This window comes from Thunnus thynnus, chromosome 14, assembly GCF_963924715.1.
Source record: "Thunnus thynnus chromosome 14, fThuThy2.1, whole genome shotgun sequence".
In the NCBI taxonomy this organism is placed as follows: domain Eukaryota; kingdom Metazoa; phylum Chordata; class Actinopteri; order Scombriformes; family Scombridae; genus Thunnus; species Thunnus thynnus.
In genome coordinates this window covers 29,460,864-29,749,221 of record NC_089530.1, presented here as the reverse complement: position 1 = coordinate 29,749,221, position 288,358 = coordinate 29,460,864, and the positions used below count along the sequence as shown (strand labels likewise).

At 38.0% G+C, this 288,358-nt stretch overlaps 13 protein-coding genes, 1 long non-coding RNA gene and 1 pseudogene across 23 annotated transcripts in view; 5 read left to right on the top strand and 10 right to left on the bottom strand.

Annotated features, from left to right (window-relative positions):
* The window catches only part of mea1 (male-enhanced antigen 1), a 7,666-nt gene extending 5,503 nt beyond the window's left edge, over positions 1–2,163 (top strand). For both annotated transcript variants that reach the window (XM_067610877.1, XM_067610876.1), the window contains exon 4: positions 1–2,163. This exon is cut by the window's left edge and continues 352 nt beyond it. The gene's annotated coding sequence lies outside the window, so the exon portion shown is untranslated.
* Positions 2,164–2,228: 65 nt separating this feature from the next.
* ppp2r5d (protein phosphatase 2, regulatory subunit B', delta) lies at positions 2,229–27,106 on the bottom strand. 2 transcript variants are annotated; one of them, XM_067610871.1, is made up of 17 exons: positions 26,950–27,106; positions 23,160–23,252; positions 20,024–20,201; positions 17,811–18,010; positions 15,308–15,418; positions 14,780–14,872; positions 14,562–14,692; positions 14,331–14,390; positions 14,122–14,230; positions 13,767–13,820; positions 13,350–13,520; positions 12,550–12,677; positions 10,533–10,634; positions 9,125–9,209; positions 8,115–8,162; positions 7,903–8,013; positions 2,229–7,044 (listed from the first exon to the last, which is right to left on the bottom strand). In XM_067610871.1, exons 1-17 carry the CDS (start codon positions 26,974–26,976, stop codon positions 6,907–6,909), a joined length of 1,839 nt encoding a protein of 612 aa, XP_067466972.1. In that variant the 5' UTR covers positions 26,977–27,106; the 3' UTR covers positions 2,229–6,906. The 2 variants fall into 2 exon arrangements, with proteins under 2 accessions (XP_067466972.1, XP_067466973.1); XM_067610872.1 differs by having other exon boundaries at positions 9,137–9,209; positions 26,950–27,105.
* A 7,915-nt stretch (positions 27,107–35,021) lies between these two features.
* LOC137197456 (uncharacterized) lies at positions 35,022–38,229 on the top strand. The gene is made up of 3 exons (XR_010931431.1): positions 35,022–35,107; positions 35,458–35,576; positions 37,025–38,229. It is a non-coding gene; the product is annotated as an uncharacterized lncRNA (long non-coding RNA).
* A 5,134-nt stretch (positions 38,230–43,363) lies between these two features.
* Positions 43,364–45,731, top strand: LOC137197573 (NLR family CARD domain-containing protein 3-like). Its single transcript, XM_067611067.1, has 4 exons — positions 43,364–43,371; positions 44,071–44,149; positions 44,311–44,527; positions 44,697–45,731. Exons 1-4 carry the CDS (start codon positions 43,364–43,366, stop codon positions 45,593–45,595), a joined length of 1,203 nt encoding a protein of 400 aa, XP_067467168.1. The 3' UTR covers positions 45,596–45,731.
* An 11,888-nt stretch (positions 45,732–57,619) lies between these two features.
* LOC137197452 (ovarian cancer G-protein coupled receptor 1-like) lies at positions 57,620–61,845 on the bottom strand. Its single transcript, XM_067610866.1, has 4 exons — positions 61,102–61,845; positions 59,238–59,442; positions 58,480–58,664; positions 57,620–58,345 (listed from the first exon to the last, which is right to left on the bottom strand). The coding sequence occupies exons 2-4, from the start codon at positions 59,394–59,396 to the stop codon at positions 57,838–57,840; spliced, it is 852 nt and encodes a 283-aa protein (XP_067466967.1). The 5' UTR covers positions 59,397–59,442; positions 61,102–61,845; the 3' UTR covers positions 57,620–57,837.
* Positions 61,846–69,632: 7,787 nt separating this feature from the next.
* LOC137197451 (G-protein coupled receptor 4-like) lies at positions 69,633–121,946 on the bottom strand. Of its 2 annotated transcripts, none has more exons than XM_067610865.1 (4): positions 72,846–73,053; positions 70,954–71,170; positions 70,570–70,754; positions 69,633–70,435 (listed from the first exon to the last, which is right to left on the bottom strand). In XM_067610865.1, exons 2-4 carry the CDS (start codon positions 71,122–71,124, stop codon positions 69,928–69,930), a joined length of 864 nt encoding a protein of 287 aa, XP_067466966.1. In that variant the 5' UTR covers positions 71,125–71,170; positions 72,846–73,053; the 3' UTR covers positions 69,633–69,927. The 2 variants fall into 2 exon arrangements, with proteins under 2 accessions (XP_067466966.1, XP_067466965.1); XM_067610864.1 differs by lacking the exons at positions 69,633–70,435; positions 70,570–70,754; positions 70,954–71,170; positions 72,846–73,053 and adding exons at positions 96,494–99,098; positions 99,233–99,420; positions 100,041–100,255; positions 121,872–121,946.
* LOC137197454 (ovarian cancer G-protein coupled receptor 1-like) lies at positions 83,711–109,916 on the bottom strand. Its single transcript, XM_067610869.1, has 4 exons — positions 109,039–109,916; positions 86,578–86,970; positions 86,011–86,195; positions 83,711–85,876 (listed from the first exon to the last, which is right to left on the bottom strand). The coding sequence occupies exons 2-4, from the start codon at positions 86,605–86,607 to the stop codon at positions 85,369–85,371; spliced, it is 723 nt and encodes a 240-aa protein (XP_067466970.1). The 5' UTR covers positions 86,608–86,970; positions 109,039–109,916; the 3' UTR covers positions 83,711–85,368.
* LOC137197450 (ovarian cancer G-protein coupled receptor 1-like) lies at positions 96,494–188,988 on the bottom strand. Of its 7 annotated transcripts, none has more exons than XR_010931427.1 (6): positions 188,845–188,988; positions 175,390–175,472; positions 174,843–175,113; positions 153,847–154,034; positions 153,058–153,712; positions 96,494–98,303 (listed from the first exon to the last, which is right to left on the bottom strand). XR_010931427.1 is itself a non-coding variant. In XM_067610863.1 (4 exons), exons 2-4 carry the CDS (start codon positions 187,188–187,190, stop codon positions 184,901–184,903), a joined length of 858 nt encoding a protein of 285 aa, XP_067466964.1. In that variant the 5' UTR covers positions 187,191–187,236; positions 188,845–188,939; the 3' UTR covers positions 184,667–184,900. The 7 variants fall into 7 exon arrangements, 1 of the variants encoding a protein (XP_067466964.1); XR_010931426.1 differs by lacking the exon at positions 153,847–154,034 and adding an exon at positions 173,622–173,809 and having other exon boundaries at positions 188,845–188,987; XR_010931429.1 differs by lacking the exons at positions 153,847–154,034; positions 175,390–175,472 and adding an exon at positions 173,622–173,809.
* Positions 112,425–115,757, top strand: LOC137197572 (uncharacterized; annotated as a pseudogene).
* On the bottom strand, positions 118,986–125,383 carry LOC137197571 (mas-related G-protein coupled receptor member A4-like). Its single transcript, XM_067611065.1, has 3 exons — positions 125,336–125,383; positions 119,628–119,815; positions 118,986–119,493 (listed from the first exon to the last, which is right to left on the bottom strand). Exons 1-3 carry the CDS (start codon positions 125,381–125,383, stop codon positions 118,986–118,988), a joined length of 744 nt encoding a protein of 247 aa, XP_067467166.1.
* Positions 126,875–128,680, bottom strand: LOC137197570 (ovarian cancer G-protein coupled receptor 1-like). The gene is made up of 3 exons (XM_067611064.1): positions 128,666–128,680; positions 128,142–128,329; positions 126,875–128,007 (listed from the first exon to the last, which is right to left on the bottom strand). Exons 1-3 carry the CDS (start codon positions 128,678–128,680, stop codon positions 127,500–127,502), a joined length of 711 nt encoding a protein of 236 aa, XP_067467165.1. The 3' UTR covers positions 126,875–127,499.
* LOC137197453 (G-protein coupled receptor 4-like) lies at positions 135,391–141,297 on the bottom strand. The gene is made up of 3 exons (XM_067610868.1): positions 141,031–141,297; positions 136,759–136,946; positions 135,391–136,624 (listed from the first exon to the last, which is right to left on the bottom strand). The coding sequence occupies exons 1-3, from the start codon at positions 141,184–141,186 to the stop codon at positions 136,117–136,119; spliced, it is 852 nt and encodes a 283-aa protein (XP_067466969.1). The 5' UTR covers positions 141,187–141,297; the 3' UTR covers positions 135,391–136,116.
* LOC137197455 (proteinase-activated receptor 3-like) lies at positions 137,294–138,317 on the bottom strand. Its single transcript, XM_067610870.1, has one exon. It carries the CDS (start codon positions 138,304–138,306, stop codon positions 137,686–137,688), a length of 621 nt encoding a protein of 206 aa, XP_067466971.1. The 5' UTR covers positions 138,307–138,317; the 3' UTR covers positions 137,294–137,685.
* LOC137197549 (ovarian cancer G-protein coupled receptor 1-like) lies at positions 166,277–171,111 on the top strand. Its single transcript, XM_067611044.1, has 4 exons — positions 166,277–166,290; positions 167,412–167,658; positions 170,285–170,472; positions 170,607–171,111. The coding sequence occupies exons 1-4, from the start codon at positions 166,277–166,279 to the stop codon at positions 171,109–171,111; spliced, it is 954 nt and encodes a 317-aa protein (XP_067467145.1).
* A 28,822-nt stretch (positions 188,989–217,810) lies between the features above and the next one.
* arfgef3 (ARFGEF family member 3) lies at positions 217,811–284,491 on the bottom strand. The gene is made up of 41 exons (XM_067610862.1): positions 283,071–284,491; positions 279,651–279,702; positions 273,902–273,983; positions 273,342–273,482; positions 272,762–272,830; positions 265,804–265,920; positions 264,915–264,960; positions 264,025–264,109; positions 263,306–263,410; positions 262,747–262,871; positions 261,786–262,033; positions 261,464–261,576; positions 260,713–260,845; positions 259,980–260,611; positions 258,504–258,856; positions 255,790–255,956; positions 255,537–255,702; positions 255,255–255,362; positions 253,559–253,774; positions 252,852–252,962; positions 249,947–250,097; positions 249,464–249,778; positions 247,516–247,649; positions 247,069–247,214; positions 246,080–246,259; positions 245,816–245,957; positions 245,522–245,644; positions 244,166–244,269; positions 243,796–243,940; positions 243,514–243,642; positions 243,162–243,338; positions 242,618–242,732; positions 241,923–242,025; positions 234,959–235,090; positions 234,158–234,288; positions 231,609–231,827; positions 231,324–231,495; positions 230,382–230,483; positions 229,465–229,862; positions 227,658–228,129; positions 217,811–226,710 (listed from the first exon to the last, which is right to left on the bottom strand). The coding sequence occupies exons 1-41, from the start codon at positions 283,153–283,155 to the stop codon at positions 226,519–226,521; spliced, it is 6,936 nt and encodes a 2,311-aa protein (XP_067466963.1). The 5' UTR covers positions 283,156–284,491; the 3' UTR covers positions 217,811–226,518.
* Positions 284,492–288,358: the final 3,867 nt, after the last annotated feature.

Sequence of the window (288,358 nt, the reverse complement as noted above, 5' to 3'; positions counted from 1 at the left end):
CAAACTCACCGCCGACTCCTTTAACCCTTTACTGCTTTAGCACAAAAAGTTAATCAGATTTAAAATAAAAGATTCATTATTTCCCAGCAGAGACATTACATTTTTTATTTTGTGTGGAAAAAAAAAATCTGCTTCTTAATCTGAATAAATCAAATCGTCTAAAAGTTTTGTAAAATGCATGAAAGCTGAAAACAGACCTGTTGATCTGAGCTCATGATGTTTTGGAGACTTTACTGAAACATCTGAGCTGCTAATAATAATCAAATACTCTGATTTTTTTTTTTTACGTAATAAAATATCAAAATGTAACAGTTCCTTAATTTTATGATAATTTCCTGGAAATTTTGGGGGATAATTTTCAGGTATTTCAGGGTTAATTTTTAGGACATTTTACAGAGTCGTGAAGGGAAAAAAGTGTCAAGTTGGGTTATTAATTAAGTGCCCGCTCATTATATTTGGGTTGTTAATTTGCAAAAAACATGAATAAATTAGATTTTATTTAGTTTTCAGTGTGCAGTTTTTTGTGTCAAATTAAATATTAACATATTTGATTCTTTCTTAAAAACTCTGTAATGAGCACATTTCTACCACCTTTACTACCAAATAACAAAACCCTTTCAAATAAACTACATATGAATCCAAAAATTAATTTGTATCAAAATGTTTTGCAAAATGTCCTGAAAATTGACCGTTAAATACGAAAATGTCCAGGAAATTAGAGTAAAATAATGGGACCTGAATAATAAAAAAGTGTTAGCCATGAAAGAAGAGAGTAGTTTAAATAGTCTGAGGTGTCGCCTGTTTAGAAGAACATTCTGAGTAAATAATCACTTTTAGCCAAAAACATGGAGATGAGTGTTTTTTCAGCCCTGAATACTGTCTGTCAGGCTGCTTAAAACACCTCCAGCAGTCTGTAGCCTGAGAGGCAAAATCCAGGGCAAAGAGGAGTGTAGACTTCAGTCTGAACATAAACCTGAATCTATGAAAGTCAGGAGAATGTGAAACTACATCCCAACAGAGACGTGAGACGTTCGCTACACGTTAAGAGGACACGTTTCTCTCGTCTCTACATGAATCAGCTCCGTCCTCCCTCTCTGCGTTCATACCGACGTGTTTGTGAAGTCGTTTTTTTTCCCCACTTCGTCATTAAAATGAGACGAGATCTTAACGAGAAGCAGATTAGCTGGATTATAAATAACTGACTGAAATCACTTTATACCAGATTCAGTGTAAAATATAAAAGTTGTAACCTGGACTCAAAAACTGGAACTTAATCTGTTAAATTATTCAGTTATCACAAGAAAAAGACTTTGTCATCTGCAGAAAATCCACCTGTGATCTTGATTGAACATGTTTACAACTAGAGCTGCAACTATTTTAAACGATAATTCTGCTGATTTTATATTTTTCTCTTCATGTTTCAAACCAACAGTGAACTGATCTACTAACCAGTACTGTGTGTGTATCAAAGCTGATATATCTGATTAAAAACCACGTCAGTGAGTCACATCGCTGCACTGGGTCACATGTTCCTTCATCATCAAGAGTTTGGTCACATTAGTTTGTTTAGAAACGGCTCCAAAGACCAATAACAGCATCACGTTTTCAGTCTCCAGAGAGTAGTTCTGTGTAAGACAGACGCCACTCAGCTTGTTTATAGCTTCACTAGCTTGTTGTGCTACATATCACAAACTCTGGACTTTGTATTTCATTATAAAATCCTCAGAGAACTTTAGTTTAAAGTCAAGAGAATTAATGTCTGACACAGAACTTCTCTCCAGAGACTTAAGACATGAACATTTTTCAAACAAAAAATCTTTCCAGCTTCTCAGTTTTGATAATTTTCTCCTTTTTGTTTCATCTTATGTGACAGTAAACTGAATATTTTGGAGGAACGAAAACTCAAAGACGTAATTTTGGGAAATAATGATGAAACTGATTTTTCACTGTTTTTCTGGCATTTTAAGTCCCAAATGTTTGATGGTGAAAATAATCTCCCAGTGAATCAATAAATCATTGTTATTGCAGCTCTGATTATAAATATTATTTGCTTCTGTAGAAATGAAGGAAACATTTAGAAACATCCTGTTTGGATTTTTCATGTTTAGAAGAAAGTCACATTCCACCTGAAAGCCTTTTAATGAACTGTTTGTTTTAATGATCGCTTCAGTGTTTTGATTAATCTGATTGTGTGTGTGTGTGTGTGTGTGTAAAACACAGAAACTCTATAATTGTCAAACATGTCCACTTTATTTCTTTTTATTTTGTTCTGTACATACATGAACATCTGTACAAAATTGGACTTTCATACTATGTAATACTCTAATTAAAGTACAACATATGTACAGGATGACGGGAAGCAGCGTTCAGATTTTAGAGTTTATTTTTTAAATGTTTCGTATTTGTGTCGTCTATCGAGTCTCGCTGCTGGACAAAAAAAGACAAAAAACATCACACTTCTTTTTTTTCTTTTTGAGCTCCTTGCAAATTCCTAAATTTAGTAAAATGTTCAGTGACAGTTTGGGAATTTGAGGACTTTAAATGTTATAATTAAGACATTTGTTTCGTCGGGTTTGGTTCAGCAGCCGAACAGTTTGTGCACATTCCAGACTGAAATCTGCTCCGATCAGATCTTCATTCTCGAGACATAAAATGACACTAAAATAGAAGATAAAGATTTCAGATGTTTCCTCTTCCTGTTGGTAGCACACTGAGACGTGAGCAGCTCTCCCGCCTTCGTTAGCAGTCGGGGGTTCGTTAAGCTTCTGTCTGGCTACTTGAACAGGAGAGTTTCATGTCGATCCAAACTGTAGAACTGAGAGTCGCTGACGTCGTTCATCAGAAACATTCGCAGGTGAAACATCTGCTCAGCCTGAGAGGAACATGAACGTCTCACCGCTGCTCTTATTAATATCTTATTAATTACGTTAATATAAAATCCAACATTAAACATATTCAGGATTCAGCTCTGTCAGAGTTCAGGTTTGTTAGTTTTCAGCTGTTTAAATGTCTTACAGCTCGTAGAGGTTTGGCGGCCATTTTGTCCAGCAGCGAGCGATGGGGGGGCGGGGCTATCCCGCCTTTGGAATGGTCACATGACAGCGAGTAGAAGACCACGTGCAACAAGCAACGACTGCAACAAAAAACCAGCTGACGAGAACGAAATAATTAAAAAGATTGTTGAGGGAAGAGGGGCGTGGTCTAAAGAGGGAGTGGTCTAAACGAGGGGCGTGGCCTAGAGGATGGGGCGTGGCCATTAGTCGATATACGTGACAATATACAGTACAACAATAACTGCAGGCAGAACCGTCTGAAGAATAAAGACATATTTTTCTTTTCATATATTTTGTTTCATCTTCTGGATTGTTTCTGCGCACGGAGACCGTTTCACTTTAAAGAATATTGCTTAGGCGCTTCGAGAACACAAAAATACAACAACAGGTGAAGTGGAGCGGCGAGCGCAGGCGAGGTTAAAGGTCGCAGGAAGTAAATTATTTTGTTAAAGAGAAGCTTCGTTAATTAAAAGAAAATAGGAGACGACAGACGGAGATGAAATAATTATTTACTCGTTGCAGTTTTCATTTGATGATTTTCTTCATGTGCTCACAACACTTTATGGAACTAACTGTCACTTTTTCATCAAAATGTTTGTTTCTGGACTCTTTGAGAACTTTTTGTGCCACAAAAAAACTTTCAGAGCAGACAGCTGTTTCTTTAAAAAAAGAGATTACAGATGTTTGTCAGAATTACACATCAGGTCTAAAAAAAGGCCACAAAACTCAGGAAAAATCCACTTTAGTGACTTTTATCATGAGTTTCTCTTTAAAATAATTCTACTTTTTTTGTCTGGAAATACATGAATATTCATCAAATGTTCCCCTTGTGAAGAATTACGCTTGAACATCGAGTTTTCTGAGTAAAAACGCACTTTGACATTTATTGTTTGATCCACTTAAATACACAAAACTGGACTTTAGGAGCGACTCTGATGTAAATTCTCACATTTCTTTCACTAAACGCAGCAGATTCATTCTGAAACGATTCTCTCTTCTATATTTTCTCTTTATGCTACAAACTTTTTTTGTGACACAAAACAAAACAAATCCGACGCTCTTGTAAACAGAACCGACAGCAGAGGATCATGGGAATCTGAGTGTGCGGGGAGCAGAAGAAGAACAGACAGGATGGAGTTTAAACTGCAGCTCAAATCATCTGATTCAACTTTTCCATCATTCAGAAACTTGTTTTACTGGCGGTTTCTGATTTCGAACCATCAGCTGCATCGTGCAGATTGTTTAAACTTCCTGTTTATCTGGTTCTTCTGAGACGGGTTTGTTCACGCCTCCCGTCCTCTGACGTGTTTTCTGCATCATCAGGTGCTAAAATAAAGTCAGAAACTGTTTTTTAAAATACTAAAATGATGGTAAATGTCAGTTAGTTTGGTTCAGCAGCCGGACAGGTCGGCAGCGACTCTGTTCATCCACACCGACTCAGACCTGCAGCAGGATCATCTCAGTCCTGATCTGTTCACTGTTCCTGACGACTGCGTTCATTTACAGGTGAGTCTACAGGAAACAGCAGAGCAGGTGATGAGTTTTACACTCCATCACTTTACTGCTTATTGTTCCTCCTCAGCTGTGAGAACATTAATATGATTTATTGATCGCTGCGTCCCAGAGCAGGTTCACAGTCTGTGGCGGCTTCAGGAGTTCTGTCAGTGGACCGTCAGTAACCGAGTACTTTTACTCCACTACTAAAAACTAAATACTGTTCAGAAAACAGAAAGATGTTCTGTATCTCTAAAGATTCCCTTTAGAAAACGGTGAAAACATAAATTCCAAGAGACAAAAGTTCATAAATTCTACTTTAGTGTCGTATTTAGTTGTAGTATTAATCTGGGACGCAGCGACCGCCTTCTGTAGCCTGATGATGTCACAGTGATGTCATCAGGGGGAGTCTGCGTTGCAAACTGAAGATGGAAAACAGGAGTTTGACAGACATGGCTGTTCACCTGCAGGGAGGCTATCCAGCTGCATTATGGGAAATGTAGGATCCCGTGTTTGTTTGAGCCAAACTGGAGACTAAAGTCAGGATTCTGCTCAGTTTATCTTTAATCACACGTTCAACAGCAGCCGGTCGAAACACGTCACGTCTGACTGGAAACGTTAAAGAAGCAGCCAGTCGGTGTGGATGGATGTGATCTGTCTGGATTCTGAAGCTTCTACGTTGCATAATGTTTTCTTCCAGAGCTCCTGAACCTCTCATGGAGGAGTTGTGTGTTTGACCTTTGACCTGATGAGTGACAGCTACATCTCTACTCGTCCTACGGTTCGTCGTACAGACGGAACATCAACATTCAGGTCGAAGGTTTTTTTTTAGTGCTTTCAGTCGACAAAATAACAACACTGAACCGGTGTTTGTTTCTCATGCAAACGACGTCCCTGATTGGTTTAAAATCTGATTGGACGACGAGGTGTCGTAACGGCGCCGTCGGCGACGGACAGACAGACAGCAGGAAGCTGCTCCTGCTGCTGGAAACTTTCAGTCCTCCCGGTTCTGCTGGATGCTGATTGGACGTCTACATTCACTGTGTCTCCTCCTCCTCCTCCTCACCATCATCATCATCATCATCATCATCATCATCAGTCCGTCTAAAGCTGCTTCAGACCGCCACAGATCCAGGCTGAGAGATGATTGGTCAGGTCAGGTCTGTAACAGCGAGTCAGTGAACTCATCAGTGCTGCGTTCAGGTGTAACGGGACACAGGTGAGATGTTGTCGCTGTTTTTCACCGCAGGAACTTAACGACCTGTGAGCTGAACTTTACGGAACTGAGAGACTTTGGTTCAACGTTCTTTACAAACTAAAACGCTTCAGAGACACGATATTAAAATGTCTGTTTGTTGGACTAAAGCTGATTTTAATTTTCTTTTTGTATTTCAGGGTTTCTGCAGGTTCATCGAGTTAAATGTCAGACTTTTATGTGTCATGTACCAGCAGCAGTTTAACAGAATGCGATGGTGTGTCTGGGTTTACTGGGAACTGTGGTTAAACTTCTCTCCAACACTGAGCACACAGTCGGACTAATAGCAGCAAAACACACGTCAGACATTCAGAATCTCGTCTGTACACTGAAACAAACTTTCTTGCAGCGTTTATCTAAACACACACTGTGCAGACGAGCTGTTTCCAACAACAAACTGCAAAAAGATGCGTTTTTCTAAATTCAGACACTAAACGCATCTTTTTCTCTCTCTCAGTCCTCTGTGCAGACTGAAACTGTGTTTTTCTCCCATAAAACTGAGCTTTTCCAAGAAGGTTTCCAGAGTGTAAATGTTTTGTTTTGTAAAGATTTTTACTATATTTAGCAGTTTCTCTGTTGTTCAGGTGTCTCTCTGTGTGGACGGACGTCTCTACAAAAACAACCTGGAGACTGTAGTTTTGTTTGCAGGAGCTCGCCGCTAACGCAGGCGGAGAACAGCGGAAACATCGGCTACACGTGGAGTTACAGGCGGTTGAGTTTCTGTGGTGGAAAAGGCCGACAGGTGATGCGTTCAGGGACCTCGTGTCTTTGTGCCTGACGCTGCGTTCAGTGTTCGACACTCGGAGACAAGCTGCGGCAGGTGTTTGAAGCGGAGATGAAGGTGTTAGAGGTGTTAGTGCAACATGAAGCGGATTCATTCATCACAGTTTGAACACCAGCGGGACAGACGGAGCTCTACAGAGTGTCCTACTTGTTATCGGCCACCAGGGGTCAGAGGTGAGAAGGTTTTCATGACGGGACGCAGCATCAGCTCCGTCCTGATCTGACCCCGGACCAGTTTCTCCACGACAACTTTAACTTCCTCCCCAGAGAGACGGACAGGAGGGGGGCGGAGTCAGGCTCAGCGGGGATTGCCTCCCCCGGTCAGAGAGCCTCCTGATTGGCTGTCAGGTACTCCTCAGCTCTCTTGTGCGCCTCCAGAGCTTTGATGGTGTAGACGTCCTGCGGCAGCTCCGACTTCCTCCTCATCAGGACTTTGTCCTTCTTCAGATCCTTCAGACCCTGAACAGACAGAGAAAACATCATGAAGCCTCTGAAACTACGAACCAGATGATCAGCCGGGCTGATAATCCTGCTGTCACCGTCACACCAACGCAATCAGAGCTGTGAAGCTGAGCTGAAAGTCGGCTGATGAACTGTGTAACTGATTATTTGATCACTGACACAAACTGCTCTCTGCCTTCTGAACGGGAAGAATATTCAATATACAAACATGTTCTTTCAGCTTTCTGCTCTGTGATAGAGAGATCGGTTACTGCTTGTCTAACTACGACCTTCGCTTTTTATTCAGCTGCTGCCTCGTTCAGTTCTGTGGAATAATTAAATATTACTTGACAATGAGTCCATTTAGTCTGAGAGCAGAGCTGCTAGCTGCGAGCCACGGCTAGCTTTATGTTTCAGATGTGTAGTTGTGTGACAGATTAAATGTGTTCACAGATTATCAAACCAAAGTACAGAAACCGCAGTCTGAGCAGCAACACGAGGCCAGAACACTGTTTTCACAGAAATTAGACGTTTCGCTGTCATTTTAATTTTCAATATAGTGAAACAGACGTCAGATGCTGGTTTTGATTTTGCCAAACAGTAACTACTTGTATCATCTTTCAACATAAACACAATTCAATGTGCTTTATATAAAATATAAAACAGAAAAGAAGGACAAAACTTAGTTTTAGTTTAGAGTTTAAAAAGAGCAAAATAAAACTGAAGATAAAACGAGCTAAAACAGAAAAGAAGCAGTGTGAGATATGAATAAATAATCTTAAATTTACTTGAATAAAAGCCAAACAGAGAGTGTAGTTTAGTTTCTGATATATGGTGATGCTGCTTCTCGCAGTTCAGTTTGGACAGAAAGTTCACCTGCGAGGCTTCAGTCTCCACCGTCTTCTTCAGCAGCTGGATGTCTTCAGCTGTCGGAGTCTCTGTTTCCATCGAGTACACGGCCACAGAGCTGTCACTGTACAGCATGTACTTCACACACACCAGGAACAATACAGCACATTAATCACATCCATCAAATAGAACGATGACAAGTTATTGATTAAGAGAAGAAAAACTGAGAGGAAGCTGACCTCTTCCTGTGGGTGGAGTCCGGGGCGGAGGGGGTGGAGCTTATTACTCTGAAAGGAGACACAATTAATTAAAAAGGAGTCGGAGAGATTAAAAAATTCACAAGTGGGGAGACAGGTGAGTACATACAGGTGAGTGTTCAGGTGAGTGTACAGGTGAGTACATACAGGTGAGTGTACAGGTGAGTACATACAGGTGAGTGTACAGGTGAGTGTACAGGTGAGTACATACAGGTGAGTGTACAGGTGAGTACATACAGGTGAGTGTACAGGTGAGTGTACAGGTGAGTGTACAGGTGAGTACATACAGGTGAGTGTACAGGTGAGTACATACAGGTGAGTACATACAGGTGAGTGTACAGGTGAGTGTACAGGTGAGTGTACAGGTGAGTACATACAGGTGAGTGTACAGGTGAGTACATACAGGTGAGTGTACAGGTGAGTACATACAGGTGAGTACATACAGGTGAGTGTACAGGTGAGTGCATACGGGTGAGTGTACAGGTGAGTACATACAGGTGAGTGTACAGGTGAGTACATACAGGTGAGTGTACAGGTGAGTACATACAGGTGAGTACATACAGGTGAGTGTACAGGTGAGTGCATACGGGTGAGTGTACAGGTGAGTACATACAGGTGAGTACATACAGGTGAGTGTACAGGTGAGTGTACAGGTGAGTACATACAGGTGAGTGTACAGGTGAGTACATACAGGTGAGTACATACAGGTGAGTGTACAGGTGAGTACATACAGGTGAGTGTACAGGTGAGTGTTCAGGTGAGTGTACAGGTGAGTACATACAAGTGAGTGTACAGGTGAGTACATACAGGTGAGTGTACAGGTGAGTGTACAGGTGAGTACATACAGGTGAGTGTACAGGTGAGTACATACAGGTGAGTACATACAGGTGAGTACATCCAGTGAGTGTACAGGTGAGTACATACAGGTGAGTGTACAGGTGAGTACATACAGGTGAGTACATACAGGTGAGTACATACAGGTGAGTACATACAGGTGAGTGTACCTGTGGGTTCTGTCTGGCCAGCTCTTCTATCTTGTGCCAGATCTCCTCTCTCTCCTTCAGCTTATATTTTTCTCTACAGACAGAAACAAACACAAACATTTTCTGTTCGTCCAAAACTGATTGTTGTAAAACTTTGATTGTGTCACAAAACCTAAACCTCCATATTTTCTGGATCTGTGTGAGTTAGTGCTTGTACTTCTATCTTTGTGAGGACATTTCAGACTGTAAGGACTGTTTGAGGTAAGACTTGGACCACATCCACAATAAGAGTCCCTTTACATCTTACATTAAAATGCTTCTCGTATTGCACGGGTCCAAAACAACAAAACAACAACAACAACAACAAAAAAGAAGGAAGCCATCCATAGAGCAGTATTGGATGGAGTGTCTTGAATATCTGTAGCTTTGTTGCTGCTTTGTTGCTAGTAGCTTAGCTCGCTAACTAGCTAATGGCTGCTACCTCGCTGGTTTGGAACAGTCGCACACGATTATGTATTTCCGCTCACGTAGTTGTTGTATGTGGATTGACAACATAATTGCATTTACACTTGTGTTCAATGTGGTCTCAATGCGTCCCTGAGCACCTCTGGAGGCGGTTTGGCTGATCGGATCACAATCCGTTCTCAATGCATCTTGGGTGCATTCGCACCTGTAATTTCATGTGGTCCAACACTATCCGATCACCCAAAACACATTTTAATGCCGGGTGTAAAGGGGGCTGAAGCCGGCTAAATTGGTAAACACATCTTGTCTCTGTTTTGACCCTCCGTTCAGGCTAAAATGGCGTTTTTCTCCCTGAAAACGGAGCTTTTCCAAAATGGCCTCCAGAGTGTGTAAATGTGAAAACGCTGTAGTGCACACAGGGAAACAGAGCTTTATAGAAACGCTGTCATGTCACTGACAGAACAGATGGTGGCAGTAGCGCGGCGTTTCATGGGAAGAGGAAGAAGAAACACAACAACAACAACAACAACAACAACAACAACAACAACAATGACGGACGCTTCATGTGAGTGTTGTTCTCTTTATTGGCTTCTCTGACATCTTGCTCAGAGGAAAACGTAGTTATCGACCACCTTTCTCTGCTCAATCTGCTGCAATAAACTAAATGTCAGGAAGCCGCCATGGAAACAGAAACATTATACCGTTTCTTCTTCACTGGTTTTCTGTGGCTGCTCGTCTGCCCTCTGCACATGCTCAGTAGGGGGAGAATGACCTTATTTTGGCGTTTTAATGTGGGTGAAGGTATTTGCAGAAACGAGCTGTGACGCATGAAGACAGTGTTTCAGAATTTAGCCAGCTTCATGTAGACGTGGTCTGAGTTTTCAGGTCGGGGGTCAGGAGACGCAGTATGTGTGTGTGTGTGTGTGTGTGTGTGTGTGTGTGTGTGTGTTACTTTTGTTTCTCAGCCTTGTACTGCTGTGTGCAGTCATCAAACAGCTTCTGGTTCATCTCCATGAAGAGCTTCAGAGCGTTGTAGATCAGACCGTGGATCGTCCTGAGGAGGAAGAGGAGGAGGAGGAAGATCACCTCAGTCTGATGTCACATTTTAAATTTAAACTGAAAACTGGAGGAGTTTTTAAACAGTCCGTCAGTCACATGATGACAGAGCGTCTTCCTACTTCAGTCACAGTGACTGCAGACATTAAAGGGGTCATGTGACCAGCGAAAGGTTGCGGTTATTCTCAGTCACATGGGGAGTAATATTTAGTTCAGGAGTCGTTTTCACAAAACATCCTCAGGCTGAAAGTTGGTCGAGTCAGGAGAGACTCTCAAACTAAACAGAACGTTTGTGATTCAATGAACGTTTCACGTCTCGCAGCAGCTCGTCAGTCGGCTGCTGCAGGTAACGAGCTTTACAAAAATACAATAACTCACTTTTAAGATCATATCTAGACGACAGTCGAGTTCATTAACATCTAATCGGCTCACCGACCAATCCCAGTACCAGAGCTGCAACTAACAGTTATTTTCATTATCGGTTAATCTGACTATTATTTTCTGGATTAATCATTTTGTCTTTAAAATGACACAAATAAGTGAAAAACGTCCGTCATAAAAAAGTGACATTCAAAAACATTCAGTTTATTATCATATATGACAAACAAAAGCATCAAAAGGTCACATTTCAGATGGAACCAGTCGAGCTGCAACGATTAATCGATTAATTGATTAAACGAAAATGAATCGTCAACTACTTTGATAACTGAATAATCGTTTTAGCCGTTTATTAAGAAAAAATGTGAAATATTTAGTGGTTTCAGAAGCTTTTCTTCATGACAGTAAACTGAAAATCTTCAAAACATTTGAAGACGTCACTTTGAGCTCTAAGAAGTTTTAGAGGCCGTTTTTCTCTATATCCTGACATTTCATAGACAAAATAATCAATAATGAAAATTATTGTTAATTATTTGTCAAATGTCTGAAACAATTAATTGATCAAAATAGCTGCCGATGAATTTTCTGTAGATTGATCAATGGATTAATTGTTTCAGCCACAACCTGGAATATCTGCTGTATATTTATAGAGTACATTACATAATTACCAACTGCAATAAATAAATACATTAATGAATAAATGGATAAAGCTGATTTCATGGTGAAACATAGTGTCACCCATGGCAACAGGGTTAAGCCCCGCCCCTTCTGTGATGTCAGCAGTTCCTCAGTTAAAGTGTGTCTGAGCATCTCTGTGAAACGTCTGAAGAGAAACTCTGCGTACAGAGTTCAGCTGGTTAGCTTAGCTTAGCATACAGAGTTCAGCTGGTTAGCTTAGTTTAGCATACAGAGTTCAGCTGGTTAGCTTAGCTTAGCATACAGAGTTCAGCTGGTTAGCTTAGTTTAGCATACAGAGTTCGGCTGGTTAGCTTAGCTTAGCATACAGAGTTCGGCTGGTTAGCTTAGTTTAGCATACAGAGTTCAGCTGGTTAGCTTAGCTTAACATATAGAGTTCAGCTGGATAGCTTAGCTTAGCATAAAGAGTTCAGCTGGTTAGTTTAGCTTAGCATAAATAGTTCAGCTGGTTAGCTTAGCTTAGCATAAAGACTGGAAACAGCTAGCATGGCTCACTCGTTAACATCTTATACATCATTTGTTTAATGTTTAACAGAGAAATAAAATCACTGTTTGTAGTTGTAGTTATGCAGCATCCACTGTGTGTGTGTGTGTGTGTGTGTGTGTGTGTGTGTGTGTGTGTGTGTGTGTGTGTGTGTGTGTGTGTGTTTATATGACTCAGAGCATCAGTGAGGGTATCAAACTCTGGCTCTGCATGTAGAGTATTGATCCTGTATTGATGAGTATCTGTGTTTCCACCCACAGCTAGCAGGAATTATTACATCACACACAGACTGCAGACTGCGTTGGTGTGTGTGTGTGTGTTTGTGTGTGTGTGTGTGTGTGTGTGTGTGTGTTACTTGTTCCAGTGGCTCTTGGAGTTCTTGTAGAGGGCGGGAAACATGATGGGGAGGATCTTGGCGGCGTTGTCGCTGATCAGACTCATGATGTACTCGTTGTTCCAGTAATACAGAGCTCTCTCTGCCACCTGCACACAGTGACATCATCGTCATCATCATCATCAGGTTATAATATAATCACACGGCTATCTGCTGCAGTGTTGTCTCAGTCGTCTCAGCACTCATGTTGCTTAGCAACAGGGATCTATTTGTTTGGGCGGAGGAGTCCCTCTGAGGATGAATGCAAACATCCACACGTCATGTTACAGTTATTCAGTGAAAACAAGCAGCACTAAAAACTGTTCCTGGGTTGTTTTTTGTCTTTAAATCATTTATTTTGTGGAGTTTTTGAAGATATTTTATGTCGTTATCAGGAAGTCAGCAGTAAAACTGACAGGAAATGATTTTTGGGAGGCAATTATTTTTTCTAAATGTATTTAATTTTTTAATCTCACACTAATTTATTTTATTTAGTGCATGTATGGCCGTAGAACCATAGTGGTGATTTTATCTTGACTTTATATTGTATAAAAATTCTCATAATAAAACATATTTGAAAGGAAATGAGGTGAGAGAGACGGGTGACGACATAGACCAGATGTCCCGGTCAGCACCTTAAACCACTGCTCCACCAGGATGCCACCAATCAGTTTTATTCTCCTGGTGACATTTATCGCAAACTAACAACAGCAACAAATGGATCGGAAAGTTCTGATTTAGGTTCTAATTCAGGGTCAAGTCCTGGTTCTGGTTCCTGGTACCTGGAAGTGGGGGCTGGACACACACTTGGCGAGCTGTCTGAAAAGCGGCTCCTGGACTTTAACAAACTCCGACGGCTCGATGACGTCCAGGATCTCCTCCAGCTCGTTCAGGAACATCACCTCCTTCGGACTGTGAGTCTTGGGCCAGAACTTCAGCAGCCCCATGATCACCTGCAGGGGTCAAAGGTCGCAGCAGAGCCGGAGTTCAGGTTAAAAACACTCAAACAGTAAATAATAAATGTTTCTCCTTCTGTAGGATTTAAAACAAGAGTTTCAGCATCACAGTACATTGTACTGTACGGGTGTTCATGTGTCCACCCTGTACGTTACTATGGAAACACTGCCCATCGCCAGCAGCAGCAGTAGAGCTTTTGCAGCGTTGTCATGGAAACAGATGGGATGTCTCAGCAGACTCACCGGCTCTGTCAGACTGCTGTCCTTCTCCAGGAACTGAACCACACAGTAGGCCAGCTGCAGACGGACGGAGAGACGATCAGACCAACAACACATAACATCTGGTTCACTGCGGCATGTTTAACGTTTATCTGTTCAGTTTTACATATTTAAAAAAAAATTCAATCAAAGCAGATTTTAAAATTGAATTTAACGTTCTAAAATTGTATTTTTCATTCGTTAGATCAATGTATAATTATGTTTCTGGAATATTTTTTAATCTTTTCTATGAAAATGGAAAAATTAAAATGAGAAAAAAATTAATTAGATTAGACTGACTCGAGACTTTTAAACAGAAGTGAGTCGGTTGACCTCTGACCTGTGGGTGGTAGACGCTGAGAGACTTGACTTTATGAAGCGGCAGAAGGACTCTGATCAGAAACATCTTGTGTTCTTCTTTCAGCGGGAGAGCGAAGCCGTTGATTATACTGACGGAGAGAATCAAACAATATTACACAGGAAGAGATGGAAGAGTGTGTGTGTGTGTGTGTGTGTGTGTGTGTGTGTGTGTGTGTGTGTGTGTGTTACCTCCCCAGGATCTCCAGCAGCTCAGCGATGCCGTTGTGATGTTCTGTCTCATAAATAAATCTGTAAAACAACGACACCAGTTTGACTGACTGGGAGCACTGGATAGAAAGTGCAGCTGCTGTCCCAGTGCTGCTCACTCTGCTGGTTCTACATGTGTCTGTGGTTCTGCTGGTTCTCTATGTTTAATGTTCTGCTGGTTCAACATGTGTTTGTGGTTCTGCTGGTTCTGACCTGTAGAAGATGTTGTTGATCTGGCGGCGGATGTAGGCTCGGAGGCCGAGGAACTTGCCGTAGATCCGGTGCAGGATGGTCTTCAGGAAGTCTCTCTCTCGGGGATCTTCGCTGTCAAACAGCTCCAGCAGCTTCACACAGAGTCTCAGTCAGAGTTCCAGCGGAACGTAAACATCACAACATCTCAACATCTTTAAATCTCACAGATCTGATCTTACCGACATTACAAACTTTTGGTCGATGTATTTTTTGGCGACGTTGGGCTGGAAGTCTGGAGACTCCAGGAACCGAAGGAAGAACTCGTAAACCAGCTGAGGACACGAACACACAGCAGACGTGTTGGTTAACACGACTACACGTGATGATTACACAGGAACGTGTCAGACCATGAACCACGAGGAGAGACGAGTCTGCAGCTTTAAATTCAAACAGTGCAGCTGCTGAGGAGAATAATATCTGAGAAACTGTTCAAAGTCCAACAGTTTGAGTTACACATTTATAATTCACCTTCTCTTCAGAGTTCACTTAGTTAAACTGGACATGATGTCCAAAAGCAAGCCCTACACAACTAAACTAGGATGTTATCAATAGTACTACCCTCATCAATACTCTCTTATTTGCTCTCTTACTGTGTGATACTTGTAGTGTTGTTGGTCTCTTGGCCAAAGCACAGCAAGAATTTACGGCACTGTGAGAAACATACGGTGTTGTCTGATCCTCTATAAAGGTTCCTGCTGACATCATACCTGCAGGTGGGGCCAGGCAGCTTCCAGCGTCGGTTCATCCTCCTCGGGGTCGAACTCGGCTCCGGTCGGGTTGGAGGACGGAGGAAGAGTCCGGAACAAGTTCACTGAAAACTAACACACACACACACACACACACACACACACACACACACACACACACACACACACACACACACACACACAGTCATTACAAACTGCTGCCTTTCAGTGCGTCAGTTCACCTGCTTTGTGAGGACTAATTAGTTGTGAGAGCTTGAACATTGTTTCTTCAAAGAGCAGTTTGAGGGTTCAGACTTGATTTAGGGTTATATTATTCATTACTCATTGATTTTTGGCCTCATGTATTTTGACCAGAACATGATGACAACATAAGTTTTGTAGCAGTTGTCGCTAACATGTTATCAAACAGATGCCTTCTTCCACATCCAGCAGACACAGAACATGAACAGTGTCAGTAATAACTCGTGGGGTTCCTCAGGATTCTATCCTTGGTCCTTATTATCATATTTTCAATTCACATTAGGGCTGCAAATAATGATTATTTTCATTATCAATTATACTCTCCATTAATGGCTTAATTGTTTGGTTTATAAAATGTCAGAAAATGGTGAAAAATATCGATCACTGCATCCTAAAGACCAAGACGACGTCCTCGAATGTTTTGTTGTACTCAAAGATCTTCAGTTTACTGTCATAGAGACTAAAGAAACCAGAAAATATTCACATTTAAGAAGCTGAATCAGAGAATTTGGGAAAAAATTACTCAAAACAATTAATTAGTTATCAAAATAGTTGGTTACTAATTGAATAGGAAACTCTAATTCTCACGCTGACATGTAACACACAACAGGTAAAACAACTCATAAGAGCGTTTTCTGATCGGACGCCTCTGTGGTTCAGCTTTGGTTGATGTTAGGAAACTAAAACTACTTGTTGAAGATTTATTAATGATTTTTGGTCACTTTTAGGGAAACGCAACAAGCTGAAAACACAACATCCGACAAATTATCAGCTTATTAAATCCACTGGACGTGAGTCTAATCTGGTCTCTCCTTTTAACTCTAGTTTGGTCTCCACCAGAGAAAAACTCTCCGTCTAAGCAGGTTTATCAGGAAACTGATGACAGAAGAGGCTGAAAAGCTCCGTAGAGCTGCAGAGAAGTTTATTTTCACATTACAAGTTTCAATAATGAGTCATGTGGCACATCGTTATAATACAAATATTGATTCGTTTGACAGTTTGCTGTTTTGACAGCACATTAGTCACTGCAGTTATGTGTTGTTAGGTTTGTTGTTTTCATACATTTTACTTATGTTATATAGCCCATCTAATGGTGACAATACATTTTTTAAATGATATACATAAATAATGTGTGCGGGTGTATCACCCAGTGATACATCATACAATAAATTATACAATAAATTAAAATAATAAATAAATAAATAAATAATGCTAATTTTACAGTACTGACTTTGATTATTACAATGTTGTAGTAATTCTGAATGAATAGAAAAACGTCTTTGATCCCATTTCATATTTGAGAATCTACTTGAAGTTTTCCATAAATCCAGAGTTTATTCTTCTGTCAGAATTTCCCGCCTTCTTCTTTAGAAGAGGAAGAAAGAAAAGAAGGGGAGGAAAAATAAATCCAAGACAAAACAAACAGCATCAAAGAGCTGAGACAAAAGTAAAGACAAAAACAGAACAAAATGAGGAAGAAGGAGGGAAAAAGAAAGAAATTACAAGTCCTTACTCAAAGTAAGGTACATGTAGTGCTCCGCTAGGTGACCATCAGCCTTAAAATGTCTGAACAACAAACCAACAGCTTCAATTCATTGTTCATTTGATGGTTCATTCATTGGACCATCTTTTTTCAAATAGTTTCTAATTCCCCCTGATTTTATAAATGAAGTATTTTATCTGATATATTTGTTGAACTGTGTCAGAGGACATGTTTTTTAGAGCCAGTTTCTTATTATCTGTTTCAGTGCTGTTATACTCAATATCCTTCACAAATATTTATCATTTTCATTGTGTATTTGGTCTACTGTGTTGCCTAACAGCACAAAGTCTGTATTCAAATAAATAGTACAATTTAAGGTAGTATTATTGTTTCTTTCTGTATATTCTGTGTATGTAATGATGGGCAAAGTGGCATAAGGTTCACCACACTCCCTCCAGCAGTTCGGTAATATTTAACAATTGTATTTAGTTTGTTGTGTTGGTGTTAAAAAGTAGCCTGATTGTATTTTCCATTCCTCCTCCCTCTAATAAGGAGATGCAGTGGTTGTATGTAGATTGTGTCCTCAGATATGTGTGTGTTAAGTTCATTTTAGTTTTGCTCTCATGTCTTGTTGATTGTAGCTGTTTTCTAAGACAGCGTAAACTGCTGAGATTTGCACAGTTTGGGTCGCAGGTGTGTGCGTAAAGCAGAAGTGAAGTGTGAGATACCGTGAGGCCAGTGTGTGTGTGTGTGTGTGTGTGTGTGTGTGTGTTTTCTCACCATGATGACGGCCTCTGGGTAGATACACTCGGTCACCACGTCGCTGTTGTGCGTGATGTACTCGACCATCTCGTTGAGTCCGGCTCTCTTCACCTCTTTGTACTTGAGGTCACTGAGCGGGTCGCTGACGAAGTCGAACAGAACGCAGCACTGACGCAGCTTCTGCACGAACAGCTCCTCACGGTCCACCGGAGGAGCATCTGAGAGGACATCAATACTGATATTTAAAGGACAGCTTCATGATTTTTCAGATGCTCATATGAAAAATGCATTTAAAAGTCTGTGTGAAGCTTCTATTCAGCTTCAGCAGTCTGAGTTATTGAATATCTGACACATTTACAGTCTTTTTAGCATCAAATTCCCTCTTTAATATTAATCTTCTTTCTCCACAACTCATAACATAAACATTTCTGATGAAGTTCCCTTTAAGTTGTTTTTTTAAAAGTGTGACCAACTATCTGCATTATTTCTATTTTATAAACTATATAAATCATACAGCTGTTCACTGAACGCCACCAGCTCATAGCTTCAATGTGTTTCATTCTTCTTCTTCTTACTTATATTCTACATCGTTCTTATCTGCACAAATGTTAATAACTAGTCTCTGTTCTTCCATATCAGCCGATTTAGCAGTTTTATAAATCTGCACATTTGTCTTTCCTCTCAGGTGGATTTATCTTCTGTTTTTTGTGTTTTTTTTGTATATATTATACTTTATATGGAAGGCATCTGACCAGCATCATCATTTCAGTAATCACAACTTGAATTTTTGAATTTTTTTCTCTTTACGTTGCTTTATTAAATGATGTATGACACCGATACTGATATATCTGCAATGAGCTGAAATCAGCTGATATGTTGATCTGGCTCTAGTAAAAAACCACAGAAGAAGAGTGGATCTCAATAAACCTCTGATTCTTTTATTTTAGGAATAAACTGAAGAACTGGGAAGAAGAAGGAGCCGTGATAAACACACCGTCAACCTCATCACAGGTTCCAGTTTAACAACCTGACGCTGCTGATCAACTCAACCAAAACATCTGGAACGTCAGATTATAAACAACAAAATGATCAATAATCACATTAAAATCATGTTTATTACAAACACGAGGTCAGAATGCAGACAACCTGCCTGCTGAGTCACACCTGAAACACCGACATCACCATGGTAACCAGCTCTGTCTGCACCGCACACACGCACACACGCACACACACACACACACACACACACACACACAGCTGTCAATCAGGCGGACTGGGCGGGGCTCAGCTCTTCTTCTGCTGTTTGTTCACACCACACAGTGACAATCAGTTGTCAAGGAGTCAACTACGACTCCCAGGGTGCATTTCAGCAAGAAACATCCAATCACAGAGCGTATAATTCAGTCACGTGTGTCGCTAACAGCGGGCAGCGAATAAATCAATTCACTTTTCATTTGTGGTTCACTTTTGAGTGGATTCAGTAACCACGGCGATGCGTTGACTCGGGTCGGGATGTTGATCTCTGTACAGTTACCCATAACGCTGCTACAGGCGGCGACTTTCTGTTTGCGCTTCTTCAGACTCAGAAACAAACGTCTGAAATGCTTCGTGTAGAAATCATGTTGATTTGGGAAGCTGGAGGAGATTCAGCAGCTTGTTCTGAATAAAATCCTTCTATAACGGAGCTGAGACACACAAACTGTGTCATAAAAAAACATGAATGGAAACACTGGGGGGAAAAAAAGTCGCAATTTGGCAAAAAAACAAGAAAAAAAAAGTGTAGCGGATTTAGTGAATAAATGATGTCATACAGGAAACACGTGACTTAAACGTCCCTGAAGCTTCCGCCACCACTGGAGACACCAAACATGGCGGCGGACGTTTCTCTGGGCGGCGTTCAGGACGTGTCTGTATAACTGACACAGAGCTGCTATCAAAACGCCGCCAGCAGCAGGAAGCTGTGATGTCATCACGCTCTCCATCAGCAGGATGTGATGTCACGTTTCCATGGCTTCAGCTCTGACTGTCTCTCTGGTCGCTGCGTCTTCTTTTGTGTCTGCTTTACTGCAGTCGACAGCAGAATCAGTCAACTGTTTACTGTTAATATTCACTAAACAGTCCTGGATGGAAACCAGACTGCTGAACCACAGAGGACACAGTGATGGGAAACACTCCAGACTAACCCTGGTCAGGGTTAGGTTTAGGTTAGGTGAAGGTTAGTTCTAGGTTACCTTTGAGAGCAGGTAGTTTCTGCAGCTCTCTGTTCCTGGTCAGGCTGAAGCGGGACGAGCTCTGGCGTCGCTCTTTCTTCACCAGCTGAGGACCTCCAGAGTATTTGATCTTGTTGAGCTGAGTGGGAGGCGGCGTGCTGTTACTGGGACGCTTACTGCCACTCTGCTGCTGCTGAGACTGACCACACACACACAGACACACAGACACACACACACACACACAGGTTTGACTGTTAGGACAGCTTCATTTCAGAGCATCTGAATAAGTTTGTCAAGCTTCAGTTATGTAACAGAATAAATGAAAGAAATGAAGGAAAAAAGGAAAGAAATACATAAACATGTACAAAAAAAGTGGAATTTGGTCACCAAAGAGAAATAAAAAAATCTTACAGTTACATGGAAAAAGTATGTTTAAGAAACACATTGATCAGCTTCAGCTCAGAGCTGCAGCAGCAGTCTGCTTTACTGTCCTGGAGCTCTGGTTGTATTGAGCAGGAACCTCTGGATGCTGCAGGTCAGCTGGCTGAACATCTGGCAATAACAGCTATTTTCAGCTTGCAGTCATGCAAACCCTGCAGCACATCTGCAGCACATCTGCAGCACATCTGCAGCAGCCGACATGCATGAAGCTCCCTGCTGACCAACAGAACCTGAAGGCCTCAGAGTCCATTATTCTCATTAATGATTCATCACTTAGTTTATAAAACAGCAGAAAACTGTGAGAATGTTTTTATGTGAAACTTAACTTTTTGCCTGTTTAGAAACATTATGGATGTGAACTGCATCATTAATAACTGATCAGACCTTCATGTTTAAACTGTTGTCACAGACTGATGTAGAAATGTGTTTGATGCGCTTTATTTACAGGAAAGAGATGAAAAATGCTTAAGTGAGGCTGCAACTTATGAATAGTTTCATTATGGATTAAGCTGTCGATTATTTTATTGATTAATTGTTAGTTGTGTGGTCCATAAAATGTACAAAAATGGTGAAAAATGTGAATAACTGCATCCTAAAACCCAAGACGACGTCCTCAAATATCTTGTTTTGTCCACAAGCCAAAGATGTTCAGTTTACTGTCACATTTAAGAAGCTTTTATGACTGATGAACAACTGATGAACAACTGATGAGTGACTGATGAATGACTGATGAGTGACTGATTGATTGACTGTTTGATTAATTGATTGTTAAAATAGTTCCCGGAGTGCAAAACTTTTGTGCCATTTTTGAACATTTCATGGACTAAACGATTATCAATTAATTCAGAAAATAGCTGTCAGATGAATCGTTAGTTGCAGGTAGGATGTCAATGATTAATTGATTACGGATTAACTGTCATTAATAACTTAACTGATTTAATTATATTAACTGATAATGCAGAAGACAAGGAACAAGGTGATGTTGTGTAGATGTGCTGTAGTACCTGGTTGCACCACCAGGTGGAGCCTCTTACTGTTTAATGAGATGAGTTACAGGTGTGTTTTCTGATCAGAAGCAGTGAGCAGCTGAGAGCAGCTGAGAGCAGCAGAGAGCAGCTGAGAGCAGCAGAGAGCAGCAGAGAGCAGCAGAGAGCAGCTGAGAGCAGCAGAGAGCAGCTGAGAGCAGCTGAGAGCAGCAGAGAGCAGCTGAGAGCAGCTGAGAGCAGCAGAGAACAGCAGCGAGCAGCTGAGAGCAGCTGAGAGTAGCAGAGAGCAGCAGAGAGTAGCTGAGAGCAGCTGAGAGCAGCAGAGAGCAGCTGAGAGCAGCTGAGAGCAGCAGAGAGCAGCAGAGAGCAGCAGAGAGTAGCTGAGAGCAGCAGAGAGCAGCTGAGAGCAGCAGAGAGCAGCTGAGAGCAGCTGAGAGCAGCAGAGAGCAGCTGAGAGCAGCAGAGAGCAGCAGAGAGCAGCAGAGAGCAGCTGAGAGCAGCAGAGAGCAGCTGAGAGCAGCAGAGAGCAGCTGAGAGCAGCAGAGAGCAGCTGAGAGCAGCAGAGAGCAGCTGAGAGTAGCTGAGAGCAGCAGAGAGCAGCAGAGAGCAGCAGAGAGCAGCAGAGAGCAGCAGAGAGCAGCTGAGAGCAGCTGAGAGCAGCAGAGAGCAGCTGAGAGCAGCAGAGAGCAGCAGAGAGCAGCTGAGAGGCATCTGAGTGGTGACAGAACTTGTAACACTATTGGTGTATGTATTATTTTATATAGCACCAGTAAGTCTGAAGTCTGCTGTTTACATTTTTAATGTACTGGAATGGAAAATGGAAAAACGTCCACTGTGTTTCATAATGATTGATGGACTATTGACTATCAGAAGCTTTGTGACCCTGAGCTGTGGCGGCCGGCGGTCTCGTGGCCGTGCTGTCTGCTGCCAGAGTCTCTGTGAACAGCAGCAGCAGTGTGAGCTGTTTGCCCCGCAGACGTTAACTCACACATGTGACACGCAGCTCCGTCATGAGTTAGTAGGAAACACAGAGCACCGTTTCACTGACGAGTCTGTCTCAGAACAACATAACAACAACAACATATATGAACATGATCCTATAATGTGTCTCTAAAACGTATCTGAAGTTGCTTCAGATACATCCAACCTTCAAACCTTTCACCTGCTTTAAGGTTAAATGTTTTTAAGTCTCTTGTTGTCTCTTTTGATAGAAACACACAGAGCTGCCAGACTGGAAGCTTTTTACCATCAAACACAAAATGTCAAAATATAAATGAGTCCATCTTTATATTGTGAAGTCCATCCCCACCCTCCACCTCTTGTAACTAGAGTTAGATCACAGATCTCATCCTACTATATGTATATTTATATGCTTGTTCTTTCATTTTTTCATATTAGAAAGAATAATTGTAATAAAAAAGACTAATTTCAGAGGAAACTTGCTCGATTTGTAGAGAAAAGAAAAAAAGTCAAAATTCTCTGATTGCAGCGTGTTAAATGTGAATATTTTCTGGTTTCTTTAGTCTCTGTGACAGTAAACTGAAGATCTTTGTGGAATAAACAAGACATTTGATGACGTCGTCTTTGGGAAACGCTGATCAACATTTTTCTATTAGTGAAAATAATGAGATGAATGGATAAAAGGAAATGATCACCTCATGTTAACTTCAGATAAAGTGCCAGTCCTCATGTGTACATGTGAATATTAATTAAAGATCAGACAGACTCACCTCGTCTGAATTGTCGGCGGCAGCATCTTTCCCGCCGCCGCCGCCGCTGCTGTTACTGTTCTTCGTGCTGCTTTTGGCAGATTTGGTTGTTTCCTGTTTGCAGAGAGAAAAAACATGTAATAAAACCATAAACCAGCTGTGACTTTATGCAGATTTAAAGAATTGATACTTCAGGATGCTCAGGTAAACACACTCCATCAAATCTGCCCCTGAAAAGATTTCATCAACTTTTTCTGTAGTTTTTTTTACTGTAAAAATCAAAGTTACTTCTGATGTTTGTCAGAACAAAAGCTGAGTTCAGATGTTTGGATCCTTTAAGAAATAAAAACCTGTTTCATCAAACTGTCCAAGACATACGCTTTATTTTCCTTATTGATTATTATTCTGTTGATTCATTGTTTGGTCTCATCATGAAAGGTTGTTTTTATTTTGCATTTTTGCTTTTTAAAAAAAATCCCTTTAACGATGATCAAAATAGCTGCTGGTTTATTTCCTGTCCATCGACTATTAATAAATCAATTATTTATTGTCCATGATAAACAAACAACATGTCTGACAAAACAATCTTTGCTTATTATCTATTTCTTAATGTCTAAATAATATTTTGGATGGTTCTGCCTGTATTACACAGTGAGTAGAGAGACGTCAACAAACCGTTAGATGATCAATTTCATAACTGATTCGTTGTTTCAAGCAAAAATACCAAAATATTTTTCATTTCTAAAATGTGAGAATTTGCTATTTTTCTTGGACTTATCTTACAGTAAAAGTAAAAACTATAGATACACTTTATTTGAATTATTTTTGGTTTTGGACTGTTTTTTATAATAATAATAATAATAATTGGCAGATGAATCGATAATGAAATCAATATTTAGTTGCAGCTCTACATGTTCCCGGTCGTCACTGCCGTCGTCACCTCCTGAGCTTTTCCAGAGCTTTCAGCTGCAGCTCACAGTCTTCATCAGAGGACGCAGATAGCTCAGTTAGCATTGGTCACATGACAACAGCGGTGGACCATCTCCATGGCAACTGAGCAGTATCCATTCACTGATACAGACCATGAGGTGACACTGAGAGCTCTGGAGAAGCTGGTAAACGGACCTTGAGTTGGGATTATTTTTGACAACATACTGTTTCCATGGTTACGGGTGATTGTTGACGCTGTTCATTGGTCAGCGGTCAAGAACAGAGAAAGAATAATGAGACGATGTGAAGGTGAGAAATAACAGCTTTTCTCAGCCGATAGTAAATGATTGTGTCTGATCTTTTTTCTCATGTCACTTGTAAGTAATGTTTGTTTGTTTGTTTGTTGAGCAGCTGGAATTGACAGAACATCTATTTCTATTGTTTATCTATGTTTTAACGGTACAGATGTACCGCGGTGAAACATCTGGGCGGTAACAGTACCGCCGACCACTTCCATCACCGTCGTTATGGTGATAACGTTTGTTTTCAGAGGACAGCGTGAACACAGCAGGCTGATCTGGACTTTACCAACAACAGCAGCTTCAGGTGTTCAGTCGTAATGTTGTCGTCCTCTGCTGCTGGTGTATGGAAGGTGTACTGGTCTGGTCTGGAAGAACCCAGTATAACTCTGCCTTTAAAAATGAATATCAGTGTAAAAGTGTTTTTGATGTTATTTCTTATGCAGAGTCCATAAAGCTGCAACACACAGACTGCTGAGTGAATCAAATCCAGAACTTATTAAACTATATTTTAGAACTAACAGTCGGATCTCAGGAAACTTTGCTGATTATCATGATGAAACAGTTCACTGTGTGATTGCTGTGGTGTGAACAGTAGACAGCGGTTCATCTCTGCTACAGGAAATATAAGTGTTGATGACTCATGTTGTTGTGGAGCCGTGTGACATGAACACAACAAATACATGAAATCAACTTGTTCCCATGAAGCCTTTAAGCTCCACTGATATAAACGCTGTCACAGTCTGATGATCACTGACACCTTCAATCACACGTCACACACACACTGACTGACATATTACTGTTAACAACACACACACTGACTGACATATTACTGTTAACAACACACACACTGACTGACATATTACTGTTAATAACACACACACTGACTGACATATTACTGTTAACAACACACACACACTGACTGACATATTACTGTTAACAACACACACACACTGACTGATATTACTGTTAATAACACACACACTGACTGACATATTACTGTTAACAACACACACACTGACTGATATTACTGTTAATAATACACACACACTGACTGACATATTACTGTTAATAACACACACACTGACTGACATATTACTGTTAACAACACACACACACTGACTGACATATTACTGTTAACAACACACACACACTGACTGATATTACTGTTAATAACACACACACTGACTGACATATTACTGTTAACAACACACACACTGACTGATATTACTGTTAATAACACACACACTGACTGACATATTACTGTTAACAACACACACACACTGACTGACATATTACTGTTAACAACACACACACTGACTGACATATTACTGTTAACAACACACACACTGACTGATATTACTGTTAATAACACACACACTGACTGACATATTACTGTTAACAACACACACACTGACTGATATTACTGTTAATAACACACACACTGACTGACATATTACTGTTAACAACACACACACTGACTGACATATTACTGTTAACAACACACACACACTGACTGACATATTACTGTTAACAACACACACACTGACTGACATATTACTGTTAACAACACACACGCACTGACTGATATTACTGTTAATAACACACACACTGACTGACATATTACTGTTAACAACACACACACACTGACTGATATTACTGTTAATAACACACACACTGACTGACATATTACTGTTAACAACACACACACTGACTGATATTACTGTTAATAACACACACACACACTGACTGACATATTACTGTTAACAACACACACACTGACTGACATATTACTGTTAATAACACACACACTGACTGATATTACTGTTAATAACACACACACTGACTGATATTACTGTTAATAACACACACACTGACTGACATATTACTGTTTATAACACACACACTGACTGATATTACTGTTAATAACACACACACTGACTGATATTACTGTTAACAACACACACACTGACAGACATATTACTGTGATTTAACACCTGCACAACATAAAAACAATCCGCTCCCATGATGCTGTGTCCGGTCATCAGATGGTTACACATGATAAAACCAGCAGCTAAAAGCTAACCTGCAGCCGGTTTAGCATCACATATTTCAGTTTCATGAAGGCATGAATGAGTCACAGCGAGCACAATCAGCACAGCCACATTTATATTTAAGCTCAACCTGTTTTTCTACAAGATGAATAATTTACGGGAGGAGGCAGCGGTTCCTCCCCGGAGCTCCAGCAGCAGCAGCAGCAGCAGCCAGTTAGCGACGATGCTCCCGGGCAGCGAGCTCACATCTCACATCGCTGTTTTAACACCCGGACAACACTGCTGACATTAATTACCAATACTGGCTAAATGCTGTGTCTAACCAGCTGATACTGATAAAACCAGGAGGCAGGTTTATAAGTCTGTTAGCTGTTAGCTTAGACATCCACTGCTAGCGCGGCCTTAGCATGTAAGCAAGCCGCTACTCGGTAAAATATAACGTCTAAAGTCTAACGGCTGCTTCAATGTCACTCTGCTATATTACAGTGTAAAACAGTTCATGAGTCTGTCATGTAGCCGCCGACTCACCTTCTCCTTCTTAGTTTTGTTCGGCATCTTGACTGTGTTGCAGGGTTCTTTTTTTTATTCACGGAGGTTCCGTGATGTTCGTCCCCGGGACTCAGACGCTGTCACTCGGTCTGTCTCTGCTCCCAGCGCCCGCTCCCGGTCCGGGCAACCCCATTGGCTGTTAACATGTAACATCTGCCTAGCGACGCATGGAGGCATTTTTCTGATTGGCCGGCTGTGAGTTTGGTTATGAGGGTGAGGCAGGACTTGAGTCTTCCCCAGCAACACAACACCTCCAACCTGATGATGCTGGAACCTGTCTGAGCACAGAAAATAGCATCTTAAACTGCTGCTAATGTCACAGAGGTGGAAGAAGTACTTAGATCCTTTACTGCAGTAAAAGTACCAATACAGCAATGTACAAATACTCCATTACAAGTAAGAGTCCTGCATGAAAAACTACTACAGTAAAAGTACATGAGTATTATGAGCTTGATGTAGTTAAAGTATTGCAGTAAAAGCAGTGGTTTGGTCCCTCTGACTGATATATTATTATATATGACATCATTAGATTATTAATAGTGAAGCATCAGTGTTAGAGCAGCATGTTACTGTTGTAGCTGCTGGAGGTGGAGCTAGTTTACACTACTTTATATACAGTTAGCTAGTTTAGTCCAGTGGTTCCCAACCTAGGGGTCGGGCCCCTCCAAAGGGTCAGCAGATAAATCTGAGGGGTGGTGAGATGATTAATGGGAGAGGAAAGAAGAAAAAACAAAGTTCTGATACACAAATCTGTTTTCAGTTTTTGGACTTTTTCTCTAATCTTTGATTTTTGCTGAAATATTGGATCATTTGAACATTTATTGAAATTAAAGCATGTGAGAAGTTTAGAGGGAAAAATCACTATTTGGTGGAGCTGTTAACAACTCATAGACATGTGAAATGTGACCCCGACTACACACTGCTTTTTGTAAGACGTCAAAAGACAAAAAGATTGGAAACCACTGGTTTCATCTTTAACAATGTGTTGTATTTTAAAAGCTTGTTATATTATCCATTGTGTCAAATCTTCATCTGAAAAGTAACTAAAGCTGTCAAATAAATGTAGTGGAGTAGAAAGTACAATATTTCCCTCTGAAATGCAGTGGAGTGGAAGTATAAAGTAGCATCAATGACAGAATAAATGACAATAAGAAGCATAAAACTTATAATGTTGTGAATTATATGAAGCTGAGCTGATGTTTTGTGTTTTTGGTTTGTTTGTTCTTATTTAGTTTGTTGTGGGGTTTTTTTCTCCTTCTTTCTTGTGGATTTCATTATGTGTCCGTCTCTTATTGATTTATTGGAAATCAATAAATACAGTATATTGTTAAAAAGGAACCAATGGGAAGACACCGATCACAATAAAAAAAACAATAAAAGAAATATGAGAGACAACACAGAGAAAAAAAAGGTTTTATTTCATGAGTGTTGAAACAATTTGACACAGAGACAGCTGAGTAAATCCACTGATGAAGACTATGAGATGCTGTTAAAAGCTCTGGAAGACACTAATGAGATTAAAATGTTTTTGGTGTTTTTTGTCTATTGATGATAATTAGAGACCAACCGATACTGGACTATATTAGGGAGTCAAAAATTCTGATATTGATATATCGGCCAATAATCTATATATACAGAATATTTACATATTTGTTGCAATGTTCCCTCAAATGTGGTTATCAAACACTTGAGACAAAGATGCATAATGGAGGCAGTTTAACAATAAACTTTATTGTCTAAAATGACATCAGTGAAACAGTCAAGTTCACTGAGAATTTAATAATTATAAATATACATAAATTAAAAAAACATATTAATACATTAAACTTGAGAAAGGATCAAATATACATAAAATGCTGCATATACAACTTTAAAATATTGACGCATATCAGACAACATATATGCTGATGTATCTGTGATAGATCAATAATATCGGCCGATTATATTGGCTGACTGAAATATGGATCAATATCGGTCTAATGATAATGATTTATAATCACTTATTGATCGCACGGGATCAAACGTTCTTCTCATGCAGAGAGAGAAAAGTCCTTCTGTGATGATCAATAATGACAGACACATGATCACATGATTGATCACATGAAGGAATGGCCAATCAGAGATATTGATCCACCTGACATCTGGCAGATTATAAATTATTTTCTGTGGTTTGTTATTCTGTAAGAACATATAGAATTATCATTGTTTAAAAAAAGTTGATTTTCTTTGTGTGATGTCTTTAAATCTTTGCAATGATCTAATATATTGATAATGTATAAATCTATAAATGTGGATGAGATAAACTAGAAATAATGTGATCAATCATCAGATCGATGCAGATTTATTCTTGTTTGATAAATGTCAATAAAAAAAGATGTCCAGACACAAATAACAGTGAGGTGTCTCTCTTCTTCATGATGCTGCTTGTTATTGATCCTGATCATTGATGATCGACATCATGACTGACTTCTACACCCAGAACACGTCTGATCAGCTGTTTTTACTTTCAGCAGCTTGATTAATAAATAAATATGAACCTCAGAGACTCACTTCACCTGTGATCACACAAACAAGTTCAGTTTTCACCCAACAAACTTTACCAGAGTGAATCAGTTTCCTCCACATCATCTGATCAATGAAGCTCATCAGTAGTACTGCAACCAACTATTATTGTCTTTAATGATCCAGATTGATCAGTGTATGAAGTGTTGATCATTATCACATATTCAGATGACTTGTTTTTTCTCATCAACAGTCACAGACACAAAGATGTTGGGTTTATTATCATTGAAAACTAGCAAATATTCACATGTGAGGAGCTGCTAACTGTCAATCAATCAATCATCTAAGTGCTGCCATGTATAGTGGAGGCTGATTGTTTATTTTTATATGTTAAATTTCCCTCCTTTGAATCAATGAATCTAATATTATTGTTGGACGTGATGCAAAATACAAACAAATCTTAAAAGTTTTCTATTCTAAAAATCATGAAAGTTGTTTCCAAACAGCTGTTTACAGGTTCAGAGATTCTTCAGAGGGTCTTCAGTCAGAGCTGCTGTCTGATGCTGTCACGCCACCTAGTGGTGAATATCAGACCATGAACCTGAATTAAATAAAATATTCTGTTGGATTTTTACAAACTTCCTCCGGTGGGCAGTGACTTAAAAACTGCAGCAGCAGCAGACGGTTGATGGTTCGATTCCCACTGCTCTGATTTAATCCCTCAGTGGAGACTGACAGGCAGTGGCAGGGTCTGACTGATGAATCTTATGTTAAATAATAATATGTTTTTACATCCAGAGACACAAACATATCATCACCTTTTTATTATAAATGATGGTTCACAGTGTTCCCAGTGTTTCCAGTGTGTTAAACCAGCAGTCAAGTGTCTGTAATCATTCCTCCTGTTCATACTGGATATTAAAAGATCCTTCAAATGTGCTTTCAATGGAAGTGATGGAGGCCAAAATCCACAGTGTGTCCACACAGTCATTTAAAGTCTGTATGAAGCTTCTATTCAGCTTCAGCAGTCTGAGTTAGTCATATCAAGTGGATATCTGACACATTTACAGTCTTTTCAGCATCAAATTCCCTCTTTGTGTTTCCTCGGACAGTGTTTCCCTGTTGAGCTGCAGGTGGAAGTATAGTAACAAAAAGAGGAACTCTGGCACTAAAAAGACTGTAACGTTGAAAGATATCTACTTGATTTGACTCATTTGGACGCTGAAGCTTCATATCAGCTTCAGATAAACTTTAAATACATTTTGTCCTCCATCACTTCCATTGTAAGGTCATTATGAAGGGATCTTCTAATGGTATGAACAGGAGGAATGATTACAGCAAGAAACACAGCTTTAATGTTCATTTGAAGACTGACTGTTGGTTTAAGACAGACCTGAAAAACTGTGAATCTGTCATTTAAAGCTGCACCAATCAATATGTTAATATTTTCATATCAGCAATAGATGAGATCAGGGGCATCACTAGAGATTTATGGTTAGGGGGGCTAAGCCTTTACCAGGGAGGGCTGGGGGGAGGATTTTTTTTTAAATGGCCCCAAAATGTCTGTTTGTCATGAATTTTTAGAGTAGCAATAGATGTAAAATCAACACAATAGATCTGCCTCTTCATAGTTTGTATTCGGCACAGATCTAATATGACTTAAATACTTTACATCCACTTACAACAGGCATGTTATCTCCTCTCTCTTAGATAAGTTGCAGGTCCTCAGTATGTTATTCATACACAGACTGATGTTTGATGTGTGAACCTCTAAAACTAAAAATGTCATAAAATCATTTAGGTGAGTTTATTCCTTGTATGAGTAATAAGCCTATGTGATAAAATTCAGTATTAATTTCAACTAAAAGCTTAAACAACTCCCACTCGCTTTCTTCTTGATCACTAACCTTCATCAGACCTGCTCCTTCAGCTTTGTCAGTCTCCTCATCTTCCTCCTCTTCCTCTCCTCGCCTGTTTTCAGTAACATTTTATTTTTTTAAAACTTAGATTTACAAGAACTCAAAGCTTAATGAGTGATCGACCAGTTTAAGTTTGTCTTTGTCTGAACTGGAAAAATCTTCTCACCTGACTGCTGCCTTTTTGAAGAAATGTCATATATCCATCTACATGTTGAGGAATTGAGGGATATAAAATTGTGTTATGATCAACACAATGTGACCTTTTCACTGACGCCCCTGAATATAGATTAATGTTAGCAGTGTCAAGGTCCACTTGAGGTCTCGTAGCGCATTTCATCCCCTCAGTCTCAGGCTCAGTCCGGAGGATAGACATTAGAATTCAGCCTTCATATCAGTGCTGATAAGCCTTTTTTTCCAGGAAGTCTTCAGTCTCTCAGGTGTTCCTGTGTTTGTCCAGCAGGGGGAGACGTTGATCTGAACTTCCTTCAACACTGAACTCAAACACTCACATGTTCTTATATTTATCACAGCTCAGAGGATCCAAATATACACAACGAGTCCCCAAAAACTAACATTAGACCACAGTCCTCTTTACTCTGACCTTACCTTACACTGAACCTGAAGAACTGAAACCAGACCTGCCAGTCCTCACTGAGACCACGGCGTCCTCGCCTCCTGTTTTTAGTCATATATATATACAGTTTATATGTATATTAGAGCTGCAAGTAACCATTATTTTTATTATCGACGAGTCGGTTGATTATTTTCTGGATTAATAGATGACTCGTTTGGTCCATAAAATGTCAGAAAAGGGTGAAAAATGTTGATCAGTGTTTCCCAAAGTCCAAGTCGATGTCTTCAAATGTCTTGTTTTGTCCACAACACAAAGATATTCAGTTCAAATTCAGATCAAAGAGGAGGAAGAAGAGGAGTGAAGGTCAGCAGGTCAGTGAGCTGCTGACAGCCACACACACACACACACACACACACACACACACACAGACACACAGACACACAGACACACAGACACACACACACACAAACACACACAGACACACACACACACACAGACACACACACACACACACACACACACACACACACACACACACACTCCCTGTGGCTCTTTAAAGGTACATCTTGTTTTTTAGTTTATGCTTCTTTATAATTATTTATGCTATTATAACATGTTTGGGTTATTTAACTAGTACTTTGTGTATTTTAAAATGTCCATACATACATACATGTATATGTATTATTATTAGTATGTTGTGTTGAATATTGTCCTGTCTGTCCTGTTACACTGTCAGCTCACTGAGGCAAATAAGGCAATAAAGTTACTCAACACCAGATCTTGACCGGTTCTTTAGAAAATTCTTTCACCTCATGAAAACATGAACTTCAGACATTATTATTAGACACGTCTAACAGAGTTTCTTTGAATGAATGAACACACGTGTTTAGCTAAAGTACTAGAAATTATGTATATACTGTATTTATAACATTTTCCAAATCAGCTGTTAGATTGATTTCCTTCAAAGGAACAGTTTCACATTTTGGGAACTCTTCTTATTCTCTGTCTGACGGAGAGTTAGATGTTCAGATTGATGAATATGCAGCTGAAGCCAGTTAGCTTAGCTTAGCATAAAGACTGAAACAGGGAAACTGCTAGCCTCATACAAAAACTGGAATGTAAAAACGTCACGTTGTGGTTTTATGGAGGGTTGTGCTGAACTTTTCTAACTAACAAATAAACATGACTTAACATTTGCTGTGATGGATTATTTCTCTGCTGGTTGATTTTCATAGAAACAAAATGGCTGCCTGGAAGGAAATCAATCTAAAAAGTGATTGATGATTTGGAAAATGATCAGCAGGATTTGTATTTACTGGTTTCAGAAACGTTGGGACATGGCGGTCTGGTCCTTTTCTAAACGTGTCGTTCTTTAACCCTACAGACTCCAGCCCCCAGATGGTCTTGCTGACATCAGGTCTAGGTGAGAGCTTATTGGCTGAGACTGAGATGTGACCCCTCCCACAAACACCCACACTTCCTGTTCACCTTTTAAATGATTTTTTTCTTTTGGTTTGGTCTGAATGTTCCCGGTTTATTTCTCTGCACTGCACTTCTCTGGGTTGTCAGATCACCTGATGGCTGGCAGCCAATCACATGCTCTGCATGGTTTGATGTAGCACCTGTACATAGACGAGAACAGAGCGACACAAAACCTTAACACACCAAGTGACTTCTACACAGACAGGTGTTTGTTCAGCAGTGTGTTTCTGATGAATGTTGGTTTGTTCTGCTGCTCTGATGTCACAATAATAAAACTGTTTACAGCTTCGTACAAACCGACGACTCAGCGTCTTCATTCACTGTCAGTGACGGACAGACATTTGACATTTAACGATGTTTAACATTTTCACACATATTAAGGTGTGTCAAAGACAGTGATGAAAGTAACTAAGTACATTTACTCCAGTATTGTAGTCAAGTACAGTTTTGAGGTACTTGTACTTTACTTGAGTATTTCCATGTGATGCTACTTTCTACATTTCAGAGGGAAATATTGTACTTTCTACTCCACTACATTTATTTGACAGCTTTAGTTACTTTTCAGATGAAGATTTGACACAATGGATAATATAACAAGCTTTTAAAATACAACACATTGTTAAAGATGAAACCAGTGGTTTCCAACCTTTTTGTCTTTTGACGTCTTACAAAAAGCAGTGTGTAGTCGGGGTCACATTTCACATGTCTATGAGTTGTTAACAGCTCCACCAAATAGTGATTTTTCCCTCTAAACTTCTCACATGCTTTCATTTCAATAAATGTTCAAATGATCCAATATTTCAGCAAAAATCAAAGATTAGAGAAAAAGTCCAAAAACTGTTCCCAAAAGGGAGGCGAGTCCCCACATGTGTCTGTTTAAACAGATTTATGTCCTCACAACATGAGGAATACCTGGTACACACACACACACACACACACACACACACACACACACACACACACACACACACACACACACACACACACAAGCAAACAGGGAGGAAGTAAAGTTGAAAGTATTCAGTCATTCTCCATTTTAAAGTCGACAGAGCAGAAGGAGGAAACAGTCTGAGGCAGGGTGAGTGTTAATATCAGAGCTGCAAATAATGATTACTGTCATTATTGATCAATGTGTTGATTATTTTACCGATTAATTGTCTGGTTGATTAAACTGTGTCAGAAAAATATGAAATTACAGTTTTGAGGTCTTCAAATGTTGTTTCCTCTTTTCTCCTCTTGATCAGAGGAACATCGGTGACGCAGTGTGAATGTTACAGTATTATGATCATTATTTCACTGTCAGAGGGTCTAGTTTAATCTTCCTGTGGACTGTAGATGCAGATTCATCTGTTTGACTTCATCTGTTGACACAGAACACACGTTTACTGGAGAATAACTGTATTTAGTACGATGAGGAAGTCTGTGTGTCTGAGTTTGTACCTATTTGTACCTTCCCCATACTCCACATACGACCCACTGCAAAAAAAGAGAATTACCACCTTCTTCTGAACCTGAACACATAGTACTTCACAATACAACAATGGCTCTAGAAAACACACACACACACACACACACACACACGAGCAAACAGGGAGGAAGTACTCAGTCAGACTCCATTTTAAAGTCGACAGAGCAGAAGGAGGAAACAGTCTGAGGCAGGGTGAGTGTTAATATCAGAGCTGCAAATAATGATTACTGTCATTATTGATCAACCTGCTGATTATTTTACTGATTTATCGTTTAGTTGATTAAACTGTGAGATCACAGTGTCGACGTCTTCGGTTTCTGCGTCCTCACAGTGATGTAACGTGACTCACTGCTGCAGTTAAAATAGAGAGAAGTCACAGTTAAGAACCACACAGATGTTTATCTGAAGTCTGTTTGTTGGATTTAAACCAGAGTCAAAGTTTATCTTTGTGTCATGGTTGTAGTTAAAGTCATGTCAACTAATAAGAAGCTACTAAGTTGAGAGGAAGGACTGGGTTTATTATACTGTGTATGTGTCTCCAGTGTTACTGGTTTACCTCTCAGACTCCAGAAGATGAGGACGGAGCAGAGTCTCTGATATCTGACTGGTCTAAAGTTGATCCTCCAGACTTCAGTAATGAACCTGGACCCTCAGACACAAAGTAAGAGACTGTTTCTACTGTAAACTGACCTGAAGATGATTCAGTGTTGAAATGTCATTTAAAACAAACCCACACTCTACTACAACCATCTCCATCAGTTATTAGTGAGAGTCTGAAGATCTTCTGCAGCAGGTTTAGTCATCTAAATATAAAGTGGCAGCTGATGTGTTTAACAAAGCTGCAGCTCATAAAATGTCTGTAAATGATACAAACTACATGCAGGCATCAGACTCTACAAACACATTGTGAGTTTACAGGAGATAAATGTTCAGGATGTGTCTCATATTCATTCACAGAGTTTACACATGTAGAAGTTCAAATCTCTTTGCTCTCACATGTTTTCAGCTGTAGATAAAAAGAAGCACAGACCACATATTCATGGTGTGTACATTGTTTTTTTTTGGTATTTAAACATTTGTTTGTGAAAATGCTGTAAAAGGTGTGATGTCACCTGAAATGATGAAGGCTTTAAGGTGGTTCAGCATAACAGTTAGAAACAAAAGGTCCAGTTCTGACACAAACACCTAACGGTGTTGGGGAGTAGTTAACTACATGTAGTTCAATTACTAGTTTAACTACAATCTGCAGTAGTTGGGTGGTAGTTTAACTATTTCAGTAGTTAACCACTATGGTTCATGTAGTTTAGGTAGTTAATTACAAACTACATATTCATTGTATTCTCATGATGTTTTGTGCTGTACAATACGGTACAAAGCCACAGCTCATTGGACACAGTCTGTCATAGCAATCACCTGCTATTTGATTAAAATCACCTGTAGTTTGTGACCAAGATGTCTGTAATTGAATAGTATGAAATTCCTGGAAATTTAGCATTTTCCTGATTCCACCTCAACAATTGCTCCCAATCATCTCCTTAAAACACATCCTCAGGCTGCCTAAATGAGGATTGGCCTGCCCTGGTCCCTAAATCAAACACACCTACACTTTACTCAGTGTCAGTTCAGTTATATCTCTGTGTAACAATATGAGATTACAGACTCAGATTGTGATCATTTCCTGTGATGTAGTTTGGATGTAGTTGAACTACTTTTTGAAAGTAGTTTTAGTTTGACAAGCTGAGTGTTTCTGACAGTAGTTAAAATGTAGTTGAACTATTTTCATTGTGAAGTATTAGTTTGGTAAAATAGAGTTTTAAAGTAGTTTCCCCAACACTGACACCTAAACTGTGTTTCTAAATTTTAACAAGAACATTTCCATGACAACTGAGAAAACTCGATCCGATAGAAAGCTTCAGAACAGCTACTGAGTAGACTTGTGGTGAGACGTTTTTACTGAAGATCCTCTTGAGTCTTTCTGACACTTAAACGACTGCAGCCAAACTTGCCTTTTTGTCAAACTAGTCAGATCCAGTAACACAGAATGAGTTTCTACTGGCAGACAGACAGAAACACAACTGTTCTCTTATCAATGTTCTCTGATTTTACCAGAGAGCCATGATGACGGAGATGGACCTTCTCAACATTCTGGACGATTTAAATGATGATGATTTCAAGAACTTCAAGTGGCACCTGAAGAAGTATGAAAAGGTGGGCGACATCCCACCCATCAAAGAGAACAAGCTGTCGAAGGCAGATAGGCCAGACACAGTGGATCTGATGCTGCAGAAATACACATTTTCTGGAGCTGTGGAAGTGATCAAGAATATTTTAAAGAAGATCAGCAGGAACGATCTGGTGGGGAACATCAACTCAGGAGCAGAAGGTCAGTCACAGGAAGAGACAAACATGACATCACATCCAGACAGCAGATCTGTGAGGAGAAACAACCTGTTTCTATATTTTTCATAATTTCAGACAGTATTTGGACAGTTTGTTCAGGCTCTGTGTTTCAGCACATTAAATATAAAATAGAGAGAGAGAGAGAGAGAGAGAGAGAGAGAGAGAGAGAGAGAGAGAGAGAGAGTTTGGCAGTAAATACATTTAGAGGCTAAATGACTGAGCAGCAAGACAAAAGAAAAAAAAAAGTTTAAAAAAAAATAGAACCATCATAATTATATTATCTTTTTGGAAATTACATTAGTTGAACTGTTACACTGTTTTGTGCTTGATGTTTGTGTGATGTATAATTATTTGTGTAATAATTATTACTTTTTCATTTTCAGTCTAGTAACAAAATGTTCATGAAAATGAGATGCATTCTGGCCCTTCGTAGTCTTCCGGTGTATCAGCGCGAGGGATCTCTGAGTTCTTCAAGACCAGCAGTGTAACTTCTCAGTACACTCACAGAAATGTCAACATCTATCAGTACAGTGTTGACGTAACATATTGTATGGGAAACGAACTTGAACGCCTCCTGTAGCATTCTCAAAATTTAAGAAGATTCAAGGATAGGTTTGGACTTTTTCAAGTCTACCTCAATACAGTATTCAAATGTCAAATGTATATTGACAAAGTTAATAGTGGGCGGAAATTATTCGTTCCATCTCCTTAATAGCCGTAAAGCAGTCCCTTCCTAACAGGTAGGATGAGTCTCTAACCGGTCTGCAGAATTACATTGAGTGTGTTTTTCCAGTTATCAAGTGACTCCACATGATCACAGCTGATGGAGGCCACTGTCCAGTGAGAGCTTGATTCTAACTGATGCTACCTGGATGAGATGTCCCAAACTGATTTACTGCACAGTAGTTGATGCTTCATATGATTGTTGGGACTACATGTGGACCACAGTTTACCACATGTTTCAAGACTCCAAGAAACCTGAGCCCTGGGGGTTCGCACCCAAAGTGTTAAGCTCCACCCATGGATCCAGGTTATCAAAACTAGAGATTCCCCTCTTATCTCTCTCTTTTCTCCTTCAGCTGCAGGAGCAGCTGCCTCTCTTTTCTCCACGAGCTGCAGCAGGAGCAGCTCCTTGCTCTTTCACACCTCCAGAGCTGCTGGAGCAGCTCTCTGCTCTCTGGTGTGGCCTGCTCACAGCAGACACACACAGTCTTCTTTACGGCAGAAGACGCGAGAGCCTGCCTAAGACTCAGAAACTAAGTTTCCTTGTGCCAGCAGCTAATACACAAGTCTGCTGGCCAGTTTAACAAGTACAGGAGCCGCGAAATGGAGTTAGCTTGCCGCTAACTCTACACCAAGGAGTGACCTGGGCCCTCTGCACGACTGGAGTGCTGTCTGCCCAGCAACGCCTGCATCTTTCAGCTTCAGAGCCAAAGCCTTCTCAGCCTGACTCACCCACGGATTCACCAGCTACAAAGCAGGACACCACAAAGCATCTCTTCCTTCATGGACTGGTAACAACTGGGCATAGCCTAGCAACACAGTGAAGCATAGTACGGCTAAGCAAGAATGTTTAACTCAAACAATGTACTGTACGTGTATTGATTTGGTTAAGGTTATACATTGAACTGTTGTTGTGATGTCCTTGTTGCTTATAGTCAGGCTACTGCATAGCCACACCGCTAGGTTAATGTTAGCATGCTTAACACATGTTACATCCAGTAACTAGGCCTTGCATGCAACTAACCTCGTTTTAACCTGGCACCTTTAGCATACACCAATTGGCCTTGAATAGAGAACCACACAGTTAAGAGGTTAAAACCTAGTTTGGCAAACTTTGGTTCAGGCAGCACATGTGGTTCAAGACACCACATGGTCTGGCCTTTTATCTCTGCAGTTCCCTTTATCAGCCAAAGTGTCGGCATGCCATGTGCTCAGTCACCAGGTGACTGCAGCCATCTTGCTATTGTCTTCCCTACACACACACACACACACACACACACACACACACACACACACACACTCACACATTCACACTTGTATATAGGTACACCCAGCTAGATTAGTATTGTGTGTTGCTTTTACCCTTTTGTTAAATAAATGCTTTTGGATATACCTGTTGTCTGTTTTGATGTTGCACAAGAATGAGTTTTGCCAACCTCTGCTCTGTAAAGAACTCCAAATCCTTCAACCTTAACTAGCTATTGATATGGTGATTTTGTTTATAGTTATTAAATTAATTATTAATCAAAGTCCCAAATTCATAGATTAGTACACTTTGAGACTGAATTGGCTATCTTTTTCCCTGAGTCCAGGGTGGTGCCCCGTTATTATTAATTCTTATTAATAATTTTATTGATTTAATAATTAACAATTATCTTTGATAATCATTAATTATTGCTGATAGCCAAACTTGTAGCCACGGCCCAACATGATGTTCACTGTCTGTGTAGATTAGTCACTGCATAAATGCCTATCTATAGATGCCTGTTTTTTGTCTAGCTGTCAACATATCCACATTTCTATTTATTTTTTGAGAAATTGAGTGTACAGACCTATTGATGAGGAGGTTCACTCAGTGCGACACCTGCTGGTCATTTTTTGTAACTACTTTTAGCATGCTTGCTGTTGGTTCTGTGCCATTGATCTCTGTAATTATTGAGAGCTCATAGTACCCCATTACCCCACTAGAAAACTGCGCTCCCAGAATGCAGGCTTACTGGTGGTTCCTACAGTCTCCAAAAGTAGAATGGGAGGCAGAGCCTTCAACTATCAGGCTCCTCTCTTGTGGAACCATCTTCCAGATTCGGTCCGGGGTGCAGACACCCTCTCTACCCTCTCTAAGAGTGGGCTTAAAACTTTCCTTTTTGATAAAGCTTATAGTTAGGGCCGACCAAGCTCGCCTTGGACCAGCCCTTAATTATGCTGCTGTAGGCCTAGACTGCCGGGGGACTTCCATTGATGCACTGAGCTCCTCTCTCCTCCTCTCCATCTGTATGTATTCATTTACCATTAATGCATGTTACTAACTTGACTTCTTCCCCTGAGTTCTTTGTGCTTTCTCATCCGCAGGAAACCCCATGGACCGCACTGACGTGGGGATGTCCTTCTCCTGCTGTTCCTGCTGTTGCTAGTCATGTATCTATTGTTATTGTTGTTGCTGTTGTTCTGCTTCTCTGACCCACTGTGTACAGTATTGTAAATAACTTTGTAAATATATTTAACAGCCCAGTCTCTGTAGGGGTGGATGGCATTTTTTAAAATATCTTTCTTCCTGTTTCTGTTAAGTCAGGAGTTCTGTCAGTGATTTGTATTTTTGTTTCTTTATGTTTAAATAGGTAATTTTAGGTTGATTAGCTTTAGTTCCCTTTTGTTTGTTGTTTTGCTGTTAACTCACCCTGAAACCACAACTATGAAATAAACATTTAAAGGCTGCAAAATCCCTTGTTGCTGCTTTTTTTTTGGCAGCTGGGGAGAGGGAGTGTCATTTTCATATTGCACCAGGGTTTCTCTTAGGCCGGGTCATAACAATATATTTTTAAATTCTTCTGCTTCTCCCAGTTTAAAGGCCCCTAGAGGCCCCTCTACTTAGCAGTGTGTGGGCCTGTATAGACTGTCTTTGATTGACATCTCCCCTAAAATAGTAAAACACATTTCCAATCCACTGGAGATAGAAATATGGACGTATATTCAGACTATACAATATATATCTAAAAAACACAGCAGTAGAGTGGACAAAAGAGTCATTAAGTTTCATTCAGCGTATTCTGCTCATTCGTCATTCGTTCACAGTTGGATCACTCATTCAGTATACAGCAGGTTTAAATGTTTAGTGTGTTCATAATGGAAAAGTGACAAAATTGACTTTTGATTTATTTTTGTGTGTGCCATTGATGGATAATATTCTCCCACAATACAATGCCCAAAACAAATTGAGGGAGCTACAAAAAACATCCCTCTGAAGAAGAGTGTCAGATGGATATATTGGATAGTTGCTTGTAATTACTTTCAAATACTGTTTATATACAGTAAATCTCATACATTAATTGGAAAAGTCTGTAGATCTATTGGATAGTTGCTTGTAATTACTTTCAGATAATGTATATATAAGGTAATGATTATTACAATTATGTTTTTGTAAGCATGATCCTATTTTTTTGTACAGTATCAAACCAATATTTTTTTTTTTACCATCAATTTACTGTAAATAGATGAGATAATCACATACAATTAAAGCCTAAAGCTCTCAAGATACCATTAATGGGTGTTAAAGGAGGATAATTTGAATATAATTTTACATAATTTTTTTATGTTTTACATCCAGATATTTGTGCTTTGATGGGGCAGTCTTAAGGATAAATTGGATAATTCCGTGAATTTACAAAAGAATACTGTATAAAACAAGCCATTATTTAAATTAGGTAATTTCAAGGTATTTCTGCAATGTTTTTCATTTTTGTGCACGTTTATACATTTATTTATTTTATTTTTTTATTTTTTATTTTATTTTACTTTACAACAGTTGGACTGTAAAAATGCAGATAACGTCTACAATAAATATCTGTATTTTTAAAAAAATTCTTTGTAGAATAACTATTTGACGGTAAGTGTTTTTTACCTTTTTTTTTAACGTTAAATTTAAAGTAAAAAAAAACAGAAAGTTTCATATTACATTCAGTAATAGTAAAAATCCTGTTAAAAAAAAAACTATAATATTCCATCAAGATGTTTTCTGGCAAAAATGAGACGAGCTTTAATGTTCTTTTTGCTCAGCAGTGGTTTTTGTCTTGGAACTCTGCCATGCAGGCCATTTTTGCCCAGTCTCTTTCTGATGGTGGAGTCATGAACACTGAACTCAACTGAGGCAAGTGAGGCCTGCAGTTCTTTGGATGTTGTTGTGGGGTCTTTTGGGACCTCTTGGTCGGCTGGCCACTCCTGGGAAGGTTCACCACTGTTCACCATTAGTGGATAATGGCTCTCACTGTGGTTCGCTGGAGTCCCAAAGCTTTAGAAATGGCTTCTCAATTAATTTCGTTCTCATTTGTTCCTGAATTTCTTTGGAAACTTTCTCTCTGCATGATGTCTAGCTTTTGAGGATCTTTTGGTCTACTTCACTTTGTCAGGCAGGTCAAGCTATTTAAGTGATTTCTTGATTGATTGAGAACAGGTGTGGCAGTAATCAGGCCTGGTTGTGGCTAGAGATATTTAACTCAGGTGTGATAAACCACAGTTAAGTTATGTTTTAACAAGTGGGGACTGTTTTTTCACTGTATTTTGTGTTTACTTGTGTTATCTTTTAACATTTGTGACAAACATGCTAATATATACATATACACACACTCCGAATAATAACTATTAACTACTGTGAGAGACTGGACGTCACAAAATTTTTTGCAGTCTTTATAACGCAAAACTTATATTGTTATTGTGCGGAGAACAGATGAATTGAGGAAAATGGCTCATTTACACGAACGGTTTCAAGTTCTACTTCATGCTTGGGTTGAGACATGGCAAGATTCTTATGAAGACTTACGAAATACTAGACATGACAATCATACATATCACATTATATCCTCTGGATTCAGATCTCACTTAACGGCACACTGAGTTTGGTTAAGCAACAGGATAGAAGATAGATGTATTAAAGAATTCTTCAGCCTGTTGCGTTTAGATTGAGGGACTCTAAATCGTCCATTAGAGGGCAGAAGTTGGTATTCTCCGTTTATAACATGCGAGGAGTCAGAAGAGATACTTTTAGCAAGTCTGCGCATGCTCTTGTTGTGAGCTACTTGAAAGGATGTGTGTTACAGGCTGGCCAATAATCTTTGCACAAATTTGGATTTGATTATATAGTTTAGTTTTAAGTTTCACAGATAGGCTGCTGAGCCAGGCCTGTTTTATTAGTATGTAGTACAGCATACAAATAAAATTATATTATCATTACCCCACTCTGGTATCCGTGATAGTGTGTCGAAGCACGAAACAAAGTCAAACAGTCAGAAAATTTGGATTGTGGGAATACCACTTAAAATGGCCAGTCTAGTACAGATGGACAGGCAAGACATGTTTTCACTATGTTTAATGCAATTTAAAAAATGTTTTGTCAAATATATTAGCAGTACATGTTACAGTGTCTTCTGGGGACAGTGCGGAATTTGTCCTGTGTTGATTAGGAGGAAGCTGGATAAACAGAGTGACCAGACTGAAAAACATTCTTTTACTTCAAGGAAAAGGCATCACCCTGTTCATCAAAGGTATGGATTTAAAACTGAGATTGAAAGCAATGTTAAATTGTTTGATTTTATTAGACTGAGATTAAATATTTTTAAACCTTTACTGAGTCAGATGATGTTCTCTGAGCACTGCACTTTTTCATCAGTACTCTTACTCACACAGTCAAACTCATTCACACAAGGAGCTGCCCAGTACAACCAGTATGATCCAACTACACACTAGCTCTAGTTACCTTCCTCCAGGGCACTTCAGCAGTGTACAGTGAGGGAGGGAGAACTTTATGGAGGGTTGGTGAGAGCTGTTGGGACTAAACCAAACTGACTGATGAAACAAAACACTGAGCTGAAAGCTACAAACTGTTGATTCTCAGTGGGATCAGTAGGACTAGTAAAGCTTTACCACTACAGGGAGTCATCTTATTTTCTGTGCACATCCAAATATCACGTGATGGACCTTTAGCTTGTGATATTCTCTGTGTGGACAGACATAACGTGAGCTCATTCTTCATGATTCCTCCACAGAGTGGACCGGGAGAGCTCAGAGGTTCCCAGTGGTCAGTCTGCCCAGCAGCATCAAACACACCTGGACTCCATATTTATGGTCTGTACATGTACAACAACTATTTTCCCATCTATTCTGTTCGCAATCATCTCCATGCCGCACTTTGTAGACCAGTCGATTGTCAGTCTGTCCAACATGGATCTGATGTTTGCTTCATGATTTCAGTTTGATTGTGTCATTCATATAGTTTTCTGTTCCAGCTGCTGGAGGAGAATATCGTCACATTTGTGAAGAATGAGCTTAAGAAGATGCAGAAAATTCTGAGTTCAGATTACCCAGAATGCTTAGAGAGCCAAAGTGAGGATGAGGAGGTGTTGGACGGTGAGGAGGAAGAGCAGAGAAAGAGCAGCAGAGAGGCATTTCTGAAGATCACACTGCACTTCCTGAGGAGAATGAAGCAGGAGGAGCTGGCTGACTGTCTGCAGTAAGAGGATTTCTATAAAGATTTAACATGCTGGATAAATAAGACATTTACTGATGTCTGAAGAGATGAAGATGGAGGAAAATATATCTGACGTTAAATTAAATGTTGAAATATTTACTTTACACTTAATTTATTGATCTTATTTCTTGTGTGTTCATTCAGGGACTCCTGCTGGCAGGTGCCAACTTAAACTCAAGTCTAACCTGAAAAAGACGTTCCAGTGTGTGTTTGAGGGGATTGTTAAAGCAGGAAACCCAACCCTTCTGAATCAGATCTACACAGAGCTCTACGTCACAGAAGGAGGGACTGCAGATGTCAATGATGAACATGAGGTCATACAGATTGAAACAGCATCCAGGAAGCCAGACAAACCAGAAACAACAATCAGACCAGAAGACATCTTTAAAGCCTCACCTGGAAGAGATAAACCAATAAGAACAGTGATGACAAAGGGAGTGGCTGGCATTGGGAAAACAGACTTAACGCAGGAGTTCACTCTGAACTGGGCTGAAAACAAAGTCAACCAGGACATACAGTTCACATTTCCATTCACTTTCAGAGAGCTGAATGTGCTGAAAGAGAAAAGGTACAGCTTGGTGGAACTTGTTCATCACTTCTTTACTGAAACCAAAGAAGCAGGAATCTGCAGGTTTAGAGAGTTCCAGGTTGTGTTCATCTTTGACGGTCTGGATGAGTGTCGACTTCCTCTGGACTTCCACAACAATGAGATCCTGACTGATGTTACAGAATCCACCTCAGTGGATGTGTTGCTGACAAAGCTCATCAGGGGGAAAATGCTTCCTTCTGCCCGCCTCTGGATAACCACACGACCTGCAGCAGCCAATCAGATCCCACCTGAGTGTGTCGGCATAGTGACAGAGGTCAGAGGGTTCACTGACCCACATAAGGAGGAGTACTTCAGGAAGAGATTTAGAGATGAGGAGCAGGTCAAGCCTCCACATCATGTGCCACATCCCAGTTTTCTGCCTGATCACTGCTACAGTTCTGGAGGATGTGTTGAAAAGCAGAGTGGGAGGAGAGCTGCCCAAGACCCTGACTAAGATGTACATCCACTTCCTGGTGGTTCATTCCAAACTGAAGAACATCAAGTATGATGGAGGAGCTGAGACGGATCCACACTGGAATCCAGAGAGCAGGAGGACGGTTGAGTCTCTGGGAAAACTAGCTTTTGAGCAGCTGCAGGTGGGCAACCTGATCTTCTATGAATCAGACCTGACAGAGTGTGGCATCGATATCATAGCAGCCTCAGTGTATTCAGGGGTGTTCACACAGGTCTTTAAAGAGGAGAGAGGGCTGTACCAGGACAAGGTGTTCTGCTTCATCCATCTGAGTGTTCAGGAATTTCTGGCTGCTCTTCATGTACATCTGACATTCATCAAGTCTGGAGTCAATCTGTTGAAAGAAGAACAAACAACATCCAAGAAGTCTGAAACAAGAAAAGCCAAATCTGCACATTTCTACCAGTGTGCTGTGGATGAGGCCTTACAGAGTCAAAATGGACACCTGGACTTGTTCCTCCACTTCCTCCATGGTCTTTCTCTGCAGACCAATCAGACTCTCCTACAACTCCTCCTGACACAGACAGGAGGTAGCTCACAGACCAATCAGGAAACAGTCAAGTACATCAAGGAGAACTTAAGTGAGAATCTGTCTCCAGAGAGAAGCATCAATATCTTTCACTGTCTGAATGAACTGAATGATCATTCTCTAGTGGAGGAGATCCAACGTTACCCGAGTTCAGGAAGTCTTTCCACAGATGAACTATCTCCTGCTCAGTGGTCAGCTCTGGTCTTCTTCTTACTGTCATCAAAAAAAGATCTGGATGTGTTTGACCTGAAGAAATACTCTGTTTCAGAGGAGGCTCTTCTGAGGCTTTTGCCAGTGGTCAGAGCCTCCAACAAAGCTTTGTAAGTACACAGATAGTTGGATGTATTGAAAATATTTTTTACAGAGGATAGACAATTAAATTATTGATCCACATTAATTAGTCCACACTGTACATTGAAAACTCTCAGGTCAGATCATGTTTGTCTCAACTGATTTAGATATTACTCTAAACTATAAACCCCACACAGTTTAACCCTCAGGAGTCTTGGGCTATTTTGGCCGTTTTTGCATAGTTTTGAATTTGCCTCTGTATGTCACTTTAATGTTGCTGCTGTGTTTAACAGCACAAGATAACCTATATGACCTGACAATTATTTTTTCAGTTTGACATGTTTTATCATCATATTGGACCCCAAAAAACACACAAAATAAATAAAATCCCATTTGAAAAATTGTAGTATTTTTACTATAAGAAACACAAACATGTTCAACAAAGCATCTTAAAGGTTGCAAATGTAAACACAGGTTGCAAATGTGAACATATAATAGTAACACTGAGATAAAATCAATCTAAACTTTCTAAACTCAATTAAACAAAAAGTAAGGAAATTTGTGTTTGGTAGATTATTTCGTTGTTCTAACAATGCTTCTTGGCAATAAATCTGATACTGTTGGAAAGCCTGTTTATTTCCATTTTAAATGGTGCCACATTTGTAAGGAACATGTATTTGTGGGATGAGCAGCAGAGCTGAGTATGTGGGTTGCACCCATGAAAAATGTGCCAAATTTTCTCTGCCAATGCCAAACAGCTTATTCTGCCATTGACTCTTGTTTGGTGTTTGGTGGATTGGATGATTGAAGTTTGAAGAAACAAGACATATTGGCAAATTACAAATGTATTCATTCAACAAACAGGAACCCTAGTAGTGTGTGGAAGAACCGTACACAGCCACAACGGCCTGGCATCTCCTCCTCATGCTGGTCACCAGCCTGGTCACACACTGCTGTGGGATGGCATCCCATTCTTCAACCAGCATTTCTCACAAGTCAGCCAACGTGGTTGTGTTGGTCACTCTGGCATGAACAGCACGCCCAAACTGATCCCACAAGTGTTCAATGGGGTTGAGGTCAGGATTGCTGGCAGGCCATTCCATCCTCTCCACTCCCAATTTCTGGAGGTAGTCTCTGATAAACCCCACAAATCGACAAATGCTGGTTGGTTATTATTCTAATCAAAGTGTTTTTAATGTATGCCATATCTAATAGGCACATTTTTGGATTAACACATCCTCTGTACAAACCTAAGTACCACCCCTTAGTTGCACTTTGTTAATCTTAGACAACGATTGGCCTGAAGTCACATGACCATGTATCCAACCCATCTTTGTACGCATGCTTGCTTTTATGTATGAAGATATGTATGTTCGTACTTTATATCATTATACATGTATTGCTCTTGGCCTTGTGAAGCACCTTGTGTTGCTCTCTGTATGAAATGTGCTCTATAAATAAATGACTTTGACTTTAACGGTACTTTATTTAACTTTATTATAACAGTACTTTATTGTAGCAGAATTTTATTTAATTATCATAACTGTAGTTTATTTAATAGTCTAGTAGTTTAGAGGAGATTGCGAAATACCATGATATATATTGTGTATCGCAATATAGCCTAGAAATATTGCGATATTACTTATAGGCCAGCCCTAATGACAAGGGACTAAACACTGACATTAGACAATGTTAGACAACAAAAAATATTTCACATAAAATAGTGTTCAACACCATGTACAATACCAAATCAAATTAAACAAGACAAACAAACAAACGAACAACAACATAACATAAGATATTATTCAAATATGATCTGATAAATATCCAGGGTCCATCAAATCCATGATCATAATCAAGGAGGGCTGAGGCTGCCCGCTCCATTGACAATACATTCATGAAGTCTTTTAAATCAATAATCAAGCCTAAAACACTTTGGTTTGTGTAATTTCTAATGTTGTAACGGGTATAGAATGGACCCAATAGCAGCACAAATGACACTGGTATAAATTTTACAGTCTTTATTCCACACAATGTCAAGTGATGAAGGCAAGATGACGTAGCATAGACAATCTGACAAAGAGGGAGTGGGCTGATGCAGCTTATATACTGGCTTGATTGGAGATGATGAGCAGGTGGGAGCGCCAGGTGAAAGTGGTTGAACTAATGAGGGGTGTGGCAGAGCAGAGAGTGAGACCGGATGATTGGATAATTCCCACAGCAACAGGTGAGGGGGAGAGCAGACTCTGACAAATGTGTCATAATAATGCGTTTAACTGACATAAAAGCTAATGCAATGATGTGGCGCATGAGTTTTGACTATATATTTTCTACCTTTCCGCCGAAAAGGCAAACTAATGGACATTGGGGTACAGAATAGAAGACAATCTCAAAATGTTCCAAAATATTCCAAAAGCTCCTCATGGGAGGGCAGTGCCACAACAGGTGCATATGTGTTCCTGCTTCCCCAAAGCCATGCAGCACACATTTGAAAGGGAATGATCCATTTACTTTAATGTACATGGTGTGATATGAGCCCTGTGCGCAACTTTTATTTGTGGGGTTTTGCGTCTTACTCATTTGCATACATCTGTTGTGTTTTTTAAAACCGTCTCCCACTATGCTGTGGTCAGGCATACACCCAAGTCCATCATCTCCCAATGATATTGAATGGAAGATAAGCTGTGAGGAGCCACAAGGGACACCAACTTATTTAGTGCTGAAACTAATCTCCTCCCCAAGGCGTTTCCCCTCAATTTATTGTCCAGATCTCCATTAAGCCCCATGTCCATGTTCTTTGAAATAAGTATTCTTAAGATGGCTCGCATAAATATGATAAAAATTCAGCATCTCTCACATCAAACAGATTTTTCAACTGGTTAAAGGGTACCATATCCCCATCCTTCACAATCTGCACTGTAAAAAAAAAAAAAAAGGTAAAAAAACGGTAAAAAGTCTGGCAGCAAAAGTTGCCAAACACTTACCGTCAAGTAACAGTAAAAAAACCTTTAGTTATTTATTTTAAAAATACGGATATGTACTTTGGACATTGTCTACATTTTTACAGTCCAACCATTACAAAATAAAAAGAAAATCTCATCATAAAACATTGCTAGAATGTTAAACAAATGTATAAATCTGCACAAAAAATGAAAAAGATTGCAGAACTACCTTAAAATTACCTAATTTAAATGAAGACTCTTGTTTTCATACAGTAATCTTTGGTAAATTCATAGGATTATCCAATCCATCCACAAGAACTCCCCATCAAAGTACAGATTTCTGGATGTAAAACGAAGAAAAATTATGTAAAATTACATTCAAATTACCCTCCTTTAACACCCATTAACGGTATCTTGAGAGCTTTAAGCTTTTATTTCATGTGATTATCCAATCTATTTACAGTAGATCCCTGGTAAATGTTGGTTTTATACTGTACAAAAAAAATAAGATCATGTGATAATACAAAAACAAAAACATAACTTTAATAATGATTACCTGATATAAACATTATTTGACAGTAATTCCAATATATTTACAGGCTTTTCCCATAAATGTATGGGGTTTACTTTATATAAACATTATTTGATCTTATTTAAAAGCAACTGTCAAATATATCTACATACATTTCCCCATTAATGTATGAGGTTAACTTTATATAAACATTATTTAACAATAATTACAAGCAGCTCTCCAATATATATATATATATATAGGCTTTTCCCATAAATGTATGGGGTATACATTATATAAACATTTTTTGACAGTAATTAAAATCAACTCTCCAATATATTTACAGGTTTTTCCCATTTTTGTATAGGGTTTACTTTATATAAACATTATGTGACAGTAATTACAAGCAACTCTCCAATATATTTACAGGCTTTTCCCATAAATGTATGGGGTTTACTTTATATAGATGTCAACGTTGTTGCCTGTATTTTTTTCAATGTACACACAATGGCAACTTTGCCTCCGACCCTCACAGCAGCTGCAGAATTAAATGAGGTAATTTTAAAGTATTTCTTCAATGTTTTTAATTTGGGGCGCGGGGCCCTCGATGGGTGCCCCGAGAGCCTGTGCTCCCCTGCGTTGTTGTTTGTTGTCGCTGTTGTCCGTCTGTCATGGCGAAACATCAAAACTCAACGCCACGCCCACACGCTTCAACGATAGATAAATCTTTTGATAACTTTTGATCATACACTAGCGTAGATGTCACACACTGATTTCGAAGGCGTTTCGATGAATTCTGTAGGAGGAGTTTGTTAAAATACGAGGTACGCGAAACGGCCAAATAGATGTGAAAATTGACCAGTTTTTTCAAGATGGCCAACTTCCTGTAGGACTTAGGATATGGCTCCAAGAGGCTTTTTTGTGCGTCTTGACATGTTACATGTGCCTCCTGAATTGAATTTTTCTACGTTAATCCGGAAGGTGGGGCTACAATTTTGAATTTTTCAAGGGGACGCTGTTGAGCCATGTTGCCACGCCTATGCAAAACACCTATCCAGGATTTTAACTGGTGTCACTCCAGACAAGTTTCGTGACTGTAGACCCATCCATTGTCCCTAAAATACAGCATCGTATGTCATGGCGAAGGATGTGTTGCCATGGCAAGGGCGTTTTGATATGGGTGGGTGCGGGAATATATTCATTTTTTTTTAACCTGAGACATGCTTTAACCACAGATGGAACATGTCACTGTTGAGTGGATTTGCTTTGTCAAAGACACTAGTAGAGCAATAAAATAAGCGCAGTAGAAACGTCAGTTCGGACCACTGTGTTTAACTAACTGACTGCTAACAGTGAGGACTACGGTGAGTTTAAATTTTTTTTTCCACAAACCTTGTTACTTGACATAATTACTCAGACAGCAACAGTGAATAAACAGCCGTTTGAATTGTGACTTCAAATGTTAAGACAAATTATACATCTTCAACGTGTTTCTCTCAAACCGTGTCTCACTTTATTAACATTATAAATGAATGAAGCTAAACATTTGTACACAATTAGAGAGTAATAGAACAAAGCATGGAGTTTATTCAGGTAGCTAAACATTCAAAAGTCATTTAAAGTGACAAAATATATCAACATGCTCCTCTAACTGTCGCATGTCAAAAAATGCTGGGAAGACTGAACTGGAAAAATGATATGGTTAAAGAACAATGGGACAGCTTTAGTGGGTGTATGTCTGTAGCCGAAGAATCTGATGGTTTGGTACAGTACATCTGTAATCGTTGCCATGTACTAATGCTCACCACATTATTGTAACCAAATAACTGCATCTAATATCAGTGCCTGAAAATTGGCATTTTCCATTAAAAAAGCCCTAATTAATGTCCCACTAATGCAAGTTGTAACCAGACTGTCCAAGTGTGTGTTTATATAAAAGTTTGTAATGAGCGAATGACTGACTGAGAAAGTGACTGAGTCACTATGAGTAACCAAGACTAACTCAGTGAGTAACTGTAAAGTGCGGCTAACAGACTGATTGTATGGGTGGGTGAGAGGGTTCGCTGTCCCATTCAAAAGCCCATTAGTTTTTTTAGGAGACTGAACACACAAGGGTTGACTGATGTCATCTTTCTCCATCTCCAGTGAAAGGACAGGGTGCCTCTCAGTGTCTATCCCTGTGAACCACCTGCAAAACAAAAACAGTGCGTATCATGAACTGTAGTAGTATAAATAGCACACTATCCCAGATGGATGCAACACTGAAGGACTGGGATATTGCTGATGTGTTTCATATAGGCTACTAGAGTAATAAATCTACAAGTACACAACACTACACAGACAGTGATGGGATATTATTGACATAAAATGAAGTTATTTGGGCATGTTGTCATATAAAAACAAAGTTTTTGAATGAAACTCGGTGTGTAATTTGGATAGCTAATTATGAAAATAAGATATTGTTAACCTTAATCAATAATTCGGGCACCAACTGTTGGATCTGTGAGGAACACAGTTGATTATTGGCAATAATCATCAATTATCAAGGATAATTAACTACTTATGACAATTAATAGAATTATTAATATGAATTAACAAATACGGGGCACCACCCGGAAACCGGGACCAATAACCAAACAAGGTAGTCTCATAAATGGGAGTTCACCTAGAATGTTAATATCTGAGAGATATCAACATTCAAGGATGAACAAAGAAGGGTGAATTCGAGCTCTGACTCCTTCAATCAGCCACTTTTCACAATATTACACACAATAATGACAGAAGAACTTCTCTTTAAAGATATAACAGTGTTTATTAAACTTAGCAAAATTAACAAAGTTAACAAATGCTTCATGCAATAAACAACTATCCTAAAATCTAATCCTACCAAACAAAACACAAACAGCTATGTACAGGGTTGGACACATGCAGGGGAATGCGTGTGTGCGTGTGTGTGTGTGTGTGTGAGCGTGCGTGTGACAAGATGGCGACAGGGCCTGATGTGATGACGTCGTCGGTCTGCGACGCGGACGTGACTATGGGAGGAAGTCATGTCGCGCGAGAACGGGATGGCAGTAATGTGGCAGTGTTTTGGTTAGACAGAAGCAAGACGGCGCCGCCTGGTGGACGGCGTCTCGCACTCACCCACTTCTGTGAAAAACACACGTGTCTGATGGCGGATAAAGAAAGACAAAGTGAAGCTTTGTCCGACGTTATCTGACCATCAGATGTGCAAAAGATGTCGGTTTGTGCATGTGTGTGTGTGCGCGTGTATGTGTTAGTCAGAAGAGAGAGGGAAGAAGGGAAGAAAGCGATCGTGAGGGGAAGAGAAGCAGTTCCTTTGTCCACAGACAGTGCGCGTACGGACGGCAGTCTGTAACGCACGTTGTCTGGTTTCTGACCGACAAAGCAACTTACTTTCTGACTCACGATGGCACAAACACAGCAGTACACAACTAAACAGGCAGCAAACTTAAAATACTCCTAAGAGTAAACAGAGAAAAATGGACGCGGCGGTCCGTCAACAACACAACAAAACAATAGCAAAAGCTAAGAGCTGAATGCTAAACAACAACAACTAATGCTGATAAGAACACACAATTAACACTGCCTCTGCCCAGACTTATGCCTTTTACTTGGGTCGCTTCAGAAAGCGAGCAGGGTTTGTGTGTAATCCATCGTTATGTCCAGCTTTGTCCTGGGCTCAGATGCAGACGGTGGCCGTTCTCGCACGGTCAGCGAAAAACACGGCAGCTGGCTCTTGGCAGCGTGGCGGCGAGAACTGCAGAGTCGACTCGGTGAAGAAGCATTACTTCCTTCAAAGGAATTTGAGGACGCTGGTTGCAGAAGCAGTCTCTCTCGGATCAGGGAATGTGTTCGGGTGAACACGGGCGAAGTCTCGTCTCGTCCGGCGAGGGGAGTCTTCGATGAGGGGAAATCACGTGCGTGGGGTACCCCCTTTAGTCAGCTGACTCACAGAGGAACAGGAGTTACCCCCAGCTCAGTGACACGGGAAAGGCGTGTGCATCATCAGGACGCTCCGCTGTGCAGGAGCGTCTCCGCCAATGAGACTGTATGTTGACTGCTCCCTGCTGAGGTGTGAAAATCGCAAAGCATCCTCGGAAATGGAGTTTGCAATGGACTCCCATTGTCTAAGCAGCACTTTTGGCGCTATTCCTTTGTCTCGGGTGAAACAAAGGAACAAGCACCTCGTGGTCAGGCCTCACAGGTTACATGTAGGCCTTCTCTGTGTGACCTCATGGTCTGAGGCCCAACACCTCTGTGTTTTAAAGTGTGTTCATTTGCATCACCACCATCTGAGATTAATGCACTGAAATCAGGGGTACGCTTTAAACAAACAATAGTTTGTACAGTGTGTCAAAGTTTTTATAGCTGTTCAAAACAAACACACTCAACCTTTGGTGAAAACCTGGAGGGGCTAGCCGAGATTATCTTGGGGATAATGGGGCACACTTTCAAACAATCTCTCCTTGAAAGAATTTATGGTGTTTTACATACTTTCTCACTTCTGCATCACTGGCCAGTAGCATTAAGTTGGCATGACCAATTTTGGAAAGTTGCAACCCAGTGGTTTCAAATACTGTTTGACCATCTGACAAACACTTCAGTTGAAGCATACTGACTCTATAAGATCTCTACAAAAATGAGGAGATGTTCCATTCATTCATTACTGAAATATTCCCACTTGGCGCTGCTATTTAATGGTATCTGACCTTCTCTGCTCTTCTACACCATGGTGAGCTATTCCACACAGATTTCAAGTGTAGACATTAAAATCATTCGGCTCTAGCACACACTGAAAATGGTCTCTGGCTACTTATATCATCATTAAACCCCAATTTGGAGATATAAGTGTCCAAAACAACTAGAAATCCATATCCTTTAAGTAATATATGGGGTTATTAAATGTTACATGCTGAACTAAAATCAACAAACAATAGTCTGGCATAGGCCCTGGGATTCTCCAGGTGTTTAGTGACCATGTGCACTATACTAGTGATTACATCATCAGTTCCTCTGTGGTGTCTGTATGCAAATTGGTATGGGTCTAACTGTGGGCCTTCCTCAGACTGCAGGTTGCTCACCATAGTCATTTCCATACATTTCATCACTTCAGGGGTCAAAGCAGGTTTGATACATATTAGCATAACAATAGCATGCATAATAGATGATAATTAATACTTGTCATATCTAAGTTAAATTCTTGTTTTTTCTTTTAATATTCATCTCAACACTGATGTTAGCAGACAGGAATATCACTCAAATAAACCTCACAATATTTTGCTCAGAGCAAAAACTGCCACTTGTTAGTTTGATATTGGAAGAGTACGATGAAAGCCAACAACGGACGCTGGATATCTGTATTAGACACTGAAAAGGAATAAAACTGACATTTAGCAGCCTTGTGGCCTTTTACAGGATCATGGCTTTCAGAATAACCTCTTGACTTATATGAGTGTCCTGTTGGATCTCTGCAGTGTCAGAGGGTTAGAAACTATAAATCTGATAGTTATAAAAATCAGTCAGGCGGTCTGAGAGTAGCCCCGCTGTGGTCACCACGAAACAGCTAGGGTGAACCGACAGGGCGCACAGTTCGCTCACTCTCATAGCTGAGGTCAGCGCAAGCAGCAAAGCTGTTTTGAATGACAACGCCTTCAGTGAGGAGCGCTCCAGAGGCTCATAGGGATCACTCACTAGGGCCTCGTGCACTACCGGCACATTCCACTGGGGGGCAGAGACAGGTCTATAGCCAAAACTCTCATGACAGGAGGAAACAGCTGCTGCATATACTTCAACAACAGCATGAGACAGCTGCCTTTTTAGGGTTGAACTTTTCCATGTACCTTATTTGTACATCACTTAGGATAACTCACTCCATGGCCATTTAACCTATACATCTAATCAGTTATATGAAGGTATCATTCAGGCTGGATGGAAATATGTCATGTAGCTCACATTAGTCTGTTGTGCTTGTGGCTTTTTAGTTGTTGTTTTTTTTTCATATGAGCAGACAATCAGGACTGTTTGTTGCTCTAAATGAGTTTTTATCCTTCAGGTTAGCCAAAACTTTTTCAGTTCTGCCATTGCAATGCACATAAAGTGTGCAGAGAAATTCAGTCACAGTAATGCCTAAAAAGTCAGAGAGAAAACTTTAAAATACAAGATTTCAGTTCCAAAGGTATCTGTGGACTAACCAAACAGGTATTTTGGGCTGGGGAGAGTAAAATGACAGATGTGTGCTCTGAATGGAGTTGAAATGACTCAGTACTTGTTTTTTAAACTGTTCTTTAATCACATATGATTAAATACATTACAACTACTGTAATTAATCATCTTTTGTGTACACTATACAACTAATCAAGTAGTAACCTTAAGCTCTTACCAATCATACGTTATCTTCTGAAAATGCATGTTTTTCTTTATAAAGTGTCACCCTGCAGAAAGTCAAAGTATTTAAAGAGATTCTGGGAAATATGTTTTTGTTGGATCTCTGCTGTTGCAGTGTCAGCTGATTAGTGCAACAGTTGGTAATCAACAAGTTATAGAAGGGGGAAATGTACAGTAGGCCTCACTACTGTAACTTATAGTGAAAAATATGATATAATTTCTGCCCCAAATTATTATCTAAAAAGTATGAGAACTTAACATGAATAAACATACGTTGGTAATTTGAAAAAAAAGCAAAATGCCTCCATGGTATTACACAACAGTAGAGTTGTGCTATATGATGATATATACAAGAATCAATCAGCAGATATTTTGTTGATTTGTAGGGCTTAATTCACATAATTAGTAAAAAGGAAACATTCTCATTTTTGACTAGAAACATATTTTTATAGAATTTCCAGAAAATTTACAATTTCTTATAAAAGTACTGTGTATAATAATATAAGATGTTATCAGTATTGCCAAGCCATAGCATGCCAACCACAAAACCCCCCAAAATATAACTTATATTAAATAAAAAGAAATAAATCATATGTTGTTTAACTTTTATGCATAAAATACCCCCCACACACAATAATAGACATATATAGTTATAAGTAGGAAAAGGTAACATATTATAATGTGTATGAGAGGCTAAAGAAGAAGAAAGTCTATAGACTTGATATGATGATGTCCCTGTAGAAATAAGACAGAGTGGCAGCTATAATAACAGGGTGATCATGATGTTGAACAGCTCAGTTGATCAACAAGTAATATCTGTTTTGCTTCTTTGATTAAAGGGGACATAACATGCACATTTCCAGGTCTATAGTTTTATTCTGGGGCTCTACTGGAATATTTCTGCATGACTTACAGTTCAAAAAACTCCTTATTTATCTAATACTGCCCCTTTATGCAGCCCCTCAGTTCAGCCTCTGTCTGAAAGAGGTCCTTTTAGCTACTGTCTCTTTAAGGCCCCGCCTCCTGATGAGCCCACTCTGTTCTGATTGGCCAGCTCCAGGAAGCTGCCCCTCAGCAGACTTAAATTATGAATATAAATGACAGAAAATCACAAAAAGCATGCTATGTGCCCTTCAGAGGATAATAATGATAGACATCAACTTAATGCACATTTGTTGAAGCCCTAACAGTGAACCAGAAAAAGTTCACCTGCATGGACAAACATTTCCCACCAACCACTTCTCTCACAACATAATCAAAACAATGCTTCCTTTTCATCTACTTGTGATGGTCACACCACTGGCTGACAACAAACAGTCTTAGTAGTTTTCTTTGAGCATAACTGACACAAACATTTCAACTAATGATGTGGCACAAAGTCTTTTGTTGTCATACAGCAAACACTTTATTTATCTCTTTTTTGCTAGTTTAAGTGTATTTTAGTGAACATTCAGACACATTACAGTTAACATCTGTTTTCTCTCTTTTCTTTCTCCCTCTTTCTCTGCCTGCATGGAGCTGACTGTGTACATGTTGTTGTCTTTCATACTGATGATCTGCTGTTATCATCACTGTCCATTCTGCAACAACACAGAGAGGCCAAAAGCTTGTCTATGACCCCTTTCCTAATGAAAACATACAGAATCAAGTCTGCAAGAGGACTGAATCTGAGAAGAATGAAAGTCAGGTTGTCGAAGGTATCATTAAGTCTTGCGTCTTCTACCAGGGACCAAATGATGTTGGGTAGAAACAGCAGTGTGTAGATGAGCAGCACCAGGACCAAAATTCCCATAATTCGTCGTTTTTCATCAGAGGGGACACGATTGGCAGCAAACAGCGATTTGAGGGTCCCACCCAAGAAGAATATGAGCAGTGGGAAAGGAACGAGGAGAAAGACAGCGAAAATGGTTTCTGAGATCTCAAATTTAACCCAGAAATAGAGAGGAAGGACATAAACAAGAGGAAGGATCCAGACCACGACACAGACTACAAGAGAGATCTTGATGGTTCTTCTGACGTGGTACCACATTGGCCATGTGATGACCAAATACCTGAAACACAAGATACACAGTCTATCATCAGATACAGAATATTCCTGTCTTTAAGGAGATTCAGATATATATGGTAATATAATGGTCATACACATGGAAGTAGCTAAAAACATACATGATAAACAGATAGCTACCTTTCCACGGCGACACAGACCATGAAGCCAACACTGGCCAGCACACAATAATAGTAAATATAAAAGAAGATTTCATCGATCTTCCAGTCAGGTTTTGCCACTAAGACGATCATGCAGCAGAACTGAATGATGTCAGAGATGAGGAGGTTGATGATGAAGATTGGAGCAACATTGCTATTTTGCACCTGCAAGAAAACAGTGGTAGAAATAAAAAAAAGCAGCTGGAAACATTTTTTTTCTTCAATTTTCATTTAGGACCTTTGCACAAAATGTGCAAAAATACAAGTGGATGGAATTATAGGTAATAATAAAAATGTCATTTTGTTCTGCCCAGCAATTGCAGTCAGAAACATTCATGCATCGACCAATGTGTCATCAAATATGACACACTGGCCAATCAATGTTACAAGACTCAACAACAACAAGAACATATACATATATATAGAACATATATTTCTTGATTATTTAAATCAAATCCCAAAATAATGAGCTCAAATAATGCTGTACAAATTGTCCTGACAAATCTTTTATGACAATTTCTTCTCTACAAGTTAATGATGCTGTTAACTTCACCTTAAGAGAAGCTGGATTGAAGCTACACATGTTAACTGCATGTGTTAAAGGTCCAATTAGCTTAAATTTATAGGTCATTACAAGACTTCCTTCCAGCCCCCAAGCAGGATGAAGATTCTTTACAGACAGACTGTATGACAGACACATGACCTAAAATTAATAAATCTTAGTCATAAAGTACTCACCTGGGAATAAAGAGAGTAGATGGCCACTAGAGTCAAAGGAAGGCCGATACCAATGATTACACATGTTATCACATACTCAATATTTCGTTCAATATTATAAGGGATGTCATCGGAGGTGGAATCATAGTCGAATGTGACATTGCTGTTATTGCTTTCCATCTGTGAGGTGTTGATGTAGAAATCTTCTTCTTCTTCAGAGTGAAACCTGTTGTATGAGAGATCAGTTTATGGAGGTTTTTTAATATCTACATAACATTGTTAAGTTACATCACTAAAGTCTTGAGGTGCAAGTTCACACAAATACAGTGTATATTATAGCCACAAAAAAGGTGTCTTTGTTACATTTTCTCCTAATAATATTTGTTCAAGGCTGCAACTTACAATTGTTTTCATCACAGATTAAGCTGCTGATTATATTCCCGATTAAATGATTAACCTTTGAGTTTATAAAATGTAGTGTTTTACACACTGTAAAAAAATGACACTCAAAATTTCTGTGGGGATGTCTTCAGCTTACTATTTTATTTACTATTTTTCTGACCAACAATCCAGATCCTAAAGATTTTTAATGTACTGTTGCATATGACAAAGAAAAGGAGCAAATCATATTATTTAAAAAGCTGAAACCAGAGAATATTTGATCTTTCTGCTTGAAGAATGATTGAAACAATAATTTGAAAAAACAATAAAGCAATAAAGTAGCAATGAGAATAATCGACTAATCGTTGAATTTCTATATTTCATCAAAAAATAACTTGTCAGATAATACAAGTCCTTGTTATGTATATAAATATTTTTACATGATGATGTGAGGTCATTACTACAGAATGTCATACAGTTATTTCAGTAATTTAAGGTACAGAGACATTGGTCTAGGATGTTTGTCTTCTGCACTTGACATCCCACCAGTTGAATAACTCTGTGATCTCTGATTTTGGACAAGGAGGTTCGCATGTCTGACCAAACCATTTTATGAATCATCTACATATTTTATATTTTGTTTATAGATTGTGCACTCTGACTATGTTTTGGAGTTAGTATGAAAATAAATTAGAGGAAACAACTGCAGGCTGGTACATTCACCATGTTTAACAACACTAACATACTGGTCATCCCTGTAGCGTACTGGTTAAGACTCATACCACAAAACTACAACATTTATGTCCAGTTTGATTCCAGCAGATCTTAGTTGCATGTCATCCCCATCTCTCTCTCTCTCTCCTCATTTCCTGTCTGACTCTACTGTCTCCTCTCAATAAAGGATAAAATGTACCAAATCACCAAAAATAACCAACAAATAAAACAAACAAACAAAAGAAACACTTATGAGATGGAATCATTAATTGACTGTAATCTATCTTGGTTTGTGTAACTCTATCCCTCTGTTAGACTTTTATTTTTTATCTTATTTTATTTCTTTTCATATCGTCACAGCAGAGGAAACTCTTTCATATTTCAACTGTCATCAAAACTGCAAATATCACTATAAATACCTCTATGTGGATCAATGTTGGCTCAGAACATACAGTAAATACAAGAAATACAGAAATATAATAAACAACATTTGTTTCTTCATTCTTCTTTATTTAGCTCATTTTATTTCATTCAAAATAGTGAAAAGTTCTGAATGTTATTATCTTTTTAGCTATTTTCTTTTGTCTTTTTTACACATCAAAATTGTATTTACGGGAATAAAACGCAAATGAAATAAAACACAGTTGGTTTAACCACAGTATTCTGTACACCTACAGTCCAAAGCTGTCTGCTTGTCACAGTTTGCATACTCATTATCATGACTGTTTGCAGTTCTAATGTCACTTTTACAATCTCTACATACACAAGTGAAAAATGTCACAAAACTTACCTGGAAAGCTGCAAGACCACACCTGGATGAGTTCCCTACACAGAGGTTGATGTTTGGTCGTCTGCATCCAAACAGTCTACAGTAAATATGGTGAGTGAAAGCACTGAAACACATTTGTGATTAACTGATCTCAGATCACATCACTCTCTGATTGGCCAAAACCACACAGGATATGTAACTTCCTCAAAGATGTCACATACAGGGTTGTGGTTTTATCTTCCTTTGAGAGTTTGAACTTTGTCATGAAAGTAACTTCATGTGAATATTTCCAATGAAAATATAAAATTCAGCTTTCATCATTTCCAGGAATTCCTGGAAGACATTTCTAAGCAGTGCCACTACCTTTATTCTCATTCTTCCCTGTTTCTATGTTTCTATATTATGTGTCTTACTTTAACTCAGTTTTATTATTCAAAATACTGTATATTTTACTGTATATTTTATGACACAGTCAGATACTTGTATTTCTCACATGTCAAATTTGTATAGAAGGGAAGAGAGGGAGAAACTTACTGGTTGGACAGCAGTAAACTGTCACTGTTTGCATGTTGGTTTTCATGACTGTTTGCATCTCTGTTTTCTTGTTTTGCATCACTAAATTCACAGTTTTTATGTGCTACATTATGAATAGAGTGACACCATTATTGCTTCTACACTGGATGACAGTAAAACAAAAAAAGTACAAAGGAAACACATAAAATTCACTTTTGAAAGCTGCAGGATCTCAACCTGATTGAGTGGTGAGTATGAGACACAGGAGGTTCCTCTACTTAGACTTCTAAAGAAGAGAGAAGTTGTACTTTTTCAAGATCATTGCGATTGGCATTCTTGCTATAAAGCATGCAGGAGCATTGAAAAAGACATGAATATTAGGACAAAGGTTAGTCTCATTCACCTGGTGAATGTAAGTCCAATATTCACTCTCTTTTAGCTCTGTTTTTGCTCTCTACCAACTCCTGAGGGAAATATCTGGCTCTTTAGCTGCTAAATGCTCCACAATGTTCACCAGCTAGTCTACAGCAACTGTCTGTTGGTGCTGAGCAGGTAGTGTACAGTGGGTTTTTAGAGCTTTTCCTCTGATAACAGCTGCCTGCTGTGGCTGAAAATGAAGCTATAAGAGTGCAGAGAGTGAACCAAGAGGGTGACAGATAAACAATGAGCTGAAACTCTCTGTAAAGCTCTGTAAAGCTGAGGAGAGCTGCAGAGATGCTGATAAGTAATGAATGAGTCGTTAGTATTTTGTGCCGTTCAGTCTGGTTAATCAGACTTCAAAATAAAATTAATCTGAAATTTGTCCCCAAAAGTAGCCTTTGACAGACACACAAACACAGACACAGATACACATCTCCTGTTCCCCAGCTGTATATCAGTATATATCTCATGCTTTATTTCTCACATTTCACACGTTTTTTTTAGCATCTAATAATCTCTGTTCCTACCAAAACCATTATTTCCACTATTACAATGTTCCCCAAAGATTAACACAAACTTGCCGACAATGCACAAAATGGAACTGAAGAAAACATGGAGGCATGGAGAGGAACGCAAAACCTGATCATGAAAACTCAACTCACAAATAAAAGTACTGTGAACACATAATGAAAAGCAGCAGGAGTACTACTACTGCTATCATTACTACTACTACTACAAATAATAATGATAATTAAAGTAGGGAAATACAGCAGGACTAACATATGAATATATAAACATGTGTTCAAGAAGTTCCTGCTTAAAATTGCATTTATGCTAAATAGTAAAATACCTCAAAGCTTCCTGGTTACGTGCTGCTGTTCCACCACTATGATGTGTTAAATATATCAGTGACCACAGGTTGTTATCTGCTTCTGAACAGCCCCTGTACAGCAGTTTCAGGAGAAGTTATTGCATAATTTAACCTCTTCCTCCTTTTTTTTTTTTTTTTTTACATGTGGGGGTAATACAAATAATGATTGTTAATAAAACAAAATAATGAAATTAGAAGTGTTACTGTCAGACAATTCAGTGTCTGGTTACTACATTATTCAGTATTTCTAATATAATGTTCAAATTCCTTGAAAAAAGAAAAAAGAAAACAGGTTTTTCTTAGAAAGTTTGTAACCGTCTATATGAAACGTGGCTCCAAAGAACATATTTAATAAATAATTAATTACAATAATGAGCAGTGGGATTACAATAATAAATAATTAAGTCAATAATAGTTTCTTGTGTGATAAGAAAGAGAAAAAAGGACCATGAAGTGTTTCACAACGTATTAAAGAAGTGAAAACCTGCTGGGTGATGGTAGGAAGACGTGACACTTGATATTTCTTATGTTGTTGTTTTTATATTCTCTTTAGGTTGTAAACAGTATGAAATGCTTTAGTTTTAAGTTCTTTAATTTGACAAATGACTTTTTGTAATGTCATTTATTATAATTTATATTTCTTATGATATCAGTTGTTAAAAATGAAAGCTATGGCTAATATGTATAAATGTAAACATCAACATAATTTAAAACAACAACAACAAAAAACACCATCAGCTACTCTATAGGTTCATTTTCATCATATCCCTTCTCCTGTCTTAAGTTATGTTGCTTAAGAACTTTTACAAGATTGATTTTACACACTAAACATCACTGTGGCAAAATTGTACCCAGTTTGGTTCAATATCGCACCAATACAACATTATGTTAACTTTACTCAGTAGCAATAGTGTCACACACAACAAGCTGAAACTGCTAAAAACTGTTACAAATGTTTTGGTTCTGATACAAAATGACATTCAAGATACACAGGTTATTAACAATCATTCATAAACCCTGACATGTAAGTTTAAAAAGAGTAGAGTAGAATGTGTACTGACACATTCACCATGTCTTACTAACACTATCCATATATTACTATTTAGAATAAATGTTATAAGTTTCATAAAGGACTGATAAACACAGATGTTGTTCATCATAACTTATGGGTGACATATCATCTCTATACTGTTGCTAGTAGGAAACCTTTCATCAATAAACATATTATCACATCACAACCAACTCTTTTTAATAGCCTTAGCTGTTACCAAAGAGGCTGTTGAAGACATAACAGAAAGAACAACTTTTAATAAAAACCTTAGACAGTATTTTCTAGATATATGGACTCATGTCACTGACATGTCGGGACATTGCTGTTACCTTATTTTTCTCTTAATGATGCACATTAGCTGCTAGTTAATCTAAATCTTATTCTGAACAGATAACAACTTGGACTTCTAAGATATGACTCACCTTTCCTGTTATTAATATGAAGTTGATATTTTGGTTTCATCATGTCCATATCTGTAAAAGCTGTTGGTTAACTCCCTCAACGTTTTGCGGATCTTGTTAAGCTGTCACTCAGTCACTGCATCAATTTCCTGTTTTTCACTGTACAGACTGTGAAAAGCATGTAGGGGTGAACTTTTCCATGTACCTCATTTGTACCTCACTTTGGATAAAAGTGTCTCCCACATGAATAAATGCAAATCTGAACGTAAACTACAAGAGATACTCAAACAAAACTGGTACAGATACAAGTCTTATCTCATCCACTTGGGCCTACTGAGCAATATTTTATACAGTGTAATATTACAGAAGCTGGTCTTAGGATAACTCACTCCATAACCTTTTAACCTATACATCTAATCAGTTATATGAAGGTATCATTCAGGCTGGATGGAAATATGTCATGTAGCTCACATTAGTCTGTTCTGCTTGTGGCTTTTTAGTTGTTTTTTTTCATATGAGCAGACAATTAGGACTGTTTGTTGCTCTAAATGAGTTTTTATCTTTCAGGTTAGCCAAAACCTTTTCAGTTCTGTCATTGCAATGCACATAGTGTGTGCAGAGTTGATGATATTCAGTCACAGTAATGCCTAAAAAGTCAGAGAGAAAACCTTCAAATATAAGATTTCAGTTGCAAAGGTATCTGTGGACTAACCAAACAGGTATTTTGGGCTGGGGAGAGCAAAATGACATGACATGTGAAATTTGTATAGAAGGGAAGAGAGGGAGAAACTTACTGGTTGGACAGCAGTAAACTGTCACTGTTTGCATGTTCATTTTCATGACTGTTTGCATCTCTGTTTTCCTTGTTTTGCATCACTAAATTTACTTTTTCTTATCAGGTTCCTGATACTACGGAAGAGAGGAAAAAGTAGACAGACATGAATATGTAAAGTACATTAGTACAACTAGCTGGAATGTGGTTCCATTTACAACTTTGGGGAAGCTAAAACGGGACGATGGCACTAGTGATGTAACCTACCTGCACGCTGATATTTGACATGTTTTTTTCTCTTCCCGAAAACAAATAGTTTTGAAATATTTGTATGAAACAAATATTCATAAAAAACAAACAAACAAAAAACACTATTTGTGCTTTGCTGAATAAGGTATTTGTATTCAGGCACACCCTTAGTAACTTTGCTAAATTTTGTGTACTGTATTGTAAAGTGTTGGTTGGAAGAACAACTGCAGGCTGACACATCTCCATTTCTAACAACATTAACACAAAACTTCTTCAATATAAATGTTATGACCAAACTTAACAGTTTGTGCTTCTCATTTATTAGCATTACATTTGAGTCACAGCCTGGTAAAAATAAACAAAGAGAATAAAGCAGAAAACAACTGACATCAACAGGAATATTCTTTCTGCCAATAATATACTCCCAAGCATATACAGTATATCAGTCCAGTTTAAGATTATCTTGTAGTTTGTTAAATTTTAAGTGACATTAAATGTGTTTGGTGATAATTGTAACTTTTGTTATATTTAAACTGTTGAACTCCCGACATTGGGTGTGATCTTCATTTTATCTGCACCTCAACATTGATGTTTCAGCACTGACTCATGCAACCACTGTGTCATTTCATGTTTCATGCTACCATCTAGTGGCCAAACATAAAACCATCTGTATAATCTCCTACATATGGAATAACTGGCAAGCTGCCAAGCCACATTGCTGATGGTGCAGTGCTGCACTGGCTTCATCCACTCATCTCCAAACTAACAACAATAACAGGTTTGACTCCTGATTCATTAGAAAGGGTTTTGTACGGTGGGCCCTAAGGACAAAGCACACACAAGAGTGAATGCACAAACATTAATAAAAAAGCATGCTCCAAATCAAGAAATGCTACAAATACCAAAACACATGAAACAAGAAAAATGCTACAAAGCTAATTGCTACACCTGAAGTGCTCCAGGCTGCTGGGAGGATTTGGAGCGTGTTCTTCTTATTGTTTGTGCTTTCACTCTTGTATATGCTTTGTCCTTAGGGGCCACCGTAGTTTTGGACTACAGAACCAGGAAGAGAGTTCAAACAATTTTCCAGTTTGTGTTATTTTTTTTCCCACCCTCATTCTGTGAAGACCCGCCCCTACTGTGCCTCTGATTGGCTTTGATATTCTTACCCTAACCCTAACCATCTCACTCCTCTACTGCATTATGTCTATGACCACTTCAGAGCACACAGTTATGCTCCGTGCGCACTCTAGATATGACAGTTTATATCTATGACTGCTTCAAAGGGCATGTTTTCACTCCATGCAGGCTCTACATTGGATGGTTCAAGTCTTTAACCGCTTTAGAGTGCATAGTTCTGCTCCCTGAGTGCTCTCGATCAGACAGTTCACGTCTCTGACAGATACATTTCATACTGGTTTATTATCCATGTGGATGCCCAGGTACTTGAAAGAGTCCAACTTTTTGTGTTGAGGGTGAGATGATGTTCATCACACCACTGTAAAAAGTTCTGTATTTTAGACTTATACATCTGGTCCTGGACATCAGAGTTATTTAGCATAAGGGAAACAAAGTCTAGGGAAACACAACAAGGGAACTTTATATTAAAATGAAGATATCCACTTGATTTGATTAATTTGGATGTCTGTCACCTCTCTGTAGGTTCAGATAAACATTTGAATCCATTTTTGCACAAAACATGCAGAAATCAATGACTGTGGATTTTGTTCCCCATTACTTACATTGAAAGCACATTAGGAAGGGATCTTCTAATGGTCAGTGTGAACAGGAGGAATGATTACAGCGAGCTATTTCAATGTTCATTTGAGCAACTGACTGTTGTTTTAAGACTTGAAAAAATGTGAACATATCCTTCAAGTAATATATGGGGTTATTAAATGTTACATGCTGAACTAAAATCAACAAACAATAGTCTGGCATAGGCCCTGGGATTCTCCAGGTGTTTAGTGACCATGTGCACTATACTAGTGATTACATCATCAGTTCCTCTGTGGTGTCTGTATGCAAATTGGTATGGGTCTAACTGTGGGCCTTCCTCAGACTGCAGGTTGCTCACCATAGTTATTTCTATACATTTCATCACTTCGGGGGTCAAAGCAGGTTTGATACATATTAGCATAACAATAGCATGCATAATAGATGATAATTAATTCTTGTCATATCTAAGTTAAATTCTTGTTTTTTCTTCTAATATTCAGCTCAACACTGATGTTAACAGACAGGAATATCACTCAAATAAACCTCACAATATTTTGCTCAGAGCAAAAACTGCCACTTGTTAGTTTGATATTGGAAGAGTACGATGAAAGCCAACAATGGACGCTGGATATCTGTATTAGACACTGAAAAGGAATAAAACTGACATTTAGCAGCCTTGTGGCCTTTTACAGGATCATGGCTTTCAAAATAACCTCTTGACTTGTATGAGTGTCCTGTTGGATCTCTGTAGTATCAGAGGATTAGAAACTATAAATCTGATAGTTATAAAAATCAGTCAGGCGGTCTGAGAGTAGCCCCGCTGTGGTCACCACGAAACAGCTAGGGTGAAATGACAGGGCGCACAGTTCGCTCACTCTCATAGCTGAGGTCAGCGCAAGCAGCAAAGCTGTTTTGAATGACAATGCCTTCAGAGAGGAGCGCTCCAGAGGCTCATAGGGATCAATCACTAGGGCCTCGTGCACCACCGGCACTTTCCACTGGGGGGCAGAGACAGGTCTATAGCCAAAACTCTCATGACAGGACTGCTGCATACACTTTAACAATGGCATGAGAAAGCTGCCTTTTTAGGGCTGAACTTTTCCATGTACCTCATTTGTACCTCACTTTGGATAAAAGTGTCTCCCACATGAATAAATGCAAATCTCAACGTAAACTACAAGAGATACTCAAACAAAACTGGTACAGATACAAGTCTTATCTCGTCCACTTGGACCTACTGAACAATATTTTATACAGTGTAATATCACAAAAGTTGGTCATAGGATAACTCACTCCATAACCTTTTAACCTATACATCTAATCAGTTATATGAAGGTATCATTCAGGCTGGATGGAAATATGTCATGTAGCTCACATTAGTCTGTTCTGCTTGTGGCTTTTTAGTTGTTTTTTTTCATATGAGCAGACAATTAGGACTGTTTGTTGCTCTAAATGAGTTTTTATCTTTCAGGTTAGCCAAAACCTTTTCAGTTCTGTCATTGCAATGCACATAGTGTGTGCAGAGTTGATGATATTCAGTCACAGTAATGCCTAAAAAGTCAGAGAGAAAACTTTAAAATACAAGATTTCAGTTCCAAAGGTATCTGTGGACTAACCAAACAGGTATTTTGGGCTGGGGAGAGTAAAATGACAGATGTGTGCTCTGAATGGAGTTGAAATGACTCAGTACTTGTTTTTTAAACTGTTCTTTAATCACATATGATTAAATACATTACAACTACTATAATTAATCATCTTTTTTGTGCACTATACAACTAATCAAGTAGTAACCTTAAGCTCTTAGCAATCATACGTTATCTTCTGAAAATGCATGTTTTTCTTTATAAAGTGTCACCCTGCAGAAAGCCAAAGTATTTAAAGAGATTGTGGGAAATATGTTTTTGTTGGATCTCTGCTGTTGCAGTGTCAGCTGATTAGTGCAACAGTTGGTAATCAACAAGTTATAGAAGGGGGAAATGTACAGTAGGCCTCACTACTGTAACTTATAGTGAAAAATATGATATAATTTCTGCCCAAATTATTATCTAAAAAAGTATGAGAACATAATTCAGTAATTTGGAAAAAAAAAGAAGCAAAATGCCTCCATGGTATTACACAACAGTAGAGTTGGGCTATATGATGATATATACAAGAAACAACCAGCAGAAATTTTGTTGATTTGTTAGATTTAATTCACACAGTTAGTCAAAAGCAAATGTTTTTGTCTAAAAACTTGTTTTTATTGAATTTCCAGGAAATTTACAATTTCTTATAAAAGTACTGTGATATAAGATTGTATCTATATTGTCAAGCCATAGCATGCCAACCATAAAACCCCCTAAAATATAACTAATACTAAAGAAAAAGAAGTAAATCATATGTTGTTTAACTTGTGTGCATAAAAATACCCCCCACACACAATAATAGACATACACCGTTATAGGTAGGAAAAAAGTAACATATAATGTAAATGAGAGGCCAAAGAAAAAAAGTCTATAGACTTGATATGATGATCTCCCTGTAGAAATAAGACGGAGTGGCAGCTGTGAACAGTGAACCAGAAAAAGTTAACCTGCATGGACAAACATTTCCCACCAACCACTTCTCTCACAACATAATCAAAACAATGCTTCTTTTTCATCTACTTGTGATGGTCACACCACTGGCTGACAACAAACAGTCTTAGTAGTTTTGTTGTCATACAGCAAACACTTCATTTATTTTTTGTTTGCTAGTTTAAGTGCATTTTAGTTAACAGTCAGACACATTACAGTTAACATCTGTTTTCACCCTTTTCTTTCTCCCTCTTTCTCTGCCTGCATGGAGCTGACTGTGTACATGTTTTTGTCTTTCATGCTGATGATCTGCTGTTATCATCACTGTCCATTCTGCAACAACACAGAGAGGCCAAAAGCTTGTCTATGGCCCCTTTCCTCATGAAAACATACAGAATCAAGTCTGCAAGAGGACCGAATCTGAGAAGAATGAGAGTCAGTTCGCTGAAGGTATGATTATGTCTGTCTTCTCCTACCAGGTACCAGATGATGTTGGGTAGAAACAGCAGTGTGTAGATGAGCAGCACCAGGACCAACATTCCCACAATTCGTTGTTTTTCATCAGAGGGGACCGAGATGGTAGCAGACAGCGATTTGAGGGTCCCACCCAGGAAGAATATGAGCGGTGGGAAAGGAACGAGGAGGAAGACATAGGAAATGGTGTTTGTGACCCTAGGATCAACCCAGTAATAGTAAGGAAGGACATAAACAAGAGGAAGGGTCCAGACCACGACACAGACTGCAAGAGAGATCTTGATGGTTCTTCTGACGTGGTACCACAGTGGCCATGCAATGACCAAATACCTGTAACACAAAATACACAGTCTATCATCAGATACAGAATATTCCTGACTTTAAGGGGATTCAGATTTATATGGTAATATAATAGTCATACACATGGAAGTAGCTAAAAACATACAGTATAGACAGATAGCTACCTTTCCAGGGCGATACAGACCATGAAGCCAACACTGGCCAGCACACCAAAGAAGTAAATATAAAAGAAGATTTCATAGATCTTCCCGTCAGGTTTTGCCACTAAGACGATCATGCAGCAGAACTGAATGATGTCAGAGATGAAGAGGTTGATGATGTAGATTGGAGCAACATTGTTATTTTGCACCTGCAAGAAAACAATGGTAGAAATAAAAAAACGTTACAAGACTCAACAACAACATGTGTTTCAGGTGCAATTAGCTTAAATTTATAGGTCATTACAAGACTTCCTTCCAGCCCCCAAGCAGGATGAAGATTCTTCACAGACAGACTGTATGACAGACACATGACCTAAAATTAATAAATCTTAGTCATAAAGTACTCACCTGGGAATAAAGAGAGTAGATGGCCGCTACAGTCAAAGGAAGGCCGATACTAATGATTACGCATGTTATCACATACATAAAATATGGTTCAGCAAAATCGGGGTAGATTTCATTGCTTGCATTGCTATAATCATAGTCGAATGTGACATTGCTGTAATTATTGCTTTCCATCTGTGAGGTGTTGATGTAGAAATCTTCTTCTTCTTCAGAGTGAAACCTGTTGTATGAGAGATCAGTTTATGGAAGTTTTTTAATATCTACATAACATTGTTAAGTGATATCACTAAAGTCTTGAGGTGCAAGTTCACACAAATACAGTGTATATCATAGCCATAAAAAGGTGTCTTTGTTACATTTTCTCCTAATAATATTTCTTCAAGGCTGCAATTAACAATTATTTTCATCATTGATTAAGCTGCTGATTATTTTCCCTATTATATGATTAACCTTTTAGTTTATAAAACGTAGTGTTTTATACATTGTAAAAAAATGGCACTCATGATATCTTTGAGCCTGTGGGGATGTCTTCAGTTTACTATTTGTTTCTGACCAACAATCCAAATCCTAAAGATTTTTAATGTACTGTTGCATATGACAAAGGAAAGGAGCAAATCATAATGTTTAAGAAGCTGAAACCAGAGAATATTTGGTCTTTTTGCTTGAAGAATGATTGAAACAATAATTTGAAAAAACAATAAAGCAATAAAGTAGCAATGAGAATAATCGACTAATCATTGAATTTCTATATTTCATCAAAAAATAACTTGTCAGATAATACAAGTCCTTGTGATGTATATAAATATTTTTACATGATGATGTGAGGTCATTACTACAGAATTTCATACAGTTATTTCAGTAATTTAAGGTACAGAGACATTGGTCTAGGATGGTTTGTCTTCTGCACTTGACATCCCACCAGTTGAATAACTCTGTGCTCTCTGATTTTGGACAAGGAGGTTTGCATGTCTGACCAAACCATTTTATGAATCATCTGCATATTTTATATTTTGTTTACAGATTGTGCACTCTGACTATGTTTTGGAGTTAGCATGAAAATAAAATAGAGGAAACAACTGCAGGCTGGTACATTCACCATGTTTAACAACACTAACATACTGGTCATCCCTGTAGCGTACTGGTTAAGACTCATACCACAAAACTACAACATTTATGTCCAGTTTGATTCCAGCAGATCTTAGTTGCATGTCATCCCCATCTCTCTCTCTCTCTCCTCATTTCCTGTCTGACTCTACTGTCTCCTCTCAATAAAGGATAAAATGTACCAAATCACCAAAAATAACCAACAAATAAAACAAACAAACAAAAGAAACACTTATGGGATGGAATCATTAATTGACTGTAATCTATCTTGGTTTGTGTAACTCTATCCCTCTGTTAGACTTTTATTTTTTTATCTTATTTTATTTCTTTTCATATCATCACAGCAGAGGAAACTCTTTTATATCTCAACTGTCATCAAAACTGCAAATATCACTATAAATACCTCGATGTGGATCAATGTTGGCTCAGAACATACAGTAAATACAAGAAATACAGAAATATAATAAACAACATTTGTTTCTTCATTCTTCTTTATTTAGCTCATTTTATTTCAATCAAAATAGTGAAAAGTTCTGAATGTTATTATCTTTTTGGTTATTTTCTCACCTTTTTTGTCTTTGTTACACAACTTTTACACATCAAAATGGTATTTACGGGAAAAAACACAAATGAAATAAAACACAGTTGGTTTAACCACAGTATTCTGTACACCTACAGTCCAAAGCTGTCTGCTTGTCACAGTTTGCATACTCATTATCATGACTGTTTGCAGTTCTAATGTCATTTTTACAATCTCTACATACACAAGTGAAAAATGTCACAAAACTTACCTGGAAAGCTGCAAGACCACACCTGGATGAGTTCCCTACACAGAGGTTGATGTTTGGTCGTCTGCATCCAAACAGTCTACAGTAAATATGGTGAGTGAAAGCACTGAAACACATTTGTGATTAACTGATCTCAGATCACATCACTCTCCGATTGGCCAAAACCACACAGGATATGTAACTTCCTCAAAGATGTCACATACAGGGTTGTGGTTTTATCTTCCTTTGAGAGTTTGAACTTTGTCATGAAAGTAACTTCATGTGAATATTTCCAATGAAAATATAAAATTCAGCTTTCATCATTTCCAGGAATTCCTGGAAGACATTTCTAAGCAGTGCCACTACCTTTATTCTCATTCGTCCGTTTCTATGTTTCTATATTATGTGTCTTACTTTCCCTCAGTTTTATTATTCAAAATACTGTACATTTTCCGTGTTGTCATCACAAGTTTTTCATACTGTATATTTTATGACACAGTCAGATACTTGTATTTCTCACATGTCAAATTTGTATAGAGGGGACGAGAGGGAGAAACTTACTGGTTGGACAGCAGTAAACTGTCACTGTTTACATGTTCATTTTCATGACTGTTTGCGTCTGTTTTTTTCTTGTTTTGCATCACTAAATTCAGTTTTTATGTGCTACATTATACATAGAGTGACACCATTATTGCTTCTACACTGGAGGACAGTAAAACAAAAACTACAAAGGAAACACACAAAATTTACCTTTGAAAGCTGCAGGATCTCAACCTGATTGAGTGGTGAGTATGAGACACAGGAAGTTCCTCTACTTAGACTTCTAAAGAAGAGAGAAGTTGTACTATTTCAAGATTGTTTGATTGGCATTCTTGCTATAAAGCATGCATGATCAATTAAAAAGACATGAATATTAGGACAAAGGTTATTCTCATTCACCTGGTGAATGTAAGTCCAATATTCACTCTCTTTTAGCTCTGTTTTTGCTCTCTACCAACTCCTGAGGGAAATATCTGGCTCTTTATCTGCTAAATGCTCCACTATGTTCACCAGCTAGTCTACAGCTAACTGTCTGTTGGTGCTGAGCAGGTAATGTACAGTGGGTTTTTAGAGCTTTTCCTATGATAACAGCTGCCTGCTGTGGCTGAAAATGAAGCTATAAGAGTGCAGAGAGTGAACCAAGAGGGTGACAAATAAACAATGAGCTGAAACTCTCTATAAAGCTCTGTAAAGCCGAGGAGAGCTGCAGAGTAGCTGATAAGTAATGAATGAGTCATTAGTATTTTGTGCCGTTCAGTCTGGTTAATCAGACTTCAAAATAAAATTAATCTGAAATTTGTCCCCAAAAGTAGCCTTTGACAGACACACACACACACACACACACACACACACACACAGACACAGATACACATCTCCTGTTCCCCAGCTGTATATCAGTATATATCTCATGCTTTATTTCTCACATTTCACACGATTTTTAGCATCTAATAATCTCTGTTCCTACCAATACAATTATTTCCACTGTTACAATGTTCCTCAAAGTTTCACACAAACATGTCGACAATGCACAAAATGGAACTGAAGAAAACATGGAGGCATGGAGAGGAACGCAAAACCTGATCATGAAAACTCAACTCACAAATAAAAGTACTGTGAACACATAATGAAAAGCAGCAGGAGTACTACTACTACTATCATTACTACTACTACTACAAATAATAATGATAATTAAAGTAGGGAAACACAGAAGGCCTAACAGGAAAATATAAACATGGTCAAGAAGTTCCTGTTTAAGATTGTATATTTGCTAAACAGTAAAATACCACAAAGCTTCCTGGTTACGTGCTGCTGTTCCACCACTATGATGTGTTAAATGTATCAGTGACCACAGATTGTTATCTGCTTCTGAACAGCCCCTGTACAGCAGTTTCAGAAGTCATTGCACAATTTAACTTCTTCCCCTTTTATTCAGTATTTCTAATATAATGTTCAAATTCCTTGAAAAAAAGAGAACATATTTGGGTAATACAGAGAATAATTCTTTCCAATGAGGTCAATAAATAAATAATAAAAAAATAAATAATTAAGTCAATAATAGTTTCTTGTGTGATAAGAAAGAGAAAAAAGGACCATGAAGTGTTTCACAACGTATTACAGGAGTGAAAACCTGCTGGGTGATGGTAGGAAGACGTGACATTTGATATTTCTTATGTTGTTGTTTTTATATCCTGTTTAGGTTGTAAACAGTATGAAATGTTTTAGTTTTAAGTTCTTTTAATTTGACAAATGACTTTTTGTATGTAATTTATTATAATTTATATTTCTTATGATATCAGTTGTTAAAAATACATCCCTGTAGTGTACTGGTTAAGACTCATACCACAAAACTGCAACATTTGTCCAAAACAACAGAGCTGGGAAACACTTATTCTTTATGAGGTGGAATCATTAATTGACTTTAACCTATCTTGGGTTGTATAACTCTATCCCTCTGTTTGACTTTTCATCAGTAACATATTGTCACAGCAGAGGAAACTCTTTCATATCTCAGCTGTTATCAAAACTGCAAATATCACTATAAATACCTCTATGTGGATCAACGTTGGCTCAGAACATACAGTAAATACAAGAAATACAGAAATATAATAAAGAACATTTGTTTCTTCATTCTTCTTTATTCAGCTCATTTAATTCAAAATAGTGCAACTTTTTTTGAATGTTATTATCATTTTAGCTATTTTCTCACCTTTGTTTTGTCTTTGTTACACAACTTTTAAACATCAAAATTACACTTAGGTGAAAAAAATGCAAATGAAATAAAATACAGTTGGTTTAACCACATTATTCTGTACACCTACAGTCCAAAGCTGTCTGCTTGTCACAGTTTGCATACTCATTATCATGACTGTTTGCAGTTCTAATGTCGCTTTTACAATCTCTACATACGCAAGTGAAAAGTAATGTCACAAAATTTACCTCAAAAGCTGCAAGACCACACCTGGATGAGTTCCCTACACCAAGTTTGATGTTTTGTCCTCTGCATCCAAACAGTCTACAGTAAATATGGTGAGTGATGACATGCAGTAGGTTCCTGATACTATGGAAGAGAGGAAAAAGTAGACAGAAATAAACATGCAAAGTACATCAGTATAACACGCAGGAATGTGGTTCCATTTACAACTTTGCTTGCTTGTTTTGATACATATCACCACCTGTTACATGGGGCGGAGCAGGTGAACACAAGTGCAGACTCAAGGAGACAGGGGTAAGGTAAATAAGGTATTTATTGACAGGTGAGGGTGAAGAAGGGGTTCAGGCCAGGGGAAGCTGAAACAGGATGGTAACACTATTTACCACCTGTGTGTAAGCTGTGCTCACAAATCGCTTTTGTCAAACAGGCCCTGAAATAAAATAGGCTCAGGTTGGCTGCTGGCATAGGCAGTATAGGCAAAAGCCAGGAGCTCCAGGGTAATGTAGGGGTGCCCAACGACGCGGGAAAAATAAATAATTGACAATAACAAATAAAAAATCAACACTAGAAGACAAAAGAGCCCTCTGAGTTTTAAATTGTGTTCATTTACATTACCACCATCTGAGATTAATGCACTGAAATCAGGGGTATGCTTTAAACAAACAATAGTTTGTACAGTGTGTCAAAGTTTTTATAGCTGTTCTAAACAACCACACTCAACCTTTGGTGAAAAGCTGGGGGGGCTAGCTGAGATTATCTTGGGGATAATGGGGCACACTTTCAAACAATCTCTCCTTGAAAGAATTTATGGTGTTTTACATACTTTCTCACTTCTGCATCACTGGCCAGCAGCATTAAGTTGGCATGACCAATTTTGGAAAGTTGCAACCCAGTGGTTTCAAATACTGTTTGACCATCTGACAAACACTTAAGTGGAAGCATACTGACTCTATAAGATCTCTACAAAAATGAGGAGATGTTCCATTCATTCATTACTGAAATATTCCCACTTGGCGCTGCTATTTAATGGTATCTGACCTTCTCTGCTCTTCTACACCATGGTGAGCTATTCCACACAGATTTCAAGTGTAGACATTAAAATCATTTGGCTCTAGCACACACTGAAAATGGTCTCTGGCTACTTATATCATCATTAAACCCCAATTTGGAGATATAAGTGTCCAAAACAACTAGAAATCCAGATCTAATAAAGTGAAAATCAGTGGTCTTTTTGCTGATTGCAGAAGGCACATTATCATCATCATCCTTGGTCCTCCGATTCTTCAATGCTAATATTTAGAGCATTATTCAGGTGCAATTCAAGCAGGGGTGAACCAGCTTTAACTGTGTAGAAGGTGACTTGGACCTATTGGCTTGGTCTAGTACGGCAGCTGGTAAACTACCACAAAAAACAACTTTTGCATACATGCTTACTTTAGTTTCTGGGAGAGGGAATTTTGCATAACGCTTCAGGAAAACTTCCTGTAGTTAAATAGATACAGATGCTCCAGTATCTACAATTAGCTGGCTGTGTGTGTGAATTTGTGTTTGACATGCCAACAGCCTTGACGAGGCCGAGGACACGCTGGCTGTAGAGGATTGTAACCTATCCTGTAAAACACTGAGGGCCCTATTTTAACAAACTTAAGCACATGGTCTGAAGCGCATGGTGCAAGTGTATCTAAGTCCTGTCCAAATCCATTTTTGATAGTTTAATGGTGGAGAAAATGGTTGCAGCACCAGACGCATGGTTCAAAACAGTTGTCCTTCGTCTCTTAATTAATCATTCGTTTGTTTTTGGTGTAACATGCAATAAATCAATCAGAGTGTCATCTCCCATTCCCTTTAAAAGCCCAGTGCACTTGCACCTTGGCGGATTGCTATTATAATGGCACATTTGCTAAGTAGTAAGAAGGAGTGCCTCTCTGCAGAGGAAACAGATCTGCTTGTGCAGGAAGTGAAAGCACACAATCTATTACAAGCACACACTGGCCTCTGATGCTCCTGGACCCTCCTGTGGCCACCCCCAGACCACCAATTTAAGATTCTGCTCATTATTTTGGTGCAAATTTCTTTATGTTTTTTTTTTGAAAAGGTTTTTTTTTCTTCTTTTTTTTAAACTCAACTGTGGTTCTCTTTAAAATCATTTTGTTCAGTCAGGGAGTAACAGGTAAAGTCAGTGGGATTTTAACTGCTGAAAGTATGGAAACCTGATCACTGTAATCTCAAAATAATAATATTTGTTAAATATTGTTCAAAAATTAAATCATAAATTTTAATCATGCAAAAAATCATCGTACACAGTTGTCAGGACTTGATCAGCTCTCCAAGGTGCTGATCCTGCTGCTGGCTGCAGCTAGAAGCTGTGCAGATTTATTTCCTTCTTTAGTTTAATTGTTTTCTCCTTATTTATTTCCTCATGTGTTCCTCATGTCCTCATGTGTTGATGTAGCTGGAAAGTCGATCCGTGTCTGATCTGTTGTTGATATCTGTTTGCTGGGTCTTGACAGACAACCTGAAGAGTCTGTTTAATTACCTTCATGTATTGTCACGATTTGGTCAAATTATTTGACAATTTCATCCATCATTACTGTGATTAGTTAATTCTGATAAATAATATGACTAACCGTTATACGTATCTTTTAAAATACGTTAATGTAGACTACAAAATAATGATCTTTCACATTGTAATCTTTTTGTTTGTAACCTTTTGCATGTTTGTGCGCTGCTGTGCGTCTGTGTGTGCGTAACAAGCAGAAAGAGGAAGAGAGGAAAAAGTAGACAGACATGAATATGTAGAGTACATCAGTACAATGTGCGCCAGCTTGACTAAGCCCAGGACACACTGGCTGTAGAGGATTGTAACTTTTCTTGTAAAACACTGAGAAACACATTTAAAATGAACTGATTACAGATCACATTACTCTCTGTTTGGCCAAAACCGCACAGAATATGTAACACCCTCAATGATTTTCCATCCAGTTATAGTTTTATCTTCTCTTTAAGACTCTGAACTCTGTCATGAAAGTATTTTAAAAAAATTTGAACAAATCAAATGAAAATATTATAAACCAGCTTTCATCACTTTCAGTAATTCTTGGAAGAATTTCTAGACAGTGCCACAACCTTTATTCTCATTCTTCTCTGTTTATATTCGTTTTACTTCCCTGTTTTTGTTTTTTTAAATACTGTATATTTCCTGTGTTGTCATCACATGTTTTTCATATTATTTGTTTATGACACAGACAGATACTTGTATTTCTCACATTTCAAATTTGTGTAGAAGGGAAGAGAGGGAGAAACTTACTGGTTGGACAGCAGTAAACTGTCACTGTTTGCATGTTTATTTACATGACTGTTTGCATCTCTGTTTTCCTTGTTTTGTATCACTACATTTACAATTTTATGTGCTACATTAAACATAGAGTGACACCATTATTGCCTCAACACTGGATGTTGATAAAACAAAAAAGTACACACAAAATACACAAAATTTACCTGGCTGATAAATGCTCAACTATGTTCACCAGCTAGTCTTCAGCTAACTGTGTCTGTTTGCCATTTGGTGCTGAGCAGGTAGTGTACAGTGGATTTCTAGATATTTTTCACTGTAAACAGCTGCCTGCTGCAGTTGAGAATGACACTTTGAGAGTGCTGAGAGTGAACCAAGAGAGTGACAGCTAAACAATGAGCTGAAACATTTTGATCTACAAGAGAAGGGAAAGTAGATCAGCCCTGATATTTAATAATGGAAGCATAACTGACTGTAATTTTGTGGGAACTTAAAAGAGTAGAAGTATGTCTAGATAAAGGTTGCCAGTTGGAATGGCAGGTAGAAGAATGCAAAATGCTTTGCATTTAGGTTCAGTATTACATGAAATTAGACAATAGATTTATGGTTCAGTTATTTATTTATTTATTTATTTATTCATTTTCTCCCTTCATACAGTCATGTGTCTGCTTTATTACTTATACAAGTCTTTCCCAACACAAACTGAACAAACCACCATTTTCTGCAAAAGCTTGGTTTCAGCAGTGATTTTTGTCATTTCAATGCACATGAAGTGTGCAGAGTTGATGAAATTCAGTCACAGTTATGCCTAAAAAGTCAGAGGAAACCTTAAAATACAAGATTTCAGTCCCAGAAGTATCTGTGGACTAACCAAACAGGTACTTTGGGCTGTGGAGAGTAAAATGACAGATGTGTGCTCTGAATGGAGTTGAAATGACTCAATAATTGTTTTTTATTCAATCACGTATGATTATATAAATTACAGCTACTTTAATTTATCATCTTTTTTTTGAGCAAATATAATTGACTAATCGTTGCAGATCTATATTTCATCAAAGGATAATTTTTCATATAATACAAGACCTTGTGATGTACTATATATAAATAATTTTCCATGATGATGTGAGGTCATTACTACAGAATTTCATACAGTTATTTCAGTAATTTAAGGTACAGAGACATTGGTCTAGGATGGTTTGTCTTCTGCACTTGACATCCCACCAGTTGAATAACTCTGTGCTCTCTGATTTTGGACAAGGAGGTTTGCATGTTTGACCAAACCATTTTATGAATCATCTGCATATTTTATATTTTGTTTACAGATTGTGCACTCTGACTATGTTTTGGAGTTAGCATGAAAATAAATTAGAGGAAACAACTGCAGGTTGGTACATTCACCATGTTTAACAACACTAACATACTGGTCATCCCTGTAGCGTACTGGTTAAGACTCATACCACAAAATTGTAACATTTGTTTCCAGTTTGATTCCAGCAGATCTTAGTTGCATGTCATCCCCATCTCTCTCTCTCTCTACTCATTTCCTGTCTGACTCTTCTGTCTCCTCTCTAAAAAGGATAAAATGTACCAAACACAAAAAAATAAACAACAAACAACTATGTATGTAAAGTTGAGTTTTATAATATTTTCATTTGAAATGTTCAAAATTTTCTGAGTTACTTTAATGACAAAATTCAAACTCTCAAAGAGAAGATGAAACCACAACCACATCAAAATTACACTTAGGTGAAAAAAATGCAAATGAAATAAAACACAGTTGGTTTAACCACAGTATTCTGTACACCTACAGTCTAAAGCTGTCTGCTTGTCACAGTTTGCATACTCATTATCATGACTGTTTGCAGTTCTAATGTCATTTTTACACTCCCTTCCTTCTTAAGTGAAAAATAATGTCTACAGTAAATATGGTGAGTGATAACATGCAGTAGGTTCCTGATACTACGGAAGAGAGGAAAAAGTAGACAGACATGAATATGTAAAGTACATTAGTACAACTAGCTGGAACGTGGTTCCATTTACAACTTTGGGGAAGCTAAAACGGGACGATGGCACTAGTGATGTAACCGACCTGCACGCTGATATTTGACATGTTTTTTTCTCTTCCCGAAAACAAATAGTTTTGAAATATTTCTATGAAACAAATATTCGTAAAAAAACAAACAAACATAAAACACTATTTGTGCTTTGCTGAATAAGGTATTTGTATTCAGGCACACCCTTAGTAACTTAATTAAATTGTGTACCGTATTGTAAAGTGTTGGTTGGAAGAAACAACTGCAACTGACATCAACAGGAATATTCTTTCTGCCAATAATATACTCCCAAGCATATACAGTATATCAGTCCAGTTTAAGATTATCTTGTAGTTTGTTAAGTTTCAAGTGACATTAAATGTGTTTGGTGATAATTGTAACTTTTGTCATATTTAAATTGATGAACTCCCGACATTGAGTGTGATCTTCATTTTATCTGCACCTCAACATTGATGTTTCAGCACTGACTCATGCAACCACTGTGTCATTTCATGTTTCATGCTACCATCTAGTGGCCAAACATAAAACCATCTGTATAATCTCCTACACATGGAATAACTGGCAAGCTGCCAAGCCACATTGCTGATGGTGCAGTGCTGCACTGGCTTCATCCACTCATCTCCAAACTAACAACAATAACAGGTTTGACTCCTGATTCATTAGAAAGAGTTTTGTACGGTGGCCCCTAAGGACAAAGCACACACAAGAGTGAATGCACAAACATTAATAAAAAAGCATGCTCCAAATCAAGAAATGCTACAAATACCAAAATACATATTAAAAAGGAAAAACACCTGAAGTGCTCCAGGCTGCTAGGAGGATTTGGAGCGTGTTCTTCTTATTGTTTGTGCTTTCACTCTTGTTTATGCGTTGTCCTTAGAGGCCACCGTAGTTTTGGACTACAGAACCAGGAAGAGAGTTCAAACAATTTTCTAGTTTGTGTTATTTTTTTTCCCACCCTCATTCTGTGAAGTCCCGCCCCTACTGTGCCTCTGATTGGCTCTGACCCTGATATTCTTACCCTAACCCTAACCACTTTAGAGTGCATAGTTCTGCTCCCTGAGTGCTCTAGATCAGACAGTTCACGTCTTTGACAGATACATTTCATACTGGTTTATTATCCATGTGGATGCCCAGGTACTTGAAAGAGTCCAACTTTTTGTGTTGAGGGTGAGATGATGTTCATCACACCACTGTAAAAAGTTCTGTATTTTAGACTTATACATCTGGTCCTGGACATCAGAGTTATTTAGCATAAGGGAAACAAAGTCTGTTTAGTGACCATGTGCACTATACTAGTGATTACATCATCAGTTCCTCTGTGGTGTCTGTATGCAAATTGGTATGGGTCTAACTGTGGGCCTTCCTCAGACTGCAGGTTGCTCACCATAGTTATTTCCATACATTTCATCACTTCGGGGGTCAAAACAGGTTTGATACATATTAGCATAACAATAGCATGCATAATAAATGATAATTAATACTTGTCATATCTAAGTTAAATTCTTGTTTTTTCTTTTAATATTCAGCTCAACTCTGATGTTAACAGACAGGAATATCACTCAAATAAACCTCACAATATTTTGCTCAGAGCAAAAACTGCCACTTGTTAGTTTGATATTGGAAGAGTACGATGAAAGCCAACAATGGACGCTGGATATCTGTATTAGACACTGAAAAGGAATAAAACTGACATTTAGCAGCCTTGTGGCCTTTTACAGGATCATGGCTTTCAAAATAACCTCTTGACTTGTATGAGTGTCCTGTTGGATCTCTGCAGTGTCAGAGGGTTAGAAACTATAAATCTGATAGTTATAAAAATCAGTCAGGCGGTCTGAGAGTAGCCCCGCTGTGGTCACCACGAAACAGCTAGGGTGAACCGACAGGGCGCACAGTTCGCTCACTCTCATAGCTGAGGTCAGCGCAAGCAGCAAAGCTGTTTTGAATGACAACGCCTTCAGAGAGGAGCGCTCCAGAGGCTCATAGGGATCACTCACTAGGGCCTCGTGCACCACCGGCACATTCCACTGGGGGGCAGAGACAGGTCTATAGCCAAAACTCTCAGGAGGAAACAGCTGCTGCATACACTTTAACAATGGCATGAGACAGCTGCCTTTTTAGGGTTGAACTTTTCCATGTACCTTATTTGTACATCACTTAGGATAACTCACTCCATGGCCATTTAACCTATACATCTAATCAGTTATATGAAGGTATCATTCAGGCTGGATGGAAATATGTCATGTAGCTCACATTAGTCTGTTCTGCTTGTGGCTTTTTAGTTGTTTTTTTTTTTTTTTTTTCATATGAGCAGACAATCAGGACTGTTTGATGCTCTAAATGAGTTTTTATCCTTCAGGTTAGCCAAAACTTTTTCAGTTTTGTCATTGCAATGCACATAAATTGTGCAGAGAAATTCAGTCACAGTAATGCCTAAAAAGTCAGAGAGAAAACTTTAAAATACAAGATTTCAGTTCCAAAGGTATCTGTGGACTAACCAAACAGGTATTTTGGGCTGGGGAGAGTAAAATGACAGATGTGTGCTCTGAATGGAGTTGAAATGACTCAGTACTTGTTTTTTAAACTGTTCTTTAATCACATATGATTAAATACATTACAACTACTATAATTTATCATCTTTTGTGTACAATATACAACTTATCAAGTAGTAACCTTAAGCTCTTAGCAATCATACGTTATCTTCTGAAAATGCATGTTTTTCTTTATAAAGTGTCACCCTGCAGAAAGTCAAAGTATTTAAAGAGATTGTGGGAAATATGTTTTTGTTGGATCTCTGCTGTTGCAGTGTCAGCTGATTAGTGCAACAGTTGGTAATCAACAAGTTATAGAAGGGGGAAATGAACAGTAGGCCTCACTACTGTAACTTATAGTGAAAAATATGATATAATTTCTGCCCCAAATTATTATCTCAAAAGTATGAGAACTTAACATGAATAAACATACGTTGGTGATTTGAAAAAAAAGCAAAATGCCTCCATGGTATTACACAACAGTAGAGTTGTGCTATATGATGATATACACAAGAAACAATCAGCAGAGATTTTGTTGATTTGTAGGGTTTAATTCACATAATTAGTAAAAAGGAAACATTCTCATTTTTGACTAGAAACATTTTTATAGAATTTCCAGAAAATGTACAATTTCTTATAAAAGTACTGTGTATAATAATATAAGATGTTATCAGTATTGCCAAGCCATAGCATGCCGACCACAAAACCCCCTAAAATATAACTTATATTAAATAAAAAGAAATAAATCATATGTTGTTTAACTTTTATGCATAAAAATACCCCCCACACACAATAATAGACATACATAGTTATAAGTAGGAAAAAGTAACATATTATAATGTGTATTAGAGGCTAAAGAAGAAGAAAGTCTATAGACTTGATATGATGATCTCCCTGTAGAAATAAGACGGAGTGGCAGCTATAATAACAGGGTGATCATGGTGTTGAACAGCTCAGTTGATCAACTAATAATATCTGGTTTGCTTCTTTGATTAAAGGGGACATAACATGCACATTTCCAGGTCTATAATCTTATTCTGGAGCTCTACTGGAATATTTTTCATGACTTACAGTTCAAAAAACTCCTTATTTATCTAATACTGCCCCTTTATGCAGCCCCTCAGTTCAGCCTCTGTCTGAAAGAGGTCGTTTTAGCTACTGTCTCTTTAAGGCCCCCCCTTGATGAGCCCACTCTGTTCTGATTGGCCAGCTCCAGGAAGCTGCCCCTTGGCAGACTTAAATTATGAATATAAATGACAGAAAATCACAAAAAGCATGTTATGTCCCCTTCAGAGGATAATAATGATAGACATCAACTTAATGCACATTTGTTGAAGCCCTAACAGTGAACCAGAAAAAGTTAACCTGCATGGACAAACATTTCCCACCAACCACTTCTCTCACAACATAATCAAAACAATGCTTCCTTTACATCTACTTGTGATGGTCACAGCACTGGCTGACAACAAACGGTGTTATTAGTTTTCTTTGAGCATAACTGACACCAACATTTCAACTAATGATGTGGCACAAAGTCTGTTGTTGTCATACAGCAAACACTTTATTTATCTCTTTTTTGCTAGTTTAAGTGCATTTTAGTTAACATTCAGAAACATTACAGTTAACATCTGTTTTCTCCCTTTTCTTTCTCCCTCTTTCTCTGCCTGCATGGAGCTGACTGTGTACATGTTGTTGTCTTTCATACTGATGATCTGCTGTTATCATCACTGTCCATTCTGCAACAACACAGAGAGGCCAAAAGCTTGTCTATGGCCCCTTTCCTCATGAAAACATACAGAATCAAGTCTGCAAGAGGACTGAATCTGAGAAGAATGAAAGTCAGGTTGTCGAAGGTATCATTATCTCTGGCTTCTTCTACCAGAATCCAGATGATTTTGGGTAGAAACACCAGCGTGTAGATGAGCAGCACCAGGACCAAAATTCCCACAATTCGTCGTTTTTCATCAGAGGGGACTGAGATGGCAGCAAACAGCGATTTGAGGGTCCCACCCAGGAAGAATATGAGCAGTGGGAAAGGAACGAGGAAGAAGACGGCGGTAAGGGTGTTTGTGACCCTATGATCATTCCAGTAATAGTGAGGAAGGACATAAACAAGAGGAAGGGTCCAGACCACGACACAGACCACGAGAGAGATCTTGATGGTGCTTCTGAAGCGGTACCACAGTGGCCATGCGATGACCAAATACCTGTAACACAAGATACACAGTCTATCATCACATACAGAATATTCCTGACTTTGAGGAGCTTCAGATTTATATGGTAATATAATGGTCATACACATGGAAGTAGCTAAAAACATACATGATAGACAGATAGCTACCTTTCCAGGGCGACACAGACCATGAAGCCAACACTGGCCAGCACACCAAAGCAGTAAATATAATAGAAGATTTCATTGTTCTTCCAGTCAGGTCTTGCCTTTTTTACGATCATGCAACAGAACTGAATGATGTCAGAGATGAGGAGGTTGATGATGTAGATTGGAGCAACATTGTTATTTTGCACCTGCAAGAAAACAATGGTAGAAATATAGAAAAGCAGCTGGAAACATTTTTTTTTTTTTCAATTTTCATTTAGGACCTTTGCACAAAATGTGCAAAAATACAAGTGGATGGAAAGTATTGTCATATATGTAATTTTGCTCTGCCCAGCAATTTCAGTCAGAAACAGTCATGCATCGACCAATGTGTCATCAAATATGACACACTGGCCAATCAGTGCTACAAGACTCAACCACAAGAACATATACATATATATAGAACATATATTTCTTGATTGTTTAAATCAAATCCCAAAATAATGAGCTCAAATAATGCTGTACAAATTGTCCTGACAAATCTTTTATGACAATTTCTTCTCTACAAGTTAATGATGCTGTTAACTTCACCTTAAGAGAAGCTGGAATGAAGCTACACATGTTAACTGCATGTGTTTAAGGTCCAATTAGCTTAAAATTATAGGTCATTACAAGACTTCCTTCCAGCCCCCAAGCAGGATGAAGATTCTTTACAGACAGACTGTATGACAGACACATGACCTAAAATTAATAAATCTTAGTCATAAAGTACTCACCTGGGAATAAAGAGAGTAGATGGCCGCTACAGTCAAAGGAAGGCCGATACTAATGATTACGCATGTTATCACATATATAAAATATGGTTCAACAAAATAGGGGTCGGTTGCATCACTATTATCATCGTCGGATGTGACATTGCTGTTATTATTGTTTTTCATCTGTGAGGTGTTGATGTAGAAATCTTCTTCTTCTTCAGAGTGAAACCTGTTGTATGAGAGATCAGTTTATGGAGGTTTTTTAATATCTACATAACATTGTTAAGTGACATCACTAAAGTCTTGAGGTGCAAGTTCACATAAATACAGTGTATATTATAGCCACAAAAAAGGTGTCTTTGTTACATTTTCTCCTAATAATATTTGTTCAAGGCTGCAATTAACAATTATTTTCATCACAGATTAAGCTGCTGATTATTTTCCCTATTAAATGATTAACCTTTTAGTTTATAAAATGTAGTGTTTTATACACTGTAAAAAATAAAAAATTACACTCACAATTTCTTTGAGCCTGCGGGGATGTCTTCAGCTTACTATTTGTTTCTCACCAACAATCCAAATCCTAAAGATTTTTAATGTACTGTTGCATATGACAAAGAAAAGGAGCAAATCATAATGTTTAAAAAGCTGAAACCAGAGAATATTTTGGTATTTTTCCATGATGATGTGAGGTCATTACTACAGAATTTCATACAGTTATTTCAGTAATTTAAGGTACAGAGACATTGGTTTAGGATGTTTTGTCTTCTGCACTTGACATCCCACCAGTTGAATAACTCTGTGATCTCTGATTTTGGACAAGGAGGTTTGCATGTCTGACCAAACCATTTTATGAATCATCTGCATATTTTATATTTTGTTTACAGATTGTGCACTCTGACTATGTTTTGGAGTGAAATAAATTAGAGGAAACAACTGCAGGCTGGTACATTCACCATGTTTAACAACACTAACATACTGGTCATCCCTGTAGCGTACTGGTTAAGACTCATACGACGAAACTGCAACATTTGTCCAAAACAACAGAGCTGGGAAACACTTATTCCTTCTGGGATGGAATCATTAATTGACTTTAACCTATCTTGGGTTGTATAACTCTATCCCTCTGTTTGACTTTTCACCAGTAACATATTGTCACAGCGCAGGAAACTCTTTCATATCTCAGCTGTCATCAAAACTGCAAATATCACTATAAATACCTCTATGTGGATCAATGTTGGCTCAGAACATACAGTAAATACAAGAAATACAGAAATATAATAAACAACATTTGTTTCTTCATTCTTCTTTATTCAGCTCATTTAATTCAAAATAGTGCACCTTTTTTTTGAATGTTATTATCATTTTAGCTATTTTCTCACCCTTTGTTTTGTCTTTGTTACACAACTTTTAAACATCAAAATTACACTTAGGTGAAAAAAATGCAAATGAAATAAAACACAGTTGGTTTAACCACAGTATTCTGTACACCTACAATCTAAAGCTGTCTGCTTGTCACAGTTTGCATACTCATTATCATGACTGTTTGCAGTTCTAATGTCATTTTTACACTCCCTTCCTTCTTAAGTGAAAAATAATGTCACAAAATGTACCTTTAAAGTTGCAAGACCACACCTGGATGAGTTCCCTACACCAAGTTTGATGTTTTGTCCTCTGCATCCAAACAGTCTACAGTAAATATGGTGAGTGATGACATGCAGTAGGTTCCTGATACTATGGAAGAGAGGAAAAAGTAGACAGATATGAATATGCAAAGTACATCAGTACAACACGCAGGAACGTGGTTCCATTTACAACGTTGCTTGCTTGTTTTGATACATATCACCACCTGTTACATGGGGCGGAGCAGGTGAACACAAGTGCAGACTCAGACAAGGAGACAGGGGTAAGGTAAATAAGGTATTTATTGACAGGTGGGGGTGAAGAAGGGGTTCAGGCCAGGGGAAGCTGAAACAGGATGGTAACACTATTTACCATCTGTGTGTAAGCTGTGCTCACAAATCGCTTTTGTCAAACAGGCCCTGAAATAAAATAGGCTCAGGTTGGCTGCTGGCATAGGCAGTATAGGCAAAAGCCAGGAGCTCCAGGGTAATGTAAGGCCCAACGACGCGGGAAAAATAAATAATTGACAATAACAAATAAAAAATCAACACTAGAAGACAAAAGAGCCCTCTGTGTTTTAAATTGTGTTCATTTACATTACCACCATCTGAGATTAATGCACTGAAATCAGGGGTATGCTTTAAACAAACAATAGTTTGTACAGTGTGTCAAAGTTTTTATAGCTGTTCTAAACAACCACACTCAACCTTTGGTGAAAAGCTGGAGGGGCTAGCCGAGATTATCTTGGGGATAATGGGGCACACTTTCAAACAATCTCTCCTTGAAAGAATTTATGCTATTTTACATACTTTCTCACTTCTGCATCACTGGCCAGTAGCATTAAGTTGGCATGACCAATTTTGGAAAGTTGCAACCCAGTGGTTTCAAATACTGTTTGACCATCTGACAAACACTTAAGTGGAAGCATACTGACTCTATAAGATCTCTACAAAAATGAGGAGATGTTCCATTCATTCATTACTGAAATATTCCCACTTGGCGCTGCTATTTAATGGTATCTGACCTTCTCTGCTCTTCTACACCATGGTGAGCTATTCCACACAGATTTCAAGTGTAGACATTAAAATCATTTGGCTCTAGCACACACTGAAAATGGTCTCTGGCTACTTATATCATCATTAAACCCCAATTTGGAGATATAAGTGTCCAAAACAACTAGAAATCCAGATCTAATAAGATGAAAATCAGTGGTCTTTTTGCTGATTGCAGAAGGCACATTATCATCATCATCCTTGGTCCTCCGATCCTTCAATGCTAATATTTAGAGCATTATTCAGGTGCAATTCAAGCAGGGGTGAACCAGCTTTAACTGTGTAGAAGGTGACTTGGACCTATTGGCTTGGTCTAGTACGGCAGCTGGTAAACTACCACAAAAAACAACTTTTGCATACATGCTTACTTTAGTTTCTGGGAGAGGGAATTTTGCATAATGCTTCAGGAAAACTTCCTGTGGTTAAATAGATACAGATGCTCCAGTATCTACAATTAGCTGGCTGTGTGTGTGAATTTGTGTTTGACATGGTGCAAGTGTATCTAAGTCCTGTCCAAATCCATTTTTGATAGTTTAATGGTGGAGAAAATGGTTGCAGCACCGGACGCATGGTTCAAAATGGCTGTCCTTTGTCTCTTAATTAATCATTGGTTTGTTTTTGGTGTAACATGCAATAAATCAATCATAGTGTCATCTCCCATTCCCTTTAAAAGCCCAGTGCACTTGCACCTTGGCGGATTGCTATTATAATGGCACATTTGCTAAGTAGTAAGAAGGAGTGCCTCTCTGCAGAGGAAACAGATCTGCTTGTGCATGAAGTGAAAGCACACAATCTATTACAAGCACACTGGCCTCTGATGCTCCTGGACCCTCCTGTGGCCACCCCCAGACCATCAATTTAAGATTCTGCTCATTATTTTGGTGCAAATTTCTTTATGTTTTTTTTTTGAAAAGGTTTTTTTTTCTTCTTTTTTTTAAACTCAACTGTGGTTCTCTTTAAAATCATTTTGTTCAGTCAGGGAGTAACAGGTAAAGTCAGTGGGATTTTAACTGCTGAAAGTATGGAAACCTGATCACTGTAATCTCAAAATAATAATATTTGTTAAATATTGTTCAAAAATTAAATCATTAATTTTAATCATGCAAAAAATCATCGTACACAGTTGTCAGGACTTGATCAGCTCTCCAAGGTGCTGATCCTGCTGCTGGCTGCAGCTAGAAGCTGTGCAGATTTATTTCCTTCTTTAGTTTAATTGTTTTCTCCTTACTTATTTCCTCATGTGTTCCTCATGTCCTCATGTATTGATGTAGCTGGAAAGTCGATCCGTGTCTGATCTGTTGTTGATATCTGTTTGCTGGGTCTTGACAGACAACCTGAAGAGTCTGTTTAATTACCTTCATGTATTGTCACGATTTGGTCAAATTATTTGACAATTTCATCCATCATTACTGTGATTAGTTAATTCTGATAAATAATATGACTAACCGTTATACGTATCTTTTAAAATACGTTAATGTAGACTACAAAATAATGATCTTTCACATTGTAATCTTTTTGTTTGTAATCTTTTGCATGTTTGTGCGCTGATATGTGTCTGTGTTTGAGTAACAAGCAGAAAGAGGAAGAGAGGAAAAAGTAGACAGACATGAATATGTAGAGTACATCAGTACAATGTGCGCCAGCTTGACTAAGCCCAGGACACACTGGCTGTAGAGGATTGTAAGTTTTCTTGTAAAACACTGAGAAACACATTTAAAATGAACTGATTACAGATCACATTACTCTCTGTTTGGCCAAAACCGCACAGAATATGTAACACCCTCAATGATTTTCCATCCAGTTATAGTTTTATCTTCTCTTTAAGAGTCTGAACTCTGTCATGAAAGTATTTTAGAAAATTTTGAACGAATTAAATGAAAATATTATAAACCAGCTTTCATCACTTTCAGTAATTCTTGGAAGAAATTTCTAGACAGTGCCACAACCTTTATTCTCATTCTTCTCTGTTTATATTCGTTTTACTTCCCTGTTTTTGTTTTTTAAAATACTGTATATTTCCTGTGTTGTCATCACATGTTTTTCATATTATTTGTTTATGACACAGACAGATACTTGTATTTCTCACATTTCAAATTTGTATAGAAGGGAAGAGAGGGAGAAACTTACTGGTTGGACAGCAGTTAACTGTCACTGTTTGCATGTTTATTTACATGACTGTTTGCATCTCTGTTTTCCTTGTTTTGTATCACTACATTTACAATTTTATGTGTTACATTAAACATAGAGTGACACTATTATTGCCTCAACACTGGATGTTGATAAAACAAAAAAGTACACACAAAATATACAAAATTTACCTTTGAAAGCTGCAGATCCCAAGCTGAATGAGTTCCTTACACCGGAGTTTAATGCTTTGTCCTCTGCAATCTGCAGTAATGTGGTGAGAATGACACACAGGAGGTTCCTCTACTTAGTCTTCTAAAGAAGAGAGAAGTTGTACTTTGTGAATATTGTTTAATTGGCATTCTTGCTATAAAGCATGCAGGAGCATTGAAAAAGGCATGAATATTAGGACAAAGGTTAGTCTCATTCACCTGGTGAATGTAAGTCCAATATTCACTCTTTTTTAGCTCTGTTTTTGCTCTCTACCAACTCCTGAGGGAAATATCTGGATCTTTGGCTGCTAAATGCTCCACTATGTTGACCAGCTAGTCTACAGCTAACTGTGTCTGTTTGCCATTTGGTGCTGAGCAGGTAGTGTACAGTGGATTTCTAGATCTTTTTCACTGTAAACAGCTGCCTGCTGTGGATGAAAATGACACTTTGAGAGTGCTGAGAGTGAACCAAGAGAGTGACAGCTAAACAATGAGCTGAAACATTTTGATGTTTGATGGGAAAGTAGATCAGCCCTGATATTTAATAATGGAAGCAAACTGACTGTAATTTTGTAGGAACTTAAAAGAGTAGAAGTATGTCTAGATAAAGGTTGCCAGTTGGAATGGCAGGTAGAAGAATGCAAAATGCTTTGATTTAGGTTCAGTTATCTATTTATTTATTCATTTTCTCCCTTCATACAGTCATGTGTCTGCATTATTACTTATGCAAGTCTTTCCCAACACAAACTGAACAAACCACCATTTTCTGCAAAAGCTTGGTTTCAGCAGTGATTTTTGTCATTGCAAAGCACATGAAGTGCGCAGAGTTGATGAAATTCAGTCACAGTAATGCCTAAAAAGTCAGAGGAAACCTTAAAATACAAGATTTCAGTTCCAAATGTATCTGTGGACTAATCAAACAGGTATTTTGGGCTGGGGAGAGCAAAATGACAGATGTGTGCTCTGAATGGAGTTGAAATGACTCAATACTTGTTTTTTATTCAATCACGTATGATTAGATAAATTACAGCTACTTTAATTTATCATCTTTTTTTTAAGCAAATATAATTGACTAATTGTTGCAGACCTATATTTCATCAAAGGATAATTTTTCATATAATACAAGACCTTGTGATGTACTATATATAAATAATTTTCCATGATGATGTGAGGTCATTACTACAGAATTTCATACAGTTATTTCAGTAATTTAAGGTACAGAGACATTGGTCTAGGATGGTTTGTCTTCTGCACTTGACATCCCACCAGTTGAATAACTCTGTGCTCTCTGATTTTGGACAAGGAGGTTTGCATGTTTGACCAAACCATTTTATGAATCATCTGCATATTTTATTTTTTTGTTTACAGATTGTGCACTCTGACTATGTTTTGGAGTTAGCATGAAAATAAATTAGAGGAAACAACTGCAGGTTGGTACATTCACCATGTTTAACAACACTAACATACTGGTCATCCCTGTAGCGTACTGGTTAAGACTCATACCACAAAATTGTAACATTTGTCCCCAGTTTGATTCCAGCAGATCTTAGTTGCATGTCATCCCCATCTCTCTCTCTCTCTCTTCTCATTTCCTGTCTGACTCTACTGTCTCCTCTCAATAAAATATACCAAATCACCAAAAATGAACAACAAACACCAAAAAAAAACAACAACAAAAAAACTGAGTCACAGTTATTCCTTGTGCGACAAAATCATTAATTGACTTTAACCCATGTTGGGTTGTATAACTCTATCACTCTGTTAGACTTTTCGTCAATAACATATTGTCACAGCACAGGAAACTCTTTCATATCTCAGCTGTCATCAAAACTGCAAATATCACTATAAATACCTCTATGTGGATCAATGTTGGCTCAGAACATACAGTAAATACAAGTAATACAGAAATATAATAATCAATATTTGTTTTTTCATTCTTCTTTATTTAGCTCATTTTATTTAATTCAAAATAGTGTAAAGTTTTGAATGTTATTATCTTTTTAGCTATTTTCTCACCCTTTTTTGTCTTTGTTACACAACTTTTACACATGAAAATTGTATTTAGGGGAAAAAATGCAAATGAAATAAAACACAATTGGTTTAACCACAGTATTCTGTACACCTACAGTCCAAAGCTCTCTGCTTGTCACAGTTTGCATACTCATTATCATGACTGTTAGCAGTTCTAATTTCATTTTTACAATCTCTACATACACAAGTGAAAGGCAATGTCAGAAAATGTACCTTGAAAGTTGCAAGAACACACCTGGTTGAGTTCTCGACACCAAGTTTGATGTTTCGTCGTCTGCATCCAAACAGTCTCCAGTAAATATGATGAGTGATAACATGCAGTAGGTTCCTGATAATCTACACCTCCTTCTATGGAAGAGAGGAAAAAGTAGACAGGCATGATTATGTAACCAGTAGAATTACTGGTTGGACAGCAGTAAGCTGTCACCGTTTGCCGTCACCATTAGAAGTGGGTTTTTTAGAGCTTTTTTTTTGAAAACAGCTGCCTGCTGCAGCTGAAAATGATGCTTTTTATTATGAAAAACATCATTTATGGATGCTTAAAGTAATAAGTAATGAATGAGTTGTTTTTGTGCCGTTCAGAGTCTGGTTAATCAGACTTCATCAGAAATGCAACAGGGTCACTATGATCAGTTCACAGATGTGAACTAATCATTATTTAATGATTCATTGATATCTTCCACTCTGTTCTTTAGTAACTCATTATTATCTACTATATCGTCATTAGAGAAGTACTTATTAATGATTCCTCAATCACCAGGTTGTTCCTAATTCATTCCTTAGTAACTTTGCTAAATTTTGTGTACCGTATTGTAAAGTGTTGGAAGAAACAACTGCAGGCTGACACATCTCCATTTCTAACAACACTAACACAGAACTATATAATACACACAGAATATAAATGTTATGACTGAATTTAGCAGTTTATGCTTCTCATTAATTAGCATTAGATTTTAAGTCAATAAACAAAGAGAATAAGGCAGAAAACAACTGACATCAACAGGAATATTCTTTCTGCCAATAATATACTCCCAAGCATATATAGTATATCAATCCAGTTTAGGATTATGTTGTAGTTTGCTTCACTTTTAAGTGGCATTAAATGTTTTTGGGAATTAACTAATTGTAACTTTTGTCATATTCAAATTGATGAACTCCCGACATTGAGTGTGATCTTCATTTTATCTGCATCTCAACATTGATGTTTCAGCACTGACTCATGCAACCACTGTGTCATTTCATGTTTCATGCTACCATCTAGTGGCCAAACATAAAACCATCTGTATAATCTCCTGCATATGGAATAACTGGCAAGCTGCCAAGCCACATTGCTGATAGTGCAGTGCTGCACTGGCTTCATCCACTCATCTCCAAACTAACAACAATAACAGGTTTGACTCCTGATTCATTAGAAAGGGTTTTGTATGGTGGCCCCGAAGGACAAAGCACACACACGAGTGAATGCACAAACATTAATAAAAAAGCGTGCTCCAAATTAAGAAATGCAACAAATACCAAAATACATATAAAAAAGGAAAAACACATGAAACAAGAAAAATGCTACAAAGCTAATTGCTACACCTGAAGTGCTCCAGGCTGCTAGGAGAATTTGGAGCGTGTTCTTCTTATTGTTTGTGCTTTCACTCTTGTATATGCTTTGTCCTTAGGGGCCACCGTAGTTTTGGACTAAAGAACCAGGAAGAGAGTTCAAACAATTTTCTAGTTTGTGTTATTTTTTTCCCACCCTCATTCTGCAAATGAAAGAGTCCAACTTTTTGTGTTGAGGGTGAGATGATGTTCATCAAACAACAACTAAAAAGCCACAAGCAGAACAGACTAATGTGAGCAACATGACATATTTCCATCCAGCCTGAATGATACCTTCATATAACTGATTAGATGTATAGGTTAAAAGGCTATGGAGTGAGTCATCCTAAGTGATGTACAAATGAGGTACATGGAAAAGAGCAGACAATCAGGACTGTTTGTTGCTCTAAATGAGTTTTTATCCTTCAGGTTAGCCAAAACCTTTTCAGTTTTGTCATTGCAATGCACATAAAGTCTGCAGAGTTGGTGAAATTCAGTCACAGTAATGCCTAAAAAGTCAGAGAGAAAACTTTAATATACAAGATTTCAGTTCCAAAGGTATCTGTGGACTAACCAAACAGGTATTTTGGGCTGGGGAGAGTAAAATGACAGATGTGTGCTCTGAATGGAGTTGAAATGATTCAATACTTGTTTTTTAAACTGTTCTTTGCATATGATTGAATAAATTACACAACTATACACTACTACATTTTGTACACTATACTAATCAAGTAGTAACCTTAAGCTCTTAGCAATCATACGATATCTTCTGAAAATGCATGTTTTTCTCTATAAAGTGTCACCCTGCAGAAAGTCAAAGTATTTAAAGAGATTCTGGGAAATATGTTTTTGTTGGATCTCTGCTGTTGCAGTGTCAGCTGATTAGTGCAACAGTTGGTAATCAACAAGTTTAAGAAGGGGGAAATGTACAGTAGGCCTCACTACTGTAACTTATAGTGAAACATATGATATAATTTCTGCCCCAAATTATTATCTAAAAAATATGAGAACTTAACATGAATAAACATAAGTTGGTTATTTAAAAAAAAAAGCAAAAGCAAAATGCCTCCATGGTATTACACAACAGTAGAGTTGTGCTATATGATGATATATAGAAGAAACATCCAGCAGAGATTTTGTTTACTTATCAGATTTAATTTGCATAGTTAGTCAAAAGCAAACATTCTTATTTTTGTCTAGAAACATGTTTTTATAGAATTTCCAGGAAATTTTCAATTTCTTATAAAAGTACTGTGATATAAAATTTTATCTTTGTTGCCAAGCCATAGCATGCAGCACCACAAAATCTCCCAAAATATAACTTATATATCACAAAAAAAGTAAATCACATGTGGTTTGATTTTTTTTTTGCACAACAATACCCACCCCCCAATAATAATAATTATATAAGATGTTACCAGTATTGCCAAGCTATAGCATGCCAACCACAAAACCCCCTAAAATTTAACTTACATTGAATAAAAAGAAGTAAATCATATGTTATTTAACTTTTATACTTTTACACCCCCCACACACAATAATAGACATACATAGTTATAAGTAGGAAAAAAGGAACAAATCATAATGTGTATGAGAAGCCAAAGAAAAAAAGTCTTTAGAATCGATATGATGATCTCCCTGTAGAAATAAGACAGAGTGGAAGCTATAATAACAGGGTGATCATGGTATTGAACAGCTCAGTTGATCAACAAATAATATCTGTTTTTTTGATTAAAGGGGACATAACATGCACATTTCAAGGTCTATATTTTACTGGAATATTTTTGCAGACTTACAGATCAAAAAATGTATTTATCTTATACTGGCCCTTTATGCAGCCCCTCAGTTCAGCCTCGGTCTGAAACAGGCCGTTTTAGCTCCTGTCTCTTTAAGCCCCCCCCTCCTGATGAGCCCGCTCTATTCTGATTGGCCAGCTCCAGGAAGCTGCTCCTTGGCAGACTTAAATTACGAATACAAATGACAGAAAATCACAAAAAGCATGTTATGTCCCCTTCAGAGGATGATAATGATAGACATCAACTTAACAATGAACCAGAAAAAGTTAACCTGCATGGACAAACATTTCCCACTAACTACTTCTCTCACAACATAATCAAAACAATGTTTCCTTTTCATCTACTTGTAATGGTCACACCACTGGCTGACAACAAACAGTGTTAGTAGTTTTCTTTTAGCATAGTTAACACAAAGATCTCAACTAATGACGTGGCACAAAGTCTTTTGTTGTCATACAGCAACACTTTATTTATTTTTGTTTGCTAGTTTAAGTGCATTTTAGTTAACATTCTGTCATTAAACCTCTTATTTTCTTTCAATTATGTTCTGTGTTTTTTCTCTCTGGCCAAAAGATGCAGCAACAGTTAAGGTGGCCTCTTGTACTGTGACAGACAGGAAGTGGAAGAAGCCAACTGGGTGTGCCAGAGGGGAATCTGCCTTTCAGGATCCAGTTTAATCAAACTACTGTGGGACTTTATGACTATGTCTACATTAAACCGGCTAAATTTATTTCCTCTTCCAATAAAATGCCGCTACTTCCACCATCTGTTTTGTCAGTGATATGTCCTTTATGTCCTTTAGTGATATGCTCCTTTGGACATGGTCTACGTTTTGGTGTTTTTGTTTGAGGTTAATTTGTAGTACAGACTGTTTATTCCTGCCCACCTGTGTGTCTGTGTAGTCTAGCCTTTGTCTATAAACCCTCCCTTTGTGTCACTAGTCAGGTCAATTATGTTCAGTCCTAAGTTGCTGTTTGTTTAGTTGACCTCAGTTTAAGTTTAAGTGTCCTTGTTTTTGAAATACTATTTTCTAGTTTTCCTATTTTTGTATTTTGAATGATTATTTCTTCATTCCAAATGAAGTAAGTTACTATTTTTGTTTTTCACACCTGTTGTCCTCACTGCTAGGTGACACTACTGTTAGGTGTCTTATTGGAAATAATATCGATAGAGGACAGTGAATCTTGTCTCTTTCCTTTTTATTTGCCTTCATTTCTCCATCTGTTTTCATCCTTTTCTTTCTCCCTCTTTCTCTGCCTGCATGGAGCTGACTGTGTAAATGTTGTCGTCTTTCATGATGATGATCTGCTGTTATCATCACTGTTCATTCTGCAACAACACAGAGAGGCCAAAAGCTTGTCTCTTTCCTTTTTATTTGCCTACATTTCTCCATCTGCTTTCTCCCTTTTCTGACTGTGTATGTTGCTGTCTTTCATGCTGATGTTATCATCACTGTCCATTCTGCAACAACACAGAGAGGCCAAAAGCTTGTCTATGGCCCCTTTCCTAATGAAAAAACACAGAATCAAGTCTGCAAGGGGACAGAACTTAAGAAGCATGAAACTAAGGTTGGTGAAGATACGATTATAAGGGGCTTCTTCTACCAGAAACCAGATGACAGTGGGTAGAAACAGCATCGTGTAGATGAGCAGCACCAGGACCAACATTCCCACAATTCGTCGTTTTTCATCAGAGGAGACCGAGATGGCAGCAGACAGCGATTTGAGGGTCCCACGCAAGAAGAATATGAGCAGTGGGAAAGGAACGAGGAGAAAGACAGCGAAAATGTTTTTTAAGACCACAAATTCAACACCGAAATAGAGAGGAAGGACATAAAGAAGAGGAAGGGTCCAGACCACGACACAGACAACAAGAGAGATCTTGATGGTTCTTCTGACGTGGTACCACAGTGGCCATGCAATGACCAAATACCTGTAACACAAGATACACAGTCTATCATCAGATACAGAATATTCCTGACTTTGAGGAGCTTCAGATTTATATGGTAATATAATGGTCATACACATGGAAGTAGCTAAAAACATACAGGATAGACAGATAGCTACCTTTCCAGGGCGACACAGACCATGAAGCCAACACTGGCCAGCACACTATAGCAGTAAATACAAAAGGAGATTCCATAGATCCTCCATTCGTAATTTTTTGCCACTACGACGATCATGTGGCAGAGCTGAATGATGTCAGAGATGAGGAGGTTGATGATGTAGATTGGAGCAACATTGTTATTTTTAACCTGCAAGAAGACAATGGTAGAAATAAACAAAGCAGCTTGAAACATTGTTTTTTGTTCAATTTTCTGGTGTTTTCATTTAGAATCTCTGCACAAAATGTGCAAAAATACAAGTTTCATTCATGCATTTGCCAATGTCTCTATGGGAGGGTCCAGGGTCATGTAAAATCTGTTTATTAACACTGAACACAAAATACAGCTGAGGCAGATCACATTACCATTAGTTTAGCTGGTATTTGGTTATAAACCAAAGTATTGGACTTTTTGACCTGATGATGGCACTAAAGGAAAAGTCAGGGGATCAACCAAATGAATGTCTGTACAAATTCTGTTTTAATGAAAACCCAAAATGATGAGCTCAAATAATGCTGTACAAATTGTTCTGATAAACCTGACGACAATTTCCTCTCTACAAGGTAATGATGCTGTTAACTTCACCTTAAGAGAAGCTAGAATGAAGCTACACATGTTAACTGCATGTGTTTAAGGTCCAATTAGCTTAAATTTATAGGTCATTACAAGACTTCCTTCCAGCCCCCAAGCAGGATGAAGATTCTTTACAGACAGACTGTATGACAGACACATGACCTAAAATTAATAAATCTTAGTCATAAAGTACTCACCTGGGAATAAAGAGAGTAGATGGCCACTAGAGTCAAAGGGAGGCCGAAACTAATGATTATGCATGTTATCACATATATAATATGTGGTCCATCTTCATAGGAGATGACATCGTTAAAATAATGGTAGAGGGTGTGGGCTGACATTGCTGTAATTATTGCTTTTCATCTGTGAGGTGTTGTTGATGTAGAAATCTTCTTCTTCTTCAGAGTGAAACCTGTTGTATGAGAGATCAGGTTATGGAAGTTTTTTAATATCTACATAACATTGTTAAGTGACATCACTAAAGTCTTGAGGTGCAAGTTCACATAAATACAGTGTATATTATAGCCACAAAAAAGGTGTCTTTGTTACATTTTCTCCTAATAATATTTCTTCAGGGCTGCAACTAACAATTATTTTCATCACTGATTAGGCTGTCGATTATTTTCTTGAATAATTATTTAGTTTATAAAATGTAGTGTTCATACACTGTCGAAATATGGCACTCACAATTTCTTTGAGCCTGCAGGGATGTCTTCAGTTTGCTATTTTTTTCTGACCAACAATCCAAATCCTAAAGATTTTTAATGTACTGTTGCATATGACAAAGAAAAGGAGCAAATCACAATGTTTAAGAAGCTGAAACCAGAGAATATTTGGTCTTTTTGCTTGAAGAATGATTGAAACAATAATTTGATTATCAAAATTCCAATAAATATAATCGACTAATCATTACAGCTCTATATTTCATCAAAGAGTAATTTTTTTCAGAATATACAAGTCCTAGCAATGTACTATATGTAAATATTTTTACATGATAGTGTGAGGTCATTTCTACAGCCAAAGAAATTCATACAGTTATTTCAGTATTTTAAGGTACAGAGACATTGGTCTAGGATGGTTTGTCTTCTGCACTTGACATCCCACCAGTTGAATAACTCTGTGCTCTCTGATTTTGGACAAGGAGGTTTGCATGTCTGACCAAACCATTTTATGAATCATCTGCATGTTTTATATTTTGTTTACAGATTGTGCACTCTGACTATGTTTTGGAGTGAAAATAAATTAGAGGAAACAACTGCAGGCTGATACATTCACTAGCCTGTAGTTGTTTATACATACATACTGGGCATCTCTGTAGCATACTGGTTAAGACTCATACCACAAAATTGAAACATTTGTGTCCAGTTTGATTCCAGCAGACCTTAGTTGCATGTCATCCCCATCTCTCTCTCTCCTCATTTCCTCTCTGACTATACCGTCTCCTCTTAATAAAAGCTAAAATGTACCAAATCACCAAAAAATAAACAACTAACAAACAAACTGAGAAACACTTATTTGTTCTGGGATGGAATCATTAATTGACTTTAACCTATCTTGGTTTGTGTAACTCTATCCCTCTGTTCGACTTTTCATCAGTAACATATTGTCACAGTACAGGAAACTCTTTCATATCTCAGCTGTCATCAAAACTGCAAATATCACTATAAATACCTCTAGGTGGATCAATGTTGGCTCAGAACATACAGTAAATACAAGAAAAGCAGAAACATAATAATGAATATTTGTCTCTTCATTCGTCTTTATTAAGCTAACTTAATTTAATTCAAAATAGTTATTTTTTTAATGTTATTTTCTCTTAGTTTTTTTCTCACCCTTTCTTTTGTCTTTGTTACACAACTTCTGTTCATCAAAATTACATTTAGAGGAAAAAGACTCAAATGAAATAAATCACAACTGGTTTAACCACAGTATTCTGTACCTCCACAGTCAAAAGCTTTCCGCTTGTCACAGTTTGCATACTCATTATAATGACTGTTTGCAGTTCTAATGTCATTTTTACAATCTCTACATACACAAGTGAAAAATAATTTCACAAAATTGACCTCAAAAGCTGCAAGAGGACCTGGATGAGTTCCCTACACCAAGTGTGATGTTTCATCCTCTGCATCCAAACAGTCTACAGTAAATATGGTGAGTGACAACATGCAGTAGGTTCCTGCTTCTACGGAAGATATAAAAAAAGTAGACAGACATGAATATGTAAAGTACATCAGTACAACAATAAGGTACTTATTGACAGGTGGGTGGGAAGAAGGGGTGGAGACCAGGGGAAGCTGAAACAAAATGGTAGCACCATTTGCCATCTGTTTGCAAGCACTGCTCACAAATCACTTTTGTGAAACAGGCCCCTACAATGAAATAGGCTCAGGGTCAGCTGCTGGTATGGGCAGTATAGGCAAAAGCCAGGAGCTCCAAGGTAATGTAGGGATTCCCAATGATGCAGGACACATAAATACTTGGCAACAGCAAATAAAAAAACAACACTGGAAGACGAAAGTGCCCTCTATGTTTTCATTTTTTTTTCATTTGCATTACCAACATCCGAGATTAACGCACTGAAAACAGGGGTCAAATGTTGGTCAAACGTTGGTGAAAAACTGGAGGGCAGGCCAAAATAATCTTGGGGATAATGGGACACACTTTCAAACAATCTCTCCTTGAAAGCACTTATGGTGTTTTACATACTTTCTCACTTCTGCACCACTGGCCAGTAGCATTAAGTTGGCATGACCAATTTTGGAAAGCTGCAACCCAATGGTTTCAAACACTGTTTGACCATCTGACAAACACTTCAGTTAAAGCATACTGACTCTGTAAGATCTCTACAAAAATGGGGGAAACATTCATTCATTATTAAAATATTCCCACTTGGCGCTGCTATTTAATGGTATCTGACTTTCTCTGCTCTTCTACACCAAGGTGAACTATTCCACACAGATGTCAAGTGTAGAAAAATCATTTGTCTCTAGTAAATACTCAAAATGGTCTCTGGCTACTTACATCATCATTAAAGCCCAATTTGGAGACATAAGTGGCAAATAAAACTACAAATGCAGATTTAATTAAAGATGCAAGCAGTGATGATCGGGCCCTCGCTCCTTCACTCTCGTCGGGGTGTGCCAGTCAAACCACAGTTATTGCAAAGCAACACCATACAGCAATACATTTATCAGAGGGCACCTGACATGGATATGCATTTTAATTAATAATGGCCATAGCATGTAGGAGATAACTATCACTTCCTGTCCACTATGTGTCACCAGAGAACACTTACTAATTATACATCATGTTGCTGTATATCATGTGTATACCACGACATGTAAATTTCATGTAAATCAAATGTTTGTCAAATCAGGCTGACTTCCTGTTGTCACCATGATGAAATATTGACATGTAGATGTGTTCAGGCCTGGACTCTTATCAAGCATGAGAAATTTGGCGCAGATTGGACAATGCACATTCAAGTTACAATAACTTTCTGTTTAATGCCCCAAACATCATTTGGGCAAAATTGTCGGGCACGCCAAGGGCATTCCATGAAAACTAAAAAAACTTAGCAATTCAGTATCGCAAAGCTCTTTAGATGTCACCTATCAAATTTGAAGTCGCTCGGTTAAATTTCTAGGATGAGTTCGTTCAAATACAATGCCTGTCAATGGCCTCAGTTTCCGAACAAAATGCACAATAGATTGAAAAAGGCTGAATTCCTGTTGGACTTAGAGTATGGCTCCAAAAGGCTTTTTTTTAAGTCAGGAGATGTTACATCTGCCTACCAAATTTTGTACATTTTTACAACAAATTTAAAGGTGGGGGCTTTAACTTTGACATTTTCTAGGGGGCGCCCTCCAGCCATTTTGCCACACTTATGCCTAAGACTAATATCAGATATCAATTTACACCACTTTAGATGCATGTGCAAAGTTTCACGAGTTTTTGAGTACCACTAGTACCTCAAAAATGCTAAAAGTATTTTGTTGGGGCACTATAGAGCCGATGTGCCATGCCCAAGCCCGATTCTCATACTAATTGAAGCATTTATTAGTTTGAACATATATGCAAGGTTTTGTTAGTTTTTATACATCCTAAAGGCCTCAAACATGTGTTTGTAAAATGATAATGGCTGGCTTTCTGTTGGGCAAAAAAAAAATTGAAAATATGTATTATGTCAAGAATGATGAGAGCAATGAACCCACTGAATTTCATGCACATCAAAGAAACTTTGTTCCAAAATGGCCTTGCATTTTGGGGTCACTATGGAGCCCCCTGGCCATGCCTGTGTACAACACTTGTCAATGGCTTCACTTTGCAAAAAAAATGGGGATTCAACTTTGAAATTTCATAGGAGGCGCTATCAAACCATTTTGTCACACCGATGTCCAAGATCCATAAAATATATAAATGTTCACCACCTCTGAAAAATGTCCAAAGTTTTGGAGGTTTTGAGCACCTTTAGCCCCTCAAAAATTGTGATTTATTTGGGAAAAAAAAAAAAAAATTCCTTGTATTACAATGGGGCCGTTGCACTACTTGGTGCTCAAGCCTTAATAAATAATGGTATGATGGAAAAGCAAAGCTCTGAAAGACTGTCCATTAGTCAGGTGAATCATCCTTAACTCAGAAAACTAACAAATATGTCATCATTGAATCAGGAATAAATTAAAGCTGCAAGCAGCGATGATCGGGCCCTTGGGGTGCACTGCAGTTGAACTACAGTTATTGCAGAGCGACACGATACAGCAAAACATTTACCAGAAGGCAACTGGCATGGATCTACATTTTCATGAATACTGGACATTGCATATAAGAGATAACTATCACCCACTAATTATACATCATGTTGCTGTATATCATGTGTTGACCACACCATGTAAATATCATGTAAATTGGATGATGTAGGTGGCGCTATGACTATTACTAAATATTGACATGTAGATGTGTTCAGGATTCTTATCAAACATGAGAAATTTGGGGCAGATGGGACAATGTAAAACCAAATTACAACAACTTCCTGTTTAATGCACCTAATATGTTTTGGGGCCTGTCAATGGCTCCACTTTGCAAAAAAAAAAAAAAAAAAATGCAAAGTTGATTCAAGACGGCTGACTTCCTTTGGGCTTAGGGTATGGCACCAAGAGGCTCTTTGTATGTCTGGAAATTATACATTTGATACCAAATGTGGTACATCTAGGTGAAACCTAAATGTGGGGGATTCAACCTTGAAATTTCAAAGGGGCACTATCGAGCCATTTTGCCACATCGATGTCCAAGACCCATAACACATATAAATGTTCACCACTTCTGTGCAAAGTTTCAAAAATTGTGACTCGTTTGGACAAACAGTAATTTCTTGCATTACAATGAAGCCTTCAACCTACTCGGTGCTCAGGCCTTAATGAATAATGGTGTGATGGAAAAGCAAAGCTCTGAAAAACTTTCCATCAGTCAGATGAATCACTGAACTTCTGTGAATCCAAGAAAGTTAAAAGAAAGCTAACAAATGTGTCATCACTGAATCAGGAATAAAAAATTTTTTATCAAATTTTTCACCAGACCTGATGTGCGTGCCAAATTTGGTGAGTTTTTGAGCATGTTTAGGGGGAAAAATTTAGGGTGTAAGTGGCGTAATAATAAAGAAAGAAAGAAACAAACAAACACACAAAAAACAATAGGGTCCTCGCCCTTAGGCAAGGACAGGACAGTAGTCCTCTGCCTTTTGGGCTCGGTCCCTAAAAAGTCTTCAGCCAATATACTGTATTTGCAGACACTGAAGACAGTTATAAGTTTTTCACTGCAAGGTGAAGTCAGTGAGTTTCAATAAGCTGTTTCTCACTCTTGGACCTTCCTGTTTTTCTAACCACAACCAGAGTGACATTTTATCTCAGCAGCTGCAGATGAACAGAGAGAGAAACTAAATGAGATTCTAAAACCGAGCATGGGAATGAACTCTTGTCTCTCTCGTGTGTTCTGACTGTAAGATTGACTGAGTTTGAGATTTTCAACTTTTCAAACATTACAGTTACTTGAAGGGACTCTTTCACCCTGTCACTATAGAACATTTTTTCCTTTAATTTTTAAATGTTTTATCTCTATTGAGCTGTTCTGGAGTTCTGGAAAAAAAAGTGCATTCATGTACCACTTATTCAGGTGATATTTTAAAATTACACAAGTTAAAGCTACTGAACGGTATAATATTCAATTAGTCAATGACAGCAAACATATAAAATTGATCTGCACTAACTAACAGGCTGTAGGAGGAATACCGCCTGTTCTTTAACACTCCTACAAGGCTAATCTGGCCATTGTTACAGTAAACTGGCAACTCTGTGTGTTTTCATTTTTAATCAGTTGGTAAATGCACAAAAAATATTTTCGATCAATAATCACTTTGGTAATTAAAAGAATAGCAGCATTACCTTTTTAAAATGTTGTAAATTTCAACCGAATTCCCACTGGAAACCTGACTTGGTGTTGTGAAGCTGTTAACTGTAGAATAATCAACCTTTCTTGTTGAATTATTAATCATTTTTTATAATTTAGTATTAGTTTTGATGTCAGTATTACATTCATGTGATTTTTTAAAATCTTATCCCATTCATTGTGTTTACATAAAAAGGTTTTTTTTTTCTTTCCAGCACATTTACACACATCCATGTGTTACTCCAGTATGTTTCATTGAAATTACCTCTCCATGACTGTAATAAGAGAAGTAAGATCAATGGATGAAACATTCAGTCTGAGAATTGAAAAGAAAGATTTGTACTTATTAAGATTATTCAATTCAAAGATACAGTAAGTCTTCACTTTGTGGAAAATAAATACAGTAATAATGTGTATAAAGATTATTGCTTTGCTTCCTCTGTTTCTCTACATTTCTTCTTTGTGTCCGAGTCTCAGAGCTTTGCAGAACGTGTTGTTAAGTGTGACTTCCTGTGTGACTAAACCACAGAGGAAATGAGAGCTTGTTTGAGAAGAACTAGTGGTAAGTACGTGACAATACGTGCATGGTGGAATTATAATGTGCATTTATTGTCACATATTCAGTTTTCAGAGTGAGACGCTACAGCTTCTCTCCACCAACCACAAAACCAATAAACAGTTCTGAAGTCCATGTCTAAAATATAATGGAAGGGTAACTTGAGTTACATTTTCTTCTATTATTTTGGTCTGTTTTGTCTTATGTTTTGAAGTTCTTTATTTTAGGAATTTCATATCAAAAAAGCTTCAAATGTGGAGGGTACACAAACGTCTAACTCAGGCTATTAAACCTTCATTTTAGCCTAAGCTGAATTTAACAATGCATTTTTTTCCACAAAACAGAGTATTTGGCTCCCATCACTTACATTTAAGTCTGACAGTATTTCAGGGCAAGTATGAACAGGAGGAACAATTACAGAGAACAATAACTGTTTCAATGTACATACAGGCTTATAGGTTTCTGCTAAGAACTACTGTCACACCAGCTGTTTGATGTGATGAAATTGCACCATTTTAACATAATTTTGAGTTTCACCCAAAGTGAAATCTGACAACGGGAAAAATAAGGGTGATCTCCAAAGTTGGACATGTGAGATTTTCACTCATCAGCAACTATAAGAGTCATTGCTGTAAAATCTGTAACAGTAAAGGCCAAATCTTCACTTTGAGCAGCTACAACCTTTAAATACTGCTTACATATTAACACATCAACAATTTCACGTGACTATTATTCAGAAGAACTTTTGACATTTAAATTAACTTTAACAGTCCTCTCTCCATGGATTAAAAATTATTATTAACAAATGCAGTGAAATATTGAATTAAGGTATGTGTTTTATTGTTTCATATACATACTAAAATAGCATTTTTTCCACTGCTGTTGAAGTATGAAGTTATATTCAGTAAGTATCACTCTTATCTTTAAGTTTCACTTCTGAAGGGATGAGGTTTTGACTTTTAAAGTCAGAGGAGTTCATCATTTCCTGTGAAAGGTTTGTATAAATATACAATCACACTTTCAAATGTATGGAAAATCCAACATTTTTAAATCCAATTTTAATAGACTATAATGATATAATGCCTTATAAACAACATATAGAATTGCAGCAAAGTGGCTAGCATGCATGGTTCATTGGAAAAAACTATGAAAGCTGAGCTCAAGACATCAGTTAAAGAATTAAGGGAAAGTATTGATCTGGAAATTGGTGTCTTAAAATTGCAGCTGGATTCGCTTTAAGAAAGAATACGGACAAGTAGCCTCAAACTCGCTAATAAATTTGATCCTGACGTGTCAATTGTGGTGAAGGATGCAGATAAAGCAAAACCGAAAAAGGCATCCGGACTTGAAGGTATCCCAAATGAAGCTTTGAAATCTCCACATCTCTTAGAGATCCTCTTTTATATTTTCAAGACATGCTTTGAACATGGTATAATCCCGAAAGTATCTTACAAGTCCATTATTAAGCCTGTTCCAATGTCATTGAAAAATGACCCCAGGATATCCCTTAATTATAGGGACATTAGCCTCCTTAGTACAGTTTACAAAATGTATTCTAATTTACTGAACAACAGGCTCACACAACATTTAGAAATGGGACAGTATCTTGTCGATGAGCAGAATGGATTTAGAAAGAAACCAGCCTGTAATTAGAAGGTCGGTACTATTTAATGATGGTTTCTTCTTTTTATAATAAATATGTTGTATTGGCTTGTTGGAATTCATGGTGTCTTGTAGGCCCATGCAGGCTGGGCATACAGTTGTATGCATGACACAATAATAAAAATTTCATTAATTTCATTCATTCATTCATATAAAATTGATCTGTACTAATTGCAGACTAATCGGGCCATAGTAAAAGTAAACTGGCAACTCTGTGTATTTTCATTTTTAATCAGTTGGTAAGTGCACAAAAAATATTTTTTGGTCTATAATCTCTTTGGTAATTAAAAAAATACCAGCATTACATTTTAAGATGTTGTAAATTTCAACTGAATTCACACCAGATACCTTACTTCTCACTTAGTGTTGTAAAGTGCAGCCCCACAGAGCTGCTTAACTGTAGACTCAGAATTTGAATTTGTATCTGTATTCGAATAAAAGTGGAAAGAGATTTAAAAATCCTGTTTTTGTTTCTATTACGCTTTTAATTTTAGAAAATTAAAGTGTTACAATAAATGTTCATGAATAAACTAACTTACGAAGGAGGTCTTCACACCAGGTCTTGAGCTGGAATCTCCCAGGTCATAGACGACTGCGCTGACTACTGACCTAAAGCTTTACTCATCATCTTATTGCAGACAGACCTCTACCTATTTATACACCCATAACACAGAAACAGCACAGGATGTAACATGTAGGGAGGAGCTTGTACTTATTAAGACTATACAAATCAAAGATCCAGTAAGCCTTCACGTTGTGGAAAATTACAGGGTGAAGGAATCTTCAAACAAATACATTAATAATATCTATAAAAATGATTGCTTTGCTTCTTCTGTTTCTCTATAGATTTCCTGTTTGTGCCTGAGTCTCTCAGAGCTTTGCAGGGTGTGTTGTGAAATGTGACTTCCTCTCACTAAACCAAAGAGGAAATTAAAGCTTGTTTCAGAAGAATGAGTCCTGCGTGGATTACTGGTAAAAAGGTCACATATTCAGTTTTCAGAATGAGGCAACACAGCTTCTCTCCACCAACCACAAAATGAATATACAGTTCTGAAAGTCCATGTCTAAAACATAATGGAAGGGTAACTTGTGTTGTATACATTTTCTTCTATTATCTATTACAATGCATTTTTTCCCCCAAAACAGAGTATTTGACTCCCATCAATTACATTTAAGTCTGGCAGTATTTCAGGCCAAGTGTGAACAGGAGGAACAATTATAGAGACCTATAACTATTTCAATGTACATATGGGCTTGTGAGTTTTCTGTTAAGAACTACTGTCACACCAGCTGTTGATGATGTAATAAAATTGCACCATTTCAACTATGAATTTTGAGTTCCCCCAAAAGTGAAATGTGACAATGGAAAAAATAAGGGTGATCTCCAAAGTTGGACATGTGAGGTTTTCACTCAACAGCAACAATAAGACTCATTGCTGTAACAGTAAAGGTCTAATCTTCACTTTGAGCAGCTACAATCTTTAAACACTGCTTTCATGGTAATACATCAATAATTTCACACTGTTATTTAAAAGAACTTTTGACATTTAGGTTAACCTTAACAGTCCTCTCTCCATGGATTAAAACGTATCATTAACAAATGCAGTGAAATATTGAATTAAGGTATGTATTTTATTGTTAAATAATTTTATTGCTTCATTTATGCACTGTAGGTAAGCAAAATAGTACTTCTTCCATCACTGTTGAAGTATGAGGTTATATTCAATGAGTATTTCCCACTCTTATCTATAGGTTTCACTTTTGTAGGTATGTGGTTTTGACTTTTAAAGTCAGAGGAGTTCATCTTTTCCTCTAAAAGGTTTGTATAAATATACAATCACACTTTTAAATGTATGAAAAATTCAATATAATTTTAAGTCCAATTTTGATAGACTATAATGACATAATGCCTTATGAATAACATAGAGAATTTGTTTTTGAATGCAAAAAATAGTCTGCACATTGTTTTACCAGTCATAGCTTCAACATTTTTAAGCAAGTTTTGGGCCCATTCACTTGAATTTCAATTAGTGAATTGAAAACTCTTGATGAGTTTGTGTGTAAACAAATTATTTTCCTAATTTTCATCAAGTCTATTTTTAGAAAAGGAAAGACTTTTAACCCACATGACCTGGTCAAAGTTTGATTTGAATGGAGAGTGTGAGCGTACCCACACCTTTTTGAACATTTACTGCTTCCACATAGTTTTAGACTCATAAGTCCCATTACTTTGGCCAAATCTTACATTAAAAACCTTTTTCAATAGGACATTTCGTGGTGACTCCATTGATACAGGTTTGAAAGTGGTCAGACTTATAGTTTAGATGTCAGAAGCCTCTCTTTGACACATAGTTCATGCCCATAGATTGCCTCCCCATTGGTTTACATTGTAAGGTGTGATGTGGCACTGCAGCTTTCAGGGCTTATTAAATCCAAACCTTTCGAGTTATTGCAAAGTTTTTGGCAACTTTTTTTCAGCACAGTGTCATAAGTCATGTATCAAAGTTTGAAGCCGATACCATTAACGCCCTCAGAGGAGATAGCGTTTGTTCGGGGTCCAAAATTGGGGCAAAGTCTTATTTTGAAAGGCTGATTGTGGACTTCCTGATTTAGGTCAGGGGTGTCAGCATATGATTTGTAGGTCTTGATGAGACAAATAATTGAGTTTTGGTCTGATCTCTCTACGACATTCCTACATTTGGTTACATAGGTGGCGCTAGAGAGCACATTTTGGCACTTTGGGGGATAATTTTAAAATTTTGTCAAATTTTTCACCAGACCTGATGTGCGTGCTAAATTTGGTGAGTTTTTGAGCATGTTTAGGGGGTCAAATTAAGGGTTGAAGTGGCATAATAATAAAGAAAGCATAAGAAGAAGAAGAAGAAGAAGAAAGAAACAAACACAAGCCTCTTTGGGGCTCAGGCCCTAATTAAAGCTGCAAGCAGCGTTGAACGGGCCCTCGCGCCTTTGTGCATGTCGGGCCGCGGCGCATTCAAAGGGCTTCTGTCATGGGCATGTAGATGTCTTCAGCCATGACCACACACTTCAACGATAGCTAAATTATAGCATATTAGGCACATTACCGACACCCTCCGCTTTCGGACTGTAGACCAAATTTTAAATCCTACACATCAATCCTGTCTGTCTAATAAACTCAAAAAAAAAACAAACAAACTGCTACTCCACCCACTTAGCAGGTTCATTAAAGTTTTAATGCTGAGCTCCAGAACTCTAGTCTTCCTCAGTTCTTCCCTCATATATTGATGTTGATTGTCTTTTTTGATCATACTTAGTACAATCTATGCTTACATGTGTAATAGTTTCCTCAGTCAAGTGGGAAAAAATATGTGCTCATTCAACCTCATCTACTTACAATTCCCATGATATTGCGACATCTTGCAGATATTGCACAAGCTCATAAGGTCACTGCAGTATAGCATCTTCTCTTTCACTGTACAGTTCCCATTTAACTACACCTCCTGTGAACTGAGTCCCCTACATGAGGGGAAGCAGTATTATTTCTGTAATGTCACAGATTTTTGGGAAAGCCACTATGTGAATAGCCTCTCTAGCCTAAATAAATAATAAGGTTGAAGACCTTACAGAAATATTTGACTTGTTGTAATGAAGTTAAGATTCATTATCCAGCCAAGGGGACATGATTGTGTTCATGTTTTACTCAGTTCTCACATTCACAATATCTGTATAGCACAATCAAAGTTTCAGTACGTTTATTCACATCAAGCTTTCATAAAACATATCTGTCTCCTGAAACTCCTAACAGGTTGGGACACCTCTGTAGCTCTGCTAAAGATTGATCGAGATAGAAGTGACTTTGTAAATTAAGAAAGTTGATAAAATACTTGTAATCCTCATCCTAAAAGCAGGACCAAAAATGTGTCACTCTGAGAATTTTTGGCTAGTCATGAGTGAGTTCATACCCTTTCATAAATAGTGTGTGCTATTTAATGATATACTGACAAGCTTGTATAATATGATCAATTTATAAACATGTGCAATAAAACATATTTTGTTTGTTTTTATTAGAATAAACGTGATTACATATGTTTAGAATCTAAACTTTAGATGTTGAAGTGCAAGTGCTTATAAAATGCAGCATTGTATGTATGTTTTTTGTTAACCTGAATGTTGCAATAAGTGTTTGCCAGAGAAATGTAGAAACAATTTGACACAAACAGAATTGTGTTTCAACCTGGCAGCAAACAATAGAAACCACAGGTGCCACACTTTTTACCAAACGTTGCTACAGCTGTTTGCCAGAATGCCAACAGAACTTTGCCACAAAACTACTTTGCATGTGAAAATAGAAGTTTGCTTCAACAACTTTTGTAAACGAGGCTTTCTAACAACTGATTCACCCAGAGGAAGGTTGTCTTATGCTACCAATAAAGATACTATTGGATGCTTTCAGAGTGAAACAATGAAAATGTGCTTTTTAAGTCTTTGTTGAGTCGTCAGTGGTTATGTTTAGTGTTCCCTGTTCCTTTGCTCAGTGTTTCATGTTTATTATTAAATATTCTGCATGTGATCCTGCCTGCCTCCTGCATTTGGGTCCACCTGTTCCACTCATTACCTGACATAAAGATGCTACTGGATGCTTTCAAACTGGCACACTGAAAATGTGCTTTTTTAAGATTATTTCATTTCCGTTTTCAAGTTTAGATGTGTGAAATATACTTTTATTTTTTGCTGATCAAAATAAGGTTTTATTACATCCTCTACAATAGCCTACTGACTACAATAAAAAAACACATTTTGATCATTTTTCTTTTTTTTACTGCCTATAAAAAAAACTTACATCTGTTGTGTTATGGGTCAAATTTCACCCGCCAGTAATTATAGGTTGTTTATACAGAGAAATAGTAGTAAATAGTAAATGTTGCCAAACCATCATGGATAACAACATTACAACAAAACAAAAATAACAGTAATAAAATCCTATGAAAATAGTATAATAATATTGTGTAATTATGTTAAAATGATGTTTTATGCCAAGAAAGCATATCAACTTAAATTCAGTTGTAGAGTGGCACGCAGCCAATATGATCCCATGCATACCTCCCCACTCTCTCTTTCACTCACACCCCATAGACACACACACACACACACACACACACACACACACACACACACACACACACATACATCTCCTGTCCCCCAGCTATATATGGATATATCTGTATAGCAGTTTACAGGTTGCAGCTTTCTTGCACTGTATTTCTCATATCTCACCACACACCTGGCACAACACACACACAGACACACACACACACATAACCCTAATCCCACACACATAATTTCCTGGAGACTTACCCTAACCCTAACCATAACCATAACTTTAACCATTCACTCAAAAATCAGCTTTTTCTCAATTGGGGACACAGCTGTTGTCCCCAGTTGGACAAGCCGTCCCCAGTTAACTGGTCTTTAATCTGAAATTTGTCCCCAAAAGTAGCCTATGACAGACACACACACACTCACGAATGCACACACAGACACAGATACACATCCCCTGTTCCCCAGCTGTATAGCAGTATATATCTCATGCTTTATTTTTCACATCTCACTGCACAAGTTATTTTGGGAATTATTTTGTTTATCAGATCATCTCATGGTCTTATTTGCCTGTTCTGTTCATCATATGCAATAAAATAGATAAATTGTGCCTATTTTAAACTAAAAATGATTTGCACATATTATACTCTATATTTCTTATATCAGTTGTTAAAAATGAGCACTAGTGGTGAAGAAGGGCAAGGTCACTGACAGGTTCCAATTTAACATTGAAGGGAAGCAAATACCAACCATCTCTGAGAAGCTGGTGAAGAGCTTGGGCAAGGTGTTTGACAGCAGCCTCAAGGACTCTTCATCGGTTCAGTCCACCTGCCAGGAATTGGATAGCTGACTAAGAGCAGTTGACAGATCCAGCCTCCCAGGCAAGTTTAAAGCGTGGATTTACCAGCATGGCATTCTGCCAAGGATACTATGGCCGCTACTTGTTTATGAGGTTCCCATGTCCACTGTGGAGACCTTGGAGAGGAAGGTCAGCAGCTGCCTCAGGAGATGGTTGGGGTTGCCCAGAAGTCTCAACAGCATCTCCCTCTATGGGAACAGCACAAAGCTCCAGTTGCCCTTGAAGTCTCTGGAAGAACAATTCAAGGTCGCACGGACTTGAGAGGTGCTGATGTACAGAGACTCAAGAGACCCAAAGGTGGCCCGGGCTGGAGTTGGGGTGAAGACAGGAAGGAAGTGGAGTGCTAAGGCTGCTGTGCTGGATGCTGAGCCCCGGCTGCGCCAAAAAGATCTCGTGGGCGTGGTGGTTCATGGCAGAGCGGGCTTGAGGCTGTTCCCAACACCTCAGCAAAGGGAGTGCGAGGGGAAGGAGAAGCAGAGGCAGATTCAGGAGGGCTGCAGTGGAGGAAGAAAGATCAAGCAGAGCGGTTGGTCAGAGGCAACAGGGGGCCTGGACAAGGTGGGAGCAGGCAATGGACCGGAAAGTCACCTGGACAGACCTCTGGCAGGTGGAGCCACATCGCATCACCTTCCTGATTCAGGCAGTGTATGTTGTCCTGCCCAGCCCAGCGAACCTCTTCACCTAGGGAAAGGTGGAGTCCCCAAACTGCTCGCTGTGCTCCACAAGGGGTATGTTGGAGCACATCCTGAGCTCCTGCCCAAAAGCTCTTGACGAGGGCCGTAACACCTGGCGCCATAATCAGGTGCTGAAACCGATTGCAGAAGCCATCAGCAAGGGTATCAACAGCTGCAGCCGAGTGCGAAACACCACCAGCGCAATAGCTTTTGTCAAGGCAGGAGTGCAGCCAAGGCCAGGACACAAGACTGAGGCAGCAGGGATCCTGTCAACAGCCCGGGACTGGCAGCTCTTAGCGGACCTGAGGTTCCCGCAACACATCATAACACCGAGGTTACAAAGAACATCCTCATCACGGAGCTGACGGTGCCTTGGGAAGACCGTTTGGGGGAGGATCATGAAAGGAAGAGGACCAAATACGAACATCTGGTCATCAGCTGTCAAGAGCAGGGCTGGAAGGCGAGGTGCATGCCCATTGAAGTAGACTGTAGAGGATTTGTGGGCCAGTCACTCCACATAGCCCTCAGTGTACTGGGCATCACAGGAGGAGCAAGGACCAGAGCTATCAATAACATCACTGAAGCAGCGGAGAAAGCCTCAAGATGGATCCGGAGAGAAGGTCCATGGGGACAAGCGAATGCCACCTGAACACACACTGCAGTCTGATCAGCCATGGTGGGGTCGCCTGGAAGAGGGTGTATGATTGTTGTAAGACTCGAAACACCTGACACTGACGATGTGTTCAGGAGCATCAGAAGATGTATTCAAGAACTCTGTAGAAAGCCAAAGTATTTAAAGACATTCTGGGAAATATGCTTTTGTTGGATCTCTGCTGTTGCAGTGTCAGCTGATTAGTGCAACAGTTGGTAATCAACAAGTTTAAGACAGGAGAAATGTACAGTAGGCCTCACTACTGTAACCTTTAGTGAAAAATATGATATAATTTCTGCCCCAAATTATTATCTAATAAAGCATCATCTTCATTAACACAAATGAAGATGATAAGGTTATTTGAAAAAAAAAAGCAAAATGCCTTCTTAGTATTACACAACAGTAGAGTTGAGCTATATGATGATATATACCAGAGACAACCAGCAGATATTTTGTTGATTTGTCAGTCAAAAGCAAACATAGTCATTTTTGTCTAGAAATATGCTTTTTATTGAATTTCCAGGACATTTACAATTTCTTATAAACTGTGATGACTGTATACTGTGATATAAGATTTAATATTTATTGCTAAGCCATAGCATGCCGACCACAAAACCCCCTAAAATATAACTTTACATTAAATTTAAAAAAGTAAATTTTACATGGTTCAATTCTTTTGCACAAAAATACCCCCTGACCCTCAACCCACAAATAATAAAGATACATTAGTCATAAATAGTAAAAAAGTAACAAATTACAATGTGTATGAGAGGCCAAAGAAGAAAAAAGTCTATAGACTTGATATGATGCTCTCCTTGTAGAAATAAGACATAATGGCCACTATAATAGCAGGGTGATCATGGTATTGAACAGCTCAGGTGATCAACAAGTAATATCTGGTTTGCTTCTTTCATTAAAGGGGACATAATATGCACATTTCCAGGTCTATATTTTCATTCTGGAGCTCTACTGGAATATTTTGGCATGACGTACAGTTCAAAAAATTACTTTTAAAACAGGCTGTTTTAGCTCCTGTCTCTTTAAGGCCCCCCTTCTGATGAGCCCACTCCATTCTGATTGGCCAGCTCCAGGAAGCTGCCCCTTGGCAGACTTAAATTATGAATATAAATGACAGAAAATCACAAAAAGCATGTTATGTTCCCTTCAAATGATAATAATGATAGATATCAACTTAATGCACATTTGTTGAAGCCCTAACAATGAACCACAAAAAGTTAACCTGCATGGACAAACATTTCCCACCAACCACTTCTCTCACAACATAATCAAAACAATGCTTCCTTTTCATCTACTTGTAATGGTCACACCACTGGCTGACAACAAACAGTGTTATTAGTTTTGTTGTCATACAGCAAACACAAAGTCACAAATGACCTCCTAACTGCATCGGACAAAGGATTTGTCTCTATACTTGTCCTGTTAGATCTTAGTGCTGCATTCGACACAATTGACCATCAAATCCTTTTGGAGAGACTGGAACATTTAATTGGCATTAAAGGAACTGCATTAAGCTGGTTTAAGTCCTATTTATCAGACCGATTTCAGTTTGTATATGTTAATGATGAATCCTCCGTGAAAGCAAAAGTTAGACAAGGAGTTCCACAAGGTTCTGTACTTGGACCAATTCTATTCACCTTATATATGCTTCCTTTAGGTAATATTATTAGGAAACACTCCATAAATTTTCATTGTTACGCAGATGACACCCAATTATATTTATCAGTGAAGCCAGATGAACCCAATCAGTTAAACAAATTCCAAACATGCCTTAACGACATAAGACCTGGATGACCTGCAATTTTCTACTACTAAATTCAGATAAAACTGAAGTTATTGTGCTTGGCCCTAAACACCTTAGAAACACATTATCTAATGATATAGCTACACTGGATGGCATTACCCTGGCCTCCAGCACCACCGTAAGGAATCTGGGAGTTATCTTTGATCAGGATATGTCCTTTAACTCCCACATAAATCAAATCTCAAGGACTGCCTTTTTTCACTTACGTAATATCACAAAAATCAGGCACATCCTGTTCCTAAAAGATGCAGAAAAACTAGTTCACCGCATTTGTTACTTCTAGGCTGGATTATTGCAATTCCTTATTATCAGGCTGCCCTAACAAGTCTCTAAAGACTCTCCAGCTGGTCCAGAATGCAGCTGCACGTGTATTGACTAAAACTAGAAAAAGAGCCCACATTTCTCCCATTTTAGCTTCACTACATTGGCTTCCTGTTAAATCTAGAATAGAATTTAAAATCCTTCTCCTAACTTACAAAGCCCTTAATGGTCAGGCACCATCATATCTTGAAGAGCTCATAATACCGTATTATCCCACTAGAACACTGCGCTCCCAGTATGCAGGCTTACTGGTGGTCCCTACAGTCTTTAAAAGTAGAATGGGAGGCAGAGCCTTCAGCTATCAGGCTCCTCTTCTATGGAACCATCTACCGGATTCAGTCTGGGGTGCAGACACCCTCTCTATGTTTAAGAGTAGGCTTAAAACTTTCCTTTCCTGCCAGAGGTCCGACCAGGCTCGCCTTGGATCAGCCCTTAGTTATGCTGCTATAGGCCTAGACTGCTGGGGGACTTCCCATGATGCACTGAGCTCCTCTCTCCTCCTCCTCCTCTCCATCTGTATGCATTCATGTAACATCAATGCATGTCACTAACTTTGCTTCTTCCCCGGAGTTTTTTGTGCTTTCTCATCTCACAGGAAAACCTGAGTCCCGGGCCGAACCTTCGCGGTCCTTCACAGTCCTGATGGCATCCTTCCCTGTCCATTGATGCTTGTGCTTGTTGTTGTTGTTGTGATTGTTGCTCTCCTGTCCCCCCTCCCCCTTTCCCTCTCTCTTTCTCTCTCTCAACCCAACCGGTCAAAGCAGATGGCCGCCCACCAAGAGCCGGGGTCTGCTTGAGGTTTCTACCCGTTAAAGGAGAGTTTTTCCTTACCGCTGTCGCCAAGTACTTGCTCATGGGGGAATTGTTGGGTCTCTGTAAATTAAAGAGTACGGTCTTGACCTGCTCTATGTGAAAAGTGCCTTGAGATGACTTCTGTTGTGATATGGCGCTATATAAATAAAAATTGATTGATTGATTGATTGACTTTATTTATTTCTTGTTTGCTAGATGAAGTGCATTTTAGTTTCTTTCTCCCTCTTTCTCTGCCTGCATGGGTCTGACTGTGTACATTTTGTTGTCTTTCATGATGATGATCTGCTGTTATCATCACTGTCCATTCTGCAACAACACAGAGAAGCCAAAAGCTTGTCTATGGCCCCTTTCCTAATGAAAACATACAAAATCAAGTCTGCAAGAGGACTGAACTGAAGAAGCATGAAAGTCAGGTTGTTGAAGGTATAATTATCTCTGGCTTTCTCTACCAGGAACGTGATGATAGTGGGTAGAAACAGCAGTGTGTAGGTGAGCAGCACCAGGACCAACATTCCCACAATTCGTCGTTTTTCATCAGAGGAGACCGAGATGGCAGCAGACAGCGACTTGAGGGTCCCATCCAAGACGAATATGAGCAGTGGGAAAGGAACGAGGAGGAAGACGGCAGAAATAGTGATTTTGACCCTATAATCACGAGAAAAATGTAAAACAAGGACATAAACAAGAGGAAGGGTCCAGACCACGACACAGACCACAAGAGAGATCTTGATGGTTCTTCTGAAGCGGTACCACAGTGGCCATGCGATGACCAAATACCTGTAACACAAGATACACAGTCTATCATCAGATACAGAATATTCCTGACTTTAAGGAGCTTCAGATTTATATGGTAATATAATGGTCATACACATGCAAGTTGCTAAAAACATACAGGATAGACAGATATCTACCTCTCCAGGGCGATACAGACCATGAAGCCAACACTGGTAACCACACCAAAGCAGTAAATATAATAGAAGATTACATAGATCTTTCTGTCCAAAGGTTTGGTCACTAAGACAATCATGCAGCAGAGCTGAAAGATGTCAGAGATGAGGAGGTTGTTGATGTAGATTGGCGCAACATCTTCATTTTGCACCTGCAAGAAAACAATGGTAGAAATAAACAAATCAGCTGGAAACATTTTTTTTTCAATTTTCTGGTGTTTTCATTTAGGATCTCTGTACAAAATGTGCAAAAATACAAGTGGATGGAATTCTGCGTAGTGATAAATATGTCATTTTGCTCTGCACAGCAATTGCAATCAGAAACATTCATGCATTGACCAATGTGTCATCACATATGACACGCTGGCCAATCAATGTTACAAGACTCAACAACAAGAACATATATATATATATATATATATATATATATATATATATATATATAACATATATTTCTTGATTGTTTTAATGAAAACCTAAAATAATGAGCCCAAATAATGCTGTACAAATTGTTCTGACAAACCTGATGACAATTTGATCTCTACAAGTTAATGATGCTGTTAACTTCACCTTAAGAAAAGCTGGAATGAAGCTACACATGTTAACTGCATGTGTTTAGGGTCCAAGTAGCTTAAATTTATAGATCATTACAAGACTTCCTTCCAGCCAACAAGCAGGATGAAGATTCTTTACAGAGAGACTGTATGACACATGACCTAAAATTAATATATCTTAGTCATAAAGTACTCACCTGGGAATAAAGAGAATAGATGGCCACTAGAGACAAAGGAATGCTGATACTAATGATTACGCATGTCATCACATGCATAAAATATGGTTCAGCAAAATAGGGGTAGGTTGTGTTGCTATAGTCATAGTCAGTGTAGTTATGACCATTATATTGGGATGTGACATTGCTGTTATTGTTTTCCATCTGTGAGGTGTTGATGTAGAAATCTTCTTCTTCTTCAGAGTGAAACCTGTTGTATGAGAGATCAGTTTATGGAAGTTTTTTAATATCTACATAACATTGTTAAGTGACATCACTAAAGTCTTGAGGTGCAAGTTCACACAAATACAGTGTATATTATAGCCACAAAAAAGGTGTCTTTGTTACATTTTCTCCTAATAATATTTCTTCAAGGCTGCAATTAACAATTATTTTCATCATTGATTAATTATTATTAATTATTTTCTCGATTAAATGATTAACCTTTTTTTTTTAATAAAATGTAGTGTTTTATACACTGTAAAAAAATTACACTCAAAATTTCTTTGAGCCTGCGGGGATGTCTTCAGCTTACTATTTTTTTCTGACCAACAATCCAAATGCTAAAGATTTTTAATGTACTGTTGCAAAGGAGCAAATCATGTTTAAGAAGCTGAAACCAGAGAATATTTGGCGTTTTTGCTTGAAGAATGATTGAAACAATAATTTGAAAAAAATAGCAATAAAGTAGCAATGAGAATAGTCATTGAAGCTCTATATTTCATCAAAAAATAATTTGTCAGATACTTGTTATGTATATATATTTTTACATGATGATGTGAGGTCATTACTACAGAATTTCATACAGTTGTTTCATTTATTTAAGGTATAGAGACATTGGTCTAGGATGTTTTGTCCTCTGCACTTGACATCCCACCAGTTGAATAACTCTGTGCTCTCTGATTTTGGACAAGGAGGTTTGCATGTCTGACTAAACCATTTTATGAATCATCTGCATATTTTATATTTTGTTTACAGATTGTGCACTCTGACTAACTTTTGGAGTTAGCATGAAAATAAATTGGAGGAAACAACTGCAGGCTGGTACATTCATCATGTTTACCAACACTAACATACAGTAAAGACAAGAAATACATGAATATAATAATGAATATTTGTTTCTTCATTCTTCTTTATTTAGCTCATTTTATTTAATTCAAAATAGTGTAAAGTTTTGAATGTTATTATCTTTTTAGCTATTTTCTCACCCTTTGTTTTGTCTTTGTTACACAACTTTTACACATCAAAATGGTATTTACGGGAATAAAACGCAAATGAAATAAAACACAGTTGGTTTAACCACAGTATTCTGTACACCTACAGTCCAAAGCTGTCTGCTTGTCACAGTTTGCATACTCATTATCATGACTGTTTGCAGTTCTAATGTCATTTTTACAATCTCTACATACACAAGTGAAAAATAATGTCACAAAATTTACCTTGAAAGCTGCAAGACCACACCTGGATGAGTTCCCTACACAGAGGTTGATGTTTGGTCGTCTGCATCCAAACAGTCTAAAGTAAATATGGTGAGTGAAAGCACTGAAACACATTTATAAATAACTGATCTCAGATCACATCACTCTCTGATTGGCCAAGACCACACAGGATATGTAACATCATCAATGATGTCACATACAGGGTTGTGGTTTTATCTTCCTTTGAGAGTTTGAACTTTGTCATGAAAGTAACTTCATGTGAATATTTCCAATCAAAATATAAAATTCAGCTTTCATCGCTTCCAGGAATTCCTGGAAGACATTTCTAAGCAGTGCCACTACCTCTATTCTCATTCTTCCCTGTTTCTATGTTTCTATATTATGTGTCTTACTTTCCCACAGTTTTATTATTGCAAATACTGTATATTTTACTGTATATTTTATGACACAGACAGATACTTGTATTTCTCACATCTCAAATTTGTATAGAAGGGAAGAGAGGGAGAAGCTTACTGGTTGGACAGCAGTAAACTGTCACTGTTTGCATGTTGGTTTTCATGACTATTTGCATCTCTGTTTTCTTGTTTTGCATCACTAAATTCACAGTTTTTATGTGCTACGTTATGAATAGAGTGACACCATTATTGCTTCTACACTGGATGACAGTGAAACAAAAAAGTACAAAGGAAACGCACAAAATTTACTTTTAAAAGCTGCAGGATCCCAACCTGATTGAGTGGTGAGTATGAGACACAGGAGGTTCCTCTACTTAGACCTCTAAGGAAGAGAGAAGTTGTTCTTTTTGAAGATTGTTTTATTGGCATTCTTGCTATAAAGCATGCAGGAGCATTGAAAAACGCATGAACATTAAGACAAAGGTTAGTCTCATTCACCTGGTGAATGTAAGTCCAATATTCACTCTCTTAGTTCGGTTTTTGCTCTCTACTAACTCCTGAGGCAAATATCTGCCTCTTTAGCTGCTAAATGCTCCACTTTGTTCACCAGCTAGTCTACAGCTAACTGTCTGTTGGTGCTGAGCAGGTAGTGTACAGTGGGATTTAAGGGCCTTCCCTCTGATAACAGCTGCCTGCTGTGGCCAAAAATGTAGCAATAAGAGCGCAGAGAGTGAACCAAGAGGGTGACAGATAAACAATGAGCTGAAACTCTCTATAAAGCTCCATAAAGCCGAGAGGAGCTACAGAGATGCTGATAAGTAATGAATGAGTAGTTAGTATTTTGTGCCGTTCAGAGTCTGGTTAATCAGACTTCATTAGGAATGTCACATGGTCATGATGATCACTTCACAGATATTAACTAATCATTATCTAATGAGTCATTAATATCTTCCACTCTGTTCTTTAGTAACTCATTATTATCTACTATATAGTCCTCGATTCCCAGTTATTAGAGAAGTACTTATTAATGATTCCTCAGTTACCAGGTTGTTCCTGATTCATTCCTTAGTAACTTTGCTAAATTTTGTGTACCGTATTGTAAAGTGTTGGTTGGAATTGGAAGAAACAACTGCAGGCTGACACATCTCCATTTCTAACAACACTAACACAGAATGTCTTCAATATAAATGTTACGACTGAACTTAACCCTGGTTTGTGATTCTCATTTATTAGCATTACATTTTAAGTCACAGTCTGGTAACAATAAACAAAGAGAATAAAGCAGAGAACAACTGACATCAACAGGAATATTCTTTCTGCCAATAATATACTCCTAAGCATATATAGTATATCAGTGCAGTTTAAGAGTATTTTGTAGTTTGCTTAATTTTAAAGTGGCATTAAATGTGTTTGGTAATTACCTAATTGTAACTTTTGTCATATTTAAATTGATGAACTCCCGACATTGAGTGTGATCTTCATTTTATCTGCACCTCAACATTGATGTTTCAGCACTGACTCATGCAACCACTGTGTCATTTCATGTTTCATGCTACCATCTAGTGGCCAAACATAAAACCATCTGTATAATCTCTTACATATGGAATAACTGGCAAGCTGCCAAGCCACATTGCTGATAGTGCAGTGCTGCACTGGCTTCATCCACTCATCTCCAAACTAACAACAATAACAGGTTTGACTCCTGATTCATTAGAAAGGGTTTTGTACGGTGGCCCCTAAGGATGCATTATTTTTTCTCCCACCTGCATTCTGTGAAGACACGCCCCTACTGTGCCTCTGATTGGCTCTGACCCTGATATTCTTACCCTAACTCTAACCATCTATGTGGATAAAATATTCACATTCAGATCAAGATGATAATCACAAGAATACTTCACTTATCAAATTGATACCATCAATGTCAAATCAATATCCTTATCAATATACATTTCAGGTAAAACAGTGACATTCAAATAATCAAGTGATATGTATTTATATGATACCTTCCTCTTGTGAGTGTCACAATGTTAGAAATAGTCCACAACAGCAGAACAACTGGTGGATCTGTTTACAACATCTAAACAAACATTGTTTTAATAAAGAAGTTAGTCAGTAACTCTGAGAAAATTAGCATTGAGCTAAAAGAGACCTAAATAAACAAACAAATAATATGTTATGAGCAGGTGAGATATGGGCCCGTATTAATCAAACTACTCAGAATGACAAATTATATACATTATATTTCTTATGATATCAGTTGTTAAAAATGTAAGCTATGGCTAATATGTATAAACATCAACATCAACATGATAAAATAATTTTAAAAAACAGCATCAGCTACTCTATAGGTTCATTTTCATCATATCATCTTCTCCTGTCTTAAGTTATGTTGCTTAAGAACTTTTATAAGATTTTACACACTAAACATCACTGTGGCAAAATTGTACCCAGTTTGGTTCAATATCGCACCAATACAACATTATGTTAACTTTACTCAGTAGCAATAGTGTAACACACAACAAGCTGAAACTGCTAAAAACTGTTACAAATGTTTTGGTTCTTGTACAAAATGACATTCAAGATACACAGGTTATTAACAATAATTAATAAACCCTGACATGTAAGTTTAAAAAGAGTAGAGTAGAATGTGTACTGACACATTCACTATGTCTTACTAACACTATCCATATATTACTATTTAGAATAAATGTTATAAGTTTCATAAAGGACTGATAAACACAGATGCTGTTCATCATAACTTATGGGTGACATAGCATCTCTATACTGTTGCTAGTAGGAAACCTTTCATCAATAAACATATTATCACATCACAACCAACTCTTTTTAATAGCCTTAGCTGTTACCAAAGAGGCTGTTGAAGACATAACAGAAAGAACAACTTTTAATAAAAACCTCAGACAGTATTTTCTAGATATATGGACTCATGTCACTGACATGTCGGGACATTGCTGTTACCTTATTTTTCTCTTAATGATGCACATTAGCTGCTAGTTAATCTAAATCTTATTCTGAACAGATAACAACTTGTACTTGTAAGATATGACTCACCTTTCCTGTTATTAATATGAAGTTGATATTTGGTTTCATCATGTCCATATCTGTAAAAGCTGTTGGTTAACTCCCTCAAAGTTTTGCAGCACTTGTTAAGCTGACACTCAGTCACTGCAGCAGTTTCCTGTTTTTCACTTTCTCACTGTACAGACTGTGGAAAACATGTAGAGTTGAACTTTTCCATGTTCCTCATTTGTGCGTCACTTTGGATAAAAGTGTTTCCCACATGAATAAATGCAAATCTGAACGTAAACTACAAGAGAAACTCAAACAAAACTGGTACAGATACAAGTCTTATCTCGTCCACTTTGGTCTACTGAGCAATATTTTATACAGTGTAATATTACAGAAGCTGGTCATAGGATAACTCACTCCGTAACCTTTTAACCTATACATCTAATCAGTTATATGAAGGTATCCTTCAGGCTGGATGGAAATATGTCACGTAGCTCAATTTAGTCTGTTCTGCTTGTAGCTTTTTAGTTGTTGTTTTTCTTTCATATGAGCAGAGAATCAGAACTGTTTGATGCTCTAAATGAGTTTTTATCCTTCAAGTTATCCAAAACCTTTTCACTTCTGTCATTGCTATGCACATAAAGTGTGCAGAGTTGATGAAATTCAGTCACAGTAATGCCTAAAAAGTCAGAGAGAAAACTTTAAAATACAAGATTTCAGTTCCAAAGGTATCTGTGGACTAACCAAACAGGTATTTTGGGCTGGGGAGAGTAAAATGACAGATGTGTGCTCTGAATGGAGTTGAAATGACTCAGTACTTGTTTTTTTTAAACTGTTCTTTAATCACATATGATTAAATAAATTACAACTACTATAATTTATCATCTTTTTTTGTACACTATACAACATATCAAGTAGTAACCTTAAGCTCTTAGCAATCACATGTTATATTCTGAAAATGCATGTTTTTCTTTATAAAGTGTTTCCCTGCAGAAAGCCAAAGTATTTAATTAAAGAGATTCTGGGAAATATGCCTTTGTTGGATCTCTGCTGTTGCAGTGTCAGCTGATTAGTGCAACAGTTGAACATGATTAAGTTATTTGAAAGAAAAAAAAAGAAAGCAAAATGCCTCCATGGTATCACACAGTAGAGTTGGGCTATTTTGTTGATTTGTCAGATTTAATTCACAGAGTTAGTCAAAAGCAAACATTCTCATTTTTGTCTAGAAACATGTTTTTATTGAATTTCCATGAAATTTACAATTTCTTATAAAAGTATTGTGATATAAGATTTTTATCAATATTGCCAAGCCATAGCATGCCGACCACAAACCCCCCTAAAATAAAACTTTAATAAAAAAAAGTAAATCATTTGTGGTTCAACTTTTTTGCACAAAAATTCCCAAAACACCCAAATAATTAAGATACATTAGTCATATGTAAGAAAACAGTAACAAATTATAATGTGTATAAGAGGCCCAAGAAAAAAAAGTCTATAGACTTGATATGATGATCTCCCTGTAGAAAGACGGAGTTGCAGCTATAATAACAGGGTGATCATGGTGTTGAACAGCTCAGTTGATCAACTAATAATATCTGGTTTGCTTCTTTAATTAAAGGGGACATAACAGGAACGGTTGCAGGTCTATATTTTTATTCTGGGGCTCTACTGGAATATTTTCTCATGACTTACAGTTCAAAAAATAACATATTAAAAAACTTATTTATCTTGTACTGGCCCTTTATGCAGCCCCTCAGTTCAGCCTCTGTGTGAAACAGGCCTTTGTAGCTCCTGTCTCTTTGAGGCCCCCTCCCACTGAGCCCACTCTGTTCTGATTGGCCAGCTTCAGGAAGCTCCCCCTTGGCAGACTTAAATTATGAATATAAATGACAGAAAATCACAAAAAGCATGTTATGTCCCCTCCAAAGATAATAATAATAGATATCAACTTCCAGCTAAAAAACACATAAAAACATGTTCCCACTAACCACTTCTCTCACAATATAATCAAAACAATGATTTCTTTTCATCTACTTCTGATGGCCTTTGTTGTCATACAGCAAACACTTTATTTATTTCTTGTTTGCTAGTTTAAGTGCATTTTAGTGAACATTCAGACACATTACAGTTAACATCTGTTTTCTCTCTTTTCTTTCTCCCTCTTTCTCTGCCTGCATGGAGCTGACTGTGTACATGTTGTTGTCTTTCATACTGATGATCTGCTGTTATCATCACTGTCCATTCTGCAACAACACAGAGAGGCCAAAAGCTTGTCTATGGCCCCTTTCCTCATGAAAACATACAGAATCAAGTCTGCAAGAGGACTGAACTCAAGAAACATGAAAGTCAGGTTGCTGAAGGTATAACTATATCTGGCTTCTTCTACCAGGGACCAGATGATGGCGGGTAGAAACAGCAGCGTGTAGATGAGCAGCACCAGGACCAACATTCCCACAATTCGTCGTTTTTCATCAGAGGAGACCGAGATGGCAGCAGACAGCGATTTGAGGGTCCCACCCAGGAAGAATATGAGCAGTGGGAAAGGAACGAGGAGGAAGAAAGCGAAAATGGTTTCTGAAATCTTAAATTCAACCTGGAAATAGACAGGAAGGACATAAACAAGAGGAAGGATCCAGACCACAACACAGACAACAAGAGAGATCTTGACGGTTCTTCTGAAGTGGTACCACAGTGGCCATGCGATGACCAAATACCTGAAACACAAGATACACAGTCTATCATCAGTTACAGAATATTCCTGACTTTGAGGAGCTTCAGATTTATATGGTAATATAATGGTCATACACATGGAAGTAGCTAAAAACATACAGAATAGACAGATAGCTACCTTTCCAGGGCGACACAGACCATGAAGCCAACACTGACCAGCACACTATGGTAGTAAATATAAAAGAGGATTTCATCGATCTTCCCGTCCTCAGGTTCTGCCTCCCAGATAATCATGCAGCAGAGCTGAATGATGTCAGAGATGAGGAGGTTGATGATGTAGATTGGAGCAACATTGTTATTTTGCACCTGCAAAAATTAATAATAAAAAATAATAAATAAATAATAGATAATAAAAAAAGCAGCTGGAAACTTTTTTTTTTTTTTAATTTTCTGGTGTTTTCATTTAGGATCTCTGTACAAGATGTGCAAAAATGCAAGTGGATTGAATTCTGCGTAGTGACATATATGTCATTTTGTTCTGCACAGCAATTGCAGTCAGAAACATTCATGCATTGGCCAATGTGTCATCACATATGACACATTGGCCAATCAATGTTACAAGACTCAACAACAACAAGAGTCTACAGCTATGCTAACTGCTCTGAGAGGCTGCACAGGGGTCCATTGAGCTAATATGCTCACAATGACAATTACCATCTTAGTTTAGTGTGTTAGCATGCTAGAGATATAGAGTGATAGACATTGATTGTCCTCATAGAGAAATTTGTTTTCATGGTGCATTATGCCTCTAAAACATACAGTATAGATGCATAAACACACAAACACACAATGATTTCATGCAGACAAAAAGACTAAAATATATTGTAATCTTGTGATTAGTGAAAAATTGAATTTAAAACTGCTTTTTTGTCTTTTATCTGTAACCAGATGGGAGCAGAGTGAAAACTTGATTGCGAGAGTGTTCAGGATCATGTTAAATCTGTTGATTAGCACTAAACGCAAAATACAGCTGAGGTAGATCATGTTGTCATTACTTTAGCTGTTATTTGGCTGTAAACCAAAGTATTGGACTTTTTGACCTGATGATGGCACTAAAGGAAAAGTCAGGGGATCAACCAGGTCAGTGGGCTTCATCCTCTGGAGACCATGAATGTTTGTACAAAATGTCATACATTTCTTGATTGTTTTAATCAAATCCCAAAATAATGAGCTCAAATAATGCTGTACAAATTGTTCTGATAAACCTGATGACAATTTCATCACTACAAGTTAATGATGCTGTTAACTTCACCTTAAGAAAAGCTGGAATGAAGCTACACATGTAAACTGCATGTGTTTAAGGTCAAATTAGCTTAAATTTATAGGTCATTACAAGACTTCCTTCCAGCCCCCAAGCAGGATGAAGATTCTTTACAAACAGACTGTATGACAGACACATGACCTAAAATTAATATATCTTAGTCATAAAGTACTCACCTGGGAATAAAGAGAGTAGATGGCCACGAGAGTCAAAGGAAGGCTGATACTAATGATTACGCGTGTTATCACATTTATAATATGTGATTCACCATAATAGGAGTTGTCAGTGGAATTATATTGGGATGTGACATTGCTGTTATTGTTTTCCATCTGTGAGGTGTTGATGTAGAAATCTTCTTCTTCTTCAGAGTGAAACCTGTTGTATGAGAGATCAGTTTATGGAAGTTTTTTAATATCTACATAACATTGTTAAGTGATATCACTAAAGTCTTGAGGTGCAAGTTCACACAAATACAGTGAATATTATAGCCACAAAAAAGGTGTCTTTGTTACATTTTCTCCTAATAATATTTCTTCAAGGCTGCAGCTAACAATTATTTTCATCGTTGATTAAGCTCTCGATTATTTTCCCAATTAATTGATTAATCGTTTAGTTTATAAAATGTCGTGTTTTATACACTGTGAAAAAATGGCTCTCAGAATTTCTTTGAGCCTGCGGGGATGTCTTCAGTTTCCTATTTTTTTCTGACCAACAATCTAAATCCTAAATATTTTTAATGTACTGTTGCATATGACAAAGAAAAGGAACAAATCATAACGTTTAAGATGCTGAAACCAGAGAATATTTGGTCTTTTTGCTTGAAGAATGATTGAAAAAATAATTTGATTATCAAAATGCCAATAAATATAATCGACTAATTGTCACAGTTCTATATTTCATCAAAAAAAATTCAGATAATACAACTCATTGTGATGTACTGTATATACATATTTTTACATGATGATGTGAGGTCATTACTACAGAATTTCATACAGTTCTTTCAGTAATTTAAGGTACAGAGACATTGGTCTAGGATGGTTTGTCTTCTGCACTTGACATCCCACCAGTTGAATAACTCTGTGCTCTCTGATTTTGGACAAGGAGGTTTGCATGTCTGACCAAACCATTTTATGAATCATCTGCATATTTTATATTTTGTTTACAGATTGGAGGAAACAACTGCAGGCTGTATGGAGATAGATTTGTTTCATAATGATTTGCGTGCAGATTGACAATCTGTCTGTAAATGCGTAATCTGTAAACACCTTCCACAAATACTAAAAATATTTTACAAATATAAAATGGATCTGCAAATACACAAACAAATTCCACAAATAATAATAAAAAAAAAAAATCTGTGAATACATTAAATTAATTTGCAAATAAATGAAAAGCATTTGTGAGTATCTTTTTAACATTTACAACTCTCCAACAGGCATTTGTGAATTCAGTTTTTATTTGTGGATCTCAGTTCTACGCGTGTGGATTTGCTTTTTATATACACGGACTTTTGAAACAAATTTTCCGCGGGTCCGAACGAAAATCGGATATATAATATAATATATAATAAAATACAACAGGCCTATAATAATATGATAAATTGTTTCTTCATTCTTCTTTATATATCTTATTTTATTTAATTCAAATCAGTGTAACTTTTTTGAATACTATTATGTTTTTAACTATTTTATCACCCTTTGTTTTGTCTTTGTTACACAAGTTTTACACATCAAAATTCAGCCTGGTCGCAGAATAAAACATTGTGATTGTACGTTTCTGCAAACCACAGAAACGTTGAATATCTACGTTTCAACACGTGAAATACGTAGCAAATTAACATTTCAACGAAACGTATCATATGAAAATGTCAACAAAACGTATTATATCAACATTTCCAAAATACGTATCATCTCAACATTTCTAAAGTGACGTAGTTCACATGCGATCTAAATGAGTTGATCTTTCCTATATAGGAGGAGGAGGGGTAGGTGGATGGTTAGTAAGTAAACCAATGTCCGCTTCCCGTTTCAACCGACAAAAGCGGGTGTTTTTAGCGAGACGTCAGGACATTTGCAGCCGTTTTTCAGGCGAGAAAACCGGCTTTTTGTAGTGAGACATCGGCCGTTTTGATTTTATTTTTAATTTTGATTTTAACCCAAACCACGATCTTTCCCTAACCCTAACCAAGTGCTCTTTGTGCCTAAACCTAACCAGACCTTAACCACAGCGTTGTCACACCATAAAACATCATTATTCAACTGGTAGAAATGTTAATATGCTACGTGATTCACGTGTTGAAACGCATATATACAACATTTCTGTGGTTTGCAGAAACGTTCAATGCCAACGTTTTCCTCTGGCAACTAGGTTGCAAAATTGCATTCAGGGGAAAAAATGCATATGAAATAAAACACAGTTGGTTTAACCACGGTATCCTGTACCTCTACAGTCCAAAGCTGTCTGCTTGTCACAGTTTGCATACTCATTATCATGACTGTTTGCAGTTATAGTGTCATTTTTACAATCTATACACACACAAGTGAGAAATAATGTCACAAAATGTACCTTGAAATTTGCAAGACCACACCTGGATGAGTTCCCTACACAGAGGTTGATGTTTGGTCGTCTGCATCCAAACAGTCTACAGTAAATATGGTGAGTGAAAGAACTGAAACACATTTGTAATTAACTGATCTCAGATCACATCACTCCCCATTTGGCCAGAACCACACAAAATATGTAACATCCTCAAAGATGTCACATACAGAGTTGTGATTTTATCTTCCTCTGAGAGTTTGAACTTTGTTGTGAAAGTAACTCAGAAAAATTTCAACATTTCAAATGAAAATATTAAACTCAGCTTTCATCACTTCCAGGAATAACTTTATTCTCATTCTTCTCTATTTCTACTCATCTTACTTTCCCACAGTTTTGTTTTTCAAAACACTGTTATCACAAGTCTTTCATATTATTTGGTTATGACACAGACAGATACTTGTATGTCTCGCAAGTCAAATTTGTACTGAAGGGAAGAGAGGGAGAAACTTACTGGTTGGACAGCAGTCAGCTGTCACTGTTTGCATTTTCATTTTCGTTTCTGTTTGCATCTCTTTTTTCCTTGTTTTGTATCACTACATTCACAGTTTTTATGTCCTACATTATTAGAGTGACACCATTATTGTCTCTACACTGGATGACAGTAAAACAAAATTTACTTTTGAAAGCTGCAGGATCCCAACCTGATTGTGTTCTCTACACCAAAGTTTAATGTTTTGTCCTCTGCAGCCACAGAATCTGCAATAATGTGATGAGTGTGAGTCACAGGAGGTTCCTCTACTTAGTATTCTAAAGAAGAGAGAAGTTGTACTTTGTGAAGATTGTTTTATTGGCATTCTTGCTATAAAGCATGCAGGAGCATTGAAAAAGCCATGAATATTAGGACAAAGGTTAGTCTCATTCACCTGGTAAATGTAAGTCCAATATTCACTCTCTTTTAGCTCTGTTTTTGTCATTAGGGATGTACATATTAATAATTCCTCAGTTACCAGGTTGTTCCTGATTCATTCCTTAGTAACTCTGCTAAATTTTGTGTACCGTATTGTAAAGTGTTGGTTAGAATTGGAAGAAACAACTGCAGGCTGACACATCTCCATTTCTAACAACACTAACACAGAATGTCTTCAATATAAATGTTATGACTGAACTTATATTACTCTTGTGAGTGTCACAATGTTAGAAATAGTCCACAACAGCAGAACAACTGGTGGATCTGTTTACAACATCTAAACAAACATTGTTTTAATAAAGAAGTTAGTCAGTAACTCTGAGAAAATTAGCATTGAGCTAAAAGAGACCCAAATAAACAAACAGATAATATGTCATGAGCAGGTGAGATATGGGCCCGTATTAATCAAACTACTCAGAATGACAAATGACGTTTTGTATGTAATTTATTATAATTTATATTTCTGATTTATATTTCTGATATCAGTTGTTAAAAATGTAAGCTATGGCTAATATGTATAAACATCAACATCAACATGATAAAATAATTTTAAAAAACACCATCAGCTACTCTATAGGTTCATTTTCATCATATCATCTTCTCCTGTCTTAAGTTATGTTGCTTAAGAACTTTTATAAGACAGATTTTACACACTAAACATCACTGTGGCAAAATTGTACCCAGTTTGGTTCAATATTGCACCAATACAACATTATGTTAACTTTACTCAGTAGCAATAGTGTCACACACAACAAGCTGAAACTGCTAAAAACTGTTATAAATGTTTTGGTTCTGATACAAAATGACATTCAAGATACACAGGTTATTAACAATAATTAACAAACCCTGACATGTAAGTTTAAAAAGAGTAGAGTAGAATGTGTACTGATACATTCACCATGTCTTACTAACACTATCCATATATTACTATTTAGAATAAATGTTATAAGTTTCATAAAGGACTGATAAACACAGATGTTGTTCATCATAACTTATGGGTGACATAGCATCTCTATACTGTTGCTAGTAGGAAACCTTTCATCAATAAACATATTATCACATCACAACCAACTCTTTTTAATAGCCTTAGCTGTTACCAAAGAGGCTGTTGAAGACATAACAGAAAGAACAACTTTTAATAAAAACCTCAGACAGTATTTTCTAGATATATGGACTCATGTCACTGACATGTCGGGACATTGCTGTTACCTTATTTTTCTCTTAATGATGCACATTAGCTGCCTGTTAATCTAAATCTTATTCTGAACAGATAACAACTTGTACTTGTATATGACTCACCTTTCCTGTTACAAACATGCCATTCACTTTCTCACTGTACAGACTGTGAAAAACATGTAGGGTTGAACTTTTCCATGTACCTCATTTGTACCTCACTTTGGATAAAAGTGTTTCCCACATGAATAAATGCAAATCTGAACGTAAACTACAAGAGATACTCAAACAAAACTGGTACAGATACAAGTCTTATCTCGTCCACTTTGGTCTACTGAGCAATATTTTATACAGTGTAATATTACAGAAGCTGGTCATAGGACAACTCACTCCATAACCTTTTAACCTATACATCTAATCAGTTATATGAAGGTATCATTCAGGCTGGATGGAAATATGTCATGTAGCTCATATTAGTCTGTTCTGCTTGTAGCTTTTTAGTTGTTGTTTTTTTTTCATATGAGCAGAGAATCAGAACTGTTTGATGCTCTAAATGAGTTTTTATCCTTCAAGTTATCCAAAACCTTTTCACTTCTGTCATTGCTATGCACATAAAGTGTGCAGAGTTGATGAAATTCAGTCACAGTAATGCCTAAAAAGTCAGAGAGAAAACTTTAAAATACAAGATTTCAGTTCCAAAGGTATCTGTGGACTAACCAAACAGGTATTTTGGGCTGGGGAGAGTAAAATGACAGATGTGTGCTCTGAATGGAGTTGAAATGACTCAGTACTTGTTTTTTAAACTGTTCTTTAATCACATATGATTAAATACATTACAACTACTATAATTTATCATCTTTTTTTGTACACTATACAACATATCAAGTAGTAACCTTAAGCTCTTAGCAATCACATGTTATATTCTGAAAATGCATGTTTTTCTTTATAAAGTGTTTCCCTGCAGAAAGCCAAAGTATTTAATTAAAGAGATTCTGGGAAATATGCCTTTGTTGGATCTCTGCTGTTGCAGTGTCAGCTGATTAGTGCAACAGTTGAACATGATTAAGTTATTTGAAAGAAAAAAAAAGAAAGCAAAATGCCTCCATGGTATCACACAGTAGAGTTGGGCTATTTTGTTGATTTGTCAGATTTAATTCATAGAGTTAGTCAAAAGCAAACATTCTCATTTTTGTCTAGAAACATGTTTTTATTGAATTTCCATGAAAATTTGTGATATAAGATTTTTATCAATATTGCCAAGCCATAGCATGCCATCCACAAACCCCCCTAAAATAAAACTTTAATAAAAAAGTAAATCATTTGTGGTTCAACTTTTTTGCACAAAAATACCGCCCCCCCCCCTTCCCAAACACCCAAATAATAAAGATACATTAGTCATATGTAGGAAAACAGTAACAAATTATAAGAGGCCCAAGAAAAAAAAGTCTATAGACTTGATATGATGATCTCCCTGTAGAAATAAGACGGAGTTGCAGCTATAATAACAGGGTGATCATGGTGTTGAACAGCTCAGTTGATCAACTAATAATATCTGGTTTGCTTCTTTAATTAAAGGGGACATAACAGGAACGGTTGCAGGTCTATATTTTTATTCTGGGGCTCTACTGGAATATTTTCTCATGACTTACAGTTCAAAAAATAACATATTAAAAAACTTATTTATCTTGTACTGGCCCTTTATGCAGCCCCTCAGTTCAGCCTCTGTGTGAAACAGGCCTTTGTAGCTCCTGTCTCTTTGAGGCCCCCTCCCACTGAGCCCACTCTGTTCTGATTGGCCAGCTTCAGGAAGCTCCCCCTTGGCAGACTTAAATTATGAATGTAAATGACAGAAAATCACAAAAAGCATGTTATGTTCCCTTCAAAGGATAATAATGATAGATATCAACTTCAAGCTAAAAAACATATAAAAACTTGTTCCCACTAACCACTTCTCTCACAATATAATCAAAACAATGATTTCTTTTCATCTACTTCTGATGGCCTTTGTTGTCATACAGCAAACACTTTATTTATTTCTTGTTTGCTAGTTTAAGTGCATTTTAGTGAACATTCAGACACATTACAGTTAACATCTGTTTTCTCTCTTTTCTTTCTCTGCCTGCATGGAGCTGACTGTGTACATGTTGTTGTCTTTCATACTGATGATCTGCTGTTATCATCACTGTCCATTCTGCAACAACACAGAGAGGCCAAAAGCTTGTCTATGGCCCCTTTCCTCATGAAAACATACAGAATCAAGTCTGCAAGAGGACTGAACTCAAGAAACATGAAAGTCAGGTTGCTGAAGGTATGATTATATCTGGCTTCTTCTACCAGGGACCAGATGATGTTGGGTAGAAACAGCAGCGTGTAGATGAGCAGCACCAGGACCAACATTCCCACAATTCGTCGTTTTTCATCAGAGGAGACCGAGATGGCAGCAGACAGCGATTTGAGGGTCCCACCCAGGAAGAATATGAGCAGTGGGAAAGGAACAAGGAGGAAGAAAGCGAAAATGGTTTCTGAAATCTTAAATTCAACCTGGAAATAGACAGGAAGGACATAAACAAGAGGAAGGGTCCAGACCACAACACAGACAACAAGAGAGATCTTGACGGTTCTTCTGACGTGGTACCACAGGGGCCATGCGATGACCAAATACCTGTAACACAAGATACACAGTCTACCATCAGATACAGAATATTCCTGACTTTGAGGAGCTTCAGATTTATATGGTAATATAATGGTCATACACATGGAAGTAGCTAAAAACATACAGAATAGACAGATAGCTACCTTTCCAGGGCGACACAGACCATGAAGCCAACACTGACCAGCACACTATGGTAGTAAATATAAAAGAGGATTTCATCGATCTTCCCGTCCTCAGGTTCTGCCTCCCAGATAATCATGCAGCAGAGCTGAATGATGTCAGAGATGAGGAGGTTGATGATGTAGATTGGAGCAACATTGTTATTTTGCACCTGCAAAAATTAATAATAAAAAATAATAAATAAATAATAGATAATAAAAAAAGCAGCTGGAAACTTTTTTTTTTTAAATTTTCTGGTGTTTTCATTTAGGATCTCTGTACAAAATGTGCAAAAATGCAAGTGGATTGAATTCTGCGTAGTGACATATATGTCATTTTGTTCTGCACAGCAATTGCAGTCAGAAACATTCATGCATTGGCCAATGTGTCATCAAATATGACACATTGGCCAATCAATGTTACAAGACTCAACAACAACAAGAGTCTACAGCTATGCTAACTGCTCTGTGAGGCTGCACAGGGTCGTTTTAGCTCCTGTCTCTTTGAGGCCCCCTCCCACTGAGCCCACTCTGTTCTGATTGGCCAGCTTCAGGAAGCTCCCCCTTGGCAGACTTAAATTATAAATGTAAATGACAGAAAATCACAAAAAGCATGCTATGTTCCCTTCAAAGGATAATAATGATAGATATCAACTTCAAGCTAAAAAACATATAAAAACATGTTCCCACTAACCACTTCTCTCACAATATAATCAAAACAATGATTTCTTTTCATCTACTTCTGATGGCCTTTGTTGTCATACAGCAAACACTTCATTTATTTTTTGTTTGCTAGTTTAAGTGCATTTTAGTGAACATTCAGACACATTACAGTTAACATCTGTTTTCTCTCTTTTCTTTCTCCCTCTTTCTCTGCCTGCATGGAGCTGACTGTGTACATGTTGTTGTCTTTCATACTGATGATCTGCTGTTATCATCACTGTCCATTCTGCAACAACACAGAGAGGCCAAAAGCTTGTCTATGGCCCCTTTCCTCATGAAAAAATACAGAATCAAGTCTGAAAGAGGACTGAATCTGAGAAGAATTAACCTCAGTTTGACGAGGGTATCATTATCTCTGACTTCTTCTATCAAGAGCACGATGATGTTGGGTAGAAACAGCAGTGTGTAGGTGAGCAGCACCAGGACCAACATTCCCACAATTCGTCGTTTTTCATCAGAGGAGACCGAGATGGCAGCAGACAGCGATTTGACGGTCCCACCCAGGAAGAATATGAGCAGTGGGAAAGGAACGAGGAAGAAGACATAGGAAATGGTTTTTGAAATCTTAAATTCAAACCAGAAATAGAGAGGAAGGACATAAACAAGAGGAAGGATCCAGACCACAACACAGACAACAAGAGAGATCTTGACGGTTCTTCTGAAGTGGTACCACAGTGGCCATGCGATGACCAAATACCTGAAACACAAGATACACAGTCTATCATCAGATACAGAATATTCCTGACTTTGAGGAGCTTCAGATTTATATGGTAATATGATGGTCATACACATGGAAGTAGCTAAAAACATACAGAATAGACAGATAGCTACCTTTCCAGGGTGATACAGACCATGAAGCCAACACTGATCATCAAACCAATGAGGTGAATATCAGAGAAGATTCGATAGATCTTCCAGTCAGATTTTGCCACTTCGACGATCATGCAGCAGAACTGAAAGATGTCAGAGATGAGGAGGTTGGTGATGTAGATTGGAGCAACGTGGTCATTTTTAAACTGCAAGAAAACAATGGTAGAAATAAACAAAGCAGCTGGAAACATTTTTTTTCTTTTACAGTTTTCTGGTGTTTTCATTTAGGATCTCTGTACAAAATGTGCAAAAATGCAAGTGGATGTAATACTGCGTGGTGACAAATATGTCATTTTGCTCTGCCCAGCAATTGCAGTCAGAAACATTCATGCATTGACTAATGTGTCATCAAATATGACACATTGGCCAATCAATGTTACAAGACTCAACAACAACAAGAGTCTACAGCTATGCTAACTGCTCTGTGAGGCTGTACTTAGGCACAGGGGTCCATTGAGCTAAATGCTAATATGCTCACAATGACATATTGATTGTCCTCATTGGGAAATTTGTTTCCACTGTGCATTATGTGTACCTCTAAAACATATAGTAGATAGATGTGTACACACACATACCTACCATGATTTCATGCAGACCAAAAAGACTAAAATATATAGTAATCTTGTGAGTAGTGGTTAATGGAATTTAAAACTGCTTTTTCTGTCTAAGTGTCTTTTATTTGTGACCAGATGGGAGGAGTAGAGTCAAAAATTGATTGCTGGGGTGTCCAGGGCCGCGTTAAATCTGCTTATTAGCACTAAACACAAAATACAGCTGAGGAGGATCACATTGCCACTAGTTTAGCTGGTATTTCGTTGTGTGAGAGAAAAAATGCTCGTTTGTGAAGGAGAGATGTTCAATGTTCAATTTATGGAAGTGTTCAACTTATGAGCTAAGTCTTTTAAATACAGTTTACCAATATGCTTTTTTATGATACCGTCAAGAGGCCCACAGGGTAAGACAAAGAAAAGGAAAACAATTCTATTTACCCAGTGAAGGTCTCTTTTGGTGTCCTGCCGACAATGCCAAATGTGATAGGGAAAGTCTTGTACTTGTTGAATAATTGTTCAAGAGACTCCACAGGCTCCAGTTGATGTTTACTTGAATATACGAAGTTTATTGAGAACAAATATCTGACGTCAGAGATGCCTTTGGCACAGTGTACACATGGATACGGTCATACCAAAAACTTAGCACAAACAGGAAAACTTCTTATAGAATTGCTCAGGTCATGCCACCAGGGAAGGGAGAAACAAGGACACTTGGTGTCAGAATGAACTCTAATTGGAAAACAATGTGGGGAGCTGTTGTTACCCATCCAAGGTGACCATCCTATCTCCCAGCCTGGTGCTGTGAACCTAAAACATCTCTTGTAAGAGACCTTGGAGGCCCAAGTCAGGCCCTGCAGAAGAGTTTCATTGATTGAAGTTCACTGGTTGAACACTTCCATAAATTAAACATTGAACATCTCTCCTTCAAAAATGAGCATTTTTTCTCCCACAGGTTTTAAACCAAAGTACTGATGATGGCACTAAAGGAAAAGTCAGGGGATCAATCAGGTCAGTGGAGACCATGAATGTCTGTACAAAATTTCATATATTTCTTGATTTGATTTAATCAAAGCCAAAAATAATGATCCCAAATTATGCTGTACAAATTGTTCTGACAAACTTGATGACAATTTATATTCTACAAGTGAAGGATGCTGTTAACCTGGAATGAAGCTACCAGGGATGTGCAGAGAGCCCAGTATTTGTATTTGTATCTATATTTATTGAGGCAGCAAAATTATTTATGTTTGTGTTTGTATTTGAATAAAAGTGGAAATAGGTGTAAAAATCCCATCTGAAATATTATTGTTTATTTTTATTTAGCTTTAAATTTTAGGATATTAAAGTGTTAAAGTGTTTGTGAATAAACTATCTTAAGAAGGAGGTCGCCACACCAGGTCTTGAACTTGAGTCTCTCAGATCATAGACGACTGTGTTGACTACTGAGCTAAAACAAACACATTGCAAATGTGCAGTCAGACCTCTACTTATTTATACACCCATAACACAGAGACACAGAGCATGGCGTGTAACGTGTAGAGAAGAACTTGAAAGGTGATTCTTGCTTTGCACTTTTCATTTATTGCCTATTTTTTACAACCTAACTTTGTGGAAAGGAGAAGGGGAACAACAGGACTTTGCTTGTGTCAGTAACTCAGCCTTATCTCTTGGGGAACACCCCCAACTCCGGGAGTGATGTCCAAATGGAAAAAAAGGAAATGTGCTTCATGTAGCAGGTGGATGTAACTCCCCTTGTTGAGACCTGCTGATAGATGTAACAGTGCAGCAGAGGAGAGAGACTGAGATAGAGATGTAACTGACCTGTGAGCTGGTATTTGACATGTTGTTGTTTTTTTTCTTCCAGAAAACAAATAATTCTTAAAATATTTGTATAAAAACAACTATTTGTGCTTTGTTGAATAACGTATTTGTATTGGGGCACACCCCTGGAAACTACACATGTAAACTGCATGTGTTTAAGGTCAAATTAGCTTAAATTTATAGGTCATTACAAGACTTATCAGCCCCCAAGCAGGATGAAGATTCTTTACAGACAGACTGTATGACAGACACATGACCTAAAATTAATATATCTTAGTCATAAAGTACTCACCTGGGAATAAAGAGAGTAGATGGCCACTAGAGTCAAAGGAAGGCTGATACTAATGATTACGCATGTCATCACATATATAATATGTGGTTCACCATAATAGGAGTTGTCAGTGGAATTATATTGGGATGTGACATTGCTGTAATCATTGCTTTCCATCTGTGAGGTGGTGTTGATGTAGAAATCTTCTTCAGAGTGAAACCTGTTGTATGAGAGATCAGGTTATGGAAGTTTTTTAATATCCACATAACATTGTGAAGTGACATCACTAAAGTCTTGAAGTCCAAGTTGACACAAATACAGTGTATATTATAGCCACAACAAAAGGTGTCTTTGTTACATTTTCTCCTAATTATATTTCTTCAAGGCTGCAACTAACAATTATTTTCATCACCAACTAAGCTGCTGATTATTTTCTTGATTAATCGTTAAAATGTAGTTGTCCTCATTATATTATAAAATGTAGTTTTGTATACACTGTGAAAAAATTGTAGTCACAATTTCTTTGAGCCTGCGGGGATGTCTTCAGTTTGCTATTTTTTTCTGACCAACAATCCAAAGCCTGAAGATTTTTAATGTACTGTTGCATATGACAAAGAAAAGGAGCAAATCATAATGTTTAAGAAGTTGAAACCAGAGAATATTTGGCCTTTTTGCTTGAAGAATGATTGAAACAATAATTTGAAAAAATTAGCAATAAAGTAGAAATGAGAATAATCGACTAATCATTGAAGTTCTATATTTCATCAAAAATAATTTTTCAGATAATACAAGTCCTGGTGATGTATATAAATATTTTTACATGATGATGTGAGGTCATTAATGCAGAATTTCATACAGTTCTTTCAGTAATTTAAGGTACAGAGACATTGGTCTAGGATGTTTTGTCTTCTGCACTTGACATCCCACCAGTTGAATAACTCTGTGCTCTCTGATTTTGGACAAGGAGGTTTGTATGTCTGACCAAACCATTTTATGAATCATCTGCATATTTTATATTTTGTTTACAGATTGTGCAATCTGACTATGTTTTGGAGTGAAAATAAATTAGAGGAAACAACTGCAGGCTGGTACATTCACCATGTTTACCAACACTAACATACTGGTCATCCCTGTAGCGTACTGGTTAAGACTCATACCACAAAACTGGTAAATTGTCATCCCCATCTCTCTCTCCTCATTTCCTGTCTGACTCTACTGTCTCCTCTCAATAAAGGCTAGAGTGTACGAAATCACCAAAAATAAACAACAAACAAACAAAACAAACAAACAAGTAAAAAAACTGGGATGGAATCATTAATTGACTTTAACCTATCTTGGGTTGTATAACTCTATCCCTCTGTTAGACTTTTGATCAATAACATATCGTCACAGCACAGGAAACTCTTTCATATCTCAGCTGTCATCAAAACTGCAAATATCACTATAAATACCTCTATGTGGATCAATGTTGGCTCAGAACATACAGTAAATACAAGAAATACAGAAATATAATAAAGAACATTTGTTTCTTCATTCTTCTTTATTCAGCTCATTTTATTTAATTCAAACTAGTGTAAAGTTTTGAGTGTTATTATCTTTTTAGCTAATTTCTCACCCTTTGTTTTGTCTTTGTTACACAAATTAGTTTAACCACAGTATTCTATATGCCTGCAGTCCATACTGTAGGCATATAGAATATGATATAGAATGAGTGCATACTCATTATCATGACTGTTTGCAGTTCCAATATCATTTTTACATTCTCTAAACACATAAGTGAAAAATAATATTACAAAATTTACCTCGAAAATTGTAAGAACACAACTGGATGAGTTCCCTACACCAAGTTTGATGTTTGGTCCTCTGCATCCAAACAGTCTACAGTAAATATGGTGAGTGATAACATGCAGTAGGTTCCTGATAATCTACACCTGCTTCTATGGAAGAGAGGAAAAAGTAGACAGTCATGAATATGTAAAGTACATCAGTACAATGAGCAGGAACAAAGCAGGATGAAATAGGCTGGCATAGGCAATATAGGCAAAAGCCAGGAGCTCCAGGGTAGTGTAGGGGTGACCAACAACGCTGTAAAAATAAATAATTGACAAATGACAAATAAAAAAACATACAAAACAACAGACAAACGCACCCTCTGTGTTTTCAGTTGTGTTCATTTGCATTACCACCATCTGAGATCAACGCACTGAAAGCAGGGGTACGCTTTAAACAAACAATAGTTTGTGCAGTGTGTCAAGGTCTTTATACCTGTTCTAAACAAACACACTCAAACTTTGGTGAAAAACTGGGGGGGCGGGCAATATCGTAACCTTTGTATCTCACACAGGCTCCACCTTATACTGGTCTCTATGAGTACATTAGGTGGAGCCCAATGAATGTTCATAAGACTGCTTCAATGAACCTGACGGGCTATAAGTTAGTCACCACGGACCTCTTACTATTTTATAATCCCAGCCACTAAGCGGACCACAGCTTACCTGCCTGCCTGTAGGCTTAATAAAGGCGGAGAAGGGAAGGAAGTCTAGAGAGATGAGAACTCCAGCAACATTTGTAGTATGAAGAACATCTTTATAAGTTGACCAACGCATTTCGGCTTGTGGCCTTCATCAGGGTCATCATAAAACACCTTACAAACAACATTTAAATAAAGTAAGTTGGGTGTGAAAAAAGGTTAAAAAAAAGTTTAAAAAAATATAAAAGACAACCAATCGTTGTCCAAGATTAACAGAGGCAAGGGGAGTGTCCAAGAGGGGACATGGGTAACACCATATTTGGTCCATTAAATAGAAAGGTGCAACTAGGGGGTGGTACTTGGGTTTTTGTTAATCCAAAAATGTGCCTATTAGATATGGCATACATTAGAAACACTTTGATTAGGATAATAACAATAATAATAATAGTAGTAATACCAAGGATAAAAGGCTTTATAAAGTGCTGTGTATAGAGAGAGCAGAAAGATGCATAACACAACAATATAAATTGATAAAAAATAATAAAAAGTAATAAAAAAATCATAATACATCATTAAAAAATTTCATCATTAAAAATATATCATAAAATCACTACAAAACCACATAAATGAGAGGTATTAAAAAAACACTACAGAAACTCATTAACTGAGAAATCTTCATTCATGCCCCCCAGAGATAAACTCTGGAAATAGAAAATCCAAAATGCTTCTCTCTTTTTCCTAAGAAAACTAACATTACCACCTCTTGGGCTGAGCTTAATCACTTCTATGCCTGTGAAAAATAAAGATGAGATGTGATGTTGCTTTTCATTGAAATGTCTTGAAACACGGCTTGTTGCATCCTTTCTCTTAATAGAGCTCCTGTGTTCAGTGATACGCTCTTGAAAAGAACGAGATGTCTCACCAAGAGCTATTAAGACAGGTAAAAAGAGAATTACTTAATTCACATAAAGTCAATGCAAAGTTTTGCCTGGGGCAGCACAAATTGATGCAAATATGCATCTGTGCCAGTTGAAAATGACTCAACTTGAGCAAAACATTCATGGGGCTCTGCTTTATAACCGTACAGAGACGAGATAAGGAGAGAGAGAGACTGGAGGGAAATAACAGAAAGAACCAGAGTTTCTGTGAGTTATAAGGTCAGTAAGAAGCTGAACTGAACACAAACACACAGACACAGTCGGTTCGTCTTCTAACGTGCTGTTTGTTGTTGGCTGTTTGTGGAGAATAAATACAAACAGTATAGCAGTCAAATTCGCTTCATTCTGTCTGAACACACCATCAGCAGACAGGGTTGAATTGTTCATTGTTGAAGATAAAATAGGAAGATACAGTTCCTCTAATGGCCGATAGATATCGACTTCAAGAAAAAACAGACAATTCTCTCAACATAGTAAATACTTTTATTTTCCACATGATGTCTAGTTCTTAGTAGCTAATTTCACTCTTTTTAGTGCGTCTTTAGCTGTGATTTTAACTTTGTTTTTGTCATTGTTTGATTGACAGGTATCTTAACCTATCACGGTCAGCTGTGGTCATTTAAAAAACTTAAAAACTACCTTTTGATTAAAAATGATTTATATACATTATTTACTTATTTATTCGCTTATTTTATTGTATTCATGTTGTAAACATTTGATTTGATTTGATTTTTTTATTATATTATTATTTTTCCCCTCTTGTCTTTGTATTTTTATCTATTTTATAAGTTTTTAAGTTTTTTTAAACTAGTCTTTGTTTCACTCTTTTTTTATTATTATAGTTTTTAAATAAATTTTATTTTATTATTTTTTCATATTTTTTTATTTTACTGTTTGCTGTTTACATGTGTTCTGTCTTATTATTGGCTTGTCAGTCATCTGTAAAGCACTTTGAATTGCACTAACCTGAATGAAAGGTAGTACAGTACACAAATAAAGTTTGACTGATTGATTGATTGATTGACTGATTGATTGTCACATGCCAAAAGAAGACCTACAATAGTTTTATTAAACTTGGTGGACTGTTGGTGATGTTTTGAATTGTTTATTGAAATGAAGTCACTGATTACATTCCACTGTCAACATCAGATTAATGCTAAATGAATGCTAATATGTAATGTATGTATTAGCCAACTCATACAGTAGAAAGTAACACCAAAAGGAGTATTTGTGTGAAGTGAGAGCAAGAGAAAAGAAGATTCACACAGAAGAAGGATTAAAACTGTGTGTGTGTGTGTGTGTGTGTGTGTGTGTGTGTGTGTGTGTGTGTGTGTGTGAGACGCATTTATCATGGATGAGCGACACAAATAAGCATGCATTTCATAACATATTCTTTCATAAAAGAATGAAAAATGAAACATCTATTTCCCCAGAAAAAGAGAGAGAGATTTCTGAGGAAGAGAGTGATATATATAGAAGGAGTCCACTTACTGTAAGAGAGCGGAAATATGTGAGAAAAACTGTGGAAGGAATAGAGATGGACATAGACAGAAGAAGAGATGAACAGATTCTTTTGGTCTCTGTCCAAAAAAGACTGGTTAGTTGAGCTTTTATACTCTGGAAATAGGATGCTCCTCAAGTGCAGGACAAGTTCAGTGAGATATATTTGGGCAAAGAATGCAGAGGCCAGAATCATACACTTGACCAAATCCTACTGTTTATAAGATACACTAAGTGGACAAAAGTATGTGGACATCTGGACCATCTGGATCTCTGACAGTGTGATATGGAGACAGGAGTTCAATGATATAAGAAGGGGTTAGACAGGGATAGACGGGGATAGACAGGGCTTTCCAAGCAGCATTGGAGTGGTACATTCTGATAATTGTGTGTAGATTTGTTGCCAGAACCAGTTTTTTACTTTCATTTTCTCACAGCCCCTTTTCTACCGAGCCAAAACTGTGTATTTATTTCCATTTTGATAGCTGTTGGCCACAACTCAGTCCTTTCAGGGTCTCCCAAATGAAATCTCTGGTATGCATTTGTTCATTGCTTGTTTCTTACGAAACGCACCAGATAAACACAGACAACCATATTCCATGTCTTATTAGGGGCAGAGGTAGGAGCAAATCCAAGTCATCTGTGGAACAAGATCAACTGGAGATCGACTGTGAGATTTCACAAACCAAAAACACAGACTGCAAAAATACTCCAGCAATCAAATCTGTAAAAAAAAAAAAAAAAAAAAAATCAATTTAAAGTTTACTCTGAGCAAGTCTTGAGTAGCAAAATTTGGATGTCAACTAACTGCAAGCAACTATCAGAATGTGTCCCTCCGCTACAGCTCAGTGAAGAACTTCTGTGGAAAGAAAAAGGATGAATTTCATATTACACATACAGTAACTTTGGAAGATTTGCGACTTTCTTTTGCAAACTCAGACTGCTGAAGCCTCATTTTAGCTTCAACTGAACTTTGGAACGACGGCTGTAGATTTTGTCCCCCATTTCTCACAGTGTAGTTCAGGGACAGTACGGAGAATAGGAATTGTTACAGCAAGCAAAACCCATTTCCATGTACGTATTGGCATGTCAGTATTGAAAAAACCTGAACCTATCCTTGAAAATATGCTCAGATTTTTATAGTACATGGCAGATCATCTAAAACATCAAAACATCTAAACATCTTACTTGGAAAGCAAAAATTCAAATGATTTGGTCCTGCCGATAATGGCGTCTGATCAGACACTAAGGGTGAACAAGGGCGTCCACATACTTGTGGTCATATAGTTTATATTTTGGTCAGAAAATCCAGAATCACATAACAAAATCCTGCAATTTATTAGATAGTTTTGATTCAATCTGCATCTCATCAGCCCTGTGATATTTTGGTCGGATGTGTTCACGTCTTTTAGAGGAATTCGCTGTGAGTTAAATTCATATTCTGAATATCTCCACTAATGAGCAAAAAAAAGAAAAAAGAAAACAGGTTTTTCTTAGAAAGTTTGTAACCGTCTATATGAAACGAGGCTCCAAAGAACATATTTGGGTAAAACAGAGAATAATTCTTTCCAATGTGGTCAATAATAAATAATTAAGTCAATAATAGTTTCTTGTGTGATAAGAAAGAGAAAAAAGGACCATGAAGTGTTTCACAACATATTACAGGAGTGAAAACCTGCTGGGTGATGGTAGGAGGAAGTGACACTTGATATTTCTTATGTTGTTGTTTTTATATCCTGCTTAGGTTGTAAACAGTATGAAATGTTTTAGTTTTAAGTTCTTTAATTTGACAAATGACAAAACTTTTTGTATGTAATTTATTAGAATTTATATTTCTTATGATATGTAAGCTATGGCTAATATGTATAAACATCAACATCAACATGATAAAATAATTTTAAAAAACATCATCAGCTACTCTATAGGTTCATTTTCATCATATCATCTTCTCCTGTCTTAAGTTATGTTGCTTAAGAACTTTTATAAGACAGATTTTACACACTAAACATCACTGTGGCAAAATTGTACCCAGTTTGGTTCAATATCGCACCAATACAACATTATGTTAACTTTACTCAGTAGCAATAGTGTAACACACAACAAGCTTTAGCTAAAAACTGTTACAAATGTTTTGGTTCTGATACAAAATGACATTCAAGATACACAGGTTATTAACAATAATTAACAAACCCTGACATGTAAGTTTAAAAAGAGTAGAGTAGAATGTGTACTGATACATTCACCATGTCTTACTAACACTATCCATATATTACTATTTAGAATAAATGTTATAAGTTTCATAAAGGACTGATAAACACAGATGCTGTTCATCATAACTTATGGGTGACATATCATCTCTATACTGTTGCTAGTAGGAAACCTTTTATCAATAAACATATTATCACATCACAACCAACTCTTTTTAATAGCCTTAGCTGTTACCAAAGAGGCTGTTGAAGACATAACAGAAAGAACAACTTTTAATAAAAACCTCAGACAGTATTTTCTAGATATATGGACTCATGTCACTGACATGTCGGGACATTGCTGTTACCTTATTTTTCTCTTAATGACGCACATTAGCTGCCTGTTAATCTAAATCTTATTCTGAACAGATAACAACTTGTACTTGTATATGACTCACCTTTCCTGTTACAAACATGTGGCTGATATTTGGTTTCATCATGTCCATATCTGTAAATCAAAGAGTATGATCTGATCTATGTGAAAAGTGTTATTTGACATTATATGAATAAAATTGACTTTACCTCTTCTGATATTTGTACTGAAATGTACATGCATTAATATCACCAGGGTAAAATAAAATTTTCTTTTCTGAATAATGTCCTCAATAGATATAAACAGGCAGGTGTGTATGCATTGTTCATCAGAAAGACAGACATAACCATCCAGAAATGTATGTTTTTTTGACTAAACATCTTCCAGCAATAGCTTAGAAAACTTACTTCCAAGCTTATCCATCAGTCCTGTTCAAAGGATTATTTACAAAAGTCACAATACAGCAAAAACTTCTGCAGCATTGCAGTACTGCAGCATAATTCACTCATTGTTGCTTGTTTGTGTGCTTAATATGTTTTAACCACTCTGTCAAAAGAGCAGAGTAAAAATATAATTTAAACTATGTGAAAACAGGCAGAACAGTAGTTTTTTTTTTTTTTTTTTTTTGTGCAAAAGTTAATAACCAAGTTAAAATATTTATTAGAGACACATAAATGGTTCAATATCAGTAATAAGCTACACACCAGAGAATAAAGAGGATAGATGGCCAGTATGGTCAAAGGAAGACTGATGCAGATGACAATCTACACTGTCACATATGAGACAATTGATCATAATCAGCTATTTTGAGAGGTGCTGTTGATGTAGAAATCTTCCATTGGTCAGAGTGAGACTACTCGGCAGCTGGTTTCTCAACAATATTTTCACCACTTCTTGTGAGGTTATATTGCAATAACATATACAGAGGAACTGTAAGTGTTGAAACTGTTTGTTGTTTTATATTCTTGTCATAGAAGTAAGTCACAACAGTTAGAACATTTAGAATGAAAACATGATTAAAGGAAATGTATCAATTATCCAGTTTCTGAGTCTGTGTCGTGGTGGCAGCAGGCTAAGCAAAGTCTGACACTTCTCTCCTTTACTTCTTCATGCTTTATTTTTTATTCTATATTCTTCTGTGTTACGTTTATGGAAGCAAACACCAAGACCCATTCTTTGTATGCCTCATACTTGGTTAATAAAAACAGACTGATTCTGACTTGGAAGCACAAACCACCTTAACTGGCTCCTTCAGTAAAAAGGAAAAACAGTTCAGATGTCTGAACTCCTCACCTGGTCTCTAAAGTTGAGCTCAGACACCCTGAGAAGTAAACTAATCTTAGATACTTATAACCTTGAATCTAGAATCATAGATTACATTTTTATTTTTGTTGTGGGTTTGTATTTTCTACCTTTTCATAGGTAGAGCTATTTCACTTCTTTTGTGATCTTTATATTTTGGCTTGTTTGGTGTTTTGTTGAACAATGTGATTTTAAATTGTCGTTTGTTTTGTTGTTGCTACTGTTGTATGGATCCCAGGAAGACTAGCGGCCACTAGTGAAAGCTAATGAGGATTCAAATAAAGAATAAATAAGAGATTGATTAGTAAATCAAAAGTATCGCCTTCATACAATCCAGTGTCCACATTATTACTTGCAACTCTTTCCCAACACAAAATGAACAATCCAGCATTTTCTGCAGGTGCTGAATCTCATCATATAATATTAAAAAGCTGGTTTCAGCAGTTATTTTCTCAGTGAAAGACAGTTGATTATGAGGGAAATAACATTTAATGCTGGGATCTCACTTCCAGGTTTTATCAACCCAAGACTGCACTGATGTTTGCAATAAAATGTCTCCTGACACATTCACCATGTAACAACACAAACATTCAGCATAAATGCTTTTGCCAAGCTCACATATTTCAGCACTAAGTGTTTCAGCTAAAAGTTTGAAAGGTGTTGGTTCACAGCCTCAAAGTTTTGCAGAGCTTGTTAAGCTGTCACTCAGTCATTGCAGCAGTTTCCTGTTTTTCACCTTCTCACTGTACAGACTGTGAAAAACATGTAGGGTTGAACTTCTCCATGTACCTCATTTGTACCTCACTTTGGATAAAAGTGTTTCCCACATGAATAAATGCAAATCTGAACGTAAACTACAAGAGATACTCAAACAAAACTGGTACAGATACAAGTCTTATCTCATCCACTTGAGCCTACTGAGCAATATTTTATACAGTGTAATATTACAGAAGCTGGTCATAGGAAAACTCACTCCATAGCGTTTTAACCTATACATCTAATCAGTTATATGAAGGTATCATTCAGGCTGGATGGAAATATGTCATGTATCTCATATTAGTCTGTTCTGCTTTTGGCTTTTTAGATTTTTTTTTTTTTCATACGAGCAGACAATTAGGCCTGTTTGTTGCTGTAAATGAGTTTTTATCCTTCAGGTTAGCCAAAACCTCTTTAGTTTTTTCATTGCAAAGCACATAAAGTGTGCAGAGTTGATGAAATTCAATCACAGTAATGCCTAAAAAGTCAGAGAGAAAACCTTAAAATACAATTAAAAAAAAAAAGAAGCAAAATGCCTCCATGGTATATTACACAACAGTAGAGTTGGGCTATATGATGATATATACAAGAAACAATCAGCAGAGATTTTGTTTATTTGTCAGTTTTAATTCACAGAGTTAGTCAAAAGCAAACATTTTCATTTTTGTCTAGAAACATATTTTTTATTGAATTTCCATGACATTTACAATTTCTTATAAAAGTACTGTGATATAAGATTGTATCTATATTGCCAAGCCATAGCATGCCGACCACAAAACCCCCTAAAATATAACTTACATTAAATAAAAAGAAATAAATCATATGTTGTTTAACTTTTATGCATAAAAATACCCCCCACACACAATAATAGACATACATAGTTATAAGTAGGAAAAAAAAGTAACATATTATAATGTGTATGAGAGGCAAAAGAAGAAGAAAGTCTATAGACTTGATATGATGATCTCCCTGTAGAAATAAGATGGAGTGGCAGCTATAATAACAGGGTGATCATGGTGTTGAACAGCTCAGTTGATCAACTAATAATATCTGGTTTGCTTCTTTGATTAAAGGGGACATAACATGCACATTTCCAGGTCTATAGTTTTATTCTGGGGCTCTACAGGAATTTTTTTTCATGACTCACAGTAAAAAAAAATCCTTATTTATCGTATACTGCCCCTTTATGCAGCCCCTCAGTTCAGCCTCTGTCTGAAACAGGCCGTTTTAGCTCCTGTCTCTTTAAGGCCCCCCCTCAATGACCCCACTCTGTTCTGATTGGCCAGCTCCAGGAAGCTGCCCCTTGGCAGACTTAAATTATGAATATAAATGACAGAAAATCACAAAAAGCATGTTATGTCCCCTTCAAAGGACAATAATGATAGACATCAACTTCCAGCTAAAAAACAAATAAAAACATGTTTAATGCACATTTGTTGAAGCCATAACAGTGAACCAGAAAAAGTTACCCTGCACGGACAAACATTTCCCACCAACCACTTCTCTCACAACATAATCAAAACAATGATTTTTTTCATCTACTTGTAATGGTCACACCACTGGATGACAACAAACAGTGTTAGTAGTTTTCTTTTAGCATAGTTAACACAAAGATTTCAACTAATGATGTGGCACAAAGTCTTTTGTTGTCATACAGCAAACACTTTATTTATTTTTTTGTTTGCTGGTTTAAATGCATTTCAGTTCTGTAATTAACCCTCTTATTTGCTTTAAATTACTTTCTGTGTTTCTTCTCTCTGGCCAAAAGATGCAGCAACAGTTAAGGTGGCCTCTTGTACTGTGACAGACAGGAAGTGGAAGAGGCCGACTGGGTATGCCAGAGGTGGGTCTGCCCTTCAGGATCCAGTTAAATGAAATTACTGTGGGACTTTATGACTATGTCGACATAAAGCCAGCTAAATTTGTTTCTTCTTCTTCCTCCTCCACTAAAATAACGTGCTACTCCACTTTCCATCTGTTTTGTCAGCGATATGTCAGCGTTTCTACAAAGCTCCATATTCCTTGTACACACCACAACACCAAGCTGATGTTTTCACATTTACACTCTGGAGCCCATTTTTGGAAAAGCTGTTTTAGTCTGGACAGAGAGAAAAACATATATTTACAAATGTATCTGTATATTAGTGTGAACATGATCTAAGTTTTGTTGTTTGACGGTTAGACTGGCTGTAAATACTTTCTTGATTTAAATCTTTGTTTGTATTGAGGTTAATTTGTAGTACAGACTTCAATGTTTATTCCTGCCCACCTGTGTGTCTGTGTAGTCTAGCCTTTGTCTATAAACCCTCCCTTTGTGTCACTAGTCAGGTCAATTATGCTCAGTCTTAAGTTGATGTTTGTTTCGTTCACATCAATTTAAGTTAAAGTGTCCTTGTTTTTGAAATTTTATTTTCTATTTTTCCTATTTTTGTATTTTGAATGATTATTTGTTCATTCCAAATGAAGTTGTAAATAAATTACTATTTTTGTTTTTCACACCTGTTTTCCTCACTGCTAGGTGACACTACTGTTAGGTGTCTTATTGGAAATAGTATCGATAGAGGACAGTGAATCTTGTCTCTTTCCTTTTTATTTGCCTTCATTTCTCCATCTGTTTTCATCCTTTTCTTTCTCCCTCTTTCTCTGCCTGCATGGAGCTGACTGTGTAAATGTTGTTGTCTTTCATGATGATGATCTGCTTTTATCATCACTGTCCATTCTGCAACAACACAGAGAGGCCAAAAGCTTGTCTATTGCCTCTTTCCTAAACATCAAGTCTGCAAGAGGACTGCACCTAAGAAGCATTACACTAAGGTTGCTGAAGGTATCATTATATCTGGCTTCTTCTACCAGGTACCAGATGATGTTGGGTAGAAACAGCATCGTGTAGATGAGCAGCACCAGGACCAAAATTCCCATAATTCGTCGTTTTTCATCAGAGGAGACCAAGATGGCTGCAGACAGCGATTTGAGGGTCCCACCCAAGAAGAATATGAACAGTGGGAAAGGAACGAGGAGGAAGACGGCGAAAATAGTTTCTGTCACCTTAGATTTAACCCAGAAATAGACAGGGAGGACATAAAGAAGAGGAAGGGTCCAGACCACAACACAGACCAGAAGAGAGATCTTGATGGTGCTTCTGACGTGGTACCACAGTGGCCATGCGATGAGCAAATACCTGAAACACAAGATACACAGTCTATCATCAGATACAGAATATTCCTGACTTTGAGGAGCTTCAGATTTATATGGTAATATAATGGTCATACACATGGAAGTAGCTAAAAACATACAGGATAGACAGATAGCTACCTTTCCAGGGCGATACAGACCATGAAGCCAACGCTGGCCATCACACTAAAGTCGTAAATATAAGGGAAGATTACATTTATCTCCCCATCCTCACGTTTTGCCACTAAGACGATCATGTAGCAGAGCTGGATGATGTCAGAGATGAGGAGGTTGATGATGTAGATTGGAGCAACATTGTTATTTTGAACCTGCAAGAAAACAATGGTAGAAATAAAAAAAGCAGCTGAAAACATTCTTTTTTTCCAGTTTTCTGGTGTTTTCATTTAGGATCTCTGTACAAAATGTGCAAAAATACAAGTGGATTGAATTCTGCGTAGTGACATATATGTCATTTTGCTCTGCACAGCAATAGCAGTCAGAAACATTCATGCATTGGTCAATGTGTCATCAAATATGACACATTGACCAATCAATGTTACAAGTCTCAACAACCTCAAGAGTCTACAGCTATGCTAACTGTTCTGTGAGGCTGTACTTAGGCACAGGGGTCCATTCAGCTTAATGTTGATATGCTCACAATGACAATGACCATCTTAGTTTAGCGTGTTAGCATGCTAAAGACAGGGTGATAGGTATTGATTGTCCTCATGAGGAAATTTGTTTCCACTGTGCATTATATGTGCCTCTAAAACATAGACATATAGATGCATACATACACATATATACAACAATTTCAAGCAGAGGAAAATACTTATATATATATAGTAATCTGATGATTAGTCTGCAATGGAATTTAAAACTGCTTTTTTGTCCTTTATATGCAACCAGATGGGAGCGGAGTGAAAAATTATGATAAACCTGATGACAATTTCTTCTCTACAAGTTAATGATGCTGTTAACTTCACCTTAAGAGAAGCTGGAATGGAGCTACACATGTTAACTGCATGTGTTTAAGGTCCAAGTAGCTTAAATTTATAGGTCATTACAAGACTTCCTTCCAGCCCCCACGCAGGATTGTGACAGCCCTCTCTCTTTTTCTCTCTTTCTCTCTTGCTTTCTTTCTCTCTTTATTTATCTGCCTCTAGTTCTCTACAGTTACACTCTTGTTATTTTCTTCCAGGAGTGGCAGGCTAAGAGGTCTGTCATAGCTGATCGGCTGCACCTGAGGAGGGAGTGGCCCAAAGGATATAAAAGGACTGCTGGCCCAGGAGTCTCTCTCTTTCTTTTCAGCTGAACAGCAGCACCCCGTCCACATGGCTTTCACTTTAGATTATTTGTGTTGAACTTCTGTTTCTTTACTTTTACAGCCAACATTTCATGCATCCACACACCCACTTTACACCACTGATGCCTAACATTCCCATATTTAAGTATGAATTGTTATGTTTAGTTAAATAAATATCGTTTTGCACCATTCATCAGTGTGTGGACTCTCTCCTTTGTTGCAAGCCCTGAGCCAGGTTTGTAACAGGATGAAGATTCTTCACAGACAGACTGTATGACAGAAACATGACCTAAAATTAATAAATCTTAGTCATAAAGTACTCACCTGGGAATAAAGAGAGTAGATGGCCACTAGAGTCAAAGGAAGGCCGAAACTAATGATTACGCATGTCACCAGATTCATAATATATTTGGCATGATTGAAGTCAGAGGACCAATCGTCATTATGATAGTTGGTGTAGTTATGACCATAGTAGGTGTAGTTATGACCATAGTAGGTGTAGTTATGATCATAGTAGGTGTAGTTATAATCATAGTCGGATGTGACATTGCTGTAATCATTGCTTTCCATCTGTGAGGTATTGATGTAGAAATCTTCCATTCTTCACAGTGAAACCTGTTGTATGAGAGATCAGGTTATGGAGGTTTTTTAATATCTACATAACATTGTTAAGTGACATCACTAAAGTCTTGAGGTGCAAGTTCACACAAATACAGTGTATATTATAGCCATAAAAAAGGTGTCTTTGTTACATTTTCTCCTAATAATATTTCTTCAGGGCTGCAACTAAAAATTATTTTCATCATTGATTAAGCTGCCGATTATTTTCTCGATTAAATGATTAACCTTTGTGTTTATAAAATGTAGTGTTTTATACACTGTAAAAATTACACTCACAATATCTTTGAGCCCGCGGGGATGTCTTCAGTTTACTATTTGTTTCTCACCAACAATCCAAATCCTAAAGATTTTTTTAATGTACTGTTGCATATGACAAATAAAAGGAGCAAATCATAATGTTTAAAAAGCTGAAACCAGAGAATATTTGATCTTTTTGCTTGAAGAATGATTGAAACAATAATTTGAAAAAATCAGCAATAAAGTAGCAATGAGAATAATCGACTAATCATTGAAGTTCTATATTTCATCAAAAAATAACTTGTCAGATAATACAAGTCTTTGTGATGTATATAAATATTTTTACATGATGATGTGAGGTCATTACTACAGAATTTCATACGGTTATTTCAGTAATTTAAGGTACAGAGACATTGGTCTAGGATGGTTTGTCTTCTGCACTTGACATCCCACCAGTTGAATAACTCTGTGATCTCTGATTTTGGACAAGGAGGTTTGCATGTCTGACCAAACCATTTTATGAATCATCTGCATATTTTATATTTTGTTTACAGATTGTGCACTCTGACTATGTTTTGGAGTGAAAATAAATTAGAGGAAACAACTGCAGGCTGGTACATTCACCATGTTTAACAACACTAACATACTGGTCATCCCTGTAGCGTACTGGTTAAGACTCATACCACAAAACTACAACATTTGTTCCCAGTATGATTTCAGCAGATCTTAGTTGCATGTCATTCCCATCTTTCTCTCTCTCCTCATTTCCTGTCTGACTCTACTGTCTCCTCTCAATAAAAGCTAAAATGTAGCAAACACCAAAAGATAAACAACAAACAACCAAAACAAAACAAAAAAACAAAACAAAACTGAGAAACACTTATTCCTTCTGGGATGGAATCATTAATTGACTTTCTTCTTTGGTTGTATAACTCTATCCCTCTAACTTATTGTCACAGCAGAGGAAACTCTTTCATATCTCAGTTGTCACCAAAACTCCAAATATCACTATAAATACCTCTATGTGGATCAATGTTGGCTCAGAACATACAGTAAATACAAGAAATACAGAAATATAATAATGAACATTTGTTTCTTCATTCTTCTTTATTTAGTTCATTTTATTTAAATCAAATTAGTGCATTTTTAATGTTATTATCTTTTTAGCTATTTTCTCACCCTTTGTTTTGTCTTTGTTACGCAACTTTTACACATCAAAATTGTGTAATGTAAGTAATGTCAAAAAATTTACCTCAAAAGCTGCAAGACCACACCTGGATGAGTTCCCTACAATAGGTTTGATGTTTTGTCCTCTGCATCCAAACAGTCTAACTGATCTCAGATCACATCACTCTCCAATTGGCCAAAACGACACTGCATATGTAACGCCCTCAATGATGTCACATACAGGATTGTGGTTTTATCTTCCTTTGCGAGTTTGAACTTTGTCGTAGTAACTCAAAAAAAATTTGAACATTTCAAATGAAAATATTCTAAAACTCAACTTTCATCACTTCCAGGAATTCCTAGAAGAAATTTCTGAACAGTGCCGCTACCTTTATGCTCATTCTCCTCTGTTTCTATTCATGTTTCTTTCCCTCAGTTTTGTTTTTCAAAATACTGTATATTTTCCGTGTTGTTATCACAAGTTTTTCATACTATTTTGCATGTTACACAGTCAGATACTTGTATTTTTCACATGTCAAACTTGTTTTGAGGGGAGGAGAGGGAGAAACTTACTGGTTGGACGGCAGTGAACTGTCACTATTTGCATGTTTATTTTCATGCATCTCTTTTTTCCTTTGATTTTCATCATGAAATTCAAAGTTTTTACGTGCTACATTAAACATAGAGTGACACCATTATTGCCTCTACACTGGATGTTGATAAAACAAAAAAAGTACACACAAAATTTACCTTTGAAAGCTGCAGATCCCAAGCTGAATGAGTTCCTTACACCAAAGTTTAATGCTTTGTCCTCTGCAATCTGCAGTAATGTGGTGAGAATGACACACAGGAGGTTCCTCTACGCAGGCTTCTAAAGAAGAGAGAAGTTGTACTTTGAATATTGTTGCGATTGGCATTCTTGCTGTAAAGCATGCAGGAGCATTGAAAAAGACATGAATATTAGGACAAAGGTTAGTCTCATTCACCTGGTGAATGTAAGTCCAATATTCACTCTCTTTTAGCTCTGTTTTTGTTCTCTACCAACTCCTGAGGGAAATATCTGGATCTTTAGTCTCTAAATGCTCCACTATGTTCATAAGTCAGTCATTAACTGTGTCTGTTTGCCATTTGGTGCAGAGCAGGTAGTATACAGTGGGGTCTTAGAGTTTTTTCTATGAAAACAGCTGCCTGCTGTGGCCAAAAATTATGCTATTATAGCGCTGAGAGTGAACCAAGAGACTAACAGCTAAACAATGAGCTGAAACTCTCTATAAAGCTCCATAAAGCTGAGAGGACTCTGATTGTGCTTTAAGACTAAAGGCTAAAATTTACCACACACCAAAAAATAAACAACAACCAAAACAAACAAACAAAAAAACAAACTAGGAAACACTTATTCCTACTGGGATGAATTCATTAATTGACTTTAACCTATCTTTGGTTGTATAACTCTATCCCTCTAACTTATTGTCACAGCAGAGGAAACTCTTTCATATCTCAGTTGTCACCAAGACTGCAAATATCACTATAAATACCTCTATGTGGATCAATGTTGGCTCAGAACATACAGTAAATACAAGAAATACAGAAATATAATAATGAACATTTGTTTGTTCATTCTTCTTTATTTAGCTCATTTTATTTCATTCAAAATAGTGCAACTTTTTTGAATGTTATTGTCTTTTTAGCTATTTTCTCACCCTTTGTTTTGTCTTTGTTACACAACTTTTACACATCAAAATTGCATTTAGTGGAAAAATTGCAAATAAAATAAAACACAGTTGGTTTAACCACAGTATTCTGTACACCTACAGTCCAAAGCTGTCTGCTTGTCACAGTTTGCATACTCATTTCCATGACTGTTAAATAATGTCACAAAATTTACCTCGAAAGCTCCAAGACCACACCTGGATGAGTTCCCTACACCAAGTCTGATGTTTCGTCCTCTGCATCTAAACAGTCTACAGTAAATCTGGTGAATGATAACTTGCAGTAGGTTCCTGATACTATGGAAGAGATGAAAAAGTAGACAGACATGAATATGCAAAGCACATCAGTACAACACACAGAAACATAGTTCCATTTACAGCTTTGCCAGCTTGTTTTGATACATATCACCACCTGTTACATGGGGCGGAGCAGGTGAACACAAGTGCAGACTCAGACGAGGAGACAGGGATAAGGTAAATAAGGTATTTATTGACAGGTGGAGGGAATAAGGGGTGCAGGCCATGGGAAGTTGAAACGGGATAGTAGCACTATTTGCCATCTGTGTGTAAGCAGTGCTCACAAGTCGCTTTTGTGAAACAGACCCCTGAAATGAAATAGGCTGAAACATCAGATACAATTCAAGCAGGGGTGAACCAGCTTTATCTGTGTAGAAGGTGACTTGGACCTTTTGGCTTGGTTTGTAGGGCAGCTGGTAAACTGTCAACAAAGCCAACTTTGGTAAACATGCTTACTTTAAATCTCTGGTAGAGGGAATTTTGCATAATACCTCAGGATAACTGTCTGTGGTTACATAGATACAGATGCCCCAGTATCTACAATTAGCTGGCTGTGTGTGTGAATTCATATTTGACATGCCAACAGCCTTGATAAGTCCGTGGACACGCTGGCTGTAGGATTGTAAACACCGAGAAACACATTTGCAATTAACTGATCTGACATCACATCACTCTCCATTTGGCCAAAACCACACAGAATATGTAACACCCTCAATGATGTCACATAAAGGGTTGTAGTTTTATCTTCTCTTTGAGTTTGAACATTGTCATGAAAGTAACTCAGAAACTTTTGAATATTTCAAATGAAAATATTATAAAACTCAACATTCATCATTTCCAGGAATTCCTGGAATAAGTTTCTAAGCAGTGCTACTACCTTTATGCTCATTCTTCTCTGTTTCTGTTCATTTTACCTTCCCTCAGTTTTGTTTTTCAAAATACTGTATATTTTCTGAGTTGTCATCACATGTTTTTCATATTATTTGTTTATGACACAGACAGATACTTGTATTTCTCACATGTCAAATTTGTATTGAAGGGAATAGAGGGAGAAACTTACTGGTTGGACAGCAGTGAACTGTCACTATTTGCATGTTCATTTTCATGAGTGTTTGCATCTCTGTTTACGTGTTTTGTATCACTACATTTACAGTTTTTATGTGATACATTATACATAGAATTATACCATTATTGCCTCTACACTGGATGACAGTAAAACAAAAAAAAACTACACAGAAAATATACAAAATTTACCTTTGAAAGCTGTAGATCCCAAGATGAAGATGAGTTCCCTAAACCAAAGTTTAATGCTTTGTCCTCTGCAATCTGCAGTAATGTGGTGAGAATGACACACAGGAGGTTCCTCTACTTAGGCTTCTAAGGAAGAGAGAAGTTGTACTTTGTGAAGATTGTTTAATTGGCATTCTTGCTATAAAGCCTGCAGGAGCATTGAAAAAGGCATGAACATTAGGACAAAGGTTAGTCTCATTCACCTGGTGAATGTAAGTCCAATATTCACTCTCTTTTAGCTCTGTTTTTGCTCTCTACCAACTCCTGAGAGAAATATCTGGCTCTTTACCCTCTAAAATCTTCTTTAATGATAAAATTCTAACTATTAGAGACAAAATTAACCACCTCCTGCCCTCAACAGGCACCGTTTTCTCCCCAAACACAGGCACCTTAGAAACAGCAGTAAATCCTGACATATATTTGGACTGTTTTTCTCCAGTCGACTTTTCTGAACTAACTTCAATGATTTGTTCAGCTAAACCATCAACCTGTCTCTTAGACGGCATCCCAACTAGGTTCCTTAAGGAAGCCTTACCCTTAGTTAGCACTTCTTTACTAGATATGATCAATCTGTCTTTAGTAACAGGCTATGTACCACAGTTCTTTAAAGTAGCTGTAATTAAACCTCTTCTTAAGAAGCCTACTCTTTATTCAGGCATTTTAGCCAATTATAGACCTATATCTAACCTTCCATTTCTCTCTAAGATCCTTGAGAAAGCAGTCTCTTATCAGTTATGTGACTTTCTACATAACAATAGTTTATTTGAGGATTTTCAGTCAGGATTTAGAGCGCATCATAGCACAGAGACAGCACTGGTGAAAGTCACAAATGACCTCCTAACTGCATCAGACAAAGGATTTGTCTCTATACTTGTCCTGTTAGAACTTAGTGCCGCATTCGACACAATTGACCATCAAATCCTTTTGCAGAGACTGGAACATTTAATTGGCATTAAAGGAACTGCATTAAGCTGGTATAAGTCCTATTTATCAGACCGATTTCAGTTTGTACATGTGAATGATGAATCCTCCGTGAAGGCAAAAGTTAGACACAGAGTTCCACAAGGTTCTGTACTCTGACCAATTCTATTCACCTTGTATATGCCTTCTTTAGGTAATATTATTAGGAAACACTCCATAAATTTTCATTGTTATGCAGATGATACCCAATTATATTTATCAATGAAGCCAGATGAAACCAATCAGTTAAACAAAGTCCAAGCATGCCTTAAGGACATAAAGACCTGGATGACCTGCAATATTCTACTACTAAACTCAGATAAAACTGAAGTCATTGTGCTTGGCCCTAAACACCTTAGAAACACATTATCTAATGATATAGCTACTCTGGATGGCATTACCCTGGCCTCCAGCACCACCGTAAGGAATCTGGGAGTTATCTTTGATCAGGATATGTCCTCTAACTCCCACATAAATCAAATCTCAAGGACTGCCTTTTTTCACTTACGCAATATCACAAAAATCAGGCACATCCTGTCCCAAAAAGATGCAGAAAAACTAGTCCACGCATTTGTTACTTCTAGGCTGGATTATTGCAATTCCTTATTATCAAGCTGCTCTAACTAGTCTCCAAAGACTCTCCCTCAGTTTTGTTTTTCAAAATACTGTATATTTTCTGTGCTGTTATCACAGGTTTTTCATACTATTTGTTTATGACAGATACTTGTATTTCTCACATGTCAAAGTTGAATATAAGGAAAGAGAGGGAGAAACTTACTGGTTGGACAGCAGTGAGCTGTCACTGTTTGCATGTCTGTTTCCTTGTTTTGTATCACTTCATTTACAGTTTTTATGTGCTACATTATCGTAGAGTGACATCATGGTCTCCACTTTTCTTACACATCTGACGGTCAGATAGCATGGGACACAGCACCGATCTGCCCCTCGTTATCTACCATCAGACACGTGTGTTTTATACATTGAAGTGGGTAAGTGCAGAGAGGCCAACGCCCAGGCGATTCCATCCTGCTACTGTTTAGCCAAAACATTTGGTTCTCATGTGACTTCGTCTCCAGAGATCACGTCCGCCATCCTTGAGATGGCGTGACGTCATCTCACGAGATCACGTCAGCCATCTTAAATCTCACATGACGTCATCTTCTCAGATCACATTCGCCATCTTGCAACACACACACACACACACACACACGTGCACGCTCCCACTTGCATGTGTTTCACTGTACATAGCTGTTGTTATTGCTTAGGTGGAATTAAATTTTAGGATAGTGATTTATAGATCAAAGCAAAAGCAAAGCAACAGCTAACTTTGTTAACTTTGCTATTGTTTAATAAACACTGTTATATCTTTAAAAAGAAGTCTTCTGTGATTATTGTGCTCATTTATCGTCAAAAGTAGCTGATTGAGAGAGTCAGAGCTCGGACTCAGACCTTCACTGTTCATCTTTATAAATGTTAATGTCTCTCAGTTATTGACATTCTTAAAGTGAACACCCCTTTTGAGACTGATTTCACTGTTTTGGTTATTGGTCCCTGACCACAAGGTAGTGCACCATCGTTACTAATTTACATCAATAACTTTATTATTTTTTCATAATTGATATTTATCTTCGGTAATTATTAATTATTGCTAATAACCAAACTGCTCCTACCAAGTCCCAACAGCGGAAATAGGCTTGGCCTATATCAGTCTGATCAGCATCATCCAAATATTGTTTTGATAGGCCTTACTGTTCATGAGTTATTAGCCAAAACATAAAACATGTAATAACTGGCGACATAGCGGTGCTATCGGTACCATGTTTTAATATGTTAAGCATTTCCACAAGGGACACCTGTTCATGAAGTATGAATAGTTTTGCACTTTTAGTTTTTGAGATATTAGCTTTCAAACATTCCTCGAATAGACTTTCCATTATAAATTTTAATATTTTTAAAAATTATATAAAATCACTGAAATATGCTAGAAAGATGAAAAGTAATACCACAAATGTCCTGAAAGAGCTTAACATTTTTATATTTGTAGAAAAAGCAGAAAGCTTGCCAAAAACATAAGAATAACAATAAAGGTTTGAAGAACAAAAGTTTGATTGATTTCAGCAAAATCTTAGTAGCCTCAATAAAAACCTTATCTTCTAAGAGTAACTGATTTAATTTCCAATATCCAGGGCCTCTCTTATGTTTAGAGGTAATCATATTTATTCCAATAAGGTTATGATCTGAACTAATCTTATCACTAATTGTAGTTTTTTTGACTAAGGTAATCAGTTTAAAGGAAACCAAAAAGTAGTCTAACCTACCTACCTGGTTTATTCTTTACCAGGTGTATCTTACCTGTTGTGGATTGTTCATCCACCATATATCTATAAGGTCTAATGGAGCCATTAAATTCTCTGTAGCATCATGAGCTTTTGGATGATAGTTTTTATTGTGGGGTCCTTTTCTGTCCATGTTGTTATCTAAAACTATTTTAAAATCACCTACCATAATAACTTGATATTTTATAGGATCATATATCTGTATATTTTGCAACAAAAGCCCAAAGATCCTATCTACTATCTGAGTCTATTTGTAGAGCATTAAAAGTAGTATTATTTATATTCTTAACCATTATCATGACCCCTTTATTATTCCTTTGACCATGTGAGTAAAAAATATCACTTCCCCATTCATCAGCCCATTGTTTTTCATCTTCGGGTGTGGAATGTGTTTCTTGTAGTCAATAAATCTCGTAGTTTTTATCTTTTAGCCATGCAAAAACCTTCCTTTTTTTCTTGGTATCAGCCAAACCATTGCAGTTATAACTGGCTATGCAAATCTCACTCATCATATACAGAATTAAGATATCAAGTTGTTTTTAACTTTTGGAATACTACTGATGATAACAACTGCTTTAGGCCATGGGGCGTTCAGGCCACATCATGCCAACAAGGGGTCCGCACCCCACCCACCCCAGGCACCTAAGGGCCTATGGGACCAGTCCTCCCAGTCCATTATAGTTGATGACCATGTTGATTGAAGTATTAAGCCTAATTTACATTTTGATTTTGTTTTAGCCATCATCCACCTCCTTGCCCCTAACACACTGTCACACATTTGTGTTGGTGTACAAAAAGAAAAAAGAAAACATAAAAGAATAAACATTTCTTAAATTTGGCAAATAGTTGCTCAAATGAGTTTTCTAGACTTGCATTCATCCATTGGCAAATTATACTTTGCTCACATTGCTCTATTTCAATTAGAGTGAAAGAGAAGGGAGAAAAAAATAAAAAAAATAAATACATATAAATCCATATATATAAATATAAATACATCACATAAAAACAGTTAATGTAGTGATACAAAACAAGGAAAACAGAGATGCAAACAATCATGTAAATTAACTTGCAAATGATGACAGTTTACTGCAGTCCAACCAGTAAGTTTCTCCCTCTCTTCCCCTCAAAACAAGTTTTGCATGTGAGAAATACAAGTATCTGACTGTGTAACATGCAAAATAGTATGAAAAACTTGTGATAACAACACGGAAAATATACAGTATTTTGGAAAAAAAACTGAGGGAAAGAAGGATGAATAGGAACAGACAAGAATGGGCATAAATGTAGTGGCACTGTTTAAAAACATTGTTCCAGGAACTCCTGAAAGTGATGAAAGCTGAGTTTTATAATATTCTAATTTCAAAGTCTCAAAGAGAAGATGAAACCACAACCTTGTATGTGACATCTTTGAGGGTTTTACATATTCTGAGATCAGTTAATTTTTAATGTTTTTCTCAGTGTTTTACAGGATAAGTTACAATCCTCTACAGCCAGCATTTCCTAGGCCTCATGTCCAGCTAATTGTAGATACTGGAGCATCTGTATCTATTTAACCACAGGCACGTTTCCTGAGGCAAAATTGCAAAATTCCCTCCACCAGAGACTAAAGTAAGCATGTACGCAAAAATTGATTTTTGTGGCAGTTTACCAGCTGCCCTACTAGACCAAGCCAAAAGCCCCGTTTCAGCTTTCCCTGGCCTGAACCCCTTCTTCACCCCCACCTGTCAATAAATACATTATTTACCTGATCCTTGTCTCCTCGTCTGAGTTTGCACTTGGGTTCACCTGCTCCGCCTCATGTAACAGGTGGTGATATGTATCAAAACAAGTAAATGGAACCACATTCCTGCGTGTTGTACTAATGTAATTTGCATATTCATTTCTGTCTACTTTTTCCTCTCTTCCATAGTATCAGGAACCTACTGCATGTTATCACTCACCATATTTACTGTAGACTGTTTGGATGCAGAGGACCAAACATCAACCTCTGTATAGGGAACTCATCCAGGTGTGGTCTTGCAGCTTTTGAGGTAAATTTTGTGACATTATTTTTCACTTGTGTATGTAGAGATTGTAAAAGCGACATTAGAACTGCAAACAGTCATGATAATGAGTATGCAAACTGTGACAAGTGGACAGCTTTGGACTGTAGGTGTACACAATTCTGTGGTTAAACCAAATGTGTTTTATTTCATTTGAATTTTTTCATCTAAGTGTAATTTTGATGTATAAAAACGAAGACAAAACAAAGGGTGAGAAAATATCTAAAAAGATGATAACATTCAAAACTTTACATTATTTTGAATTAAATAAAATGAGCTAAACAAAGAAGAATAAAGAAACAAATGTTCATTATTATATATCTGTATTTCTTGTATTGATCCAACATTGATTCACCTATAGGTATTTATAGTGATATTTGCAGTTTTCATGACAGCTGAGATATGAAAGAGTTTCCTCTGCTGTGACAGCCCATTCTCACTCCCAACTCGTCACATATCATCGCTTGGTCAGGACCCCGTGGCGTCACTTTTTAACACACTGGGTAGTCTGATAGACTTTTGTTGAGCTCCCACAATGTCTGGAATAGATGCTATGATGACGTCTAAATAAGATGACAAAGTAGTGACTGCCGTAATACGTTGAAAATGACGCTAAAGGGGTACTCCGTGCGTTAAAAAGTGACACCACGGGGTCCTGACCAAGCTTCGATATGTGACAAGTTGGGAGTTAGAACATGTTGGCTGTGACAATATGTTATTGATGAAAAGTCTAACAGAGTGATTGAGTTATACAACCCAAGATAGATTGAAGTCAATTAATGATTTAATCCCAGAAGGAATAAGCGTTTCTCAGTTTTTTTGTTTTATTTGTTAGTTATTTATTTTTGGTGATTTGGTACATTTTAGCCTTTATTAAGAGGAGACAGTAGAGTCAGAGAGGAAATGAGGAGAGAGAGAGAGATGGGGATGACATACATCTAAGATCTGCTGGAATCAAACTGGGGACAAATGTTGCAATTTTGTGGTATGAGTCTTAACCAGTACGCTACAGGGATGACCAGTATGTTAGTGTTGTTAAACATGGTGAATGTACCAGCCTGAAGTTGTTTCCTCTAATTTATTTCACTTCAAAACTTGGTCAGAGTGCACAATCTGTAAACAAAATATAAAATATGCACATGATTCATAAAATGGTTTGGTCAGACATGCAAACCTCCTTGTCCAAAATCAGAGAGCACAGAGTTATTCAACTGGTGGGATGTCAAGTGCAGAAGACAAAACATCCTAGACCAATGTCTCTGTACCTTAAATTAATGAAACAACTGTATGAAATTCTGGAGTAATGACCTCACAACAGCATGTAAAAATATTTATATACATAACAAGGGCTTGTATTATCTGAAAAATTGTCCTTTGATGAAATATAGATCTGCAACGATTAGTCGATTATATGTATTGGTATTTTGATAATCAATTATTCAACCATTCCTCAAGCAAAAAGACCAAATATTGTCTGGTTTCAGCTTCTTAAACATTATGATTTGCTCCTTTTCTTTGTCATATGCAACAGTATATTAAAAATCTTTAGGATTTAGATTGTTGGTTGGAAAAAAATAGCAAACTGAAGACATCCCCACGGGCTCAAAGAAATTGTGAGCCATTTTTTCACAGTTTACACTGTATTTGTGTGAACTTGCACCTCATGACTTTAGGGATGTCACTTAACAATGTTAGGTAGATATTGAAAAACTTAACCATAAGCTGATCTCTCATACAACAGGTGTCACTCTGAAGAAGAAGAAGAAGATTTCTACATCAACACCTCAAAGATGGAAAGCAATAATTACAGCAATGTCACATCCGACTATGATTATAACTACACCGACAATGGTGACAGCAGCAGCTCCTACTACAGCGACTACAGTGGTGATGGCTTAGAAGAATTCTTCTTAGATGCAATGAAATGCGTAATCATTAGTTTCGGCCTTCCTTTGAGTCTACTGGCCATCTACTCTCTATATTCCCAGGTGAGTACTTTATGACTAACGCCTGGGACACACAGCCCGTGAGACACGCAGCACATCATCTAGAGATTCGAGGTCTCACCTATTTTTTTGGAGCGGGGTTTAACTGGTTAAATGATTAATATAATGAATAAAAGAACACGTCCTGTGTGAGGAGTGTATGTGGCTGACACAAAAGTATCCCCAACCAGACCTGACCATGCCTGTCAGAAAGAAAGCCACTTTTTATTTTTAACAATTGAGCACACGCTTCTGAATCTTTTTCCAACTAAACTAAATATAACTGAAATGTATAATGAAATTATATGAAACATGCTATTATTGATAGCCATTATCAAAGCCAAACTCTATGTAGAAAGATAGAGCTGGCAGCAGAAGAACCGCAGCAGCAACACTGTCTGTGTGATGCAACAGTTCAGCAACGCACACACACTGCTGAGGTTCATGCAGGCTGTGTGTCCCAAGTGTAAGATTTATTAATTTAAGGTCATGTGTCTGTCATACAGTATGTCTGTAAAGAATCTTCATCTTGCTTGGGGGCTGGAAGGAAGTCTTGTAATGACCTATAAATTTAAACTAATTGGACCTTAAACACATGCAGTTAACATGTGTAGCTTCATTCTAGCTTCTCTTAAGGTGAAGTTAACAGCATCATTAACTTGTAGAGAAGAAATTGTCAGAAAAGATTTGTCAGGACAATTTGTACAGCATTATTGTGGCTCATTTAATTGGGTTTTGATTAAAACAATCAATAAATATATGAAATTTTGTAGTTATTCATGGGGTGCATTCCACCGTGGATGCAAGGAGAGACACAAGGAAACCAAGCGAGGAGAGAGGAAAACCAAGAAATGTGTTTTTAGAGTCCTCCCCTCTGAAGCATCATGTGATGACAGCGGCAGCTGATCACAGCTGGATCAGCTGTCAGTCGGCTATAACAGCTGTAGAAACTTCTGATGGAGTTTGTGTCTGCACACATTTGCACTGTGATAATACTAATAAAGGTGCACAGTTATCACTGCCAGCAGCTGTTTCCTCTCTGCAGCCTGTTACCTGTTACACCTAAATAAAAACAAACATAAATAAAAACCTGTATTCTGTATTTACACTGTGTACTGTGTCCTGCTTAGAGGCACAGGAACCATGTCTACTTGCAGAATGCGTTCATACTATTTATTGATTATTTGCAATTGTAGCCTATTTATGATATTCTGATTGTGAATTCATTAATTAATAACCCAGAATATGATCATGTGTCTTTTGAACACTGGAAAATCTGTATTTGGCTAAATGTTTCGGGGAAAATGGACATTATCTAACTCATATCAAGCCCGACGCTCAGGAATTTGCAGCCTCATGTGACTGAATGGAAATGACGATAAATGATGTAAAATATAAATGTGCTTAACTGTTATTAAATAAATAAATTAAAGTCAGAAAGAGTCTCTCTGTCAGCAAGAAACAGTTTAATGGGGGAAATAACAGATTATGAAAAGAAAATCTTTCTAATAAATGAAGAAAGTTGTTTATGGCTTTGTCGATAAGACCTACAATTAACAGATTTTTTAACTAGATGATGAATCAGAAAACACATAAAACATGAACTTACAATAACTGATATTCAATAAGGGGGCGTGTCGGCTCGAAAAAGACTCCCCTGAAGGCTGCTCCCGTGTTTCCTCACTCCTCGCTCCTCGATCCTTGCTCCTTGGAGCAGAAATAAGAGACCTGGGACACCTGTCAAAATGGCGCACCAGGAACAACTTCTTGTTCAGGAGAGGAGCGAGGAGCGAGGAGTGAGGAAAGAGCAAATAAGAGACTTGAGATGTACCCATGATCTTCAGAGGATGAAGCCCATTGATTTGGTTGATCCCCTGAATTTTGCTTTAGTGCCATCATCAGGTCACAAAGTGCAATACTTTGGTTTACAACCAAATACCAGCTAAACTAATCACACGGCAAACTGCCTCAGCTGTATTTTGTGTTTACTGAACAGATTTAACATGACCCTGGACACACCTGCAATAAATTTTTCACTCTACTCCCATCTGGTCGCAGATAAAAGACACTTAGAAAAAGCGGTTTTAAATTCCATTGCCCACTAATCACAAGATCACGATATATAAGTCTTTTTGTCTGCATGACATCATCGTGTGTGTGTGTGTGCATGCATCTATCTACTGTATGTTTTAGATGCATAATGCACAGTGGAAACAAATTTCCCCATGAGGACAATCAATATCTATCGCTCTATCTTTAGCATGCTAACACACTAAACTAAGATGGTCATTGTCATTGTGAGCAAATTAGCATTTAGCTCAATGGACCACTGTGCCTAAGTACAGCCTCACAGAGCAGTTAGCATAGCTGTGGACTCTTGTTGTTGTTGAGTCTTGTAACATTGATTGGCCAATGTGATGGCCAATTTGATGACACATTGGCCAATGCATGAATGTTTCTGACTGCAATTGCTGTGCAGAGCAAAATGACATATTTATCACTACGCAGAATTCCATTCACTTGTATTTTTGCACATTTCATGCAGAAATCCTAAATGAAAACACCAGAAAATTAAAAAAAAAAAAAGTTTCCAGCTGCTTTGTTTATTTCTACCAATGTTTTCTTGCAGGTTCAAAATACCAATGTTGCTCCAATCTTCCTCATCAACCTCCTCATCTCTGACATCATCCAGCTCTGCTGCATGATCGTCAAAATGGCAGAACGTGTGAACTTTGATATACGTATCCCCTTCATTCATATTTATGAAATTGGTGTGCTCGCCAGTGTTGGCTTCATGGTCTGTATCGCCCTGGAAAGGTAGCTATCTGTCTATCTTGTATGTTTTTAGCTACTTCCATGTGTATGACCATTATATTACCATATAAATCTAAAGCTCCTCAAAGTCAGGAATATTCTGTATCTGATGATAGACTGTGTATCTTGTGTTACAGGTATTTGGTCATCGCATGGCCACTGTGGTACCACGTCAGAAGCACCATCAAGATCTCTCTTGCAGTCTGTGTCGTGGTCTGGACCCTTCCTCTTGTTTCTGTCCTTTCTGTCTATTTCATGGTTAACTTTGAGATCTCAGACATTATTTTTGCTGTCCTCCTCCTCATTCCTTTCCCACTTCTCATATTCTTCTTGGGTGGGACCCTTAAAGCCCTGTCTGCAGCCATCTCGGTCTCCTCTGATGAAAAAAGACGAATTGTGGGAATGTTGGTCCTGGTGGTGCTCATCTACACACTGCTGTTTCTACCCAGAATAATCGTGTTACTGTCATACAAAGCCCAAAGTAATCATGACTTCCGCAAACTGACTGAAATGCTTCTTGAGTTCAGTCCTCTTGCAGACTTGATTCTGTATGTTTTCATTAAGGAGACCATGGACAAGCTTTTGGCCTCTCTGTGTTGTTGCATAATGGACAACGATGATAACAACAGATCATCAACATGAAAAAAGGAAAGAGACAAGGTCACTGTCCTCTATCGATACTATTTCCAATAAGACACCTAACAGTAGTGTCAGGGACCTAGCGGTGAGGAAAACAGGTGTGAAAAACAAAAATAGTAAATTATTTACAATTTCATTTCGAATGAGCAAATAATCATGTAATATAATAAACATAATTTCTAAAACGAGGGCGCTTTAACTTAAATTTAGGAGAACTAAACAAACAGCAACTTAAGACTGAACATAACTGACCTGACTAGTGACACAAAGGGAGGGTTTATAGACAAAGGCTAGACTACACAGACACACCAATTTAACTGTCAAACAAAAACAATAAAACTTAGACCATGTCCACAGTAAGCAGGTTACGTTCCTGAATGTATGTTTTTCTCTCTTTTCTGTCATTTATAGTTATAATTTAAGTCTGCCAAGGGGCAGCTTCCATGAGCTGGCCAATCAGAACAGAGTGGGCTCATCAGGAGGGGCCCTTAAAGAGACAGGAGCTAAAACAGCCTGTTTCAGACAGAGGCTGAACTGAGGGGCTTCATAAAGGGCCAGTATAAGATAAATAGGAATTTATTTGAACTGTACATCATGCAAAAATATTCCAATAGCCCCAATAGAGCCCCAAAATAAAAAAGTTGACCTGAAAATGTGCATGTTATGTCCCCTTTAATGAAAGAAGCAAACCAGATATTTCTTGTTGATCAACTGAGCTGTTCAATACTATGATCACCCTGTTATTATAGCTGACACTCTGTCGTATTTCTACAAGGAGAGCATCATATCATGTCTATAGACTTTCTTCTTCTTTGGCCTCTCATACACATTGTAGTTTATTATTAATCTATATTATTATTTGGGGGGGTATTCTGTGTTACTTTTTTTTTTTCCTACTTATAAAATAATGTATGTTAATCATTTGTGTGTGTGTGTGTGTGTGGTGGGTGGGGGGAGGTGGCGGGTATTTTTGTTCAACAAAAAATTAAACCACATATGATTTACTTTTTAATTTAATGTAAGTTATATTTTGGGGGATTTTGTGGTGGGAATGCTATGGCTTGGCAATATAGATAAAATATTATATCACAGTACTAGAAATTGTAAATTTCCTGGAAATTCAATAAAAATATTTTCTACACAAAAATGAGAAATACTTGTTGTAAATGCTTTAGACTAACTCTGTGAATTAAACCTGACAAATCAACAAAATCTCTGGTTGTCTGTGGTATATATCATCATATAGTTCAACTCTACTGTGTAATACCATGGAGGCATTTTTTTTTTCAAATAACCTTATTATGTTCATTTGTGTTAATGACCGTGATGCTTTTTTAGATAATAATTTGGGGCAGAAATTATATAATATTTTTCAATACAAGTTACAGTAGTGAGGCCTACTGTACATTTCCCCCTTCTTAAACTTGTTAAACTTGTTGCAGTAATCAGCTGACAACAGAGATCAAATAAAAACATATTTCCCAGAATGTCTTTAAGTACTTTGACTTTCTGCAGGGTGACACTTTATAAAGAAAAACATGCATTTTCAGAGGATAACGTATGATTGCTAAGAGCTTAAGGTTACTACTTGATAAGTTGTATATAGTATAGTGTACAAAAACAATGATTGATTATAGCTCAATCAAGAGAGACTCAGTTTCTTCAAGTGACAATAATTTTATTGAACATGCATAATGAGATGAAAATGTGAAAAGTCTTTGGCGATTAGACCCCATCGTGATGTCATCATATTTATAAGGGGGAGGTTAAGGCGAGAGTAGAATAGGATTATGGGAAAGAGAACTGAGAAAAACATGCAAACCAACGCAATATATCTCAATCTTTGCCAGACCAGATGGCAATGGATTTCTAGTAAAATATGTAATGAAAAAATTAAACAGGGAATAGCAGTATTAATAATAAGTTACACTGTTATATATTTAATATATGAGATAAATGAGCTCATGAAAGACAGCAGCAGATGATAGACTATGATGAAGGTGTGCTGCTACTGCTATTGGACAGATGTGACTCGCTGATGTAAGCAACTGATATCTCGATTGACAGCCCTGGCAAAGACAACCAAGGAATAATGAGTAAAAATGTGTGAGATGTGAATGCAGAATGATATGAGATATAAAACTATGGCCTACGTGTGCAAAGATAGTCTTCCTGACTGAACTTATCTAAAGCTCCATACATAGGAGAACAACAAGTGAATGAAGCAAAGATAATGTATATTCTACCGGATGATAAGAGATGATTAAGTATAGAAGTAATAGAGGAAGAGGAAGGGTCCAGACCACGACACAGACCACAAGAGAGATCTTGATGGTTCTTCTGACGTGGTACCACAGTGGCCATGCGATGACCAAATACCTGTAACACAAGATACACAGTCTATCATCAGATACAGAATATTCCTGACTTTGAGGAGATTCAGATTTATATGGTAATATAATGGTCATACACATGGAAGTAGCTAAAAACATACAGGATAGACAGATAGCTACCTTTCCAGGGCGATACAGACCATGAAGCCAACACTGGCCATCACACCAAAGTAGTAAATATAAAAGAAGATTCGATAGATCTTCCCGCCCTCAGGTTCTGCCACTAAGACGATCATGCAGCAGAGCTGAATGATGTCAGAGATGAGGAGGTTGATGATGTAGATTGGAGCAACATTGTTATTTTGCACCTGTAAGAGAACAATGGTAGAAATAAACAAAGCAGCTGGAAACTTTTTTTTCAATTTTCTGGTGTTTTCATTTAGGATCTCTGTACAAGATGTGCAAAAATACAAGTGGATGGAATTCTGCGTAGTGATTAATATGTCATTTTGCTCTGCCCAGCAATTGCAGAAAAAAACATTCATGCAATGGCCAATGTGTCATCAAATATGACACATTGGCCCATCAATGTTACAAGACTCACCAACAAGAGTCTACAGCTATGCTAACTGCTCTGTGAGGCTGCACAGGGGTCCATTAAGCTAAATGCTAATATGCTCAAATTGACAATGACCATCTTAGTTTAGCGTGTTAAAGATAAAGTGCTAAAGATAGAGTGATAGATATTGATTGTCTTCATGGGGAAATTTGTTTTTACGGTGCATTATGCTTCTAAAACATACAATAGATAGATGTATAAACACACATACACACCACGATTTCATGCAGATAAAAAGACTAATATATATTGTAATCTTGTGATTAGTGGAAAATTTAATCTAAAACTGCTTTTTGCCTTTTATCTGTGACCAGATGGAGTAGAGTAGAGTGAAAAATTGATTGTGGGGTGTTCAGGGTCATGTTACATCTGTTTATTAGCACTAAACACAAAATACAGCTGAGGCAGATCACATTACCATTAGTTTAGCTGGTATTTGGTTGTAAACCAAAGTATTGGACTTTTTGAAGTCATCGGATCAACCAGGTCAGTGGGCATCATCCTCTGGAGACCATGAATGTTTGTACAAAATTTCATATATTTATTGATTGTTTTAATCAAAACCTAAAATAATGAGCTCAAATAATGCTGTACAAATTGTTCTGATAAACCTAACGGCAATTTGTTCTCTACAAGTTAATGATGCTGTTAACTTCACCTTAAGAGAAGCTGGAATGAAGCTACACATGTTAACTGCATGTGTTTAAGGTCCAAATAGTCATACAGACTGTATGACAGACACATGACCTAAAATTAATAAATCTTAGTCATAAAGTACTCACCTGGGAATAAAGAGAGTAGATGGCCACTAGAGTCAAAGGAAGGCCGATACTAATGATTACGTATGTAACCACATTCAAGATGAATAGAATTTCTTTGTCAAAATAGGAGTTGCAAAAATCATAGTCGGTGTAATTATAATCATAGTCGATGTAGTTACAATCATAGTAGGTGTAGTTATAATGATAGTAGTGGGATGTGACATTGCTGTAATCATTGCTTTCCATCTGTGAGGTGTTGATGTAGAAATCTTCTTCTTCTTCAGAGTGAAACCTGTTGTATGAGAGATCAGGTTATGAAAGTTTTTTAATATCTACATAACATTGTTAAGTGACATCACTAAAGTCTTGAGGTGCAAGTTCACACAAATACAGTGTATATTATAGCCACAAAAAAGGTGTCTTTGTTACATTTTCTCCTAATAATATTTCTTCAGGGCTTCAACTAATAATTATTTTCATAACCGTTTAAGCTGCCGATTATTTTCTTGATTAATCATTTAGTTTATAAAATGTAGTGTTTTATACACTGTGAAAAAATTACACTCACAATTTCTTTGAGCCTGCGGGGATGTCTTCAGCTTACTATTTGTTTCTCACCAACAATGCAAATCCTAAAGATTTTTTAACGTACTGTTGCATATGACAAAGAAAAGGAGCAAATCATAATGTTTAAAAAGCTGAAACCAGAGAATATTTGATCTTTCTGCTTGTTGAATGTTTGAAAGAATAATTTGATTATCAAAATACCAATAAACATAATTGACTAATCATTACAGCTCTATATTTCATCTTTAAAAAACATTTTTCAAATAATACAAGTCCCGGTGATGTACATAAATATTTTTCCATGATGATATGAGGTCATTACTACAGAATGTCATAAAGTTATTTCAGTAATTTAAGGTACAGAGACATTGGTCTAGGATGTTTTGTCTTCTGCACTTGACATCCCACCAGTTGAATAACTCTGTGCTCTCTGATTTTGGACAAGGAGGTTTGCATGTCTGACTAAACCATTTTATGAATCATCTGCATATTTTATATTTTGTTTACAGATTGTGCACTCTGACTATGTTTTGGAGTGAAAATAAATTAGGGGAAACAACTGCAGGCTGGTACATTCACCATGTTTAACAACACTAACATACTGGTCATCCCTGTAGCGTACTGGTTAAGACTCATACGACGAAACTGCAACATTTGTCCAAAACAACAGAACTGGGAAACACTTATTCCTTCTGGGATGGAATCATTAATTGACTTTAACCTCTTCTTGGGTTGTATAACTCTATCCCTCTGTTTGACTTTTCATCAGTAACATATTGTCACAGCAGAGGAAACTCTTTCATATCTCAGCTGTCATCAAAACTGCAAATATAACTATAAATACCTCTATGTGGATCAATGTTGGCTCAGAACATACAGTAAATACAAGAAATACATAAATATAATAAAAACATTTGTTTCTTCATTCTTCTTTATTCAGCTCATTTAATTCAAAATAGTGCAACTTTTTTTGAACGTTATTATATTTTTAGCTATTTTCTCACCCTTTGTTTTGTCTTTGTTACACTGCTTTTAAACATCAAAATTACACTTAGGTGAAAAAATGCAAATGAAATAAAACACAGTTGGTTTAATCACAGTATTCTGTACACCTACAGTCTAAAGCTGTCCACTTGTCACAGTTTGCATACTCATTATCATGACTGTTTGCAGTTCTAATGTCATTTTTACACTCCCTTCCTTCTTAAGTGAAAAATAATGTCACAAAATGTACCTTGAAAGTTGCAAGACCACACCTGGATGAGTTCCCTACACCAAGTTTGATGTTTTGTCCTCTGCATCCAAACAGTCTACAGTAAATATGGTGAGTGATGACATGCAGTAGGTTCCTGATACTATGGAAGAGAGGAAAAAGTAGACAGATATGAATATGCAAAGTACATCAGTACAACATGCAGGAACGTGGTTCCATTTACAACTTTGCTTGCTTGTTTTGATACATATCACCACCTGTTACATGGGGCGGAGCAGGTGAACACAAGTGCAGACTCAGACAAGGAGACAGGGGTAAGGTAAATAAGGTATTTATTGACAGGTGAGGGTGAAGAAGGGGTTCAGGCCAGGGGAAGCTGAAACAGGATGGTAACACTATTTACCATCTGTGTGTAAGCAGTGCTCACAAATCGCTTTTGTCAAACAGGCCCTGAAATAAAATAGGCTCAGGTTGGCTGCTGGCATAGGCAGTATAGGCAAAAGCCAGGAGCTCCAGGGTAATGTAGGGGTGCCCAACGACGCGGGAAAAATAAATAATTGACAATAACAAATAAAAAATCAACACTAGAAGACAAAAGAGCCCTCTGTGTTTTAAATTGTGTTCATTTACATTACCACCATCTGAGATTAATGCACTGAAACCAGGGGTATGCTTTAAACAAACAATAGTTTGTACAGTGTGTCAAAGTTTTTATAGCTGTTCTAAACAACCACACTCAACCTTTGGTGAAAAGCTGGAGGGGCTAGCCGAGATTATCTTGGGGATAATGGGGCACACTTTCAAACAATCTCTCCTTGAAAGAATTTATGGTGTTTTACATACTTTCTCACTTCTGCATCACTGGCCAGTAGCATTAAGTTGGCATGACCAATTTTGGAAAGTTGCAACCCAGTGGTTTCAAATACTGTTTGACCATCTGACAAACACTTAAGTGGAAGCATACTGACTCTATAAGATCTCTACAAAAATGAGGAGATGTTCCATTCATTCATTACTGAAATATTCCCACTTGGCGCTGCTATTTAATGGTATCTGACCTTCTCTGCTCTTCTACACCATGGTGAGCTATTCCACACAGATTTCAAGTGTAGACATTAAAATCATTTGGCTCTAGCACACACTGAAAATGGTCTCTGGCTACTTATATCATCATTAAACCCCAATTTGGAGATATAAGTGTCCAAAGCAACTAGAAATCCAGATCTAATAAAGTGAAAATCAGTGGTCTTTTTGCTGATTGCAGAAGGCACATTATCATCATCATCCTTGGTCCTCTGATTCTTCAATGCTAATATTTAGAGCATTATTCAGGTGCAATTCAAGCAGGGGTGAACCAGCTTTAACTGTGTAGAAGGTGACTTGGACCTATTGGCTTGGTCTAGTACGGCAGCTGGTAAACTACCACAAAAAACAACTTTTGCATACATGCTTACTTTAGTTTCTGGGAGAGGGAATTTTGCATAACGCTTCAGGAAAACTTCCTGTGGTTAAATAGATACAGATGCTCCAGTATCTACAATTAGCTGGCTGTGTGTGTGAATTTGTGTTTGACATGCCAACAGCCTTGACTAGGCCGAGGACACGCTGGCTGTAGAGGATTGTAACCTATCCTGTAAAACACTGAGGGCCCTATTTTAACAAACTTAAGCACATGGTCTGAAGCGCATGGTGCAAGTGTATCTAAGTCCTGTCCAAATCCATTTTTGATAGTTTAATGGTGGAGAAAATGGTTGCAGCACCAGATGCATGGTTCAAAATGGTTGTCCTTAGTCTCTTAATTAATCATTGGTTTGTTTTTGGTGTAACATGCAATAAATCAATCATAGTGTCATCTCTCATTCCCTTTAAAAGCCCAGTGCACTTGCACCTTGGCGGATTGCTATTATAATGGCACATTTGCTAAGTAGTAAGAAGGAGTGTCTGCAGAGGAAACAGATCTGCTTGTGCAGAAAGTGAAAGCACACAATCTATTACAAGCACACTGGCCTCTGATGCTCCTGGACCCTCCTGTGGCCACCCCCAGACCACCAATTTAAGATTCTGTTCATTATTTTGGTGCAAATTTCTTTGTGTTCAACTGTGGTTGTCTTTAAAATCATTTTGTTCAGTCAGGGAGTAACAGGTAAAGTCAGTGGGATTTTAACTGCTGAAAGTATGGAAACCTGATCACTGTAATCTAAAAATAATAATATTTGTTAAATATTGTTCAAAAATTAAATCATTAATTTTAATCATGCAAAAAATCATCGTACACAGTTGTCAGGACTTGATCAGCTCTCCAAGGTGCTAATCCTGCTGCTGGCTGCAGCTAGAAGCTGTGCAGATTTATTTCCTTCTTTAGTTTAATTGTTTTCTCCTTATTTATTTCCTCATGTGTTCCTCATGTCCTCATGTATTGATGTAGCTGGAAAGTCGATCCGTGTCTGATCTGTTGTTGATATCTGTTTGTTGGGTCTTGACAGACAACCTGAAGAGTCTGTTTAATTACCTTCATGTATTGTCACGATTTGGTCAAATTATTTGACAATTTCATCCATCATTACTGTGATTAGTTAATTCTGATAAATAATATGACTAACCGTTATACGTATCTTTTAAAATACGTTAATGTAGACTACAAAATAATGATCTTTCACATTGTCATCTTTTGCATGTTTGTGCGCTGATATGTGTCTGTGTTTGAGTAACAAGCAGAAAGAGGAAGAGAGGAAAAAGTAGACAGACATGATTATGTAAAGTACATTAGTACAACTAGCTGGAACGTGGTTCCATTTACAACTTTGGGGAAGCTAAAACGGGACGATGGCACTAGTGATGTAACCGACCTGCACGCTGATATTTGACATGTTTTTTTCTCTTCCCGAAAACAAATAGTTTTGAAATATTTCTATGAAACAAATATTCGTAAAAAAAACAAACAACAAAAAACACTATTTGTGCTTTGCTGAATAAGGTATTTGTATTCAGGCACACCCTTAGTAACTTAATTAAACTACCGTATTGTAGTGTTGGTTGGAAGAAACAACTGCAACTGACATCAACAGGAATATTCTTTCTGCCAATAATATACTCCCAAGCATATACAGTATATCAGTCCAGTTTAAGATTATCTTGTAGTTTTTTAAGTTTCAAGTGACATTAAATGTGTTTGGTGATAATTGTAACTTTTGTCATATTTAAACTGATGAACTCCCGACATTGAGTGTGATCTTCATTTCATCTGCACCTCAACATTGATGTTTCAGCACTGACTCATGCAACCACTGTGTCATTTCATGTTTCATGCTACCATCTAGTGGCCAAACATAAAACCATCTGTATAATCTCCTACATATGGAATAACTGGCAAGCTGCCAAGCCACATTGCTGATAGTGCAGTGCTGCACTGGCTTCATCCACTCATCTCCAAACTAACAACAATAACAGGTTTGACTCCTGATTCATTAGAAAGGGTTTTGTACGGTGGCCCCTAAGGACAAAGCACATACAAGAGTGAATGCACAAACATTAATAAAAAAGCGTGCTCCAAATCAAGAAATGCTACAAATACCAAAACACTTATAAAAAGGGAAAAACACATGAAACAAGAAAAATGCTACAAAGCTAATTGCTACACCTGAAGTGCTCCAGGTTGCTAGGAGTATTTGGAGCATGTTCTTCTTATTGTTTGTGCTTTCACTCTTGTATATGCTTTGTCCTTAGGGGCCACCGTAGTTTTGGACTACAGAACCAGGAAGAGAGTTCAAACAATTTTCCAGTTTGTGTTATTTTTGTTCCCACCCTCATTCTGTGAAGACCCACCCCTACTGTGCCTCTGATCGGCTCTGACCCTGATATTCTTACCCTAACCCTAACTATGTCACTCCTCTTCTGCATTATGTCTATGACCACTTTAGAGCACACAGTTATGCTCCGTGTGCACTCTAGATATGACAGTTTATGTCTATGACTGCTTCAAAGGGCATGTTTTCACTCCATGCAGGCTCTACATTGGATGATTAAAGTCTCTAACCACTTTAGAGTGCATAGTTCTGCTCCTTGAGTGCTCTCGATCAGACAGTTCACGTCTCTGACAGATACATTTCATACTGGTTTATTATCCATGTGGATGCCCAGGTACTTGAAAGAGTCCAACTTTTTGTGTTGAGGGTGAGATGATGTTCATCACACCACTGTAAAAAGTTCTGTATTTTAGACTTATACATCTGGTCCTGGACGTCAGAGTTATTTAGAATAAGGGAAACAAAGTCTAGGGAAACACAACAAGGGAACTTTATATTAAAGTTAAGATATCCACTTGATTTGATTAATTTGGATGTCTGGCACCTCTCTGTAGGTTCAGATAAACATTTGAACCCATTTTTGCACAAAACATGCAGAAATCAATGACTGTGGATTTTGTTCCCCATTACTTACATTGAAAGCACATTAGGAAGGGATCTTCTAATGGTCAGTGTGAACAGGAGGAATGATTACAGCGAGCTATTTCAATGTTCATTTGAGCAACTGACTGTTGTTTTAAGACTTGAAAAAATGTGAACATATCCTTTAAGTAATATATGGGGTTATTAAATGTTACATGCTGAACTAAAATCAACAAACAATAGTCTGGCATAGGCCCTGGGATTCTCCAGGTGTTTAGTGACCATGTGCACTATACTAGTGATTACATCATCAGTTCCTCTGTGGTGTCTGTATGCAAATTGGTATGGGTCTAACTGTGGGCCTTCCTCAGACTGCAGGTTGCTCACCATAGTTATTTCTATACATTTCATCACTTCGGGGGTCAAAACAGGTTTGATACATATTAGCATAACAATAGCATGCATAATAGATGATAATTAATTCTTGTCATATCTAAGTTAAATTCTTGTTTTTTCTTTTAATATTCATCTCAACACTGACGTTAGCAGACAGGTATATCACTCAAATAAACCTCACAATATTTTACTCAGAGCAAAAACTGCCACTTGTTAGTTTGATATTGGAAGAATACGATGAAAGCCAACAATGGACGCTGGATATCTGTATTAGACACTGAAAAGGAATAAAACTGACATTTTGCAGCCTTGTGACCTTTTACAGGACCATGGCTTTCAAAATAACCTCTTGACTTATATGAGTGTCCTGTTGGATCTCTGCAGTGTCAGAGGGTTAGAAACTATAAATCTGATAGTTATAAAAATCTGTCAGGCGGTCTGAGAGTAGCCCCGCTGTGGTCACCACGAAACAGCTAGGGTGAACCGACAGGGCGCACAGTTCGCTCACTCTCATAGCTGAGGTCAGTGCAAGCAGCAAAGCTGTTTTGAATGACAACGCCTTCAGAGAGGAGCGCTCCAGAGGCTCATAGGATCACTCACTAGGGCCTCGTGCACCACCGGCACTTTCCACTGGGGGGCAGAGACAGGTCTATAGCCAAAACTCCCATGACAGGAGGAAACAGCTGCTGCATACACTTTAACAATGGCACGAGACCGCTGCCTTTTTAGGGTTGAACTTTTCCATGTACCTTATTTGTTCATCACTTAGGATAACTCACTCCATGGCCATTTAACCTATACATCTAATCAGTTATATGAAGGTATCATTCAGGCTGGATGGAAATATGTCATGTAGCTCACATTAGTCTGTTCTGCTTGTGGCTTTTTAGTTATTTTTTTCATGTGAGCAGACAATCAGGACTGTTTGTTGCTCTAAATGAGTTTTTATCCTTCAGGTTAGCCAAAACCTTTTCAGTTCTGCCATTGCAAATAATATTATTTACATTATTTCATTATTACCTTACTCTTGCTCTATTTTTATTATTTATTCTTCTGTGTTTTGTTTGTGGGAGCAAACACCAAGACCCATTCTTTCTATGCTGCATACTTGACTAAAAATAGACAGACCCTGATTCTGATTTGGATGCACAAACCACCTTAGCTGGCATTAAGGTATTGCCAAGCTCATATTTAAGCTTCATATTTTCAATTGTTTCAGTTAAAAGTTTGAAAGCTGTTGGTTAACAGCCTCAAAGTTTTGCAGAGCTTGTTAAGCTGTCACTCAGTCACTGCAGCAGTTTCCTGTTTTTCACCTTCTCACTGTACAGACTGTGAAAAGCATGTAGGGTTGAACTTTTCCATGTACCTCATTTTTCACTTTGGATAAAAGTGTCTCCCACATGAATAAATGCAAATATGAACGTAAACTACACGAGATACTCAAACAAAACTGGTACAGATACAAGTCTTATCTCGTCCACTTGGACCTACTGAGCAATATTTTATACAGTGTAATATTACAGAAGCTGGTCAATGGATAACTCACTCCATAACCTTTTAACCTATACAGCTAATCAGTTATATGAAGGTATCATTCAGGCTGGATGGAAATATGTCATGTATCTCACATTAGTCTGTTGTGCATGTGGCTTTTTAGTTGGGTTTTTTTCATATGAGCAGACAATCAGGACTGTTTGTTGCTCTAAATGAGTTTTTATCCTTCAGGTTAGCCAAAACTTTTTCAGTTCTGCCATTGCAATGCACATAAAGTGTGCAGAGAAATTCAGTCACAGTAATGCCTAAAAAGTCAGAAAGAAAACTTTAAAATACAAGATTTCAGTTCCAAAGGTATCTGTGGACTAACCAAACAGGTATTTTGGGCTGGAGAGAGTAAAATGACAGATGTGTGCTCTGAATGGAGTTGAAATGACTCAGTACTTGTTCTTTAATCACATACGATTAAATACATTACAACAACTATAATTAATCATCTTTTGTGTACACTATACAACTTATCAAGTAGTAACCTTAAGCTCTTAGCAATCATACGTTATCTTCTGAAAATGCATGTTTTTCTTTATAAAGTGTCACCCTGCAGAAAGCCAAAGTATTTAAAGAGATTGTGGGAAATATGCTTTTGTTAGATCTCTGCTGTTGCAGTGTCAGCTGATTAATGCAACAGTTGGTAATCAACAAGTTTAAGAAGGGGGAAATGTACAGTAGGCCTCACTACTGTAACTTATATTGAAAAATATGATATAATTTCTGCTCCACATTATTATCTAAAAAGTATGAGAACTTAACATGAATAAACATACGTTGGTAATTTGAAAAAAAAGAAGCAAAATGCCTCCATAGTATTACACAACAGTAGACATTCTCATTTTTGTCTAGAAACATATTTTTATAGAATTTCCAGAAAATTTACAATGTCTTATAAAAGTACTGCATATAATAATACAAGATGTTATCAGTATTGCCAAGCCATAGCATGCCAACCACAAAACCCCCCAAAATATAACTTATATTAAATAAAAAGAAATAAATCATATGTTGTTTAACTTTTATGCATAAAAATACCCCCCACACACAATAATAGACATACATAGTTATAAGTAGGAAAAGGTAACATATTATAATGTGTATGAGAGGCTAAAGAAAAAGAAAGTCTATAGACTTGATATGATGATCTCCCTGTAGAAATAAGACGGAGTGGCAGCTATAATAACAGGGTGATCATGGTGTTGAACAGCTCAGTTGATCAACTAATAATATCTTGTTTGCTTCTTTGATTAAAGGGGACATAACATGCACATTTCCAAGTCTATAGTCTTATTCTGGGGCTCTACTGGAATATTTTTGCATGACTTACAGTTCAAAAAAACTCCTTATTTATCTAATACTGCCCCTTTATGCAGCCCCTCAGTTCAGCCTCTGTCTGAAACAGGTCGTTTTAGCTCCTGTCTCTTTAAGGCCCCCCCTCGATGAGCCTACTCTGTTCTGATTGGCCAGCTCCAGGAAGCTGCCCCTTGGCAGACTTAAATTATGAATGTAAATGACAGAAAATCACAATAAGCATGCTATGTCCCCTTCAAAGGATAATTAATAAGAGACATCAACTTAATGCACATTTGTTGAAGCCCTAACAGTGAACCAGAAAAAGTTAACCTGCATGGACAAACATTTCCCACCAACCACTTCTCTCACAACATAATCAAAACAATGTTTCCTTTTCATCTACTTGTGATGGTCACACCACTGGCTGACAACAAACAGTGTTAGTAGTTTTCTTTGAGCATAACTGACACAAACATTTCAACTAATGATGTGGCACAAAGTCTTTTGTTGTCATACAGCAAACACTTTATTTATTTTTTGTTTGCTGGTTTAAGTGCATTTTAGTTAACATTCAGACACATTACAGTTAATATCTGTTTTCTCTCTTTTCTTTCTCCCTCTTTCTCTGCCTGCATGGAGCTGACTGTGTACATGTTGTTGTCTTTCATACTGATGATCTGTTATCTGTTATCATCACTGTCCATTCTGCAACAACACAGAGAGGCCAAAAGCTTGTCTATGACCCCTTTCCTCATGAAAACATACAGAATCAAGTCTGCAAGAGGACTGAGTTGACGAATCATGACAGTCAGGTAGCTGAAGATATCATTATCACTGGCTTCTCCTACCAGGAACTTGATGATGGTGGGTAGAAACAGCAGTGTGTAGATGAGCAGCACCAGGACCAACATTCCCATAATTCGTCGTTTTTCATCAGAGGAGACCGAGATGGCAGCAGACAGCGATTTGAGGGTCCCAGCCAGGAAGAATACGAGCAGCAGGAAAGGAACGAGGAGGAAGACGGCGAAAATGATGAGTGAAGATTCAAACCAGAAATAGAGAGGAAGGACAAAAACAAGAGGAAGGGTCCAGACCACAACACAGACAACAAGAGAGCTCTTGATGTTTCTCCTGACGTGGTACCACAGTGGCCATGCGATGAGCAAATACCTGAAACACAAGATACACAGTCTATCATCAGATACAGAATATTCCTGACTTTAAGGAGCTTCAGATTTATATGGTAATATAATGGTCATACACATGGAAGTAGCTAAAAACATACAGGATAAACTGATAGCTACCTTTCCAGGGCGATACAGACCATGAAGCCAACACTGGCCAGCACACTATGGTAGTAAATATAAAAGAAGATTTCATCGATCTTCCAGTCAGGATTTGCCACTTCGACGATCATGTAGCAGAGCTGAAAGATGTCAGAGATGAGGAGGTTGATGATGAAGATTGGCGTTACATTGTTATTTTGCACCTGCAAGAAAACAGAGGTAGAAATAAACAAAGCAGCTGAAAACATTTTCTTTTTTTTTTTCAATTTTCATTTAGAACCTTTGCACAAAATGTGCAAAAATACAAGTGGATTGAATTCTGCGTAGTGATAAATATGTCATTTTGCTCTGCACAGCAATAGCAGTCAGAAACATTCATGCATTGGTCAATGTGTCATCAAATATGACACATTGGCCAATCAATGTTACAAGACTCAACAACCTCAAGAGTCTACAGCTATGCTAACTGCTCTGTGAGGCTGTACTTAGGCACAGGGGTCCATTGAGCTAAATGCTAATATGCTCACAATGACAATGACCATCTTAGTTTAGCGTGTTAGCATGCTAAAGACAGAGTGATAGATATTGATTGTCCTCATGAGGAAATTTGGTTAAACTGTGCATTATATGTGCCTCTAAAACATAGACATATAGATGCATACATACACATACATACAACGATTTCAAGCAGAGGAAAATACTTATATATATATATCATAATCTGATGATTAGTCTGCAATGGAATTTAAAACCGTTTTTTTGTCCTTTATATGCAACCAGATGGGAGCGGAGTGAAAAATTCTGATAAACCTGATGACAATTTCTTCTCTACAAGTTAATGATGCTGTTAACTTCACCTTAAGAGAAGCTGGAATGGAGCTACACATGTTAACTGCATGTGTTTAAGGTCCAAGTAGCTTAAATTTATAGGTCATTACAAGACTTCCTTCCAGCCCCCACGCAGGATTGTGACAGCCCTCTCTCTTTTTCTCTCTTGCTTTCTTTCTCTCTTTCTCTCTTTATTTATCTGCCTCTAGTTCTCTCCAGTTACACTCTTGTTATTTTCTTCCAGGAGTGGTAGGCTAAGAGGTCTGTCATAGCTGATCGGCTGCACCTGAGGAGGGAGTGGCCCAAAGGATATAAAAGGACTGCTGGCCCAGGAGTCTCTCTCTTTCTTTTCAGCTGAACAGCAGCACCCCGTCCACATGGCTTTCACTTTAGATTATTTGTGTTGAACTTGTGTTTCTTTACTTTTACAGCCAACATTTCATGCATCCACACACCCACTTTACACCACTGATGCCTAACATTCCCATATTTAAGTATGAATTGTTATGTTTAGTTAAATAAATATCATTTTGCACCGTTCATCAGTGTGTGGACTCTCTCCTTTGTTGCAAGCCCTGAGCCAGGTTTGTAACAGGATGAAGATTCTTTACAGACAGACTGTATGACAGACACATGACCTAAAATTAATAAATCTTAGTCATAAAGTACTCACCTGGGAATAAAGAGAGTAGATGGCCACTAGAGTCAAAGCAATGCTGATACTAATGATTACGCATGTTATCACATACGTAATATGTGGTCCAGCAACACTGGGGTAGGTTGCATTGCTATAATCATAGTCAGTGTAGTTATAATCATAGTCGAATGTGACATTGCTGTAATCATTGCTTTCCATCTGTGAGGTATTGTTGTAGAAATCTTCTTCTTCTTCAGAGTGAAACCTGTTGTATGAGAGATCAGGTTATGAAAGTTTTTTAATATAAAGGTTTTATTATAAAGGTGTCTTTGTTACATTTTCTCCTAATAATATTTCTTCAAGGCTGCAATTAACAATTGTTTTCATCACAGATTAAGCTGCCGATTATTTTCCCGATTAAATGATTAACCTTTGAGTTTATAAAATGTAGTGTTTTATACACTGTAAAAATGGCACTCATGATTTCTTTGAGCCTGCAGGGATGTCTTCAATTTGCTATTTTTTTCTGAACAACAATCCAAATCCTAAAGATTTTTTAATGTACTGTTGCATATGACAAAGAAAAGGAGCAAATCATAATGTTTAAGAAGCTGAAACCAGAGAATATTTGGTCTTTCTGCTTGAAGAATGATTGAAACAATAATTTGAAAAAACAATAAAGCAATAAAGTAGCAATGAGAATAATCGACTAATCATTGAAGTTCTATATTTCATCAAAAAATAACTTGTCAGATAATACAAGTCCTTGTGATGTGCATAAATATTTTTACATGATGATGTGAGGTCATTACTACAGAATTTCATACAGTTATTTCAGTAATTTAAGGTACAGGGACATTGGTCTAGGATGGTTTGTCTTCTGCACTTGACATCCCACCAGTTGAATAACTCTGTGCTCTCTGATTTTGGACAAGGAGGTTTGCATGTCTGACCAAACCATTTTATGAATCATCTGCATATTTTATATTTTGTTTACAGGTTGTGCACTCTGACTATGTTTTGGAGTTAGCATGAAAATAAGTTGGAGGAAACAACTGCAGGTTGGTACATTCACCATGTTTAACAACACTAACATACTGGTCATCCCTGTAGCGTACTGGTTAAGACTCATACCACAAAACTACAACATTTATGTCCAGTTTGATTCCAGCAGATCTTAGTTGCATGTCATCCCCATCTCTCTCTCTCTCTCCTCATTTCCTGTCTGACTCTACTGTCTCCTCTCAATAAAGGATAAAATGTACCAAACACCAAAAATAACCAACAAATAAAACAAACAAACAAAAGAAACACTTATGGGATGGAATCATTAATTGACTGTTATCTATCTTGGTTTGTGTAACTCTATCCCTCTGTTAGACTTTTATTTTTTATCTTATTTTATTTCTTTTCATATCGTCACAGCAGAGGAAACTCTTTTATATCTCAGCTGTCATCAAAACTGCAAATATCACTATAAATACCTCTATGTGGATCAATGTTGGCTCAGAACATACAGTAAATACAAGAAATACAGAAATATAATAATGAACATTTGTTTCTTCATTCTTCTTTATTTAACTCATTTTATTTCATTCAAATAGTGAAAAGTTCTGAATGTTATTATCTTTTTAGTTATTTTCTCACCTTTTTTTGTCTTTGTTACACAACTTTTACACATCAAAATGGTATTTACGGAAAAAAAATGCAAATGAAATAAAACACAGTTGGTTTAACCACAGTATTCTGTACACCTACAGTCCAAAGCTGTCTGCTTGTCACAGTTTGCATACTCATTATCATGACTGTTTGCAGTTCTAATGTCATTTTTACAATCTCTACATACACAAGTGAAAAATGTCACAAAACTTACTTTGAAAGCTGCAAGACCACACCTGGATGAGTTCCCTACACAGAGGTTGATGTTTGGTCGTCTGCATCCAAACAGTCTACAGTAAATATGGTGAGTGAAAGCACTGTAACACATTTGTGATTAACTGATCTCAGATCACATCACTCTCCGATTGGCCAAAACCACACAAGATATGTAACATCCTCAAAGATGTCACATACAGGGTTGTGGTTTTATCTTCCTCTGAGAGTTTGAACTTTGTTGTGAAAGTAACTCAGAAAAATTTCAACATTTCAAATGAAAATATTACAAAACTCAGCTTTCATCACTTCTTCTCTATTTCTACTCATCTTACTTTCCCACAGTTTTATTATTGAAAATACTGTATATTTTACTGTATATTTTATGACACACAAATACTTGTTTTTCTCACATGTCAAATTTGTATAGAAGGGAAGAGAGGGAGAAACTTACTGGTTGGACAGCAGTAAACTGTCACTGTTTGCATGGTCATTTTCATGACTGTTTGCATCTGTTTTTTTCTTGTTTTGCATCACTAAATTCAGTTTTTATGTGCTACATTATGAATAGAGTGACACCATTATTGCTTCTACGCTGTATGACAGCAAAACAAAAAAGTACAAAGGAAACACACAAAATTTACTTTTGAAAGCTGCAGGATCTCAACCTGATTGAGTGGTGAGTATGAGACACAGGAGGTTCCTCTACTTAGACTTCTAAAGAAGAGAGAAGTTGTACTATTTCAAGATTGTTTTATTGGCATTCTTGCTATAAAGCATGCAGGAGCATTTAAAAAGGCATGAATATTAGGACAAAGGTTAGTCTCATTCACCTGGTGAATGTAAGTCCAATATTCACTCTCTTTTAGCTCTGTTTTTGTTCTCTACCAACTCCTGAGGGAAATATCTGGATCTTTAGCTGCTAAATGCTCCACTATGTTCACCAGCTAGTCTACAGCTAACTGTCTGTTGGTGCTGAGCAGGTAGTGTACAGTGGGTTTTAAGGGCCTTTCCTCTGATAACAGCTGCCTGCTGTGGCTGAAAATGAAGCTATAAGAGTGCAGAGAGTGAACCAAGAGGGTGACAGATAAACAATGAGCTGAAACTCTCTATAAAGCTCCGTAAAGCCGAGGAGAGCTGCAGAGATGCTGATAAGTAATGAATGAGTCGTTAGTATTTTATGCATACTTGAAAAAAAAAACAACAACAAAAAACACCATCAGCTACTCTATAGGTTCATTTTCATCATATCATCTTCTCCTGTCTTAAGTTATGTTGCTTAAGAACTTTTATAAGACAGATTTTACACACTAAACATCACTGTGGCAAAATTGTACCCAGTTTGGTTCAATATCGCACCAATACAACATTATGTTAACTTTACTCAGTAGCAATAGTGTCACACACAACAAGCTGAAACTGCTAAAAACTGTTACAAATGTTTTGGTTCTGATACAAAATGACATTCAAGATACACAGGTTATTAACAATCATTAACAAACCCTGACATGTAAGTTTAAAAAGAGTAGAGTAGAATGTGTATTGACACATTCACCATGTCTTACTAACACTATCCATATATTACTATTTAGAATAAATGTTATAAGTTTCATAAAGGACTGATAAACACAGATGCTGTTCATCATAACTTATGGGTGACATAGCATCTCTATACTGTTGCTAGTAGGAAACCTTTCATCAATAAACATATTATCACATCACAACCAACTCTTTTTAATAGCCTTAGCTGTTACCAAAGAGGCTGTTGAAGACATAACAGAAAGAACAACTTTTAATAAAAACCTCAGACAGTATTTTCTAGATATATGGACTCATGTCACTGACATGTCGGGACATTGCTGTTAACTTATTTTTCTCTTAATGATGCACATATGACTCACCCTTCCTGTTACAAACATGAAGTTGATATTTGGTTTCATCATGTCCATATCTGTAAAAGCTGTTGGTTAACACCCTCAAAGTTTTGCAGATCTTGTTAAGCTGTCACTCAGTCACTGCAGCAATTTCCTGTTTTTCACTGTACAGACTGTGAAAAGCATGTAGGGGTGAACTTATCCATGTACCTCATTTGTACCTCACTTTGGATAAAAGTGTCTCCCACATGAATAAATGCAAATCTGAACGTAAACTACAAGAGATACTCAAACAAAACTGGTACAGATACAAGTCTTATCTCGTCCACTTGGGCCTACTGAGCAATATTTTATACAGTGTAATATTACAGAAACTGGTCATAGGACAACTCACTCCATAACCTTTTAACCTATACATCTAATCAGTTATATGAAGGTATCCTTCAGGCTGGATGGAAATATGTCATGTGGCTCATATTAGTCTGTTCTGCTTGTGGCTTTTTAGATTTTTTTCTTCGTACGAGCAGACAATCAGGACTGTTTGTTGCTGTAAATGAGTTTTTATCCTTCAAGTTAGCTGAAACCTTTTTCAGTTCAGTCATTGCAATGCACATAAAGTGTGCAGAGTTGATGAAATTCAGTCACAGTAATGCCTAAAAAGTCAGAGAGAAAACCTTAAAATACAAGATTTCAGTTCCAAAGGTATCTGTGGACTAACCAAACAGGTATTTTGGGCTGGGGAGAGTAAAATGACATGACATGTGAAATTTGTATAGAAGGGAAGAGAGGGAGAAACTTACTGGTTGGACAGCAGTAAACTGTCACTGTTTGCATGTTCATTTGCATGACTGTTTGCATCTGTTTTCCTTGTTTTGCATCACTAAATTCACAGTTTTTATGTGCTACATTATATATAGAGTGACACCATTATTGCTTCCACGCTGTATGACAGTAAAACTAAAAAGTACAAAGGAAACGTACAAAATTTACTTTTGAAAGCTGCAGGATCTCAACCTGATTGAGTGGTGAGTATGAGACACAGGAGGTTCCTCTACTTAGACTTCTAAAGAAGAGAGAAGTTGTACTATTTCAAGATTGTTTTATTGGCATTCTTGCTATAAAGCATGCAGGAGCATTTAAAAAGGCATGAACATTAAGACAAAGGTTAGTCTCATTCACCTGGTGAATGTAAGTCCAATATTCACTCTCTTTTAGCTCTGTTTTTGTTCTCTACCAACTCCTGAGGGAAATATCTGGATCTTTGACTGCTAAATGCTCCACTATGTTCACCAGCTAGTCTATAGCTAACTGTCTGTTGGTGCTGAGCAGGTAGTGTACAGTGGGTTTTTAGAGCTTTTTCTCTGATAACAGCTGCCTGCTGTGGCTGAAAATGAAGTTATAAGAGTGCAGAGAGTGAACCAAGAGGGTGACAGATAAACAATAAGCTGAAACTCTCTATAAAGCTCCGTAAAGCCGAGGAGAGCTGCAGAGTAGCTGATAAGTAATGAATGAGTCGTTAGTATTTTGTGCCGTTCAGTCTGGTTAATCAGACTTCAAAATAAAATTAATCTGAAATTTGTCCCCAAAAGTAACCTTTGACAGACACACACACACACAGACACAGATACACATCTCCTGTTCTCCAGCTGTATAGCAGTATATATCTCATGCTTTATTTCTCACATCTCACCACACACCTGGCACAGCATGCACATTTTTAACATGTAAGAAAATATAAACAAGTTATTTTGGGAATTATTTTGTTTATCAGATCATCTCATGGTCTTATTTGCCATTTCTGTTCATCATAAGCAATAAAATAGATAAATTGTGCCTATTTTAAACTAAAATGATTTGTACATTGTAAGTTAAAGGTGGTCTAAGGTACATAAAATATCAAAGTAAGTATATATATATTATGGTTATTGATGAATAATAAGTCACTCAGCAGATACAACATTTTACTGGATGATAATTAGTGTTTTTTTCAGGGCTTGTTAATGAATTCAAACACGGGTCAAATTTGACCTGCGGACACTAAATTAGGAAGGTTAAAGACTGAATGTAATGATGTTAATTCAGTCAGAATAAACAGCTTATTATTGAATGTTAATGTCAAGAGTGTCATTTTTCAGCTTCAGATATATCATTTGATTTGTTATTAATGTATTAGTTAAATTAGTTAAATGCCTCTTGTATCTTTACATACAGGAAAACTTGATAATTCTTTAAGTACCAGTGAATACAGTGTGTAGATAGCCAGTAAAGTCAATGGAAAACGTATCGAGATCACAGTCCATGTAATCACGTGTAAGAATGTTGGAAAATCATTTTGTAGAAAGACAATCTCTTCAAACACGTAGTCATACAGGGTGTCATTGTAGTCAAAGATGTAGTCACTGTAGAACGGTGCCGTCCTTCACAGTGCAACCTGTTGTTTGTAATAACAAAAGGCAGCAGGTTTTTTAGCATCTAATAATCTCTGTTCCTACTAAAACCATTATTTCCACTATTACAATGTTTCCCAAAGTTTCACACAAACATGCCGACAATGCGCAAAATGGAACTGGAGAAAACATGGAGGCATGGAGAGGAATGCAAAACCTGATCATGAAAACTCAGCTCACAAATAAAAGTACTGTGAACATATAATGAAAAGCAGCAGGAGTACTACTATTGCTGTTGTGAAACCTTGGGGAACATTGTAATAGTGTAAATAATGGTTTTGGTAGGAACAGAGATTAGTAGATGCTAACAAACCTGCTGCCTTCCTGTTGGATTTAGGTCAGGGTTGTCAGTGTATGATTTGTAGGTCTTGACGAGACAAATAATTGAGTTTTGGTTTGATCTCTCTACGACATTCCTATGGGCCGTGGCAGCCATATTAGATACATAGGTGGCGCTGAGTTTTTGAGCATGTTTAGGGGGTCAAATTAAGGGTTGAAGTGGCGTAATAATAAAGAAGAAGAGGAAGTAGAAGAAGAAAACAAACACATGAAATACAATAGGGTCTTCATCCCTTTGGGGCTCTGTCCCTAATAATTAAGTCAATAATAGTTTCTTGTGTGATAAGACAGAGAAAAAAAGGACCAGTAGTAGCTAAAAACATACAGGATAGACAGATAGCTACCTTTCCAGGGCGATACAGACCATGAAGCCAACACAGGCTATCAACCCAGAGCAGTAAATATAATGGAAGATTCGATAGATCTTCAAATCCACAGGTTCTGTCACTTTTATGATCATGTAGCAGAACTGAAAGATGTCAGAGATGAGGAGGTTGATGATGTAGATTGGAGCAACATTGTTATTTTGCACCTGCAAGAAAACAATGGTAGAAATAAAAAAAGCAGCTGGAAACATTTTTTTTTTCCAGTTGTCATTTCGGACCTTTGCACAAAATGTGCAAAAATACAAGTGGATGGAATTATAAGTAATGATAAATATGTAATGTACATATATATATATATATATATATATATATATATATATGGACGGGCAGTAGTGCGTTTGGTTATTAGCAATAATTCATAATCATCATAGATAATTATGAATTATGAAAATAAGATATTGTTAACCTTAATCAATAATTCGGGCACCAACTGTTGGATCTGTGAGGAACACAGTTGATTATTTGCAATAATTATCAATTATTAAGGATAATTAACTAATTATGACAATTAATAGAATTATTAATATGAATTAACAAATACGGGGCACCACCTGGAAACCGGGACCAATAACCAAACAAGGTAGTCTCATAAAAGGAGTTCACTTAGAATGTTAATATCAGAGAGATATCAACATTCAAGGATGAACAAAGAAGGGTTGAATTCGAGCTCTGACTCTTTCAGTCAGCCACTTTTCACAATATGTTACACAATAATGACAAAAGAACTTCTCTTTAAAGATATAACAGTGTTTATTAAACTTAGCAAAATTAACAAAGTTAACAAATGCTTCATTCAATAAACAACTATCCTAAAATCTAATCCTACCAAACAAAACACAAACAGCTATGTACAGGGTTGGACACATGCAGGGGAATGCGTGTGTGTGTGTGTGTGTGTGAGTGTGTGTGTGTGAGTGTGTGTGTGTACAAGGAAAATGCTACAAAGCTAATTGCTACACCAGAAGTGCTCCAGGCTGCTAGGAGGATTTGGAGCATGTTCTTCTTAATGTTTGTGTTTTCACTCTTGTATATTCTTTGTCTTTAGGGGGCACTGTAGTTTTGGACTAAAGAACTAGGAGCAGAGTTCAAACAATTTTCCAGTTTGCATTATTTTTTTAACACCCTCATTCTGTGAAGACCCGCCCCTACTGTGCCTCTGATTGGCTCTGACCCTGATATTCTTACCCTAACCCTAACCATCTCACTCCTCTTCTGCATTATGTCTATGACCACTTTAGAGCACACAGTTATGCTCCGTGTGCACTCCAGATATGACAGTTTATGTCTATGACTGCTTCAAAGGGCATGTTTTCACTCCATGCAGGCTCTACATTGGATGCTTAAAGTCTCTAACCACTTTAGAGTGCATAGTTCTGCTCCCTGAGTGCTCTCGATCAGACAGTTCACGTCTCTGACAGATACATTTCATACTGGTTTATTATCCATGTGGATGCCCAGGTACTTGAAAGAGTCCAACTTTTGTGTTGAGGGTGAGATGATGTTCATCACACCACTGTAAAAAGTTCTGTATTTTAGACTTATACATCTGGACCTGGACATCAGAGTTATTTAGCATAAGGGAATCAAAGTCTAGGGAAACACAACAAGGGAACTTTATATTAAAATTAAGATATCCCCTCAATTTGATTAATTTGGATGGCTGGCACCTCTCTGTAGGTTCAGATAAACATTTGAATCCATTTTTGCACAAAACATGCAGAAATCAATGACTGTGGATTTTGTCCCCTATTACTTACATTGAAAGCACATTAGGAAGGGATCTTCTAATGGTCAGTGTGAACAGGAGGAATGATTACAGCGAGCTATTTCAATGTTCATTTTAGCAACTGACTGTTGTTTTAAGACTTGAAAAAATGTGAAACATATACTTTAAGTAACATATGGGGTTATTAAGTGTTACATGCTGAACTAAAATCAACAAACAATAGTCTGGCATAGGCCCTGGGATTCTCCAGGTGTTTAGTGACTATGTGCTCTATATACTAGTGATTACATCATCAGTTCCTCTGTGGTGTCTATATGCAAATTGGTATGGGTCTAACTGTGGGCCTTTCTCAGACAGCAGATTTCTCACCATAACAATGCATAGAGAACAACTATTTCTTGTCATATCAAAGTTAAATTCTTTTTTTTTCTTTTTAATATTTAGCTCAACACTGATGTTAGCAGACAGGAATATCACCCAAAAAACCTCATAATATTTTGCAAAAACTGCCACAATGCTATTTTATTGTTATTTTATAAATATGATCATGTTTTATGTTTAAAATATTTGATCTGAAAAGTAGCTAGTAACTGTAACGGGTATAGAATGGACCCAATAGCAGCACAAATGACACTGGTGTAAATTTTACAGTCTTTATTCCACACAATGTCAAGGCAATAGCAGCACGGTCGGAGAAACACAGTTCTGATGAGTATGGCTCCACCAGGAATTGAACCCCGATCTTCCACTCCCAAGGCTGACAAAGACCAGGGAACAGGCAGGCAGAACTCAGAGTCAGGGACAGAAGGCTGGTGGGTTTACCGGGGCAGAGACGAGGAGCGATGGTCAAAGACAAGCTGGAACCAGGAAGGCAGTCCAGTGATGAAGGCAAGATGACTTAGCATAGTAGCATAGACAATCTGACAAAGCGGGAGTGGGATGATGCAGCTTATATACTGGCTTGATTGGAGATGATGAGCAGGTGGGAGCGCCAGGTGAAAGTGGTTGAACTAATGAGGGGTGTGGCAGAGCAGAGAGTGAGACCGGATGATTGGATAATTCCCACAGCAACGGGTGAGGGGGAGAGCAGACTCTGACAAGTAACTACAGCTGTGTAATAAATGAAATGGAGAAAAAGGTACAATATTTTCCTTTAAAATGTAGTGAATTATAAGGACACAGTAGCATTAAAATGGAAAATCTAAAGTGAAGTACAAGTGCATTAAAACTGTACTTAAGAACGCTACAGTACTAAGTTACATTCTGCCACTGAATACCACTAATATCAGAAAACGTAACAGATAGAGAACATTTAATACAAAAATAGTGAACTCGTATAATAATTATCTATTTCAATTATCTCTCTTAACTGCTGTTCAGTGATTTACTCATTGGCCATGTGGTGATTGTGATTACAGTTAAGTTCAGTTCACATCACAGTCTAAAGGACACCAGATATGACATATGACCTTAAAATTTCTTCTCTTCTTGAGGTAAACACTGAACCTCCAACTACTCCTTTTAATGTTATATTATACTGGAAGCTTGTAAGTGTTTAACTGGATGTAAAAGTATCATGGAAACAGGTAACCAGGGTCGAAGCAGCGTGACATCCAACATGAGTGAGTTTCATCCTGGATACCACACTCCTCTGTGCTGTATAAATACTGACCAGGACAGTCGGCCTCAGCACACCGGCGACAGACTCCAGAAACGTAAGTCGACTCACAGACAACAACAGGGACATTTGTTTATTCATCCAAAAATTTTAATGTATGAAAGTAAATAATAGTAACCGCATTATTTAACTGTACTTTTTAAATTCCAATATCATGAATAGAAGTCAATGAATATAAATGGTGGAACAGCAGGTGACATATTGCCTGGTTGTGTGTATTTCCTCTTTACAACAAGCCATAAAGAGTTCAGATGTCTGACTAGTGGCCACTTTGTGAAAGCTCCACTCCATTTTTTCCCTTCCGCTCATAGGTCATCCCCACTACTGAATTATAAATATAAGACCTATAATTATTGTGAAATAAATGATAACAACACCAAACTTCATACAAAGTTTGTATATAATGTACTGTATGTATATAGGGCTTTCTGCTGTATCCTACAAAAATGAGCTGCATTCAACCCCCACACCAGTGGCGGCTGGTGACTCAAAAAATTGGGGAGGACAGGAGGAAAACCAACATACCGCATCAAACTATATCATTGTCCCCCACCTGATGAAATCGGAGGGGTGGGGGGCAATTTTTTATGCCAATCAAACAATTTGCTTTTAAAAATAAAAACCCCTGAGTGGTGTAAAGGCTGCTTCTTTAAAGACATTTAGCATATACATATTGTTTCTAAACAAAGAAGAGCTCATTTTAGCCATGGACTGGTTCAGATGTGTAATTTTACCAACAAAGTGAAATTCAAATTCATAGTATTGTTCTATTGTGACAACAGATTTATCTTCTCATCAAAAACAGACAAGATATGACATGATTTACACGTGTTTCCTATGTATTTTCTTAATATACAGAAATATATAAAGTACCACAATGCTTATAATGTGATACAGGAACAGATCAGTGCTGAATACTAGAAAAACTGAACACTAAAAACATTCAAAGATCTAAAAGTGTGGGTTCACATCAGAAAGTATTAATGCATGTATCAAATACATGACTTACACACTCCCATCTATATGCACGACATACAAAACATAGTCTACAAAGCTGACATGTTAACACTAGGGGTGCAACGGATCACAAAACTCACAGTTCGGATCGTATCACGGATTTGAGTTACGGATCGGATCATTTTTAGGATCAGCAAAAAAAAAGGGGGAGACAAATAAAACTTGGTTTTCTATTTATTCTGTAACACACTTACAGCACGAAACACCAATGAACTTTTGCCCATGGTCTTAAATGAAAACATTCAAGACAAACAACATTTAAGATGTCCAATGTTTAAATAAAATAAAATAAAATAAAATAAAATAAAATAAAATAAAATATATGAAATATTCAATGCTCAATTATTGCAATAGGAGGCATTATACCTTCCTCTTTTAAACACGGTAGTGTATGAAACAGCCTGTGTCCACATCATCAAAACTTGATGATAACTTTGATGAAAAAATGACTTGATGAAAAGCTTTGTGGTACTTTATATATTTCTGTAGACTAAGAAAATACACGTGTAAATCATGTCATATCTTGTCTGTTTTTCATGGGAACATAAATCTGTTGCCACAATAGAACAATGCTATATATTTGAATTTCACTTCGTTGGTAAAATCATACATCTGAACCACTCCATGGCTAAAATTAGCTTTTCTTTACAATATGTAGCCTATATGCTAAATGTCTTGAAAGAAGCAGCCTTAACACCACTCAGGGGTTTTTGTTTTTAAAAGCAAATTGTTTTATTGGCATATAAAATTGCCCCCCACCCCTCCGATTTCATCAGGTGGGGGACAATGATATAGTTTGATGCGGTTTGTTGTAAGATTCTTTCCTCCCGTCCTCCCCAATTTTTTGAGTCACCAGCCCTAACTGTGGGCCTTCCTCAGACTGCAGGTTGCTCACCATAATTATTTCCATAAATTTTATTCACCTCGCAGGTCAAAGCAACAGGTTTGATGCATAATAGCATCACAATAGCATATTTCTTTGTTTTTTTTAATATTCACCTCAACACTGATGTTAGCAGACAGGAATATAACTCAGCACTGAGGGAATGCTGAGTTATGCTGGTTGAAGAAAACAAACATAATGAGATGGCATATTGTTCACAAATCTAAATTAATTCAGTAATAACTTTTAAATAATAAAAAATGAATTAGTAATCGAGTCAAAACAGTTATTAGATTATATATTAAGCACAAGGATTCAAATAACAGCATACTGAATACAAGTACAACTGTATATGACACTTTCAACTCTTCAACAAACATCATTAGTGCAGTAAAGTAAAGTTACAAAGTGTTTGATGGGACAGCAGACAGAAAAACACATGCCAAAAACAACTGATACCATTTCTTATGAGTGAAGCTTCGCCTGCACTTTCCAGTCATCTGCTGTATTAGTGGGAGCTTGCAGCTTAAAACAATAAATATGTTTATTGTACATATTTATTGAAGCGATCATAGTGAACAAGAGCATTTTTACCTGAGCATAATTTCATTTTCAGCAGCCAGTACTCATAACAACATAATCAAAAACATGATTCCTCGCTGTCCAATGTGTTCAATTGCTAGAAACGTTAATAGAGCTTGATGCCTCACTTACTTTCTCTCTACTTCCTCATTACTTTTTACTTCCCTGCTTTTGCCCCTTCCCTTTTTTTCATTTTTTCTCTCCCCCTCTTGTTCTGACGACATGCCAAAACACTTTTTGCCCATCGTGCAACAACACAAGCAGGCCAGCAGATGATCTGTGGCCCCTTTCCTAGTGAAAACATATAAGACTATTTCCACAAGAGGACTTATATGAATTGAAATACAAATGCTGATGAGAAGGACAACAGTGATTTCTACTTTCAGGACCAGAATGATTGTTTGCAGGAACAACACTATATAATTAAGCAGCACCAGAACCATAGTTCCCACAATTCTTCGTTTTTCCTCAGAGGAGACCGAGATGGCAGCAGACAACGATTTGAGGGTCCCAGCCAGGAAGAAGATGAGCAGGGGGAAGGGGAGGAGGAGGAAGATGGTACATAAGATGGCTCTGATGAAAAAGGGGATTTTGGTAAAGAAAATAGGAATACCGGCAATAGAAAGAATCCAGATCACAACACAGACCACCACAGACGCCTTGATGCTCCGTCTGAAGTGGTACCACAGTGGCCAGGCGATGATCAAATACCTGTAATACAATAAAGACAGAGAGATCATCCAGATATGATCAGATACAGTGTATTCCTGACTTTGAGGATGTGTCTGACTCATATAAAGCCATAATGCTGGAAAGACAGATAGCTACCTTTCCATGGCGACACACACCATGAAGCCAACACTGGCTATTAGACCATAAGAATGCACCACGAGTTTGACAGTGAAGGCATTGTCACATGCCACAAAAATGATCATACTGCATATCTGGATGAGGTCAGAGATGAAAAGGTTGATGACGAAGATGGGAGTAACATTATCATTTTGCACCTGAAATATAAAAACACTGGTAAATATTAACAAAGCAGTTGTAAACATGTTCTAAACTCCTCCTCTGGAACTATAGTTTTCCTTTCGTATTTTCATATTTATGGTGTTTCCACCCTCTTAGAAACAAATATGTCATGTTGTGGTATTACATGTGGCAAACTGGCCAATTAGTGTAAAAGTGAGAATGTATTGACATTTTGGTGAGATGCATCCCTCCCCAAATTTTTCGCAGTGTTGCCTGAGATTGCAGATTTTGACCAGGCTTCTTCAATCTACAATAAAACTAGACTGTATGAGAGACATATGAGTCACAAATACATAAACCTCAGTCATTATACACACCTGGGAATACAGAGAATAGATAGCCATTATGGTCAAAGGAAGGCTGATGATGATGACAACCACTGAGATGTAAAAGAAAAGCGTCCATAACGGCGTCCCAGCATCATTATTAGTGCTGTTAGGTGAGATGATGTTGCTAAAAAAATCTTCCATTCTTCAGGAGGATCAGACCTGTTACATGAGAGAGCAGGTCATTGAACTGCAGCAGGTTTCTAACCACTGCTGCTGCTGGGATGATGATTACTTCCTGGAAATGTAACTTTTTTTTAACTTTAAAACAAGATTCAAACAGTAATTGATAAATGCCCTTATTGCACTCCAACACCCAGATCAATTATCATTCATATTTTGCCTCAAATTGTCTTCTTTCTAACTTTCTTTATTCATAATAATGTATCTTTTTTTGCTTCATACATAATATTTATACTCTGTTATTTGTTTTTACTTTACTTTACTCGTCAAAACTGTATTTAATGAAAGAGAGATAAAAACAAATGAAATGTAAATAGTGTCTGGTTAACTGCCGTATACCTATTGTTATCTATTGTTCTAGGCTGGCTGCATTCAGTTTGCATATTTGTTCGCATGAATGTTTGCTTTTCTTTTTTATGCACTAGATTGCACATAGATTGACACGACCAATATCTCTGTACTATTTTTTAATCAAGAATGCAACATAAAATTTACCTCTACAAGATTCAGGAACACACTTGCATTTTCACTTTTGCATGTTTTTATATTTTAAGATTTTTCTTTGTCACACATTCAAAATACATGTTTTTTGTCATGCGCTAAAATTGTATTCAAAGGAAGAGAAAAAAAGTTCAATCAAATGTAACTGGTATTGAATCTACAGGTGAAAAAATGTAAGATAATTATAGCTGTCAGCCTTTATATCACAGCATATTCATTTATTCGCTATCGTTGTTATAAATTCTATATGTTTCAAATGTTAGAAAAGGTTTTTTATGTAATTGTTATGTGATTATATCTATCCACAGAGCAATGTTACCAATAACTCTACACTCATATGTTAATTTAAAAAAATAAATTTACCATAAAATTTTACCTTTGAAAGTTGCAGGACCTCAACCTGATTGAGTTCTGTATGCTGAAGTGTGATGTTGTGTTCTCTTCCTTCAAACCGACTACAGTATACACAGCGTGATGTGTGATGACTCACAGGAGCTTCCTGATTATCTACATCTCATTTAAGGGTGGGGAGGGGAGAGGGGGGCGGGGGGGGGGCAGGCATAGTACATAGTTACAGATAGTTACATAGTACATCAGAACAACTGACTTAATCAACAAAAAAACGTGTATTTTTTTTAAGAAAACATCATCCATTATCACAAAATGACAATCTTCCAAGCTTGTATATCAGTGTGGTTTAAGGGTATTTTGTAAATTGTTTTAGATTTATGTGGCATTCAATGTCTTATAACTAATGTAATTATGAATTAATTATTTTAATGTTTAAATTGATGAATTCTCAAGATTGAATGTGCTGCTCATTTTCACTACAATTCTGCATGATACTGGTAGACATCATATGATTCAGAAGTACATTATAACATAAAACATTACACTGGAGTCATTCAGCAGCCTCTAAGAACAATGACGTGTTCAGTTGGATAAAAACCACCAATAGGGGTGGGGCCAAACACAAATCTGATATTTGGAAAAGCACAAATAGTAGGTTTTTATGAATATTCATTTTGTACAAATATTTTAAAAATGATTTGTTTTTTTTTGGGGGGGGGGGGGTAAAAAAAACATGTTAAATAACAGCGCGCAGGTCAGTTACATCACTATCTCAGTCTCTCTCCTCTGTTCTACTGTGTTAAGTCTATTAGCAGATCTCAACAAGGGGAATCGCATCCAACTGCTGCATGACACACATTTCCTTATTTGGACATCACTCCCTTGAGTTGAAGGTGTTCCCCAGAGATAAACCTGAGCTACAGGTGCACTCAAGGGACTTTCCATAACCTGTTGTTCCCCTCACCCTTTCCCCAATGTTAGGTTGTAAAAAATATGCAATAAATGAAAAATGTAAAGCAAGAATCACCTTTGATGTTCTTCCCTGCCTTACATGCTGTGCTGTCTCTGTATGATGGGTGTATAAATAGCTACAGGTCTGTCTAAACAGTGGCGCGGAGCTGAGCTTTAGTTCAGTAGTGAGTGCCTTAATAAATACAGATACAAATACAAATACGGGGCTCTCTACACATCCCTACAGTAGACCGTGGGGGCATGTGTGGGAACATCCATTGATCAATTATATATCTATACCTGCTTTTCCTTTGCTGGCACCTGGCAAGAGGCAGGACAGGTCACCAGTCTATCACAGCGTTGATACATACAATCATTCACACGTACGAGGAATTAAAAGTCACAGTTAACCTACATGTCTGTTTGGAAACCCAGGCAGGCATAGGAAGAACATGGGTTCGAACCCTTGGTTTGAGGTGACTTAAGAGCACACAGTTTCACTCTTTATGCAGTCTAGATTGGATAGTTAATGTCTATGACAGCTTTAGAGCGTACTGTTCCCTCTGCATTGGACGGTCCACAACTCTGAACACTTTCAAGCACATGGTTTTGCTCCCTGATTACTCTAGATTGGAAAGTTTATGTCCATAACTGTTTTAGAGCACACAGTTCCGGTGCCTACTCGCTCTAGATTAGACAATTCATGTCTCTGACTGTTTTAAAAGGCAGGCATTCACTCCATGCAGGCTCTACATTGGATGGTTAAAGTTGCTAACTGCTTTAGAGTGCATAGTTCTGTTCCCTGAGTGCCCTAAATCAGACGGTTCACATCTCTGACAGAGACATTTCATACTAGTTTATTATCCACGTGGATACCCAAGTATTTGTAGGAGTCCAGCTGCACTATGGTATAGTCATGGATGACCACTGCTGAGTGATCACCAAGGGATTTTGGGTCAAACACCATCTTTTCTGTGGGGTTTTCTTGTTGAGGATGAGATGATGTTCGTCACACCACTGTAAAAGGTCATGTATTGTTGACTCGTACACCTGGTCCTGGACGTCAGAGTTATTTAGCATGAGGGAAACACTGTCTAGGGAAACACAACAAGGAAACTGTCTATTCAAATTAAGATATCAACTTGATTTGAATAATTGAAGCCAACACTGGCTATTAGACCATATAATGCAGCAAGACTTTGATAATGATGACCACAGAGTTTTTGACATACATGTATGCCACAAAAATGATCATGCTGCATGTCTGGATGAGGTCAAAGATGAAAAGGTTGATGACGAAGGTGAGAGTAACATGATCATTTTGCACTTAAAACATAAAAACATTGTTATATATAAACATAGCAGTGGTAAACATGTTCTAAAGTCCTCCTCTGGAACTATAGTTTTCCCTTTGTATTTTTAAATTTCCACTCAGGATTTTTAACTTATCAATCAATCAATCAATCAATTTTTATTTATATAGCGCAATATCACAACAGAAGTCATCTCAAGGCACTTTTCACATAGAGCAGGTCAAGACCGTACTCTTTAATATACAGAGACCCAACAATTCCCCCATGAGCAAGCACTTGGCGACAGTGGTAAGGAAAAACTCCCCTTTAACGGGTAGAAACCTCAAGCAGACCCCGGCTCTTGGTGGGCGGCCATCTGCTTTGACCGGTTGGGTTGAGAGAGAGAAAGAGAGAGGGAAAGGGGGAGGGGGGACAGAAGAAAAAAAAATCACAACAACAACAACAACAAGCACAAGCAGCAGCAGCCAGGGAAGGATGCCATCAGGACTGTGAAGGACCACAAAGGTTCGGCCCGGGACTCAGGTTTTCCTGTGAGATGAGAAAGCACAAAAAACTCCGGGGAAGAAGCAAAGTTAGTGACATGCATTGATGTTACATGAATGCATACAGATGCACTTAGACACAAATAACAAACCAATTGCTGTCAGAGTAATTCATGCTTTGATCATTGAACTCTAATTGATGGTGTCTGACATATTAGATGTGGCAAATTGGCCAATTAATGTAAAAGTGAAAATGTATTGACATTTTGGTGAGATGCACCACTCCATAAATTTTAGACAGTGGTGCCCGAGATTGCAGATTTTGACCAGGCCATATCAAATCTACAATAACCCAGACTATACAAGAGACATATGGGTCACAAATACATAAATCTTAGTCAAGACATGCATCTGGGAATACATAGCATTGATGGCCATAACAGCTCTATAACAGCATCATTATTAGTGCTGTTAGGTAAGGTGATGTTGCCAAAAAAAACCTTCCATTCTTCAGGAGGATCAGACCTGTTACATAAAAGAGCAGGTCATTGAACTGCAGCAGGTTTCTAACCACTACTGCTGCTGGGATGATGATTACTTCCTTTTTTCCCCTTTAACCAGAATTCAAACAGTATCAAGTTAGAAGATGTTGTATCTACAGTTTCTGCACTAACATGTAGAGCAAAATGTCAACTGTACTTACATATTGACTATGTATGACATACAATATCCTGCATGCATACAATGTATATAATTATGCATATAATATTGAATAACAAGTTAATATCTGGGAACAATATATAATAATTCAGAATAAATAATAGCCCAATATGTTTTAGAATGGAAACATTGATTCGTGCCCTTATTGAAGACCCAGATCAATTATCATTCATATTTTGCCTCAAATTTTCTTCTTTTTAACTTTCTTTATTCATAATAATGGATCTTTTTTGTATCCTATCATATTTATACTCTGTTTTTTATTTTTACTCATAAACTTGTATTTCTACTTGTCAAAACTGTTTTTAATGAAAGGGAGACAAAAACAAATGAAATGTAAATAGTGTCTGGTTGAACCGCTGTGTATCTATTGTTAACTATTGTTCTAAGCTGGCTGCATTGAGTATCAATTTGCATATTTGTTTACATGATTGTTTGGATTTCTATTTTTATAGACTTGTCTGCAGGAACACACATTTCACCTTTAGTATTTTCTAAATGTCTTTACCTCATTTTCACTTCATCTTATTTGTATGTGTTTTAGCTTTTTAGCTTTTCTGTGTTACACAATCAGAGAGATGTATTTCTTAAATGCTAAAATTGCATTTAATAAAAGGGGGAAAAAATATAATCAAACGTACCTGGATTTAATTATCATGATTTAAAGTACATGATAATGATTGCTGTCAGCTTTATATCAGTGTGCATATTCATTTATTTCTGTTATTCTTGTTATATATCTTATAAGCTCAAAGATATAAGGAGGTGCCAAACCAGACGGGACCTTAAAAGTGATTAAAAGTATTTTAAAATCGATTCATCTTGCCCACTTTACTAACATGAACTTGCGCTAAATGGAAAGCTAGCTCTTATGGTAGGTGTAAATCATAAAATGTCACAGAACTCACTGATGGTAAAACAGCAGTTTTTCTGCTGCACAGCATCAATTTTTCATTAATTGCTGCCATTGTGCAACACAGTATTCCAGTAGACACCTAATTTATTGATATTTCAATATCGATCTAACATTAGCTTATTACAATCTGCTACGATGCCAAGTGGCTCATGCCAGCTTACACATACCTGGTGCAACCCAGTGCAGAAATCTATGTTTTTATGGATATACCGTTAGCATTATCACTGATATCGGTCAGTGAAACTTCAGCATAATGCCTTACATTGTAGGAAGGAGCAGTTATCCAGATAGCTAGCTCATATCCTTCAATCTGTAACATTATCTGAGTCTAGCAGCTATTGTAGCATCATTATCTAGCATTAATATTGCAACTTAACTAGCCGGCTACTACAAAGGAAATGTCTAACGTTACACAAAAAATGGACGACATACCTCTAGATTGGGTTTTCTTTTCCTCTTCCTTTTTTTCTTTCTTTCGCACCTGAAGGTTTGGACCTTTCTACCTACCCCCAGATAGTATCCTACCCCCCACTTTCAGTGCACCTGGTTCATGTGCAGGGCCAATGAAAAACTGAGGAACAAGGGTGCAAAGTGTATTTCTCAGGAACTCAGCAAAGAAAATGAGGAATGACACCCACTGGCAAATTTTTATTTATTTATTTATTTATTTTTCCTTTGAGGATAACCTTTAGCCGGCCCTGCCAATCTGCCTGTGATCTTGCCTGTATCACTAGGGGCAAATTCTCCTTGCTCTCTGTTGGTGAGGAAATAAAATCAATGAATCAATAAATACAAACACTGTTGATTTTTTCCTGTGTAGCCGACATTAAAACTATTTTGTTTCAGTAAATTTCTGCTGTCAGCCTGGTGAAGGCAGTTTGGCTGGCCGCTGTCCTCTTAGCTCCCCAGGAGTTGCTACTGACAGATGGCTGGTTCTGTGGACAGAGACGCTGAACACAGGTTGGAGTCGGTGCAGATTGAACAGATAGAACGAACTTATGTGCCACTCACTTTCTATGTGAATTCCCAGTTAAAGACTTAGGGTGAGCCACGCAGGACACAACATAAGTAACTCATCTCACTCTGTCTGCAAGGAGCATCACTACCTGATTTGTTGACTGGGTATTAAGCACTTTGGCTAGAATGCAAGGTTAAACCAAAGATACAACCCTGTTCCATATCCCTTCCAATATCAGAAACAGAAAGGTTACGCAACTCTCTGACTCATTTGGCAGAGCAGAGAGACAGAAGAAAAGTTGTCTTTACAGTAGAGACACAGCTTTCTGTCTCTGCATGACCAATAGGCACACATAGAGCCTGAGTGAGACACTGTAACAGAAGGAGCAAGTCCCAGCTTGGTGCCTGCAAGGTGCAGTCTGGAGTTCGGAAGTTTGAAGGAAATTATTGTATGAATATATATAAATGCTTGTGTGAACCTCTGAAAGGTTAAAAATGTTTAGTGACAGTCATAGAAACCATGTTGTTTCATGCATCTGAACAGTATGTTCCTGTATGACAGAGAAACACAGAATATCTGTTCATGCTGAAGCATATCCTGACGTATCTGTATGGGTATAGCCACAGATAAAGTAGTCACAACAACTCCTAGAGGTTGGTGTGACAGAGATAAGGAAGTATTCACCACACTCTACAGCAGCTCATATGTCTGTATTGAGTGTGAGTGTGCCATGCCATGTTAAAGAAAGTGTGATGATACTGTATTGAGAATTTTTTTTTTCCTCATTAAAGTCAAGTCCAAGAGGTGAATTACCAAGACAGGAGCAGGACCACACTACAAACACTCCTCTTCCTGTCATATGTGTCTAAATGCCTTCCTGTCCTGCACATGTTAGCTCTTCTTTTCCTCTCTCTCCTATCATCTCAGAACCACAGAGGGAAAGCATTTGGGATTTAATGCAAAGGCTGCTCATCTACCTGCTACATAAGATGACCCCACACCAGCTCAATCAGGTCTGAAAACCATGGCCTTACTGGCCAACGTGAGGCAACTAACAAAACTGTGTAATGACCTTCCCTGACCATCCATAGGATTTGTGGAATCAGAGCAAGCGGCGTAAATGTGGCCTTGACAGTATATCCAGGCCCAAACTGCCTTAGACAGAAGTGATGCAAAGCATTCACCAAACTATCTATCCTCCATGGAGAGAAGTGTGCTGTCATGTGTGTATGTCTTTAGAGCTTCATGTACATGCTTCCAACAGTATTATCTTGATTTTAAGGTTTAAGCTGCTCAGTATTTGACTCATGCAAAACATGTTATCAGATATTGTGGCAGAGGGTTAATACAGAGTTTGCTATATACATATATTGTATACTATATGTCTGTGTGAGCGTGCACATGCATTTTTGTGTGTATATACAGTATCATGCAAAAGTTAAAAGTAAACTAAAAGTAAAGTGAGGATGTTTTCAAAAATAATGCCATGAGTAGTTTTTATTTATCAGTTAACTTTATGCAAAGTTGAGTAATCAGAAGAAACCTAAACCTAACCTAAGTAAATCAATATCTGCTGTGAGCAGCTTTGCCTTTAAAACAGCAGCAGTTCTCCTCGGTTCACCTGCACACAGTGTTTCAGGTACTTGGCAGGTCGGTTGTTCCTGCATCTTGGAGAAGTTGCCAAAGTTGTCCTGTGGATTTAGGCGTCTCAGTTGCTTCATGTGATTCCAGACTATCTCCATGATGTTGAGATCAGGGCTCTGTGGGGGCCAAACCATCTGTTGCAGGACTCCTTGTTCTTCTTGTTGCTGAACATAGTTCCGTATGACTCTGGCTTCATGTTTGGGGTAATTAGGTTTTTTGGCAACATAATTGAAAAAACTTATTTCATTAACATATCATTAAAAATGTTGATACTTAATGTATTTGCAAAAAGCTCAATTACAATGTTTTCCATATGTTTTCCCACAATATTAGCTCATAGCAACTAAAGCATGATGAACATTTTTTAATGGTTATGCAGTTGGTTTCCTTTGTTCATATGTGGCAAAACAAATTAGAAATGGTTATGTAATATACAGTAATGTATGTACCCATATAACTAACACTTTACTTAAAGACTCCTTATTTAACATTTATAAGCAGTGTAACAAATATTAATAAATGGTTTATAACACACTATAATATCCTTATAAACATATGTAAGGACATTTTTAAGTGTTTATTAATGTATGATATTTGTCAGCAATTATTACTCTTCACCTAAACACAACAAATTAATTAATAAACGCTTATAGCTGTTTACAACTACACTATAGTGTGTTATAAACCATTTATTAAATGATTATATTCTGCTTAGAAATGCTAAATAGGGACTTAAAGTATGTAATTTACAGGTCATGTCCATGATTTGACCATATCTCACTCTTTGTCTTTTTAGGGCAACATTCTGGAGATAAGCTTGGAAATGTTTTACTTTAGAAGTAAAAAGAGCAGTTAAACACACTATTGGTTTAGATCTTTTAGTTTGGCGATGTGGCTCTGTTCATGTGATGCTCTGGAAAAAAAATCTGAGCAAGCTTAACACACACTATCCCTCTGAGCTCACAACACACACACAACATTTAATCACCATGAACACGTATGAAAAACATTTTTATGTTTACATGGAAAAGCCTGTTGTGTGAGATATGTGGGTAAAGGGCATGATTGGAGGATGTAGGGAACATTTGACTATAAAATGACTTGTGTTCCTGCCTGAGGCTCCACTATTATATTGCCACCACATTTAAATTTGAATAATTGGTGGCAATATATCCTCAAAAGAGTTATGGAAAACTGCCCTTACTATTAATTTCTCTCTCTCCAGGTCAGTCTGAGTCATGGTCTCCCTCGTTTTAACTGTCCTCTACTTTCCAGGATGCAACAAGGCCGTCCAATCGAGGCTGTCCAGGAGGATGGCAACATTTGTTTCCAAGTCACTAAACTCTATTAGCAGATGCACTGAAAAGCTGTGTCCCCATTTAATCCTACAAACTAACTAATCCAGTTTTGTTCATGTAGTGTGTTCACACTAAAGGTGACTAGATTCTGGTGATTGTAGCTTGTCTAATTTGACAATAATCAAAACATTGTCACAGACAGTGACGTTTCATCTAGTGCATCAATCAGGTTATAGAGAAAGACACTGCTAAACAGTGACAAAAACAAATAAGCCTGCAACAAACCATAATGAAAAAGAGAATGTCATGTATGTCATGTGTGAACTAGTTAATATATGACATGTGTGTTTGTCCATTACCTCATTAATAATTCAGCTATCAATCATTATCAATTGAAACGGCGTCAATAGCTGTAGTACACGTTAATATGATCACAAATGGTCAAAAATGTCAATAAATGTTTCTGGAAAACTTCTATCTCGATTAGAAATTCCACCAAAGTCAACACCTAAATACAAAAAAGTGATGTCTGCAGCCATTCCCAACTCTCGACTGAATGCAATGCAGCCCCAATGTGTGCATGTCAGAGTCATTACAGGTGTAAGGGGATGTATTCTGTTACAGTATATGTGCTCCCGCTGTGAAGAACATTTTTGTAACATTGGTCCCCATCATTTTTTTTAATTGTGTCACCATGACAACAGTTAATATAGAATGAAAATTTGAAAAAACCTTCAATTAACAAACTTGAGCTTTCCTTACAACTTGCTAGTGGGAGGTTTAAATTTTAAGTCATATCTTAACTCTATGTTGAAATTAATTAATTTAATGAAGTTAATTAATTTACACATAGCTGTAAGGTCCATTAGACTGGGGAGAAGGGCATCATCTTAATTCTTAATATTGACATTTTGAACAGAAATCCTCCATTATTCCTCCACCAGGTGTCATGTCATCTCTGTTTGTATTTTTTTTTAAAGTTTTGAGCAATTGCTTATATTTAAATTAAATATAAAACCACTTTCAGGGACAGCCCAGTGGCCTAAAGGTTAAGGCGCATACCACATAACTGTATTATCCACGGTTCAACTCCTGGCTGTGGGACTCTTGTTGCATGTCATACACCTATCTCTCTCTCCCTGTGTGTCCTGTCTCTCTCTACTGACTGTAAATAATGGCAAAATGCCAAAAAAATGGGTACAAACAAAAAAAACATTTTCAGATGAAAACTAACTATATTTTACCCTTTGATACAATGACCTGTTGTAGGACGGCTCAGCGGGCGAGGCTGACGTCCTGCTGTTTTGCACCGGGTACAACTTCAAGTATTCATTCCTGGATGCGGCTCAGCTGGGTCTGGAGATCATTAGCCATCTGATCACACCTCTGTACCGCTTCCTGATTCCCCCGGCCTTCCCCTCACTGTTCTTCATTGGCATCTGCAATCTCATCTGTCCCCACCCCAACTTCTATTGCCAGGTGAACTGGAGGTGTCCACAGGTATTCAGTCTTAAAAACCTGCACTGTGTTGCAGATGTTGTCATTGCTCCTATGACTCTCTGCACCTACAAAGTTCAGCCAAGTTCTTCAAAGGTTCCTGAAAGGCAATCTGGGAGATACAAGAAGTTACTGAGGTAGAAAACTAGTTGACAGAATGTTATCAGAAAATACCTGCTGGACTGTGCACAGCAGCACCGACCGATGAGATCTCACAAAGGAACCAAAGTTTGGTTATTCTGAAATCCACTCTTTTCTCTGCAGATCCGATTCACCATGACTACGTTGGACGGCTCTGTCACTTAACCATCTGAGGCCCAGATGGAGGAGGAGATCTGTGCAGAGATGCAACAGAAGGTGGAGCATGGAGTCCAGCAGCGCCACATGCTGAATTTGGACAAGGATCAGTGGTAGTACTGCCATTCCCTGGCTCGCATGGCCAGTTTCCTGGGATTTTCTGCCTCAACACCTAACTTTGAAAAAGGCCCAAGCCAATCAATTCCATTTAACAATTCTAGTCAAAATGGGGAAAATGCAACTCTTAAAGGATTAATTGAGGATTTCTTCAAAGTTGTTCAACAGTAAGTTGATAACCTTATAGAAAAATAAATACATTATATTCGCCCTGTCACTTTCAACTACATTTTTCTTAAACTCAAAGAAAATAAATCTCCATTATTCACATGTTCACCTCTTACTAGAACAATTTTTAACCATTAGAGTTTGTGCAAACACAGACTTCACATGGCTAATTTGCATAACATAACATGGGCTCATGGCTAATTTGCATATTAGGAGTAAGTAGGGGGGAGCAGGGTAAGATAAGCCAGTGAGTAAACTGACCCACCCCTTATATCTAGGCAACTGTGCACATGTTTTGTCATGTGACCATAAATTGAGGAAGCACCCATCATGTCTAATTGTAATGGAAAGAAGCACATGAGAGAAGTGGTATGTCTTTTTTTAACACAGAAAACTGTTTGTTTGTTAAAGTAAGTGTTTTGCATGTCAGGTATAATGACTGTTATGTCAAAGCAAATTTATCCAGGTTTAAAAATATGTATTACAGGCCGTTTTTTCCAAAAAGTATGGGGTAAATCAAATAAGCAGATAATTACTTGGTTACTTTGGTTCGGTGTGAACATTAACATTAACATTAACATTAACATTAACATTAACATTAACATTAACATTTTGAAATTTTTCCACTTCCAAAAGTTGAATACATGAAGAATAATTATACAATTATTCAAATAATTAATAAAGAAAGTATTCACAGATTACATCCTACACCCATTTATTTCTGTAAAATATATGAAAACATAAAATACAGAGAATTTCTTGTGATCATAAGATTAATTGAAATTAAAATAAAGATTTTTTTAAAAGATTTAATTCATGTGGAATTTACAGACTGACTTAAAAGTTGATAAAAAACAACCTTTTTAACCTTATGTGTCAAGTACCTGTGTGTTAAATTCTGTTTTATATCATGTTAGAGAAATAATGTGAATTAATTACACTTTTAATTTGATTTCAAAACATGTTATAAAATACTGCATCATACTGCTGGACAACTAACAGAGCGAGAACTGAAGAAATCAGATTTATCCACTTTATTGTCAGTCATTGTATCCAAAGGTCAAACAATGAGACAGAAAGTAAACATACTGTAAATATCACACATCAAATATAAATACAAATGTCATTATCACAAAATAAAGATTTTTCTGTTTCCATGATGGATTGTAAAAGTGCTATTGATGCTCACTTTGATGTGTGGTCAAAATGGGGAAAATACAACTCTAAAAGGATTCTACTGCAGTGTTACAGATAGAATACACATTATAAGAGTAAAAAATAGAAAGTTTTAATACAGATATACAGCTTTTTTACAATCCTAGGTGCAAACAAAACAACTTCCAGGCTATGTATGAGGAATGATTTACAGTGTAAAAAGGTTAAGTTAAAAACATTGAGTCGATTCTGCACCTTCTTCAGTCATATTTATACTGTACATGCTGCAGGATGGGTCTGAAAAAGACTGTCCTGTTCTTGAACAAGCCCCAAATTCTGTATCAGTCATGAATTTTCAGCTGCTTTGAACGTGTCTGTGAAAAGGATAGTTTTCCAAGTGCATGTAAGGTTTGATGACAGATGATGTGTCCTGGATTTCAGTTCACCAAATGTGTCCTACAGATTTCCAAAACATCCAGTGTTTCCTTGCTTACATCCAGATATGTACACAGATCTGCAAAGAGGTGTTGCTGTTGCTGGAGAGGGATGGGTTATGGCTTTCTCTTCCTCTATCTCTTCTCTTTCTCTTCCTCTCCTCTACAGTGTATTCTCCTCCCAAGCTCGATTCAGTTTTTAATTTCTTCTTGTTCTGTAGCTTCATCTTTCAGCCTCATCCCATCCTCTCCATATCTGCTGCCAAACTCCGGTCCAGGGCTCGGCGGCAGCAGCTCCACATCCTTTGAGCTGCTTGTGCTGGCAGCTCTGGCGATCCTGGTGAGCGTCTGTTCGTATGGTGAGGGCAGGTAGACCATGAGGAACACGCCGTCCGTCACATCCTGCTCTGAGCTGGAGCTGGGGAGCTGGTGCTGCTCCCTGCTGCGTCGGATGGATGACAGCAGCTCGCAGTTCCTCTCCGGGTCCTGCAGGTCCTCCAGGGCGATCACGTTGGCCAGTCCCAACTTGCCACTGAGGCTGAAGCCCCGCCTGCGACGCCAGATCAGAAAACCGAGGGCGCTGAGGAAGAGGAGGAGGAAAGAGACGGTTGCTATGGTGATGTAGATGATGGATCCTGCGCTGATTATGGCCTCGCCTGAACTCTGGTGGGCCTGTTAAGTCAGATATAAAAAGAAAATATTATATTTTCCATTTCATTTCACATTTTACTCTTACAAAAGTTATTTTTGACACGTGTTTATGGGTGAACATAAAATTTGTGATTAAATGAATGAACATGGCATCATGAATAATGCCTTATTCACACAACTGCAAAAATACTTGAGATTTCCATACAAAAACAAATCTATAGATAAAACATGATCATCCTCCCAAAAGACAAACTGTGGGTCTCAGAAAAATATGGATATACTAATTGAAGTCTCAGAAATATTAATCTGCTGAATAAACCTGCAGCAGATGTTAATGTATCCAGTAGATCCAATAGAATAAAACATATGATCACATATTTTACACTTGTTCATTTAGGTAGTTTGTGTGTCGGTGTATTACAAGATTGTTTATGAAATTTCAAATTTTTATGTCTAAGTACTTTGTCTAAAGTTTGATTGTTTCTGTTATGAATTTTCATTTTCACATCAGGCCAAAAAGACAACATGAAAATAAAAACTATTAAAATATGAAAACCATGTTTGCCTTCCTGAAACCTAAAATAATTGTTTTAATTCACATGTTGGTTTTCATGTTTGTGTAAATTAAATCAGGGTGATAAACCTGCTCGTTGTTAGAGAAAAGTAGACGAGATCAGAGAGTCAATGAGAAACACCGAAGCCTACAGTGAAAAAAAAAAAAAATCTGAGAGCAAATCAACATTTATGAATCACATTGAGTAGAGAAGAGTGGAGTCAGTTGGGTCTCAGATAACATCTGGCCAACAGAGGGTGCTCTCTGTCACAAACATCTGTTTTGCCTTTAACAAATGAATTGATCTGTTCTGTAACCAACCATAAATATACTGTATATTTATGTTTAATTTAAATACATAATAAATATGAGCACTCAAAAAACCTCTGAAATTTTAATGAAGATTTTTTTTGTTTGTTATTTTGTTTTTTTGCATCAGCAGCCATCATAGAGGAGGGGAAAATAAGAAGATGAAAATCTTCTTTTATACTTAAAAAGTACTTCATGTGTGGATAGTGAAAAGTCAACTGGTTACTGGTTTATTCTTGACATAGAAATTGGATTTTAATTCATTTAAAACTTCAAGTAATTTCAGACTTTTTTTTTTTTCACTTTACGTAATGGAGTAATTTCACATCATTGTATCAGTTAGTTAAGAAAGTGAGTAAAATAAATATAGATTTTGTTATGCAGTTCTGTTACAGTTTAATAAGAAATAATAGCCTTAAACATTTGAGCTTTTAAGTTAAAAACAGAAACTTGAAGATGTCACTTTTTTACACTGCCATGATTACCCACGACATTCAACACAGTCAGATTACGACTTCATCTGGCATTCATCCTGCTTTTCACAAACCTTGTTATATCATGTCGTTGGCCAAATTCCAAAATACCATCATTTGCAGATACAGTATATGCAGCCAAGTGTATGTGAACATGCAGGTCTGTATTAGTATCTTCTGGCAATTCAATTTTCACTATTTTTTTAACATTTTGATTAAATGATCAGTTGATTAATGATAAGAGAAGAACTGATTAATCGACATGAAATAAACTTACTGGTGCCAGTCTGTCGGTGGAGGGCAGAGCCGAGGGTCCGGGCGACCAGTCCAGAGAGTCCCGGCCTGCAGGTCCAAACTTCATCCAGCTGCTCTCCAGCAGGGACCGCATGATGGAGGGTACTGAAGCCCAGCCGGAGCCAGGGGCCACAGGGGCCAAGAGCGCTCAGAGGAGATACTGCACACGTCGAGATGAGGAGGACGAGTCCGCTGACAGCTCAGAGGGACACTGACTGCAGGGCTGAAGTGATCAGACTGAAATAATGACTGTGAGGGGGAGGAGGGGGGGAGGGAATGAGGGCAGCAGACAGACAGTGTGTCCAGCGGAGACGAGAGACGTCACTGGTCCTGTTGGGAGGATTTACAGCTGCTGGGAGTGGTCAGCAGCAGCACAATGTAGTGTGTGTGTGTGTAAAAGATGTGAGAATGGAGGAGTGTGTGACTCCTCTACAAAGCAAGAAAACACCAACAAATACTCCACTGTAAAAGTCATATGATTAGCTACCAAAAATCTCTTTTTACATTGTGATCTTGTAGCTTTCAAACTGCCACTTTACTCTGATGTCCAAGTATATGAGCCTCTGTAACCCTCTGTTCTACTCCTTCCTACAAGCTTTAGAGTCATCAGGTTATTCTAGTATCTTACCTGGTTGTCTCCTTCATCAACTAAAACAATCCATTTCTTTGCTTATTGGCATTTCAGCAGAGCAGATGAACCTTCTCTCTAACAGGGATTCCCTGCTGTCATCAGACTTAATACAATATAATACAGAAATGATTCTTATGGCATTTAAACATTGATTTTTAAATGTGCATATATGACTTATAGGCTCATTATAGCTCTCTTGCATAAAACAAAACCTTACATGCACATTGATGGCTATTAAAGCAGGTCTAATGCTGCATTCAAGTCATATAAAGTCATATTTTTAGCTTTTCTTTTACCAGAAAGTCTTAAACTGCAACATTGTTATCCTGTTTTTGTTTTTGTTTGACTGTTCTGTTACACTTTCTCTTGTATTTTAGCATTTTTACACTTTACTCTGTTTTACTGTTGTGAACTTGTTAACTCTTTATACTTTTTGTACTATACAAATAAAGACGGGATAGACGGCAGGTATGAGTTTCTTATTTAAAGATACTGTTACTTTTGGGAGCCTGGGGCAAGTAATTATTATCTACAAGAAACTTAAATCATGGTATTTACTGGATTTAAATAAGCTTCAACATATGAATATCACCAAATTTGTTGATCCAGTAGTTATTACTGCAACCTGCTGTGAATATATAGTTCCTCTGAAGTTCTCTGACCTCATTTTGAAGTGAACCATTTTTGTGGGTCGCAAAGATGACCGTCTGAGGTATTTAAACAGATTGTTGTCATAGATGTGAAGATATGAAACATAATGTACAACATGAGGACAAACATATGAGATAAACTGCTTTTATTGTACAACACACAGAGCAAACAGGCCTGCTGGAAAAAGCGTTTTGAAACATACAGCTGTTACACAAATGTAAGACAGAGCTCAGAGGAAAAGAGGGCAAAGCCAGAGCAAGTTAGAAACATCGTGAAGAAAGATTACAGGTGCTTTTCTTTCATATCAAAAGCAGGAAAAAATACACTTTTAGAAATCACAGTCACAATATTAGCTGAGCTGCTGATGTCGGTCTGGGCTGCGGTGCGTTCGTGGTCAGCGAAGGAAGCAAAACCGCCAAACTACCGACCTGACGGATGTACAGGACTTTCTGCAGGGATACTGAAGGATACGTCACACATTTTACAGTTGTGCCATTCCAAAAAACAGTCGCAGTCTCTCCTAGTTTTGAGTTTGTATCATTCAAGGGGTCTGTTTGCATTATATACATACAGTAGGAGTCTTCTTGTCTGAGCAACAAAAACATATGTACATGTAGGAAATTTAATGCATCTGGATAAAACAAAAAGGCCTTAATCCTTTTTAACATTGTCTGCTTTAAGTAGTGGAAACTACAACTCAAACAACCTAAGAGCAAAAAAAAAAAAACTAGTTCCACCTAACTGAAGAAAGATCAACAATCTTGACATTGTCAGTGGTTGGGTTCAAGTTCAGCAGGTGGAGCTCAAGATCCAGTTTTTCCAGTTAAGACAGATTAAACTAATTAAAGTGCAGTTTAATTGTTAATGGAACAGAACGTTATGAAGCCCAGAAATTTTCACAGAAGATATTTTGACATGTTGCAACTGCAAAAAAAAGACAAGTTATTGATATAATGAATGCTTTATTTGCAGGGTCCTGGCTCACTGTCACACTGTCATGGTTTACTGGTTTACTGGGAGTAACACCTGCTTTTATATTTTCTACTATGACAAAACATCTGCTGTGAAAATGGCCGTTCTGGAAAGATACAATTCAGTCCAATGCTATCTAAGCTAAATGCAGAAATTACAGTTGTGCACTTAAGGTTTAAAGTAGCTGAGTAGATCATAGATATGAGTACAAAACTTACAACTGTCATTGCTGAATAAACTAGTATAGATTACCATTTGTGGATCCAATTACTACCATTTTTCTTTTTAAATTTACTACATTGTTAGACCTGATTACAGCTTAAAAGTAACCCTGTGGAGTTTCTGACCTCTAGTAGCTTCTACGCAGTGGTGTTTTTTTAACACGGTGTGGCTGTAATGCACCAACACTATGCACAAGAAAAAGCAGTTAAGAATTGGACAGTAAGCTAGTAAATGTGCTCGAAAATAATGCAGCATTTAAAATACTTGTTCAAAAAAAGCGGCATTGCAAATGTTTTAAGAGGAAGGAAAAGCATTCAACATTTTTTTAGACCTAGTTTGTTTACAACAAAACCCCAAATTGTCCTTTATGTCCCACTGCTAATTAGCTAAGGTGCTATTTAAATACAATTCAGCAAAGACATCCTGAGCTGCAACAATTAGTCATTTAATTGATCACTAGACAGTTACTCAAGAATCACAGTAGTTGGGGATTAACTGATTCAATTTTTTTAAGAAAGAAATGCCCAAATTATCTGCTTCCAGCTTCTCAAATGTGAATATTTTCTGATTTCAGGGCATCACCCTGGGCTGTGGGAAACAGTGTTGTGAAATTTTTTCACTGTTTTCTGACATTTTATAGATAAAACAACTAACCGATTAATCAAGAAAATAAGAAACAGTTTAATTGATGATGAAAGTAACTGTAACTTGCAGTCCTAAAGACATCCTGCAGTTTTGAGCGCAACATTTGTCTTGATACTATAGAAGTGCACCCACACTCAAGAACAAATCAGCATTAAAAAGTAACAGGTGGAAACACCAATTACAGCGACATCCATCATGGCTGATAATAATCGGCACATCACAGACCAGGTCAGGAGCACCGGAGGACAATTAAACTAATGTACTGACCTTCTCACAGCAGGAGGACAATGAAATGAAACGGCAGAAATTTAACTAAAGGAGTAGTCTTTGTTCAGCAGAAAGCTCTCTGGCTCTCAAATGACTCAGATTTTCCAATTTGTGAAGTTTTTCTGCCTTCAGCAGCTCTACCTGACAGAGCTGTTTTGTCATAGATCCTCAGTAAGGTGCAGAAATACTCAAGAATACCAATAATTTTGAGCAAATTCTGCTTAATGTATGTGAAATGCAAGTTTACATGGTCTGTTTTGTTTTGCATGAATTTCATCACCATCTTGGCTCTTGAAGCAAAATTTAAATCTTCCTCCATAAGAAAAAAAAAAATCTTGGACATGGATCAAACTGAAGGATCTTGATTGTTAAGTCTAAATATGTCTGTTCGGTTGTTGTTAGTTGACTGCCTGGTTTCTCTGGTTCTATATGTTCTGATGCCGCCCTCCGACATGTGATCCTCCACTCTAGAAAACTGTGTCAGATGTCTGGGTCATGTATATATTTCTCCATCAGTGTCAACAGGACACCGCTGTGTTTTGCCTGGAGTCAAAGCTGCTTTCCTTTTACTCCCACGCTCTCAGACTGTTGTTTAGCTTTCCTGAAAACTAAACTTCACACATTTATTCATCAAGACAACAAAGCGGCCAGACAAACAAACTGTCTGTCGGCTAACTGACCATGTCGCTCATTCATCAGATCTGTTCTCCGAATATTATTTAGTTTGGCATCTTAGATGTAAACCTTGTTAACCAAAGATTTTCCCCCCTTGCTAAGTAAGTTCTTTTTTTTCAAAATACATTAGAGATCTGTCTGAGCTCTGAGAAAAGCGAGTATGTTAGGTCACTACCTCTTCACTTAGTTCAGAATCCCTATAATCCCTCAACTGCACAAAAGTGTAGATGATTTTACTGAGAATGAATAATAGAAATGCAATTACAGTTTCCCAGCACAAGGATAGAAGACGGAGCTGTCAAACGGGCAAATCAGAGCTTAAAATATAACAAAGACTTTCTCATGAAATTGTTCTGGTGATGGAACACGTGACAGCGGACGGATTTGCTTCTCCTCTTTAGTACTGAGTTATACCCAAGTGCATCAAATCTGCTTAGAGTGCAGATGAAGTTTTGTGCCCGTGATGATCTTCAATGTGCCACAGTCACTACATTCATGAATCAATCTGGTCTTAATCTCAGCTCTAATATGTCAAATGTACGTTAGTAGTAAAAACTCAGAAGTGCACACAAAAGATTTATCTCATATTTGGAGTCAGCGTAAGAAATATCCATTATGTGAACGACGTCATGCTGTATAGACACACAAAACATCATCTGAGAGAATGAACGTATTGGAAAAAAACCAAGCGAAGTGGAAGCCGACACAAACTGTCGGTGGAGAATCGTTGCATGACACTGACACATTAGTCGACTACTTTTTTTTTTTTTCTTTTTAGATGGAAACGCCATCATGGACTTAACACCAACTAAATCCTTCCCTTGCTGCTGCTGATCACACTGATGGCCGACAACATCTGTCCGCTCGCTGCTCGCCCTCAAACAGAAGGGAATAAGGACAGACAGGGACAGGTCAGGGACACTGGGAGGGGCTGGGGAGGACGGGAAAGCAGACAGGATGGGACAGAGACTAATGCTGCTTTTCACATACTAGACAGTTGGAAATGACTACTTCCTGGGAGCAAAAGTGCAAAGGAGCGACACTATAAAATTAGGGAACTGGGATGAGAAGTTTCAGGGATACTGTTAATCAATGTGGCAGCAAACATCGTAGGCTACATGTGATTTGATATATTTCTAACACAAAGAATATTAAAAACCTAAATACACTTTTTTTGAGTTAGTAATTATATTTTATTATTATTATTATGCTTTCTTTAAGAGAAAACTGAATAATATTGCACAACACAATTTGGGGGACCAGAGCACATTGTTATCCAAGGTAAGGACAATGATGTCTGTTGTACAGACATTTATTGGATGAATCCTACTGACTTTGGTGAACCCCCGACTTTCCTTTTAGTGCCACCATGAGGTTGACATTTGTGGTTTTGAGTGAAATGTCTCAACGACTGTTGGATGCATCACCATGAAATGTGGTAAACACATTCATGTCACCCTCATTTCTTTGCTTTATGACAAAATACCTGCAAGATAACATCAGCCTCAGTTGCATTTAGCAAATGTCAGCATGCTCACACACTAAAATAAGATGGTGAATGTTAACTTTAATGTGCCAGTATACTTCATCAGTTGTATGATGGTCAAATAACTTCCTCCCCCAACACCTTTCTCACAATTTCTGTAACTTGCGGAGGTGAGAAAGGAGCCAAGGTTGGAAGTGTGCGTCAGTGAACGAAGCAACAGAGAAAGTTGGAAAGAGAGAGCAACGAGTGCAAATGAAAGGGAAAAACCCTCAGCTGCTGACGAACCAAAGAAGAGTAAATCTTCTTTGGAGCTTCAGATGCCCCGCCCTGTCCGATCTGCCTGCCTGTCTGCCCTCAATATGGTCTGAGCTGGTGAAGTTAGCATCAGTTAAACACTCTCTTCTTTCATTCATAATCTGTCCTAAAATACACAGTGGCATGAATGGAGGTCAGTCCAGATTCAGCTCATTCTGCTGGTCGTTACAAACTAGAAACTATAACTTTGTATGTGTTGTGATACAAAACAAAGGGTGTAATTACACAGTTTATTTTCTTTGGTCTACATTGTACTTGATAACCTTACTTTCTTGTATCTTTAGTATTGTCCACATGAGAACAGCAGCATTAGTTTAACAATTCAACCACAAAGGAAAAAGTGGAAGATTTCTGCTGATAGTTGAGATGCTTCTAAGGTCTTTGTATTGAAATATGAACAAATAAAAAGTCATTCTAGTGTTTTCCAGAGGCTACAATGTTCATTACATCCCATCAAAGTGTTGGACAAGACAAAAACATACTTATGATTTCCGCCATTTTTAGAATATTATCAATAATATGGATAAAAAAAATATTATACTTTAATTGGCTCTAAGTGGTGCTTCAGGAAGGGGCTTTCATATCTAAAGGTTCATCGTCAGGGGAGCTGGAATGTGATCAGTAAATTTTATCAATCAACCCTGGTAGATTCTGATATTTCCTGTGTGCAGGTGGTTTGATGGTGGTGCTAAAGGAAAAATCAGGGGGTCAAAAATATTAGAATTCATCCTCTGGACACTGAAAACATCCACAGCAAATGTCCTTAAGATATTTAGATAATTGATTATTTGTCATAAGTCATTTACTGAGGACACAATGCCAGATGTTCTCTTCTGAAATGTAACATTTTGCTGCTTTTCTGTTTTATAGAATTGTAAATTGAATATCTTTGCATTCTGGACTTTTGGTCAGACAGAACAAGTTATTTGAAGATGTCTCCTTCAGCTCTGGGAAAGGTGAATGGGTATTTTCTGAGATTTTATTGACTAAAAGATCAATTAATTGATCAAAAGAGAAAACTAGTTGGAGCCTAATGTGTAACAGTTGTCTCTCGATTAAAGAAAGAAGGTGGATATTGAGTGACTTGGGATGAAGAATGGATTTAAAAAGGTGTTGTTGTGAACATGTGATGAATTTGAAACTGTTTAAACCCAGAGGCATCATTAACACCAACAGCCCCAGTGGGAATCACACCCCAAACACTGACAGTGTCAGTAGTGCCTTGCTTGTGTCAGTGTCAATGCTCAAAAAAAAGGCACTGTATCAGGTACTGTATTACAAGCACATACTGCATCAAGTGAGAAGATAACAAGTGAAAAACAACTCTAATAAAAATAGAATATGCTCAATAGCCTACAACACATTAAATATTTGAAATCATAAATAATTTACATAAATACATGTACATACATAAACTGCGAAATAGTAACATGTATAGTATATTATAGGCATTAAATGTTAAAATACACGCACTGTATGTGGCATTTGGTTAAAATAAATACTTGATTGCTCCATTTTGGTAAAACAGTCATTCCAGAGGGTTTAAAGAGTAAATAATAAACAAAGACATTCGGGTGTAAGTGAATAAAACGGCCACGGTATTTAAAGCTGGATATAGAAAACATTCACATACAATCAGACCAAATGCAAACACAGATTCTCATCAAAGTTCTCTTTTCCCTTTCAAAATAGCATCAACTATCCATCAGATGTAACATGGCATCACTCTCTGATTCTGAAGAAACACACACACACACACAAAAAAACCCCAAAAACAAATAGAACAGCAGGTGTTGTGATTAAAAACACAGAGACTGTATTTTTTTGATGCAAGTGATCTCCAAGATTCTTGTGGTTTGCTTTTGGCATCATCTTTGGTGTTCATCACTGGTTTATACACAACATTTCTCATAAATTACCTGTCGGTTCAAGATTGTGGCATACTAGAGTTCTCCTCCTTGCATTTCTTCCAACTTCCCCATGAAACAAGCCTCCAGAGAGTGTACAACGATAAAATCTCTTTAGTATCACATCGATTGATGATGAGATTGAATTAGTGATGTGATTGGCAAAACAGAAAAATGTGCTATACAACAAGTTTACCCCAATTAAAAAAGGTTTCATTCTGATTGTAATTTATGTGAACCGACAGCTGAAAAAAAGTGTTTCACTCCCCTCTTTGGATGAAAGTTTAAGGCCTTTACCATCACTGTTGGGTGTGGTCAGAAGTGTGTTTTGTTCCACCATAACCGCACCCACCAGTGATGTCACAAGGTCCTGGAGTACACTCCTACATCATTGCAGCAAGATGAGACATTAAACCACTAAATAAAAGGTTTTTAGTGGGTGCTGAATTACTCATAAAGGTGAACAGATGGCATGATGGGTAGTTAAGTGCAACAGTTCCAGAGGAATTGCCTCAACAGTGCTGCTTCATCATATGGAAATATCACAGTGGTGAAAAAAACTTTATTTAAATTCATGGTTTCACTTTGTCATCTGTTGCCTGTCTATCACACCAAATCTGTTTGCATCATCATTGCATAATCAGTGATGATGACTTTAGTTTAAATCTGGTCTTGACATAATGATCTGGCCAGTAAACACTGTATAGTGAGGTGTTTGTGCTCTACCTTCCTGTCTTTGGTGGCTCAGAAACACTTCTTTGACAGATAAAATGTCTTCTGTTTTATTCCTGCTGACAACTTTAAATCTACTGTGTTTAATGTGTTGAAAGGAGACGACTTAATAACCAGAGTGGAATCTTCATGTCCGGCTGTCCAACTTCCTCTAACAACAAAACTGGTTTTAAATCCATATGCCGGACCATGTAATATCTGACCCAGCGCAATGATAAATGTTGATTGTCACATGCTCATCAAGGACCACAGTAGTCCACATTTATCAAACTGTCAAGATAAATATTAGTTTAGCATCAGTTGTAGTGCTGGCATTAGGGCTGAGCAATATATCGATATTATATCAATATCGTGATATGAGACTAGATATCGTCTTAGATTGTGGATATCTTAATATCATGATATGGCATATGTGTTGTCTTTTCCTGGTTTTAAAGGCATTACAGGCTCTAGTTGTTCTATTATTTGTCTTTACCCATTTAGTCATTATATTCACATTACTGATGATCATTTATCAAAAATCTCATTGTGTAAATACTGTGTGAAAACATCAATAGTCATCCCTACAATATTGTCACAATACTGATATCGAGATATTTGGTCAAAAATAATATGATATTTGATTTTGTCCATATCGCCCAGCACTTGCAAGGAATTGTTTTAATTTTACGGAGATCTGGGGAGGCAACTTCGTCCCTATTACATTAAATATTACAAATATTACAATTTTTACCTAACCCATTTGTTGTAAACCAAACTCTTGTTTCAGCTTTGACCTAACAAAGGGATTATAACTGACATTTTGTTTATGTGTACTCTCAGTATCACCACCAAATTATTTTTTGGCAATATTGAAACATAATATAAGCAAGGAACTTAATTAATAAAAGGGATAATGGCCAAATAATAATAACGAACAATGAATTGACATTTATGTCTGCAGCCCAGTTAGAGCTGCGATAATTCAACATCATTTATCATTTATGTGGGAGCATGTTGTGGCAAATGACAATACTGTGATGATAATGATGAACAAAATCAGTTTAGTCTAAATCATATTTAAAAGCTCTGACACCATCAATGTGTGTGTGTGTTCTTTTGTGCACTTCCATGTAATTTTGTGTATGTGGAGATAAATGTAGGAACAAGAGGCAGAAAAGACTCATTCGCTATCAAATAACTTCCATCACACAAAGAATCCTTGACAAACCAGTGAAATCCTCCATTCTTCCCCCTACATCATTCATCAGCCAATTATATCTTCAAACCTGATGTCATGTGATGTCCACCAATCATAGTCCAGTCAGTATCCTACCTGCCACCAATCAATACGATAACATCAAAGACTGCCAATCAGTCAAACCCTCCATCGTTCCACCAATCCGTTCTATTGTGACATTATGATGTCACAGTGTGCCACACATCTCATCCTTCGCATCGCGCCATCAACCAACCAATCGGCTCTTCGTCAATCAACTGCATACTGACATGATCGCACGATGGCGCCAAACAAGTCTACCCCACCAATCTAATCCCTCTTTCATCAGTTTACGTCCTTCACTGACCGACGTCCAACCGCACCTGTCGTCGATACTTCCGCGTTCTCTCGCAGCGATGTCACACGATGATGTCATAGAGTCTGCCGACACGGCCCAGCCACTCGCGCAGCGCCTGGCGGACTCGTGCGTCGGTCACGTGGCAGGAGAGCTGGCTGAGGCAGGGGTAGAGCGCCGGCTGGAGCGCCAGGAAGGAGGAATCTGACAGGAGGAGGACCTGATTGAGGAGAGTCAAGACCATGTTGGTCCACGCCTGCGGAGGGACAGGAAGACGATTTTAATAAGAGCGCTGAACACTGTTATTTTCTTACACACACAAAGTTGCTTGACCAGTTACATGCAAGCTCCTTCACAGTCATACCAGTCATTAATTTGGCGTTTTTAGACCAAAACCAATAAAGCTTTTGATCTTGATTGCACAGGTTTTGCACTGTCACTTGCAACTGGTTGTGATTTATTCAGTTGTTTCATGTGTTTTTAGGAGTATTTTTGGCTCATTTCTCGTTTTCTTGAGAGTAAATATGAACCACCTTGTATCTTGCTGCCACTGGACATTTAACAGGTCTCAGTCAGCAGTGTTGTATTTGACTTAGCTTCTGCGGTCATCAAATTTGCTTTAGTAACCATACCTTAAAACTAATTTACAACCAATTTGAACGTTAAACCAAAACAAAAGGTTTGTTCAACCCAAACAAAGTCCTAAACCGACTTTAATGTTAATCCCTGCTTTAACATATAATCCAGTTCCAATCCTAATCCTAAACAATATAACTTCTCTTTAGCCTAAATGTGTCATTTCAATCTAAAACACACCCCCTGAGGGAACATATAGTCAAAAACATGGAGATAGCAGAGACCACACGTGCACATCACAGTTTGGGTCACTGAGTGTCATTTTATCATATATGCCATGAAAATATACCTTATCAGACTCACACCTATGTTAGTATATATATTTGCAAACCCAAAATCTTAAACATTTAGCTGACCTCACCTTACTTTGATCAGATTAGCTGATTTAAAGTGACAAAAGTTGTAATAAATTGATTTTTATTCTATATGATTTCCATATAATTTGGGTAAAATGTCTGTTTTTTTATGTCATATAAAGAATCAACATTCTTATCTGTAGGATTTGTTTGCTGTTAACAGTAAAATTCAGTTCTAGCGTGTTCTACTCTAATCATCCACATGCTGCACCTGTATCTGAGCCTCCGAGTCCCTCAGCGAGATGCTGTGGGAGCTGATGGTGGATCCTGACCGTGGCCGTTTCTCCTGCCTGAGGACCTCTGGCCCTGCGCTGACTGAGTGCCTCAAGGGGGGGCCCTGCTGGTCCACCAGCTGCTGGGGCCTCTGCGGGGGCCTCTGTTGATCCACTGGGCCCCTCCTCTCCCCGACGCCTCCTCCTGCTGCCGCTGCCCGGGCCTGCTCCTTCATGAACAGGTTGACGTGGCTCTGCTGCGGCTGCTGCTGCTGCTGTTTCCTACGTTTGTACTCCATCATCAGTTTGCTGATGGTTTTATCTGTCGCAATGGTGTACAGTTTGTTCCCGGCGCTTTCCCACCATTCCTTTCTCCTTCCTGGTCCAGTGCTGCTGGGAACTGAGCTTCCTGTGATGCCGGAGTCTCTCCTCTCTCCTGTGCGGAAGTGGTGGGGCAGACTGCCAGTGCAGCTGTGAAGAGAGAGAAAATGATTGACTTGATTTGACAGGTGACTTTACAGACTGAGTATTTGAGCTGTGGGCCTATGAGCTGATTTTACATCAGTTCACTTGGTCCTAAACAAAAACAAAATAAATTCTCTTATACTCTATTTTTGGTTCACACCGACTTATCACAATGAAACCAAGAGTTGTAAACATGTGTTTCTTTCCTAAACAGGAGGAACACTTGGCGCAAGGTTGTTTTCATTAAAGAGCAGAGGTGCTCCTTGCTGATTTTGTGTCAGATTCCTGTCAAATACAGCAACCTCCATAGCACATAACCAAAAGGATTTTAGCACTGATGGAAGGTTGGAAAGTTTACTGTAGAGCAGGATGATGAAAAAGTTAATGTTGTTCATCATAAATTCCAGGAGTTATGTGATTCTACTCTCCGATCCAACCGGATCTTGGTTAAGAGGATGGATATAAGGTCAGAATATTTATATTATGATTGTTAACAGTCAACATAGTCTGTAGCATCCTAGCTAGCTGCTCTGCAGGATTATGCGTTCAAATGAGTCACTCTTGTGTGTTTGGCCTCAGTGTCACACTGGATCTGTTCAGCCACAGTGCTGCTGTGGATTCAGAAACGTTTTGAAATCACTTTTTGGCAGCACCTGGAAGTCGCTCAGTGTCCTGTTGATCACATTCTTCATATATGTCATGAATCGATTATAATTTTGTCATCCTGTTTTCCATGCTGTATTTCTGTAATCCCTCCTCTACTGCCCTCTCTGAGGGTTTCTTCCATTTTTTTCCCCTGTTAAAGGTATTTTTGGGAGTTTTTCCTTATTCAAAATCAATGGTCTAACTATAGAGGGTGTTGTATTGCTGTACAGATTGTAAAGCCCCCTGAGGCGAATCTGTGATTTGTGATATTGGGCGATACAAATAACAATGACTTGACTTGAGTTCAATACACAAACTCTGTGTTTCATGCACACAGATGAGAAAATAGACTAAAATCCTGCAGTTACCCATGTAAAGCGTGAGTCAAGCTGTGTGGATAAAAACTGAGACCTGTGTGTTTTGGCAGATACACGAGATGGAATGAACAACCAAAACAAAATTAATATTTACTTATATTCATAGTGAACAATTACACAAGCACTAGCTTGTTACATGGCAGGTGTAGGCAGCTGTATTTATCAAAATTAAAGAGCCTCATTTCCAATCAAATGGTTAACTGATGCGTCTTGTGTAGACGGGGTGTTACATTTCAGTCATGTATTCAGTTTGGAGACCGCTTGTGGATAAACACAATACATTTTCCTCATCTAACGTGTGTGATGAATAAAGCCGGACCTGTATCCTGGGCTGGGTGTGGGCGTGTCTCCTGGTGACGCTGTGCTGATATCCGCTGTCTGACACCTGGACCCGCCTTCCTCTGAAGGCGTTCCCCTCGCTGAAAGCCCGCCTGCTGACGTCGGGGTGGAAGTCTCGGACTGGAAGAGAGGCAGGAAGAAGACGTGATCTCCTCCTCCTCCTCCTGCTGCTGCTCCTGCTCTCAGCAGATGCGTCTCCTCCAGCGTGCTCTCCAGATCCCGGTGCATCTGGATGTAGCTGTTGCACAGATCCATGCACAGCTTGTAGAGGCGTTTCACCAGCCAGGCCCAGTCAGCGCTGCCCAGAGGCTGCACGCTGAGCGACGGGTTTGGGGCTCGCCACTGATGACGCTTTTCACGGCCGCGAGGGGGGCTGACCTGCCGGAGAGGACACGGAGTAAAGTGGATGATACATGAGGAATCCATCCTCCTTGTTATATTAGGAGGGGGAAAAGTTCAGGAATCCCTCTGAGGACTGTCCTCGTTAAAATGGAACAAACTAAAGAGGAAATGAATAATAGAAGAGGGGAAAAGCCAGGAGGACTAATCCACACAAATCTTTTATAGTTGTTTTTAAGCTGTCTCCTGTGGTGTTTCTGTGATGCATTTTAAGGTCACAAGTCAATCATGAATTTCTTGTTCTGCACCGTTTTCTTTGTGTGTTTAGCTATCACTGCTCATCATTACTACATGGTTCTTCTTCTTCATCCTCTTTTTATTTCAAATAAAAAGAGAAACAATGTTCAAACAAATTTGTGTCAAAGCTTTCTTTAACTGAGAATAAGTTGAATTTTGTTATTTAATCACATCTCATCAGCAACATATAAAAATATAATTTTTTATTTATGCGCATTTTATTACTGTAGAACAGAGGCTGTTTGTGTGTAAGTGTATCACCTGTGCTGTTTCTTCAAATATGTCTTCGTCCTCTGAGGAAGCAGAGCCGGGGTGAGAGGAGTCAGAGCTCCCCTCCTCTTCCTCATACAAGATCCGCTTCACCTGAATTGAATGAAAGGTAACAATAGGAAAGAGTTTTTTTTGATTGTGAATGAGCTGATGCATCCTCAAAGTGGTAGTTAAGATGTTGCTACATGGTTATCGCGACGTTGCTAGGTGGTTGCCAAGATGGGGCTATGTGATCGATTTATTAGGTGAATGAAGTGGTTGCTAAGATGTGCGGAATGATTGGGTAGAATGAAGAGAGAGTATTAGATAAAAATCTCAATAAATGAAATTATTATTTTTAATTAATTTTAATGTATTATTATTGCGATACATTTGTTGCAAACATATAAAAATACCTTCTCTTAACTTCTTTCATTAAACCTACCGAAAACACAAAAGCAGAAGTAAAAAAAACACAAGAACTAAACATTTATCAAATAAGAATCAGAAATAAAACTAGCAACTAAAAGCTGAAGATCACACAAGTTTGATGTCTTTTATCCTTATTAAGTTGTTATGGCTAATGTGTTAACATTAGAATCATAAGTCCAATATGCACTTTTCTGTTAGCTCTGCTTTGGTCTTCAAATTCTGAGAAACATCTCTGTCTCTTTAGGTTTTTCACTAAAAACAGCAGCCTGCTGGAAACAAGGTTGATGAGAGCACTGAAATGGAACCAAGTTGTGAGCTGTAAAAGTAAAACAATAAAGAAAAGACACTGTGAACAGAGTGAAAGGCTTTGCAGAGCTGATAGGAACTGTAGAGTCAGGTGATAATTCTGTGTGGATTTGTCACTACAAGTGATCCCTTATACCCCCCCAATTAAAGTAAAAGTGGAACTTATAACACAAAATGTCATTAAATGAAAAACTACTGAGAAGTTTTGCTGACTACCTGCTGTGCAGTCATGCTGTCGGCTTGGCTCAGTGTTGCACACAGCAGCGCCTGGAAGTACAAGTTGAAGCTCATGGCAGACTGACGGTAAAGGTTAGCCGCTCCGCAAACACCCGACACCTTCATCAGCAGGTACTTCAGGCCCGGCCGAGTGTCAAACTCTCGTGCTGTCCTGCAGAAGAAGAAGACACCAAAGAGCTGTGTGTAAAGAAGCCATCATGATTAGCAGGATCACAAATCCACACATCACTGCGTATATCATATATGACACACTGGTGCAGTAACCTGTAAGAGTCCAGCAGCAGATCCAGGATTATGGCTAAGTTAGTCATAGAGATGTAGCGTAGGAAGCCTGCAGATGGTCGGCTGGGGTCAGAGGTCACAGGCGTGACCTTCTCATGACCTTCAGGCTGCTTGACGAACTCCTCCAGCAGAATGTCGTAGAGGTTTTGGAGCAGGACCTGGTGGGACAGCAGGCTCACCACGATGGTCCGAAACGGGATCCTGCAGGATTTAGAAACCGGGACGACAGTCAAATCACAACCAGGTCATTCAGATTTTTATGATTATTCATATTTTAATAACTAAATGAATGAAAATATGTACAGAATGAATGACTGAGGCAGGGAAGAAGGGAAGCAAAGGGAGAAAGGAGGAGAGCAGGATCACACATGCCAGACATAAAGAATATCTGTTTCTGAGAAAGTAAACTCACAAAAGCAGATCCGTTAGTAATAAATGGATCTTTTATAACCCTTTAATTATAATTTTCTAACTCTTTTAAGAAAACATCATTGGATCGACATGTGGAATTACTTTTCTTTGTAAAGTGCTGTCTCATTGGGCTGTTTGTCACATGTCTGACTGTATGTGTACTGTATGCATGAATAAACACACAACCTGCTTTTCTAAAGAGGCATTTTGACGTGCTGACTTTTTTTTCTGGTTTAATCCCGAACCATTTGTTTGTCACAAAGCTCAGAGGATAATCTTTACAAAGGGAGCTCAAAAATGTTTAACAGAGTGAAAATTAAGTCTTTATTTTGTAGAACTATTGGTAAAATTTGCAGTATGTAGAACAGTACTGGAAGAACTCTTAGGGCCTCTTCCATTAAACTGATAAAGAAAGTTCACTTTCAAACAGACTAAAATATAGTTTTTTGGGTAAAAAGATAATTGATCCACTACTATTCATACTATTATTAACTGTTGATTTCTGTCACCTACTTGAACAGAACTACACAGTTGGTTTAACATTAAACACAGACTCTATACAGCGAACAACAGCGATCCAGAAGGAACATTTAAGCAGGACAAACATGTCAAAGCTACATTTCACTTGTCACATACACACACTCCACATTGTACACTGAGCAGTGTGTTGCACCGTCTCACCAAACAACACTCTGATTTTGCAGGAATGTGTATAGAGCTGCAAGATGTTTCATATTTTTATGGTTACTCTGACATGATTTTCCCGCAGTAAACACATCACAAAAGGCTGCGATGTCTGAACATCGTAATCCTTTGATCTCCCTCTGGCACACTTTGTTACAGTCGTGAGTAAGTCCAATCACCAGTGCAGTGTCTCAAAATAGCCCTTTAACAAAACTGTTATGAAACATGTCCAAAGATATTAAGACCAAATCAAATCTTATCATTGTTGAAAAAGGCAGAAATACATGCAACAAGTTAGCATTTGAGCTAACTCAACTCTTCAATGTAGCTGTTGTGTCTGCAGCTGCTCACTAAAGGGTTTTACTATGAAACAGCTGTGTTGAGTTAGCCTGGAATGCTAACTTATTGCTTATCATCACAACACATATCAAAGTCATAAAATACATTACTTTTATATATTCACTTTGTAACATATTTTCTCTGCATCTTGCAGCTCTACAGGTGAATGTTGTTAAATATGATGTCATTGAAATCAGCCTTACCCTATTTTCCTGTAAGCACAGCAGCAGAAAGACAAACAATAAAATGAGTTAATTTACTTGCATTTTTGCTTGAGATCATATTTTTTAATGTCTTGACATGAGATTGAATGTTGTCTTATTTCTTCTTCAGTTACTGAAAGAGGAAATATTTCTATGTCCCTTCTATACTTTTATTTTATTTCCATTTTAAAATAAGTCTTTAAAACTGTGGTAAACTGCCTCAGTGTCACTGTTAGGAAAAAACATGACAGACAACAGAAGCATCACATGTTGTCAGCAAATCTTGGCATGGAAGTAGGAAATAAGTTAGTGGTATAAGAAAGAAAAACATACCAGTATTTGAAATGTTTCACAGTCAGTTTTTCAAACACATTGTTTTAAAAATAAATTTACCTTGTGAAAAATAAAACACATGAACTCTTCTTCTCTTCCTGAAACTAATCTTATCGATCGATTAATCTAAAACTTGAAACTAAAAGTACATTTATTAAATCTTAAATAAATATTTCTTCTTCACATTTATAATAACGGTCAGAGTAAAATATAGTAAAATATTTGTCTATTTTTTTTAATGACTCAGCAATTGATTCCCTATATAATGCACTTAATAAGTCATATACAGTAATAAAAAGCAGTCAGAGTCAAATGGCCTTTAAACACACAACACTCACAAGCGCTGACAAACAACATTCACTGTTTGTGTTTATCTTGAAATCATCAGCAGAAGGAAAAAGGCCAGTAAGGAAATACCCACATGACTCTTGTTGGTTAGAGGTTTTGGTCAAGAGGGGGGGATGAGTTTTAGTTTAGGTGTGAAGTTGAATGAAACCATGAATTTATCATCACATGTGGACCAAACCATGCTTATGTGTGTGTGTATTTCTGTGTGTTCACCTTTTCTGAGTGTGTCCGTTTGACTGCTGGTCAGACGGCAGCTCGATAATGAGAACACAGGACTGAGCGTGCTCAAAGCCATCCTTGTTGTTGGGCGTCTTTGGAGAGCACTGGGTGTCCAACATGAAGACCTGGACCACAAAGAGGACACGTCAACAGGCTCCAAGGGGCCAACAGCAGTAGTAAGAATAAGATGACCTTTTAAGTCTAATCTAAAAGTTAATTTAGTAAATCTAAACTTGTATTCTAAAATCTTGACATTATATTCATAAGAAAGTTTGAGTTTATAGTAAATTATTTGGTTGTTTTTTTCAGCCTTGAATTTTTTGGGTTAGATTATATTATCTCTTTTAATTTGTCTTTTTATGTCCCTATAAAATGTCTGACTACTTCTAGTAGTAATATTATTCTTCATACTGCTGGGTGGGTAGTTTTTTGCATATTGAAGTTTTAGTTATACATTTAGGAAATCTTTATTTTTTTATTCTTCTCAATTAATATCTAAATTTATGATCTAGATCTTAAGTTGACCAGGATGTTCTCTTGAACAAAATCTCAACCTTTTTCAAGATGGCCTTGATCAAAACTGCATCATAATTATGTTACATGGACAGCAGAGCAATAAAAACACAAAATCGTACTATCATTTTACTTACTATCAAAACTGATTGATTTCATTTGCACAGCATTTTCTTTTTTAAAAAGAAGGGGAAAAAAGCTTCTTATTTTGCTTTATGGATACTGGATTTGACTATATAACCTGCTCTGCAACACATACAGTACACATACAGTAATACTGACCTGCTGAGCCATAGCTTTAATCCTCCAGTACTCTGCCTCAGCGGAGGGCGAATGGGACGGAGCAGCCACCTTCACCTCACAGGCGTCACCAGAAAAACTGTCTGAACCGCTATGAAAACATGCTAGAAGATTCTACAGAGAGAAAGAGAAAGAGCGCTTTGAATCATTTTAACTTTTAGTAGTGTCATTAATGTGTTTTACCAAAGTAAGAGAGCAATCAAAGCTGGAACCCACATTAGAACTGCTAGTTTTAGAAGAATATTGCTGCCATCAAGGTTAAGAGTGACGATAAACTAGTAAAATTAGATGGAGGATATTATCACACAGCAAAGATCTAATGGAAATTTAACAATTAAACGAGAGATAAGGTTCCTCTAAAATGTAACTACACATCAGGGAGATACCATGTGGAGACTGCACGAACTGTGATTTTTTTCAGCTTGAGCTGCTTGTCTCTCTGTCTCTGTTACACATTGTTCTTCTCACTCTTTATTCTTATTCCGTCTTCCATATGTATTTTGCCGTGTTTCAACTGCTGCATACTTTGTGCTATAAAAACCATTCAAACATCAATCTGTGCAGCTCATTCAGCAGATGTGTGCTTGTATTTTGTCTCAAATGTAACATGTTTCAGCGATTTTATATAATTTTTAAAACATTAAAATTTATAATGGCAGTCTATGGGACGAACCGTCCAAATGAGTTGGAACCTTGGTCACATTGACACTCAACTGCTCGGAAGTCCCTTATCCTACAGACGCCATTCAAACTGTAAAATGTTCACAAAACTTTGAACTTTCAAAGTTATCAGATTGTTGAGTGATATCTTTTGTAGTTTTTCAGCAATTTAAGCCCAAAGTCAGGGGTTTGGCAGACTTTTTCAGGTCTCACCAGTGTGTCGTGTGATCAGGCACAGTGAAGAGCACAGATATTTTTAGACCAGAATTTTTTTTCCGAACAGCTGTCACTTCCACAGTTTTAACTCCTCAAGCACATATCTTGCCTCGGTATGTTGCCACAAGCCTCCTCTCTCTCACAATGTAAATACTTTTCACATAGGACTTAAAGTTTTTGAGATCTGAACCTTAACTGATAGAGAGTCCCTGCCATGTTCTCATTGACTGCAATACAGTCTGCAGGATGTGTGTCTCCTCTCACTCCGGTTTCTTAAACTTACAGATTCTCTCTTCCTTCAAACACTTTTTACACATATTATTCATTCTCATGTTAAACTAGTCTTGCTTTCACTAATGATGTACAAATCTCTGGGCTTCAAGCTCTAGTTTGAGACAAATACATTTTCATCATCAAAATGGAGATTTTTGCCTTTCATTCCTGGAAATGTCTGTTGGCTCAGTGGTTTAGAACACTGTTCTCATGATCAGCTACCCCTTAGATGACAAGGTTGTGTGTTCAATACCTGCTCACTGCAGTGCCCCTCATAATATTGCTCTCATGTACAAAGTTGCTTCACATCTTTATCCTGTACCATAATTCAATTCCACTCTAGTTTACTGTAACATTATTACCTAAAATGTGAATTGATATGCTTGTTAAAGACATCTTTTCCTGTGCTACATAGCATGTCTGAGTAGTCCAGTGGTTTAAGCTCATGTCATTTCTGAATTCCTTTTAGATCCAAAGGTTGAGTTCGAGCCCTGCTTAAGGCAGAACTCAGTAGAGTTGAAAGATGAAGGAGTCCAGGTGATGTCAATCTGCTTAATGAGTTGAGCTGAGTTGAGCTGAGCTGAACTGAACTGCTTTTTTGTCAATTTCATGCAATTGACAGACTAAACACCAAAATCTGGCCTGGCATTGCTGTGTGACATGTTAGCTCAGTGCATAGCATGTCTGTCTTACAAACATGAGGGTGTAGGTTTAATTCCACCCATTGCTGATTTTAATCTTGGTAGATTTTTCAATAGTGTTCAGCTTCCAGTTATGCAATCTAAATTTGCTTTCAGCAATCACTAGTTCTTATTTTTCCATCTCCCGTACGTTTTTTGCCGCATTTCAACTGCTGTATACTTTGTGCTATAAAAACCATTCAACTGTCAATCTGTGCAGCTCATTCAGTAGATGTGTGCTTGTATTTTTCTGAAATGTAACATGTTTCAGCGATTTTATATAATTTTTTAAAACATTAAAATTTATAATGGCAGTCTATGGGACGAACCGTCCAAATGAGTTGGAACCTTGGTCACATTGACACTCAACTGCTCGGAAGTCCCTTATCCTACAGACGCCATTCGAACTTTAAAATGTTCACAAAACTTTGAATTTTCAAAGTTATCGGATTGTTTAGTGACATCTTTTATAATTTTTCAGCAATTTAAGCCCAAAGTCAGGGGTTTGGCAGACTTTTTCAGGTCTCACCAGTGTGTCATGTGATCAGGCACAGTGAAGAGCACAGATATTTTTAGACCAGAATTTTTTTTCCGAACAGCTGTCACTTCCACAGTTTTAACTCCTCAAGCACATATCTTGCCTCGGTATGTCGCCACAAGCCTCCTCTCTCTCACAATGTAAATACTTTTCACATAGGACTTAAAGTTTTTGAGATCTGAACCTTAACTGATAGAGAGTCCCTGCCATGTTCTCATTGACTGCAATACAGTCTGCAGGATGTGTGTCTCCTCTCACTCCGGTTTCTTAAACTTACAGATTCTCTCTTCCTTCAAACACTTTTTACACATATCATTCATTCTCATGTTAAACTAGTCTTGCTTTCACTAATGATGTACAAATCTCTGGGCTTCAAGTTATAGTTTGAGAAATATCCATTTTAATCATCAAAATGGAGATTTTTTCCTCTCATTTTTGTGAATGTCTGTTGGCTCAGTGGTTTAGAACACTGTTCTCATGATCAGCTTCACCTTAGATGACAAGGTTGTGTGTTCAATACCTGCTCACTGCAGTGCTCCTCATAATATTGCTCTCATGTACAAAGTTGCTTCACATCTTCTATCATGTACCATAAGTCAATTCCTCTAAAATGTGGATTGATATGCTTGTTGAATACAACTTTTCGTGAGTTATAGAGTATGTCTGCATAGTCCAGTGGTTTAAGCTCATGTCATATCTGAACTCCATTTAGATCCAAAGGTTGTGAGTTCAAGCCCTGCTTATGGCAGAACTATGTAGAGTTGAAGGAGTCCAGGTGCTGTCAATCTGCTTAATGAGCTGAACTCCTTTTTTGTCAATTTGATGCAATGGACAGACTAAACAGCAGAGTCTGGCCTGGCATTGCTGTCTGATTTGTTAGCTCAGTGCATAGCATGTCTGTCTTACAAACATGAGGGTGTAGGTTCAATTCCACCCATTGCTGATTTTAATCTTGGTAGATTTTTCAATAGTGTTCAGCCTCCAGTTATGCAATCTAAATTCACTTTCAGAAATCACACGTAATTTCTACAGAAATTGCATCTTCTAGTTTAATTTTCACCTCTTTAAACCTGCATTAACTGATTTTTTGGCAGCTTGTTGTGGCAGCGGTAACAAGTAGTGAACACAAATCATCAGCTTTTAAGTTGATATGCTGAACTTGTTAGTAAACAGTTGCTTATTTCCACATCCAGCAGTTACGGAGCAACATTATCATTCATTTGGAGTCGTGTTTCTGTCCACTTGGTGGATGTAAGTCCAATATTCACTCTCTTTTAGCTCTGTTTTTACTCTCTACCAACTCCTGAGGGAAATATCTGGCTCTTTAGCTGCTAAATGCTCCACTATGTTCACCAGCTAGTCTACAGCACATTACACACTGTCATTTGATATATTGTTATTATTAAAAGTATAGATTATAGCCACTTTAAAAAGGTACACATGCTGTGTGTTTGCAAATAGTGAAAGCTGCTGAATCCAGCAACTACATGAAACAAATGTATCTTTCCACCCAGATGTACGCTACATATGATATACTGTGCTTTAATACAGTGTACTGTATATACAGATGTATATATCGGATGTGACCTGATTGCACTGCCTATAAAAAAAATCAGCTTTTCTATAAATCCAGTCAAAGGTCGTGTGTTAATGTGTTTGAAAGCATAAGCTACATGTTTAAGGATTGGCGTCTGTATATTGCTGGCTCAAGTACTGCTTGTGTCCTACAAACACTGAGTTGTTTTTATTTTAGCGAAGAATTCTCAACATTTTGGCTTTTTAAATATTATTACCATCAATTTACTTACAACCTGACTGAAAGAAGAGGAGATGAGTTCAACTGTAAAGCAGGACATCTCTGAAGAAGAGCACACATGATCAACCAAAAACAAATATATATATCTGGGCTTAACCTTCTCTGTCCCATGACTGCATTTTCACATCCAGAAATTAGAGAGTAGTCATATTGTCACATGACTTTAAGGAACTACTATTATATTCTATTTTCAAGAACGTGGAGGGCAACTGCAAATGTATTATAAAAATAATGACACGATTTTTACTCAAAATGTATCAAAGAAAGATAAACAGTTTAATAAATCTCCAATGACCCCATATGCATATAAAACAACCCTGCTTCAAAACGTGAAAAACTCATAAATACAGGTAATTTTCAACAAACTGTAGAGAAAATAAATAATTGCAAAATGCTACCCAATCCCATTTTACTTTTAGAATAATGCAATATCATTTACGTATCTATGTAAATGTAAATTATGGAAAAACTGCCTCTCATACAGATCAACATGTAAATGCAGCTGTAACTTTCTGTAACATGCCAAAGGCTAACAGAGCTCTTATATAAAACACCCATGAGACCTAAATAAATACAATGTGCCACATAAAACAATAACTTTACCCCAGACATGCGACACAGTCACAAAAGCTGTTACATAAACAAAATTACAGCTTGTGAGTCGACGTGGATAAGAGCATGTTAAGCTATATGTTGAGATGTTTTATATTAAACTGAGAACAGAGTTTTAAGCCTTAAAAACTCCCAGATGCACCATAGAGATGAACACAAGAGTGTTTATGTGCACTGCTGTCTTGTAATCGCCTTTTTCTTATATGCAAGTTTACCATAAACTGCTTCATCGAGAACAAAAGAGAAGAGATAGGTTTAAAAGAAGAAAGTGCAACATATTTGATCATTTTCACTTGATGCATTAATGCAAAACATTTAACTTTCACAAGCAGTTGTAACTTTATGAGATGAAATATCTCTATAACTATTGGATGGATCGTCATGTACAGACATTCATGTTCTCCAGAGGATGAATCCTAATGACTTTAGTGACTCCCTGACTTTTCCTCTAGCGCCACCGTGAGGTTGACATTTGTCGATTTAATCAGTCAGAATCTTGCACACATAAAGAAAATAAAAGTGCAAATGAGCAAAAGTCATTTGGTGTCTGTTAAACTCCTGAAATCATATTTTCTGGAAACAAAGAAAATCTGTCAGTGGCAGTAAGATCCTCCTCCTCCTCATCATCATCATCTCTATCAAAAAACACACACACACACACACACACACACACACAGATGTGGCTCTAAGCTGTAAAGCTGCTTAGCTGCAGTCAGTCAGGCAGCTGCCACAGAATCGCAGGAACAGACAACGTCCACTGATAAAATGGCCTGGCGATGTCACCTCTAGTGAACACACACACACACACACACGCATGCATGCACACACAGCAATGGTTAGCAGTTGCCGACTTGTGTAGCTGAAATGGAACAGCAGGGGTTGGATTCCCGCTGAGGCTGTACCTGCTAAATCTGTGATCACAGCCCTGAAACATCACATTCACACAGCGGGAACCATCATTAACAAATTAACACAAGCTTGTTCATTTCTCACATATCTGAGGAGGCTGGAAAACTGTCTCATATAAGCACAAATATCCAACTTCTGAAGATCACCCACCAGCAACAATTGTTTCCTTTCTTTAATGATTTTGCTTCATTCAGCTTTTTTTGGACATTTTTTAAAAATAATGTCAATCAACAAAACCCAACTACTTTCTGAACTCCTTACCTCATACAGTCAGTTACAAACTTTTCAAACTTGAAACAAGTCACCACACTTTGAAGTTTAGCACTTTAGTTCAGATTTTAAACTTTTTGAGAGATCACAGCAAGTTTTCTGACTTTAGAGTTCAAACAGGTGACACTGCCTGTCAAAAGGACTCTCACTGATTTATTTTCTGCACACTCTGCGCTATTACTTTGAAGTTATACAGCAACAAAATATGAAAAAAAACATTCAAATAGTTTTTGCAAGGGAACAGTACCGCATACAGAGACATTTTTATACAACTGTTTGTTGTCAGTAAGGCTGAGAATTGAACCTCACTACTTTTTGGTGCTGACTGAAATCAGTCCATAGCACAGAACATTGAAATCTTTATCATACTGACATACAAACTTAGGTATCATATCAGATGTAGTATTTTTAAAATAAAAAAAAAAAAGACCAAGCTTTAGTCACCTGACTTGGGTTTACAAAAGACATTAAAGCTTTAAAGCAGCATTTATGTCTTTCTCCTCCCAATTCAATCAGTTTAATCAACAGATGAGAGATGGAACAGAATAAAACCCGACACAGTGAGGAGACAAACTGGTGTTGCTCAGAGCAGCAGGACTCTGTCGGTGTGTGTGTGTGTGTGTGTGTGAGGTTACCTGGGGTTATCGAGCTTAATGTGTGAGTGTCAGCATGTTGACAGTATTAACAGCAAAGGCTTTTAGATTACTTCTGTCCTCACCAGAAGCTTCAGATTGGGGGATGGATTATGTGGTTTACTACAGTGGACTGGAGTGTGTGTGAGAGAGTTTCTATATGTGTATATTTGTTCATTTTGCTATCTATATTTTTCCACTGTCTGCTTACATGTTAGCTGTTGACATGTGACATGAGCTTGTAGAATATGCCATTTTATGTTTAAATACGAATCTGAGGCTGCACGCAACTGCTTGTGTGTGTGAGTGTGAGTGTGTGTGAGTGTGAGTGTGTGTGTACCTTGACAGGCTCTAATGTAGCAGAGAAAGCGTCCTGCAGAGCGCAACAGGCCAACCTCCACATTTCTTCTGTAAACACCGGACCAACCGTCACCAACACATACCTGCAGAGTGACATAGAGAACAGTAGAAAAAAGTAGAAAACAGCGGTTGTCAGACAAAAACCTTTGTAACCTTTTTAATGGGTGGTCACAGGAGGAAATAGAGTATTTGCGAGGACTATTTTTAGCGTTGGATAAATCCTCATATGGTATTTTTGGCAGCAGGATGGTGTACATGGGATTGAGTCAAAATAAAATCCGTGTGTCATGTCACATGTCACCCAGTGCAGTGATGCGGCTCATTGACGTGTTTTTAATAGTTTTTGGACAACAGAGGTCAACGACACAGAGGAATAAAAATATCAGGCTTCGGATACACAGATAATACTTGTTAGTAGAATCAAATCATTATTGTTAAAATTTGGAAACCATAACAGAATTTAATTCTTCTCAGAATTTGCCCCCAGAATCCCAGACTTCTCGTACCTTTTCAAAAGAAAGAAACATCTCAAATGTGAGCTGAATGATTTGTTGGATATTGAGAGAAAGATTCCTCAATTCACTATGTCTCCACATGGCTTTCACACTGATGAATAACTGCCAACTCCCAAAGAGAGAGAGTGTGTATGTGTGTGTGTGTGTGTGCGTGTGTCACCTGATGCAGGAGCAACCCACTCTGGAGATGGTCTCTGCAGGTTCAGACACACAGGCCACCAGTAGCTTGAACAGATCCTTCAACATCAGGTTGATCAAAGACTCATAACCGATATCTGCGAGGAGGGGGAAGGCGGGAACACACACACACACACACACACACACACACACAGAGCAACAAGCACATGCAACAGAGATGGAGCGGCCACAATTTAATTTGAGTAGAGAGGACAGTGGAACAACAATAAGCCATCAGTCATGCTCTACTTCACCCTGATGCATGATTAAACATTGTACACGAGACAAACTATAACCTCAATAATCATCATCTTTACACAACTAGCGTTGCAACCTCTGGAAACCACAGCGTCCTTAAGCAGGACGTCGACCCACTGACACCTGTTCCAGGTACGAAAGTCAACAAATGTGTGGAAAATGATGACTAAGATGATGTGAAATTATTCCTTCATCTGTCTTTTTACACCTGTATGAGACATGCTATTGTTAAAATATCTATATATTAGTTGTACACTACCGTCTCTCACCTGAATGTATGAAACTGTTGACGTGCTCCACCACCAGCTCGCAGCACAGACCAATGGCGTGTTTGAAGTTGGCTGCCGCCACATCCCAGTAGGAGTGGTCGCCATGGCTACGCTGCAGCCACAGTGACATCACAGGAAGCAGCAGCTGGATGACGGAGAAGATGGCGAACCCTGGACCTGGATGAAGAGACACAGTTAGACTGTATGTGTGTGTGTGTGCTCATTTAGACAAAGTGTAGTCATTTTTATAGAAAGTTTCCCCGCTGCACTGTTATAAAAATGGGGAACTGTGTAAAAAAAAAAACACATTTTGAGTCCTATTCAAGTATGAATGTAGTAGCGTGTGTGTTACCTGGTACGGTGGTGACCTCTCTGAGCAGAGTGAAAAGCAGATCCAGAGTTGGAGGTTGATGTTGGCGAGGACAGTTTGAAACTGCTGCTGTCAGCTGCTCCAGCAACAAAATCCACACCTGGATCAGACCTGCAGGACAGAATTTAAATATGGGTTAAAGAGAGACTAGAGAGGAGATCAGAGAAGATAAAAAAGGAGACAGACAGCAAATAATTGATGTGGATTGAAGAGGAGAGAAAGAAAAGGGAAGGAAAAGAGACAAAGTCAGTCATTTGTCTTCACCGGTGTCATCATCAAACTCCTGCAGGACACAGTCCATCCCGTCCTCGCTGCTGATTGAGCGTTCCTGCGATCTCATTGGTAAGCTGGCGAGCCGTGCCCCAAGGAACACCGGCTTGGATGGCATCTTGTAGATCTTAGCCAGCAGCTGTCATTCAGTCAAGAAGACAAAAGAAATACTTTAGTCTGGGGAAAAATCTTCTGATAAACAGGATGTATTGTGATTTATGTTTCTAGCAGAAGCAACAGCAACCCTGGCTGAACAGACACAGGAAAGAGCAGTTAAATATCACTGACATTGTGTGATCGATTAAGAGTTTTAGTCTGTACTTTGGTTATTATGTTACTGAAGAGATTTAAGAGTAACACACACCTGCGAACACTTGCGGAGGTAGTCGAGTGCAGGCAGGCAGAGGTCAGTGGAGCTGTAACCCGACACATGGACACAGTCTCCAATCTCCTTATAGTCCACCTCTCCTGCAGGCAGATGAATAGACAGGCAGAAAAAAAAGTAATGAGGTAAAACAGCACTTACGCTAAACACTGAGCCTCTGCAGCGATAAATTCATGAATGGAAATGTATTTTTAAAAGTGTTGGTTCTGCCGTAGGGGGGGTTTAAGGCTGTATTCAGACCAAATCAGGCGTTCCTGCAGGGTTGCGTGGAGGTGCTGTGTGGGGCTGTTTATTTTTAACCGCCGTGAAATAACCAGAAAATAACATTTTATTCCTCTCATTCACCGGCTTTCTCGCCACCACTGCTCGCTCTCTTCATTCACTCTGCTCGACCGCCGCTCTCTCTCTCTCTCCCTGAGCTCGCTTGAGCTCTCTCTCTCTCTCGTCTTTTTTTTTTAAATGAGTCGGGAAGCCGTCATCAAAAAGCCTAACTTCACTTTTTAATATTATCAAATGAAGAGGAATGTCCTCCCTTCTTCCTAGTAGCGTCTTTGCACTTCCTCTGATTAGATCACCACAGCGTGACGTCGGGTCGCGTTTCTCCAAAAGTTGATTCTGGTTCAACTTTCTTGCCGCAAGCCGCTGCAGCGTCCCTACCGCCCCCATCCCCCGCAGCCTAAACTCACTACCCCTAACTACCACTACTACTCACCGCAATGCCTGATTTAATGTGAATTCAGCCTAAAACACCGACCACTAATGACATCTTCCCCCTCATTTCCTGTCACCTCTCAACTGTCAACTAATAAAAGCAAAAAATACTTATTACCAATAATACCAAAATGGAGACAGAAACATTTTATATGTATCAAAAGCTAAAAAGTGATAACAATGTTTATAACAATACTGTATATGAATAGAAGGGGTTGATATTCTTTTTAAGGTGGTTCAAGCTTGTATTCCAGTTTTCTCAGTCTGCACCAAATTTTAAATAATTATCCACTAAAAGCCTCTTAGTTTGATGCAAATAAAAGTTCACAGATCTATCAAGTGTTAAACTGTAGAATCTATAACTGTTATGTAACAGAAAAAAAATGATTCTGCAGAAATATTCTGACAGTTTGCAAGAAGAAAATAAGTGATTGTGTTTACACACACACATAAACCCCCTCCGCTCCGCTCTCGTATTAAAAAAGTGATGTAAACACGAACCGATCATTCATGCCATGAGCGTCTTAAATCAAACACCCAGTTTACCGCCTGATACCAGGAAAAATGAAATCCCTAAATGCTTGTAAACGTAATATCTCAAACCAAAAACAGAGCAAAACAAACCTAAGCCTTTGACGAACTTCATGAGGCACATGATGTAGTCGGTGGCAGCGTTGGCAAAAACCTGGATGTTGTCAGTGTTGATGAAAGCCTCAAAGACGTCAAAGACCGGAGCCTGGGACTTCCCTAGAGGAGAGGTGGGAAGGATGTAAGGAGTGGAGGAAAGACGGAGGGCAGGAAAAAAAGAGATGAGGAAGAAGAGATAAAGGAGGAATGAATTTTCCTTTCTTTAAATTCAGTGAGAACTTTATGTATTTATTTTTTTTACTATCATGCGTTGGTAAATGTCAGACGTACCCATGGAGTATTCTCCCAGCAGGTAGTCTTTGGTGTCGCTCTTGCTGCTGTGGACGGTCCTCAGAGCGCTGAACAGAGGCCTCCATCCTGACAGGATCTGAGGAGAACACATCTCCACCAGTTCGCCTATCGATGTTATCACCTGCAGGGAGGCGGCAGAGAACCCTTTAAACGCTGTGTGGCAGAATAAAGGTGCTGCATATAAAACTAGATTGATCTTAAATGATGATTTATTGACTTCAGAATAGATTTCTGGAACTATACCTGGTCCTGTACGTCCTCATCACAGAGCTCCAGCTGCATGATGTGCTCAAAGGGCCTGAACAACGCCTCGTTAAAGTGGAAGTGTGGAAGCTCCGCCCAGCTCGTCAACACCTCTGTCAGAACGTCGTGGATGAAGGAAACGGCCTTCTGGGATACATGGCGCTCTTTATGACACGCCGCCTAGGAGGAAAAGACTGAGCTTTAGCTACATTTTTTATATTTTTTTCATATATAAACCTGTACATTCAAGGTATTTTGAGCTCATAATTTACGTGCAAAAATAATAATAAACTTCATATTTATTTTATCGCACCTTTCAAACATGAAATGCAGTTCAAGGTAATAAACAAACCGCAGGTTGCAAACAAGCAATAAAACACAATAAAACTGAGTAAAAATGTGAAATAAAATATTTTGGTGAGATTCAATAAAATGAGCACAGCAATAAAAAAAAATGTATCTTGAAAAATAACCTTCACACACAATACTTCATTAAATACAACTGCTGCTGTTTGAGCAGAAAGCAGAAGAAGACAAACTGCTGCTGGACTGTGCAGAAGAGAAACTTCATTTGCATAAAAGCCTGAGGTTTTCAAACTGATTTGTTTGCAAGCACAAAATTTAATTTGCATGCAAGCAAATAGACAAACTGTTCAACTTGCAGTAGGTGGCTGCAATTTAAAAATGATAGTTTGTCGGACTATGTGATTCTTGGTACAGTTGTATTATTCTTTCACAGATGTGTAGAGTTTGTCTTGCATTTATTCTACTTCAGCTGGGATAATTTTACCACTTCGCTGTGTGTTTTAATAACAGAAGCTATTTATTCATGAACTAAACATGAACAAGACATTTATAAGAGATTTTGAATCATCTGCACACAGTTTGTAGTAATACGATCAACGATAAATCCTTTAAGGTGGTGCCATGAGTGGCAGCCTTTTGCAGCAGGTCTCCTGTTGTTTTTAAAGGAGGCTGAAGTTCCCTACCTCCACCAGGTGTGGCGCCACCACGCTCCAGGCCCTCATCATGTGGAGCAGAGGTCGGTTCTTGTTCCTGACGATCCGCAGCATGGCCTCGCCCAGACGGAAGAGATGGAGAGCGCTGCGCCGGTCCAGCGTCGACTTGGCTTCTCCTGCAGACACACAGATTTAATTCAAGTATTTATTTAATCTAATTTCATAAATGTGTAGTAATGTTCTCAGAACATAAGAAAGACTGCACCTTTTTCTTCACTTCTTGAAGATACAAGGTGAAGATTAGAATTTGTGTTTATGTAAATTTAATCTTAGAATTATGGTCACTTTAAGGAAAGTGTGATGACTGCTGGTCACTTCACATCATCCCCTCTTTTGTTGTATCCCGCCATAACATCCTGTTTAAACAGTAAACATCAAGTTTTGAATAAAGTAATTAAGGTTTGTGTGCGTGTATACCTGGCATTGCCAGTGAATAGTCTCCAGTCTCAGTAATGGAGTCAAACAGCTGACTCTGAGAAGCTTTCCTCAGCTGCTGCAGGAAACCAACCAGACCCACGAGATTCAGCTTGGTGGCTGCTTCTTCAAACAACCTGGAACACACACACACACACACACACACACACACACACACACACACACACAAACACACACAAACACACACACACACACACACGAGGAAGTGCTTTATTTCCATCATGTAACATCTGTAAAATCACTGATTGCAAGGCAGGTTTTCCTTGAAGTGAGGTGGAGTGAAATCCTTCCCTGGTTAACTTAACATTAAAAAAACCCCACAGAGAGACAAAGTTTGGAGGTAGAAACGCAGCTACGTTGCAGTTTAAGCCAAGTTTTTTTTTTTTTTTGTGGGACAGCCCTGTGCAGTTTGCAGAGGAGTATTTACTATGTTTTGGCACCACTTCCAGCTTGTAAATGTGTTCAGTCCATCTGTTCCAAAAGATCAGAGGGAACTTTTTTTTTTTTTTTTTTTTCTAATTCGCTCCCTAAAAGCAGCCCAGATATCTGGTTACATAAGAGATGATCCTTGGAATAAACACACACACACACACACACACACACACACACACACACACTCCATATTTACTGCAGCAGTGTGTGTGTGTGTGTGTGTGTGTTGCGGCAGGGAATAAACTTTAATAAGTGTGGTACTGTTGGCACGCACACATATTTGTATTCTTATACTTCTATACTTGTGAGGACCCTAAACCCCAACCTACAAAGATTAAAGATCACACACACACACACACACACACACACACACACACACACACACACACACACACACACACACACACACACACACTCTGGTAGCTTTAGACTGTTGTTGCCATCTCGTGGCTGTTATAAAAAAAAACCCTGGTGATATAAAGCTCAAGTATCAGTGAAATATGCTTTTGGCAGATAAATTAATGGAGAGTCACGATCATGCTGGCTGCTAATTTAACAAGGTGATGAGAAAGAAGCAACAGACGCTTTACTGCACTTTTCTTATTATATTGATGTCTAAAATGTTAGACATCAATATAATAGTTATATTGTTATGTTGTGATATTTTCCTTATGCATTTATGTTTTGTGCATTTCAGTATTAATTGCACTTAATAAACTTACTTACAATCATTTCAGTATTTAAGACTCAAACATGGTAGGTGGTACCTTCAATTAGTAATCAGAGGTTTGTTTTCAGTGATATAAAATTCTGAATATAAAAACAAAGCTTTTAAAAGACTAGGACATGTGACCTGAGTCTATCACCTATAATATTGTTTTTTTTCCTATTTTAATGCAAAGCTTCCTCCTTTGTTCACTCTTTTTTGTCTGCATTTTTAAGGAGATCACTTGATAATTTAAAGGAAAAACCAAACCTACAATTTCTGCCATAAAAACAAAATCATATGACATGACATGACAATAATGTCTGTAATAAGGCTGCAACCAGTGATTTTTATTATCCAAATAATCCATTAATTCTTTGTTGGGAGTAACTGATTAATAACTTTCACTTTAAAACATCAAAACATAGATAAGATATTCAATTTACAATCATATAAAACACAGTAAAACAACAAATTCTCACATTGAGAACCAGACAATACTTTTCAGTCTTGATTTAATGATTATTATTATTATCAATTTTGAGTCAATCCATTATTCAGCTAATAATTTCAACATTTAATGTGTCTGTAAGGCAACAGTTTACAATAGCAAACATTACATTTTTTTTGCCAAACTAAATATTTGTTTCCATATATTAAAAATGTCATTTTAGTCAATAATACAATAAAGAGTTTGATGTCAGGAATTTGTAAAGGGGTTAAAATAATGATGATCATTAATCTGTGATACTATTATGATATGTATGACGGTGATATCTCGCTATGTCCTACCTGTCAGCCTGTGTTGACAGCGTACACACGGCCTTTGCAGCGCTGGTTCCGGTCATCAGGCTGCCGCCCCTCAGGTCCAGGCCTCGGCCTCCTCTTCCGTTCTCCCTCAGCAGCTCCTGGATGGACAGAGGCTGGATGACAGGCTGACTCAGGCCCATCTCCGAGGCCTCCGGGCTGGGCTCGCAGCTCAGCTCCAGCCCCAGGTCTACGCCGGCCAACTGCTGGCTCTGCTGGGTGATGGTGGTCAGTGAGGACGGCTGAGAGGAGCCGTCGCTGAAGTGGGTGTGCTCCAGTGAACTGATGTACTCCGTTACCCTGAAAGAGATTTTCACTTTTAAAGCAGTGGAAACAAGTAATGAACACAACGCTGACAATTCATCGCTGGTTTTGGTCTTTTCATGGGATTTGTTAACATGAGCAACAGATAAGCTGATAATTAATCTAGCATTATAATGCAGTATATCTATACGTGTGTGTGTGTACCTAAAGACATGCGGCCAGCACTCGTGGTTGTGGCTGCCCATCTCCAGCCCCACATTCAGGATGGCGTCCATACACAACACGTGAGCCGTGTGCAGACGAACTCCCTGAGGACGACTGATCTGCTCCAGACGCTGCTCGACACGCTGCTTCACTGAACACACGCAAACAGAAACAAACCCAGACATGAACATGAACAAAAAAAAAACAGAAAGACATGAAACACTTTTCAGATATGTTATGCAACTACACAATTGGTCAGTAATCACAAAAACTGGCTCATAATGGGCAAAATTACATCTAACTGAGCTTGAAATCAGTCATATCTCAATACAGAATATGCTTTCAAAAATGGGGGCAGAAAAAAGACTCAAGCTTCCTAAAGTTGCCATTAGATGTCACTAAAGAGCCATAAACCTTACAGACTCTGATTCATACTTAAGAAGCGTAATAAACAGATAAACAAATCTGTGTGACAAGACGTGGGCTGCATTAAAGACTTACAGAGACTGATAAAACCTTAAAGGATATGATAAATATGGTGCAATCATTTCAACTTTTCTTTTTATTGTGTGCTCTTTGTTATCTTTGCTCTTTATTCTTTAGTCGATTTTTGGCGTCTTTCTACTTCTGTACTGATGAACATACAAACTTCATTTAAACGGCAAAACATACATCTTCAAGAAATGTATAATATTACTGTTTATTACTCTTTATTCTAACATGTATTAAAGTATTAAAATTTATAATGGCAGTCTATGGGAGGAATTGTTGAACCGAGTTGGAACCTTTGTCGCTTCGAGTCTCAACTGCTCGGACATCCTTTATTCTACAGACTCCATTCAAACGTTAGACTGCTCACAAAACTTTGAATTTTCGGTTATCATATTGTGTTGTGATACCTTTTGTACTTTTGGAGCAATTTAAGTCTAAAATGAGAGCTTTAACAGCAGTTTTCAGATCTCATCAGTGTGTCATGTGATCAGAGCAAAAAAAAAAAAAATCTAACTCCCACAGTTTTAAAGGACCAGTGTGCATGATTTAGCGGCATCTAGCAGTGAGGTTGCAGAACACCCTTCGCCTCACCCTCCCCTTCCAGGTGTGTGGGAGAACCTGCGGTGGCCGCAAAACTTGCGAAAAACACGAACGGCCCTCTCTAGAGCCAGTGTTTGGTTTGTCCGTTCTGGGCTACTGTACAAACATGGCGGTGCAACATGGTGGGCTCCATCGAAGACGACCCACTCCCTATGTAGATATAAAGGGCTCATTTTGAGGAACGAAAACACCATGATTCTTATTTTCAGGTGAATATAAACTAATTAAAACATACTTATGAATATTATATTCCATATCTGCCAAGTCCGCTCTGCAAGATGCCACTAAATTCTACACACTGCAACTTTAACTCTCCAAGCACATATACCTTAAAATATTGCCACAAGCCTCCTGTCTTTCAAAATGGAAATATATTTCCCATAGCAGTTACAGGTTTTGAGATCGAAGCCTTAAAGTTATACTATGCAGAATCTGTCAGTTGGTCTTTGTAAACACAGCATTCAAAGTCGGCCTCTCCTCCCTGGAGGAGGAGCCATGAATCAGAAAACTAAAACGGTATTTTCTGATTGTTTCATGGAGGTTACAGTCTGAAGCACAAATAAACATGCCCACAGCACTGACGGATTTTGTGTGAATGCAGAGCTTCATCCTGTCCGCTGTGGTCTGTCTGCTCTGTGTGTGTGTGTGTAGCTCAGCCACGCCCTCGTTCAAACAGACACACACACACCTGCAGCTCTTTATACATACATGACATGTAACCTGGTCGATACACTACAAGTCCTGACCTCACACCCTGTACGCTATTATTGGCTGAGGGCTACACACTGAAGGTTGACGCCCAAAAGCTTCCCGGACACAGCAAAATACAGACAGAGGACAGAGTCTCTGTAGATACATACACCGCCACACATTTCTGAGTCAAGTGATGATTGAGAGGGATTAGTTCTGTATGTACATTGTTTTTTAGGAGAAAAAGCATCTTCACGCTCTCACTGACTGCGGTACAATCCGCAGACTGTCAGTCTCCTTAAACTCCTGTTTCTTAAACTTACAAATTCTCTCTTCCTTTAAATACTTTGCACATGTTATACATCCTGACATTCTGCACGTTCTCCTGCCACTAATGCCACACAAATTTCTGACCTAGAAGATTTGTTTTAGGCAAATCAATAATCAATGCTATTTGTGGTTTTCCCTGCTGGTTCTGTGGTTAAGTCCTGGCAACGGTCGGCTTTCCCTGTTAGATTACAAGGTTCTGGGTGTGATACCGGCTCATGGCAGTGCTCCTCATAACATCGCTCTTATGAATAAAGTTGCTTTGGATGTACCATGTACCATCATTCACTGCTCTTTAATATTACTATTTAATATTTAGATTGATATGCATGTTAGAAAACAGTCATGTGTTGTCATCGGGTGACAGTATATCTGAATAGTCCAGTGGTTTGTGATCTTGCCACTTCTGTGCCCCGTTTAGATCCAAAGGTTGTGAGTTGGAACCTGTTTAAGGGCAGCACACAGTAGAGTTGAGGGTGAAAAAAATGCAGATGTACACAGGTGCTGCCAATCTGCTGATTGAGACCAGCAGCAGGTGGCAGCAGCTGGCAGCAGCTGGCAGCAGCTGGCAGCAGCTGGCAGCAGCTGGCAGCAGCTAACAGCTTCTAGCTCTCTCAAGCATTTTCTGAAGAAAATGCACCTTCTGTTCAGCTATAAAATTTGGGGAAATTATTTGTACCTCAGCTCAAAGGCTGTATTGAAGTTCTTTTTTTTTTCTTTTTCCTTTAAAAAGACCTTTCGATGTTAATAATAATCTCCAGTGGACAATTAAAGAAACAGTGCGTGCTCTCAGTACCTTGTGTGATGGTGTCTCCCATCTCTGCCGCCTCCCTCTCTTCCTTCTCCTCCTGTACACAGGAGGCTGCAGCCATCTGGGCTAAAGCTGATGCACAGTTGGCAGCCACACCTGACGGTACACACATCAAAATTAAATGCAGTGTGAGGAAGTGCTATTGACTTCATATCCTAAAAACATCATCACTGCCTGATGAAACATAAGCTTTTACTCTCATCTTAACTCTGCAGGTAGGAATTTTACAGATTTTTAAGATTTCTGGGTTTTCTGTTCCTGCAGGTAAAACCTTATATAGTTGAGGTTGTACATCATGTGTTTCATATTCATTGGTGCTTCTGTGCTGATAATTTCAATCCAGTTTCATCCCCAACTGAACAACAGCTGTATTGGAGCTTTAACATTATCCAAAGGTGACTCCAAATTAAAAATGTATTCAGGTTCAACTGAAAATATCATTCCTAACTTTTCATTCATTGCAATTCCATATACCAGAAGCTCCTTTGAAACAAAGTGTAAGTTTGAGGAGTCATATCAGGGCAGGTTGACTCATATGGAAGTTTAAAGTGACTGTTTAGCTGCTGAAAATAAGCAGCGACGCTTCCAGTTGTGCGTCGGAGGGTAAGAGAACAGAAGATTCCCTGAAGGACCGAGTGATGCATCTCATTTTTCTTATTAATGCAGACACAAGAGGCACAAGTTCCACCCACCCAGGGCACAGCTGAGCGCAGCGGCTTTGCGTAGGCCGTCTAAACTCAGACAGATGGTGTCTCTCTCCCTCTGGCTCTGCTCTTTGATCCCCTCTGCTCCCAAGATGAAGGCCAGGCCCTTGGAGCTGCCCGCCATGCGGCCCGTCAGCGGCATGGACAGCACGTCGATCAGGTTCTTCCACACACCGGTGAGGATGAAGCGGGAGAACACAGCTCCTAAAAAAAAAAAACACACACATGCAGTGCCACCAGCTGGTAGGAGAGTCATAGAGGAAGGAGAGAAAAACTGTAGCTGATGCCAGCGAACGACAGGATACACCGACTATCAATAAGATGTAAACAGAGTACACAGTTAGAGTCTGTAATGAGTTTTTACACAGTGAGCGGTTCCAGTAACTGATGATGCTGAAGTCAAACAGGAGCATTAGGCCTGTACACACACAAAGAGCATAACTGCCATCAGGGGTGACTCAGCGGCGGTTACCATGACGATTCTGGACTATCCTTTGCCCTTCAGGGGATGCAGAAGGAACGCAGGTGGTCCGTGACTCATTTTCTCCATCTCTGTCTGCAGGTCTGTCCTCTCCTGCTCTTTTCCTGCTCTCCCTTTCACCTCAGTTTTTTTTTTCTTTCTGGTTATCCTCTATTCTTTCTCAGTGAACAAGTAACTACCAGTTATTATTTCCAACATGATGAGATGTTTAGTTAGTTTATCAGCCAGGTGGGAAGCCGGTGATTTGATTTCCACAAAAATGAGATATCCTTATAGCTAACAAGCAGAAAAACTGATATGACCAGAATAATAAAACCTGCTTCATGTCGGGTTTTAATTATTTTAGCAAACAACGAGCAAGTTAATCATTGACTTAGCAAAGCAGAGCCTGGAATTACACTAAAAACGTGTTGACGCTTTATTTCAACCAGATTTTCACCAGAGAGTTCTGAAAGTGAGTCAAAAGAGTCCAAAAAAGGATCAAACAACCAAATGAATCAGATTGCTCAATCAGTTCTTACACACAAAACTTTAACACTGCAAACTAAATTAAATTGAGAGATGTCACTGATCGGGTTGTGCAAACCTTTTTTAACTTTCTGGATCAGAGATTCTGCACTCGACCAGTCAGGCAGGTTTCACTAACCAATGTGAGTTTAGCTCAGACTGTGTATTGCTATCTTGGAATAAAACATTCACCCTGCTTGCTCCTGTACACTCCCTGGATATATTTAAGTTAAGGGAAGATTGAAATACTGTATATTAAAATATATCCATCACCTACTGCGCTTTGCAAGGTGACACACAAACACACACTGCAATACATAAATTAAATAATCAAAAGGTCCGAGCACTTGATCATGCAGCACTGTTCTGGGATGCTTCACCTTTCAAGCGTGCTGCCAGCTAAATAACACAGCAGCAGCTCGGCCACAGTTTCAGGCTGAGTGACCTCTGTTTAGGAGCGGCTGAGCTTGGCGGATCCGGAGGCTCTGAGGAAAAGCTCTAGAGCTCAGAAAACACACCCATCATGAAAACTCTCCACTTCTATCCATCTCAATATATACTGTAGGTCTTTAGGCAGAACAAAGTCAAGCAAACGACCCGTCATGAGAGTTTGCATAAGTGATGTTTGATGATTATAGTGATATGACACTAATGAATAATTTGTCGAGTTAATGCATGAGCCGGTCGGTCGATTACCTGCCATTACTGTGTCGCTGCTAGCCTTGTCACAGGTGAGCGGTAATTGACTGGATGCCCTCCTGATCAGCTGACCTCCAATTGCACTGCTGCCCAGACCATCAATATCTAAGAGAGAAGAAGACATGGAGGGAGACGAATGAGAAAACTGTAGAGGAAAAAAAGAGAGAAGGAGGATGTTGCTGCTCATACAGAGACACACGATCACAGTTTATCAGATCATTCTAGTCCGGTGAGACTTACATTAGGTTTATACGATGTGTTTTGTGTGTGTGTGTGTACCTGTTAGCATGGTAACAAGCGGCAGCGTATGACCCTCCGGCGAGCCCCAGTACCCGGCTTCAGCCAGCAGGTTGCGTTCTAACACCTGATGGTAGAGCTCCTCGATCCAGGCCTGAGACAGAACCACGAGGACCCCGCTGCTCTGGATCAGAAGCACAAACTCCTTCTGCACAACAGGAAAACACACACAAAATCATAAAATCAGGCTTTTGACCACGACCAGCACCTCATCCGTAAATGTTCGTCTGCTCACCAGGCTGAGGATGGGCGAGAGCGTCCGCCGTCTGTAGTAGTCGCAGCAGCAGAGTTTGAGGTTGAGCAGCAGCGCGTAGTACGACACCAGGTAGAGGCCGTCTGCGTTCATCAGAGACTGGCAGCTGAGGGTGTCACCTGCCTCGAAACCCGGAGAGTGGATTCCACCTGGAGAGGGAGAGAGAGAGAGAGCAATAAAAAACAGGTCACAAGCGAGTGAAAGAAAATAAAGCTCCAACTTTTCAACGATTCTTGTTCAATCCATCACAATCCCTAAAAGCATCCAGATTGTTTGTCAGTTCAAAGTCCACCCTGATGTGAGCTGCAGGCAGAGCTGCCAACACAGGATACATCCCAACTCCCTTATTGCATCCATGTTTCCCTCACTTGCATCTTAGTCCATGTGAGAAACATGATTTTAGAGACATGTGATGTCCTCTGAACCGTCATCTGAAGCGAGGTCCGTCTCTAATGACAGCAGCACATCTGGATCAGCTGTCAGTCCGCTTTAACAGCTCTGTAGAGACTTTTGGAGGTTTGTAGTATTTCGATATTTCATATTTATTTGGACAGTGTCATGCAATATTATTCTTAACAGTCTCATCAAGGAGAACAGATTAATTGTTAATATTATGTGACAACCATCTGTGGAGGTTTGGTGTTTGGATATTATTAATATTCAAGCTGAATCCAACATTCGTAAACTTCAATTTCTTCTTGCCAGCTGATTATTGTCAGTTCTAAAACCAGTCTACAGGCGCACAACCGCCAACAACTAGACTGGTGTTATGTAATATACTATAGTGAATTTAGGGATACACTTGGCTCTGAATATTACCTCAAAGTGGTATTAGGAGAAGTGTGCATCCACTGTGGGTTAGGTAATGGGACAGATCCGCAGATAAAGAGAGAGTAGACAGATAGATGTCAAGACGAGGAGGGAGAGAGAGGGAAAGAAACGTTAGGAGAAAGTGAGAAGGTGAAACATAGAGAGAGAGAGAGAGAGAGACAGGTGGAGAGAGGTCAGAGGAAATAAGTGTAAAAGGTGAGAGAAGAGCGTAAGATATCATCTATTAACTGATGATCGGTCAAGTGTTTTAATCAGAAACTCACTCTGGGGATTTACAGCCTGCACCAAATTCATTAAGTCAGTTAACCATAGAGTATAATTTGTTTTGCTCTCCTGATGTCAAAACTCCCAGTAAAGACACTATTTTCACTGATGGATTATGGGGGCCGTGCCTTGAAGGCAAAACATTTTATCAAATAGTTGCTGCTGCACAGTGATCAACTGAATATAGAGCACAGTATATACATCCATGTGTATACTATTCATATTTAAATATACAATATGATTAATTAATCTCCTATTAGACATTACAATCAACCTGTGACACAAATGGAATACCTGTTTATTAAATATAGAGGCCCATTTTTACTGATATCCTCTTCAACACAGACACACAAGAGGCTCCTGGAGAATTCAGTAATGCTGTAAGTTTATGTCGCGTTTGGCATGACGGATGCTGTTGCTGTGCAGGAGAAGCCGATCAGAGGTGTGAGTCGAAGCTGTTGTGAACTTTCAAGTGTTGCAGTTGTGAACAAAACATGTTGCCATAGATACTGAATGAATCCGAAATCTGAAAGTGAACTGATTTAAACTGCTGAAAGTTTTTATCAGGTTTCTATAAAGTGTAATCTTTAGCTTCAGGTAGCTGTTAGCAGCACAACAAGACAGAATTTTAAGCTCTTTGATTGGACGTTTCTTACCGAAACACAGCTTGGGAGTCGTAGTTCTTCTCTCAGTTTTTATGTCCACATGTTTGTGCCTTTGACTTTATTAAAGAACCAGATATTAACATATTATCACATTTGTTAATCTTTTGATTCAACCAGGAGAGTGACATGCTCTAACATATTGTATTCATGTTTTAAAATGTTTTATTCCCTCTCATCTTTTTTTTTTTAATTTTTTGTCTTTTATCCATTTAACTATTTTTAAAATCTGTAGTCTCTCACTGTTTAGTTTCAAAGGTGTACAAAAAAAGTGTGACTGATTAATTGATTGAGGATTGTCAAGGCAAAAAAGAATTATAAAAAATAAATCTGGAGCCCCCTATGCCTAAAATAATTCATCCCACTTAAACTCTATATTTGGAGGCAAAAGTAACAACTACTTGATCAATGTTGTTGTTGTTGCTTATTGCAATTTTGTAAACACAGTAATCTATGGTGAGTTTAAGTTATAATCCACTGTGCAGATAATAATTTAATTTATCTGTCAGTTGGTTTAATTTACAGCATCTGCATGTTCTACTTCTTGTGGTTTTAATTAAGAATTTATAATTTTGCTTATTATTTGTTTTAGTTTTCATTCAGTGGTGATTTCCTGCAGTGATATTTGTAAGAGGTTCCTCACAGTATGATGTATTTACTTAAGTTGGAAAAGAATACATTATTTGACATCCAATCTCGTTCAGTGAATGTCCCATTTTGGGACTCGACCAACAGCAGAGACCTGTCTGGAGTCAAAGCTGATTAATAAAGAAAGAGGCTGCTTTACACATCACTCCACCCTCAGCAAATATCCTGCGTTTGTTCAACACACACAGACACTCACACAAATACAAATACAGAGTCTATGCACTTCCCAAACACACAAAAAAACAAGAAACCAAGTCAACACATTAAATCAGCCCTCCCTCCTGATCTCACCAGCCTGCAGTCCAGAGCAGAACGTGTAGGAGAAGTTCTGCAGCGACAGGTCCACCTCTGTAGCGGTGGCCAATCCCAGCAGTCTGGGCAGCAGCGCCGCCAGCGATTGGACGAAGAGCCTGGCGCTCTGCTGGTCGGCTTCCTGGTTGCGGAGCAGTTTGAGCGACAGGGCGGCGGTGCGCAGGGAGCGGTGACCCGGGCAGTCACGAGGCGTCTGCTGCTCCTCGTCGGCCAGAGAGACGTTGTCAGAGCCGATGTCGGACACGTCAGAGCGGCCGGAGTCTTTCTCCGCAGCCATGGAGTACTGGTCACATGAGTCAAACTCTGTCCGCGACAAGTCCTGCTCCTCCATACTGGTGGAACAACAGCAATAAATGAATGTGCATTTATATTACTGCTGACATTTTTTCAAAGCATACATTAGTTTTTGAATTAATTATTAGACAGACACTGACACACACATCACAGTGAAATGTCTGTAAAGATTCTCATCCAGGTGATGGTTAGTTAGTGCTCCTGGCTGTTGTAACAATGGCCGTTAGAGTTGTTGGAGTCACATGAGGCCAAATGTCTGTAGGGAAGGGATGAAAGGACAGCGTTGTAGGTGGTATCGTAGACCTCCTTGCCTGTTGAGGGATGGTTTCTCTACTTTGACGTAGATAGCCTCCTTCCTCTTTCAAACCATCTGACCTCCCTATCTGCACATGCGTCTCAAGTGACCACAGGTGATCTCACTTCCCTGCTCTATATGCAAATAAACACGTACATCATTTCCGTTTGCTCGGTAGAGACTCACACTGAGCTGAAATGAAACGAGTGCACACAAATAAGGCAAACAACATAAATAAACATGGTCTCTACTGTGTTTTGCTGTGGTTGTGGATATGGTTGCGCTGGGTTTCTCTCCTCTCCTCTGCTCTCTGTGTTTCACTCCGGCTCCACACATACACAGAGCAGAGCAGAAGACAGCGACAACTACACTTGTTATGTTACTGTAAGAGCAATAAAAGCTTTGTGAGTAAAAAGAAGAGTAATTTATCAATGTAATCCGCGCAAAAGATGGACAGACGATTGAGGGGAGGGGCTTTTAAATCACAATGTTACAATGGTAGAGGACTCTGTGGTCGATGACTGTTAGCCATCGGTGATGCAACCCTATTTCACACTTTAATATGACACCGTTGGCGCACGAATGAGTGCGTACTTCTGCTTACACAGAGGATGTCACTGCTAAAAGACTGAAGCCATATGCGGCCCAGACCACCTCCGAATGTGGTCTGAGCGATCGGATCTAAACACGTCCTCAATGCATCTTTGGTGCATTCACACCTGTACTTAGAGCTGTCCACTTGTGATCAGATCACCCAGGATACATTTTAATGCCAGGTGTGAAGTACAAAACATCAAAGACTAGTCAAATACTTTAATAATTTAAGTTGAGTCTTTTGTTGTATACACACACGCACACACTTTTACCTGAAGTTGCTCTCGCTGTATCGTGACCCTCCTCCGTGGTGCGTCCTGGTCCTGGACTCCACAGACAGGAAGTTGGTGATGTCAGGGTAGACGAGGGCGTGGCTCCGCTGGACCACATCTGGAGGAACCACAGCTCCTCTCTCTCCCCCTCGTCCTCCTCTTCCTCCACCTCCTCCTCCCTCTCCAGCTCCTCCTCTTTCTTTCTCTCCTCCTCCTCCTTCGACCTCCCTCGTGACTCCTCTCTCCTCCCGCTGGCCTCCCTGGTCCAGCTCATGGCTCAGCTCACGTTTGGTCCCCTCCTGACCACCGCAAGAGGAGGGCGAGGGGAGGCGCGTGTCCTCTCCGCACTCCTCGGGAGTGGTGTGACCCAGACCTAGGCCGAGCTCCCCTACCTCCAGATCCAGGGTGGTTTGGCCCGTTTCTGTGGTGATGCTGATGCTGATGTCAGGGCTGCGCTCAGAGGTCCCGGTGGTGGCCATGTTGGAGGAAGAGGAGCTGGGGTCCCAGGGAGCCTGCTCAGAGGACAGGATGTGTCTCTGCCACCGGAAGTCAGCCTCGTTTATCTCCATAGACTCTCGTGTCGACTCCGTCCCATCTTTCAGATCGTCCAGTCGCCGGAGGAGAAGCCGAGCCTGAAAAACAAATCTGCTACATTATTTCTCCAACATCACCTCCCACCTCTCTGAAAAGCTTTTGTCAAATGTTAGTGTGACCTCCTGTTGCGGCAGTATACCTGCTCGGGCTGGATGCCTCGTCCGTGTGACAGTTCGTCCAGCGCTCCCAGGAGAGCGCAGGCACAGGAGACAGAGGAGTAACACGCCTCAATGCCTCCCTTCATACAGGCCTCTGTCATCCCATCCATCACTCTGCAGGACAACGTGGACACACATACAGGTATATAAAGTCAGGATATTGTTTTATTGAAGGACACAGGAAACACCATCGTTTTAAAACTGACCTGCTGTTACTTTAGAGACTGAACTGGATTTTACTGTATATTTATTTTTGGATTGGACGACAATCTGCTCCGACAACAGCTACAGTTAAAATACTTAACTAGTGAAATATTTTTACATCTAGTGATTTACATCTTTAGAATTTTAACTTGTGCCATGCTAGTATTCAAATTATGGGAACTAATACCGCCATGTATGAATCTTCAAATCTCTCAAATATGATACAAGTTCTCATATATAGAAAAGGCTTCAAATACAAAAAAAAGAGAATCTCTGAGGCAACATGTTGTATTGTTTAACATTTAGGAAAAGCAGTCATAAATGTTAGCGGATTTATTTGGTAACTTATTCTAACTCTATTGTCCATCTGAATTCAGAAATTCCCAAATTAAACTCTTAATTATGATATTTCTAGAACTGAACGTGATCCAATTTGTTAAATTGATCCAGTTTGTGACAACCGTGACATCCTGAACCAGGAGTTTCTCTAGAGCTTAAATAAAGAATGAAGACGGACGAGTCACTGACAGTTTGAGCAGGTCCAGGTGGGACTTCCTCTTGGAAAAGGAGCGCTTCCTGGTTTCAGGTTCAGCCACACACGGACCAGCCAGGTCGTACAGCCGCTGGGGACTGCCCAGAATCTACAAAAATTCACAAAATCAAAGTCTCTTCATCAGATCGTGTCATAGACTGAGCTATCACATGAAGTAACTCTTTGTACTTGTCTAAGTATGCATATTTATATTATCTTAATCATATGATTAATATCTTAATCATGTTTCAGGTGTCTGCAAGAAGATGTTATGACATGCATTGGAAAATGGTGAGCAATAACGTCTCCTCTTCCCACCTCCTTCATGATGCGGATGGCCTCTGTGCGGTGCTGAGGAGGCGGATACAGAAGGATCCTGTGGTAGAGTGACTGCAGCACCGGTTTCATCGATTCCACACAGCTCACCAGACGCACCAGCTCTGCAGCGATGTAACACACCGTCCGCACTACCGGAGCAATCCTGGCGGGGGCGCTGGAGGAGCAGCCCGACCCTCTGCCTTGATCAGACACACCTCCACCAGTACAATCCATTTCCAGGCTGAATCCTGGCAGAGGAAAACACGAAACTACATCCCAAAATCATGTTCACAGAAAAACCTTCTGTCCACAGATTGAACTAAAAACACCTAAGCCAGAAAATCTAAAATAAATATTTAATTGATTATTATCTGTGATGACAGTCTGATGTGAAAGTTTCCCTCTAAATGATATTTCCACTCTTTTGAAAGAGATAGCATCAAGCTAAGTGCTGGCAGGAAAATCATTAGCTGGGTTTTGTTTCCAAGTTCTGGAAGAAAAAACAGACACTTCCTGATTTAAGAATTCCAGGCAGCACTTTTGTCCAAAATGGACAAAGACTGTGAACCCATTTAATTATTTAACTGCTACTTAGCTAAATGAGCTCATTCCAAAGCAATTACAATAATGTTGACATGAGACTTTATTAACTACAACTGCACTGAAATGATTAAGAAAATATGGGAAGTGTGGAAGAGTTTCATACTGTATTTTTTGGCAGGAGGGTTTTTACACTGAACAGCATTAAACAAGATGCAAAACAAGTGTCTTCACTTTTCAGTCAATTAAGTTGATTACTGATGTTTGTAGTTGTTTAAACTTTACATTTAAACATTAAACACTGACATTTAAACCAAAAAAATGTCTGGCTTAAGGACTCTATACTTATCTGTATTCCAACTGGATAAATGCAAAAATTATCACAACCACTGACGGAGGTTTCTTCAGGATGTTCAGTTACCTAGACTGAGTCTATCTGAGAGTCGTTCGCGGTCAAACGCCCCCATGTGGCCGTGGTGGGAGGTGATGGTTTTGTCATTGACAGGATTTCCCATGATCGCCACCAGGGACGGACACAGCTGCTTCCTGTGGGGGGGGGGGGGGGGGGGGGGGGGGTATTATTGGGGATTTTTTAAGGTTTGTTGATAGGTCGGAATACAGTAAATTATAAAATATTAAACGGAAGTTCAAGCACACAACAAACAAAATGAAAGCATAACATTTAAGTCACCATTGTCCAAGATAACGTTTATCCAAAAAAAGTCAAATTAGGTAAGCGACAGACCCACATACTTTGCTGTGTCAGAGATTTTTGTGTAGTATGGACGCACTTATAAAGTAATAAGTAATAAATTGTTATTTAAGTTTTTTAAACTCCTATTTTTTTTCTTTAATAGCCCTTAAGGACATGCAGGAGCTTCAGGAGGTACCATTTTTAATCCTTGATCTGAAAACAAATAAATACAACAGCTTATTCACATATTTTAGTGCACAATTAGAGAAGCGGTCGACAATCTTACCATACAAGGTCAGTGAAACCTCTGGACAGGTGCATTGTGGGAGGACAGCTGCTGAACATGGAGAGGATGCACTCCAGGTAAAGGAGCTGCAGGAGCTGGTTATCACTGGAGGGTGAAAAGAAACAGAACAGTCAGACAGCTTCTACTAATATCCAGCGTCCAGAATTATCAGGATACTCTGTCAATAATACTTAATCATTGCTCTGTTCTAATAATCCAAGAAGCAGGTTAAAGTGGAAAACTTTTGTTATTGTTATTAAATTTCTTTCCAAGATTCTTTGACCATCGACTGTTGTTGTTGCTTCATTTATCTTCTGACTAAATCAGCTAAACTGGAATTTGCAGGGTTTTAAAATGCAGCCAAGTCCACCTTAAACAGGTAATTCAAAGGAACATATTACACATTAGACTTTTGCTTTCTTTCTCATATAAACCTTTCAACTAACCAGCACAAATAGTGACAAGAGATGGAAACACGCGCTAATCAGAGCGGATTGATTAGCAATAACGTCAGCTTGTTACAGCAAAGATCTTTTCTTGGATACGTTTGAGTGTTTTTTTAGAGATACAGCTCTTAGATATATCTTTAGATATAGCTCTTTCAACTAGCCAAATAAAATCAATGTCCTGTGTGGTAACTGAGATTTCTTGGAGATTTGTCACGCTGATGATTCACAGATAAGAATATTAAACCAAGTCATGAAAAACTGCACTGTTACCTGTCCACTGACTCCAGCTTTTCACAGAAAACTGTCAAAACTGTCACCACATCTTCACACAGAGCGTGGCTGGTGGGAGAAATATCTGCATGCAAACACACATCATAATAAGGTTAATTAATCTCTTTTCAATATGTACATGAAGTGATAAAAAAAAACTCATTACTTTCCCCCGTCTTTCACTTTTTCTCTCTCCTCACCTCCCCATTTGTCTTGTAATAAATCATCTGAATCAATACCTTCTCTGTGAACCTGTTTGGCTCTCTGCCTGCAGAAGCGTTCACCTGAACTCTTCATGTGTGCAAGTGATTGTTTATAGCATCATAAAGAAGCTCTGCCAGCCTCTCTGCAAAGGTGTTTCTCACTACCTGCAGACTGGCGATTACAGTGACTTTGCAACACCCATAAAACAGTTTGTACTGCACACCTTTACATGTCTACACCCCTGCTAGCAGCGGAAAACAAAAATCACTGGATGGATGAAAGCTGCACACAAAACTTCCTGTTCTTATATACTAAGTTAAGATTTTAGGACATGTTAGACTCAGTTTGTTGGGCTCAAAATTTCCAGACTTCCTCTTACTTGTGCACACTCATACATAACAGGCACATTCCCAGGAAGTACAAGAGTGCTTGGCGCTGTCCAAATTAACAATTTATCGCATATACAAGGAGGTGCAATTGCACTTTTTGCAGACTTCCAGAGAGTCTGTTTCAGGGGTGCAGATTTTACCAACCTGCACCCCAACAAAGAGAAAAAAAGAGTTAAATACCTTCAACTGTCCATCTATAGTACGTTATATGATAAGCTATTACAATATGATAAAGATATGTTATATAATCATGCATTATTGTATGATCTAGGTGAGGTAATGAGGAGAGAGGCATACCTCTTCTCTGCAGCGGCAAAGCAGTCAGCTCATCTCCATCTGCACCCTGTGGAGGATGCAACACACAGCAGGAGGCATGTTTACTGTCAGGGTGTCTCTTTTGGGTTTTGTATCAACAGAACTGTCAGTTTGTTTGTATGTAACAACGAGGAACAACTGTGGTAGAGAGCTGAAGTGTTATAAGGTATTAGTTTTTGAGCTCTTGTATCTACTGATGAGTTTGTGTGTGTTGTTTGTCTGATTGTTTCTAAATGCTCCTTAGAAATAGATCCTTAGAGATAGATCCATTAAACCTGTGCTGCTCTCTGAAGACTCATCATGATGACAGTAGGATGAATGGAAAGTAAAGGTGCAGTCAGTAATATTTCACTGTCTCTTCGCTAAAAACGATAATAACTTTTAAGCAGTAGAGTTGCTAATCAACAGCAGTAACCACATTGTTACCTCAATGGCTGCTGAGAGGGGTTGCATCAAAAGTATGATTAATGTATCCCCAAATGACGTCTTCAATTTATTAGTTCGTCAACAGTCCAAAACCCAACGACATTCAATTTACAATTATATTAAATAGAGGAAAGCAGCAAATCCTCACATTTGAGGATCTAGAAAAGAGAATTTTTTTCTGCTTTTTATTTAGAAATTAAGTGATCAGATTTGTTTGTTTCAAGCTTTATAAAGAGACAGACCAGCTCAGTTTTTGTTATGAACGTTCAAATCTCCCAGGCACCCTGAACTAAATCACAGTGAGCTCTGCACTTTGACATAGTGTGATGGCACTATATTATAGTTTCTCTGTGATTCCATTTCCTACTTTAAACATGTGTGCGTATCTGTATATGTTTATACGTGTGCATGTGTATGTTGTGTGTGTTTTGTGTGCGTGTGTGACCTCTTGTCTGTGTCGAAGCTGTAGCGTCAGGTCTCCCAGTATCTGGCTCAGTGTAGCTCTGACCGCCGTGTTGATGCTGCGCTGGTGACAGCTGGACACGTAGGTCTCGATACACACCTGAACACACACACACACACACACACACACACACACACACACACACACACACACACACACACACACAATTACATCTATCAGTGTGTGATCCTTCTTATGTGTGAGTCACAAAAATGGAAAAGTCATGACGCACAGGCCCATGAAAGCATCGCAGATGGATGCTGAACTATCAGGGAGATTTATGGGAGGTTTCCATGGCGTCACAGGTTACCATGGTGACCAGACTAAAGACAGTTAAGGGGGCAAGAGGGTTGTATTGTCAGTGTGTCCAACATCTTCCTACAAGATTAGAAGGTCACAGAGTAAACACTGTGCATCACTGACAGGTAAGACAGCAGTTAGTCAGCCGCTGAGCACACACACACACACACACACACACACACACACACACACACACACACACACACAGCTGTATATAACATACTTTTTAATGGATGCTTTTATCAAAAGAGCCTGGCTGTATCATGAGAGTACAGTTTTAGGACATACGGTCCCAGTGGGAATAGAAACAGAGTGTTACAGTGGAGCCTCACTCTGATAACGGTTCAGATAGTAAAAGACCATAAAGAGCCATAAACACACTTACACACACACAGACAGACAGACAGACAGGATGCTTTATTCAGTCCCATCAGGTTGTTGCAGATTTAGTTGAGATTATACATCCCAACATATGTAAGGCAACTTTTTACCTTTTTTATTTTCTTTAAAATGAGAAGGAATTTAAAGAGCCACAATCAAAATATGCAATTAGTTCAATTAAGAATAAAAATTCAAAAAGAAAGGTTTATTTATGTAGGTAATGTGAGCGGTTGATTGGCCTTCTTGTAATAGTCAGTGGTAGGTATTCTGAGCAAAAACATTAGAACCGTGTGGAGGGACTTTTTCATCTTGAACTGAGTTTATCAGATTCTTATCTCCCAGGCCGCACACCACTCCACAGCTACCAACAAGCTCCACAAATAAAATGGCTTGAGGTATTAGCTTCAAATGGTTGTATTTATGTTGCAACAGTGTTCTTTCAGTGATCTTCAGTAAAAAGAGATACCGCTGGCGCCAACACTGGTTTTGTTTGAAATCTTTCTTGACCTGGACTCATGACAATGACTCAGTGATGATATAATCTGCTAGCATTATTTTGATTTGATCACATTTTGCAAAAATATTGCAATGATTTGACAAAACTGCAAGCTCTTATGTTAATGATGGGATTGGTTAAATTTGTGATCAATCTTCTGACTGCAGCGCCGCAAATTCCAAGAAGAACTGTTCAATCATCATTAATCCTTACAGAGGTAAACAACAACAGGGTTTATGACAAGAGGGACAAAACATGTCAACAATGAAAGGTCAGGACTTTTTTCACAAATTAACCGAGGTCTTTTCCTTATCCTCTGAGCTCCCAGGAGCTGAGATCAAACAGGCGCATCCTCGTGTAAAACCCCAAATAAACACCACGTCTGCTAATCGTATTCGAGTTTTAAGTCTTAGCAGCCCGAGGGACGTTTTACACCACCTGTGCCTAATCAATTTGTGATCAATAAATTCTGCATCATTACGCCTTACAGCCATAAAGAGTGTGTGTGCGTGTGTGTGTGTGTGCCGACTCCTAGAATGCAATTTCAACACCTGCACCGCCATCAGATTTAGCAAGCAGATAGGCCAATAAACAAGTGAAAGAGTCTCAGTTTCCCCCTAAAACCTATGAACTGGCAGACATAGAAACCTCTTTCTGAAACCTCAGTGTGTGTTTGAAGAGTCAGTTAGACTCTATTTTGGGTGACAGGAATCTCCAGGATCAATCTAGACAGGATCTCCAAGGGTATAAATTACAGAATTGCTGGGCAAATGACTACGTTTGTGCTCCTCAAGTTTGTAGAACTGTTGTCAAGTGTTACATGTTTCCACGCAACAGATATGATGGTATCAGAGGTAAAGTACAAACCTCCAGCTTCCAGTGATTGAAACTGAATAAATCCCTCATCGTTGCCAATACCTGCATTAAGAACCTGTACTGAGCTGCACTGTTTGTATGGGATGTTACTGATAATGGAGTGGTGCTGACAGCCTCTCCAGCCACCCTGAGTCATGACCCAACACAAACAGCAACAAACAGACACACCAGATGGCCGGCCCTGTCGGCACAGAGCCCATTAACACAACATGTTGACCAGGTTTTTATGAGCTGTTAATGGACGTCAAACATCACCTGGGTACAGAAGCTGCTAGAGGGAGGTGGTGTTAGAGAAAAACAATCAATGTGGAAGTGAGTTTTGGCATTTCGGTTTATGCTTGGAGATAACAGGGTGGCTGCTCCTCGGTCAGGTGGCAGGTCTGCACATTAATGACTAAGATGACATTTTTAACTGATTATATTTCTGCTAAGCTGGAGCACCTGCAGGAACCGGAGTTTTTGTTTGGTTTAGTTTTCCTGATTTTGACATAATGCTTTTTGCATGCATGTGACCTTTTCAGGGATTTACTGTTCAAGAAATCAAATACTTACCCCATATAGGCTTGATGGCTCTGAAAAGTGTGTCTTGCTAATTTGCGAAAGATGGTCGCTGTAGGGAGCTTGGATTCCAAGACAATCCAGTTTCATGGTGAAAAAAATCATTAAAACGACTACAGAAACTTCTTAACTCACTTCTACACGCATATGTTCTGCATGTTCCAAACACGCTGAGCTTGATTTTTGTTTCATCAGTTCATAAAACTTTGTTCCAGAACTCAACTGCTTTCTTTTTGTATGTCTTTGTGAACAGCAACCTGGCCTTTCTGTCTTTGAGGCTTGGTTTACATCTTCTGGTGACTGTGGTGATCTCCTGATTGTTTACAAGGAAACATGTCCACCTACATCCTGGAAAGCATTCCTGACTTGCTGTGCAGTCACAAAGGGCTTTTTGTTCACCATGCAAATGATTTTCTGCTGAAAAACAAGACTTCAGTTTGCCTATCAGGCTAATAGATCTGTTGAGGATGCTAAAAACCTGGCTCTTCACTTCACTCTGCAACACCTGGAATCAACTAACACCTACGCATGCATCCTGTTCATAGATTTTAGCTCGGCTTTCGACACCATTAATCCTCTCGCACTCTTCACCAGGCTTCAAGATATGAAAATCAACACAGTCCTGTGTTATTGGATACTGGGCTTTCTTAGAAACAGAATTCAATCTGTCAAGGTTAACAATGCTACATCACGCCTGGCTGTGTGTTATCTCCTCTGCTTTTTTCCATCTGCACAAATGAGTTTACATCTCACCACAGCTCAGTCAAAATATTCAAATATGCAGACGACACCACTATCACTGGACTTATCAATAACAATGACGAGATTCAATACCGCCAAGAGGTGAATCACGCTGTACATTGACGCAACTTTGTACTCAATACCTCAAAAACAATGGAAATAGCTGTAGACTTCAGGAGGAGGTCAAACATCAAAGCCCCAGTTCATATCTATGACCAACCCATAACCCTGACAGACTCCTTCAAATTCCTCGACACGTACATCAGTAACAACCTCAAAGGGAGCATCAACACCAACCACATCATCAAAAAGTCCCAACAAAGACTGTACTACCTCAGACAACTGAAGAAGTATCATGTCAAAAAACACCTGTTGGTCCATCTCTATAAAGCCATCATAGAGAGCATCCTCACATCATCTGTCACCGTCTGGTATCGGAGCTCAGACAGTCACACCAAGAGGAAACTGGAGTGGATTGTCACTAAAGCCTCCAACATAATTGGTCGTTACCTTCCTCCAATCAACTCACTGTAGTGTACCTTCAACCGAGCAGCTAAAATAACCAGCGACCCCACCCGCTCATCCCACCACCTCTTCTTCAATCCTCTGGAAGGCGCTATAGGTCCATATTAACCAGCACCACTTGATTCAAAAACATCTTCTTTCCTACAGCAGCCCCTTGCCATGAGATCCCATATACTGACCTTGATGCTCTGGACTGAACTCAGACTGGACTTGGTGCACTGGTACATTAATCATTGTACTTTCTGTCTGTTGGGCTACTTGATATGCTGGGGAACTCACCTGTACATATCATATATATTCACTGTACATACTCTCACATTCATGCATTTCCTTTGTGTGTGTGTTGTTGTAATGATTTATGGTGCCTGTTTGCTTGTTTTGTTCTTTCTTTTGCACTGGAACTGAGCTACCATGCAAACCATTACCACCAACACTGTTGCGTGGCAATAATAAAGTATCTACCTTTCTTGTGCTCCTCTGCCTACCAACTCATTTGACATTTTCTAGTTTTCTTGTGCACATTTGCTTTTTTAGAATGTACCCAGTTGTTGATTTTGGCAAACCAATTACCTTTGATATCTGATAGATTTTTGCTTTTTTTCAGCCTCATGATTAGTTTTTTTACTTGCATGGTCATCTCTTTACTCCTCATATTGACACACAACTCCACCTCAATCTAAATGTCAATTCTCCATCGACTCTGAGCTACGTGTGAGCTCTTTTGTGCTGAACTAAAGTTGAAATGACACAGCCAAGTGTCCAATTACATTTGAACCCCTAAACTTTGGGCACTATGTGTTAAAAGGGCTATTATCTCTCACACAGTTCTTTCTATATTGATGTAAACCTCCTCAAGTTCAAGCTGAGACTTGGCACTTAATGTAGTATCCAATTAATTGAATGTGCTGAGGAACAGAGCCTGAAGAAGAATAAATGTGTAATTGCCCAAATACTTCCTGTCTGGACTGTATAGCCAGTTTCTGAATGAAGTAATGACATACACATCAGTTGCAGAGAGGTAGATTATGTTGCAGAAGTGGTTTCAGGAGTTTCTGTGGACGTTTTGATATTATTTTCTGCTGTGATTTTGAGTCTGCATTCCCAGCTGATTACAGCTGCTGTCCAATGTGTTGGAGCAAGTCAAAACCTTTCAGATCCACCTTTTCAAGCCCTCAGAGAGCAAGTGTTTGATGCACAAAATGTGGAGCATTCCTTGTAAGTGTTGCAGAGCTTCAGAAAATCCACTAATATCCAGAGAGCACCTCTACAAAAGAGGTATAGAGGAATATCACCCTCCACTCAAAGTCAACACTTTACTTTAATCTTTAGTCTGCACTTCATTATTAGTCTTGAACATGTAGTTTGGTGGATTATATTTATCAGTTTTTTCATTACCACTGGAGACATTATAAAGATTAAGTAATATTGCAAATCTACAACTGGGATATGCGGTTACACATCATTGATTGTGCAACCTGAAAGACAGAATGACTTGATTAATAATGCTTTTACAATGATGGTGGTTACATTATATATACCTCTGAAATAGAGGTTAATTTACAGTCCACTGTTAAATTCAACCTGTTGATGGCCGTAGCACTGCAACAACTCTAAATGGATGTCTTGTGCATTAATTATAATCCCAGCAGATCATATTTACATTATCTCATTCACTTTGTAATATTAAAAACAACAAGGCTTCACACTGAAAATGATTTTCTAGATCACAACATGCAAATTGTCAAGAGATACTGAAATGATGATCATTATTAAGCCTTTTTTCAACCTGCTCCGTGCTGTGTTTACTCTCAATAACCAGTACAGATGACAGAAATGTAATTTTTAAATTATAATTCAGTATAATAAACATATTTCATCCTCTATCTACCATCTTCAGTCCTGTCGGAGAATTATGACTCTTTGTTTTATGGCAAATCTCCTAATCTTATTGTACTTTACAAAATCCTCTGATTTCATGCTTGCGTGTGTGTTTTTGTGTGTGGAGAACCACTCATCTCAACCATCTGAATAATAAATGAGATTACAGCATGAGACAAGGCCATCGGGTGAGCAGGGACAGAGCTAAGCTTCACCTTTAAAAACAGACTGAGCTCATGTACTGCTTGCTATGCTAGCCACTCCCTTTCAGGTTTAAAAAAGGAAGTGCACTATCTATCATTTGTACAGTCTGGGACAGTGGAATCAATACTGTGACCACGAGACGCTGCATCCAAAAGCCAGACAGTACAGAATCCTGCCTGAAGATTGTTTTATCATCACGTAAAGTTTGGTAATGCTCCAAAAGGGAGAAGCAAAGAAAAATGGTAAAGATATTCCTTTCAGAGCTCATTAAAGCTCATTTTGTTTTAAGTCTCCGATTCAAGGTCTGTAACACAACTGAAGACTGAAATGTGGTTATTTCATTCTAATATCAGGTACATGAAGCAAAAATTAGGGGGAATACAAACAGTCATATCCAGTGGTGGACAAAGTGTGCAATAAGATCTTTACTTAAGCAGAAGTAACTACTACTCTGTTACAAGTATAAGTAATCTATTTTAAGTTTTACTGGTATTAGCATCAAAATATACTTTAAGTACCAAAATTAAAAGTATTCATCATGCAAGATGGCCACTGTGAGACTAATATATTATTATATTATATATCACTGCATTATGGAAATTGATGCGTTAATAAACAAACATCACTTTAATGTTGCTGCAGGGATCATTTTAACAAACTATATACTGCTGGGTAGCTTAGTCTGTACTATTATATCATAATTTATTTGTGGATTATATTTTGTATTAGTAATCTGGATCTGAAAAGTACCATAAAATGGAATTACACAAATAAAGTACAAGTACCTAAAAATTGTACTTAAGTAAATGTACTTAGTTCCTTAACTTAACTTAGAAACCTTTAATGGCTAAAACGCTGGTCATAACTCAGATGCATTTTCAAACACAGCTATCACTCTCAACATCAGCAAACTAAAATAACCATATCTGCATTTTGTTGATTATTACTGCAAAGGTTGTTGCTGGATGCAGGCTGTCCTACCTCAGCGATCTGGAGGATTGAGTCTCCGTTAATGTCAAAGTTTGGTGAGTAAGTGATGCACAGAAGGACCTACACACAGGAGACAGAAAAGAGAGGCTAAAGTTTATTTTTTTAAAGAGTTATAAGTTACAGATGAATGTTTCTTGTACTCTTTATAACACAAGTGGAGACAAATTCAACAGCTCAGGGAAAACGACTTGAATTGATGAAACCTCATCACAATCATAAACAGTTGCTCACAAAGTTGCTCCATATTAGGTTGAACACCAGTTGGCAAGAAACGTCAGCTACAAAAGAGACAAACCAACATGAAACAACTAACAGAGCTCTACAAAGGGCTAAATTACAGGAAATCATCCAATAAAAACCTGCAATGCAGGTTATATTGTCTCGATGCAGAGCTAATTAGCACATCAAGCACATTTAAATCATTTAAATGTAGACCTACTGTATGCTAGCGATGTGCAGCTGGAATATGTAAAAAGTAATCCAGATATTATAACAAATGAGTCCAGATATTACAAGACTTGGACTGGGTTTAGGGGCAAAACAGCTTGTTCGCTCATGTCCTGGTTTTTACCTTCATGACTTCCACCTGCAGGTCCTCATGGAGAGACGGGGTGACTCTGACAGCCTCCAACATCTGGCTGAGCAGCTGTTTCTCCAGGACCTCCACCTCCACGCCAACCCCGCCCACAAACCTGTCCTCACACAGGAGCTTCTGATGGAAACAAGGCGGATGGAAGGAAGAGAATTTCAAAGAGCAGATCACTACTGCTGTGGTTAAAAACATCACACTAATTAAACATGGAATTCTTCACATATAAGTATGTCTGCACAAATCAATACTTTATACATGATTTTCTATAGTATGGGTTACATCATGTGAGACAAAAAATACTTCTTGCACGTGCTTGCAGAATATTGTAGTGTTGGTGCAACAGATTTTTACCATTTCACTATTTTTCAGTGTTTGCAAAGAAACTGCTTAAATGGGACAAATTTTGATGTTCATGAGATTAAAAGTCAGATTATGTAACTTTTGCCACTGAGGCGATAAGTGACAATTCTTTACCTCTAATATGATCATATCTGTTACATTGCATACAAGAACTATACTGTATATGTATATTATAGTACCTGCATGCCACTTAGAGCCGTCTGTCCCAGTTTGGTATTTTTAGACTCCAGAGCCATCTGTAGGGGCAGCAGACATCGCTCTCTGGAAGCACAAGCAGAAAAACACAAACTGGTTATAACAACTGTTACAATTAATGCTTTCAGTGCAACGTACAGCGCCACACAGTGTAGTAAAGAAGTACATAATATTCCATATCACCCAATATGCTGGTGTTCTCATCATTCTGGATAAAATTCAGCCACAATCAAACTAAAAGTAAACAGATGAGATAAAAAGCGGAAATTACTTCCATGTAAATTTGCATAAAAAACAACCAGGAGACAATCCTAACAGGTGTTTTAAAACAAAGTGAAAAACATGGAAAATTTGAGGGTAGATTTGAAAAATGACTGTAATAAACACAAGTGTAACAAGACTGTTGCAAGAATCACATCTATGATCAGAAAGTGAAAAATCCAACTGGTTTTTCTCCTTGTTGCATCTGAAATATGTCTTAAAATTTTTCCATGTTACTACCCAGTGGTGTCTTATGTATGTTAAACCCCAGTCAGCTCTACAGAGCAAACTGTAGCCAGCAGGAAAGGTTTACATGAGGCTGTATAAATCTATGAGAATTGCTATTGTTCCATGACTTCAATATTTAATACCAAGTAAGATTTTGAGGGGCTGAGGGGGAAAACGGATCAGCAGAACACGAGAAAGTCTCAGAATTTGACCTTCATCGTGAACTCCACATCCTCCTCCGTCTCTCCTGCTCTTAGCGATGATACGCCGTACACTTCATCTTCAGGATATCAAATCACAGCTGAGGGGGAAACGATTTGTGTGAGCTTCTCTCCTCTGACTTGACATTTCATAAACCACAGACACACACAGAGCTTCTCTAATCGGGGTGAGACGTGAGCGTCGGAGATGGAAATCTGTTTGTATCTGTGTCTCCTTCCTGTGTTTCCCTCGCCTCGTCTCTCCTCGCTCTGATGCCGAAAAGGTCACCGTCTCCACCGGTGCTAGAAGTTACTCATCACTCTGTCATACTCAAATATATATATTTTATTGACATGAACAGGAGAAAACCCATGTTTAAGTAATATTGTAACAGCAGCGATCAGCAATTAGCAATAAGCAGCAGCTCGTTCATGGTTGACAAATCTGTTCTGGTCAGACAAATCAAATTATGTACATTTGTTATTCATATTGTACATTTATAAGAGATCAACAGGTCATATTTATTGGGATTAACATGAGCCTCGTGTTTATATTGTTATCTACTGTAGATTAATGAAGAGTAAAAGATTTGATGTAATCTATAAAAGGGAAAAGTTCAGCTTTTGTTCTGGGGCCAAATGTTTTTGTTGGAGGGCCAGATTTGGCCCTCAGGCTGCTATCTGCTTGCCAATGTTGTACAGGCTCTGGTGATTATATAACCAAAACCTGATATCTAGTAATAATCAGCTATATAGCCCAAAATACAATCTGTACAGCCTTCAACACCCCCTATCTTTAAATCTTCAGTTTAGGTGAGGAAAGATTCCACAAAAATCCTTAATTGGGAATGAAATTTAAGAAACTTCTAGAGGAGCAACTGTGGAGGGATCCCTCTTCCTGGAAAAACAGATAAAGTAGCAATAACTACAAAGTAGCAATGTCATCTACTGTAGTACCACAAATACCTTTCTCTGTTCATACAGAAGTTACCAGTTTCCTGAAAAGATGATGGCACCTTTTGTGTACACTCGCTCAGTAAGTTCTATTAGATCCTCCAGAATATCCTCTATACAAGATTGTACCATACCATTTCATCGCACTGCATTTGGGCAGTCAGCTTTCTGTGTGAAAGCCACCACTCAATGGAATGCCCTACCTGATTATATGACAGTGATTATATGACATTGATAGTAGTTCTATCAATGCATTCAAGGCCAAATTAAAAAATCAACTAAAGACGAATCAGCTGTGTGACCACAGAGCCTACATTATTACTACTACTTTACATTATTAATTGACATTGTGGGTGTATGTGATGTGCTGTTGTGTGTAGCTTTGTATTTTGTATGGTTTGATCTTTGTGTTTTGTTTTGTTTTTTGCTTTGTACTGTTTGTTGTTGTGCTGTTGTGTGTTTTGATTATAATGGACTACAGATGCAAATTAGCTTCAAGCTAACTCCGGTGCAGTGTATCATTTATGCTTAATACTGCACACACTGTACTGTTCAATAAATCAAATCAAATGGCGCTTATGTATTTTGTTATCAGTTTAAAACGTTGCCTGTCACCAATGCTTGGTGCTGTCGGAAGGTTCAGATTTAGATTAAGTACTGATCAAAATCTGAACTTTACGTTCCTGCCTCTGCCTTGCAATTTCCACTTCTGGCATCATTATCAAGCAGGTTGCACAAAAATATTTGACAGTTCTTCACTGAACCTCTCATACACCTGACTGGATGATCCACTCAGTACTAGTACTGCTAGATTTTCATCAGACTTTGCTTCCAGATTGCAAATGGTAATGTTTATTAGTTTAGCACGTGTTAAGCAGCACAAAACACAAAGTACAGATGAAGCTGATGGGGATGTCACCAGTTTTGCAAGTTATTTGCTCATAAAATCAAGTTATGGGACAAAGTAAAGTTTTGACCTGATTATAGTGATGGGTGAAAAGTTAAAGGAGGAGAACATGAAGGTCTGTACAACATTTCATGGCAATCCATCCAATAGCTGTTGAGATATTTTAGTCTGGACGAAAGTGGTGGACTTTCAGAGAATATCAACATTTCCATCCGTGTCCCATGCCTCTAATATCAGCAGCTTTGACTACTTTGTCTTTATTAACCAAAACTTTTCTTTTTGTCTCCTTTTCTTCTCGCAGCATGTGTGTTTGATTCTAGAAAGGCAACACGGATACAAACGAACATTTTAATCAACTTTGGCGCATTGCACAGACATGTTTATTGAGAGATTCAATGAATAAAATATATAAAAAATAACTTCAATCAGTTAAAAATAAAATTTCTTACTTACAAAATCCTTTTTTCCTCAAACTAACCACTATAGTGTTGGACAGAGTCAGTTACGTAACTCAGTAACTGTGTTTGAACCACAAAGTTGAAGTTTTTTGGGTTTTTTTTTCCATTTCTTCACTCTTTCTTTGTTTTGTCCTGTGCTGTTACACTTGCTCGCTCCTTATCTCCCTCTTATTATTTGTAGCTGAGTGAGTCACCGTGCTCTGCTGCTGATAACAAGCTACCGTGCTTCATCTCTGAGTTCTCAGGCTGCTCCGAGCTGTCACAACTACACTGGTTCAAAATGGACTGCGAGGAGTCTTTCTTGGCACGCTTACCAACAGTTCTCAAACAGTTTCAATGAGTTCAGATTCTACATATGAGCATTTAGAGAGCAACAAATAATAAACCACAAAGAAAACCACACACAGGTGAAGCATCTAGTCCCAAAAGACACAAAGAAATTTGAAAAAAGAAAAAAAAAAAGAAGTACAAGAATATCAAACTACTTAAAAAGACACATAACCCATTTAACATCTGCTAAAAATATTCAAAAAAAAAACCCCAAATTCAATTATTTATAAAAGAACATAAATAAAAACATCCTTCATTAAGGTAATTATTCAAAGTTGTCATTATTACGTCAATCAAGAACATCCCATAGCAGCTATCCTTCAGAGAGAACCATTGTTTCATCCTATTTTCTCCTGTCAGTCAGTTGTAAGAGTACATCTCATCTTTGTTCTAGTGGCTGAGAGCCAATTTTGTCATAAGAGTCTTGAAATCTTTTTCGTACAGACAGGGGAGCACACTGGCTGAAAACCATTGCACTACATTACAAAGACATTATCATCAATATTTAATCTTAATAAAACAATAAGGGTTGTTGGATGAATAATTCACGTTGCGTTGAGCTGCTGTAGCCTCCAGAATTTATGGCACCTTCATCACAGTCCGACAGCCACCAGCAGCAGCTCACCGTTCACATTTTCATTTGACATTTAATACATTCAAACACTCTTAGCCAAACACGGGAAGAACCAGCGTCAGATTCAACCTGCAAGCAAGCTGCAGGAAACAGAAAATCTATGATATGGGAAGACACAGTACTTAAGTTTGAACACAGGGTTTGTCTACAGTCACTGTGAACAGCTGTCTGCTTTTTTAAATGTCCAGATTGATTTTCTCAACATAATTTAATAAACATGAATGGGCTAAAGTCAATGACAGGAACACTTGTAAAATCTAATATAATAATGCTGCAATAAATTCTGCCTTTATGAAGTTTGTAATGTTCAGTTTTTGACTCAAGTCTATGGTCATTTTTGAGGCCTTGCACAGTATTCTAAGGTTCAATATTATGCTTTTTATTTTAGGAATCCAGTCATTTATCTGTGTTTCTTTTAATGTTGCAGGATGAATGAAAATCAGATCTATTTACAAAAATCTGGGTGAAAATCAGCTGATAAAGTTTGCAGTACAAACACTGCAGATTAACTGCTGATTGTGTCTTTGGATTTACTTTGAGGAACTCTGGCACACGATCAACAGCTCATTTCTGTTCTTTTCTATTAGTACAAGGTTACCTCATTTACAATAAACCACTGTGATCAGTGTATTGTTGACACAGGAAGTTCACTTTTGGGTGTGCGGGGAGATAAAATCAGAAAGAAAATCAGTTATAGACAATCTGCTCCTTTTTTTAAACTCAGTGAAAGTCGTTAAAAATGAAAACAACGACCTTTATGGAATCTTGTATTATACCAATTATACTGTAGTTTAGTCCAATTAGAGCTGCAACAATTAATTGATTAATCCTTTAGATGATTGACAGAAAATGATTGGCAACTATTTTGATAATTGATTCATTATTTAAGTCATTTCTTTAAGCAAAAGTGTCCAAAATTTTCTAATTGCAACGTCTCCAGTGTGAGGATTTGCTGTTTTTTTCTGTTTTATATCCATGTTAACTGAATATCCTTTTGACTGTTAGTTGGACAGAACAAGACGTTCAATGACATCAACAAGGACTCTGGGATAATGTGATGGGCATTTTTTTTTCTCACAATTTTCAGACATTTTATAGACCAAACGATTAATGGATTAATTGAGAAAATGCTCTGCGGATTAAACGATAACAAAAATGTGCTAATCTCCAAAAATCAGTAATTGTTACAGGACTGTTGTATTGGACTCCTGTAGTCTAAGTTCATACTGTATGTTCTCTACTGTAGTGATGTTACAGCTGTGTTTTCACTGAATGTTGCTCGAAGCCACACTTCCCAATTTCAGTCTTTAAGTTCAATATTTGCATTATCATCCCAGGTTTTATTTCATCATTCAAATTCATTCAAATCATACATTCTGTGTAAAACAGAGGTGCGTAAGCCACGGGGCCCAGGCAGTTTGAATTTCAATATTGAGTTATCTATTCCCTGCAGTAAACACACAGACTGTGCAGTACGTGCAGCTGGAAGGCAAAGCTAACAGTCTCACCACTTTAATCAAGAACTTCAGCTGGTCTAACAAACCTTCAGGCAGCCAATGTTTAACAAATTACATGTCAAATGTGGTTTTATGATCTTTTTTTCAATTACTATACTTTGTTGTTTCTTATTTAGGTTTTGTCAGGTTTGCTATTTTCTGCTACAGCGATTAAAACAAGTCTTAACTTCATGCCTTCACAGTTTTCAGTTGAAGTGATGTGAACTGACTTGGAATGAAATTTACTGCGTGTCATTTAACTTACCGAAGTTGTGAAGGGGAAATCTTGGCTGATCCGCTCTGAGACTCAAGTGTTTCTGTAATTTAATGGAACAAAGAAAGAGAAACATTGTGATTAATAACACCTGACAGATGTGCTGGAAAGTATTCTGTTTGTTGAGCTCATAAAGTGAGAAACAAGAGATTTTCTTTACCCAAAAGACAAATCTGGTTCCCCACACAACAGCTAATGTTAACAGTTTTTGGCTTGGCTTGTTAGTTAGCTAGTTAGCATAGAATTAGCTATGAATGAAAAGCTGCGTTTCAAATGGATATGTTTAACTCCATATGAACACCTCTGTGCTAAAATTGTTAAAGGAAAAGGCTGATGATGTTATATATTTTTCTCGTCAAAGAAAAAACTCGTCTGTGCATCCAAAGCCTCATATATCTTATTTCTGCCTGCCGTAGAGCTCCATGTTGTCCAAAAACTATTTAAAAAATGAGTTACAGTGTTGCATTGGGTGACATATTCCTTCATTACCATGAACACACACACTGTAGTTTATTTTGACTCCACCCTACACACACCTTCCTGCTGCCATACAGTAACTACTCACTGGAGCACCAAATGTGTATTAATCCACCACTGAAAATAGTCCCCAAGAAACGGACTTATTTCCTCCTGTTTGCGTAAAATTGTGTAAAACTGCAGTGCCCAGCTGTTTTAGGAAATTATTGACCCTTTTTAAAAAACGAAACTACATATTTATTACCCCTTTTTAAAGAATTACGGCTTCAGTAACAATGAATGATATTCAGAAAATGCAGAATAACTCCAGCTTTGTCCTTTAGGAAACTACATATCAAACGTCTGTTATTACAGCTTGTTAAAAATAACGCAGGAAGCGTCTTCACGCTGAGATGACTGTATCTCGGAAACCTTGAGATATTTAACCTTAGTTTCCAAGCAGGGACATACTACTGCATTTTTTACCAGGAGAAACTTGAAATATGAGACTTGCTGACATCTCTAAAAGACAGCATAAATCTCCTGTTACTCTGCACAGGCTGTCCTGAGTGTGTGTGTGTGTGTGTGTGTTTCAAAGTTTAGTGTGCATCAGCCTTGCCCTTGCACTGTTTATTGCCATGCATGTGCTCTATGTGCGTGCGTGCATGTCAAAGGTGGCGTTCACTTGGGGCATTCAGAGACAACTACAAGCTGCACATTGACTAGTGTTACGGACGTGTCTCCAAGCGTTTTGAAGCAGCCTTTAAAGTCAAACTAATGGAGTCCACTTCACCCCCCATCAGTCTGAAAAGCATGTGATACTGTTTTGACGTGTCACAACCGAGACCTCAATTCATACATCCGTCTTTCATTTTTGTTTCCATGTATCTGCAGGCACTTTGGTCATGCCCTGTTAGGTTTAAATATGCCCTTCTGTTCCTGCACTAAAACAGTCTGTGTGTGTGTGTGTGTGTGTGTAAGATTACATGATTCTCCCTTCATCAGCACAATCTGTGCCAATTCATTACTGCTGTCTCACCTGCCACCGAAAAGGTCAGGCTTCATTAGTATTGATAATATCACCAGTAACGTCAGTAGAAACGATTTAAAATTGATATCGTAGATTTTTTTTTGTGAAGACGTCACATGTTCTGAGAGCAGCTTCAGAGGCCTTTCTGCCTCACAGAGGAAGAAGCACTGAACTATGCAGACAGACCGAAATAAGTCTGACAGCCTTTTCTTGTTAAAAATGTTCTTCATGGTTTCCTACCTTAAGTCTAAGTACTGAGAATATTTCTAAATTAAACAACCCTTTCATTGGGGTGAGAAAAGGCTAGTGAGTCAGCAAAAGCTCCATTCTTAATGATTATTTATTCTGTTGTTGTGCTGTTGTGCTTTTCTTCAATTGCAGTTCAGAAACACAGATGGTCTCAGGTCCTCTCTTGTACAATAAAACAACTAAAGCAATCATTTAATAGGACTAAAACCTAAGAGCACAAACTATATTAGTCTACTTAGTGTGATAAAATCACCACGTTTTCTCATTAAGGATCATTAACACTAGAAGCCTTTATATTTATTTTTATACGCATCTTCAAACACACACACACACACACACACACACACAAGCAGACTAAAATATCACAGACTGTACTGTGCCATATGTTCTGCTGTGCACTCAGTTATGCATTATGTCATCATATGACATCAGCCTGAGAAACCGATATAATTAATCATTAATCATCTAATATTATACAAGAAGCTCCCTACATACAACTTCTTCTAGTTCAATAATATTCCTATACGGACTTTACAGCATGTCTGTAATACTCAGTAGTGAGTTTATAGTGTAGCCTACTTATTGTACTTTATATCACTGTTTACATTCTGTGACATCACTGTTCCTATAGTTCACTGTTTTAACATAGTAGACTCCTGCTATTGAGCTGCAAATCCTCAAACCCCATTCATGTTTACACAGGGTAACTATAAAAGGCAGGGTTGTGGTTGTAGAAGTGAATGGAGGATCATCTCACCGTTGTCCACGGTGACACAAGCAGTGTAGCAGGGTGAAGTTGACTTTACTAACCTTCCTATATCTTATTCATACTCCTCAATCTGCCCTTACATCCATTATTAAGACCCTTAACAACTTTATTTAACGCACATTTAAGCAACCTAACCCCTATGCCTCCGATTTAAGATAATAGTAATCAGTGAAATTAGGGAAGTGTGACACTGTAAAGCTGTTTTTAAATAGGAAGGTACTTTTTAGGTGTTTATTGGGTGTTAATCCACTCACATTACATGTCCCTAAAGGGATATATTCGATTTCCCTCAAACAATAAGTGTTTTCCATGTGTATAATTTTTTCGATGGCCCTACTAAACAGATATGCACCCAAGCAGAACTGTACTGTGCCTCTCACAAACAATCTGAGCAGCTATATAGGCAGAAAAAGTGCCTATATAGTGCATTCATGTGCAACCATATACACAAGAATAACATGACTTAGCTTATTGGATGTTATCTTAAATTAAGAACTAGATGCTGCAGAAGATGTATAGTCAGAATTCATTAAAAATTAAAGTTCTTATGCTTCGTTGATCCCATGAACCGGCACCTAAAGACAGAAGGTGCACCTTTTTTTTTTTTTTTTCTCATTTATTTATTTATTTATTTGGATGTTGGAGCTTCCCTCAGCACATGGACAGCCCCCTTCACCTCACAATCAGTCCCCTGGGGCTGACTAATATTCTCAATTAGTGGAAATATTCCTCTGTAACTCGTGTTTTCTTGCATTATTTCAGCACCATCTAAGACAGAGGCCTGTGGGACTATTGTACCTATGTAAAGCTAGCAGGTGTACAGGCTACAGTCGCATATTTCTCCCATCCTTTCCTTCCCCCCCCCTACTCCTGCAGCCGGGCAGCCGGGAGTCTGCTGTGCACTCACCGCAGGCGTGGACGCAGGCATCGCGGATGGCTTTGTGCTTGTGGCCGGACGCGTCTTTCTGCAGCTTTCGCAGGATTTCCTCCATGCTGGCTCCCAAAGACTTTAAACGGCTTTATAATCTTAAAAGGACAGAGACGCGGCCGGGTCTGGAGGGTTTGTATACCTACGTGGTGGTTTGTCTGTGGTATTTTAAGGGTGCAGTGACAGTGACAGCATCCCTGAACCCCCCCTGATGAAGGCGATGATTCATTCCCAACGAGCAGCCAATGATGTCAGGCCAGCCGTCAGTCCTGTGGAGGTGGAAGGAGGAAGCGCCTGTGTTTCTTTACATTAATCCAACGCTATGGCTTCCCGGCAGAGCAGCGACACTCTGACATATGAGCAATAATCAGCATAAACTGGATCATCCATCCAGCGCTATATAATTTCAGTGAATACGCCCTTTTATCGTCCTCGTCTGTCATTTATATTCCTCAGCACTACCGTGTTTCTGGAATCCGTTCCAGCTGATACTTGTGTTCTTCACGGTGTCCAGATCCGGTTCCTTCAATCCTCCAAATCAAGCTTCCTGCACGCCAGGAAATCACTACCGCTCAACGGGATGAGAGACTTCCGCTAAAAGTGGATTTCTCTCCAACCTGGCAACACAGTATTTACACCGTTTCCCTGTGGGGAAGGTTGAAAGTGTGGCAAGCGGGATGGAGTCACTGGAATGGGATTTCCTGTCTCTGCAGGGTGACAGGTGGAGGAAGCTGCGCTCAGGCGATTCCGCCTGTCACCGACAGGGACAAGAGAGTGAAATACTTCATTTATTTTATTTTATTTTAATTTAAATCATATTGTGCTTGGAGCCCATATTCTCTTTGGATGCAACTCAGTGTGTTTATGTGTTTGAACACTTGAATAGGACAACTGTACAAACATACAGGCAACAAAGAGCATTAAACAATTAAAGTATCACATTCAGAGGTTCAAACATTTAAGCCAAATGACTAAATGAGGCTTAATTATACACGAGCCGAGTCCAACAGTTTTATGCATTTGTAGTTTTTAAGCAAATAAACATAGTTGAGTGAGAAATCTATTTATACACAGTATTTGCTTGGTTAAAGGACAGGTTCACAATTTTTCAACAACAGTCAGGTGTCCATATGAACAGTGAAAGAGGTTTTCCTCGCTGTAATCACTCCTCCTGTTCATACTGGATATTAAAAGATCCTTCAAATGTGCTTTCAGTGTAAGTGATGGATAAAAGTTGATGTGAAGCTTATATGAGGCTTCAGCAGACTGAGTTAGTCATATCAAGCGGATATCTGACACATTTACAGTCTTTTTATAGCATCAAATTCCCTCTTTGTGTTTCCACGGACAGTGTTTCCCTGTTGATCTGCGGTGGAAGTATAGTAACAAAAAGAGGGAATTTGGCAATAAAAAGACTGTAACATTGAAAGATATCTACCTGATTTGACTCAAGCTTCATATTAGCTTCAGATAAATGTTTAAATACATGTTTGCACAGAAGAAGGACTGTGGATTTTGTCCCCCATCACTTATATTGTAAGTACATTATGAAGGGATCTTCTAATGGTCAGTATGAACAGGAGGAATGATTACAGCAAGATTAACATGTTTCATTGTTCATTTGGGCTCCTGACTGTTGTTGTAAGACAGACCTTTAATGAACCTTTAATGATTTCAACAGTCAAACAGGAAGCTGCTCATTTATTCTAACAGACGAAAGCTTTGAGGGGCCAAACCCGAAATAAATATCTAAGACTTTTACTGTTCCAGAGTACAAAATGGTCATAATATAAGTCTGTGAAGGCAGAATATATTGAGGACATTCTCATATCCAAGTTAAAGGAGGTTTGAGTGAACCAGAGAGTCATTCATTCCTTTTGTGTTATAATACAGGCTGGTAATGTCCTGTTTGCTCTTATCATGATAATGCTCTTATCAGATGTTTTTTGTTGTAGCCTACTTGGTGATTTGTGCTTTTATGTAACATTGGTGCTTATGTGGCTGCTATTTTTTGTGAACCCCATCTGCAAGCCAGATTTTTCTCATAGTATATTCAGACTAGGGATGTGCAGATGGCCCAGTATTTGTATTTGTATCTGTATTTGTTGAAGCAGCAAAATTATTTGTATTTGTATTTGAATAAAAGTGGAAAGAGGTTTAAAAATCCTGTTTTTGTTTTTATTATGTTTTTAATTTTAGAAAATTAAAGTGTTACAATAAGTGTTCATGAAGTGTTGCCTTGGGAGCACTTCATTTGTGTCAGTAGCTCAGTTTTATCTCTGGGGAACACCCCCAACTCCAGGACTGATGTCCAAATTAGGAAATGTGCGTCATGTAGCAGGTGGATGTGACTCCCCTAGTTGAGACCTGCTGATAGACGTAACAGTGGAGCAGAGGAGAGAGACTGAGATAGTGATGTAACCGACCTGTGCGCCGGTATTTAACATGTTTTTTTTCTTTCTTCCTGAAAACAAATAATTCTTAAAATATTTGTATGAAACAAATATTTGTAAAAAAAAAAAAAAAAAAACACTATTTGTGCTTTGCCGAATAACGTATTTGTATTCCGGCACACCCCTAAGTCAGACTGAACTCATTTTTGAGAAATTAGATTAACAACATGGCCAAAAGTATGTGGACACATATACATTGCATGAGCATTAATCTGCTGCTGTAACAGCCACAACTCTTTTTGGGAGACTTTTCAGAAGATGTTGTAACCTGGCGGCAGGGATTTGTTCTCACTCAGCTGCAAGAGCATCAGTGAAGTCCAAGTCTGATGTTGGGTGATGAGGCTCACAGTCGATCCTGTTCATCTCCAAGGGGTTGGTGTGAACAAAAGCTTTGGAGAAACAAGTCATAGAGATAGTTTGGCCACTTTGTTTGGTCGTTTCAGTGTCTGCAGGCACATATATCTTATAGTTAAGAAATAAATGTTTAAAAACAGCCTCACAAAAAGTTCCTATACAAAGGAGATTCTATTTTTTACTTCCCAGCTTCCAAAACCGAGCAAAGACCGTCAGCAACCTATTTTAGAGTTGCTGACAATATTAAAAATGTTAACACGAGGGAGGCAATCAGAGTCTGGACCAAAGTTTCCTCTAAGCTGGTGGTTTGTTGCTCTGCCTGTAATACACTAATTCATCATGTTGCTCAAATACTTATGTATTTTTTGTCATGTTGTTCTTTAAATTTAGCTGATGTAGGCATTTTTTGAAGCTTTGACAGCAACTTGTATTAAATGTAGAGGCTTTTCCATAAAGCTTATGATTCATAGAGTATAGATTCCCCTGTTGAAAATGTGTTCACAACCTTTAAAAAAAAAAAAAAGCTTGCAATTATCGCCAGAGCTAAACAGCAGGAGGTGTCAAATCAGCAAGAACATTGACCTCAGGTGCTGCAGGTGTCAATCTGTAGCCTTTTGTGATTTACCAACACATAACTGTGCTGCTGCTGTTGTGGTAAAACAGACTATTGAAGGTCTTTTCAAGCAGTCTGACCTGTTTAATGATCGAGTCCCGTTTGTGTAGCAGGCTATTTTTTGCAACCCTCTTGTGAATGCAGCCTGATTAAATGTGACTCTGAAGGGTAAAAGCAGCAATTTCACCTATAAGTCTCATTGACTATATATTGTTTTCTACTATAAGAAAGGATGTTTTCATGTCAGAGACTTCAAGCCACATAAATTTAGCTCAACAGGGAAACACTGTCCGAGGAAACACAAAGAGGGAATTTGATGCTAAAAAGACTGTAAATGTGGCAGATATCCACTTGATATGACTAACTCGGACTGCTGAAGCTGAATATAAGCGTCATAACAACTTTTAAATGACTGTGTTAGAAAAAGGGATCCCAACCTAGAAATGTAAAGATATATAAATCTGAGGGGTCCCAAAATGATTAAGGGGATATAAGAAAAAAATAATTTCTGTTACACAAAATTATGCTTATTTCTCCTAACTTTTCCCTCTTTTTTTTATTTTTTTTTATTTTTTTTTTTTAACAATATTCCTATATTCGTTTTTCTTGTAAAATACTGGATGCTTTCACCTCTTCAGGCCTCAAAAATTTGTCAAATGCAAAAATCTGAAATGGACAAATCAGTCTGGTTGAACTGTCAACAATTTATGTCCACACAAAATGAATAACCTGTAATTAAGGAGTCATAAGTGCACATTGCTTCTTTTTTACAGTATCACAAGTCTGAAATATTGGAAAGCTCTGATTTATAGTTAAACTGATGAGAGATTTTTTAAATGTTGTGAGCTTTATAATTTGTCCCTTCTAGGTGTCAACACTGACATTTATAGGCCTAATATGAGAGATACAGCTGAAAGTAAAGACTAGATTATTACACACATGATCTCAGAGAATTCCTGCAATCAGCAGCTTTAACATGCAGTAAAGGCTTATGTCCGCTTGGTGGCGCAGCTATCCAAGGTTACATACCGCATTAGTATCATACCCATTTACAGGGTTATTATACAATAATTGGTCTCAGTCAGATTAGAAAATTATGAAAAGGCTTCGGGAGCAGTTTGGGTTCCTGCTCTCGCCTCCAGCAACATAAATCTCATAAGTTTTAGAATCGAGATGAAGCAGCCTGGTTTACGTCTCTGCAAACCACAGAAACGTTGAATATCTACGTTTCAACACGTGAAATACGTAGCATATTAACATTTCAACAAAACGTATCATATCAACATTTCTACAAAACGTAGCATATTAACATTTCCAAAATACGTATCATCTCAATAGTTCTAAAGTTTCGTAGTTCACATGCGATCTGTATGCCTTTATCTTTCCTAGTAGGAGGAGTAAGGGCAGGTGGATGGCAGCAGAGAACACGGTTCGAGACCATCTCGAAACCGAAACCAATGTCCGCTTCCCGTTTCAACCGACAAAAGTGGGTGTTTTTAGCGAGACGTCAGGACATTTGCAGGCGTTTTGCTGGCGAGAAAACCGGCTTTTTTAAGTGAGACATCGGCCGTTTTTATTTTATTTTTAATCTTTAATTTAACCCAAACCATGATTCGTTCCTAACCCTAACCAAGTGGTCTTTGTGCCTAAATCTAACCAGACCTTAACCACAGCGTTGTCACACCATAAAACGTCATTATTCAACGGGTAGAAATGTTAATATACTACGTTTGTAGATATGTTGATATCATACGTATTTTACGTGTATTTTTATTAAAAAAAATTAAACCATATATTTTAGGGGGTTTGTGGTCGGCATGTAGTATTGAAGTATTGATAAAAATAAA

What these genes read in the sequence shown, in the direction of transcription:
- LOC137197454 (XM_067610869.1), bottom strand. Translation starts at nt 86,607, where the DNA reads ATGTGTAGCTTCATTCCAGCTTCTCTTAAG. An exon ending in TCATTCCAGCTTCTCTTAAG is followed by an intron (nt 86,196 to 86,577) that starts GTGAAGTTAACA and finishes GTTTTCTTGCAG; the next exon opens with GTGCAAAATAACAATGTTGC. An exon ending in GTCTGTGTCGCCCTGGAAAG is followed by an intron (nt 85,877 to 86,010) that starts GTAGCTATCTGT and finishes CTTGTGTTACAG; the next exon opens with GTATTTGGTCATCGCATGGC.
- LOC137197453 (XM_067610868.1), bottom strand. Translation starts at nt 141,186, where the DNA reads ATGGAAAGCAATGATTACAGCAATGTCACATCCCAATATAATTCCACT. An exon ending in TCTACTCTCTTTATTCCCAG is followed by an intron (nt 136,947 to 141,030) that starts GTGAGTACTTTA and finishes TAATTTTTGCAG; the next exon opens with GTGCAAAATAACAATGTTGC. An exon ending in GTCTGTGTCGCCCTGGAAAG is followed by an intron (nt 136,625 to 136,758) that starts GTAGCTATCTGT and finishes CTTGTGTTACAG; the next exon opens with GTATTTGGTCATCGCATGGC.
- LOC137197452 (XM_067610866.1), bottom strand. Translation starts at nt 59,396, where the DNA reads ATGGAAAGCAATAACAGCAATGTCACATTCGACTATGATTCCACCTCC. An exon ending in TCTACTCTCTTTATTCCCAG is followed by an intron (nt 58,665 to 59,237) that starts GTGAGTACTTTA and finishes GTTTTCTTGCAG; the next exon opens with GTGCAAAATAGCAATGTTGC. An exon ending in GTCTGTGTCGCCGTGGAAAG is followed by an intron (nt 58,346 to 58,479) that starts GTAGCTATCTGT and finishes CTTGTGTTTCAG; the next exon opens with GTATTTGGTCATCACATGGC.
- ppp2r5d (XM_067610871.1), bottom strand. Translation starts at nt 26,976, where the DNA reads ATGCCGAACAAAACTAAGAAGGAGAAG. An exon ending in ACCCAGAGGCCGTCATCATG is followed by an intron (nt 15,419 to 17,810) that starts GTGAGAAAACAC and finishes TGTGTGTGTTAG; the next exon opens with TTTTCAGTGAACTTGTTCCG. An exon ending in TGGAGACTGAAGCCTCGCAG is followed by an intron (nt 7,045 to 7,902) that starts GTGAACTTTCTG and finishes CTGTCTGTTCAG; the next exon opens with GGTCTGAAGGATCTGAAGAA.
- LOC137197455 (XM_067610870.1), bottom strand. Translation starts at nt 138,306, where the DNA reads ATGTTTTTAGCTACTTCCATGTGTATGACCATCATATTACCATATAAA.
- LOC137197573 (XM_067611067.1), top strand. An exon ending in ACCTGGACTCCATATTTATG is followed by an intron (nt 44,150 to 44,310) that starts GTCTGTACATGT and finishes TTTCTGTTCCAG; the next exon opens with CTGCTGGAGGAGAATATCGT. An exon ending in GCAGGAGGAGCTGGCTGACT is followed by an intron (nt 44,528 to 44,696) that starts GTCTGCAGTAAG and finishes GTGTTCATTCAG; the next exon opens with GGACTCCTGCTGGCAGGTGC.
- LOC137197451 (XM_067610864.1), bottom strand. Translation starts at nt 100,184, where the DNA reads ATGTCAGCCCACACCCTCTACCATTATTTTAACGATGTCATCTCCTAT. An exon ending in TCTACTCTCTTTATTCCCAG is followed by an intron (nt 99,421 to 100,040) that starts GTGAGTACTTTA and finishes GTCTTCTTGCAG; the next exon opens with GTTAAAAATAACAATGTTGC. An exon ending in GTCTGTGTCGCCCTGGAAAG is followed by an intron (nt 99,099 to 99,232) that starts GTAGCTATCTGT and finishes CTTGTGTTACAG; the next exon opens with GTATTTGGTCATTGCATGGC.
- LOC137197549 (XM_067611044.1), top strand. An exon ending in TCTACTCTCTATATTCCCAG is followed by an intron (nt 167,659 to 170,284) that starts GTGAGTACTTTA and finishes GTTTTCTTGCAG; the next exon opens with GTTCAAAATACCAATGTTGC. An exon ending in GTCTGTATCGCCCTGGAAAG is followed by an intron (nt 170,473 to 170,606) that starts GTAGCTATCTGT and finishes CTTGTGTTACAG; the next exon opens with GTATTTGGTCATCGCATGGC.
- LOC137197450 (XM_067610863.1), bottom strand. Translation starts at nt 187,190, where the DNA reads ATGGAAAGCAATGATTACAGCAATGTCACATTCGACTATGATTATAAC. An exon ending in TCTACTCTCTTTATTCCCAG is followed by an intron (nt 185,710 to 187,007) that starts GTGAGTACTTTA and finishes GTTTTCTTGCAG; the next exon opens with GTGCAAAATAACAATGTAAC. An exon ending in GTCTGTATCGCCCTGGAAAG is followed by an intron (nt 185,391 to 185,524) that starts GTAGCTATCAGT and finishes CTTGTGTTTCAG; the next exon opens with GTATTTGCTCATCGCATGGC.
- arfgef3 (XM_067610862.1), bottom strand. Translation starts at nt 283,155, where the DNA reads ATGGAGGAAATCCTGCGAAAGCTGCAGAAAGACGCGTCCGGCCACAAG. An exon ending in CTCAGATAGACTCAGTCTAG is followed by an intron (nt 262,034 to 262,746) that starts GTAACTGAACAT and finishes TTCCTCTGCCAG; the next exon opens with GATTCAGCCTGGAAATGGAT. An exon ending in TATTTGAAGAAACAGCACAG is followed by an intron (nt 229,863 to 230,381) that starts GTGATACACTTA and finishes CCTCTCCGGCAG; the next exon opens with GTCAGCCCCCCTCGCGGCCG.
- LOC137197571 (XM_067611065.1), bottom strand. Translation starts at nt 125,383, where the DNA reads ATGGACATGATGAAACCAAATATCAACTTCATATTAATAACAGGAAAG. An exon ending in TCATATTAATAACAGGAAAG is followed by an intron (nt 119,816 to 125,335) that starts GTGAGTCATATC and finishes GTTTTCTTGCAG; the next exon opens with GTGCAAAATGAAGATGTTGC. An exon ending in GTCTGTATCGCCCTGGAGAG is followed by an intron (nt 119,494 to 119,627) that starts GTAGATATCTGT and finishes CTTGTGTTACAG; the next exon opens with GTATTTGGTCATCGCATGGC.
- LOC137197570 (XM_067611064.1), bottom strand. An exon ending in GTCTGTGTCGCCCTGGAAAG is followed by an intron (nt 128,008 to 128,141) that starts GTAGCTATCTGT and finishes CTTGTGTTTCAG; the next exon opens with GTATTTGGTCATCGCATGGC.